Below are 243,793 nucleotides of genomic sequence, written 5' to 3'. Positions count from 1 at the left end.
ACCAATGAGGTTCACGAGAGGTATATGTTCAGGAGAAGAATCCAAGCTGCTGGCGAACCAGTGGAGCATTTCTTACGAGACCTGAAGAATCAAGCACGTGCTTGCAACTTTGGAGCTTTGGCGGAATCGATGGTCAGGGACCAAATTGTGTTCGGGATAAATGACGACACGGTACGTGAAAAGCTCCTCAGGGACAACAACTTGACCCTGCAGAAGGCAGAACAAGCCTGTAAAGCAGCTGAAGCATCAGCAACTCATAAGGAAATGTGGAACCAGGAACACCAAGTGCATCCTATCAGCAGGACTAGCACGAGCCGCGAAAACCGAGAACAGACACGTTATGACTGCCGAAACTGCGGCGGAAAACACTCCCCAAGAAGGTGCCCTGATTTTGGAAAAACGTGCCGGAGATGTCAGCGGAAAAACCACTTTGCCAGATGTTGTAAAGCGACGGCAGTTGTTGGCGAGTTGCAAAGCGGCCAAGACGATTTCGAGATTCTCGACGTATCCGCAAAGAATGTGTCCAGCAAGCATGACTGGACGGTGGAAGTCCAAATCAAGAACGTGGCAGTTCAGTTAAAGGTTGACACGGGATCGCAGGCAAATCTGTTGCCTTATGGATTATACGCCAAAATGAACCCACAGCCGCCCCTGTACCCCAGCAGCGCGATTTTACGCTCCTACGGCGGAGATGTAATCAAACACATTGGCGTCATGCGGGCCGAAGTCTCTTTAAATGGTTGCATTGCCATGCTGAGCTTTTTCGTGGCACGAAAGGGGCGCCAAGCAATCCTAGGACTTGAGGCGAGTGAACGCCTGGGACTGATTTCACGCGTGAACAGCGTGTCGCAAAACAGCTCTGAAGAAGTGGTTGCCAGCTTTCGTCACCTTTTCACTGGCACCGGCTGCGTCAAACGAGTATACCACATGGTGCTTCGCAAGGACGCCACGCCAGTGGTTCAGAGACCTCGTCGAGTGCCACTGGCTTTAGAGGAGCCACTTCGGGAGGAGTTGTCACGTATGGAACAAGCCGGAATAATTGCAAAAATCACTGAGCCAACAGACTGGGTGAGTCCCCTTGTTATCGTACGAAAGAAAGACGGGAAGCTGCGAGTCTGCATGGACCCCAGGAAAATAAATGAGTGCCTCAAGCGCGAGCACTACGCGATGCCGAGGCGGGAAGACCTAGAGGCCGAGCTGGCCGGCGCAAGAGTATTCACTCGCCTAGATGCAAACGCAGGGTTTCACCAAATTCCCTTAGATGACGAGACGTCTAGGATATGCACTTTTGCGACACCCTTCGGCCGCTATCGATTTTTGCGACTGCCTTTCGGAATATCATCAGCGTCCGAAGTATTTCAGCAAACCCTAAGTGAAATTTTTGACGCGCTTCCTGGCGTTAGAGTGTATGTCGATGACATACTCGTGTGGGGCAATTCCCAACAAGAGCACGACCAACGTCTAAGATCAGCGCTAGAAGCGGCAGAACGTGCGGGCCTTACGTTCAATCCAGCAAAGTGCGAGTTTGGCGTTCAACAAATTGAATTCCTGGGCGACGTAATAAACGAAGAAGGAATCCGTCCTAATGCATCCCATGTTGAGTGCATGTTGCAGATGGCACCCCCTAGTGATAAACTAGCAGTTCAACGCATGCTGGGTGTCGTGAACTATTTTGGAAAGTTTTTGCAAACACTAGCAGAAAGGACAACGCTTCTCAGAAGCTTGCTAAAAAAACTGTTTTCGAATGGTCGGCAAATCACGAAAAAGAGTGGAGAGCGCTGTGCGACAGCCTTAGCAAGCAGCCCTTGCTATCAGTTTTTGACCCTGAAAAAGAAACCAGGTTATCATGCGATGCGTCACAAAACGGAATCGGTGCTGCCTTGCTGCAGTATCACAACGGTGCATGGAAACCGGTTGCGTACGCCTCCAGAGTGCTTACTGATACGCAGCAACGCTATTCACAAATTGAAAAGGAAGCAATGGCCATAGTTTTCGGCTGCGAGAAATTTCACCATTTCATGTATGGGCGGAAGGTTGTCGTTGAGACTGACCATCGTCCGTTGATCTCCATATCACAGAAGGCGATCGGTGACATGCCGCCAAGACTGCAGCGATTTTTTTTACGTCTGCTACGCTATGACATTTTAATGCATTATGTTCCAGGAAAACAGCTCCTACTGGCGGACATGCTGTCCAGGGCTTCCGTTAAGGGCGCAGCAGATAACGCAGACAACAACAACGACGACGTCGAAGTGCACGCAGTAAGTGTGGTTGATTCTCTTGTCAGCGAAACCATGTGGAAAGAACTGGCTTCCGAGACACGAAAGGACACGCAGCTCGCCGCTGTGCTAAAGCACCTGGAGAACGGGCAACCAATTGAAGGACCGTTCAAGCCTTTTGCCGCTGAGCTATCGGAAGTAAAAGGGGTTCTCTTGAAAGGCTGTAAGATTGTCATTCCGGCCAGTATGAGGCGCGATATGTTGGCCAGAACTCATCAAGGCCACATGGGAATTAACAAGTGCAAAGAAAGGGCACGGCGCCTGGTGTTCTGGCCAGGAATGAACACTGATATCGAGACGTTTGCACAGGCATGTTCTGTATGTAAAACGTACGCTTACAAGTTGCCGCAAGAGCCTTTGATTATGCGTCCGGTTCCAGACCAACCATGGTACCGCGTCGGCATGGACATTTTTAGCCACGCAGGTCGGTCCTACTTGTGTGTTTATGATGCCCTATCGAATTTTCCCGAAGTCCAACAGCTCGTAGACACTTCAGCAAAAACTACTGTAGATGCAGCAAGTGCCATATTTTCCAGATATGGCATACCTGTAGAGGTATGCACTGATAACGGGCCTCAATTTTCCAGTAGAGATTTTGCCATGTTCTCAAAAGTGTACGATTTCAAACACGTGACCTCAAGCCCGTATTTTCCCCGCTCCAACGGACTCGCCGAAAAGGGGGTACAAGTAGTCAAGAGAATCTTGAAGAAAACAACTGAAGCTAAACAAGACTTTTGGCTTGGTCTTCTCGCTTACAGGTCAACTCCACTGGAATGCGGCTGGTCACCAGCCGAAATATTACAGGGACGCTCGCTGCGAACAACTCTACCAACCGTTCAGGTCGGACAAAGCCGGCGGGTTGACAAACGCCAGCAAACAGACTACTCAAGAGGGCCACTCGCACCGCTCAACAACGGCGAAACGGTCAGAATAAAAGACAGCTCATCATGGAGAAGAAAGGCTCGGGTTCTTCAGTCGTCTGGTCAACCAAGGTCATACGTTGTCATGACTGAAGACGGGCAACTCTTGCGACGCAACCGCGAGCATCTGCTGCCAACCAGAGAATCTTTTCGCCTTAGCGGTCCTCCTCACGACGACGAAGGTGTTTTTCAAGAATACGCTGCCCCTGCCAGCACACAACACGACCCAGAGGCGGCACAAAACCCAAACAGCACAGCGAGCATTGTGCCGACAGTTCCGCAACAAGCAGCTGCTCCAAGGACTACAAGACAACGCAGACCACCTCGGCGCTTAATGTATGACGCGAACTTTCAACAAGTGCCGTGACTGTATTCAGTGCTCTGATCTTTGCTGTAGTTTTGGATGTGCAGTGATTCTTTAACTTTCTTTTTGTTCTCCCGAGCTAAAAGCGCTCCTTGTCCTAAGTTTTTTTTTTTTCGTTACGAAGGGGGATGTATCGTAATCTGTATCTAATCTGCTCAGCATGCAGCGCGCTCTGTGTTCATGGCACGATACGCCCCCATGTGATAAGGGCGTTACCCGCCTGTTCACAACGTGTATAAAACCAGTGCTGAATAAACGCTGGGGCTCACTTTTGCCCAGCAAGTGACACACGACGTGTCGTCGTCTGCTCCACTCGATGCATATATATATATATATATATATATATATATATATATATTGCAACTTTGCAATTCTAAAATTGCAGAATTGTTCGCCATGGCAAAACGTGTCGGGTTGAGTTTGATGATGGTTCGGCATACCAATCCATGGTTGTGGCACAAAGAAATGGGAAAACCTATAAGTGTACAATAACTAACAGTAAAACAGAGTTACAATATACAGGACGCCTGCTGATTCGAGAGGCATATATTTTCGGTGTTATTCCTCTGTGAACATGAACAACTACGAGCTGATCACGTTTTAGTAAAAATATCTGTGTGAAAATACCACGGTGGTCAAAATGTGGGACCAACAGCATTTTTAGCAGATCCTAAAATAACATGTGAAGCTGAGGGTTCTGAAGCTGCAAAGTGGGTTATGAGGGACGCGGCAGTGCTGGGGAACTGCATTCATTACGACCATGTGGTGTTCTTTAACACGCACCTAAATCCAGAAACGGGAGCCGTGCTGCACTCTTCCACTATCGGAACGCGGCTGCCGCGACCAGTTAATAAACCCAGCGGGTCTTGAGGCGACAAAAAGTCGCACTTTAGGTCGAAAGACGGCGTATTTACTGCGATAGCAAATTATTGTACAGCTATGCAAAATAAATTTATTAATTTTATCAGCTGCGTAAACTGATTTAAGCATTTTCTTACTAACTTAATAATCCCGTTGGCACGTGTGCACAGGTAAACACGAACAATTCTCACTCGATGAGCGCGGACAGCCGCTGTAACGCTTCCGTCATGGAGATCGGCAGCAGTGGCGAGCAAATTCCCCTTCGTGCTGCTCCTCGCTTCAACGTGAACTAAGCCCGCGGGAACATAGCGCACGCGAAGTAAACACTATCTCGGGCTGCCTAGCCTTCGAACCCATCGCAGATTACCTCAGAGATAGTATTGCTTCCTAGCACATTACGTCCTAGATAGCGCGGGCTCAGCCACCGCTGCCGGAGTAGAAGTGAGCACATGAACGTGACATATACGCCGTTAAGGGATGTTGAAATATTGAAAAAAAGCCAGACCAGCCAGTTCGGCGACCGACTTCGTTATACTGTCAATCAATATGGCTGCGTAACTTGTTTTCACCATCGAAATGGCTTATGCATGAGGAGTGTACTGAATTGGCATTCGTCTTTCAGACTCATCTGGCGTCGCCTCCGCGAAGTCTGAGCGTAGCCTTCAAAAGGCGCGACGCAATGGTGCGTGTGAACGCTGAAAAACATGATTTAGAAACCGGGCTCTCGCTCTCGCTTTTTTTTTTAGGCACGCGGCACCATGTGGAGTCATTGCCGAGAGGTACTCGCGTGGCCTCGGATACGAAAAGCGCAGTGCGTCGATGCTTACGACCACTGAGAATTGTTCCCTAGCTCGCCGCACAACAAGTGGCACATGCTCAGTGACCCAAATTGGCGAAATGTTCAGTCAATAGCGGCTATACCCAGAGCATTCCTGCGCAGCTCGCTAATGCGTTGCGTGAAATACGTTCACTGAAAAGCGGCACACACTCTGTGAACTTGTGGCGCAGCCTGCTGAAGCGACAGGTTGCTGCTCTTGAGGAAACCTTGTGACATGGGTTCAATTCTGCTCAGATATTTCTTGTCATTTTACAGCGGCACGTTCCCAGTGGCACACACTCAGTGACCGAAGTTGGATTCAGAGAGTTTCACTGAAGACCACTACAGGCCGAGTGGCAAATACCTGGTGCTCTAAGTCAGCGTCAAAGAGTTTCTCGGAACGAAAACCGGTACCTACGCACTCCCTCAATTTCGTTGAAGAGCGGCTCATATGTACACATTGCCACATACTCGCTGGCCTAGGCTTGTCCGACGGTTGGCTTCAAACCCTGCTCCCTCAGCAGATCGCTTTCGGCCGGGCCATACGTCGCTGCCTCCGGAGCAGAACACCCTCCATTAACCCCTGGTGCCTTGCGCACGAAGAAAGCTGCGCCCTTCCTCACCCGTTTTCCTTCCTAGCGCGCGCGAGATTGAGCCACCATCTTCGGCTTACCATGACGCACTTTGACTCGCACATACAGCATACGGCGTGCAGCGACGATGTTATCGCCCTTGGACTTTACACGGAGCTTCCAGGTTACGCCGACGGTGATGACGACGGCAGAAAGGCTCCTCAAGTGTCCATGTAACTGTTATCGCAATAAAACAAACGCAACAAAGACGACATACCGCTTCGCCTAGGCGGCCGAGCGAAGGTAAGTATTCCTGGCAGCGAAGCTTTCATAGGAGCCCATATGTTCAAAACATGGCGATTCATCAGTGGTTCATAGGGCTTAGCGCCATCTGTATGCGGAGGCAACACTTACGTCGGAAGAAAAAATATTGTTACGCCATATTCGCTAAAAACAGAAGTGACGATTTTGTTTTCGAAGGCGCGAAATTTGTTTTGTGGACCTTCCCTTAAAGCTATATGTTCAAATGCCCCGCCATTCGACTTCATGTGCGTTTCGAGATTTCAGCGTGGTCAGCGATGGAGGAAAGGGCCAGTCATACGGTAGTAGAAATCACACACCTGCACAGAACATAATTTTTTTGGAAGCCGACGAAAGCTTTAGGGGTAGAGTGCTCGTCCTATCGTCGCACGCTAAGCCTGCTGGCCAGCGCAGTCACACGAAAACAACTAAACAATTACGTGGCGGTCGTAACTCATTACTTTTGACTGAAGAGGTTAAGAAGGTTTGAAACTACCCGCTTCGCCAAATTCAGACAAACGTCGACAAGCAAAAAAACACAGCAGGTGAGGTGGGCGTATTTCAACAGGTGAATTTTACGAGCGCACCTTCTTGCATATATCAAGAGCTGCATTGCATTGCGAGGCATAGCGGCGTCCACGCCCCCTGTAACGATGTGCGCTTAAAAGAAATGTATTTATTATTAATAATAACAATGAATAAACTTGTATTTTCTTAACTCGTCACGAATATATAAAATTGAATAGAAATTTTATTTTCGTTGAATGAATCTGTGTCTCGCTTTAATTGAAAAAACGTATTTTTCTTTCCCAATGTTCCCTCCAAACACAGTTGTGCTTCAATCGCTGCTCCCATAACCACCCTTGCTGATGTAGGTGACCATTTTTCACTAAACCGCTTTTCGCCTGAAGCTTCGAGACCTATTTGGATCGACCTTCGCCGAGCGATGACTTCGTGCGCCAAAGTCAACATCCAGAATGCAAAAAAGCCGGCACATCCCACGCCCTGTGGGAATCAATGTTGTGCGAGGCAGTGTCCGGGGAGCCTGCCAAATTAATGAAACGACCACGAGAGCACCAAGACGTAGGCAGCTATTTCGTGACCTACATGACACGCATCTCATGACATTCATGTCATAAACTATCATTTATATTCGTCACAGCACTCTTGTCATACTACGCCAATTTTGGTACATACCAACAGGTAGGCGGATGTTTCATGACCTAAATGACACGCTTGTCATGTCGGTAATGACACGCATGTCATGACAGTCAGGTCATGACCTATCCTTTACGTTCGTCATACTCTCTTGTTATGCTATGCCAATTTTGGTACATACCAAAACGCAGGTGGCTGTTTCATGACCTACATTACACGCTTGTCATGACATTCATGTCCTGACCTATATGTTCGTCATACACTCTTGTCATACTATGCCACTTTTGATACATACCAAGTTAACGAAACGACCATGAGAGCTACAAGAAGTAGGCAACTGTTTCGTGACCTACATGACACGAATATCATGATATTCATGTCATGAAATGCGCTTCATGTACGTTATGAAACAGTCGCTGTTGGTGGTACACTCTTGTCGTACTATGCCAATTTTGGTACATACCAAAACGTAGGCGGCTGTTTCATGACCTACATGACACGCATGTCATGACATATTCATACTATGTCATACTATGCCAATTTTAGTACATATCTAGTTAACGAAAGGCCATGAGAGCACCAAGACGTAGGCGGCTGTTTCATGACTTACATAACACGCATGTCATGATCCATCATTTATGTTCGTGATATACTTTTGTCATGCTATGCTAATTTTGGTACGTACCATGTGAACGAAACGGCCATGAGAGCACCAAGACGTAGGCTAGATAGATAGATAGATAGATAGATAGATAGATAGATAGATAGATAGATAGATAGATAGATAGATAGATAGATAGATAGATAGATAGATAGATAGATAGATAGATAGATAGATACCGTTAAAGTGGCAATTGTTCGCAAGAAATGCTTCGCATTTAATAATTGTATCGGTGATTAATCGGGCAGATTCTTATGTCTGCGACTGCGCTCGGTCGCCGAAAATTATCATGTTCTCTCTATTCCGTAATTCTTAATAATTTGATACTAGCAGAAACACGCGCACTACATTGTATATATATATATATATATATATATATAGCCTCCTGAGACCCATTGCATGTGTTGCCCATATTACATTCAACATTTTTTTTACAATGAACTCGTGAGTAATAACGTGAACGATTCATCACGAGTACAAAGTGAGATGCATGTGGACGTCCTTGGAAGTGTATGCATTTTATTGTGCTGCTTCAGGTTTCGAGAACATCGGCACTAACTCCACCTTAAGGAGTTGTGTGTTCACAGGCGACGAAGAGCGACCCTAAGATGCGTACCGAAAGCCACCAGTTGATATGAAAATCGGGTACGCAGTATCAGCATGCTAATCTACCATGCAATGCTGTACACATTCGTCTCGGTGTTTATGCCAAGAAAAGCGACTCTTACACAACAACGGTGATAAAATGGGAATTTTCTCCACGCCTACATTCGCGTTCAAAATAATCTGCAACGCGCGATGTCCATATAGAAGAGGCTCAACGACTACACAATGACGGTGACCTTCGATAAACTGTTTAATAAGCGGCAGTAATTAGAACGGTGTTTAGTTCTACACTTTTGCTTATGTCCCCGCCGCCGCATACTCTTGCAGCCCAATTGACCATGGCCATCATGTTGCAACTCGTATTGAACGTGACTGTACATGGAGCTGGCCCCTTCAGAATCTTGCCGGTTTGTGTAAACAAGCAAAGGTTTTTTTTTTTTCTGTTTTTTAGGGGGGGGGGGGGGGAGCGTGCTTGTCAGTAATGAGAACATGCTTGAAAAGCGATTCGGTGCTTGCGCGGCTGTCAGGCCCAAGAAGGTTGAAGTACTAAGCGGCCTAGCGCCTCAGCGCGCCAAGCGACCGCGCTGCCGCTATAGGGTGGCGACGTCATCGGAGCGATCCAACGCTTTGTATTTGCTTTCGTATTTACCCTTCTTTTTTTTTCAGCGGGGGCGCTGTAACGATAGAACGATAGCGCGGAGACTGACGGGAAACGTTGCTCGAGTCGCTGGCAATCGCGTCGGCTCGTCGCCAACCGGGAAGAAGCCGTGGGAGAGCAACGAAGGCTGACGGAACGAGCATAGAGAAACGAATCGAACGAGCCCGAAGTCTTGCGGAGGATTGGATGACTTTTTTGCAGCAACACTTTCAAAAGGGATTGACATTTCACGTACGCGTGTTGCTGCCTGCTTAGCGAGTGCCCGCGGGAGCTGGACGCAGTGAGGTAAGTGCGAGCTCGGTGGTTGTTTACGTTGGCAGCGCGTAGTCAGCGCAAAACTATGCGTGTACGCGTCGTACGTGTTCGTCGGCGGTACTTCGTGCGCCAGAAAGCGGTTTCGCGGAGCCCAAAGGTTGCCGGTTTTCTTTTTCGACCTTTACTGACACACTCACAAGTTGAAAAAAGTGTTCGCGTTACTCAAAGGCAGGCGTGGAAACAAGCACACCAGAAGGAACGAAAACGGATGACTTCCTGCTTGTGTCCGGCAATTGCATTCCTGCCTTTGAGCAGCACGAATCTGTTCTAGCTCGCTCGACTTTCAGTCGCACTGAGGAAGGATGGCAAAGGGAGCAAACTTAAACCTATTCGTGGCAGCAATGCGCACTAAACGGCGGCAGATAAAGCGGTTGTCCCTTCAATCGCTCTATGTGGCGTGTTTACCGTAGGCTCCTGTCACGGGCACTCGATAGATCGATTGCACCGGTATTTGCAAGGTCTCGCCATCCCGACTGCAGTTGCCGCTAGTCTGCTAACCTACTGGGGTGTCAATTATGAAGGAGGCCGTTTGTCAGCGCGCATCGAAACATCGACACACGGGCGTATCATCACGCAATTGTGAGTCACCGTGGCTGAGACGAACTCGCAGTTTCGTAGGACGGAAAGCTGAAGAAGTTGTCGCGTCAGCCTCTACAGTGTGAGTTGGGCGTAAAAAAAAAAAAAACGCGTTCCCAATAACGTGTGTTTTTGTTCCTCTTGCATTTGCATTTTCTGCGAGTACCTTTTGAAATAGCGACTTCGTAGAACGTGTTAAGAACACTGGTACGAGTTTTAGCCTGGAATTTTATTCTTCAAATGTTGCCCAGCATTTTTATCATTGGTGACCGCTTTGAATGTCTGTCCGAGTTTGTGTCGAAGCTCCTAAGTATTGATCTTAAGTGACACCAGCATGTCAACATACGTTCACACGTACGGGGCACTGTTTTCGCGTTTTCCTCGTGAGCCATAATAGTTGAATCGCTGCAGAATCGAGTCCGTCAGGCCTATACTGCAATTATTTGCATTTCCATATTTCTCATTGCTTTCTTGTGTCGTTTAAGCACTTAATACACACCTAATGTGTACAGATTTTTCATGCCCTGCAAAAAAGAATTACGAAACACGGCACCGAACTAAGGACTCACGGCTGTTCCTGGGCGCTTTAAAACCGTAGCGACGTCTATTCTAGTACAATCTGTAGAAACTTTACCGCTTGCTTTTTGCACGCGAAAAAGAAAATGGTAGGCGACCCTAATCTTTGACTTATGTGTCTCTTAGCGGCACTCGCATCTCGGCGTTGCTGTTTAGGTTAACTTTAGGCGAACGCATCGCACGAACCGAACTCGTAGGCAACTGTTTTCCATTAATCAGCCAGTTAAATATCATGCCCCCTTCTTGTATAACATCGTTACTTCAGCTTTCTAATTCCAGGTTTCCAGGAATTTCCCCAAAGTCGTGCTCATGTGGCGGGTCTCTAAAGTCTTCGATTCAGTGCTTTTCTGTGCGGTAGTCAGTGATTTCTACTTAGTTCTAATTAATCCAGACACTTCAGTAACTCAACTTGCAACTAAACTTGTGCTCTGATATCACATATATAATGAACCCCATGAGTTTTGTACTGTACAATTTTTGTCCTTTTCTTTATGATTTATTTTTTGTACTGTACAATTTTTGTCTTTTTCTTTATGATTTATTTTTAATTTCGTCCCCGGTCATCCCCATAACTTCTAATTAATTCTAATTATTTCAGGCACTTCATTAACACAAGTTGTTAGTAAACTTATGATCTGATATCACATCTATGATGAAAACCTTGAATTTTGTACTGTACTATTCCTTCTAATTTTTATGATTTATTTCTAATTTATTCCCCGGTCGTATCAGGAGGGGAACCGGAAGTGCTGTACTGTGCTGACTCGATGCTCGTGCCAAAAAAAGAAAAAAAAGAGAGAAAAAGAGCCCTTTTAGTAATGCGAAGACATTGGCGTCAACGTTACGATGACTTATTGACCCGTATCAAGATTATCTGACGTCACGTAAAAACGACGCTAAATTGGTTATCGAAGCCAGTGTCAGCGTAACGGCACTACCATCTAGGCGACACAAATTGGAGGAGGAACGTCTAGTTGAGGCACGAATGCATATTCGGAGCATGTTTGCCATTAGATGCGACTCCTTTTACTGGGAAGTTTTGACAGGAAGCGTTAAAGCCGAGGGAACACTTCCACTCACTGGTTATAGTTTTGTAGGCTACTCGATGTAGTGAGTTTGCAGATGGCGCAGCAGGCAGCACGAACTTTTGTTCTTTCTCTCTGCGCGTGAAGACATCACGGCATGAATGCGACATCATGTGATGAAACCGTATTTTGCTCTATATTTTTTTCTTTCATGCGACCACTCTTCACTACAGCCTTGATCGCGTGCTGTTCTGCTTCACCTGGCATGACAGGTGGAAAGTAAATAACATCTCCTTTAGAAACATTTGAGCCAAGTATTCATTTTCTCTGCACACTTACCACTGACTGGAACACTATCTATAAATGTTTCGTTGCCGTTGCTCTAGCTATAATTGAATGAACATTACTGTGCGGTACAATTCACCTTGTCACAAACGTTCATATACGCGCCTTTATGCATGTGCAGGTGAAATCTCGGAAACACCATCGCGTTGTAAATAAATAAACCAAGCAAACAAACAAACTTCGTTGTGCCTTACGTGCCTTACCCTGAATTCATGGCCGCACACGCACGCCCACGAACGTTGTACGCACCATATACCTCAGCTATGTGCTATCGCGGGAAGGGGGCTTTCGGGTGTCTGTCTGCAGTAATACTGCATCCTGCGACCCTCCTTTAAGGGACACTAAAGAGGATAATGATTTGAGCTTTATTATCAAATTACCCTCACACGATATCGGAAAAGCCACTATTACCACCACGAAGACGTTCGGTAAGCGAGAAAAGGTGGAAAAAAAAACGCTGCCTTGAAAATACCGCACGATCTCTCCATGACGTCATAGATTTCGACGCCATGTGCTCGGACCTAGTTAAACTTTGGCTGTAGGGATGCGCTACCTTATGTTCTAGAAGGGCCAAAGGCTGAACTCGAGAAGTTTCTAGAGCTTTTGCTCAACCGCGAATCGCCGAAACGCGAAATACTTCGCAATCCCTGACGTCACATTGACGAACCAGCCCTGGGGTTTCGGCGCGAGATTAAGAAATGAAAATTTGACCGTCGTTTCCTCTTCTAGTATGAATCTATTACCGCGTGATGAAGGAATGGAGAGTTTGAGAATACTTTATCAATCTAAACTGATTCAGTGTTTCGCTTTAGAATCCCTTTAAGGATGCAATAATGGACTTTGTCGCAATCCAGGGCGGGAATTACCTTGCCTAATACACAGGCTTTGCTATGACGTGTCCTACGCGCATTTCATTCCGTTGAAACATTCCCTGACTGAAAATCACGTCCCATTTTGTACCCGACTACAGAAACACCATCGCCAATTGGCAGTAAGCGGAGGCAGGCACTATTATCGGACAGACAAATGCGTTTTGTCGGTTATTACGGAAATACATGTGATAACCGGGGCTTGCCAATTTTCACAATGACGTGGAGAGCACTTCTGATTACATGATACCACAGCACGCAGAAAAGTACAGGGCATCCTGCCGGATACGTTATCAGTTCTTGAAATGATTGCTGTTGTAATGGCTCCCAAAGCTCGCCAACAACGACGGCAACAAATAACGGCAGGGTTCGCTGTAGGGTTCTACGTGCTGCTAGATCGTGTAACGAGCAGGACAACAGCACAATGCGCTTGTGTTTATGTGCCACGTGGTCGGTGTATTTTTACATGCGAAAAAAGAGAAGTAAGATAATGTGGCAGCGAAACAATGCCTGCTTATCAAAGAGAAATCGCCAAGGAAGAAAACTAAAAATTAATGAGCCATTCCACTCTGTGAAGGGAGATGGCCAGCGAAGCTGTTTAGCCCACGACACAGAGGTGACACAGAATTTTGAACAAAGGCACGAACACATTTGTCCTGATCTGTGGGCATCGTGACGATATAGGTGCGCACGCACATTCGCGTATCAACTCTGTTATTAAATGTGTCCGTCACGTAAGACAATGTTTGGCTCATACCCCCCTTAAGCCATGCATCATACCCCCGTATACGCGACCTCCCTGTTATGACGCCAGAAGTGAAACTTTACGCTGGAATGATGAGCGGCAATGGAGCCAGCTGTGAAAGGAGACGACGACGCTCCAGCCATTACTGATGATGATAGCTTAGGTCCCAGGTGTGGCAAAGGTAGTTGAAGGGCGCGTTACAGGTCCCCGAGCCCACAAGGTATGTGCAAATGAGCTTAGACCCTTTCTTATCCATCACCAGCATCGGCTCACATGTTGATAGTTCTTTTCTTGCAATCAGACGTCACGAAACCCTGGGTTTTAGACCTATACAGCTTCGCTGTAAAGAAGGAGCGCGAGTTAAGAAGCAAGCAAACATCATGTGCAGCTATATCGAGCGCGATACTTTGCAGAAGCGTAGCAAAGTTTACCGCTAATCTCCAACGTGATTGTTTCGAAGTGGGCATTATCACGGCCGCCATTTTCTGCGCGTTACTAGACTGCACATTGTCACTAACAGTGCTCTCATTGCCGCAGCGTGTTGAGATGAGCTCCGCATCGCGGTGTTGCCTAAAAGAAATAATAATTACCTCAACCTAACGTGGAGTGCGTCAACGACTGAAGTTATTGCAGTCGCTCAAGATTCCACTATTAGCACACACATTAGCATTGAAACAATGCGTGTGCACATAACACACTTCGCCCGGACCCCTACCCACCACCTAGCAAGTCTCCCAGTAGATAGGCCCCGCACGACGTTCAGTGCGATTGTCTTCGCGCACCGTGCCTCTTTCAGGTCAGGTTACACACCTGCGGCAAGGCCTTCCATTCCTCCATGGTGTATGCGCCGTACTCAAGTGAACCTTACAATCCCAGGACTTCAGAAAAAGTCGGACTTGCCATCATCGTCGCTCAAGCAGCTAACTTTACTTCTCTTGTACAAGAAATACAGCCACTGCACACACGTCTACACTGGTGGATCAACTACATCAACCAGTTCCGGTGGTGCTGTAGTTATACCAGCAATGAGAATAACCAAGCGGTTCAAGACTGCCCATGTCACTACATCTACAGCTGCAGAGCTCGCGGTTCTCCGCGACGCGCTTCAAGTGATAAATGCTGAAAGTCCTAGAAAATGGGCAGTCTTCTGCGATTCAAGGCCGACCTTGCAATGTGTGCAGTCGTTTTTCCAACATGGAACACACGATCAGCTCACGTGCGAAATCGCGGAACTTGTCCATCACTTAAGAGAAAAAAGGCCATGATATCTCTTTTCAGTGGATACCAGGTCATTGCGCTATTATTGGTAATGATGACGCCGATAAGGCAGCTCGGACGTCAAACCAAGAAGACCGCTGCGTCCCCATTCCTCTCTCAAGGACCGAAACCGCGAGACAATTTGGCATTCTAGCGCGCACGATCTCCTTAGCAGAGTGAAATACCGTACATACAAGGCGCACAAGACTGCACTGACTAAAGCCGTCACTTCAACTCAGACCACCAGTCGGTCTGCACCGACGTGAAGCGTCTCTTCTGTGTCTTTTATGGCTTAGAGTTGCCTTCACGAATGCCTACTCAGCACCAATTGGAATGGCTGATAGTCCTGCATGTGATGTTTGCCGATGCGAGGAGAACACTGACCACTTATTGTGCCATTGTCCTCAATTTGAAGCACAAAGACAACATTTGTCCAACACATTGAGGAAATTAGATGATCGTCCTCTGAGTGAACAGACAATACTAGAGCACCGTCCCGACCGATCAACGGCTCAGAAGGCAGTGAAGGCACTTTTGTGTTTTCTCAGAACTTCTGGTTTGCGCGAGCGGCTTTAACTCAAGCGCTGTCCGTACACGTATCTACACCTTCTCTCTCCCTTCTCTGTCTTCCCCTTCTCCCATTCCCCAGCGTAGGGTAGCCAACCAGACTATTGACTGGTTAACATCCCTGCCTTCCTGTATTCCTCTCTCTCTCTCTCTCTCTCTGGTTTAGTAATCGATCTGAAGTAGTGTAATGTTGATAACAAAAATCTTGTTAGGTTGCTTTTGAGAGCGGGAGACTATGCAGCGTGGCATAGCATTGTGAATTTTTGTACAGACGAAATCACTGATGCTGCTCATAGCGCCCTGTCGCCATTTCTAAGTGGCTGTGCTGGCTGTTAGTGATCCTGTATATGCGCCCGCAGGAAGCAGAGTTGTGCATAACTTTTCCGACGCCGCTCACACCGCTATTCGCCGAACGCTATCACGTGGTACAAAAATGACGTCAAATGATCAACTGCACCGCTGCGAAGCCAACTTTACGGGCACGGCGCCGGCTCGTTCCTGTCAGTGTCATCGAAATTGCAATCAGCGGACCGTCAAGCGTGCGTTGCACCTATCCGCTCCAGGTTGCAGGTACGGTGTTCGATGATATTTAATAACTTTGGTGAAGGGGTAAGAAACACATCATTTTGAAACTTGTATTCCACTATGAGGAGTTGCAGCGCACCAAACTGCGCAAATCGCACGTGCTGCGGGCGAGGCCGGCCAGCTCCGAAAGGGGCCAGGATATGCGAGGTGCGTTCGCCTTGTTTACAGAGGTGAGTTCAGCTTGTTTACACTAAAGCAGCATTTATCTCGAGTGACACACCTGTACACGACGAAATGCGTACGTCTGGCATGAGAGGTTGTTCACTTGTGCAATTTTTGGAGTGTATGGGCAACGCGACACAGGCGCGGGACAAAGAATGCATGACACGTCTGCGTCGCGCTGCACATATACGTCAAGAATGTTAACTTACCAACTCGCCCAATTCGCTGTGCTGCTTGTACGATTGTTCTGGCTATGCGGCTCGAGAACAGTGTGCTTAAAACAAAGTAAATACTAGCAGATACAAGTTGCCGGCTGCACCCTGGTTATCCTCTACTGTCTTTCTTTTTTAATTTTCTGTCGGCGTTCTCATTTTTCATGTAAGGTCGATTAATGTACTCGTGTTCATTGTTTTGTAGTATGCGAAAACATGGTGTGCTCCCTCTGATGAGACAGCTGTGATAGCTTCAGCATTTACCGCCCGCAATATGTTGCTTCTTCAATCAGCCTTAGTCGACGTGAGAAATGTGAAATTATTTTGTACGTTTAATAAGTGCCGTGTTATAGTAAAATAACCTGAGGAGTATGAAGAGATAAAGAAAGATGTGTTGTCATGTTACAGTCTGCAATGTATGAATAATTACTTCGCAAGTTTGCTATCTTATGTGATTATAGTGCAATAAAAATAACCTGTTGTTACTCTTAATAACTTGTTACCTTTCCAGTGGCTTTGAATTCTGCACCCAAGGCTCCAAGGACCGGCACTCATCCCCTGCTGCCACCAGCCATTGCTCATCAATTCCCTTGTACAAAATAAAATTGATCCACAAGCTCGTGCATCTTGAATCTTTTTCCACTTGCAGATTTGCTGCTACGAAGCATCTGTTAAGTTTGCGGTATGAATCGTAAAATTAAGCTCTGCATAAAATGTGCGCGTGTGAACATTTGAAATGCGTTTAAATATACGTATCTGTACCGCATATATCGAAAACTTTCAGCAGCTGTGAATGATGGTTAGTGATGAATGACGGTCACAGTTAACGGTGTAGGGATTGGGAGGTCAATCCCACCGATCCCACTTATGGCAGCGGATTGGTCTGAGACATTCGAATTTTCTTTTCTGCTCTTTTGGTACTGTTTCCCCGTTTGATTTCTCCTCGCTCTCTTCTGCGCGCTTTTCCTCCACGTCTACAGGCTCCGGTCGTCTAGTCTGCGAACCCTTTTCAAACGGAAATGGTTTCCGCGGTCCATTTCGACCATCCCATTTACCGTCCTCGGCGTTCAACTTTCTACGCGTTGCGTACTCTTCGGCTAATTCAGCCGCCCTTTCCATAGTGTTTACATTCCCTCTGTCTTGCACCCACAGTTTCACAGCTTGGAGGATGGTTTTGTAAAACTGCTCTAGACACATGCATTCAATGATCATGTCTCTGCTGTCGTACGCTTCCGCGCTTTTCAGCCACTCGACTAGGTTGGCCGTTAAGCTATATGCAAACTCCGGATATCCCTCGCTATCTTTCTTGCCTGCGCTCCTAAACCTTTGCCGAAAAGCTTCGGCTGAAAGGCGGCATTTCTTCAGGAGACTAGCCTTAACTTTCGCATAATCATATGCATCCTTTGAACTGAGTCTGGCGATTACTTCCGCCGCCTCACACGGCAACATAGACAGCAACCGCTGTGGCCATGTACTCGGACCGAAGTTCATCTTCTCGCAAGTCCTTTCGAAATTGCATAGGAACAAGCCTATGTCGGTCCCGACCTCAAATGGCTTTAATAGCCTGTCCATGCGGTATGATTCTGCCTCACTTGATCGTCCCAGAGCTCCTTCACTTCCTTGAGACAACTCCAAACGCTTGCTTTCAACTTCAAGTTGCATTTTTCTTAACTCACGTTCCTCTCTCTCTCTCTCTGTCCCGTTCTTCTCTTTTTTTTTCAGAAGTTCCAACCCCATTTCAATTTCTTCCTCACTGGCCAGTTCGAAAATTAGCTGCAATAATTCCAATTTTAGCATTTCCTTGCGTACATCTAGGCCCAGTTCCTCACCAACAATCAACAATTCATCTCTAAGCAGTCTCATTAACTCAATGATTGCTGCTTTACTGCCTTGGGCCTACTCGCTAAACCTATCTAGGAAAACACAACCTAGCTAACACTCAACAATCTAGCTTCCCTACTGTTCTAAACAGAACAACCACAAAATGAAGCCTAGAGAGCCAAAGCAGGAACCAAGCACTCACCGCAGACAGCACCACGTCGCAAAGTTCGTCTCACCGCTGTCAGCCAGTTGTAAGAGTTTGAGGACGATCCCAGCGCTGGCACCAGTTGTGAGGATTGGGAGGTCAATCCAACCGTTCGTACCCAGTTGTCAAGATTGGAGTCGGGCATGAATTAGATGGTAGCTGGCCCATGCCGTCGTCCAACTTATCCACGCTGAGGACATTGCTGAAGGGAAGGACTGCTTCTCATCGAGAACGAGAAATATTGGTTTATTTACAGTATCTACATAAGGACGTTGCAGTTCATCAGTCTAGCATGACTGCGAGAGAAAGTGCACTGAGCAGCCGTACAACAGCGGTTTATAAACACTCGGTCCTCCCTCGATCCCAAGGTGAGGGGAAAATTCGACCAGGCCCCGTAGACGAGGGCTTACACACACACCTCTTTGCGCGAGGTTCACGGTCCCCACCCGTGGTCGGACGGTCTTCGCAGAACTCAGGGCTTACGTCAGGAAAGGCGCATTTTATTCCCCAAGCTGACCCTCGCAGCGCGGCCGCCGGTTGTCCATTGTCTTGCGTCTTGAAAGGCGCGTGGGAAGGGGCCTCCGAAGACGTTCCCTCGGCAACTCCCCCGCTCATAGCAGATCGGATCGGCGGTGGCGGGTTCCATCACAAAGCCTGGTTCGTCGAACTCATCTCAGCAATCCCGCGACGCAGAGTGGCGGACGGAGCGCATTGTCCCCCTCCCACAGTCGACTTAGTGACGCCGTGGCTGGAGGGTTGCGGTGGCGTTTCAGGAAACGTTGACGCCGCTGTCGCAACTGGTTGGCAAAACTTGCACCTCAGCGGGCCGTTCTTAACAATGGTCACTGACATAACTGCAGGCACGATAGTTCTCTAGGCCACGATCATTATTACTCTGGTTTCGGCAGGCAAAATGTGCTCACATAATTGTCCACCACACATGTACGAAGTTTTCTTTAATACTTGGCCCTTGCGCCATGAAACACTATATTAATCATCAAGTTTTCTTTAAACACCCTTTAAAACATTTTTTTGCCTTCCGGCCTCCGCGAGAAAACTTCATATGCATGCAAAAAAACATTGCACCGCTTTTTGTTGCAAGGTAATGCGCGTTTACACGCGAATTTTTGAGGTGTTCGAATCACGGGCGCAGTCAGGAGTTTATTTCGAGGGATCGAGTGGGCTCCTATATGCACGTTCGTGCGTGTGTTTGTATATGTGCGAGTACATAAAAATAAAAATTCCGAGGGTTGGCACCCCTGCGGCTGCGCCAATAGTTCGAGAGTAGCCTGCATTAAAAAGTGTCATATTGCTCACCGCTTGCGAACAGTTGGCGCATGTAGCTCGCGACCAGCAGAGAAGAAAGCAAATGGAACACCGCGCTGCATTTGCCTCCTGCGCGCTCGAGGAGTTGCTTCTCTGGACAGCTGAAACACAATGGCGGACCTATGCGCAACTCTGCTCCCTGTGGGAGCATATACATGGACACTACTGGCATAGGCATTTGTCGCCCTCTTTGTACCAGCATATGACAGACGGAGGTCGACGGAAGTTCTGAAAAAATATCCTCCGAGACTGGCTGCGCAGCGCAGGATTCTCGAGTTGAATGCATGTATGGGGGTAGGAACAATTATGGAGACACCCCGAAGGCGGAAGTTGGCGTTACTCCGGCGTCTTGTAGGAGCAGATTCTCCTCTCTTGTTTGCATTTCTCTCCGACGCGCAACCATACCGGCAGCACGGGCCTGCGTGCGCCGTAGTGATCCGACCGACAGATCCAATCGCGGTGTTTATCATTGAGATACCGTTACCTAAGTCATTTTAGTCATTTTGTTCGAATGTTGTGCTCTAGCGTTGAAAGGGGTTCATAAGCTCCCCAAATTGGTCCTTGAGGCCGGTTACACGCTAACTTGGCCGTCCTGTCTGAAAACATGAATCTATGCATTCTCACTGCATTGCCATAATGGACTGGCGATGACCGGCAGCATACTTTGCGCGCATCACGACCTATCACTAGCCGATCTGCTGCTTCAAGCTTGAAGCCCTTGGGTTCAGCGAGAGCAGGAGGAAAGTAAACATGTTCGCAATAGATTCGTAAGAGGTGATTGCAAGAGTGAGGCTCTTGGGTTTAGCGACAGCAGGGGGAAAGCAAACATGTCCGTAAGATTAGTAACAGGCGATTGGAAGACTGGTTGAAGTAGGGAAAGGACAAACAACGGAGGCGTACAAAAACAGTTCACCACATTGAGGGACGCTACGCTCCGTGGCGGGGACACGCTACGGCCTATGGCGTAAAGGCTCATGGTTACCGGTGTCGATATAATGGACAACTGTTGAAGTACGGCCTGTTGAAGTACGCATATGTTGCAGCTGCTTGCGGAGGTGAGGGAAAGGCGGCTAGTAAGTCTGGATTGAATACCTGCAGACGGTAGCCTTGGATTCGCGATAACTGCAGCGTACGTAAGTGGAACAGGCGTAGGAGGCGGTTGATGAGCAAGTGGTACTTCGTTAGCGACTTGTTCTTGTGTCACCTGACGGAGGTCGGGAGACAAGGGCGACTGTGAGGCTGGACTGACTGGCAGAAGAGAGAGTTGGCGGGCCACTTCTCGTACGAATTGCTTGGTTTGGTCGAAAATTGCTGAACTGCAAGAAGTATAACTGACACCATCACTCAGAGCTGAAAGCGCGACGTCCGGAGCGAGAGCTCGGCACGTAGAAAGCCGTTGTTTGCGCAGCTTCTCATAGTTCTGGCAAAGCGTTAAGAGGTCGTTGAACGTCTGAGGATTCTTTGCCAAGAGCATTTAGAAGGCGTCATCTTCTATGCTGTTCAAGATGATGTTGACCTTGTCATCTTCGGTCATATCTGGATTGATACGCCGAACAATGTCAACTACATCTTCAATGTAGCTCGTAAAAGTTTCGCCCTTTTGTTGGGCACGACAGCGAAGCTGTTGTTCAGCCCGAAGTTTGCGCACAGCAGGGCGACCGAAGACTTCTCGAAGTGTCTTTCGGAATGCTGTCCAGGTGGAAAAGTCGGCCTCATGGTTGCGGAACCAAAGATGGGCGACCCCGGAAAGGTAGAATGGCACGTAACCAAGCTTGTCAGCTTCCGACCATTCGTTGTGGGCACTCACCTGGTTGTACGATGACAGCCAGTCCTCTACATCATGATCGTCAGTGCCATTGAATATGACAGGATCCCGATGGCGTGGCGCACCAGGACAGACGACCGGAGGCGGTGCCATGGTTGGCTCGGTAGGACTAGTCTCCTCAGGCATGGGAGATGTGACAGGGATCGTCCGGCTTCGGATTTCCAGGTTTGCAAAAGGCCCAGCACCTTCCACCAAATGTCGCGAAGCTCTTTGGGCAGTAAGCGTTCGCGACTAGAACGATAGAGCAGCGAGAAGCCTGTTTCACATGCTGCGACTGCAACGACGAAAATCGGTGCTGTCGCACGCGTCGCAATGCGATTTTTAGAGGGCTCATTTCACATGATTGCGATTTCAACAATGCGACTGGTGCGACGCCCAGGGTTGCTTACTGCCAGGTTTCGTGGCACACGCTGCATAATTACTTTATTGTAGTGAATAAAACGTTTACAATATAATATTATTGACTTATCTTGATTAGAAGCAAATAATATGTACGTTTACTAATTTGAAACCGTTAAGATTAGTCTTGGAGTGCGCGACGGCGGTTTCTGTAGTTCAGTGCGACATCGCGCACGTAAACAGCTGTTCGCAGGTGGTTCAGCGATTCTTTATTCTATGGTTCAGCGCTGTGTGTTGTCTTATCTACCTTCTATGACCGTTTCGTTTTGCCTGCGCTACAACAATCTACAAGATGGCCTATCGACAAGTTCATATAGCTGCCCTCACCGTATATGCAGTATTCGGAATTCGGCTGCCACGAAGTTGTGTCAGCCCAACAAGATCCTCGCGCTACCTGTGCTAGGCGTCAGCTTCTGGAGAAATGATGCGTGTGTATTGCCCGTCATTGCGCATATGTGGTGCCTGCTCCTAGCCATATTCTTACGCCAAACGCATCAAGAAGCACCAACCCGAACGCCCGCGTGTGCCCCTGAACGAGGCCTCAAACGATCTGTGTGATTACGACGTGGAATGAAAATTGTGTTGTGAAATTCAACCTTAGCGCTAGCCTGGTTCGTCCATCGCCGTGCTTGCGCTGCGAATATATATATGGGAGCCCTCTATAAATATTTCTAAAGGCGCAAAAGCCGACGCATCAAATGTTTCGAGCAGTTACCGTCACTTTTGTAGAAACCTGTACGTTGTAACATAGCATTCTAAAAGACACGCTTCTCGTCCACTTTGTTGTCCCGTGTCTCGCGCTGGTAGTATACTCGGAACTTTTAACAAGAAGACCATATCAATACGCGCTATTCATAATGCAGGATCGTAGGCCCACGGCAGGCGCACTTGCCGTAGAATTTTTCAGCTTTCTGCTCAGCCTCGCACGCCTCTCACGGTTAGCCTGTTCTGTGGAAATAAATATTATTATTATATTATTAATGTTATTAGATATTATAGTTTCTTCACTGTAATTTATAGCAATCTTCCAGATTTCTTAAGCCAGTCATGCATTTAACCTGTATTAGATCAACATTGTTACGACATGCTTATGGGAGTGATTTCAAACTAGATTGCTCAGCCAGAGAAAGCACAAATGCAAGCCTCAATGTTTGTTACAATTTGGTATTCCTAAACAGATTATATTGGCAGAATTTTGTGTCTGCTTGCATTTCCTGCAATTCATGTTCAGAGCTGGAAAAACTGATTCCTTTTCTTGCTGTCGAAAGGCTGCTTCAATGTCGATAGCAAGCTATAATTATTCATTTCGAAAGTGTTAAGCAATGACTATATGTCTAAGCTTATCAATGCGTTTTTGTACCACGAACACAATCAAGTTTTCTCTCTGCGTCTCATTGACAGCCATGGAATGAAACCGTTCACTTTCATAAGTACCAGGATGCAAACATTCTGGAGTTTGTCCTGAGCATTCGTCTGCATCCTATAGTGTGCATGTTTGTATCAAGTTCTGGTGTTACAATCTATAGTAATTAACTATAGTGCAACAGAAATACGATGGACAGGAACGAAGTGAACACACAGAGCGCTTCGTTCTTGTCTGTTCTCAATCTGTTGCACTTTAGTTAATAATGAATACACACAAACTCATCTAGTTTTCAGTTATTATGTCGGGCTTATAAGCCCGCTTGTGTCCTGGAATATCTGCATGGCTATGTGTCCTGTAATTTAATTTCTGGCCATGTGCTTGCAAGTCGCGTGTCAATCTCCTGATTTTCCTGACAATCTTGTGTGATGTGCAGGCCCAAATAGTTTCTGGTGAATCCATGCAGGGTGTTGTGCAGGGTGTCATCTGCACTACAAGCGCTGCTTTGATTGCTTTCCGCTCAGCTTTTCTAGGTGTAGGGTGACCTGGAATGGTACTCACTTATATGTGGTTTAGCTCTATGTAGTGTCATACTACTGTTACACTGCTATTGCCATGCCATATGTGCCTTATCTTTGCTTGCATCTTCATGATTAGCAACCTCCTCTGTGTGTTTGGCAGTTGCATATAGTCTCCTGGCCTAATTGTTTGCCCCCACGGGCTGTTGTGTTTCAAGTTCAGGCACTCCCGAGGTTGTGTTTCTGAAGGGAGGGGTAGTCGTCTTTGCATCTCATATGCTAGCTGGCATAGTATCTTGGGACGAGGTTCTGAGCTCTTGAGACAAAGAATTTGTGCTGCAGGCTGCAACTCTACTGTCTAGGTGCTTGTTTGTTAGCTCTTTCTCATAGAGGTCTTCAAACATGGTAAAGTTGGAAAGACCTGTTATTACTACCCGATGCCTGTATTCGATGAGTTGTCTTTTTTGTGTGCTGCTGGTAATTCATACCGTACCATATCTTGGACACAAGCACAGCATCTGCGATTTTCTATATTATCCACTTGTCCACCCCCATTATTTCGAGATTATTCTTTTCACCAGGTGTGGAAGTTGCGTCCAGGCATTGCATAATTGTTTCATCCACGTGCTGGCTCTGCCGTCATGGGCTTACACTAGCTGAGGATTTGTGGATGTTGACTTGTGGGCATATTTGTCCAGCTATGTGGATCACAATGTGCAATCTGGGGTAGTTCTTGATTCTAGTCTTTCTTTTTTTTCCTACGTTGATATGAGCTGACTTGAGCGAGAGGCCAGACTGGCCAAGAAAGTCTGCAGTGTTGTCGAGGGCTTGTTGCATCATTCTTGATTTCTGTATAAGATAGCTTTCCCATAGACTGTAATACACCATAGGCTGTAGTGTTTCTTGTAGTATGCCCGTGTTGTTGGTGTGTGTGGGCCGAATGTACCTCCAACTCTCACCTGGAATTTTCTGCCTTTCAGAAAGTTACTGTTTAAGTGCTCTACCAGAAATGTTTTTCCTCATCGTTCCTCTTATTAGAGCAGCATGAGGTACTGCTGTTAAAAGCCTCTTCACTCTCTTAATTCTTTCATAAGCGGTATTACACAATGTCCTGCAATAAAGTTTCTGCTGCTTATGACCCACTCATATCTGCCAGAAGGGACAACTCTTGAAAAAGGTTTTCTTTGTGCTATGTATGCGACATATATGTAGTATGAACATTCATGCCTTGACATCATACATCTGTAGAACCAGCTTCCTGACAGAGTACTTGCTATACCTGATCATGCTTATTTGTGCAGTGCTGTTGAACAATACATATTGATGCAATGAATATTTACACACTCGAATTATCACGAAACATGGTTGTTTTACAATTCTGCCCTTTGCTTTCTATTGGTGTTAGATTTTGCATAAGCATGCCCCCCTATGCAATAGTATTTTGAAGTGTAAGGGTTCAATAAAAGGTGATGAACTAAGTCTAAGTGCAAGAGCTTTTTTTTCACCTATGACTCCCATCGAAATGCGACTTCCATGGCTGGCAAAACAACCCCTCGCCTTGTGTTAGCAGCAGAATGCTATAGCCACAGTGGCAGGTGAACAAATTGAAGAACAATATTTCTGTCTATAATTTTTTTCTTGCCTTTATGTAAGTAAAGTTTGAAATAAGTTTGTCATTGCAAAAAAGCCCAGTTTGTGTTCTTTTATTGAAAAAACCACATATTGTGTGTAGTTGAAATGCAGAAACTTGTTCTAAAATCCTCGGCTTATATATGTTCTTGCAAGTAGCATGGTGTTTAATTACTTATAAAGATAGTAATCACAGCCGATATCGTTATATGGTTTTACACACTAATATATGTGATCACAAACTTATTAGAAACTTGCTAGAAACATGTAAGGCATGAACGTTTCTGCACACTTGATCAGCCGTGAACGCGCAAGAACTGCTTGTACTGGCTGACTTCACTGCACAGTTTTGATTTACTTTTCTTCAGCGTGTCGTTTTATACTGTTTTATCCCCACAAGAACAGGCCGTTTGCCTACTTTTCGCATTGTTGCACGAGTTCTATATGATTGTGCAGGAGAGTACGTTGTCACTGTGCCACTATAGCAAACAATTTACTTAATCTACTAGCTGTACAGTTAATTACCTTGCAGAGCAAGTGCTCATACAGATGCAGTAAGGATACAAAGTCCGCAACATAGTCAATGTTTATTGGTTTCTGTGCAAGAAAAAAAAATTATCCAGAGAAGAGGTGCAACTTCATCATCATCATCATCAGCCTAGTTACGCCCACTGCAGGGCAAAGGCCTCTCCCATACTTCTCCAACTACCCCGGTCATGTACTAATTGTGGCCATGTTGTCCCTGCAAACGTCTTAATGTCATCCGCCCACCTAACTTTCTGCCGCCCCCTGCTACGCATCCCTTCCCTTGGAATCCAGTCCGTAACCCTTAGTGACCATCGGTTATCTTCCCTCCTCATTACATGTCCGGCCCATGCCCATTTCTTTTTCTTGATTTCAACTAAGATGTCGTTTACCCGCGTTTGTTGCCTCACCCAATCTGCTCTTTTCTTATCCCTTAACGTCACACCCATCATTCTTCTTTCCATAGCTCGCTGCGTCGTCCTCAATTTCAGCAGAACCCTTTTCGTAAGCCTCCAGGTTTCTGCCCCATATGTGAGTACTGGTAACACACAGCTGTTATACACTTTCCTTTTGAGGGATAGCGGCAACCTGCTGTTCATGATTTGAGAATGCCTGCCAAACGCACCCCAGCCCATTCTTATTCTTCTGGTTATTTCAGTCTCATGATCCGGATCCGTGGTCACTACCTGCCCTAAGTAGATGTACTCCCTTACCCCTTCCAGTGCTTCGCTACCTATCGTAAACTGCTGTTCTCTTCCGAGCCTGTTAAACATTACTTTAGTTTTCTGCAGATTAATTTTCAGACCCACCCTTCTGCTTTAACGTGCATGTAATGTTTTATTCAAGCCACGGATTTAATCCTAACGTAGCAAATTCATTACGATAGCCTACACTTTCGCTCTGTCAAATTTAATAAGAGGCAAGATAAGCTTTCAAGATGCATCGGGAAATTCATGCTTGAAAACCTACAAGAAAATGCAACTGAACGGTACCGCGTTCAGCGCAACGTTGAAACTTCGGGTACTTTGCTGTCTTGTCATTTGCCCTTGCCAAGGCTGAAATAATTCAAGCTGCTCCGTAAGCGCGATTTCTGCACGCTACTCAGCAAAAGAAAATTCTGACGACCTCGTCGTCTGCTGGGGATCGAACACCTCCTAGCACTGACAACTCGCAAAGGCGTACGAAGCAAACGTGAAAATGCACTTCATTTGCTGTGTAGCGTGTCAACAAACGTATAGAAATCGGAGAATGCAATCTGCGGTACAAGTTTTTTATTCTCCTTTCGCGTACGTACCGAATTCGACGATCCACGTCTCCGCGCATTGCACTTGTCGTGCGAGACGCCATTTTCCAAAACAAACCGGCGAAATAGCTCCGTTGACAGCTCTCCGCGCGATTTCGACGGAAAATCGCAGCGATCGGTGCGACGGTGCGACTGTGCGACCAACCGGTTGGTCGCAGCCGAAAATCGGGGGGTCGGCACTGCGACTGCGATTTTCATCGCAAACGACGGAAATCGCACTTCCGGTGCGACGAAAATCGCATCATGTGAAACAGGCTAGAGGTGGTATAGCCGATCGAGCACCGAAACAAGGTTTTTATCTCTCGTCGTCGTTGTCTCTCTCATAGCCACAACCCCACTGCCCCTTATTTTGCAGTACATAAGTAATGATCACTACGCAGGTCAATATTGGAGTTATTGCAGCCAGCGTTTGCTAAATGTGATACAAAAGTAAGATCTGGGGTGGTGTTCCTGCATGTAAATGTACCGCACCTAGTGGGGTAAGCTGGGTCAGTGATGAGGGAGAGACTAAGATCTGTAGCTAGGTGCCAGGGTCCTTCCCTTTCTTAGTATTCCAGCGATATCCCCAGATTTGATGTGGGGCGTTGAAATCTCTCCTATAAGGAGTGGAGCGTGCATAGTAACAGCCATAGTCTCATTAAGAAGTGCACTGAAACTTTGTTTCATGTCGCTAGGGCTGCTATAAACATTGAGACAAAAGAGGCTTTGCGGTTTACTTCTATTCCTTTTAAAAGTGATTTCCACAAGTATTCTATTGGCGCATATCATGTTCTATGTATGGCATCTTTTTATCTACGAGCGTGGCTAGCCCCCTACCCGGTTCTTTGCCCCTGCATGTAGCTTTGTATCCGGATAGGCTGATCGCATCCGCCAAGGTTTCCTGCAGCATAATTTTCAAGTTAACTGGAGATATTTTTATTAACTGCATGAGAGCTCCTTTTTTGTGATAAAAACCTCGGCAGTACTATTGCCACTCGGTAAAGCTCCCCCAGCTAGCCATTGCTTATAGAACATACCTTACTGCTACCAGATAGAGTACGCTTCGTAGAATCCCCCGACGCGCCACGGAGCGATCTCACGCTTTCTGCTTCTGAGGGTAGGGATCGTCGTCCTCGCCATCCGCTTCTACTTTCGTAAGCCTCTTTTCAGTCGTCAGTCTCCATTTCCATAACTTTGAAGGTAGTTTTATCTGTGGCATCTCTAAGTTGTTTAATCGCCTCCTTGATCTCTGCCAAAGCAGAGCACATTGTCGTTTCTACTGGGCTTATTGCCCATTTCTTTGGAGCTGGTGTGTTTTCTTCCTGACTGTTGTCATTATTCACCGGTTTGGCTATTGCTACTTTTGTGGAGCTAGTCTGCGAGTTCTTGCAAAGTTCTACAACCTGCTTAGTAAGTTCTTCAATTGCCTTTCTCAGATATGTTACTTCTTTAATTAGCTTTTCTATCCTGGAATCATTATCTCCGACCTGCCGCCCCGCACCGCTCTCCGCAGCCCTCACTATACCTTTCACTTTGGCGGCCATGGCCGTTCCACATGTCTTGTCGCCAGGCGTCTGCCCTCCTCCTTCGAAGCGCACCAGCACTTCACGTGATCTGGAGCGGCTTCTGCCCTTCGACAGCGAGCGGCGTCTTGGCCGGGTGGGGCTCCTTGAGCACGTGCGTCCCCTGGTGCCCGTTTGGGCATCCCATTGCAGCTGAGCTGATGTTACCCCCGATGTAGATCTGTTGCGTTCTCGTCGTCGAATTCGCACCACGTATGGAATTTGGTACCGCTGTCGGCAAGTCTTGTCCTCAGTTGGGTGGTCCCCTCCACAGAATTTGCAGTTAGGCAGACACATGTGATTGTCCTCCGGATTATGTGTTCCACATCCTTTGCACTGCACCACGTCCGGTGTTGGACATACATCTGATCGATGCCCAATCTTTCCGCAAGCATAGCAGACATCAAACTGCTTCCTATACAGGTAGCACCTCACAAGGGTCGACTCATATATGACGTAAATGGGTGCCTTGAACCCATCAAACAGAACAATGACCGAGCCCGTCGATCTAATACGTTTGGCTGCCAATGCCAGTGCGTTAAAGTCATGCGCAATGTTCTTCGCTATCGTGGCCTGATGGTCTCTGAAGTCAACTCCCCGAATCACACGTGGTACGCGGAGCTGTCTCGTAGGCGTTAACTTCATATTCGGTTTCCACTATAATGATTGACTTGATTCGCACATACCAGGCAGCATGACTGGGATCTGGTGTACTAACCACCACGATGTTTTGCGTGAAGTTAGGGCAAACGACATCCTCGTGCTTGTTCCGGAGTCAGGCCCAATACTTCAATAATCGCCGCGCCTATCGCAGTGGTGCTCGCTTTGCTCAAGTTGAGACCTCATCGTGGGCGGATGATGATTTTTGCTGTGCTATTCGGGCAATTGGGGCATCCTTGATCCCTTGGCAATCCGGTTCTTGAACGTAGTGGTTGTAGGTCCCTTGTTACCCGCCGTGGTTGCTCAGTGGCTATGGTGTTGGGCTGCTGAGCACGAGGTCGCGGAATCGAATCCCGGCCACGGCGGCCGCATTTCGATGGGGGCGAAATGCGAAAACACCCGTGCTCTTAGATTTAGGTGCACGTTAAAGTACCCCAGGTGGTCAAAATTTCCGGAGTCCTCCACTACGGCGTGCCTCATAATCAGAAAGTGGTTTTGGCATGTAAAACCCCAAATATTATTATTATTATTATTAGGTCCCTTGTTCTTGCTGCTGTTGTCTTGCTTTTGCAGGTTCTGCGGTGATGTTTTCCCATCGCCAGCAATCCTTGTGGTGGAGCGAGATTTCCGGGTTGTCACAATTTGCCAGCATAGATCTTCCTCATTCTCTTCTAATCCGGTAGTGTCTTCATCTTCCATTCGCATTTCCGCCATTGTGGCCCGGCGGGGCCAGTAGGCCTACTTGGTGCTTGCTAGCCGCACACGTTTGATGCACCAAGAAAGGCCAGTAAATGTCCAAAAATGGAAGTCCCTCCTTAAAGAAAGGTGTCCGCCAATTCCCGGTGACTTCACAAATCCAGTGATGTACTTGAATCCGTGATGGTGGTAAAGATGGCTGCACAAACATTGAAAAACGACGTAACCGATGTGAGGGGCGTCCGCACCTCGGCTTCTTCTTCCTTACTGCGTATAGCCGTCCATTAATTTGCTATCGCAATCAATACTTCGCCTTTCAAGCGAAAGTGTGACTATTTCGGCAATGCTTCAAGCGCTGCTGAGCTCCTCTATTGCGAAAGCTCTGTAGTTTGTCAAAAGCAAAAGTTAAAAAAAACTTATAGGCATATGATTTACAAAAACCGATATTCCCTGGTGAAGAAAAGTCCACTTCGCAAACTCTCGATGAATTAAAGCGCAACTCTTCTTGCTTCATTCTGCGTTTCTTTTGTTTCATGTGTAAGCCGACCCATAGAACGATTCTTCGCCCCACTATACATACAGGATGTTTATTTAACTGCACCAAATTTTTTAAGCTTTCCTATGGCAGATAGCACAATTATAATCCTTAATCTAAATCACTCGATGAGGCGGCCATTACTTCGAGAAATCAATATGTTCAATTTAATAATTAACGTAATTCAGATAATTAATTTTCCTAATTATTTACTTTACGCCACATATAGCAATCACGTTAATTATTCAATTGAACATTTGATTTCTCGTAGAAGTAATGGCCGCCTCACCGAGTAATTTAGGCAAGGGTGCTATCTAGATCGTGCTATCTGCCAAGGGCAATCTAAAAACTTTGGTGCTGCTATATATATATATATATATATATATATATATATATATATATATATATATATATATATATATATATATATATATATGTATATATATATATATATATATATATATATATATATATATATATATATATGTATATATGTATATGCAGTTTTGACGTGTACATTACTGTCTGATCAAATCTTCGTGCTATCACATCTGACAATATAGGCCTGAGAGTATGACTCTCTTTATTAACTTGCAGCGTCCTGCCAAGATGGGGTCCAGCAATTCCAGGGCTTCTTCAGAAGATACGAGTAAGTACGAGTAAGACTGCCGGATAGAAGGCATAACTCAAAGCTTGAAGGCACGGGCCACACTAGCGGCCATAAAGAAAGGCGAGCAAGAAAATTTTCTGTAAAGAATCAGTCTCGGAGCTACATTTTCGGTATGCATCGCTCTACCGATAGGACAAACCGATCAGGAGCGGTCGTTTCATTCACGTGGGCAAATGGCGCGAGCAACTAGCTTTGAACGTCGCTAATCATAGCCGCAGTGATTAGAGCTGACCGCTTTATCTATGTATATATATATATATAAGTATGTATGTGTCTATCTAGCTGTGTGTGTGTGTGTGTGTGTGTGTGTGTGTGTGTGTGTGTGTGTGTGTGTGTGTGTGTGTGTGTGTGTGTGTGTGTGTGTGTGTGTATCTGTTTATGCATCTATGTATCTACCTAATGTGTCTGTGTGTGTCTGGTTTGCACATATAAAAACAGAGCAGAGGAAGATCGCTAGCTGGCAACAGCCACCAGAAGGGGCACACCGCCTGCGATCTCTAGAAGAGAAAAGCGAGACCTTCAATAGCTGGGACTATGAAACACGCTAGTGTGGCCGTCCATAGCTAAATAAAAAACAAGATGATCAGATAAAAATTCTTGACGTTTGTCACCCGAATTTGGGAAAATCGGAGAAAAAATAAGGGGGGGGGGGGGTTAGATACCACCAGAATATGGGAAGTAAGCTTATCAGGAAAAAATTAACTGCAGTGTCAATGTATGCTGTGGCATATTTTCGGGGACGGACATACAAAAAAGACCTATTTAGGATGTTCGCTTGTTTGAGCTAAACTGCTCGCAAAAGTTAGCAATGCGTTATGCCACACTACTAGCCTACCGCACCAGTCTGGCGAACGCGCGTTGCCAAGTTACAGGACCACGCCGCATAGCCCAGCAATCATGCTGCTGCTGATACTACTGCTACTGCTACTACTACTACTACTACTACGTGCGATTATTATTATTAACTTAAGTACTTCGATAAAAAATTCGGGCCAACATTGATAAAGGTTTCTCTACACAGCCCCTCCAGACCGTCCCAGCGGCGAAACGCGAAGCCCAGGCTTGCGAACGGGCGGTCCTGTGGATTTCGGCACCTTGAGGCATCTTCAGGTAAACTACGCCGCCGGGTGCCCACGTGTGAACAGGGCAAGGTATTGGGACGGTCGTTCGGACCGAATGTTTTCACGCTATTCACGTTACATGAAAACGGGATACCTGAGTCGGTGAAAACCAATCTCTTCATCGAGGTATGAGGCATATAAAGTGCGAAAGGTTTTCATCATGTTCTGTAGCCGAGGTCGACAGTATACCAGCTATTCCAGTAAATGCTTGAAGTAGTTGTAAATAAAAAGTCTGCTTCAGACGTACGCCGCTGTTTGGTGGTGGTGGTAGAAACATTTTACTCAGGAAGTTAATAAGAGAGTTGCTTGCTGTGCGCCTGTGTGGCAGCCCCTATTCCGGGACGCCATTGCAGATGGCCGCTGCCCGGGCGCGCGCCACCAAGGAACGTTGAGCTTCCAAGTTAGAGCAGCCGAGCAGGTACTCCTCCCAAGCCTCTCTAGTAGGGATGGGGAAAGGGGATGAAAAGGAAAGTGGAGTGGCTGGGCACGAAGCCACAACGTGAAAGGTATCGGCGAGGTCCTGACAAGTCGGGCACGTGCCTGAGATTTCCGGCATGAAGTGCCAGGCGACCGCCGGACTAAGGAAAGTATTGGTCTGAAGGCGGCGTAGTAGTCGTTCATCCGCTTTTGTCAAACCGCGTGCAGGGTTAGGGTAGACTCGGCGTGATGTGCGATAATAATCCAGAATATCGCTGTAGCGTGTGAGGCTCGAGTTGCCAGGATCCGACACACGACATGAAGGGGCAGCGGCCCGGAGGAAAGAAGCGCGGACAGCGGCATTCGCCGCCTCGTTGCCGGGAAGACCTGTGTGGCCTGGGGTCCAGATTATGCTGATGGAGTGAGGGTTGAAACGCCAGGAGGCGGCCCGAAGGAGACTAGCCGCCAGCGGGGTGATGGAACCCTGGATGTATCGAGAACAGGCTGAGCGCGAATCTGTCAAGATAGTGCGAGTGGTGGGGTGGGAGGCGGCCAAAGCGATGGCAACCTCCTCTGCATGAGTTACAGTGTCGGCTCTGAACGAGAGGCCATCGACGTGGTGACCCTCGGTGATCACAGCGGCCGTGAAGTGACCTGAGGGGGAAGGGCCCGAGACGTCTACGTAGAATACGCCGGGGCGTTCGGAGTGGCGCGCATGGAGGGCAGCGGCACGCGCTTGCCTGCGACCGGGGTGTTGTTCGGGATTCATGTTGCGGGGGAGTGGCTTCACCCACAGCTCCTGGCGCCAGAGTTCCGGTATCGGGGAGGGAGGGACCGGGTTAGAGATTGAGCTGAGGCCAAGTCTGTGTAGCAGCCGGCGCCCGCAAGGCGTCTGCGACAGACGAGTGAGTTGATTGACGCGATGGGCTTCTCGCAGCTCCGCGAAGGAGTTGTGCACCCCCACGGCCACAAAGCGGCGATTGGAAGTAGCGATGGGCAGGTCCAGCGCGCGCTTGTACACGGAGCGGAGAACAATATCCAGCTGGTGTTCGTGGTGACGACGCAGGCGAAGGTATGGTGAGGCGTAGAGGACCCGACTGGTCACAAACGCTTGGGCCAACTGGAGGGACTGGGTCCCTCGGAGGCCGCCGCGCTTGGTAGAGACCCACCGAATCATACGACTCACTTGTTCGCTGGTGCCTCGGAGAGCAGCCTGAGAATCCTAAGGTCCTGGACCGATGGGACAGGGCCGGACGGGAGAGAAATCTGTGGTGGCGGTAGGCGGGGGACTGATAGGAGTGCCGATTTGGATGGGGAACACTCTAGGCCGCAAGAAGCGGCGTAAGTGTCCACTAGAAGGGCCGCTTGTTGTAGGCGTTCCTCGATTTGAGCCGGAAAGCCAGTGTTGGTCTAAATTGCAATATCGTCAACATAGAGCGCATGGTGTATCCCCTCGACCTTCTGCAGGAGGTAGGGGAGGTTCAGCATGGCCAAGTTGAAGAGTAGAGGTGACAAGACCGCTTTTTGAGGTGTACCCCGTGTGCCTAGTGGGTAAGGGCCGTGCTCGGTGGAATCGAGGCGGATGAAGACGGCGCGATTAGAAAGAAAAGCGCGGATGTAGTCGAAAGTCTTCTGTCCGCAGTTTGTGGTGGAAACATTAGCGAGAATGCTGCTGTGTTTGACATTGTCGAACGCGCCCCGAAGATCGAGAGCGAGAACGGCTTTGTCATTTTGGCGCATAGTAGTCGGCTCTGTGACATCGTGGTGGAGCTGTAGCAAGACGTCCTGTGCCGACAGATGCGGGCGAAAGCCAAACATCGTGTCGGCAAAGGTCCCCCTAGCCTCCAGGTAGGCGGAAAGGCGGTCGCGGACCATAGTTTCCATGAGTTTGCCGGCGCAAGAGGTGAGAGAGATGGGTCTCAGAGCCTCAATGCTAACCGGCTTGCCCGGCTTGGGGATGAATGTGACCAGCGATGTGGTCCATTCTGATGGGAGTGGCGAGCCGTCCCATATCGAGTTAATAAGGTGGAGCAGCGACAAAAGAGCCTGGTCGGGGGGATTGGCTAGGAGCGACACTGTGATGCCATCCCGGCCGGGAGCCGTGCCCCGCCGCATTTTCGCCAGCGCAGCCCGCAACTCGGGAAGCGTGTATGGAGCGTCGAGGTTGGAGTTGGGGGAACCAGAATATGTGTATTCGGGGCCCACGGGGTCGACCGTGCGACAAATGTATCGGTCGCACAGATCCTTCGCGAGTTGATCCGCCGTGCCCTGATAGGCAGGCAAGGCGCGGCGGAGTTGACGCTGTGTTTCTCCACGGGTGGTGAAGGGGTACAGAAGGCTCCGGAAGAGTCGCCACGTGGTCTTGGAGCTCATCTGGCCTGCTGCCTTCGTGCAGGTGTCGGTCCAATTTGAATCGGCAAGCTGCACAAAATATGCAGCCGCTTGTGTGGTGAGGGCCTCGATACGGGAGCGGAGTTTGCGGTTCAGCTTGTTTCGCCGCCAACGGCGTATGAGGCCGCGGCGAGCATCCCAGAGATGGAGGAGGTGTGGGTCGATAGCAGGAGTCACGTTAGAGGTAGCAAGGGTCCGTGTGTGCGCTCTTTGCGTATGAAGGGCATAGGATGCCCAGGCCGCGTATTCGTGTGAATCAGGGATCGTGGGGAAGGGTTGAGATCTGAACTTGGTCCAGTCGGTAAGACGGGCCTGGCCCCAGTGTTGGCGCATTTTCTGTCGCGGTGTGAAGGCAATGCGGAGCAGAAAATGATCGCTACCGAGGGTTTCATCGAGATTCTCCCACGTAGCATCGCGGATGTTACGGGTGAGGGAGAGGTCCGGGCAAGTGTCACGAGACACCGAATTGCCGCAACGTGTGGGATGTACCGGATCGGTGAGCAGCGTAAGACTAAGAGAGCACCGCTCATAATATTAAAGGAATGCGAACGGAGTGAGATTATTGACTTAAGTTTTGCCTTAATTAAGGAAATATTTATATTCCAAAAAAGTATTGCAAGACAGTCAAATACAAATAAGGAAATCTTGTTTCGAATATAAGGAGCAAATACTATTAGATTCCTATTTCGAATATTCGTACACCTATATCCTGTTTGTGGCAAATCAATTCTACATTTCCGCAAGGCTGAAGAAGGCTCGTGGAAAGAAATATGGACATCTACCCGTATGTAGTATGAAGCTACAAAAGAAACCGACACGAGTTCCTCAAATACTAACCTTCGTAGTTGAAGGAAAATTCTTCCTGGTCAGGGATTCGAACCCGGGACAACCGTCTTTTCGGGGTGGTCACTTTACCATGCGGCCTGTCTCTGAGAAACCCGTGTGGGTTTCCTTTGTACCTTCCGGGTACATAGGGATGGATGTTAATATTATCTTTTATGAACCTTTATACTGCTAGCCTGTACTTGCGCAGTAAGGCAGCAAACTACAATGACAAGGAGGTTTTTTTTTTACGATTATTTTCGACATACAAAACTACGTCATGGTGTTCCAGGATATGACTACGGCTGTGCCACCGCTTTGAAGTCAATCGAAAAGTACCTGTAGATTTTTACTACGCATCCTATTCTTGTCACAAAACAGATGTATAGTAATCCTAAACTCCAGTTTTCCCAAAAACAAGTTCTTTTGGAAAACATGTGAACGTTATCGGTGTTTAAAAAGGTGACTGTCGTTTCGTGAAGTATTTTGTGAAAGCTTCAAACACTTTCAGGTGCGATGCTTCTCTCCTGGAGACTGTGTAAGAGTGACCGACGACCTTCAGATGATGAAGATACTTCAGCTCGGCCACGGCGGCTTTGTTGACTCTATGAGAAAGGTGAGTATCGGCCTTAACCGCTACGAGATGGTCATATTGTGTGTCGCGGGTTAAGTTTACAACCTTGCGGTTACGATAAACAATTTGTGTGACGGTAAGTATACTTCGAATAATCGATCTTCGTTTCGAGAACCTAGACGCGGCGCCTACTTTCGCGTTCTATTTTTGCTCTTGTTCCTTGAACCATAAAACAACCTTACTTTCAAGGCAAAACATTCACACATTTGAATTTGGCCGCCCGGAAGCTTGGCAAATAGACTTGCAGAGGTGCTTTCTCTTATACATTTCACTTTCTATAACTGCCCGTAGTCCGTTCGATGTACAGTCATGTTGATATTTTGCCCACTGTTTTGTCGCGTACAATTCGATCGAGTCGACGCGAAATTGTCGTCATTATGCGTATGGTTACGTCTGTTATACTACGCCTTTTTCTTACCTCATTTGTTTATTTAACAATCAAATTTTTGACAGCCAGTGATGAAAGTAGCTCCAACATTCCAAACAATAAATAAACACATGCCTAAATAACCTTTTAGGATCTTTGACGGAAACACTGTGCGCGGAAAATTGTAGCCATAACATCATTATTAACAGAAGCTTATTATTCGTATTCTTTTTACTTATGGTACACATAGATGCTACAGTATTGAAGAGAAATGCGTCCTAAGGGCAAGGTATATTTTATATTTTCACTGGGCTTTTAGTAGGACATTCAATTCTCGCAATATATGTGTAGTCACCACCAAACAAATATGCCTTGAGATACGACTGTCTTCGAGTTTGTGCTTAGATTTAGGAAGGAAGAAAAGAGAAAAGCAGAAGGCAGGGAGGTTAACCAGAATAACGTCCGTTGGCTACCCTACACCGGGGGAATGGGAAAGGAGAAAATAATGATGACAGGAAGCGAGTGGAGGGAGAGAAAGAAGGAAATTATCGGTGAGTTCGCTGATGCATGTGGTCTAATAGTAATTGCACTAATAGTCACAGACGTTCACACAAGCCCGTCGCCCTCAAGAAGCACAATAGTGCCTTCACCGCTTTATGGGCCGACGAGCGATGGGGGCGGTGTTCCAGCAGTACCTGCGCGGAAAGTGGCCGATTGTCCAGTTTTTGGAGAGCGTTTGCAAGTTGTCTTTCCAGGGCCTATCATGGACAGTGGCATAGCAGATGGTCGATATTTTCTTCGGTGCCGCAGACCTCACATGCTTCACTGTCGGTCACTACAATTAGTGTAGGGTATGCCTTTGTGAAGGCAACTCCTAACCAAAGGCGACAGAGAAGCGTAGCTTCACGTCGAGTAAGTCCGAATGGAGGTCGAAGCTTCAGAGAGGGTTTAATTGATGCAGTCGTGTAAGTCTTAAGTTTGGCGAGTTCCTACTTAGATTTAGGTGCGCGTTTAGGAACCCCAGATGGTCCAAATTTCAGCAGTCGCCCACTACGGCTTGCCTCATGGTCGGATCGTGGTTTTGGCACGTAAAACAACAGATATTAATTTCTTTCTTTATTTTTTGTCTGAATTCCAAGCTGTTCCCACAACTCCGGGCTGTCCGCGGTAGCCCACGATGCGGCGGTGAGACTAGGCCTCGCTGTCCCCACGTGGGAGCGGCAAGCGGTGCTGTTCTAAGGGCGGTGCTTCCCAGGACCTCAATAAAGTTCTGTCTGTCTGTCTCCAGCATATGCACACCGTATGCACGTAAATGTGCGAGTTTATTAATAACTTAATTTACTGCGTTAGCAATTACATGGACACCCCAGAGGAATTTTCGTCGTTGCCCTGATGTTCTGTGTGTTTGTGCATATGCATGCTATATGTTCATCTATTTCGTATATGTAAGATAGATGCTATGTTATTCAACCACAGAAGTTGCCAAAACCAGTATTTAAAGGGGCCCTGAACCACTTCTTATCGAAGTCGAGAGATGCTTTTGAAGTTAATCTAGACTAATCTCTTTCGGAGATACTTCGCCGCAGAAAAGTTATTTAATGCGTTCAGCAGAAGTGGAGTTGTTGGCAAATTCGCGGTGCTTCCGCTCGTCCTTCAATGATTCGCCCTGCGAAGGCTACTCGGAGGGTCGTGTGGCCACAACGTACCGCCTACTGAGCGTCACTGTGGCACGCAGTTCAAGTTTGGTTTCGGATGTTCGCGTAGACTCCACCACTTTCGGTTTTCGCGCATACGACGCGCCAGACGTAGCCAAAGGTGGTTGTCTTCAACGAGCCTCAGTGCGCTCAGCCAGTACACTCGTCGCGGCACCCTGCGGCGGCCGCATTATCGGTGCTACGTGGCAGACCGCCGCTGCATGCCACTACCGCGTTTGCTTCGTGCACGATAGGGCTTGAGTGCGCGTTCGCGCCGACGTGCTCCTGTCTGGCTGCTGTTGCGTTTCGCCTGCGACACGTGGTTTTGCCGGCGCGACTGCGGCGGGGCGGCAGACATTTTGGCCCGATCGTCGTCGCCGCAACACTCATCGCCAGGTGTTTCCAGGCGCGACTGCGGCGATGCGACCGCCTAGGGATCATCCTCGCATTCCAGTCATTGTGCCCGAAACAGGCGATGCCAAAGCAGGGATCTCATTCCAGTCATTGGGCCCGAAACAGGCGATGCCAAAGCAGGGATCTCATTCCAGTCATTGTGCCCGAAACAGGCGATGCCAAAGCAGGGACCATCCTCTCATTACAGTCATTGTGTCCGACCGGCAGCGCCACGACAGGGTGCTACGAGATCGTGCTCGACATGGTGCTACGGCATCGCTACGACAGTGTGCGTCACCATTAGCCCATTGTACATTCACGTGCTCGTCTTTTGAGGGGTTCCTTCTTGCCCTCAACTGCGAGAGTATAAAAACAGCTGCCCCCGGACGCCAAAAGGAGGGCTCCGATTTCTTCTGTTGAGTGAAGTGCTCTCCCGTCTCTCTACTTCGGTCAAACCTGACCGCCAACTCTTTGCGATGTTAAAATAAACAAGTTGTTTCGTTGTTACCAGTCGACTCATGCTTTGCCGGGACCTTCGGATGCTTCCAGTTGTACCCCAGGCCGCCAGGCCAACGCTACCCTTGGGGCTTGCGACCCAGGTACAACCACGGGCGTCAGCGCCGAGTTCCCAACAGATCGTACCAGCAGTCCGATCCAAACATCTGGTTGGCAGCGGTGAGATCGCCTCCGACTTCAGACATCTGTCTGCCAGCGGTGAGATCGCGACAACGGAGGCCAGCAGCGAAGAGATGCAGTTGACGGTATGCTGAGCAGCTCAACAACGATCCGGGAGCAGTGCAACGAGCCCTGTGTGACGACTGGTTGCCTGCAGCGGAACGACGGCGCGGAATTCCTGCCTGCGAGGTTTGGTGAGTGCGGGACTTTCTTCTTCTGAGCTTTGCCAGGCTTTTGTTAGTGTCAGAAACAGAGCTGGTAATTGTGGTTGTCGTTGCTGCCGGGTTAGTTTGCGGCAAGACAATAGTAAGCAGTAGAGAAAGCAGCATTCAGAGCAGCCATGGATTTGAAGTCGTTGCGCAAACCGAAATTGTTGGAGCTTGCAAGAGAGTTGGGTCTGGATGTCTCAGACAAACTAAGAAAACCTGAACTGCTAAAGGCTATTCTTGAGTTAGAGGCTGAGGATGACGAGCTGTCGGAATGCCTTGAGACTATTGAGGAGAGGTCAAAAAGACAGGAGCGCGAACTTAAAGAGCAAAAAGAGAAATATGAGCGCGAACTTAAAGAGCAAAAAGAGAAACAGGAGCGCGAACTTAAAGAGCAGAAAGAAAAAGAAGAGCGCGAACACGCTTTGGAAATGAAGCGTCTCGAGGTAGAGATGGAACGCGCTCGTAATGGAAGTCAGGCACACGGTGCAGGAGAACGAGTATTGTTCAAAATGACTGACCTGATGCGGCCGTTTAAGCTTGGAGAGGACATTGGTTTGTTCCTGGTTAACTTTGAGCGAACGTGCCAGAAGCAGGGGTTCTCTCGGGAAACGTGGCCACAGCGCTTGCTCACTTTGTTACCCGGCGAGGCGGCCGACGTAGTCGCTCGCTTGGATAGAGAGGAAGCAGAGGATTTCGACACAGTGAAATCGAGTCTTCTAAAAAAGTACCGGCTGTCTGCGGAAGCGTTCCGTCGGAAGTTTCGGGAAAATGAGAAAGGCAAAAGTGAGTCATATACAGAGTTTGCGTATAGGCTTATGTCGAACATGCAGGAGTGGCTCAAAGAAGAGAAAGCGTTTGGTGACCACGATAAAGTTCTGCAGTGTTTCGGGCTAGAACAGTTTTATAGTCGGTTACCGGAGAACGTGCGATACTGGGTCTTGGATAGGCCAGACGTTTGTACGGTGGCTAAAGCCGCTGAGCTAGCCGAGGAGTTTGTGACGCGTCGGGCTCGCGGAGCTAAGGACGGTCAAAAGGGTGAATTTGGCTCGAAGTTTGAGAGGCCGAAGTTCACGCCCATGAGATTAAAGGGGGACACGCGTAGTGCGGATGCGAGCGAAAGCAGTCCGACCAAACGTAAAGAGACGGCGGCAGCCAAACGCAGAAAGCGGTTCGAGATGAGGCGAGCGCGCTTGTGTTATACGTGCCAGAAGCCGGGTCACTTTTCGGCGCAGTGTCCGGAAACAACACCAAAAGTTGTGTTTTTTTCAATAGGCAGCACTGACGAGAACATGAAGCTTCTCGAGCCTTACATGCGAGACCTCCTCGTGAACGGGAAAGAGTGCCGAGTGCTTCGCGATTCCGCAGCTACGATGGATGTAGTTCACCCGTCTTACGTAGAACCCCATATGTTCACGGGCGAGTGCGCGTGGATCAAGCAAGCCGTGGAAGCTCATAGCGTGTGTCTGCCGGTAGCAAAGGTGCTTATTGAAGGACCTTTCGGAGCGCTTGAGACAGAGGCGGCAGTGTCATCTATGCTGCCACCCCAGTACCCGTACCTATTTTCAAACAGGTCCGATCACCTCCTGCGCGAGAAGGGGCTTTTGTTTGGTGAAGCTAGTGTTCAGGCCTTAACCAGGTCGAAGGTTCGGGAGCTCGCTGCAAAGGCGGTAGTTGCGGGGCCGACGTTATCAAACAACGAAAAAGGGTCAGAGGCGCAGCAAGCTGATATTCAGAGCACGCCCGAACAGAATAAAATTGAGTCTGTAGCGTTGAAGGCGCCAGATACTGGAGAGGAAAATCCCGATTCGGGAAAGTTAGAAGAGCTATCTACTGATTTGCTCATCGCGCCTACGTCAGACGGACTTGATAGGTTGCTAAAAGTCAGCCGGTCGGCTTTGATAGCCGAGCAAAAGAAGGATGGCAGCCTAGAAAACATTCGCTGCAATGTCAAAGAAGGTATCGCCAGGAAAACTGCGCGTTTTGTGGAAAGAGGTGGAGTCCTGTACCGGAAGTATCTAGACCGCAGAGGAGTGGAGTTCGATCAGCTGGTCGTGCCTCAATGCTATCGTCAGGATCTGTTGCGCTTGTCACATGGGGGTTCGTGGTCCGGACACCTAGGAGTTAAGAAAACTAAGGACCGTCTCTTGCAAGAGTACTATTGGCCAGGGTGTTTTCGGGACGCAGACCATTTCGTGAGGACATGTGACACTTGTCAGCGGGTGGGCAAACCAGGGGACAAATCGAGGGCGCCGTTGAAATTGGTACCTATCATTACGGAGCCTTTTAGACGGCTCGTTATTGATACTGTGGGACCTCTGCCGGTAACAGCCACGGGGTACAGACACATTTTGACTGTGATCTGCCCAGCGACAAAGTTCCCTGAAGCAGTGCCGCTTAAAGAACTCAGCTCAGTTGAGATAGTCAATGCACTACTGTCCATATTTGCGCGAGTTGGTTTTCCTGCAGAAATTCAATCAGATCAGGGCACAGTGTTTACTAGCGCTTTGACGACAACTTTTCTCGAAAGGTGTGGGGTAAAGCTGTTACACAGCTCAGTGTACCACCCACAGTCGAATTCCGTTGAGAAGCTCCACTCCGTCATGAAGCGCGTGTTGAGAGCCTTGTGTTTTGAACATCAAACTGACTGGGAGCTGTGTCTGCCTGGGGTGATGTTTGCTTTAAGGACCGCGCCGCATGCGGCTACGGGGTTTTCGCCAGCTGAACTGGTGTACGGTCGCTCGCTTCGATCTCCGCTTCGCATGCTTCGAGAATCATGGGAAGGTAGGGGCGACGACCCAGTCGTGGTGGAGTACGTGCTTAAGCTCCTCGAACGCTTAAGAAGGGCACAGGAGTTGTCAGGTGAAGCAATGACAAAGGCCCAGCAGAGGGCCAAGGTTTATTATGATCGGACAGCCAGGGCCCGTCGTTTTGAGGTGGGCGATGAGGTCATGATATTGCGTACATCGCTAAACAACAAACTAGACGTGCAGTGGGAGGGCCCAGCACGAATTGTTCAGAAACTGTCGGACGTTAACTACGTGGTAAGTCTGCCAGGAAAGCGGAAAGCACAGCAAGTTTACCACTGTAATCTGCTCAAACCTTATAGACAAAGGGACGCAGTGGTGTGCATGATGGTAAACGTTCCTGAAGAGCTTCCGGTCGAGCTTCCGGGACTAGGCTCAGTGACGAACAGGGAAGACACCGGTCAAGTCATTAGTGACCTTATCAGTAAAGCACCGCTGTCGCCCGAGCAGAAAACCGAACTACACCAGCTATTACAAGAGTTTCAAGGTCTGTTCTCTGAGAGGCCTGGTAGGACTTCTGTACTTACTCATGATATAGAACTTACCTCCACAGAGCCAGTACGATCCAAGGCGTATCGGGTGTCACCCCGCCAGAGCGATATTATGGAGGCTGAGGTAAAGAAAATGCTACAGCTCGGTGTTATTGAGGCAGGTGAGAGTGATTATACCTCCCCTTTGATTTTAGTTGAGGTACCGGGCAAGGAACCTCGTCCTTGCGTCGACTACCGCAGGCTTAATTCCATCACTAAGGATCAAATTTATCCGATCCCTAACATCGAGGAGCGCCTTGAGAAAGTTAGTAGCGCTCAGTTTATTTCCACCCTAGATCTTGTCAGGGGTTATTGGCAGGTTCCACTTACAGAAGAGGCTAGTAGGTATGCGGCGTTCATTTCACCAATGGGAACATTCCGTCCTAAAGTGTTGAGTTTTGGTTTGAAGAACGCGCCATACTGTTTTTCAAGCCTCATGGATAAAGTGTTGCGGGGACAGCAAAAATTCGCTTTACCGTATCTAGACGACGTAGCGATATTCTCCGCATCCTGGTCTGAGCATATGACACACTTGCGGGCAGTGCTAACCCGCCTGCGCGAAGCAGGCTTGACAGTAAAGGCTCCTAAGTGCCAGTTAGCACAGGCCGAGGTTGTCTACCTCGGTCACGTGATTGGTCAGGGTCGTCGCCGCCCCTCTGAAATAAAAGTGGCCGCTGTGCGAGACTTTCCGCAACCGCGCACCAAGACCGATATTCGGTCGTTCTTGGGTGTCGCCGGCTACTATCAGAGGTACATCCCTAGGTACTCTGATATCGCGGCTCCCCTGACGGATGCTCTAAGAAAGACAGAGCCTCAAACAGTCGTCTGGGACGAGACCAAGGAAAGAGCTTTTAGCGCCCTAAAGAGTGCCCTAACAAGCCAGCCTGTGCTACGATCGCCAGACTATACAAAAGGGTTCATTGTTCAGTGCGATGCTAGTGAGCGAGGCATGGGCGTTGTACTGTGCCAACGGGAAAATGGAGAAGTAGAACACCCCGTCCTGTATGCTAGTCGTAAGCTGACCAGTCGTGAGCAGGCGTATAGCGCCACCGAGAAAGAGTGTGCATGTCTCGTGTGGGCCGTTCAGAAATTGTCATGCTATCTAGCCGGCTCAAGGTTTATCATTGAGACGGATCACTGCCCTCTCCAATGGCTGCAGACCATCTCTCCCAAAAATGGCCGCCTCCTGCGCTGGAGCCTCGCTTTACAACAATATTCCTTTGAGGTGCGTTACAAAAAGGGGAGTCTCAACGGTAACGCCGATGGCTTAAGTCGAAGCCCCTAACGTAGGAATCAGCCTCAAAATTGTTTGTTACTGATGTTTTTCTTCCTGAGGCAGGATTTTTTTTTAACATATTGCTTTTGTTTAGTGTTTCAAAGTGATGATATGCTTTCTAGTGCAAGTTTTCAATTTGTGGACGCGTTCTGAGTGATGCTAGACTACTGTAAGGAACTAGGCAGTGGTATAAAAAGGGGAAAGAGCCTGGCAGGGCTTAGTGAGGGTTGTGCCGTGCTTGCTGACTGAGCGGTTGAGTTTCAGCGTAGTTCTAACGCTTGCCGGGAACGAGAACAAAAATGTGAACTCTCCCGAAGTCACTTTGCAGTGTCCCGTGCGAACCTGAACGAGAGAACGAGGCCTTCTCTGTGCGCTGCGCTCAAGAAACGTCGAGGGACGCCCGACTTCGGTTATGAGCATCATCGAGCGACATCCCTCCGGACAGCGGATGCAGTCCCCTGTCCATCGGGATCTCCTTCCCCCGGCGGGGCGGTCTGTTGCGTTTCGCCTGCGACACGTGGTTTTGCCGGCGCGACTGCGGCGGGGCGGCAGACATTTTGGCCCGATCGTCGTCGCCGCAACACTCATCGCCAGGTGTTTCCAGGCGCGACTGCGGCGATGCGACCGCCTAGGGATCATCCTCGCATTCCAGTCATTGTGCCCGAAACAGGCGATGCCAAAGCAGGGATCTCATTCCAGTCATTGGGCCCGAAACAGGCGATGCCAAAGCAGGGATCTCATTCCAGTCATTGTGCCCGAAACAGGCGATGCCAAAGCAGGGACCATCCTCTCATTACAGTCATTGTGTCCGACCGGCAGCGCCACGACAGGGTGCTACGAGATCGTGCTCGACATGGTGCTACGGCATCGCTACGACAGTGTGCGTCACCATTAGCCCATTGTACATTCACGTGCTCGTCTTTTGAGGGGTTCCTTCTTGCCCTCAACTGCGAGAGTATAAAAACAGCTGCCCCCGGACGCCAAAAGGAGGGCTCCGATTTCTTCTGTTGAGTGAAGTGCTCTCCCGTCTCTCTACTTCGGTCAAACCTGACCGCCAACTCTTTGCGATGTTAAAATAAACAAGTTGTTTCGTTGTTACCAGTCGACTCATGCTTTGCCGGGACCTTCGGATGCTTCCAGTTGTACCCCAGGCCGCCAGGCCAACGCTACCCTTGGGGCTTGCGACCCAGGTACAACCACGGGCGTCAGCGCCGAGTTCCCAACAGATCGTACCAGCAGTCCGATCCAAACACTGCGCTACGTGGTGCGGACCGATTTTGTCGTGCACCAGTTTGACCGACTGATAGCAGCCGTATCTAGCTTGCGCTTTTTGAAACGCTCATTACGAAACACAGTCTGCGAAGGTGTCTAAGCAGGAGCGCCCAGGAGCGAACGCGCGCTGGCAACCGTGCGTGCGGTCTGACCTTATGTTTCGAGTTGTTCGAGGCTAGTTGAGTGCTCATAACTAGTCGAAATTAGCGAGACCCAACAGCTACGACAGCGATAAGTAGGGTGGCCAAAGTTAAATTTCCACGCGGGCGGCCGCGGCCGAACGTAAGCAGACGATCGTCGGCTTCTCCCGGAAGTACGTGATTACTATCAAAATTCGAAAGTATACCTACGCTTACTTAAACTTGTTTATTAAACTGCGTCAATAAATGTACACAGTAACAGTAGGAAGAAGTGCACTGACCCAAACACGCTTGTTGATTGATGTCGGCTATTTGACAATAGCAGCCGCGTATGGGAATATGCTATTGGCGGCGAGGACTTACGGTGTCGCCATCTGTTGGAAGCGCCTCACTTAAGTAGTATGAAGGATAACGCTGCGCGCTCCTCATAGGTTTGGCTGTCAACGCTCAATAAGAGCGTCACTCAGGAGCCTTCCTGGCCCTTTCTGTAAGTACTCTCAAAACGAAGGAAGTTTTTTACTGTCAAAATAATAACCTTGGGCAAACAGAAAACACAGAAGGGTTACCGAATAAGTACATTGAACTCCCTCTGCGTGCAGTCGCCGCGACAGTCCCCGAACCGGTTTCTTACATGAAAGGTAGCAATCGCTGAGAGCAGACTATGCAAAATATGTTCCTATAGTGGGCTGTTTCAGTAACCAGATATAGAGCATAACAGAATGAAGCCTCAATGCAGTGATCGCACGGGTTCGCGCTGACCGATTGCACGTCTGCATGCGTGTTCGCGCACAATGTTTCACTTCCGCACCGTGCCGTGAGCTTTAGGCCGCAGCATATGAGCATTTCACAGTACACAAGCAACCATTGTTGCCTGGAAACTGTCAGAGCTGTTCAAAAATAATTTCGTTATAGCTAGGGACATCGACGCCTACGACGGCGACTTGTGATGTCCTGTTGCGACGATTCAATCTTCTTTTATATCTTCTAAAGTCTTGGACGTTTCAGTTATTTCTCAAGTTGCGTCGCACTGTATGTTTATCGGTCTTCTCGGCGAGCAATTACTCGCGGCTTCTTTTTCTTATTCGAGTAAATTTCATTGTTGGAGCTACACAAACATGGGCATATGTCACGCCTTTTTTTTAATGTGCTTCTTACCGTTCCTTTTCCATTCCAGTGACCTTGCCAATATCTAGCATGAACAAGTTCTTAGACCAAAGCTTCATGACCTTATCCAGGCAGCGCGCGCGAGCGAGTGTCAAAGTGCGCGCTTTCTGCTACTCACCGAACATCGCAGCCCCGACGCCGTATCAGAAATCTTCCTAGTAGAAGTGCTTGCTGCACGCCCGAGCTGTAGCCGATGGCTGCTTTCCGGTTCTAAATTTCGTGATCGAAGCTTCGCGCAGCTTCTTGTCCTGCGGGTACGTGTGAAGACTGACAGCGGACTCCGTTGCGTACGTCCGGCACTGCGGCACAGAGCAGGAGTCTGCCATGTTGGACACCTTCAAAGGCAGCCACTACCTATTATAGGGCTTTCAAGTGTTGTCAAGCACACCCCCGAAGCGACAAAAATATTCGCACTTAATCGGAACTGCAGCGCAGGTGGGACTTCTAAGCTTTCGTTTTCAGCTCGCTTCCGAAGCAGCCCGACGCGGCCCGTGTCCATGTGATCCCTCATACTACGTCACGCCGACGATGGCGCCAGCTTTTCCAGTGGTGGAAAAGCTGGCGAAGTAAAGCGCCCAGGAAAGAGTGAGGAGCAGGCTTCTCTTGAAAACAAACTTTTGAGAGAAAGGTGACTTCGCACTCCTCTTGCGAGCTCTGCGCGCCGCGCACGAATGCAAAATTTGGCTGTCATGTTCACAGCACCATATGCTATCAGCGGATTGTGCTTTTTCAATGGACCAGGGGGCCCTTGACTCTACACTGAATTATGCCTCGGAATGTTTTTAGAATTGCACTCCGCGAACAAGATATCGCTAAACATTTCATTCGCAGCCCATGTCTTTTAACTCAAGCCTTCTGATTAATAAAAACTGCGAAACAACATTGTAGTGTTCACATTCTGAAACTGAGGCGATTTCACGGGCGCCGCTCCTGACAGGCAGACTGACAGCGGTTCCTGTGCGATGTCATTACAGGCGCCTGCACGGCTTGTTAAAGCACATAAGAGGGCGAGAAATTACGGCGCAGCCGTGTATATGTCGCCGTCCACGTATATATAGTCAAACTTGGATATAGTTGCAACACCTTCCGATCAGTTGAATCGCAGCGGTAAACCTTGCTGTTGCTGTCAGCGGGTGGAAATTTTTTTTTTTATTGTGCACTCCTGGACAGTAACTTTTCATGCATATCGTGTTCGCTGAGTGGTGTACTGCACCAGTGCCTATTACTCTCCGCAGTAGCTCAGTGTCTGCGGAATTGCGCTGTGGAGCTCGATGTCACCGGTTCAATCGGGGCCACAACGCCGTATCTCAATGGCGGTGAAGTGCAAAAATGCTCGTATATTTAGAACCTCCAGTGGTCAAAATTAATTCATATTCACCAACTACGGAGTGCCTCATAACCAGATTGTTCTGTTTGTGCGTAAAATTGAAGAATTTGATATATGATTATCCATCGGTGCATCTGATCTACATTTGAGGAGGCTTTGGTGTCGGCTCACGTGCTATCTGCGATCTCCTTGACGGATGTGCAGCAAACGGTGCAAACGCTTACAGGAAAGAATGAAGAAGAAATATTTAGCTATGATAACAACAGTAATCCTACACAACTTATTACTGCTGTATTTCCTCACGCTAAACCCCATGATTTGCACACAGTAATTCTTCAGGTGATCTAATGAAAATTGAAGAAAACTGAAAGTCTGGATGAAAAAAGGGGGCCAAATTATTGGAAACATTATTAACATGGCAGAGCTAGATCTTCGTCGCAAGCGGAACGTGACTAACAAAACAATGAGCGTAATATTGTGATCCTACAAATTTCGGGGCCTTTAGTACCGCGAAGAGCCGTACACCGCGTTTCTCCTGATTCCAACTGCGCAGCCCAATGAAAGCGAAGTCATAAGTGTTGAGTATGTGACGGCAGCGGTTCCCAACGGCCGCACTTTTCATGCTCATTTTGACCTTGAAACGTTGAACCATCTGAACGACGTTGAATTAAAGCATGCCATGATTATGCTGTTACATGTGGTATTTCACGCCTCTTGCGAAGCACCAGCTTACATGCATGCAACCAACCCTAATATCATGCGTAAACCATGAAACTAATGTCATCTGCTGTTGAATTATTTCACCTTGTAGAAATGTTTCCTGAAAACTGCTGACGCTGTGACAACTACCTTGCAGCGTCCGCGCCTATGGTTACGTACTGTGCTAAGTGCGCTGAACAAGTTTTTCTTTATCTTTTTCAGAGCCTTGGGCAAACTGGTGCCGTGATTCATGTATTCGACAGCCGCGATGTGCGGGTGCTAGTCGGTGGCGCTATCTGGACTTTCAACCCCCTCTGTCTGACTCTAGTGAGACGGAATACGAGCGAAGAAATCAGTTGAGTCGATAATCATTTCGTCCTAGAACAAAGTATCCAACTCATCAGTTTTGTTTTAGCAAACAAACAAACAAAGCAAGAAGTGGCACTATTTCTCGGTTATGAGCGTCGTTTCGTACACAGTATACATAGTTGAGCATTGAGATTACGAGCCAGCATTTTTAAATTACACGGAATTTTTTATACATTTCCCGTGACAGGTAGCACAATTCAAGTCCTTGAGATCGATTACTCTAAAAGGTATACCTTACGTGCACAAGAAATCGTAATGCGTAATTCACTAAGTGAAAGGAATATGTAATTAAATTCGACACTAATTATTTTATTGCACATATTGCAATTTCCGAATTGTAGCTGCCGAGTTTGCAAGGCCCACTCACTTATTAACGAATTCTGACGGTATCGGTTCGGTCACATCATTCATGAGCAGTTCGTATCAGCAGTAAGAGACTCTAGGTAGTCTTATATAGGACAGTATGCGGAGACATGTGCATAGCAACACTACATGATGTAAGGGTATTTTGCACTGCTGTGTAATCAATATTGTTAAGATATATGCTTGGGAAGACCCTCCGTGCTCTTTCCCGTTGAAAGATTTTCTTGCATCCGCGACATACCTTTTTTGTGCTCACAGATACGCATTAAACGCATCAAATTCAATGTCTTTTTGTGCTTGCAGATATGGATGAAATAAGAATTTTTCATTAGGGAAACCTTTGATGCGTTCGGGAGCCCTACAACCTAAAACTATTCCAATCTATTTTGATTCCACTCTCCTGGTTACGATTAAATGTACGTAACCATCGACGTAATATTGGGCAGTTACCGCCAGCGTTTCTTGAACAGACCCATCAAACGCTCTCTTTGTGTAAAAGAAGTCACTTTTGTTTGCTTTCAAAGCGACTGGTTTTTATCCACTTGGCTAATAAGAGGCGGGGAGCACGCAGAGGTCGAGAGGGTTACGGTGTGGCTGTGCCAGCGCATTGGCAGTAGATAACCGACTGTGGAGGGTGGTGTCGGCGCCTGCGATTGGTGCGCTTCCCCTTGCTTAGCTTTATTGGGAGGAGTTGGGAGGACGATCCCACCGCTGGCATACAGTTGTAGGGAGTTGTCAGACGATCTCGCCGCTGCCACCAGTTGAAGGGGTTGTATGTCGTAGGGAGGAACTTGGTGGGACAAGGCGTACAGGGTTTATTTACAGTATTTACATTTTAAACAAGAGATACATTCGACAGTCTAGCGTGGCTCCCAAATGGAGCACGCAAGACGAGCATACAGCACACAGTTTACGAGCACGATGATGAGTACATTGACGAGCACACTAGCAGCGACAAACAGCTGCTTATAAACACTCCGTGTTCCCTAGATCCCTAGGTGAGGGAATCGTTCGAATCAACGCAGCCGGCCCGCCTTTGAGGGAAGGGGGAAGGGGTTTACACGCACACATTCCGCACAGGTTTCACTGCCCCCTCCGAGGTGAGACGGGCTTCGCAGAACTCGGTGCTTACGTCTTGAAAGGCGCGTTGGTTCCCCGAGCTGACCCCCGTAGCGTGGCCGCCGGTTGTCCATTGTCTTGCGTCCTGTAGTCGCCACGAGTGTCAGCGTACTGTGACGAATCCTGGGGCCCAGGTACCGCAAAGCACCCTATTGTTAGGGAAGCTCTTCTTGCTGCAGAGAGACCATATCGGCGGTGGCGGGGTCAGTAACAATAGTTGGTCCGCCGATCGCGTTTAGTCACAACGGCGCCGAGGTGGGGTTGAAGCGGCACCTCGAGGTCCCTACGAAATTAGTCACCGCAGCAATTGTGATAGACTTCCATGGTTCTCTTGGGGAAAGCTCGCAATGCTCGCAGCTGCAGCTGGCTGAGGAAACTTGCATATTGCCACCTCAGCAGGCCATTCCGAACAGCTTGCTGTGGGTGATCCCAAATTGCAACAGCGTGCAGCGAAAGGTTATGATGCCGCTAAAGCATATAATCATTGAAGAAGAGTTAGCAGAGCCATCTTGCATGCATGCCAAAAGGACTCGATAACGTTACACTTCACTCAAGATGTTTATTATATGCAAATAAAGCCATGCTCCCCGGCAGCTCTGAGTAGCCAGTGCCAGAGTGATCGATGGGCAGCCACTTTCTATTCCTTTCAGAAGGGTGTAGTATCCGGCTCTTCAGAAAAAAAAAGTTTTGTTTGTTATATTAATGCATCCTCAACGCATACACATCACTTTGGTTCAGTGATCGAGTTCTTCAGGTTTTGTGACGGTCGCGCGACAGACAAGTGAAGTCGGCGCAGCCCGAAAACATTTTACCGGTGATTGAGGACTTTGCCGCAAAAGGCGTCGAATGAAAAATAATTATTTTTCTTTTGTCTGGTCTAATTGTGCATTACCAGTGTGTACACGACATATCAAATTTGGAACCCGCCGTGGTTTGCTCAGTGGCTATGGCGTTACGCTGCTGAGCACGAGGTCGCGTGATCGAATCCTGGCCACGGCGGCCGCGTTTCGATGCGGGCGAAATGCGAAAAAACCTCTGAACTTAGATTTAGGTGCACGTTAAAGAACCCCAGGTGGTCGAAATTTCCGGAGTCCCCCACTGCGGCGCACGTGCCTCTTAATCAAAAAGTGGTTTTGGCACGTAAAATCCCATAATTTAATTTTGATCTCAAGTGGGGAGTTTACACGGTATTCATGACGTCGCGTGACCGACAGGCGAAATGGGGTTAGCCCGAAAAGCTTTTGACAAATTGCGAAAGGCTGATTGCAGAATTGTAATAGAAATAGTTTGGAACAGCTGTACGTCCTAGCGCCTCAGAGTTATCAGATGAGCTCAGACTGCCACACACCGGCATCATCGAGTGGTTGTTTCAGTGTGCTCCGGAAGCACATCAAAATCACGTGAAGCAGAGACCATGGTTTATCGTGAGACGAAGTGCACTCCACAATGTATAATAGCAAGCAATTATCACTGTTAGGCTAGTTCTAACTCTTTCCTTACAACGGGCATTGAACGCGTTTCAGCGGCAGCCCCCGAGCATCACGATCGAGTTCAGGGGTCCCGCTGTCTTTACTAATGACTTGCTGCGCCTGCTAGAGCCGACTCAGCTGTACACCTTCGTATTTTTAGTTGTTTTCTTCCCTTTTTTTCCCTGTGGAAGCAATTTTTAACTAGCGCGTAGATGTGTGCACCATGTGATCGCGAATATGGCAGGTACCTCCAGCAAGGCGAGTAGCTGAGCCGTCTTTAGAAAAACGTTGGTTTCGTGCTTCTGCTTTGTTCTCAGATGATCCGGCCGGGAGTTTTGTTTTCTGCCCGCTGGCGACTAATTTATATTCCTGACTGATATGTCCTAGAGATGTAGGCAATGTTATACATGTTAATTAGTGTGTTTTTAGCACATCACTATATTTGCGCCTCAAAGATGAAAGAAAATCAAAATAAAAGCGATAGAATGTAGCACAGTAGGTATCCAAGGCATATAGCCGTTGCTTCTCTCCATAGGTCAAAAGCGGATTTGCGGTCATGAGCCCAGTGGAGTGCGATGCTTTGCCCACTATTTCTGACACCTACCACGAAGATGCAATGTCCACTTGGCAGAATGCGTGTTCTTTCCTTTTGCAGCTAACATTTCCGATGGGCTATATAATATTGAAACTTTTAGACTGTAGGCCACAAAGAACCATTTTGTATACTTCGTAATCGCAAATCAGTTATGCTGATGTTCGCAAGCTGTAGGAAAGTTTAGGAATGGCAAAAAAAAAAAAATGCCATCCACCCGACGAACCTTCGTAGCAGGAACCTACGAAGCTCCGTGCTACTGTCGGGTAGATGGAACTTTTTCCCATTCATATACTTTGTTTTCTCTGTGTTATCAGTGCGCCATTGTAAACACTGACTATATATTGACCCCAGACATTGTCACTGAAAGGAACTTTTTTAAAGATTATCCACAGCTCTCTCTCTCTCTCTTTGTGTATAACCTTCAGGAGCCACCAAGTTGCCGCTGATAAGTTACTCCGTGTCTTTCAATAGGTTCAATGCTGAGAAGTGGAAGCGGCAGGGATGTTTCTGATGAGCTCGCTGAGCAACTCATCCGCAGGCTGAGGACCTCGTTGGGCGGTACACTTGGATTAGAGAGCACTGGCAGCAGCACAGTAAGGTTATTCATTTCACTTTGCGGCTGTCTCTGTAATGCAGGGTTTGTTCTTGTCGCTCAAATTCCATGAAAATTACTCTTCAAATGTGACTTGCAGAAACTCTAAAGTTAAATTTCGTAGTACTCGTATTATTACTATGTTTGTATACATCAAAACGACCAAGAAATACAAGAAAAAGAAAGAGCTATGTGGCAGCTGCCGCTATAAAGAGCATGACGCCTTACTGCTCGAAAGAGGAAAAGGTGTACGGTAAAAGGATAGCGTCTGAAGGTCAGAATAAAATAAAGTGACCATGAGGAAATGGATTCCCTACAGCTCAACACGAGAACGCGACATGCATCTGCGTTACACACATTTGTAAAGCACTAATCCGTTTGCCGGACTTATCTAACGAGGCACATAATGACCGCGCAGCAATCTGCAGCTTCATCAGCTCTTTTTGAGTCGTATTGTGTAACACCGGTCGCGTTTTATAGTTCCTGTTGACGAACAGGTGACACCGTAAATACGCGGTGGTATTGTTCATGGGAACTGGCCTGCATGTACTAGTTGATACGAACTAAAAAAAATTGGCATCTTTCGACATAAGGGTGGCTGTTCAGAATTATGCAGAAGCCATCCACAATTATTGCCAATGCAAGCGAACGGCCCGGACGAACAGAAAAATCTCCCCCCATCGCCCTTCCCTTCCTTACCGTCAATCACCGCCACTTGGTGGCCCGAGAGCGCGCGCCTTTCACCTCGCTACATCCCCTACCCGCCCCGGAGTTCCTTCGTGGCAGCTCGAGATACCGAACGCGTCCACTTGCTCTCCTCATTGTGTCGGCGTCGAGGCAGTCAGCGTTCGACGAAACGCTCACGTCCTCCTGCGGTGTATGCTTCGTGGGCGAGACATGCGACGAACGAGCGATCGGCAACCTCCCCTCATCTTCTCTCCAGTCCCTCCCCACCACTCACTTGCCCGAAAGCACGCGTCCTTTTTCTGCCTTTCTCGCGACGGACGAGCGAGCGAGCTCATGAGCGAATGTGCGTGACAGTCCTCCCTCCCCCCCCCCCACCCATATCCCCACCCCACTTTACAACTCGGTTGCAGAAGAGAGCATGCTGTTTCTCTCTCCGCGTCTCTTGGCCTTCCCTCTCCCAAGTCCCGCCATCGTCTTACCTCGGACCTACCACATGCTCTTTCTCTCCCCCTACTTTCATTCCCTACCCCCTGTGCAGCGCGGTTGAGGTGTCCTCTGCTGAGAGACAGTTACTGCGCTGCACTTTACCCCAACCTTTCCTTCCCATATTCCAGAATCTCCTTCTACCACAAAAACGGGCGAAAGAATAAAAGAAAGCTATTCGCTTTAGGATCAAGCAAACAAGATATTGTACAGCGGCGTAGTTTTGGATCGTGAAATGTTAATTTCGTGTGTGGCTTTGAAACCAAGGTCGTTAAGTCGTTTTTTTTTTGGGGGGGGGACCACGAAAGAGAAGTGACGAGGCCATTCGCTACATGCTTCCAGGAACGCTTGGCAGAGTGCAAGCTTGCAATAATTAGTTCTCCGGGTTTACACCTTTAACACCATTTGCGTTGAAATTTATAGAAAACTTCTACTACTGACAGTTTCCGTTCTGCAAATATGAAAATTACAAACTGCGGCACGAAAGCTATCGGATGCACTTTATGAATGTCTTAGGGTCAGAAGTGATAACCACTTAGCGAAAGTCAGGAAGCGTCACATGTTATACATAAATATTTGTGTCACACGTTGAAGGACTAAAGGGATAATTGCGCTGAGGATGTCTCCGCTAAAAAAGTTTGGAAAACTCTTTTTAAAACTTGTAACTTGCCTCTTTCATGAGCGCCAAAGTTAATCGAGCTCCTTGATAGCTTTCACGACTTGAAAGCACACACAGCTTTAAGGCTTTGTGAAGTGCAGTGATTCGTGTCGTAGACGTACAAGAAGGGAAGGTAATAGAGGAAAGTGTCAACCAATGTTTACGCTAAAGAAGACAAGCTCGACGTACATGGTTGTTCAAATGATTCTATAATTAAATGTTGATCATATTTCTCGATTCTGTCTCTTCTTGTGCTTATTATTCGCATCCTAATCGTATCGTATTTCTCGTGCAATTACGATGATGCCGATTGGGTCTTCTTGGACGTCCTGCAACGTAGGAGACGCTCGTAGTATTCTTCAGAAATTTCGGCAGCCATGACTGCGTCCCACTGTTCTCTTTCGTTTGGGCCCCCAAACTCTGCTCAAAGTCCTGCGGCTCCTGGCGGACGCGCTACGAATCGAGCATTTGGGCGCATGTCTCCCGAGATCAGGCGACGTGCGCTGTCTTTGAAAGAGAGCATTCCGCCTGGTCTCGGAGGCCATGTTGGGCGAGACGAGCCTAGCGAGGTTCGGCCGCCTTCGAGGCATGGCTTGCGCGTGCTTAACGTGCGTCGGCACTCTCATTCGCCCGTTGAACGCGTAGAACCTCGGCGCGCTAGCGTTTCCTTTATTCAGCGTTGGCAGCTGTCTTTCAACATATCGACAGGCTGCAGTTACGAATCCTTCAAGGGCATGTTATAGTCTGGCGTTTTCACCTTGCCAAACAGCAGCCAGCGAAGTCAGATACGTCACGCCGGCGACTCCAGTATAGCCAAAGATATCCTCCTTGCATAGTTTAATGGAGGAAGGCAAAAAATGGGAGGGAGCGTCACGTGACAATCTTGAAGCCTAGTCATAAAAAAATTAGAGGAGTGGTATGACGGGAAATAGACCTTCACGTGTAAGGTAAACGGTACATTTAGTCGGCTCGCTTTGATTGCGTCTGCTGCTGGAGATCTGGAATATGCGCACAAAGTAGGTATAGCAAACGCACGCCGAGGTTGAGTGAATGAATTCAAGTGCGTGAATCAGTCCAGTCTGTTATGTCAGTCAGGCAATGCACCGAACCACCACGCGGTTCGCCGCTTAAGCAAGCAATAGACAAGCGCCAAGGCTGTAGCGAACGAAGGCGTCGAATAATTAACCGGCATCGTGCTCAACAACCCGCGAGGGCCACTTCAGGGACGACTGGTAGCGTTTCGAGGCGGTTTCAGGGAAACGAGATACCTTTCGCCCCGCAAACGTGTGAGGGATATCAAGCCGCCCTTCCGACGGCGATTCGTAGCACTTGGGGCATCTTCTGGGAAACAATGTCGTGCGCCCCTGCAAACATGGGCAGGTGATCAAGCGAGCTTCCAGGGTCCGCAGCGACTGCTTTTCCGCGCGAAAGAAAAAAAATTCGTCCCATCTTGTGCCCAACAGCCCAACGGTAGACTGGCGAGCCGGGGACCCCAACCTTATTTAAGGCCGTGCCGGCCCATTCTTACGGCAGATGGTCCCAGTCGACGCTATCCTTCTGTTCAATGCCTTCTGCCTCTCAACAGACCGGCGAGAACTGAATAAACGCATCTCAACAGCGTAACGACATCGCACCACACACTCTTACGAAATAGTGCACGTGAATCTCTAAGAAAGGCGACGACGTACTTAGGCGTTTACAGTGCAGGGTAATGCTATTTATTTCTTTCACAATGAAATACGAACAGCAGAACCTTTTACTAAGCAAACACGCGACTAATAAGTACCCCGAAAAACATCTCTTCTCGTCCTACATAGGCGCAAGACACCGGAACAAAAATTAGCAAAAAAATGCGCACCGGAGCTAAATGTACACAACAGCTGACTTGATGAAACAAGTCCACGCTCGGGCATATTCTGGGCGGATTTCGATGTCAGAGCGCCGACTAACTGCGGTGGCAAGCGCAAGTAAGACTTTGAAAATTACGCCGCCATGGGTCTGGCTCCGCAGTCTTTGTCCACGTTTCAACGCAACGCATAAGCGAAGAGCGACGCCCGCGTTAGAAATTCAAGCGTTATACTTCCTACGTGCCTCCATGGCCCTTCGACGGGAGGCGACACTAGCACCAATGGCGGCACATTGTGGGCCCATTCCGACCCAAAAAGCACCGCGCACAAGCAACACCCTCTAGAGGACTTCAGGCCTTCTGGCTGACCCTCTCCCCTTGAGCTACGTCACGCAAAAGAGGCCTACATAGAAGTTCCGTGCAGCGTGCTACGAAGCTACGAGCGGCGCACCTGTGTCGAAAATGAAGCGTAGAAGATATACAATGGTTAACCGCGACTATTCGGAAAAGACAGAGGGGACGACGGCGGCGACAACAATTCGATTAGTTCCAGGAGCCCTGCCGCTCCTTGAATAGCTTCGGGGTTAAACAAGTCCCGGCATGCTCGGCCATGCTGTTGCATGCTTCCAAACGCACATTTTTTTCTAGACGTGACAAGTGCGTGTAGCCTCAACACTTGTGCTGTGCTTGCGAATGAGTGCGAATTTCCACGGAATGTGGAGTGCCACGCCAAGATATGCCTAATAAGTACTGCGTGTCCAATTGCGCGAGCAATTACATGTACAAATCGGGGCAGAAAAATCATGTCTTTAAGTTTACGCAAGATGAAGAAGCCCAGAGTGCCTGGATTAGGGTGCTATCACGTGCAGACTTCATTGTATTACCGCACTCCAGGGTAAGATGTTCAGAACTTCTTTAAATAGCTACTTTTGAAAAATACGGAAAGGTGGATTGCTGAATTACAGAAAGTGCCTTTACAGAAAGTGCTGGTTCTTCAGAGTTCGACGCCTGCGTGGATGGACACAAATTTGAATTTGTGTTAAGGCACCTTTTGTGGTGTAGCACGAATATATTATTGAGCTACTGCTTCAAGGTGAATGACAAAATATTGGATGCCAATGGTAAGGCAAGAACGAGAAAAGCTAAAGCTCTGCGCAATAAGGCAGCTATTTCCTTGTAAATAGCTGCACGAACGTTTTATATCCCATTTCTAAACTTATTTGAGTTGTAAGTTAGTGGACTGAGGTAATTAGTGCGTCGGAAACGAAATTATTCGTTTAAGCATAATCTAGATTGGAATAAGTACATGTGTCCCAATAAAATTGTACATGCGCAATTGTGAAGCTAATCGAGTGCGTTACATTCATCATTGCCACGCCATAAAAACCATAAGTACTAAAATACAGAAGGAAAAGTTTTTATGGATTCAATTTATTTGAAGTAATACGTATAATAATAACAATAATAATAATAATAATAATAATAATAATAATAATAATAATAATAATAATAATAATAATAATAATAATAATTCACAAAAAACGTACATTACAAAGACGACAAAGCGCGACGCTGTAAAAAGCAGCTTGCAATAATACCTGCACAAGCTTTACAAAGGTGTTTTGTATCTGTGTCCCTAAATAAACGCTTTGGAAGGTGTCTGCTGCCCATTCCGCAGTTGCGACTGAAGAAAAAGTGTGGAGTAGTCAATGGAAGCATACTGCTGTTAGGTGAACCAAGCCGCGATCCCTTCATTTAACCCGTATCGCCAAGCGCGCCACCAGCCTCTTCTCCATGACGTCACTCGCCGAGCATTCAGGCCTTCTTTTCCAGGAGGTGTTGGCACAAGTCCCCGAAAAGCGGGAAGGGGGCTTCAGAGGAGGTTGTCTTGCCGACGCTAGCAGAATCACGTGACCTTCCCTTCTAAGCATGGAGGAAGGAAAAAACTGTGGAGGGACCCTGGCGTCACTCTTTGTGAAGCTAAGTTAAGCCGGAAGTTGGCGTTGCTCCGCCATAATGTCGGGCCAGTTCTCCTCTCTTGTTGACATTTCTCGCGAAACCACGCCGCGCTGCACGCAACCGGGCTGCTCAGACGCGATGTCTCATCGTATTACCCTTGCCGAAGCCATGGTGAAAGGAGTTCATAATGAACTTAACAGATTGGGCCATGAAGTCGAATCCGCTTCTTTTACCGGCTTTTATGACAATACACATGCTTTATCAGCCCAGCCAACTGTACTGTTCTCATCAACCTCAGGTACCGGCTGTTGGCCAGTTCTAGAGCGTTAAAAAAAAGATAATCTTTGTCGCTCCCTTCAACTTGCTCTTCTCTGCTTGGACTTCCTAGGGCTCTCCGATGGACATGCGAGCTAGATGTCTGGCGATACTAAAAAAGAGATGTACGCAATCTCACTGCACTGCAAGAATGCACTGGAGACACGTACGACACGCCGACCCATTTGCGATCCATTTGGAGTTTATGAGCACAAACACGTAGTCTCGCTGTAGCTTGAGGAATCGTCGTGCTTTATTCAACAAATTTCGGGTGGCCGCGCATCACTACCACAGCGCGCCGGCGAGGAGGCAGAACGTCAATTCTGGCTCCGTGTTTAGATGCATTGACTTGCGGTCTGAGGTACCTTCTTCCCACGGCAAGTGAAGCTTCACGGAATAAAAGGTTTTGTGATAGCCGGCGCACGGTGCAGAACAGTACGCGCATAGACCCGGCCTACGTGCGACCATGGCAAAGCCGTTTCTGTTCGCAGGCGTACGTTCTTTGGAGCCTTGCTCATTCTTGCAGCGCATCCGCTAGCCTTTCCTTCCCTGCGCTTCTCGCGCTCACAGGTAAGGTACGCCTACGGTAGGGAAAACCGAAAGCAGCCGCTTCTTTCCTATAGGTTCCCGGATGAAGCGTCGACTGGCCTGCGCAAAGGGCCGATTGCAGCAAAATGCACATATTCTGCGTAAGGCTTTATCAGCACGTGTATTGTGGTATACCTGTGCAGGTGTGTAAGACCCACGAACGCGCTCTGCTTAAAAGAGTTCGTGCTGTCGCGAGTACTGGGAGAAACAAGCAACATTTGACCATCATGTGTTTTAATATGCGCAAAAGCGAGTTGTTACTGAACACGAAGTTCTACAACCAGCATTACGCATTCTTGCATAACGTACGTTCACGTGCCGCAAATGCACCATGCGCTGTCAAAAGCAGGAATCACTGACCTGCAAGGCGTTCATGTACAGATTCTGAAACGCGTCGGCTTCGGCCTGCGATGGCACGTTAGCACAATTCTGCCGAAGAGGGCAAAATTTCCCGCGGATATTCCTTCGTCCGTTGCCATTGCCGTGGTGCAGTACATTGCCTACAGCGCTGCATACCCGTTTATTTGACGAGCTTTAGTTCCTAATGTACCACCTGGGTACAGCAACATCCGGAAGAGGATGGTCCAGATAACACAGCGCAGCTAAACACGGAGACTAACGCAAACCTTCCCACACGACGCCTTTGCCACGGTACGAAACCTACGGAGTAACACGTGTGAGCGCACACAACCATAACAAAGCCGCCATTGTGGCCCGAGAACATGACCAATACAGCAAAAGAAACAAAAAAATCAGAAACTACCACATCACTCCCTCCACATTACTCACCTAGCGTGCGGAGAGGGTAGGGCCTCTCCTTAGTTTTTTCATTCCCCCATACATAGTTCCGTGCTTTGAACAGGGCCCACAGCACCGCGGCGATCAACTGTTGCCACCGCGCATGCGTACAAAAGGGCTGCGAGCGAGCACTTTGTTTCGTTTTGCCAATGCGCAAACTCAGCACGCTCTCTTCAGTGGTTCACGGCTGCTGATTTATAAGTACTTATGTTTTGTAATATTTTCTGCTGATTGAGTGATAAGGCGTTTGAATCTACTGATCTTTCTTTTTTTTTTGCTTTTTTACGGGAACGAAAGCAAAAGCTACTACTATTGTAATTCCTCCTGACGAAGGAAAAAACAAACGCGGTTTGTTCAGAGGTGGACATATTCTTGCGTTTCTGGATTCTCGAGTGTGGCGCTCCCTCAGTCTTTGAGGCTCTCTTCTTTGAGCAAAGATGGAGAAATGGCGAAGTCGCGAATCGATGAAAGTGAGTGCACTACCGTACCTTGCGCCGGAGAAAAGTGTAAAAGAAGTCACGCGATTTTTATTTATGTATTTATTATCATTATTTATTTACTTATTTTTGCTATAGCTGCCACGCTGTCGGGGCACACTGACGGTCTTGTTATAGTGCTGCGTGTCTGTTGTTGTGGCCACGTGGGACTCGAAGAGGTAACAAGCGTGTAACGAGTGCGCACACGACGCTGTACACCCCTTCCTGCGCCACGGATGAAGGTTGATCTGGGAATACTGCTGCCGTCTTCGGTGGATTCACGCCAAAGGGCGATCACAGATTACGGCCGCTGTACCTCAGAACCTACGGTAAACGCCTTGCATGACCGTGACAGTACTGCAGCGTCCCTGCTTTCGACATTGGACAATGCATTTGTGGCACGCAAAACAGCCTTGCGGAGGGATGTGAAATAATCGGCTACTGCCAGTTATAAAGGGACCAACCTTGCTTACCACAGACACCTCATCTGTTGCCCCGAGAGGCTCAACGAAGTGAACGTTGGCGTATAGTGGTGCAGAGTGAGCAAGGTTCGACAAAAGAATGTATGCTTGCCGCCTCATGAAAGAAAGGGCCGATAGTCTCACGTGGCGAGCCCAGTCAATGTGCTAGCTGCACGGATCCGCGCTACTGTTGTGCACCGCGCGGCGATACCACAAAACTTTGTTCTCGTGAAGCTTCACTTACCGTGAGAATACACCTCAAGACGCAGTAAGATATCTAAACGTGTTGTCTTCTGCTGGCCTCCTTGTCAGCGCGCTGTGGCTCGTCCCATCTCCGTGGTACGCGGCCACCCATTGCTTGTTTAATACAGCAAAACGATTCCTCAAGACACAACCAGCACAAGTGTTTGTTTATCGTAAATTGCAGATGGGTTGCCATGGATCGAAGTGTGTTGCCTGTCATCGCCTGTGTACCCTTGCAGTACAGTGAGAATGCGCCGCAGATTTATTTTCACAATAAGAAGCAAAAGTAGCGAGGACCGGTATCGTTGTCTAATTTGCGGAGTTCGCTATGCACTTCCTTCAACGCTGGATCACACTAATCGGACGACATGACTTTAGCAATGGTATCGGGAAAGTGCATCGTGATGGGATCCGTTAATGGGATCGCACGGGTAGACTTGTACAGAGGTTGTACTATAAAGATGCAGCCCGGCTGGGTTGTACCTAGTTACACGCCAAAGGCGATAAGTATAAACAAGAAATGAGAATCTGCCCAGACAAAATGGCGGAGTAAATCCAATTTCCGGTGTCGTGAAGGCTTCGCGACGTCAGAGCCCTTTGCCAGTTTTTCCTTCCATGCTGGCGCGCCACTTTCGCCTCCGCGCACACTGAAGGATGAAAGAACGCATGCGCACTCAGGAGCGCTTCTCCGACCCAGCTCTGCTCCTTCCCCTGCCCCCGAACTCTAACGTGTCTAGGTTGCCTAAAGGACTTTGATAATTTGGAAGTAGCGACACCCACGGTGCTTTCCTCCTCGATTCTCCTCGCCTTGTCTCCTGGGCTCCTGCGGACGAGCCGCAGCATTCTATGGAGGCGCGTTATTTTGGGCCAGTAGCACGGCACAGTGATGTTGAGAATTTTGAGAAATGCTGATAACCGCATCGATCATGATGAAGGCAACGTTTATGAGGAGGTTGGTTTTTTTTTCTAAAGCCGTATGAACGGGGTATACTGATGTAAAAGGAGCCTGCAGGTGTGTTCGATACTGCTGACTTTCTTTTTTTTTTTGGCCACATGATAAGCTTCACTTTCTGCGTCTGAAGTAGTACTGCTTGTGGCACATCCCTCTGCGTGTGGCCTATTAAGCGAAAGTCTTAAATCTCTGTTTCAAGGTCGCCTTGTAAGGTATAGAAAATATCACGTGACCCAAGGAAGTCCGGAAGCGAACCAAAGCATGTCTACCCGTGTATCAGAAATGATTACTGATTAGCAGTTTATTAATTATTGATTAGTGATTGTGTTAAGATGAATTAAGGTGTATTAAGGAGGAATAAGGTGTGTTAAGGAGAATTATGGTGGATTAATGTCGATGAAGGTGCATTATAGAGGATTATAGTGGATTAAGGATTATTGTGGATTAAGGAGTATTAACGTCGATGAAGTAGGATAAGTAGATTAGCATGGATTAGGATGAAGTACGTTGCAGTGCTAAACATTATTGCCTGTAGAATATTTCTTGCATTACTGCATCATGACCACAATCATGATTGCTTGCTCACTCTGCGTAATCAAAGCCCATTGATGCAATGACATCCGCTCGTGTTGAATCAATGGAAAAAGTTTCCTCACAAAACAAAACCGCAGATAGGTGGTTTTAAAGCATTCGCTATTAAAGCGAAGGTTCCCGGCCTACGTCTATATGTCGATATCAACAGCAAGCGTGGGTGATCATGTGAACAACCCCTGCACATTGCCTGTATCTCTGAGAAAACCAAATAATCATCGCCCACTCATGCGTGCGTGGAAGTGCAGTTCAAAGCAAATTCCAAAAATCCAAGGTGAACTTAGGTATCGCCTAAGAGACGCGAATGCGAAAGCCTTGTATATGATCAAATCATCAAGCGTATTGTAATTCACCTTAATCCACCTCCATCAACCTTAATCCACCCTATTCCACCTTAATCCTCCTTAATACACCCTTACTGGTCTTATTCGTCCTTCATCAACCCTAATTCACCTTAATCAACCCTAATCGACCTTAATCCTCCTTCATCCATCTTAATCCACCCCAATTCTCTTTAATACGCCTTAAGCATTGTTGAGGCACCTTAATCCTCCTTTATACACCTTAATCCACCTTAATCCCCTTAAGCAGCCGTAATCCACCTTAAGCTTCCTTCACCCACCTTACTCCTCCCTAATACAGCTTGATCCTTGTTCATGCACATTAATACACCCTAATCAACCTTAATCCTACCCCAATCCACCTTAATTCAATCGCTAATAAGTCGTTATCTTAGCTAATCATTAATATCTTTACACGGCTCGACATGCTTTGGGTCATTTCCTGCCTTCCTGGGTCCCGTGATATTTTCTGTTCACAACGCGACCTTGAAACAGATCTAAAGGCTTTCGCTTAAAACATCAATAGAAAAAACTCAGTGTCGACTAGCTAGCGCTCGTCACCTGCAATACCACAGGTACACTTGCCGCTAAGTTTTTCGCTGCCTGCATTTATTGTATGAATGACGCACACATCGCCGTAAGCTAAACATAATAGCACCTCTACAAGCCGCTATTTCGATTTTCAGTAAAACAGGCAACGTATCCTAACAATAATGAGAAGTGCGATCGAGAGGCTGTATCATCGCTCAGAATTCTTCACAGCGGAAAGCAACCTATAGTGCTCCATTTCCGACTGAATAACAACAGTTGGCGACGTGCGAGGTGACGGAGTCCCACCAGAATATTAAGCATACTGAGGACAACACAATCTTTATGCAATGTACAAATTGCCGCAGCAAAAATGCTGGTGAGCAGGCCGGAAGAATAAAAAAAAAATGCAGCATTAGGGCATGCTTTGACACGAGCAGTTAGAAAGACGCCTCACCTCGCAAACAACATAGTTCTTCGTTGGAACAAAATCCTTTCGTCTAATGTTATGCTGCCACTGCTTCCTACGCAAGCCGTCACGCTTTCCTTGTGGTATCACAAATATTGCACAACCATCTTCAGGCTTTCTTCTGCAGTTATATGCGCAATAGTACGGCGTAGCGCTAGCACAGAGAGCAGTAAACACGGCGTACAACGTTCGCTACGCAGAGTTAAAGCGCCGAGTTGGCTTTGGCCGAGCTGAGAAAAGTGGCGCGGACGAAAAAGAAAAATACAAGGAAAACGCAAGATCCGTGCGTTTCCAAGGGCAACGGCAGGGAATTAAATCGTCGTGCAGAAAAACGGGCGCGAGACCGCTTCCCGCGGCGCGAACGCGCCAAGGGCGAAGAGGAGGCGAGGAGATCGCGCGGCGGCGGCAGAATTCAAAGAGTGGCGGTACTTTCAAATTATCAAGAGACTTTGAGGGTGCCTCGATGCTCGCGCCCTCACTCACGCCACGCGCGACGGCGCGCGCAGCGAGGCACCCTATCGAACTCTTAATCGAACTCGCGAACGCCATGCCGTCCAGCGGAGGGCGGAGCAGTTCAGTTAGATGCCACTTCGTGGCGGTACGGCAGAGGGCGACAGCGGCACACTCACATCCCACCCCTTTTACGGCTACCTGCACTCATTTTATACTTGCTCATCAGTTCCTGATTTTTGCTGCGTGTTCTCGGCATGAAGGTGTCATTTAATATTGTAATATTCATACAAAATCTGCAAGTCATACCTAGAAGTGGTTACAAGATGTCCAGATACGCCAAATCCTTCCGAAGTCGGCTAAGAAGACCGTGTCTTCTCTTCAAAGTGTCGATAAGTGTGTAGCGTGCCTTATGTCAGCATCCACTCTCCAAGAACATGTTCTGATGCTGCATGAAGCTCAGGGTTGGTTAAGCCGAGTGCGAAAGAAAATCACTTTTTACTGGCGTGCCTCGCGCCGATTGCTAACATTCTCTTGAGTTCATTTTTTTGTTCATGTTGTTCTTATTTCCCCTTTTTTAAGAACGATTTCATTGCCTCTCTTTCAGTCTTCGAAGTATTCTGTCGGTCAAAAGGTGAAGATCTGCGGCGACGTCGCAAGAGTGAAGTTGTTGCAAATAGGCCATGGAGGCTATAACAGCGGCATGGCTCCTGTAAGATTTCAATGTACTTGCTTTTAAAATATGTCAGGTTTCTTTAAAAGTGCTCAATCACACACAAAGATGCCGCGTTCTTCATGCGTCAAACGTAGCTGCCACTGCAGGAACTACTTTTAGTCGCACCCGTCAAAAGATCGCCACCTTTGTGGTTATGACGTTTCGTGACTGGCATGGTTCTGAAAGTGCACGTGACACGAAAACGCTAGATGGACCCAAAAAGAAAGATGCCTTGATACACTTCGCTCACTGTAGCAGTGCCTGCGCCCTCTCATAGTTTTGAACGGTCGGTTGTATTTACATGTACCACCATGTTGCATGTGTAACTTCAACCTGTAGGTTTTATTCGACATAGGTAACGCAATGGTGGCCAGCCAACGGAAACCATCAGCAGGAGACGGTTAAAAAGGGCATTACTTCGAGCTTGTGGTTGTTGTCTACATAGGAACACTGTGCACATGTTCAGTATTTGTCCTCGATACAGAGCCCAGCTGTTTTCCTCCAGGCCGCCTTAAACTGGTTGGACTGCAGAACGCTCCATAGGCTAATGTCCTACACAGTTCCGTGGCCACATCCGTCACTTGCGCAAAAAAAGCAATTCGCGAACACTGTCGCAATTTTTTTGAAGCGTACCGGCCTGAGTGTCTAATTGTACTTAGCATGCTCGTTTCCTCTTCTTTCCTCGTTTTTTTTTTTCACTCTCCCTCAACTTTCTGTAGAGTAGCAAACCGGACGTTCGTCTGGCTGACATCTCCACTTTTCTTTTTTCTTTCTTTATAGTGTAGCTTGTGGATGTGTGGCATCTCACAGCAGTACTGACGACCGCGGGTTAGGGCTTAGCGAGCATTAGGGAAGTGTCACCTAGCGTGATCGCGTGCGGCTGCTGTGCGCGCGCTCAGGGCACAAAAGCTGCCTGAGCGACCGAACACTGCCCACGTAAGAAAACACCCGCCGTGGTTGCTCCGTGGCTATGGTGTTGGGCTGCTGAGCACGAGGTCGCAGGATCGAATACCGACCACGGCGGCCGCATTTCGAGGGGGGATACATGCGAAAAACGCCTATCTAGTTAGATTTAGGGGCTCGTTGCTCGTTGGTCCAAATTAATTCGGAGCCCCTCACTACGGCGTGCATCATAATCAAATCGCATATTTGGCGCGTAAAAGCTCACAATTCAATTAAAAACGAAAGGAAACATAGCATTGCCTTAACGTAAACAGTTTGTTTGCACCGGCGCCACCCACCACTGCCAAAGCGCCTGGTCTCGGGGCGGTGCAGGAATCAAAGGAACTCCGGCGGCAAGCGCGAAAAAAAAAATTGTCTGAGGTTCAACTCTTGTAAACCTTGTTATCACGAGCGAAAGGTCAGTTTGTCTTGGTTTTGCAAAGGCTATGCACACAATGTTTCATTAAAGTTAGAGGCCACACAGTCTTTCACACACGTTACACACGCTGCCGATCCGGTTGTCCGTGAAGTCGCGGTGCAACGTGGCCCTCGCATTCGAGCCTGCCGACAGCCGAAGGGTGTGGTTCGTCAAACATTCGCTGTGGGTTCCGTTGCTTGTATCCATGGCTTCGTCTCCTTCTTCCTGTTCGCGTTGCTGAAGGACGGCGGCGATTCGAGTAGCTTCGATCTTGGCACGCCTACGCGCTTGGTAAGCTTCTGTATAACGTGCTAAACAGGCCTCCCTCTGCTCCGGTGTTTCAGCAGCCAACTTTGCTTGAGATTTCGCAGCGTGCCATCTAGCCATATTTACTGGAAGATTTGATTCAACCTGTCGCTTGCGCTGAAGCGCACGCGCAAGACGCTCCAGCCCGCGCGCCATCTGTGGCTTCACTGAGTGACCAAGCGCCGGTGAAGCAGCCGTTAAAGGCGCGTTTATAATCCGACCTTAACGGCGCGCGGGCAAGCGTCGCTCGACGCCGGGCGCGTCGGAACGCGTTGGCTGCGTGTGGTTATGCTGGCTGCGCCAGTGCATCGAACCATTGGTTGAGCTATAGACGCTGTTGTCGCCAACTTAACGTACATGTGCGCTCGCTCGCGCCAAGTCGGAATACATTTAGCCCTTTTAGTCACGTGGTAGCGCAGCTGCGACGCCTCTCCGCAGCGAATCATGTGGCGTGACGTCACACTTGCCGCAGTAGCGCTCCGGCAGCTCAAGGTCATTGCGACGCGATAAATGACCTCGCGAGACATGGCACAGTAGAGCTTTCGCTCTAATAGAGAGAAAGGCTCCGCTAGCAGGTCGCTGCCGGAAAAATAGCTTTCCTTGACACGCCGCCAAGGAAAAGTGTAGCCGTGGCGACGCTGCTTACTCTCGCGACAACCAATGGGTCCACTCGCGAGATCTAGGGCAAACTCCGTACTCTTGGGCCTCTCGTATGTGCGGCACGATGTAGTCAATACGACCATAAGACAATACGAAAGCGCTATAGGCGCGGCTCTTCGGCTTAGCGTTCGGAAAAGGAGCAAGACAAAGTACGAGCTCCTCGTTGGTGCAAGACACCGCCGACGAGCTCAAGTCGGAAGGATGCCCAAACAAAGGGGCCGGCTGACGAAAGGTAAAGCGTATACTTACCAAGTGGCGTCCCGGAGAGGTGTCTCTCGCGCTCGCTCGGCCGATCAAGCAGGGCGCGAAGCCGCGGTCAGCAGTACCAAGTGTCGTCACCCCAAACCGGTCCGTGGAAAAAGCCACCCTAGACTAAAACCCATCCATCTACGCGCCACTGCCACTAGATAGAGGGGCTTTATCAAACACCAACCACAACAAGTTCTGGTTGGTAGGGTTTGCCCACGACAGCCGTCGCGGTCAGAACAGAATAGGCGAAATGCCCACGCAAAGGCGTCATGGAAGCGCACCGAAATCGCCACAAGCTGTATTATCACAAGTTCATCTTTGTATAGTTGCCTCGTTAAGCACATAGGACAATCAAGATTAGGCTGCGCGCTTGTATATGCAAAAACACAAGAAAGCAAAGGTTACTGAGAATTGATTGGCCCGCGTCACCAGTCAGGCCACCGAATTTTGTGCGTGTATCCTTTCCGTGTTTCTATTCAATTTACGAACTCCACAGGCCATATTCATTTTTTTACGCACTGGCTTTCCAGGTGAAACTGCCAAAGGTGTCGGTTCTAGGAATTTAATTGGCGTTACCCGTGGTTCGACAGTCAGTATCGACACCAAGTGTGACTTGCATATGCCACATTATCTTGATTGACGCAATCGTATACGTTATCTTGGTCGTTATGCGCGATCGTATACCGGGTGATAATTTGGAAGTTCTACGGAATTTTTAAAAATAGCCTGTTGCAGAAGGCATAATTCTAGTCATTGAGCTGGATTATTCAGAGAGGTGGACATTACTTCCCCGAGAATTCGAAACACCTATTAATTAACGAAACAATAGCGAATTATGTTCTGAATTAATAACTTTACGGCACATATTGGAATTCAGTAATTGTAGCCGGTATGTTTGCTTGGCTTATCCACAACAATTGAATTTTTAGAATGACGCCACTTTGGAGATATGCTTCGTCAAACTCGCCGTTAAAACGCACTGTTGTTACAGTTACATATATTTAAACAAAACGCTCTCTTATGCACTGAAGCACAAGGGTAACTGGAACGGCCATGTATTTTGTCCCACACATTGGGAAAAATCTCAAGACTGGTGCCATCCTAGAACTTCGTCTCAAGTGGATACGTCCTGGTACTGCAAGCTCAACGGCTACAATTCGTTAATTGCAATATGGGCCCTAAAGTAAATAGGAAGTTAATTACTAAATTTTCGTTCATTTGTTGAACAATTGTTTCGATTTGTCGTGCTGGTAATGTCCGCCCCTTCGAACATTTCAGCTCAAGGACAAAAATTATGCATTCTGCCACAAGCGATTTCTAGAAAATTCCACATAACTTAAATATGATCACCCCGTATGTACGTTCTCTATCTACCTACTTTTTAGCAGCTAGTCTTCTACTTTCTGCTGTCTCTAGTATTTGCAGCTTAATAAGCAAAGTAATTTTCGGACAACTAGACACGTACATCCATTTCAGTATTGATTGCTTGAAAAAGCACCGAAAGTGCGTTTTCGGTATGGCTTCGTGAGCAATCAGGAAGTGCACTGGATGCTTAAGTATCTATAGCCGTTATGTGTGCAAGACATGTGCACAGAAGTCCGCTGGGTCATAAATTGAGCATTTTGCGCGGCAGTCGCTGGAGGGAGCTAATTAACGTAGAATGCGAGATGCCTCAGCTGCAAGATATTGCACATTCACAACCGCATTATATTTTCAAATTTATTTAGGAACAGTAGAACTGAAATTGGGCTAGTCCGTAGAGATTCATTGTGACCTGACGAACGCCAAACGGTACATACAAATGAAAGAAGGGAGGGGGGGGGAGCTCACGCGTGTTTGTGTTTGTGTCTTTTGTGTTCGCCTGGCGCCCATGTCACCGCGATTAAGAACAGTAGACACAGCCGTCAGACAGACGAGAATACTAAGCCATTCTTCGAATTATGTTCAATTCAATTCAACTTCTTTTTTCTATTTCGCAGTCGTATATAGCGTACAGCATGCATGTATGATACCATTATTAGATCACTTCTTAATAGGGCTTTTCCGTTCAGAATGGAGTGAAATATTTGCGAGAATTTTCAGGCACTTGGACGAGTCGGTAAAATTGTCGAGATCGACTCTGATGGCGACTTCAAAGTCAAGTGCGGTAGTGAACCCGCTTGGTGCTTCAACCCTGATCTCGTGGAGGCCGTGTCGGATGAAGATGGGGAATGTAAGCAGCCGGACACGTTGGTTTTACTCGTATATATGTAACTAAGGTGCGCTGTTTCTGTTTCTGAAGTGTTACGTTTTGGGTGAATCGGCTGTACATAATTCTTTAGTGACTTACGCGCGCACAAATACAGGTCGTCGAACGAAGAAGGGACACACGACATGCGCAAACTTCTCTGAAGAAGCAGCTTGTGCGTTGCATCGACTTCATCTGCGCAAACTAGATGGGCAAATAGGGGTCATATAGATTGTAGAGGTAGCCTTCACGATAACAGCACTACAGTGAAGCAACAAAGGAAATCTGCATGAATTTTTTTTTCGTAGCAGCGTTGTATAATCGGGTGGATGACGATTTCTCCACCTTGCGGGCTTCCGCAGAAGGGATTTGCCAATGTGCACATCTAAGTATGTAAGTCGCACATATTGGGCATGCGCATCGCTAACACACTATACAGTTATAGATTGATCTTTCTTTGGCAGTTTGCGAACACAGCATCGCTCTTTGCGTAAATCTTACGGAAGCCTGCGCGTAGAGTCGATAACAAAAAATTCAGGACCATGAATTCACTGAATAATTTAAAGCTCTGAATTCGCCGCTCAGTTTGTTTGCTCTCTAGGTAACCATAGCGGGAGTTTGGCGGGAATGATTCGCCTTCAAATCGAATCGCATGTATTCTCGGATCGCGTGCTCCGAAAGTTCTTGCGGTTGAGGGTACAGCAGTCAGGGATGTTAAGTGTATAATGTTACGCATAGCCGCCGAGACTGTTACGGAGAATAGCTTGAAATATCACGTAGCAAGAACAAGCAGTTTAGGTATAACTCGCAACTAGATTATTCGTTGGCTGTGTGCATGCTGACATAGGAGTTGAAAGCTAATGGCTGCTTTTTCAGCGTCAATACAACATGCCGATATGATCACTGATTTGTCGCACCTTCGAGCAATTGATGTTACATGGTGTGATTAGAAAATTGAAAGTCGCCTTATAATAAAGCACGAAAAAGAAAGAGATAGAAAGTAGACATATTTAATGGCAGAAAGGTGGAGAGGTCGGCCTGAGAAAGTAAGCGCTAATGAATGGGTGGGCGGGTGAGTTGAAAAGGAAGAAAAGATAGAGCGAGTTGGACGTTTAGCGCACAGGTACTTCCTTTTTGAAAACTCCTATTTTGCATAACGCACATACCTACCCACAGTACGTGATTGCTTAGTGGCTTTGGCCTTACGGTGCTAAGTACGAGGTCGCGGGATCAAATACCGGCGGCGGCATATCTATGGGGGCGAAATGTCGGTAGCATGCACGCGGTGAATGCATGCATTCATGCATTTGGTGCACGTTGAAGAAAACCAGGTGGCCAAAATTAATCCGGAGTCCCCCACTGCGACGTGCCGCATAACCAGATCGTGGTTTCGGCACCTGAGACCCCAGAATTTAATAACGTACATACCTGTCATGTCATTAAACCGTGAAATATATTGGTTACGGTGCCAATGAAATATTACATGGTGATGTCTTAAAGAGTCTTTCTCACGCGTTTGCCTTCTTCCTCTATTGAGTGAGTTTAAGACGTCGGGAACGTTGGCAACTTTAGTCGCCGGCTTATTCTAATCACTTGGATGTCAAAAGATATACACAGGACTATCACGGCGAATTAAGCAAATAAACACGCACGCACGCAAACACGCACACAATGACGATCGTTTAGCGTCGACGCGATTGACATGATTATCAATGTAGTGGGAGCGACAATACACTTCATGCACCGTTTGTGCACAAACTTGCTGCCGAACAAGAGGGAAAAAACAATGAAATATATAAATTAGGAATCAATCACAAGTGCATCGAAACGTTGCGACATTGGCATTCTGATGGAGACGGAATGCAAAAGCGCGTGTGCATACCGTGAATCGGGTGCACTTTAATGAACGCCAGGCGCTCGAAATTAATCCTGAGTTCACCACTACGGCCTGCCTCGTAATCAGTGTGTGGATTTTGCAAGTAAAACTCAGGAATTCAGTTCAACGTTGTGACATTAGTGCAGTAAAAAAAATAAGAAAGGAAGGTGAGCTGCGCAGAATAGATACATGCTTGAAAGCAGGTGCAAATGAACAAACGAATGAAGGCACAATTATTTCCTTACGTGAGATCTTCCGGTACTGCCGTCGAATTAATACAATAGCCCACGCATTGTGTATAACAATTCGTATACCTTTGGATTTATTTTGTTTTTCATAGCCGGCGACTCCGATTCTGATGATATTCCCACAGCACTTCAGCGTATGATGCGGGAACTACTTGGAGGTCAGTCCGGAGAGGTGAGTTGCTTTGCGGAGTCATGTTTCGACTCCCTAAACTTATGGGAACATTGTCATGTACGGGCTGCTAAGCACGAGGTCGCGGGATCCAATCCCGGCCACGGTGGTCGCATTTCGATGGAGGCGAAATGCAAAAAACACCCGTGTACTTAGATTTAGGAGCATGTCAAAGAACCCCTGCTAGCTTAAATACTAAAAGATTGGACAGCTTCGCCGGAGAGCGAAGCCTTGAAGGTGACAGCAAGGTTTAGCATTGCGCTGTACCTCCTCATACGGTGTTCTAAGAATGCCATAAGGGCAACATGTTTGCGCGATACACCACGTCAGGCGATTCCTGTTGGGCAGCAGGAACAGCGCCCCTTGCCGCTAGCAGGCATCTCACAACGCTTGCGAGAGGCGGAGTGCCTCCACCACCGGCGTTGCTAGGCGTCGTGCCTCAGTTCTGCGCTAGACGAGACATAAGGAAAACCGTCCGTGTCCGTAGCTTGACGCGCATTGTCCGTTTCTCTCAGACCGATTTTCACAACTGCACTGGAGGAAACGGTAGTGTTTAAGCGCACAACGATCGTGATAGTAGCGGGAGGCAGAATGCTGCCCTGCAGCCCGCTGCAGGTACGAGTGGGCGGAGCGTCGAGGGTGTGCCCTCCTGGCTTCGCCGTTTTTGCAGCCAAGAACACTCCCCCTTCACTCACGCCGCTTGGATGCCCTCAAACCCTCCGCACGCCCGCCGTTGGTGCCGTGACAGCACAACGGCGACGGCGTAGGTGCCGACGGCACGAACGTGCCTCGAGTGGCCATATAATTTTATCGGAATAAAAAAAAACACGGTCTAGCTCGTCACCACTGAGTCGGCAAGAAAGAAACGCGACCTAAACGTAGCTAATACGCTTGATTTGTCCGTTCTAGGACAGTGGAGGCGGAAGTGCACAACTAAAGCTGACACCTCTGCACTCTGCCTGCTTCCAAGGACAGGAGTCTGTGGTCAAGATGATGATAGCGACCGGCGCAGAGCTAAATGAAGGGGACAAGGATGGTGACACAGCGCTACATTATGCTGTTTACGGGTAGGTTATCTGTTTTGTCTTTCTAAATGCGCGCATGAGGACAGGTAGGTACGCAAACAGTTCGCATAAAGCGTATATATTGAAAAAGATATTAAGGAGAGGTGGTCCGAACCCCTCAGTGCAGGGCCCCTATGGCCTCTGTCGCCTGCCCGACCTAGCTATTTATGGTCTTTTGTCTTGTCAGGTCGCCCACATAAAGCGTAAGTCCATAAGATGCGAGTTCAGAAGGCAGCGCATCAAATTAGTAATAGATCGTCGAATTCAGTGCGTGAGAATTTTACACGACAGCCGATGACAGAGCTGCTCTTAGCCGGCTGCATGTACTTCTATGGTCCAAAACGTAGTTTGTGAGACGCCGAGATCGACTCTTGCCATGGCCTTGACGTCACGAAAATATGCGAACTAAACTTTTTGGAGTCTCTATGCAAATTTTCTTCGCGTTGGACAGCGGCACACTTACCACTATATTCTTAAGTTGCCGCCGACTAGAGATAGGCCCAAAATTCAATCTGGCAATTTATGTAACTTCCTGTGCGACGAGTCGACCCAACTACATGAAGGTACTTTGCAACCATGCTGTCACTGACGTACGAGGGTTATGGTGTTGGGGCCAGTCAAGAAAATTGGAGGTTCCCTTTCTCTCACTGTATGAACAAATGTTGATCACTTGAATAGGCATCGGATGTTTCTCATCTCCGTCGTGTGTCAAATAAAGATGCACTCTGCGAAGAATAAAAGCACAGCGACATACAGAAAGTTGAGATTTTTGCGAACAGTTCAAGAGTAGTGATACAGTCACCGCACCACAACTTTAAGTTCCAATCAGGCCTTCGCTTTCAGAACTGATATGTTACCGTATTTTGCGATTAAAGTGGAACTTCGAAACAATGCTTTACCAGTCTAAACTGATATCGTCTGGCTCTTTAGTGTCCCTTTAATGCATCTTGGCCCTGGTCTTTCCGGTTCACTCAGGATATTGACACGTGTACTTGTTTGTCTTTATCGGGCGACACGTTTCACCGTCTAACAAATGTTATCGCACAGCGCAGGACGCGCCTGCATGCATCAGAAGTTCTTGTAATGTTATCGATGCTTCCATCCGCTGTCTGTGACCGAACCTTGTGTAATCTGATTTCATGCGTGCGCGACGCGAATAATGTAGAACTTTGTGGAAGGCATGCGGGTCCCAGCGATAACTCTGGAACTTTCGACGACTGATGTATAAAAGCCGATGCGCTTGAGGCGCTGATCAGATTTTCGACGATCGCCGACTGTGTTCGCCGTTTTCGTTGAGCATTCTGAGTAGCCTGTTTTTCTGGGCACAAGTTCGCCAAATAACGTTTGTTTTGCCATTCGGTTTTCTTGCTGTGTCCTCAACCGTCACTACCACGTGACATCTGGTGTAGGTCCTTTGCGTTCATGTACCGGGCGCCCCCACAAAGCCGTGACCCAAGCTCGAACGCGGAAGACGACACCAACGTCGCCAAGAACCAGCGAGGTAGCCGCAGGCGGCAAGGACTGCCCCCGGAGCACGGACTTTTGCCTGAGACGACCAGGAAAATCGCCGCCCAGTCAACTCCAATGACATCCGCAGCGTCCTCCATCGTGCTGCAGCAGCCCAGGGAGCCTCCGACGTTCTGCGGTTCAACATTCGAGGACCAGGAAAGCTGCCTTGAGACGTATGAGAGGGTCGCTGCATTTAACAGCTGGAACAGCGACGACAAACTTCGACATGTCTTTTTTACATTGGAAGAAGCCGCCTTAACGACGTGGGACCTGTTTCAAAGCGGCTTTTTACAAACATTCACAAGCGTCGTACGCCGAGAACAAGCCCAAGCACAACTAAAAACCCGAGTCAGCTGCCTAATGAGACCACAGCGATTTTTACAGAAAAAATGAGCCCCCTATTCCGCCACGCCGACCTGGACATGTCCGAGGAGAAGAAAGTCCGCCTACTGATGCGTGGTGTAAAGGAGGAACTTTTCGCCGGAATGGTACGGAGCCCACCGAAGACCATCGACGAGTTTCTTCGCGAGGCCACCAGCATCGAGAAGACACCGGAAATGCGGAACCGGCAATTCAACCGCCGCACGAACTCGACAAACTACGCCGGAGTTCAGTCGCTTGCCACCGACGATCTGCGCGAGACTATCCGAGTGGTCATGCGGGACCAGCTACAGAAGCTGTTCCCTTCATCACAGCCTCAAGTGGCTTCAATTGCCGACGCCGCCCCTGAGGAGCTGCAACAAGAACTCGGAGTAGCCCCGGAATCGCCGCAGCCTCAGCCGCAAGCGATAACATACGCCGCTGTAGCCCGCCGTCACGTTCCCCCTCCGCGCCCAAGGCAGGGCCCAGTGACGACACAGTTCCATCGTCCGCCACCACCCCTGCCGCCAGCACGTCAACCCGTCATCCCACGCAGCATTCCAAGGAAGATTGACGTTTCGCGCGCCCCCGACCACTGTCCGCTTTGCTAACACTGCGGAGAAGCCGGGCACATCTACCGTCGATGCCCATACCGTAAGATGGGACTCCGAGGGTTCGCCGTTAAGGCGCCGAGACCACAGCTTGGCGGACGACCTCGCGATATCGCTGACTACCTCGCCGCTACTCAGTGGAGCCCTCGACGACCGCCCCGTTTGGCATCACCTGTCGCCGCAGCGCCGAGCATACACTGGCCCAGCCCGGGGCCGCTCTGCCAGCCCATATCCGGAAAACTAAAGCAGCAACCGATGGAAGTGCGGTTGCTGTTCGTCGAACTGACGAAGATCCTCCGCCGCCGACGAAGACGCCGAAGAGACTACCTCAACGGCATAACAACGACACGCCGCCATCCCGACGAAGTCCGGAATCAAAGAATACGCCGACGAAAGGCAACCTGACGACGCCACGTACCAGCCACAGATCAACGCGACGCAGCCGTGATCCGAGGCCAAGACCTAACTGTAACGCAAGACAAAGAACCAACGACCTCGACGCGCTTCTCGACGGCCACGCAGTCACCGCCTTAGTAGACACAGGAGCCGATTACTCCGTCATGAGTGGACCCATCGCCGCCCAGTTGAAGAAAGTTAAGACTGCATGGGAAGGCCCGCTAATTCGGACCGCTGGAGGACACCTCATCACGCCGACTGGAATCTGCATGGCAAGAATTACCATTCATGACCGGACTTACCCAGCCACCTTCGTTATCCTCCAACAGTGTTCACGAGACGTCATTCTCGGCATGGACTTCCTAAACCAACACAGTGCAGTCATCGACCTGCAGTCGAAGTCTATAACCCTGTCGGAAGATCGAGCGATACCGCCGGAGAGCTCTCTAGCCACCATGCCTTGAGCGTGCTCGAAAGTCAAGTCAGCATCGCGCCCCGCTCCAGCATTGTCATTTCCGGCGTCACCGAAACACCTGCCGACGTAGAAGGCGTCATCGAGGGTGACCAACGACTACTGCTAGACCGTGAAATTTGCGTCGCTAGAGGGATCGCTCGACTGCACGGAGGAAAAACGAAACTGTTGCTGACAAACTTAAGCCCGGAGTTCAAGAACATCCACAAAGGCACGAAGATCGCGAACATCGAGGAACTTCTGGAAAGCAGCAATGCCTTTGTCCTCTCGGATTCTGTCGCATCTACGCCGACGACCATAGTTCCCGAACCAGACTTCGACGTAAATCCAGGTCTCACCATGAGCAAGCAGCAACAGCTTAGAAGTCTTCTCCAACGATACAAGGACTGCTTTTCCATGTCATCGAGGATTCGACAAACACCAGTTGCAAGGCATCGCATAATAACGGAAGACTGCGTTCGACCACTCCGCCAGAGCCCTTACCGAGTTTCGACGCGAGAACGTGAAGCTATTGGGCATCAAGTCGACGAAATGCTGCGCGACGACATCATCCAGCCGTGGAAAAGTCCGTGGGCATCTCCTGTAGTCCTCGTGAAGAAAAAGGACGGAACCCTACGTTTCTGCGTCGATTATCGTCGACTGAACTAGATCACGAAGAAGGACTTATACCCCCTTCCACGGATAGACGACGCATTGGATCAGCTCCGCAACGCTAAATACTTCTCGTCGATGGACCTCAAGCCTGGCTACTGGCAAATTGAAGTCGACGAGAGAGATAGCGAAAAGACCGCCTTCATCACGCCAGACGGCCTCTACGAGTTCAAGGTCATGCCATTCGGACTATGCTCGGCGCCTGCAACGTTTCAGCGCGTCATGGACACGCTGTTAGCAGGATTGAAGTGGCAGACGTGTCTTGTTCATTTGGATGAGGTCGTCTTCGCTGGAAATTACGACGATCACCTTAGGCGGCTTGCGACAGTATTAGAGGCCATCAAGTCATCAGGGCTCACTCTGAAGCCGGAGAACTGCCGCTTCGCTTACGATGAGCTTCTGTTTCTAGGCCACGTCATCACCAAATCAGGAGTGCGCCCCGACCCGCAGAAGACAGCTGCCATCGCAAAGTTTCCGCAGCCTACCGACAAGAAGGCAGTGCGTACATTCCTTGGCATGTACGCCTAGTACAGGCGCTTTGTCAAGGGCTTTTCCTGCATCGCTGAGCCGCTAACACATCTAACCAAATGTGATGTCGAGTTCAAGTTGGAAATGCCACAGGCAGACAGATTTCAATAACTCCAACGACGCATGCAGTCGCCGCCGGTACTTGCACACTTCGACGAAGACGCCGATACTGAAATCCACACTTACGCCAGTAGCCTAGGCCTCGGTGCCGTCCTAGTCCAGAGGAAATACGGACTTGAACGTTTATCTTATGCTAGCCGGTCGCTGTCAAAAGCGGAAGGCTGAAACTTCTACGCCTGAAAAGAAATGCCTCGCCATCATTTCCGCTACAGCAAAATTCCGCCCTTACTTATATGGCAGTCCATTCAAAGTCGTCAGCGACCATCACGCATTGTGTTGGCTAGCAAACTTAAAGGGCCCTTCAGGACGGCTGGCGCGGTGGAGCTTCAGACTGCAAGAATATGACGTCACGGTAATCTAGAAGTCCGGACGAAAGCACTCTGACGCCGACTGCCTATCACGCGCCCCCATCGATTCCCCGCCGCAAGACGGCGAGGACGACGACGCCTTCCTCGGAATAATAAGCGCGGAAGCCTTCACTAAAGAGCAAAGAGCAGACCCGGAGCTAAAATACCTCGTCGAGTATTTGAAAGGGAACACTGACGTTGTCCCTAGGGCATTTAAGCGCGTACTGTCTTCGTTCACGCTACAAAACAACTTGCTCGTGAAGAACTTCTCGCTAGTCCGCGCCAGCTACCTTCTTGTTGTTCCGTCAGCGCTGTGTCCAGAACTACTCCACGCCCTACATGACGATCCAACCGCTGGGTACCTCGGATTATCCCGGACACTGTCGAGGATACAGGAAAGGTATTACTGGCCGCGTCTGACCGCCGACATCCCCCGTTACGTCAAAACATGCCGAGACTGTCAGCGACGCAAGACACCACTGACAAGGCCCGCAGGATTACTACAGCCGATCGAACATCCTTGCCGACCATTTCAGCACATCAGAATGAATTTATTGGAACCGTTTCCGACGTCAACATCCGGAAATAAGTGGATCGTCGTGGCGACGGACCCTCTCACCCGCTTCGCTGAAACTAAAGCTCTACCGAAAGGCAGCGCAGCCGAAGTGGCGAAATTTTTCGTCGAGAACATACTGCTGCGACATGGTGCCCCAGAAGTCATCATCACCGACAGAGGAACGGCCTTTAAAGCAGAGCTAACCCAAACCATTCTGCAATACAGCCAGACAAGCCACAGGAGGACAACTGCCTACTACCCGCAGTCGAATGGTCTCACGGAGCGCCTGAACAAGACCCTCACCGACGTGCTAGCAATGTACGTCGATGTCGCACACAAGACCTGGGATGCCGTCCTGCCGTACGTAACATTCGCTTACAACCCGGCGGTGCAAGAAACAACACAGATCACGTCGTTTAAGCTGGTTTACGGCAGCAACCCTACGACGACGCTCGACGCCATGCTGCCGCACGTCACTGACGAGGAGAATCTTGACGTCGCTACCTATCTCCAGTGCACCGAAGAAGCCCGACGGCTCGCCCGCCTACGGATCAAGAACCAGCAGCGTACCGACAGCCGACACTACAACCTCCGACGACGCTTCGTCGAGTACCAGCCCGGCGACCGTGTTTGGGTATGGACCCCGGTACGCTGACGAGGACTCAGTGAGAAACTACTCCGCCGCTATTTCGGACCCTACAAGGTCATCCGACGTATTGGCGCTCTGGACTATGAGGTCGTGCCAGACGGCATTTCGTATTCACAGCGGCGCCGCGCACGATCTGAAGTGGTCCACATGGTGCGTCCTAAACCATTTTACGGACGCTGACGAACTTTCTTATCTTGTTGTTCTCATTGCTACTCGTGTTTTACTTTATTATTTTCATTTGCAGCATCGCGTCGATGCTTTTTAAGAGGGGGTATTCGCACGTGTACTTGTTTGTCTTTATTGGGCGACACGTTTCACCGTCTAACAAATGTTATCGCACAGCGCAGGACGCGCCTGCGCGCATCGGAAGTTTCTGGAATGTTATCGATGCTTCTGTCCGCTGTCTGTGACCGTATCTTGTGTAATTTTATTTCATGTGTTCTCGACGCTAGTAATGTAGAACTTTGTGGAACGCACGCGGGTCCCAGCGATAACTCTGGAACGTTCGACGACTGATGTATAAAAGCCGATGCGCTTGACCCGCTTATCAGATTTTCAACGATCGCCGACTGTGTTCGCCGTTTTCGTTGAGCTTTGAGTGTAGCCTGTTTTTCTTGGCACAGGTTCGCCCAATAAAGTTAGTTTTGCCATTGTTTTCTTGCTGTGTCTTAAACCGTCACTACCACGTGACAATATTCAACATTGATTTTCATACCATTTTCTATACTTTTTGTTGTAGTGACAAGCCAGAAATACTGGAGTTACTAGTGAACTTCGGCGCCGATGTCAATGCTAGGAACAAGAAAATGTACACGGCTATTCATATCGCAGTGAACAAGGAATTTGTATCATGTGTGCGGGTCTTGACCAAGTACATTGGTCAGCTGGACGTAAATACTCAGGTAAGAACATGTTTAATGCCCGAGTTTAAATTAATTATAGATTTCGGAGCGCTCTTTCTACCACCAAGAGTTATCATCTACTTTATGTTTGATGGTTTATGTTGTTTGCTCTTTATGGGCAATGTCATAAGAGCCAATTCTACTCTCTAAACGTGGTAATGTTCGAAAAGTGTACATTCCCACATTTTTATAGGTAAGCACTACTCTGCCCTAACTAATCGTAATACTGTGATGATGAAGGAAGACGTGTTATGTATTAGTAATGATTGCGTACAGGAATGTCACAACACACAATATGGTGAACGCATGCTCCAAACTAGGCGCTCCTTCATCGTATTCATACGGCCGCGTCGTTCTCGGCATTTCTGAATAACTGTACCGTGGTGATGTATTTGGAAGAAAGACTGCGTCTACTTGGAACCAGGATCACCTTTCGACGTGACAAGATTGGAAAACTTGTTGACGAACACTCAGTCTCCACATATTATTTGTGGTGATTTCAACGCACATAACGAGATCTGGGGCAGTTCACATACATGTGCTCGGGGTGCTAAGCTGGCGAAGCTTCTTGCAAAATACAATATAAAGCCCTTGAACGATGGCAGCAAAACATACCTGAAAAATCCGAAGACTGCTAGCTGCATTGACGTCACATTCGTATCAAGTCAAGTGGCCCCTATCTTCGGATGGTGTACAGATTTCGAGACTCGAGGTAGTGATCACTACCCCATCCTAATCTCTGCCCTTCATTCTCGGACGTCGCCCAGAAAAGTGAAACTGAAGTTGGTAGACTGGGAAGCTTGTACAGCAGCCGTAGACAAAGGGATCCAGCCTCGACTACGAATGCAGAATTAATACCGACAATAGCTCATTGCCTCAAACAAAGTACCCGCTCCGCCACTAAGAATTGTAATATACCAACTAGCGACGAGGAATTTGAAGGGTTATGTGCCATTCGAAGGCGTGGCGAAAGGAAGGCTCTACGTACTAAGAATATCGAACACCTCAGAACTTGTCGACGGGCACAAAGACATATACGACGTTACCTCACCAAACTGGACCGAAAAAGGTGAAGGGACTTTTGTGGGACACTGGACATACGACAACCGCTGAGCAAAATCTGGCGAGTCGTCAGAGTCATTCGCAAAGAGCCGCAACAGCTTTATCCTTTGATCGCACTCTCATTACATGAGCGTGCATCCCTCAAAGAGGTGGCAGAGCAGTACTGCAGGCTCCTTTCCAACGGGGCACAACCTTTTCGGCAAATTGCAAGTCATCAACCTAGTCCACCTCGAGCTACTCTTCCTGACTTAGAATTACCATTCACCGTCGAAGAGCGCACAGCAGCAATCGGCGACGTAAGCCAGCGATGATCACCTGGCCATGATGGTGTGAGCTATGAAGCGCTCGCAAATCTATGCCACACATCTCGCCTACGCCTTCTAGAGTACTACAACGCCTCATGGATAACTGGGGAGGTTCCTACGGAATGGAAGCTTGCGAAAGTTATTGAAGCCAGGGAAGCAGCCAGCAAATTAGGCCTCCTTCAGACCCATATCTCTTGCTTAGCTGCGTAGGGAAGCTATTCGAAAAAATGATCTACAAACGACTAAATTGGTTCCTGGAAACTACAAAAGTTTACCCGGAGGAAATGGATGGCTTCCGGCAAAATAGGTCCGCAATTGATAATGTCATTGCTTTGGTCTCATCAATTGAAGAGGAATTGGTCTCTGGAAACATACCTACTGCATTATTTTTACACGTAAGGCAGCATATGATTCGGTCTATCATAAAGCAATACTTGACGCTTTGGAAACCCTTGGTCTTGGAGGACGGCTTTACGCATGGATTGAAGACTATCTTCAAAGACGCCAACTTTTCATGTGTACCCCGGATGGCCCCACGGCGCTTGATGCGGTCGAGATGGCAGTGCCACAAGGAGCTGTGTTAAGCCCGGTATTATTTTAGTCCTCATACATCTGAAAAGAAACCTGCCCCGCGGCGTCAAAATCACACTGTATGCGGACGACATCTGCATTTGGAGTGCGGCGCGTTCCCGCAGTACCACTCAACAATGTCTCCAGCGAGCGCTAGCAAATACATCGGCCTACCTAAATCCAAGGGGTCTGAAATTGTCCCCCGACAAAAGTGTTGCCATGGCTTTCACGCGGAGGTGCATAGAAAAATACCCACTAGTGTTGGGTGGTCGTGCCCTTCCATACGTCAAGACGCAAAGGTTTCTTGGAGTCACGATCAATAGGAACCTCACATGGTCGCCCCAAGTGAAAAAACTGAGTGAGAAGATTTCCTCGGCGTCGCACGTATTCCGGTTTTCAGCCGGATCACAGTGGGGCAGCAACTGTCGATCAATGGTGCTCCTCCGTAAGGCCTACGTCGACGGAACACTATGACGTTACCTCCCGATCCTGCACAAAGTGTGTCTCCCACCAGCAAGAGAAAACTTGAGGCAGCACGAAACAACTGCCTTCGCGTATGTCTTGGCCTCCTGAAGGGGTCGTCACGCTCAGGAACTGTAGCAGAAGCTGAATGCCTGCCTCTCGAAGTGCTATCTTCGCAGGAGACACTTCGGATTCTTTTCCGCCACGTAATTCATACGCAGACTCACTTTTTAAAGGATATTTCTAGAACCCGTGCTACATCTAGCTTCGGGCAGGCCGTCGGAAGCATATCTATTTTGATTCCTGATCAGGCGTCATAAATTATGCCACGAAACATTTCACCATAGACACTGTCTTCACTGGAAATCATGCCATATATACCTGGAATCAGTGCGAAAAAGAAAATGCCTGAAGGAGCGACTTATCAGATAGCTCTGGAATATATCCACAAAGAATACGCAGCCGCAACGCACATTTTCACAGATGGCTCTACAACTCCACATCCTTCATCGTGCGGACTTTTTGTTCCCTCTACAGGACAACAATTCTCGTTTCGTCTTGAGCGAGCGACATCATCTACTTCAGTGGAGCTATATGGCATTAATGAGGCCCTTCTGTATGTACTTCGATAGCAGCCGCCAGAGACATGGGTGATTTTCACAGATTCAAAAGCAGCCCTACAAAATATGTAGAACAGGCACAAGCGTTGCAATAATCAACATGCAGCATTTGACATTGCTTATCTTCAACACAGGGCTAAGATTGCTGGGTATTGCATAAAGTTCCAGTGGATACCTGGCCATGCCGGCATTTCGGGAAATGAAAGAGCGGATGAAGCTGCCAGAAACGGACTCCACAAGTTCAAAAGAACATTTTTTACAAAAGCCGACGCTTCAAACATGGCAAAAAAATATGCCTATCAAGAAAAAGACCGCATCTGGAATCTGGCGCTTCACCGAGATGACTTCCTGCGTTACATTGACCCAGAAATGAGACCGAAAATTCCACGACCACTTCCTCGACACTTTGAGACATTGTACCATCGTCTTCGACTGAACGTAGCATACACCAATTATCTGTACCGCATAGGGCTTACCACTAACCAATACTGTGATAACTGTCGAAACTTAGAGACGATTGAGCACACATTACTAGAATGCCCCGCGTACCGCGATGAGAGAATTTTTTGAGCAACAAATGGACATCATTTGCCCCGAACCGTTAAGGTTATCCAGCATTTTAGGTCCAATGTCCGGCCCTTTAAAACAGCGACGGGTTTTGGATTTCTTGTTCAAATACCTGTCGTAAATTGGTCTAATCGGAAAGCTTTAAAAATTGCGCACTTCATATACAAAAGCCTAAATTTACCCGCCATGTCACCTGCAAATATTAGTATCAGGTCTACTCGGACATTTCATATTTATTTTCATCCTCTTTTTTTCTCCCGCTCTCTTCTGGAATCTTTTAATCCCATTCCCCACCCCTATACAGAGTAGTATGCCAGCGGTTATATACGCGCCAGCAAGATTCTCTGTTTTTCTAATAAAGAGCCCTCTCTCTCTCGCTCCCTCTCCCCGCTGCCTTTCAGTCACGCCATACATAGCACCGCAGACTCCTCGTCGCCATCTTAACTACTTCAATATCACTCGACGTATTGCTGATATGCTACTGAAGTCACTCTTTCAACTCATGCTTTCTTTTTGTCTTTAGCGCGCACTGACCGCCTGACCGGCTCTTCTAATGCTACAAAAACATGTCGCCAACGACACCTGTGAATGCGTCCTAACCTCTCGCCTTCCCAACGCGCCCCCAACGCGTCCTAAAATTTTTTCTTCTCTTTCTTGTGCTTCCTCTCCTTTCTTTTTTTGTCTTGCGGTCGCCCTGCTTTTTTTTCTCCTTTTCTTTCTTTTCTTTTCCCCCCGCATTCCCACTTTCCTGCTCTTGTCCTTCGTCGTGGGAACGGAGCTCACAGACGTCGGACGACAGCGCTCGTTACCCCTGAGGTCTCTCCCTTTAAAACCAGCCGCCAGCGACAACACCCGCACGTGACGTCACTGCACTAACCCTTTAAAGCTAACATGCCGAGGATGACGAGGCCGCCTTTGACGAAGATAGGTCCTTCTATCGAAACGTTGGCCAGCCTTTCTGAGGCACCTTATCCCTGTTTACAAATTTTATACCACGGTGTGCTATTCCATCCGTCAGCTCCTTTCTTGATTTTGGACTCGGGTAGCAAGTGTGGTTTCTACGCCGCTAAAAAAATTAGGAGAGTAAAAGAAAGAGGAGGGACTAGTAACATATGTGTGATGCTGTCCCTCCGTGCCGCTACCGTAGTATAGAAGGAAGAAAAGGAATGTCGCTTGTGGAGGTTAGTGGAGACAAACGGAGGGTGTGTACGTTGGCAGAGAAGTGCTATTTTCGGCAGCATGACACTTGAATGTCTCCCATCTCATCCAATAATGCGCGAACTTTTAAAAAATTATTCCACTAGAACCTTCTGAAGGCGGAGCCCTAGAAACTCCAGTACATAAACAATATTTCCGGCGGGGCCAGGTGAAGGGCCGTTTAAGAACACTTCTGTCTGAATTCGCCACACGACCATATGCCAGGCGTGCTCGTCTCTTTGGCCTTGTAAGCTGTCAGGAACTCATCCACGTTTATGGTGTAGGAAGTTGAGGGCAGTCTTCAAATGACAGCCATGTGCAGAGGGGAAAACAAATCGACATCGCATTTAACAGGCACTGAGTACACCTTGTGGACTTACTAATGAAATCCTCAAGGTGTGTGCTGTTAGGGTTGGCGTCTGACACCACGTGGCGACAGGTGATTCACCCTACCCTCTGAGCCGGAGCCCACGGGCGACCTCATCCCCTTCACCTTCTCTTGGCCGGACCCCACGGGGCCGGAGAGGTCATTCACCCGACCTTCTCCCCGGATTCGTCGAAAAGAGGATCGACTTCTCCATTCCCGTGCTCAGTATTGCAGGAGGAGGGGCCCTCTCTCCGTGCCTGTCGCGTGTCATTGACGGAAGCAAGGTCCCGCCCAGACTTGTAGAGAGCCTATTTAAGGGGCTCCGAAATGTACTTTTGAGACTTCATACTTCAGACTTCATACTTCATGCTTTTCTTATTTTCTTTCAACTACCTTTGAATAAGCAGTGCAAGTTTCGCACTAGGAAATCGTCTCGCCCCTGCTTCGTCGCCATGATCTACCGGATGCCTGCAGCCCGCCGACAACGCCACGCTACCCAATAAGTAATGTCGGTCGAGCTTCGATAGGCAGGCGTCGCTACTTCTCGGCAGCAGTACGGTACGCTACCCTGGAGTACGCAACAGTACTAAGGCTACGATTTCTTAATTGATAACTGAAATTTGAGTAAATCTTTGTATACGAAGGCGAATTATAAAGTATTTGCCCCCATTTGTTATTAGCCAAAATAAAGCACATACAGGCAATTACAAACGAACGTACTATTCTACGCACCTTACACTACTTTTCCACATAGTCCCATCCTTTTCCAATTTGTCCCATCGCAGCACTAAATTTGAGATGCCCCTGTGGCAGAATTCGTCCAGCTGACCACGGGACCACCGTCATACTGCTGTCATGGCTCCATCGTTGGACGTGAATCGCTATCCTGCCAGGAATTTGTTCCGCGGATCGAAAACGTGCAAATCACCTTTCCCCATACCTGGGCTGCATTTTCCTATGGATTTCGATAGGCGTTCTTCCCTTGCTCTATAGAAAACGAATCACACTTCATTGCTCGTAAGCCGTGGACGTGTGAAGCACCACTGCTATCTTCGGCATTGACAGCAGCGCCGAGCCGCGGTGCTACCGGCAGATAAGGACGTGCCGGTCCAACAAAGGTCCACCGCTGGGATTGGATATGTTGACTTGGATATGTTGCCGTAATTTGGTAAAAAAAATAGGGGCGAAGACTTTCTGATTCGCCTTCGTATATTGTGGTACGGGGGTCATCTTTAACTACAGCTATGTTTTGGCAATGATACAATGCAAAATTAAAGAAATGGCGTCCATATTTTTTTAGTTGTTCTGTTTTCGGCTCAGCATTATTGGCTTAGATAAAGTACACTTAGTGTTAACGAAAATTCAGTGTTGGGTGTGGCTGACACGCAGGTCATATTTTTTTCTGAAGATTTTGCTGCTACATTAGGTAACGGTCTTTCTTGTAGGATGAATACGGGGACACGCCACTACATGATGCTATAGGAATGCAGAACCAGGAGATCGTTGATCTGCTCGTGGACTTCCCTACCGTGAACTTTACCATCACGAACAAGCGCAGCTTCAACTCATTCCATCAAGCCGCCTTAAAAGGAAACACGCAGTAAGCTTTCTTGGCACGCTGTGCACGTGTGCATAACGTATGCGCTTCAAGCCTACACCCTCGCAAAGTAAAGATGCTAAGCAGCGAACAATGCTGTTGTAGCCTTGTTTGATAATGAAACTTACGTAGCCTTTCGCGTCACAGTGCTTTCTCAATCCGGCATGCTGTGGATGTTCACGTGGGTTGCACGCTGACCACGTTTTGCAGTTGTGTATGTTGCAGTCGACAGGAAGGACATCTGTACCTGAAAGCGCTGACCCATCTCCTACGATGCCAGCACGCTGCATGTTCGTGCCACCTAGGTAGTCCTCTCGGGGTTGGTCCGTGGTCGTGCGTGGGATGTGAATCAGATGGCAGTGGTTTTTCTCCACAGTGAGGCGCCATGGAGTAACGCCCACCTATTATTAGCCTGCCCATGGAATGTCTTCTACGTGAAGGCTTCATGATATGCCCTAAGCCATTGGAAGGGTTTGTGATTCAATATAATTTCGTCTCCACTACTCAACTCTCAGCTGCACTGTACAAGAAATGCTCCCTTCCACCCAAGTATAACATTATGCTTCGTCTAGGCAAGGAAATTGCGTACTTTATTACGTAACTTATTTTCCTGTTTCGAGCCCTTGTCCACAACCTAAAGTATCTAGTGATTTGATCACTGCTCTTCTAAACTCTTGCTATAATGGCTCCGCAGCTACATGACATCATGCTGCTGATCACTGGACCTTCGCTATCTAGGGACGGCATCTCCCGTTCGATCGACGCTCATGAAGAATTTTGGGGCGCGATCGGAGAGCTTTGTTCGATACGCGTTCTGTTCGGTTGCTTAAACGTGACAAAGTGGCAGTATGCAAAATTTGTGAGAACGGGGCGGAGAAAGAAGCCAATCGGCAAGCCGTGAACTCCCCAGAAGTTTACTTCCCTCGTTTGTCGTCTGCTTGCAGATAATATACTACAAAACGAAATGTCTTTTCGTCTTCCAATGAATGAAATCTCCGTCTAAAGAATATTTTTCTTCTCAAGGTTAAACGTGATTTCAAATAGTAACGTGTGTGACTACTCCGATTTCTAACTATTAGTTTCTTTGTGTCGTCCCTAGGTGATGTCGCGCACAACGAGGAAAAAAGGAAAGGAGAAACGACGGGAACAGGGACGCACTTTTCTTTAGGCCACAACAACATTCCAGTGGCTCGCTGGCACCAAATGATGCGGTTGAGTTCGCCGCACAACCAACGCACTGTTTGTTTCGAGAAACGAAAGTGACGCCAGTATTCGCTTTCTGCCATTTCTTCGAACGAGTTTCGCACCTCCACTGCTCTCGTTTCTCCTCAAGCAACGCCAATGCAAAAAACCGAAGTTCTCATCGCAACCGCCAGTTCCTCGAATTAAACTATGGATTGTATCCGAACGTGCCATTCCGCGGCGGAAGCCGCCGCTTGGATCCAATCCAATCCACCAGACGCGCCATGCGAAGCCGGTCTCGTAACGAGCCTATGATCGCTCCAAACTTCCAAACTTCTCGTCCCGTTCGGCACCTAGCAGACTACATGTTCGGTTGCAGGATGATTGAAGAAGCGTGTCTTCATTTTGACGTCACCAAAAACGTGGCCGCGCCCCGCGGCTGGCGATGTCAGCGCGGAGTAGGCCAATCGCGCGCTCCGGTAACCGAACGAATGCGCCGAACAACGTTCTCCGGTCGCACCACTGATGAATGTCTAATACGAAGATGCTGGTTGAAATACTGTCCGCGTGTCGCTTACTCGCCTTCAAACTAGTCGGTAGGTTGTTGCTTTGTATAGCGCTCGTCTTCAACCTGTTGGAAGGGAAATGTTGAAGTTCATTGAGTCCTCCTTGCTAATTAATCTCACCGCATACTTAAACTAGGTGAATATTTGCTTTGATTGACGTTTTTGTTGTTTCCCTTCTCAAAGTGCAACGGAAAGGATTCTTTCCAAGAAGCCAGAGCTTGTGGACTTGAAGAAAAAGGACGGCTACTGTGCTCTGCATCTAGCGGCAGTCAACAACTACTGTAGCCTCGCGAAAATCTTGCTGACGAAGGTATGACCATGATCAGTACACCTTATGCACTATGTTAATTCAAGAAAGTAGACGAGTGATGAAACAGTTCATCGCCAAACAGTTTTGGCTAACTCAGGCCTTCCAGGACTGCATGAGACACTACTGTGCCTACATCTAGGAACTTTGAACCAAGTTATGTACACCTCTGACGTACGTACAGGCAATGCTGGAATGGAGGAAGGAAAGAGTCGTTCAAGTCAAGCTCAGTGCCAGCATAAACCTACATGTTAAGCAGCTGTTAAGGTGGCCTTTATTGCGCAAGTTTCGAGTTGAAACTTGGTGGTAAGGTAAGAGGGACCATTGTCACTAAAGAGAAGTTGCGCATAGAATTCAGAAAACCATGACGCATAGTCAGCAGGAGGAGTGGCTTAATGCAAGGTGGATGCAGCCTACGGCGATCACTGACAAAGTTTCGGTGGCAATTCGGAAAAAGACGGCACAGTAAGTGGACTGTAACATGTGCTATTGGCACACTAGGTACACTCATAGAAAGACCTCACGGTACTTTGGAAAAAGGTTGCCATAGTGTACGAGCTCTGTTGGCAAACATGTTGCGTTCATCTTGCAAATATATTTGGTGTTCATGTTACAGGCAACGTCAGCTTTCGCCTCCATTGTTTCCTATGAATGCTCAATGCTTAACAATTTTTTTGAGACTGTCCATGGTTTCTGTAATAGTTCTTACCTGTCTTCAATTAAAATACTGTTGTGCGGAATGAAACACCACGCATGCACAGTACAGTGAACGGCACTTGTCATCACATCTAAATCTGATGACAAGGAAAATAAATTTATGAAATAGTTGGAGAGAATGAGCTACCTGAAGGAATTGGGGGGGGGGGGGGGGGAGTCTTGGTGTCTGAAGCGTTTGCAAAAGACGTAAGACGCGGTGATGAAAAGGTGCCAGGACAAGGCTAAACCTGTGGCAGTTCCCTTTCGGCACTCTTTGTCCCACTGCTTGAAGAAGGTAATGGAGAAGTACGGCACGCCTATCACAAGTTTTCAGCCTCGGTAAGCTTGCTAAAATGTGCCCATATTCAATAACGGCAAATGAAACCCGGTGCTGCCCAAATAGGTGTGCTACGATGTTCATCGCTTGTGTAATAGGCCTGATGTGGAAGGCACAACTACATTGTGGAAAGTCTCATATCAGACAAACAGGGCACTGTTTCAATGATCGACTCAGGGAGCATTCGGCATATGTAAAGGTGCAAACGTCATGGGGACGGCCACTTCACTGATAATTGCCGAACATGCGCGCGCACTGCGGAGCTTGCAGCTACACGTGGGCTACGAAAACATCAACAGGAATCTAAGAGAGAGAGATAGGTATTCGAGGGGTTCGGTATATGCGGAGAAGCCAATAAGTGTGTAAGCATGGCATGAACCTCGCTGACAGAGAGGAATAGTATATTCAAGTAGTACCTCGGGCCCGTGTGTAGCTGCGTCTTATTTGTTTATTTTGTTTCAGCTATTTTATGTACTGATAGGTTGTTCTTTCACTTGTAAGTTTAGTAGTAGAAAGTATCGCGCGCGTCGTTTAACTCTTCGTTCCTAAACTTGTTTCGCTCGCAAACGTGCCTTTCAACAAAAACCAACCGCTTCGCTTTTACGCCTGCTGTTATACTGGAAATGACTGTCCCAGTGCGCACCGTACCAAAGCCATATAAAGCATGAGCAATGTGTCTGCAAAACTGCTTCCTCATGCACTCTCGAAGTAGCACAAAACATGTACCACATTGTTCGCTCTCATCCTCACCAGTTTCAAATGGTGTACGTAATCTGATGAGGTTTACTAAATATATTACATCCGGCATATAGCAGTCAAACTGAAACCTGCAGGCTTTTTGTTTTCATCGCCACAGAAAGCTCTTGTGAAAGCTTTGAAAGCCCACATGAAAGCGCTAATATTTCTACGCGTATTCTTCTTTTTTTTTTTTTTGTAGGGCCACTGTACTGTTGACCTAAAAAACAATGAACAACAAACGGCACTCTTGCTCGCTGTGTACAAAGGCTACTGCGACATTGTTGAACTGCTAGTCGAAGCCGGCGCAAACATCAACGAACCAGACGAGGACGGCGACACTCCCATGCACGTGAGCCTGATGAGACGATCGGAGATCAAGGTCCAGTCTCTCAGTTCCGTCATAGCGCCGGCGACGAGAATGGTAGGTGGCACTTGTTGATGCATGTTGTCCGCGATGGACGAATGGAACGATGCCTACAGGCGGGTATTCATGTCGAAACAAGCCTATGTATGCCGCAAGGCGTGTAGTGGACGTGCGACGAACTATTTTGAATAATTAGATAGGGAATTAGAGGCAAAATAACATTTACTCACTAAGCTTCATAGAAGCCACTGACATTATGGTATGCTAGCTAACTGCAGATGCAGTCTGTAATGTACAGTTTACTAACTAATGTTCCAATTACTTATCTGACGGGGGGGGGGGGTGCTCTAGCTACATATTTTAGGGAGCTAGTACCGAAAAAATAACCTTGTGATAAAAACGCTGCACCTTGCGCTAGAGTTCGTGGGATAAGTACTAATACATTTCCACTGAATACAACTGAAAAATGATATCCTTTCGTGATCTCGGCAGTCTCATTCTGCTATTTTTGTTTGACGTCAACTGCTTCACAATAGTATTTACGTGCTAATCGTATTTGTTTTTCATCTGTGCGACACTCCCATTTATCTTTGACGTAATAAACTAAGCGCTATTTTTATGTGTACCTATGCTCCTCAGTTTTAAAACAGACCGGTTGAATTATTTTGTGTGCTTTATTTGGGTGAACCTCTTTCCGTATTTGTACGAGGTCACCTATATCGGTCTATCACTTCTTTTGTTATAACCTACTGCCCTCTGTAATGCTTTCAGAGTAAAGAGGGCAACTGAAATAAACTAATAAATAATAATTAATTAGTTACTAATTAATGAAATGGCACGAATTGTATTGTTTTACAGCTAACGTTTGACGAGCTGAGAAAAACAGCTAGAGGCATTACGGAACGCAACAAGCAGGAACAGCGGTCCATTCAACGGCCCTCTTTCACTGCCTATTTCTCGAGACTGCGGTTCACCACAGTTTCTAGCAAAATTTGTGCTCTGTGTATACTGGCTGGATTCGTCTGCAAAAAATGTCAGTTTGCCTGAATTCAGTAATCATAGACTGTCGTGGCAGAAACACACGGCATATAGCCCAATATGAGCGGAATGTCGCATACAAGAAATTACAGGAAAAAGAATGCGCCTATTAAATGCATTGTAAACAGTCACTTTCACCGACTTTCCCACACGTCAGAAGAGCGACTTCAAAGACTTTTAGCTAGAGGACTGCGCCTGTCTCTGAGTTCCACGAGCGACTTCTAGTTCTCTTGTAATAGCTGAGGCTCACCAATCACCATTTCCAGTTATGCGAACTACAGAAACATGCCGGCATTATGTCCGTCTTCAAACCCAGCATAAAAACCACCCATTGGCTCTAGACATAATGAAACGAGATAGAAGTTATGTTCATATAGAAATTCAAGAAAATCTTCACATATTGCCAGGAAATGAATGTTGGAACTCAGACATCGAATATCCTCCATGGCTGCTTACAGTTCCAAAAATCGAATTGTCAGTAGATGGGATATTCATAAAAAGAGACATGTTCATTCAAGCTGCTCAACAACTAGCACTATACCAGATATATATGCGGTATTCAGGATACACACACGTCTATACAGACGGCTCCAGTACAGCAACCTATTCAACTTCATCATTCATTATACCGCACCTCAACAAACAAGAATCATTTAAGTTATCTCGTGCGACTTCGTCCACAACGGCTGAACTGTTGGCAATCCTATGTGCGGTAAAATTTATATTGTCAGGAACAGATGCACAAAAATGGGTAACTTTCAGCGATTCACAGGCGGCTCTAACATCACTCTGCAGCACAAAGGGGAAAACATTCTTCGACAGCATATTATATGAAACACTTAAATACCTCACAAAGGCAAGCGAAGCAAAACATGCAATAGCATTCCAGTGGATAGCAGGACATTGCAACAGTCGTGGCAACACAGCAGCCGATGAAGCAGCACGACAAGCGCACCTCAAAGATGATACGGCTCCGCTCCCAATATCAAAGAATGAATTACGCTGCATTATAAGGACAACGTCTTTCAACATGTCTATAAACACTTGGTTTGACCAGAATTCTAAGAGCTCTGACTTACACCATATTGATCCCTTTATTGAATTCACATTTTCATTGTCATTCGATAGAACTATGGACACGCTTATTCATCAATTAAGGCTAGGCACTGCCTACACAAAGCATTTCTTACACAGAATTGGCCGAGCGGAAACCCTCGAATGTGATTGTGAATTTGTAGGTGAAGATATAAATCACCTCCTTCTAGATTGCCCACATCACGACACACCAAGATGCCGACTTAAATCAGCGCTAATTAAATTAGACCGCAGACCTTTCAGTTTAAGGAAACTTTTAGGCCCTTGGCCAACAACGGCCTTGCAGAAGAGCGCTTTAAAAGCACTAAAGACTTTTCTTGGAGACAGCGGCATTGTTGGACGTTATTAGCGCTTTAATTGTTCTGTTCATTTCAATGTCACTATATATACGCACCTGTTTGGGAAGTATGTTATGTTGACTGTTCTGTTGTGACTGTATGTGATAATAGATTTGCACGATGTATGTACCACCCGCTGACTAGACAATGTGTTATTAGGCGACATTATCGTTTGTACTTTTGAGACTTTCGACTACATAAGTGTGAAGACATTTACCATGTATATTGTATGGACCATGTGTTCCTTGCGTCATAGTCTTCCTGTGGAAACGTTATGTGATAAGTCCTGGTGCTTGTGTGAAAAGATTATTTGATATGTAACCTTGAACCCTGAATGATGTATGACGGAACCACCCAAGAGATAAGGAGTAGCCGGCGCCTTAAATTGCGCGCCAACATCTTATATCATATCAATAAAAAAATGCTCCTATTGAACTCGAACTTAAGGGAAGCTTTGGTGAAATGTTACAAATAAATGCTATGCCATGAGGCACATGGTAGGTGTAACTTTATGTCCGAGTATGCGGTAGTGACTGCTCACGTTATTTTCGCATTGGAGAAGTTTTCGGTCCTCGTCACGCCAATGTCGTCATGCAGTCGTCGTCGCGCCATCGACGTCATCTCGTTGTCGTGAGTCGTCCTCGTTATGCCATCATCTTGTCGTAATCGTCATCCCATTGTCGTCAAGCCATTGTGGTCACACCGCCTTCGTCGTTCTATCGACTCCGCTGCATCTTCGACATCCAGTGGTCATCGAGCTGTCATTGTCATGTCCAATCTGGGTGATCGAGTTTCGTAGCAAAGTGGGCCAGTCCCGGAGTCAAGGCATGCCGCATGGAGACCAAAGAATGGAAATCTCAGAATGACCGCTGCAGATTCTAAATGAAGGTACCCATCGAAGTATGGTGTGTCACTGTGTTGCTTGAATGCTAGTCACATTAACGTTGACGCTCATCGTGGGATTGGTTCTTCCGGAATTTGTTTTTTTTTTTGCACATTTGTCAACCAACTAGGTAATTGTAAAACGTAGCGCAGCTGTCATTCCCTCTTCAACTCCCAAGCCTGCGTTCTGCCATTTATCAATTTATACGAATGTCGCCAATAACAAATGCTACACTATAGCCGACGTCGCAGTGCGCGCGTCTGCAGATCTCGCACGCTGGCTGCCGATCTTGGTTAATGATGCACATTTCGCTGTTCAAATGCATTTTTTTCGATTATTCGCTGATATAATACTGTTGCAGAAAGAACATGAATTTACATGTACCTACAAAAGAAAATAAGAGATACAGGCTTAGCAATAGGCATCAAGGCGTGGGAGAACTTGCACCTTCTCATCGTCTCGCTGATGCTGTCACGTTATCGCGACAGTGAAGAGTAAGACACCGCCAAAGGCGTGAGGTACGAAGTTAATTCTTTATCGGCAGAATTTGTAACCGGAGAAATAAAGCAACGCTCAAAGCACAATGGTAGCGGCGATCACAATCGTCGGTCATAGAAATTTCATCTGCGGGTCAAGCATGTCTGCTAATGACGCGTGACTCATCATGCATTCCAGCTTAATTGCTGGTGCTCGCATACGTTCCATAATGTGCACCCCTATTCGCTCCGTGCACGCAGTCTGACTAGGCAGAATTATTTTGCCACAGGAATGGCCGACAACATTCGATAACGCTCATCTGCACGAAAGCGCATTTTCCGACGTGATAACCATAACACTGGTCAGCCGGTAATGTCCACCGGAAAAATACGGTTGTCAGTATTGTGTGACACGATGCTTTGGCCCCTTGCAGTCTCGCGGGACAAACTCGCTGGTAAAATCACTGACGCGGGGCGAATCATAGTGCAGTACCATGGATCGGGTTAAATGGCTTGAGTCGACAGAGGTGAGCCCTTTTGCACAAACTCGGGAAGGATGACACAGGAGCAAAGCGGTCGGTGCACAACATGGCGATCTTTAAGGGCCAAAATTATGATGATGATGACAGTGTGTAGGAGAGGAACAAGTTTCGGCACATCCCCCGCCCTGACAATCTCAGTATCCTTCGTAAGCGTCCGGTGAAGCCATACTATAGAACGACAAAGTCCAGCATAGGCCTGTGTCGTGAATGGGAAGGAAACTTCGAGCAGGTTCACTGTTCCGTGTGGTGTCCTCTTGAGATTGAAATCTGCCGCGATCTGCACTGTGCCCTCGTCGTCGTGCCAAATACGCACTAGGACTTTGTTTCGTAGTACCAGTTCTGGCGTGCACGCGTAGGAGTTAGGTGACGTTTCTCAACCTTGAACATCAGAAACTTGACGCTTGGTAATGCTGTTGTCGTTTCTGGGTCTTTAAGGAAACTTTGAACGCCGTCATGCGATGTGCACTGTCGGCAAAGCACTCTGCGAAACCAACGCCATTTACTGTCTTTGCACTGCGTCCATTTTGTGCCCATAATGTACGGGCTCTCATGCATTCTGTTCCTTTGCTTAGTGGACATCTGCTCGGTTGTAGTCCTAGTGGTTCAGTGTTGGTTATCCATACCACGTAGACTTTTTTCAAAGTAAAGCGGTCGGTTCTCACAGGTAAAGACAGGGTAGTCTGCAGACGTTCTTCTATGTTGATTGCGCTGCGACGATACGCCTCCTGTCGTCCCCACTTGTACATGCTGAAGTTGATTTGGCTGCATCGGTTCATTCGTAAGCCTTCGTGGTCATCACTACAACAGTAGTTATGCATTGCCTTGCCTGGAAAGCACCGTGACTTTTTGACGAAATTGAGATCATTGTAAGTTTCCGCATTGTGGCTAACCGGACGTATTGTCGAATTTTCTTTTGTATATTCAATTGCTCGGATGTCCTACATCCTATAAAAACGTTCTTGAGGCTTTGATGTGGCTACAATAGTTATTTATAGTTATTTTCATGCTTTTCACGCCGCGGTCTTAAGTCGAACGTGATGAAATCACGTGATGGATGCCTTCAATTACGTTATTTACGTCGCCATTCGCGTTGTCGTTTCAGGCGTGACACTTTCGTGTTCAGGAAGTACTATCATGTCCTTGAAGATTTGTCTTTGCTATTTGTTCTTGCGCATTCTTCAATCTGGTCGTGGCATCGAGCTTCAGTCTTGCAATATCTTGCATCTTGCTTCGGTTTTACCATCGTTTCCTTGCATAGGAGTAAGTCTTGTCATTTCACTTCGGACTATCTGTAATAAGCTTGCACTGTTCGCACTGTGCCCCCTCTCAATAGCAAAATTTATTTTCGGCTTCAATGTAACTCATTCATCACTATAGTCTAGCTGACGGGTATTCATCGCATAGTTATTTTTTCGTCAGGAGACAGTGCTTCGGTTTCTCTCTTTTTTTTTTGTCTATAGGAAGCAAAACCTCTCCTGAAGCATTTCGATGCTGCTGCTCATCAAGTAAAGGCTAAAGAAGCTGGGGGTTTAATGTTTAAGCGACGATCTTTCCGTGACACTTAATTCGTGGAGGCGCAGGTCAATATATCCGTGGTAATCACTACATTAGACAAAATATTTACCTATGAGTGCATTAATTAGGATGTGAAATAAACTATTTCACTGGGTGCACTGTATTTGCGCAGTTGAAGCCAACCGGTGCGCGAGTTCCTCTGATTAGTTAACCCACTCTGCAGCCTTGCACACAAACGGTGGCGAAGTGGTTGCTGTTCGCCCCGCGATCACGTGGCGGAAATATATAGCTTCGTTGCACTTTTACGACTCGGCGAGGCATTGTTACACAGCAGCAAGCTGTCGGGTCACAATTGTCTCTGTTCTTGTTTCTGGGCAGATCGCGAGTGAACTTCTGCAGTCTCCGGGCGTGGACGGCGACCTAGCGTTGGCCTGCTTTCTGGCAAGCAGGGGCGGCGATCTCCACCGGAAGAACAAAGCCGGACGGACGCCCCTGGATATGGCTGGAGGCAGTAAATCCGTCGAGCTGCTTTTAATTTGGAAGACTCAAAAAAGGTACCTCCGGGTATAGTTAGGAACGACACGAGCGGAAACAAGGAATTTCTTTTCTAGAAATAATCACTCCTGATGTGTAAATTCAAATGTGACATTTTAACATGCAGCAGCAGGTACCCCTCCCTCTAACGTTTAGTCGCACTGAGCACTGTTGTGCTGGAAATGTGTGATGAGCCACTACGGAAATTTGAAGGCAACTTTGTTCCCTTTCACTTTGCTCGAGGGGTACAAAACTTCCATTGGGATTAGTCGCGGCAGTGTCACCGCAGGGTTTGATATTGGGCTAGTTGGCGTCGCATCCTGTCATAAATTGGGCTACAAGATAGATTGGCGTTCCCGTTATTCTTGGGCTCCTATGCAAGATATGGCGTCTGGTTAGAAAAGTAAGGGGAACAACGGCGCATTTTTACCGTGAATTTGACGGCGCATATCGCCAAGCCAGTGCTTTCCTCTATATTGGTTCCAAGTGAATGTGCTTTATAAACCACCGTCTGCCATTGTTAAATTGCAATACGTGCCATGATTTACCGTGTTCACTGAGTTAGTAAAATTTATTTCATCATGTCAATTATGCGTCTTTGTTTCATTGTTGATATATGTCCGCCACATAGAGCAATCTAGTTTGATCATTAGACTTGTTCTATACGTGCCAGAAGCAATCTTTCAAAACTTCGCATAGTTTGTAAAGCCTGGTGCATGACGATTTGGACGGATGGATGGGATGTAAACGACGGGCGGCGTCCATACAAAATTCTCCTTGTCATGAAGGTTCCTTGGTCGTGCCAATTTTTTTTCCAGATGGTGTTTGCTCATTGAGTGAACTTCCACATTCAGTTGGCGATTAACTGTTGCAGACTGGATGGGTTGACACTTGTTCGTAATCCAAAAGGCGCTGTCTTCCTTCACTTTCGACCTCGTTCTAAGCGCCATCGCGAAGATAAGTTGCTGATTTATTCGAGCTCACGTGGCCATCTGTTAATTTCCAGGCATAGTTCAAATGGTATATTGACCGTCCCCAGAAATCCATCATTCATGGATTCCATTCCTGGACCGAGACTCATTAAGTTGTGTATACATGCAGTGTGGTATCAATACCAGGTATGTAATTAGACTGGCGTGCGTTGTTATTCTAACTAAACAAAAAAGCGCCTGCCACTGCTCTGTTAGCGCTCAAAGCTTGCAGCGAGATGCGTAGTTTTTCCGTCATTGAAACACTTGGCAGCTCCCGCGATCAGGTAGCGTTCGCTCGCTCCTTGTTCTCCTCGCTTTATTTCCCCGTTCATCAACCGCAATAGGGGCACTTGTGTGGTACACCTTCCTACCTTTTTAACTCCTTCTATAATGGCACATTTCCTTGCCTGGTTTGCTCAAATTAAGAACGAAGAATCACCCTCGTATATGCCGAAATTTGCATCGGAGATGTGCTCTACTGAAGAGACACAGAGTGCTTCCGCTTCCTGAACGCATCTAAGTGTCCGAGCGGACCGGGAGAGCAACGATGCCAAGTGTATTACTAAAAAAATAAGTAGTAAAACGTGCAATCTTGCTGCGAAGCTGGCGCGAAAACAAGGCATGGGTAAATTCGCAAGGCCTTAGCGTTCAAGTTGGCATCGGAAAACGCAGGCCGCTTTACTGTCAGATGCTGTGTTGAAACACCCGTCGCCTAACCTTCTTGCACTTCCCTACATTTTCAGCACGCAGGAATCATCGAGCCCACAGCGAACAAACGGCGGAGCGACCGCAAGCGCTGAATCGGCAGATGGAAAGTGCAAAATGTGCCTTGACACTCCCGCCAATGTGTGGTTCGAACCTTGCGGCCATCGCCTGTATTGCGCGGAATGCTGCCAGCGCATGAAATGCTGTCTGACCTGCGGTGTACGCATTACAGGGAAAGTTTCGGACGGTGAGCAGCTCTCGGCTTCATTGACTGGTTTCATCATTTACAGGGAAGCTGTTAAGGGCTACATTCCCCAATTTCGTGTCTCCGTGTAGAAAAATATCCTGAATATAGCGCTATGCCGGGCCGACCAGCGGCGGTGGTGGCGCAGGCGTTAAGCATTCCCCATAGGTGGGCGGCTCCCGAAGACAGTGCAATGTGGGCCGATACACGGCGGTGGTGAACCAGGCGTTAAGCACTCCTCATACATGGACAGATCCCGCAGATAGTGTGGTGCCGGGCCGACCCGCTGCGGAGGTGCAGGGCGCCATTAAGGGGCTCACATACATAGCTTCGCTGGTCATCCTTCTTCACAGAGTGGAGGGGCAGCAAGTTTCTTTCTTCTTTTTCTTTTTTTGCTTATGTGGCCCATTTGACTTCACACGGCTCCGCCACCTCACTACACAGTAAAAAAAATTGCAGTTGTGCCCATAGGCAAAGCATCGAAAGTGATAGCGATACCCAGCGTTGTGCTCGAGCAGCTCGCACGGTGTGCTAACAAACAATACGCGGACGCGGTATTTCGCGATGCAGAGTACAAGACAACTGCTGAGCAAGAACCATGCCTCAGCAGGTACCAGACGTGATGCAAGGCTGGTGCAACATGCGTCTCACCTGGACTGGTGCTCGAGACCAGATCGACGGAGAACCGGGGGTTGTCTTTTAAGCGCCCACCGAAGCGATTTGATAGATTTAGCTTGACCTTTACTATCCGCTCCCCTCAAACCATTGCACGCACCCTTGTGTGCAATGCACAGGCACGGCCGCTCGATCAAAACGGCAAAAAAGCGCCTCGCGCACAACGCTCATCCCAGCGGCGACGGCCAGAACGCTGCCGTTATTTCGGAAGAGCATATGTTGCAAATCGTGACAGTGCGTCCCCTTGGCTACGCCGTTTGTGCAGCCAAACAGAACGCTCGTCTCCAGAGGTCATATAACCTTATAAGTGTGGTCCGCGCATGCGCCGTCAATAGCAGGGTCTTACTTTAGACTGGTGCTCATTCAAAATTGTATTTTCGTTCATTTGGCTCAAGACCGGTGAATATTATTTTTGAAGAAAACTATACGATGTCACGCTAAACCTAATCACTCACTTTTCATCTCGCTCATCCATTTGTAAGCCGCAATTTCCACTTACCTTATCATTAACTTTTTGGCTCCCTGTAACCGGCACTTATTCGCTCTCCCTCTCTCTCTTTTTTCCTGCAGCTGAAAGATCCGAACTCAGCGACGACCAAAGGAAGCTAGAGTCCAGGCTGAAACAACTGGAAGAATCCAATACCTGCGGAATCTGCATGGAACGGCCGCGCAACGTGGCTTTTCTATGCGGTCATACCTCTTGTGCCATTTGTGCCGAAAATCTCAGCGTCTGCCACATGTGCCGTAAACCCATCTCCAAGAAGATCACCCTGTTTTAGAAAAAAAAAAGATGGACGCCGTTGAAATAAGAGAACGAGCAGGCGGATCTTGTTGGCTATAGGTCAACAACGCCGGCCTTTGCAGATACAATTAAGTAACGAACACCAATCTGTGTACACCAGCCAGCTCTACTATAATTATAACAACGCCTTCTAGACCGACTGGCATCTGGGAAGAACAGGGCTTGTTGTTTTGCTGCGGCTGCCTCCGGATTACTAGCGGTGTCTCTCCTATCGTTTAATTATCCCAGCAATGTGAGAAGGTTGCCTTCTGAAGTCCCCGCTATCCCAAAATTGTAGCTAAACATAACAACGGAGAACGCGGGGCGAAAGAACACTTCAAATAGAAAAAAATTGAAAATCAGCGTCTCTCACAATCTGTGATAGTACAAGAAACACACACTACGTGCAATTACCGAGAAATTGACACAAAGCAATATGCACACCGTGCGTAATGCAGAGCAACCCGTGAGTATTCATGCCGAAATAGTTTCGCCTGAGTATAGTGTGAAAAGTTTTCAGTATGGGTTTTTTCAATTCGCCGCCAATCAGTTATACAATCTTCCACCACGCCCGTACCCGTTGGTTTCATTGGTCGCCAGCATCACTCCCTCTCCGTTCTCGATCTCTACCGCGATGTGGCCTCCCCTCCCCTCTACCGCGCCGACCGATTCCGGGTGCCTTTCTCGGCAGGCCGCCACCAATGGCTCCGCCTGGGTTCAGTGAAACGACAGGTGTAAAGCCGTGAGGGCCACTGTACACGTAATCGTGAATGTGCCTCCGGTACGTTGAGTCGCTCAAAACTCGGGAGGGCGACAACCGCACCCGAGTCTGAGTTCTGGAGATGCAACCTAAGTCGCTCCATGAAGCAAGAACTAAGGCTTCAGTAATATGACAAGCTGCGTGTACTGTTTTCGCAAAGGAATTGCACTTGGTGTATTGGGCGTTCTTGCTATCGTGTTCAAGCATACTCCCTGCGAACAGCAATCAACCTCAGTTGTGGTGGCGCTGCGAACGGTCACAGTCGCTGCACTGAAAAAGGCGCGCAAAAAAAAGTCAGTCTACAGAAAATATTTTTTGAATTTACATGCTTGAACATAAAAAAAAAGGTTCTGCAAGAAAATCTTTCCACCAAGAAACGCTGATAGCTTGAGATGGGAAAAAAGACACCTTTTTGTTCATGTTTCCCGCGGCAAACCTGTTCTTACAAAGTGCATCCAACGAGCTGAGGCAAACACTATTCCAGGGGAAGTTCTTTCTCGCACTTATGATTGAAAGAGGAGCGTGGCTTAGCTTTGAAACGCAGTTAATGTTGTCGAAATTATGTATTTTTTACAGAAGCTTTGGAATGAGTAGAAAGAAAGCCCCCATCCCCCCATGGTGCCATATGATTAAATAAATATTTGGAATGCAGAAAATGCAGTATACCGCAACGCAGTGGTTCTAGTGAGCCACAGTCAGTTTTAATTAAGAGAAGACTGCGCGGTTAATTAGGTGCGAGCTTTCTTCTATTCTTTGTCCCTGTTTGTTTGCGCACAAAAAGTTTTAAGGAGTTGATTGTCATGTTTTTTCGGCTATATTGGCCCGAAATGTACCGCTATCACTGTAAATGGTTTCATCGTGTTCATGTGAACATTCACATTCTGTCACTGTATGCGATTACAGTAATTTAATTATTCCTTGATGCTTTCTGATCTGACGTTATATTGCATTGTTTTTCTGATATCTTATCGTTTGTGTGCGTGTGGGGGTTGAGTAGATAACTTAGTCAATTGATAAAGTTTTGCCCAAAATATATATGTTTGACCCCCTCTAGCCAAAAGCAATGTTACGTTGAGCAACCAATTATTTTTGCATCTATCTCTCTCAAACAGCACTTGTTTTTATGGCTTTTGAATTACGCTTCGTTGTTGCCACAATATGTGTCGCTCGTCTGTTGGCTTAACTGCGGCCTTTCTTTTTTGTCTTCAAATTTGCTGCCGATCTTTCTCCATTTGTTGTTTATTCACCTGCAGTGAAATCGGTAGGCTGCACCATTGTAAAGCTTGTTTTCTTGTTTGATGTTCTTGCACCACATTCCCACTCGGAGAAGCAAATGTATAATGTATATGTTAACGTAGGGCCAAATAAATATTTCTCCTTGTTGCCTGCGATACACTCGGTCTATGATCTGACTTTTCCTATTACGTGCATCGTGAAACCGAATTCGTCATTGGCCAGAATCTTCCGTAAATAGCTCCATTCCCGTACAAAAAAAATTATTGAGAAGCCATTGAAATACCTTTGGTCAATGTTGAGTTTATTATTGAGGAATTATTGAGAGTTTGTTGGAGAATTGTTGGGTTGAGTGTTGAGGGCTCTTGAATATTGGCCACTGAAATTTAATTTAAACACCATTGGGTATCTAGATGTTGAATAATTGTTAAGTTACTATTAATAGTCCATTGTGCTGAGACAGCCCGTTGTGTTCGTTTTGTTGAATGGTGGTTGGGTTACCATTGACTCTGCGTTGAACTGACGTTGTGGTAGTTCTGTTGACCTGTTGTTGAGTTATTATTGTCACAGCACTGAAAAGTACATTGTGGCCCAGTTGAGATGGCATTGAGATTTCAGAAGTCGTCATTGAAGTATGATTGACGTTTCGTTGGGCTAGTAGATTTTTATTCATATATTGAAATTGCTTTGCTGTTCAGACTTGCATGCCCTGGTTCCTGCGCATAACTTGCCCAAACACAAACAAAAGCAAAGGAGAGACTGATCAATTTGAAGTACCTTTACTTACACTAAAGATGCGTGCACATGAAACATTATTACAGTACATAAGGCACCATTACATCGAGCCTGGAGACATAGGCTAGTACCTACAGTACTCTAACAGTGTAAACACATCTGAAAAAACCCACATATATGAATTCAATCAAAACGATCATTGTGGCCTTCAATTTCGACTTAAGTTTATGACTAGAAGGCAAAGCGACTCAAAAGGCAGGGATTAAGCATGCCCTTGTAACAACCAACTTTGAACACATGAACACTTATGCTGCTTGCGTGTGAATACACATCTGAATATGTGACATTAAAATGTTTCGTACACTAACACATCACAGGAAGAGCTACGGCTGACTGTGAGGAGGTAAAATAAGACTTGAAACAAACGGCTTCACGTAAATATGTACACGCTTTAGCTCGTCTTTCAACGCGATTAAAATTTAATGAAGTACCAAAGTAGACTTGCCTGAACTTTTTGTCTTCGATATGTATATATTTTCATGTTGCCCAATTATCTTATAATATAACATCACTCAACTTAGCTATTAATTGACGAGACATCATTTAGAAAGTTGTCGGGCCTGGTGAACACCTGAATCGTGTTTTGGACGAGCCAGGTTTGCTTTCTTCAGAAATAAACTTGTAAAGCTTTTGTGTACTGAATGCAGCTTATCTCCCTGGCACAAGTGAAGTACAAACAGCACACCACTTACTTATGTTAATTTGGTGTACAGAAGAATTTGCTGGTGGCATTTCCTGAATTCAGTGAGCTCATTTTCAGTTAATTTTTCTAGACTTGCACAAAGCGAATGAGAGCACATTTGGGGGCATTTTTCACGATACCCAGCAACTAAGTGGTACCTCAGTCAGTAGAGACAAGGCAAGGCAACACATTGAGCGATAAGAGAAAGAATAATGATTTAGCACAGAAAATTGGTAGTAACACACGGCTAACACGATTGCAAACAACCAAATAAATGGTCACCTGCACTTGCAGTATCAAGTACCCCAGAAATAGTCATAAAGGATGAGAAAAGGTTCCAATGACTGGACAGCCAGATTGGTGAGACTGAAAAACGGAAATAAATGCGTATACCAAACACCAATGACCTCAATTGCGCAGGTAAAATGTTATTAAAATGCTACCAGAATTATATTGCATAACATACATAAAGTTGCATAAAAATTGGGACAGAAGAGTAACAAAGACGGAGGGAGATACAGCACCCGTGCTGAAAAAAAATAAGTGATGTACATGCATATTTAAGCTCACGGCAATTTTTTCTCCAATATATACAAAAAGAACACATGCACTTACCGCGTAAAAAAGGTTCCTGCGCCTGGAGAATGCAGCACAGTACAAAGCAGCGTCATGAGAACCGAAAAGTAGAGCTTAGTATGATTAAAAACTACGAATGCTTGCATACCTACAAACCGGCATGTGACATGTCATGCCTTGAATGGATGAAATTCATTAATCTTGCATACAAAGTTACCATCACTCTTATTGGCTTCCTCAAGACACTCCTTGAAGTTGAACTAGAACATGTACATCAGTGTTAAAACAAAGAGAAGAGCCTATAGCATTCTTCCTAAAGTAAACAGCGCAAATAACTTCATGTATCAATTATATAGACACTTCGCCAATTCGGTGTACATTTATATTTGACAACCAACCAAACAGACGAGAAGGATGAATTAAGGTAGGAACACACATAAACGCTGACTCAACTAGAAGTTTATTCGTGAAGACAAAGATTTTAAACACACTGGCCAACTTGACAAAGAAAAAGCCATGGATGCGCAGCAGAAACAGCCCGGCACAACAAAAAAGGACCGAAAGGCGTCCTGTAGAATAAACATGTGCGTCAAACAGTAACAAAAACATAAAAACTGAAAGGTTTGTACTGTAAGTGACATTAACGAAAAGTACTGCAGCAACTCTTTCCCACTAAGGGTCACAGAAATCTTGCTTATGAATTTTTCTTCGTGATCAATAAATAATGCTTCCATAAGTCCTCTTGTGTTCTGGTCTTTGTGATGAAACAATCGTTCTTTCAGTTCTATACCGCAACATCAGAGGAGATCCAGAAGCAATATTTATTGATCACAAACGAAACAAATGCATAACGAAGTTATCTGTTCCCTTAGTGGGAAAAAGTTACAGTTCTCAAAACAGTATTTCTCGTTGGGTAGTATCACTTATCGGACAAATCTTTCGCTTTTTCGAAAGATTTGTCCGCTAGTTCTCGTTTTTCACGCACGTTTATTCTACATGACATGGCTTTTTCATATTTCTTTCTTGTCGTACGTGGCTGTTTCTGCCACGCATGCACGGCTTTTTACCTTTGTCAAGTTGACCAGTGTCTTTAATACCTCTGTCATCAAAAGCAGACTTTAGTGGAGCTTGCGCTCGTGTGTGCTCCTACCTATTTCGTCGTCCGCCGTCCGCCTCTGTTCGTGCTGCTGTTTACAGTACGCACGTATCACTTGGTTAGGCTGGTAAACAATCTCATAAACAAATGTTAATGCGTCCCCTCAAAAGGTAGCCCATCCTTTTCTACTAAACGCCAGAGCAATCGAAAGTAAGCCTTCACAGCATTCATGCGGCAGCTAGTACACCAAAGAGCAGCACAAAAAATAGTTGAAAATCCCACTTGATGGAGAGTGGCAACAGAGAAGCGAGCTTGCTAGTGAATCAGCCACATATCAACGGGTGTCTCTTGCCCGACGCCAAGGTGCTCTTGACGTAGAACACTTTAGCCCCTGGGAACTTGCTGCATGCGTAACCTGTGAGAAGGGAATGCCGACAGAAAATTAGATTACGCGGATTAACAATCTGCCACACACTGCATATAACTACGCACGAAATAGAAGTACACACTACACTGGCAAGTAAAAATTTGCGACTCTTTACGAGTGCCGTCGAGAAAAGGAAAAAATGGGTTGCTACGGTAAATGTTAGCTAAAACACGCACAGCGATGTTTCACAGCGGTTAAAAAAAAATTGGAGGACGCTTAAGCTTCGCCTTCAAGAGTGGAACGCGACAGCGTTCCCGGCCACCCGCCAAGGGGTGTAAGACAATGGGCTACGGCGCAGCGACTACGCGCCCCGCATCGGACGCGGTGAGCGTCGAGCAACGCAGCGTTCGGCGCGACAACGAAATGTGCGCCTGAGCAAGCAACGCACGCCTGAGCCTTAGAAACAGCGCGTTCACTAGAGGCGCTTTTGTACCGCTTTGAAGCATCGAACTCGTGGCTCAGTGGCAACGTCTCCGTCTCACACTCCGGAGACCCTGGTTCGATTCCCACCCAGCCCATCTTGGAAGTTGCTTTTTATTTATGAAGTGCCTGCCGTGATTTATCGCTCACGGCCAACGCCGCGGACGCCGACACCGACGCCGACGACACCGGCTTTTCTGCGACACGAGCTCCTTAACGCTATCGCGTTAAAATTGGAGGACGCTTAAGCTTCGCCTTCCAGAGTGGAACGCGACAGCGTTCCCGGCCACCCGCCAAGGGGTGTAAGACAATGGGCTACGGCGCAGCGACTACGCGCCCCGCATCGGACGCGGTGAGCGTCGAGCAACGCAGCGTTCGGCGCGACAACGAAATGTGCGCCTGAGCAAGCAACGCACGCCTGAGCCTTAGAAACAGCGCGTTCACTAGAGGCGCTTTTGTACCGCTTTCAAGCATCGAACTCGTGGCTCAGTGGCAACGTCTCCGTCTCACACTCCGGAGACCCTGGTTCGATTCCCACCCAGCCCATCTTGGAAGTTGCTTTTTATTTATGAAGTGCCTGCCGTGATTTATCGCTCACGGCCAACGCCGCGGACGCCGACACCGACGCCGACGACACCGGCTTTTCTGCGACACGAGCTCCTTAACGCTATCGCGTTAATATTCCCGGCTCTCTCGCACAACCAAAGACCACGCGACAGTGCATAGCCGATACCAAGCAGATATCGAATCTTTGGGTAGAAGTCCAGCAGAACGAATGACCTAAAGATACGGCGAGAGCGACGCGAGCGTGAGCGTGCCTGTACGAGTGAGAACATATACCGCTTCTTTGAAGCTAGCCGCTCCGGCGTGGCTCCGATCATCCTACGCGATTTGTGTGCAGAACGTCGCATACACGCCCTTGCGCGTTTTGCGCGGTAGCGTAGCAGTGAGCTAGCTTCATGCACGCGTCATTCTTCGCCGCGCAAATGGTGCTCGAGTGCGACGCTTAGCTCGAGGCGACAACGCGCCGATTGGCGTTCCTTTCGCTTATGCAAGCAACGCACATTCGGATCGGTCCAACCCAAAGAGGCAGCCGAGAACGGCAGCATGTTTCGGTTATCGCCTATTAAAATTGTACAGTACGCCTTCAACGGCAACCCGCCGCGCTAGATAAAGATGCTTACTGCGGTAGTTTTGGCGGTGATAGGCGATAAGGCGAGTCCGTCGGCGGCTGTGTTCTTTGGCGACGTCGTCAGCACACCTCTGTTCATTTGCGCTGTGTATCCGTGTGCAGTCACCGCGCGGAAGCTGTGACTAATCGGTTGGCCGTTCTCCGCAAATCCCAAAGAGGCGAAATATATTTTGCGGTGCGCCGCATCATTAGCCGCAACCTAAATCGAGGCGCGCTTAAACGCTACGGCGTAAAAGGTGACCACACTAACCGTACGGTATACGATGAGCCACCACAGATATTAAAAAGATAATTCTGATGGCCTACGCAAGGTCGATTCAAATAGGTCGCGAAGCTTCGGGCGAAAAGCGGTTCAGTACAGATTGTCACCGACATCAGCATGGGGGGTTATGGGAGCAGCGATTGAAGCGCGACTATGTTTGGAGGGAACAAACATTGGGAAAGAAAAACGCGTTTTTTAATTCAAGCCAGACACAGTTAGGCTCATTCAACGAAAATAAAATTCCTAGTCATTTTTATATATTCGTGACGAGTTTAATTTTATTATTATTAATAAATGCATTTCTTTTCAGCGCCCATCGCTACAGGGGGCGTTGACGCCACTATCACTCGCAATGCAATGCACGTCTTGAAATGGGCAGAAAGGCGCACTCGTAAAGTTCACCTGTTGAAATACGCCCCCCTCACAGTTTGTGCTTTCTTGCTTGTCCAAGTTTGTCTGAATTTGGTGACGCGGGTAGCTTCATCGCTTCTTAATCTGTTCAGTTAAAAGGAGTGGGTTACGACCGCCAGATAATTGTGTTGTTGTTTTCGTGAGACTGCGCTGACCGACGGGCTTGGCATCCGACAGTAGGATCAGCACTCTACACCTAAAGCTTTCGTCGGCCTCCAAAGAAAGTATGTTCTGTGCAGGGATGCGATTTCGACAACCGTACGGCTGGCCTTTTCCTGCATCGCTTTCCACGCTGAAAGCTCGAAACGCCCATCAAGTCGAATGGCGGGGCGTTTGAATATATAGCTCCAAAGGAAGGACAACAAAACAAATTTCGCGCCTTCGAAAACAAAATGACGTCACTTCTGCTTTTAACGGACATGAGGTCACATTATTTTTTCTTCCGCCGGAAGTGTTCCCACCACATACAGATGGCGCTAAGCCCCATGAACCGCCGATGGACCGCCATGTTTTGAACATATGGGCTCCTATGGAAGCTTCGCTACCAGGTATATTTACCTTGGCCTACGTGCCAAACCAACGATCTCATTATGAGGCAGGTCGCAGTTGGGGACTCCGTATTAATTTTAACTTCCTGAAAATTTTTACGTGCATGCAATGCAAATTGTACGAGCGTTTTTGCATTCCGCTCCTTTGGAATGCGGCCGCTGCAGGGATCGTATCCACGACCTCGAGCCCCAAGTTGCCACGGCGGCCGCCATAGTTACGAAATGCGTAGGCGTGAAGTGCAAAACTGCCTTCCGGTACGAGTGTGGTACAAGCGCAGCACAGCTGCACACCTGCTGCACAATCATTTGTCGCGGTTCTCCTAGCTCGTAGTGCCTGACTAAATACCTTGAAAGGCAGCGCGCCTCTCACGTATCGAAACGCGATAACAAGCGCTTAGACGGCCCACGTGCGCCCCTATGAAAGATGACGGACCACTGTACAATATTAACACTGCGCAGAGAAGCCGATCCTTATGTTCTAATTGTGTTCTCTCATACAAATGAAGGAAACGTTATTAGACAGGAACAAATGAAGCAATGCAATTTTACGCACGCGGGGCGCCGCTGCCTCTTCGCGTACCATTGTATCAAACGAAGTGACGGCGGCAGCGAGAGTTAGTATCGCGCGCTTTTGCTCCGGGGCATGCGGTTTGCTTGAAGAAAATGAACGGTGTGCTAACATCTCACGCTTGTCAATGTCAAAATACAAAAAAAAGGCTACGTGCTCAAGAAAACGAGATTACTTACCTATCTGCAGAAGTTCGGCTGCGACTGTTTCGGGTGCCTTCTCTCCAAAGGGCATCATGACCTCTGCCGCGCAACTCATCAAAACAACCAGGCTCGCGCATCAGTCAAAGACTAGTAGTTGGGTGAGCCAACGACTTCAACAGATAAACGTCCCACTTATCGTCTTTAAAGCATTTCACTAAAATGTGCGTCGTGATGTCCGAATAGAAAAAAATACTTTCGTCAAAAAGCACGATGCGTGACCCACCGCACAACTGCAACCAAGCAACTGAGTCCGAAAGCCGTTCACAGCTTCACTATCGCATTGAGCTATAAAAACCTTTCAAACACAAAATAACGGCACTGAAAAACCGCTAAATAATTAGCGATAATTTCTCATCCACTAATCTTCATAATCTTTTAAGAGCAACCTAATTTGTAGCGTAAACAATAAAAATTGGAGGACGCTTAAGCTTCGCCTTCAAGAGTGGAACGCGACAGCGTTCCCGTCGACCCGCCAAGGGTGTAAGACAATGGGCTACGGCGCAGCGACTACGCGCCCCGCATCGGACGCGGTGAGCGTCGAGGAACGCAGCGTTCGGTGCGACAACGAAATGTGCGCCTGAGCAAGCGACGCACGCCTGAGCCTTAGAAACAGCTCGTTTCTAAGGCAACACCGCGTTCACTAGAGGCGCTTTTGTACCGCTTTGAAGCATCGAATTCGTGGCTCCATTCCACCTCCGGCTTTCAAGCGAAACGGACGCGGGATGGCTTGCTCCCATGGAGCGGTTTCGGCGGCCCAGGCGGGCCGCGGTAACAGGTTGTTTGCTTCTACTGCCGAAGATTATCAGGTTATTCTGCCCAATCTGCCATCCGGACGCATCGTCGCGAACACCGTTTTCATGCACGGCGACCCAAGAGCTCGGCCCTACCGTGTCGAAGACTACCGGGACACTTTGGCCAATCTAGGTGCACTCCCCGACGTTTTGGCGTTGGGGGCGTATCAGATTAACCACGTGTGGGCTGTAACAATGACGAGTGCCGACGCCGCTCAGAAATTGCTCACCGCTGTCAACGTGAAGGTAAAAGATCGCCCATGTTTGCTCATCGATCCGAACAACCGAGAGGTTCGCTTAAAGCTACACTGGTTGCTGCACGGCGTGACCGACGAAGGCATTCGTGTGGCCCTGACACCCTACGGGAAAGTGTTGGAGGTGACGCGGGAGAAGTGGCGTGTGCAAGGCGTCACTGAAAAGGGCTCGACGACTCGCTCAGTTGGACTGCAATTGCATGGCGACGTCAAAGTCGACGACATTCCACACCAGCTCAAGATAGCCGGAGAGCTGACTCTCGTCGTTGTTCCAGGCCGCGCTCCGCTCTGTCTGCGCTGCAAGAGCACCGGGCACATACGTCGGGACTGCAAAGTACCTCGCTGCAGTCGTTGTCGCCGCTTCGGCCATGAGGACGCGGATTGCCCAAAGACGTACGCCAGCGTGACCGGACCAGTCCAGGCAAACGATGCATTGGACCACCTTATGGATGAGGCAGACTCCGAGGAAACAGCAGGAGTGTGCTGAAACCCGACTACTCAAGAGGGTACCCCGAACACACCACAGGACGCCCTCCTTGAAGCTCCAGGGAAGCCCGAAGCCGGGCTTCTGCATGAAGCTGTGGAGGACCGGAGTAGGAAAGCTGCTCCAAGTAGTACCGGCCACACTTTTTCCGGCGGAGCTGTAGAGACTACTCCCGAGGCAGTGCCGATGACAGGCATCGATAGCGACAGTGCCAGTGCGACCGCAAAGCGGCCCCACGAAGCAGGCGAAAAGGAGAAGGGGCCCAGCGCCCTCGCAACGGACGAGCCGCCTGCGAAAACGACTCCCGTGCGGCGTCTTTCCCATCGGCTTCGGCCGAACACTTCGACGGAGCGCAAGACGGCGGAAACGCCGCCTTTGCCTCCCTGAGGACTGCACCGCGACAAGACACCCAGGAAAAAAAGCGCAGTAGTGAGGTGAGCGTCATGCCCCCGGGTTCTCACCGCCTAGCAATGATGTCTATGGATAGATCATTTCGTGTGGCCACTTTAAACGTACGTACGTGGGCTTGCCTCAAGGAGGAAGCAAAGTCAACTCTATCGACTAGTTAGCGAACATGACCTGGACATTCTAGCAGTAAAGGAGACGAAAGTTGAGGGCGACGACGAAACCGGGGGCATGGTGCGTCAATTCTTAGCTCGATACTGTGTTATAGTGAGCCATGCTGTGGGAACTTCTTCCGGGTGCGCTTTGTTCATCCGACATAGTCTTGGAGCAAAAGTAGAAGCTGTGACGTCATGCCGGTCAGGTCGGCTTATTGTCTGCGATTTTTTATTATCGTCATTGGAATGGCGTGTTATTTGTTTGTACGCGCCGACTGTCGCTGAGGAAAGACGCAGATTTTTCGATCAGCTAAAACAGTATACCCAGTGTAATAGGCTTCTCATTATTGCCGGTGATTTTAACTGTGTTCTTTCAGCCCGTGATAAAACTAGCGCCCGACCGTACAAGGATGCAAGCACCATTGCCCTAAGCGATATGATAAGGGACGATGGTTTGGAAGACGTTGCTGAGTGTCTCGGTGGTGGGAGGACTACGCAGTACACCCACTTTCAGGCAGCCAGCCACGCCCGTCTTGACAGAGTGCATGTGAGCCTTGATTTGATACCCCTTTGTAAGGAGTACCACGTGAGCGCACTTTCATTCAGTGATCACTGTTTGGTCAGCTTTTTAGTAGCAAGCACGAAAGAAAAGAAAAAGGGCTTCGAGTGGCAACTATGGAAATTTAATTAGAAATTACTAAGCGACGAAATGTTTACAGCGGATGTAACGAAGCAAGTTGAAGAAATGAATGCTGTTGATAACACGACATCTGGTGAAAAATGGGAGAACTTCAAGCAGGCGGTTAAAATCAAGGCTTTAGAGCGTGCGAGCGCTATATGCAGAGAAAAGGGAGCAGAAGAAAAACAGATGCGCAGGAATTTAGAAAAATTGATCAGTGAGGAATATAGGATGCCCGGCATGTTCATGGACGATATTCGCGCACTGAAACATAAAATAGAACAGTTCGATATCGAAAGATACCGCGGTGCTTTGGTGCGGGCAAGGGCTGAAAGGCTGATAATGGGAGATGTACCGTCAAAAAGAGCGTTAGGCTCAGAAAAGTGGCATGCGCGCCGCAATCAGATAGCGGAAATCGAATATTGCGGAAAAGTTAGCGACGCAGCAGAAGATATCGAGCGTGCTTTTTTCGAGCACTACAGTGGTTTATTCACTTGCTGCGCAGTCGACATTGATCGTTTTAAAAAGGACTTTTTGTTGTTGATGCCAAGGCTAGATGAAAGTACGAAAGAAACATTGGAGGAACCAATTTCGGAAGAGGAAGTGAAAAGTGCTATTGAAAGTATGCATCCGGGGAAGTCCCCTGGCCCTGATGGTCTAACCTCAGCCTTTTATAAATATTTCAAAGGTGCGATCTCACCAGCCTTAGCGGATGTATATAACGAAGCATTCCAGCTCAAAGTACTACCCCCGTCCTTCTCATCTTCCCACACTATTCTTATACCCAAGTCAGAAGATCCCGTTGCATTGCGAAGAGTAACTTCTTACCGCCCAATTTGTCTCACTAACGGGGACTATAAGATAATGATGAAAATCTTAGCAAAGAGGTTGCAGACTGTCATTGCGAAGCTAGTGGGGCCGCATCAAACGTGTGGCATTAAAGGCCGAACTATCATCTCAAATATACACGTAGCACGCAGTATCCTCGAATGTTGCGATGCCATGGGTGCACGAGTGGCAATGCTCCAAATCGATCTCGAGAAAGCGTTCGACCGGGTGCCTCATGACATTCTTTTGTGCATTCTAGATTATGTGAATTTGGGTAGAATAATTAGAGAGAGGGTTGCCATGGCGTACCGGGACTGCTCGACGCGGCTCATTGTCAACAAGGCGTTGGGAGCGCGAATCCAAGTTAAGCGGTCGGTGCGTCAGGGCTGCCCTCTCTCGCCGCTGTTGTTTTGCTTGTATATAGAGTCGTTTTGTTTGAGTGTCATGGAGAATGACTGTGTCCGCGGGTTTAAACTGCACGAGGTTGAAGTCCGCCTGTTGGCTTATGCAGACGATATTGCTGTGTTTTGCACTGATTTGGACAGTATAACACAGGCTGTCAAATGTGTTAAAAGTTTTTGTGCTGTGAGCGGCAGCGCGGTAAACTGGGGTAAGTGCCTGGGATTCTGGCACGGGGATTGGCGGGCGGCCCCAGACACTTTTGCCAACATGAGTTTCGTTACGACTCCGGTGAAATACTTGGGTGTTCCCCTTCAGTGCTACAAGGACATTGAGTCGTACTGGAGGAGTGAAGTGGATAAGCTGCGGGACACAGTAAACAAATGGAATGGCTGGAATTGGTCTATGTTTTCCAGAGCCACAATTTGCAACATATTTTTAGTGAGCAAACTTTGGTACATCCTCCAAGTCTTGCATTGCTCAAGGGTAAACATCCAAAAAAGTCACCGGGTGTTCGCAGTGTTTGTGTGGGCATCGTCTTGGGAGAGATCAAGTCGCACCAATTTGCTTCTTCGAGTTCGAAATGGAGGACTTGGATTGTCACATTTGTTTTTGAGACAGGTAGTCAATCGTTTTTTTTTTTTCAGGGACGCAAAAAACCCGTTTTTATACACTGTCTGCCAACTTCGCCTGGGCAAACACTTGCCCGAAATGGTTGTCTCAGCGGGCAGTTTGCCAGGGGGTGTTTATGGTTTTCTACGTGAAGTTGTGGCTTCATGCAGGTTTTTCTCAGCGCGTTTTTCACTTCAATATTTGAGTGACGTTAACCGGAAAAAACTGTACAGGGACCTGTGTGATGTTGTTCTTCCCGTGCCTTTATATCGGTCTCTCTACAGAGCTAGCCATGGGCACAATGTTCTGACGCGCGTTAAGGCGATGCTAGTACCGTCAGGCGCTAAGGCGTTCTTTTTTTAATTGCACTCCGGAACGCTGACTGTCAAACCGTGGCTGGCTGAAAGAGGTTTCTTTGTTCCTTGGGGCACTCATTGTACAATTTGCAGGCAGGAGGAGACAATTGAACATGTTTTTCTGCATTGTTGGGATGCCGTTTTCCTCTGGGATGTGCTCCAGCGCACAATCAAAAAGGATTTCCCCCTAGATGTGTATGGGTTTCGCTACTTGCCAATAGAAAGTGATGATGGTACCCCTTTCGATGTGATCATGCTTATGGCCCTGCATAGCATTTGGAAATGTAGAATTGCGGTAAGGCATGCTGATCTCGATGCAAGAGCGGCTCGCCAGTATTTCAAAGAAAGCATACGGAACTTTGTAGAGGAACAAAAGTTGCTGGAGTGCATCCCAGAGTGGTTGCCACGAGTGGAATTATTATTGGCGATAAGGGAATTTTAGCAAAAGCGCAGCCGCACAAGTTCTGCGGTCGCTTTCAATATATTGTGAGTGTGCCTTTTGATTATTTGTGAATGTGTAATTTTTATCCGGGCCAACGACCGGCAATAAAAAAAAAAGAACTCGTGGCTCAGTGGTAACGTCTCCGTCTCACACTCCGGAGACCCTGGTTCGATTCCCACCCAGCCCATCTTGGAAGTTGCTTTTTATTTATGAAGTGCCTGCCGTGATTTATCGCTCACGGCCAACGCCGCGGACGCCGACGCCGACACCGACGCCGACGACACCGGCTTTTCTGCGACACGAGCTCCTTAACGCTACCGCTGTTTGGATCCCACCGATGGCATCGGTTGTTGGGAACTCGGCGCTGACGCCCGTGGTTGTACCTGGGTCGCAAGCCCCAAGGGTAGCGTTGGCCTGGCGGCCTGGGGTACAACTGGAAGCATCCGAAGGTCCCGGCAAAGCATGAGTCGACTGGTAACAACAAAACAACTTGTTTATTTTAACATCGCAAAGAGTTGGCGGTCAGGTTGACCGAAGTAGAGAGACGGGAGAGCACTTTACTCAACAGAAGAAATCGGAGCCCTCCTTTTTGGCGTCCGGGGGCAGCTGTTTTTATACTCTCGCAGTTGAGGGCAAGAAGGAACCCCTCAATAGACGAGCACGTGATTGTACAATGGGCTAATGGTGACGCACACTGTCGTAGCGCCGCCGGTCGGGCACAAAGACTGGGAGGAGAGGGTGACCCCCTGCTGTCGCATCGCCGCCGTTCGGGCACAATGGCACATACACTCACACACGCACATGAAGACACGTGGCATCGGAACATGCCTGGAAACGCCTGGAAACGCCTGGCGGGGAGCGTTGCGGCGACGCCGAACGGGCCAAAATGTCTGCCGCCCCGCCGCAGTCGCGCCGGCAAAACCGCGCGTCGCAGGCGAAACGCAACAGACCGCCCCGCCGGGGGAAGGAGATCCCGATGGACAGGGGACTGCATCCGCTGTCCGGAGGGATGTCGCTCGATGATGCTCATAACCGAAGTCGGGCGTCCCTCGACGTTTCTTGAGCGCAGCGCACAGAGAAGGCCTCGTTCTCTCGTTCAGGTTCGCACGGGACACTGCAAAGTGACTTCGGGAGAGTTCACATTTTTGTTCTCGTTCCCGGCAAGCGTTAGAACTACGCTGAAACTCAACCGCTCAGTCAGCAAGCACGGCACAACCCTCACTAAGCCCTGCCAGGCTCTTTCCCCTTTTTATACCACTGCCTAGTTCCTTACAGTAGTCTAGCATCACTCAGAACGCGTCCACAAATTGGAAAATTGCACTAGAAAGCATATCATCACTTTGAAACACTAAACAAAAGCAATATGTTAAAAAAAAATCCTGCCTCAGGAAGAAAAACATCAGTAACAAACAATTTTGAGGCTGATTCCTACGTTAGGGGCTTCGACTTAAGCCATCGGCGTTACCGTTGAGACTCCCCTTTTTGTAACGCACCTCAAAGGAATATTGTTGTAAAGCGAGGCTCCAGCGCAGGAGGCGGCCATTTTTGGGAGAGATGGTCTGCAGCCATTGGAGAGGGCAGTGATCCGTCTCAATGATAAACCTCGAGCCGGCTAGATAGCATGACAATTTCTGAACGGCCCACACGAGACATGCACACTCTTTCTCGGTGGCGCTATACGCCTGCTCACGACTGGTCAGCTTACGACTAGCATACAGGACGGGGTGTTCTACTTCTCCCTTTTCCCGTTGGCACAGTACAACGCCCATGCCTCGCTCACTAGCATCGCACTGAACAATGAACCCTTTTGTATAGTCTGACGATCGTAGCACAGGCTGGTTTGTTAGGGCACTCTTTAGGGCGCTAAAAGCTCTTTCCTTTGTCTCGTCCCAGACGACTGTTTGAGGCTCTGACTTTCTTAGAGCATCCGTCAGGGGAGCCGCGATATCAGAGTACCTGGGGATGTACCTCTGATAGTAGCCGGCGACACCTAAGAACGACCGAATATCGGTCTTTGTGCGCGGTTGCCGAAAGTCTCGCACAGCGGCCACTTTTATTTCAGAGGGGCGGCGACGACCCTGACCAATCACGTGACCGAGGTAGACAACCTCGGCCTGTGCTAACTGGCACTTAGGAGCCTTTACTGTCAAGCCCGCTTCGCGCAGGCGGGTTAGCACTGCCCGCAAGTGTGCCATATGCTCAGACCAGGATGCGGAGAATATCGCTACGTCGTCTAGATACGGTAAAGCGAATTCTTGCTGTCCCCGCAACACTTTATCCATGAGGCTTGAAAAACAGTATGGCGCGTCCTTCAAACCAAAACTCAACACTTTAGGACGGAATGTTCCCATTGGTGAAATGAACGCCGCATACCTACTAGCCTCTTCTGTAAGTGGAACCTGCCAATAACCCCTGACAAGATCTAGGGTGGAAATAAACTGAGCGCTACTAACTTTCTCAAGGCGCTCCTCGATGTTAGGGATCGGATAAATTTGATCCTTAGTGATGGAATTAAGCCTGCGGTAGTCGACGCAAGGACGAGGTTCCTTGCCCGGTACCTCAACTAAAATCAAAGGGGAGGTATAATCACTCTCACCTGCCTCAATAACACCGAGCTGTAGCATTTTCTTTACCTCAGCCTCCATAATATCGCTCTGGCGGGGTGACACCCGATACGCCTTGGATCGTACTGGCTCTGGGGAGGTAAGTTCTATGTCATGAGTAAGGACAGAAGTCCTACCAGGCCTCTCAGAGAACAGACCTTGAAACTCTTGTAATAGCTGGTGTAGTTCGGTTTTCTGCTCGGGCGACAGCGGTGCTTTACTGATAAGGTCACTAATGACTTGACCGGTGTCTTCCCTGTTCGTCACTGAGCCTAGTCCCGGAAGCTCGACCGGAAGCTCTTCAGGAACGTTTACCATCATGCACACCACTGCTTCCCTTTGTCTATAAGGTTTGAGCAGATTACAGTGGTAAACTTGCTGTGCTTTCCGCTTCCCTGGCAGACTTACCACGTAGTTAACGTCCGACAGTTTCTGAACAATTCGCGCTGGGCCCTCCCACTGCACGTCTAGTTTGTTGTTTAGCGATGTGCGCAATATCATGACCTCATCGCCCACCTCAAAACGACGGGCCCTGGCGGTCCGATCATAATAAACCTTGGCCCTCTGCTGGGCCTTTGTCATTGCTTCACCTGACAACTCCTGTGCCCTTCTTAAGCGTTCGAGGAGCTTAAGCACGTACTCCACCACGACTGGGTCGTCGCCCCTACCTTCCCACGATTCTCGAAGCATGCGAAGCGGAGATCGAAGCGAGCGACCGTACACCAGTTCAGCTGGCGAAAACCCCGTAGCTGCATGCGGCGCGGTTCTTAACGCAAACATCACCCCAGGCCGACACAGCTCCCAGTCAGTTTGATGTTCAAAACACAAGGCTCTCAACACGCGCTTCATGACGGAGTGGAGCTTCTCAACGGAATTCGACTGTGGGTGGTACACTGAGCTGTGTAGCAGCTTTACCCCACACCTTTCGAGAAAAGTTGTCGTCAAAGCGCTAGTAAACACTGTGCCCTGATCTGATTGGATTTCCGCAGGAAAACCAACTCGCGCAAATATGGACAGTAGTGCATTGACTATCTCAACTGAGCTGAGTTCTTTAAGCGGCACTGCTTCAGGGAACTTTGTCGCTGGGCAGATCACAGTCAAAATGTGTCTGTACCCCGTGGCTGTTACCGGCAGAGGTCCCACTGTATCAATAACGAGCCGTCTAAAAGGCTCCGTAATGATAGGTACCAATTTCAACGGCGCCCTTGATTTGTCCCCTGGTTTGCCCACCCGCTGACAGGTGTCACATGACCTTACGAAATGGTCTGCGTCCCGAAAACACCCTGGCCAATAGTACTCTTGCAAGAGACGGTCCTTAGTTTTCTTAACTCCTAGGTGTCCGGACCACGAACCCCCGTGCGTCAAGCGCAACAGATCCTGACGATAGCATTGAGGCACGATCAGCTGATCGAACTCCACTCCTCGGCGGTCTAGATACTTCCGGTACAGGACTCCACCTCTTTCCACAAAACGCCCAGTTTTCCTGGCGATACCTTCTTTGACATTGCAGCGCACGTTTTCCAGGCTGCCATCCTTTTTTTGCTCGGCTATCAAAGCAGACCGGCTGACTTTTAGCAACCTATTAAGTCCGTCTGACGTAGGCGCGATGAGCAAATCGGTAGATAGCTCTTCTAACTTTCCCGCATCGGGATTTTCCTCTCCGGTATCTGGTGCCTTTAACGTTACAGACTCAAGTTTATTCAGTTCGGGCGTGCTCTGAATATCAGCTTGCTGCGCCTCTGACCCTTTTTCGTTGTTTGATAACGTCGGCCCCGCAACTACCGCCTTTGCAGCGAGCTCCCGAACCTTCGATCTGGTTAAGGCCTGAACACTAGCTTCACCAAACAAAAGCCCCTTCTCGCGCAGGAGGTGATCGGACCTGTTTGAAAATAGGTACGGGTACTGGGGGGGCAGCATAGATGACACTGCCGCCTCCGTCTCAAGCGCTCCGAAAGGTCCTTCAATAAGCACTTTTGCTACCGGCAGACACACGCTATGAGCTTCCACGGCTTGCTTGATCCACGCGCACTCGCCCGTGAACATATGGGGTTCTACGTAAGACGGGTGAACTACATCCATCGTAGCTGCGGAATCGCGAAGCACTCGGCACTCTTTCCCGTTCACGAGGAGGTCTCGCATGTAAGGCTCGAGAAGCTTCATGTTCTCGTCAGTGCTGCCTATTGAAAAAAACACAACTTTTGGTGTTGTTTCCGGACACTGCGCCGAAAAGTGACCCGGCTTCTGGCACGTATAACAAACGCGCGCTCGCCTCATCTCGAACCGCTTTCTGCGTTTGGCTGCCGCCGTCTCTTTACGTTTGGTCGGACTGCTTTCACTCGCATCCTCACTACGCGTGTCCCCCTTTAATCTCATGGGCGTGAACTTCGGCCTCTCAAACTTGGAGCCAAATTCACCCTTTTGACCGTCCTTAGCTCCGCGAGCCCGACGCGTCACAAACTCCTCGGCTAGCTCAGCGGCTTTAGCCACCGTACAAACGTCTGGCCTATCCAAGACCCAGTATCGCACGTTCTCCGGTAACCGACTATAAAACTGTTCTAGCCCGAAGCACTGCAGAACTTTATCGTGGTCACCAAACGCTTTCTCTTCTTTGAGCCACTCCTGCATGTTTGACATAAGCCTATACGCAAACTCTGTATATGACTCACTTCTGCCTTTCTCATTTTCCCGAAACTTCCGACGGAACGCCTCCGCAGAAAGCCGGTACTTTTTTAGCAGACTCGATTTTACTTTGTCGAAATCCTCTGCCTCCTCTCTATCCAAGCGAGCGACTACGTCGGCCGCCTCGCCGGGTAACAAAGTGAGCAAGCGCTGTGGCCACGTTTCCCGAGAGAACCCCTGCTTCTCGCACGTTCGCTCAAAGTTAACCAGGAACAAACCAATGTCCTCTCCAAGCTTAAACGGCCGCATCAGGTCAGTCATTTTGAACAATACTCGTTCTCCTGCACCGTGTGCCTGACTTCCATTACGAGCGCGTTCCATCTCAATCTCGAGACGCTTCATTTCCAACGCGTGTTGACGGTCGCGCTCTTCTTTTTTCTCTTGTTGCTCTCGCTCTTTTTGTTCTTTAAGTTCGCTCTCCTGTCTTTTTGCAGTCTCCCTCTCCTCAATGGTCTCAAGGCATTCCGACAGCTCGTCATCCTCAGCTTCTAACTCAAGAATAGCCTTTAGCAGTTCTGGTTTTCTGAGTTTGTCCGAGACATCCAGACCCAACTCTCTTGCAAGCTCCAACAATTTCGGTTTGCGCAACGACTTCAAATCCATGACTGCTCTGAATGCTGCTTTCTCTACTGCCTATTATTGTCTTGCCGCAAACTAACCCGGCAGCAACGACAACCACAACTACCAGCTCTGTTTCTGACACTAACAAAAGCCTGGCAAAGCTCAGAAGAAGAAAGTCCCGCACTCACCAAACCTCGCAGCCAAGAGTCCAGCGCAGTCGTTCCGCTGCAGGCAACCAGTCATCACACAGGGCTCGTTGCACTGCTCCCGGATCGTCGTTGAGCTGCTCAGCATACAGTCAACTGCATATCTTCGCTGCTGGCCTCCGTTGTCGCGATCTCACCGCTGGCAGACAGTTGTTTGGATCCCACCGATGGCATCGGTTGTTGGGAACTCGGCGCTGACGCCCGTGGTTGTACCTGGGTCGCAAGCCCCAAGGGTAGCGTTGGCCTGGCGGCCTGGGGTACAACTGGAAGCATCCGAAGGTCCCGGCAAAGCATGAGTCGACTGGTAACAACAAAACAACTTGTTTATTTTAACATCGCAAAGAGTTGGCGGTCAGGTTGACCGAAGTAGAGAGACGGGAGAGCACTTTACTCAACAGAAGAAATCGGAGCCCTCCTTTTTGGCGTCCGGGGGCAGCTGTTTTTATACTCTCGCAGTTGAGGGCAAGAAGGAACCCCTCAATAGACGAGCACGTGATTGTACAATGGGCTAATGGTGACGCACACTGTCGTAGCGCCGCCGGTCGGGCACAAAGACTGGGAGGAGAGGGTGACCCCCTGCTGTCGCATCGCCGCCGTTCGGGCACAATGGCACATACACTCACACACGCACATGAAGACACGTGGCATCGGAACATGCCTGGAAACGCCTGGAAACGCCTGGCGGGGAGCGTTGCGGCGACGCCGAACGGGCCAAAATGTCTGCCGCCCCGCCGCAGTCGCGCCGGCAAAACCGCGCGTCGCAGGCGAAACGCAACACCGCGTTAAAAACTACGGCCAAAAAATCTGAACACGAAATTAGCGGTAACTATGTCTACTGTTGCAAAAGTGTGCGCCAAACGAAGCTGCGATGGTTGCAACCGCGTGCGCGCGCGCGCACACACACACATACACACACAAACACGCACTTGAACGCTACCTTGACGTTTGTAGCGCCTCCTAGAAATAGCAATTACTACTAGTTTTGCTATTTTTACGAAAATAAAACTTCCAAAATAGTTTGTAGCGCCTTTGCAGATGACGAGGTGACAAGTAAGGTATAGTAAGAGTCCGTTACCTGTATTTCGTTCATTTCCCTTTGGTGTTCTTAACTGAACATACGAGACCTACAGGCTTGGGAGATGAGAGGACGACACTTCGGCGAGGCTCAAATAAATCGCGTGCTTCTTGTAAGGCGAGAGACGGGAGCAGCCTCAGATACAGCGATTAGCTGTGATACTGTTGCGGCCGCTGCTGAATCCGAAGCTCTTTGAAGTCAATGGTTATAGCGGCTGCGCGCTGCGATCTCAAAGCGCGTTAGTTCTTCGATCTGTAGTACCACGGACATTGGATAAAAAAACTATATTTGCTTTACGGACAGAAGGTACGTCGCAGGAAATTCGAAGACCTCGCGCGTGTATGTTTGTAGCGTGTGCGCGCTTGCATCCTACGGTTCCCACAGCGCGTGCGATGCTCCAAGGTAGCGTCGTCGCGTGTCCGCGCCTGTCTTATCGCCGGCCGCGCTGCCGCCGTGTCTACTTTCGGGGAACTCCACATGCGCGTAGTCACCGTGTTTGCAAGTGAATTTCACATTCGTCTGCTCCCCGAAACGTGCTCATTTTGGATCGTACCAATGGCTATGTCATCTAGTGTATGTTAAAACGACGATGGCATTTGTACACCGGCGAAGAAATAAATCGTTATGAACTTGGGCGGTCATGAATTTAGTCTCACGTTTCAGTTTTTACGTAGCGAAAACGGCTACGAAAGTGGGGCGGTCCCGGAGATAGGCGCTTCAAAGCGCCAGCTGTAGCGATAGCACGAGGAAGTGGCACGCGGCGCACGCGTCACGCATCTCAGAGCTTTCTGGCTTTCGAATGAGAGGAGTATGCGCGCGCTCGTGGCCTATTGGTTAGAGTACCGGTCTCAACGGCCGACGTTTGATTCCACCCTATTGGTCACACATTATTTTCTTTTAATGAAAGCGAGGCGAAAGAAGAACCTACCTGCCGCAAAGTGAAAGAAATGAGGTTGGAACGCTTCGCAATACATTTTTGGAAAGTCTTCATATGCGAGTCCTAATTATTGTGTACTGGACTCAACTGCTACACAACAAAAAAACAACTAAAAAATCAACACAAATTACCCAATAAATTGTTTATTGAGAACACGCAGCGGTAATATTGTTGTGCAAGGGCCGAGTGAACTCAATTGCTCTTGAGAATTTGTTGAAGTCCGTTGTTTCAACAATTCCCCAACAATATATCAATGGTTAATCAACAGTCATTTTTGTACGGCAATTTTTGCGTCTTTTATGAAAAAACAAGCTGTTATTTAGTCATTTATACAAGAGCAGGCCCACCCAGAGGCAAAAGTGAAAAACTGCTGTAACTAATTGTAAATCGGTTAATCAGGTTCGGTCGGAATCGCGTCGGGATTGGTTGGGTTCAGTTCGGAATGTGTAGGGTTTGGTTTTGCTCAATGTTTGGCTCACATACACACTATGAGTGAATGAACAAGAATCGGATAAAACACGATTAAATGAATTCGATGAGATGAAAAGTAAACGAACATATTTTAGAAATTTATAGAGGACATCGAATTTAATAAATTGTTGAGTGGCACCTCTTCTCAGGGGCGGCCAATTCGTTTAGCATCTGCTGCATCGTTACAATACAAGGTCCTTGAATCACGTTCTCAAGCTAACACGGGCGCGTTATGTACGTAAATAGTTTTTATCAAATATAGCGGCTCCTGCTTCCGACTTCACGTCACGCACAGCGTAACGATAAGCAACATGCTGGAGTTTCACGTACGCAAGGCGCCGAGTGCTATTTTAAAGGTGTCTACCATGTTCACCTTTGCTATTGGCCGTCGCTTGTTTTCGTGCAGTACTTTAGTGCCTAAAGTGATTAATGACAACGAGCTCCAATTTTCTGTTCTAACACAATAAATGGATTCAAGCTTTTGTAAATTTCGTGCTCTTCGCAACACTGATGGAACAAAAAGAACAAACAATTCCTGCCATCAATACTGGACAATGCATTCACTTTCTTTAAGTTTATTTTCTCCTTGGTCGACTACACGTTTCTAGTGCATTTTGCTTGCCAAGCCTTTTTATGCACTGGTGAGACGATACGCTTTCGAGTGTGATCGAGTTCGATCAGGATCGAATTTCACTACTGCGATTGACTCCTCCCCGCAGATTTTCCAAGTCAGCCAATCCCGAATGAGACATTTGATCTCGATTGGGTTCCATCGCGATGGAAAGTGCCCATGTGACACTGGCATAAATCGTTGCACTCACTCAGGCGCGTCGCTTATTCCATGTTTCTTTTCCTGCAGTGCAAAGACCAGTATAGACACGATGAGTAAATGCGCGACATGAATATCCTCTTTCAAGCAGTGCGATGCCAATGCACCATGAAACTCCTTATTTTGCCTTTCCTCTTCCTCGTCTCTAGATTCTTCTAAATTCTATAGTCTAAGCTAACTTGGCGTGTAATGTAAAGCTTCCTTCACTATTTGCCTTTCCTTCGCGCCACTTTGTTTTCAGACGCCTCTTGTATAGTAGTCTCCCCCGCGGTATACTAACGCGGTAGCATTAAAGGCCCCGTGTCGCTGAAAACCTGGCGTCGGCGTCCAGCGTCGGACGTTGTTTCCGCAAAAAGAATTTTGAACCACGCATACCCAACCACGCAGGTCCTCCATATGGCGCAAGGAGGTTACTGAACTAAGTGAATTTGTCAAGGTAAAATACGTAGGAAAATCGTAAAGTGGGACTTACGGACAACATGCACACATGATAGCGTCGGGTTGTAATCTGAATATACCAGAAAACGAAATTCTGCTGAGCGGAAACTCAAGCAAGCCTCTTTTCCAGTGTTTCTACCATTCATAGGCCGGCCACAGCGTGGCGCGATTTCCGCGCGCCGGTGCCTGCAAATCTCGGGAGGCCACGGAGCGCCACGCCCGGTTCTTTGCAACACCTCCAGATGGCGCTCGCCTCCGCCGCAACAAGAACTGGCTTCTGTCTCCCTGGCTCTTGTCGCGACTGCTGTCTTCAAGTTTTGGCTAGCGCTTACGGCTTCTAAGCCTGCCGCTGTAAAACCTGGAGGGATACGTGCGGCTTGCTTTTCCCCCGGGGATCAAAGCCTGATCGAAATCTCGCGCCAGTTCCTTTCACATAAAAGACGCGGGCTTCGTGAAACTGTGGCAGTGCAGTGCGTCACAGTTGGCGCCCGACTGGTATGTTTGCCGGCACTTACTTGCAAGGGCTTGCGGCTGCCTACAGACTGCAGCTACATGACTTCCTCCGTCTACTTCTCCTTTTCACCCTCATCCTCATTAGCGTCAGGTGTGGACGGTGTCCAATATTGCAGTACGATAGAAGTCAGTCAAGTGGAGCAATGGGCGGAAAAATAAACTTTAAAATTATTTATTCCTGTGTTGTAACAATCGTCTGTCCTTTGCCCCGTCCGCCCATTCATTCGTACGCCCCACCACCGAATACATTTCTGTGTCACCTTGACGAGAAGGGAGAGCATTGCGAGTTTCATTACCAGTTTCGTGCATCAGCCTGCTGGAATCGTTTTTCTCACACAGATTTTACCATTTTCTCTAAAAGAATACTACAGTTGACTCAGACAAGCGGCAGGCAGATGCATTGAAAACAAGAAAAAGAAAAGTTACTGTAATTTACTGATCAATACGCACTACTTAGCGCACCAACCGAAAGTACGCGCTTCTCTCGCAACACTTCCAACACAACTAGAATGACGTAGGCATTCTCGCTTTCCTTAAGTGAAGCCGGAATGGACGGGAAAGGGGGTAAGCGAGAGACAAACACACAGCGTAATGCTTTGTGTGCCGCTTTCACGCAAAGTGCTATACTGTGTGTGTTTACGGTCCGAACCGTGCAGCACTTTGAGTGTTTACGTTGCGCGAGCCGTCTGGCCAAAGACAGGGAATCTCCATTAGAAGTTCTCGCACCTTCCTCGCTAACGCTGTGAATCGTGTATCTTTTGTGCGCTCACTGCGAAACGACGTCTACGCAGATGCATTTCCACACAGGGAGGCTAATTCACCAGCCTTCACACTCCCACTCAGGCGCGCACAAACGACCAGGGTATCGACAGGATTTTGTTTACTGTGAGGCGACTGAAAGCTTTTTTGCTTGCAGCGGGCGCTGTTATGTCAACTCCATACCTTGCTGAGTTTTAGCTGTGTAGGTTTTTTTTCGTTTCTTTTTTTTGGGGGGGAGGGTAGAGGCGAGGAGGGGGTTTACTTACTGCTACCAGTTGTCGTCCGTCTTCCTATTTATTTTTGTCATTTGTATTGGTTTTTACTCGCGCAAACCAAGTAAGCATAATAATAAACTTTCTGGTATGCATTTCCACTGATCGAGCTCCATCTTAGTTCAGTTTCCGTGCGCAGCCTCAGTGCAGTTCGCGCTGCCTACTGGGGGAGAGGACGAGCTACGAAAGGTAGGGCGATGTAGTTGGACCTTAAGTAACTCCTTAACGTATCTGCATGGGTATTCTAAAAGCTGACTTTCCTTGCCATGCTTTTCTGTATAATGTACTAACGTAACGGCTTCCTCGCGGACATTCAGCCTATGTCAGTCGAAGAAAACACGTCAGCCCTTGATATTTCGTTTTTTTTTTTTTAAATTGGAATGAAAGAAAGATGTAGTCGCATTATACTGATGACTGCTACCGTCTTTAGGATAGCAGAATCAGTGATATGTGAAATATATTTATGTAATAAGAAAATGAAGAGTAACAATGTCCTACGGTCAAGTTGACAGCGCACAGATATGTGCACGCACAGACAAATAGGTATAAAATGCGAAGACAAGTCGCACCACACTGAGTTCGTTAGCAGTCACAAAGTCACACAAGCGGCCGCGACGCCGTCTGCGTTGAGCAGGTAGACGGTGCATAGACACAGATAAAATAATGCACGCACAGAGATATACCAGTCAAAAGTGAGCTTCAGCAGAATACACAAGAGTATAACACGTAATACACAAGCGCTAATAATTCCAAATAATGGGAGGAAGTCCTAGTTACATTGTGTTGCTATTCAGTGCGGCATGTGGTAATCGGTAAGAATGCCTGCGTGTTCGTAAAGATGTTCGAGTGCGTTCAATGCTTTTCGCTGTGTTATTTTCGATGGCCATGGGCCCAGCAGTTTTGCGAGTGAGAAAGGTTGGCCAGGATCGAGGGAGTGTAGCTCTTGTTCTAGCTGCCATCCTTGCCCCGTGCGTCCGGCGCATTTGAGGAGCAAGCCGGAAATGAATTCCTTTTTATGCGATATAGAAAATGTTTTGTTTATGCGGTGTCAAGGCGCAGTCGACGAATTAGTGTATCAGTACTTTTCGAAAGTTCTACAGCCAGTTGGGGGTCCACTTCGTAATGAATCGATTCCTTAGTGTTTTAATTAAAACTGGTTGAAGTACACAATTCCTTCTTTAGTACGTTTAATATGCCTTGCGTGTCCATTAGTGATAAAGTGATGAGTTGAATTACTCAATCTTTATGGGCCCACTTTGCCAACGAGTCCGTTCCTTTCCTGTCTGCTATGCCAGCATACCCCGGTACCAGCTGTTATATCACTTCGTGATTTCTTTCAGTAGCCTGTGTTAAACTGTTTAGCACTGTGCACGTTCATTATTCATGTCTGTGGTCGATTGTCATCAATAACCCGCCGTGGTTGCTCAGTGGCTATGGTGTTGGGCTGCTGAGCACGAGGTCGCGGGATCGAATCCCGGCCACGGCGGCCGCATTTCGATGGGGGCGAAATGCGAAAACACCCGTGTGCTTAGATTTAGGTGCACGTTAAAAAACCCCAGGTGGTCAAAATTTCCGGAGTCCTCCACTACGGCGTGCCTCATAATCAGAAAGTGGTTTTGGCACGTAAAACCCCAAACATTATTATTATTGTCATCAATATTTTCAAGACAAGCTAAAGCTTATAAAGAGTCCGTGCAAATTACTCACTTTTTTTGTGTCTCATATTTGGTAAACCATATGGCTTGTTGAATTACCGCTAATTCTGCTATCATTGATGACGACGTGCTTCCTAGCCGACAAGCGTACTCCACCTGTAAGGATGGTATAAACTATCGTCACAGTAACTTTGACTACAGAATCGTCAGTATAGACGTGAATATAGTCCTAATACCTATCAAATAGCCGATGTAAAGTTAGTCTTCTTTTTTTACGACTAATCTGGAAACGTCGCATTTCCTTTTAGAATCTTCGATTGACGTTTGTATATTTTCTGTGACTGCAGAAGACATGGTGGGTAGCAGAGGTCTGAGTGCCATAAGACCGATCGTGGGAGTCGTGATTTGTGCTTTTGAAACATGGCGTGTTTTATTTCTCACATAGGGACTTCACAGTCAAGCATCTATAGATTCTCTACTGATTGTCTGAGTGACTTTTAATGCGTATGAATTCTTTGGTGAGTACCACAACAGAATGTGTCCGTCACGCGAAAAGCGTAATGTCTTGTATCTGCATAAAAAAGGCGTAATTTGCGAAGACATGTAATCGTTATGATAGTGTAAATGTAAATGATTGGTAGCTTTATAAGTGATCAGGGACAAAAAAAAATGGTGGTGGGCTACTACATGACTCGAGATAAAGGGCAAGAGAGCACGCAGGACAACTGAAGTGGACGAAGGCACAGCACTTGAAGAAAACTAGAAAACGTGTCGGCACTGACGTCGTTTTTTTTTTTCAGCCCCTTTCAATCTCTCTGGTTTGTGCGTCAAAGTAAACAATAGCACAGAGAAGTGTCATGGGTGCAATAAAAAACACCGATAGCACTTTGTTTCGTGCCCGGAAGCAGTGGTTTACTGTCTCTATTTATCCTGTGGAAAGGAATATAATGGAAACACGGGAGTATGCCTCAATGATCGCTTACGGGAGCATTCTAACACTGTTGGCAATCTGGCAGGCTGGCCATCCAGCCGCACACTGCTAGCGCTGTGGCTGTAAACCCTTGCTTAACAGATCAAAAGTGATATCAAGAGACACCGATCAAGTGACTAGGGAGATTATCGAGGCGTTCGAAATGATTAGAAGCAATAATTCGGTAACCTGCCCATCGGTTCTCTCTGCAGAAAAAAAAAAAATAATTTTCCTGTCGCTGCAGCGCCCTGTGGTGGATGATTATGCCAAGAAGTTATCTATGTTGCTAATCCAGTTCGTAGCCCTGCTATCTATATTAAAATAGCGGAGTTTCAATAACAAACGGTTATGACTTACCTTCTCAAAAGCCATCGCCAAAACAATAAATATGGCGTTATATATATGGCGTCTATTTGTGATGATTCATTAATAGCTTGGTACAAGTCGGAGACTCGAATACCTGAATCTCAGGTGAGCGACCCTGTTGGAACCCGTGTTAGTTAATGAAGAGAAGATTTGGCTTTGTTAGGTATTTCATAATTGCTGATGATATGATGTGTTCTAATAGTTTATATATAGTGTTCTAATACTGGTCAGTGAAATAGGTCTGTAGTTAGACATATGATGGGTCACCGGACTTAAAGACTGGAATTATTTTAGCTATTTTCCATTTATTGATTCAGGAACGCTTCCTGAATCAATAAATTGATGAAAAAGACCGTCGAAAATGCAAGATATCACTACTTTAGTTATTTTTAGTAGTTTTGGACAGATTCCATATGGACCGGGAGCCGAACTGCTAGAAAGACCATCAATAGCAGCTTCAGTGCTCTTTTGAGTGATCATGATATCATTCATAATGGAGGTAGCAGAACCGAACTGAATATTACCGGTAAGGGGAAGTTCACTTGTGAAAACAGAACGAAAGAAAGAATTTAATGCAGCAGCGACCTCTGATGAGGGAAGGAACTCGTCTTCCATTATGGAAAGGAAGTCTGATGATGACAGTTTGGGGTTGATTACTTTCCAGAATCTTTTTTTCTGTTGTTTGCTGATATGTGGGAAATATCATGATTGAAAAATGTTGTCTTTAGCTGCTTCAATTTCGGTTTTGCATAACTTTCTTTCCGATAGCACTTCCAGGCATCATCAGAAGTCGACAGTTTAGCTTTTGAATAAGAGCGCTTTCTTTTACTAATACAGCGCCTTACGTGAGAGGTGAACTACGCACTTTCGCACTTGACGAGGTGGTCCTCAGTTAATGCTTGTTCTTCTACATGTACGACAATGACTTAGCGTCGATGCTTCGTTTCCCTTAGTCTGCTTTTTCTAACGGTCGGCTCCTTTTGATGTTTACTGGATGGCGCGGTCGTCGTCTTGTTTTCAGCGAGGACAACGTGAGGCCTATTCTGCGAAGCATGATGACTCCCGTGCGTCGAGAGCGCACAGCAGCTCGAGAAGTGGCGCACAGACGATCTCTCTCCACTGCAGCCAGCGAGTGTCGCAAGCAGCACGTGAGCAGAGAACAGCACAAGCCGCCGCTCGCCGTCGATGGGGGCAAGAAACCGCCTCGTGCTAGGGAGGGGCACCCTGATTCTTCACCTGTTCTTTTTCACTTGCCCCCACGCCATCTGCCGCCCCCCTTCTTCCCTATCCCTTTTCCCTTTTGCTCCCTTGGCTGTGTAGCTGACCCTGGCTTCTGCCTTACCAACACAGCAGAGCTTGGTGAATTTCATTAGCCCATCGCTGAAGAATGACACCAGCAAAACTCTAAACTGAAGGTCTGCCCAGCTCCATAATTAGGCCGAATGAAGTGTTTATCTCTCTCTTACTGGTTAGCGCTTACGTCGTCTTGCTTTTTTTGAAACACCAAGCGTGAGGCCTATGAATGAGATAATCCAACTATAAGCTTTAGAGAATCTGAAGAAATCCAGCAGCCAGAAGCGGAAGGATTGTTTCAGTACAGGCCAGAGGCAAAGTGCGGATAGGTGAGAGGAGCAAGAAAAGCCGAATTTTTTACAAATCACTGTCATCAACAGAATACTCCCCACAATTATTTTGCCTATCGAAAGAAAATTACTGGATCGCATCTGCGAATGTTCATGCCAACAAACACCGCACAGAACAGTTGAAGACTTCTGTGCATTAAAATATTTCGCGTTACGGACGGAACGGTTCTGTCTTTTTCGTCCCACTTTCACTTCCCTCATTGTGCAGGGCAGCAAAGCTAGTGCAATCTTCTTAACCTTCCTCTCTTTCTTTCTGATTAATTCGCTCTCTCGCTTGCAGTAGTTAGCCCACGAAAAACAACACCGATGATAAATTCTCAGCTATTTTGTTACGCCTGACCAGAAATGAGCAAGTAATATTACGGCGCTTCCGAACTGGCGTCGCACTCACACCACACCTCGTGGAACGCTGGCGGCAGCGTCCACAGAACTGTGAGGAACAAAAGGAAAGGCTACCCTGTCGACACTGCAACTGCACAGAAGAAGCGCTCGATGCGGCACATCTCCTTTGCAAGCGATGTGCCACAAAGCACATTCGAAGGGACATTTCCCGAGGACTACTATCACCTACTGATCCGGATGGCCTCCGGGCGGGGGTTCATGGCCTCCATTTTAATTCACTCCTCTTCCACACATATAATGGTTTTAGGTTTGCATTGCCTGATATAGGCAATGAGAGAACGACCTAGGCCCGGATGTCAGTTTCAAAATAAAGACGTTTTCGTCGCTATACCTTTTGTTACGTTTTTGTAGAGTTCATATCCTGGATAACATCAAGAATCTCCTCCCCCACCCTTTTTTTTGTGTGGTCTTGTGCTTCCATTAACAAATAGTAATTTTCTTCTGATTGTACTGCTCTGATCAGCAAGGAGGGCTTCCTTACACTTTTGCTTGTGCAGATCGTGTACAACTGGCTGCTCGAAATGACGCTACGCTGGATTCTGGATTTGGGAGCCAATGGCGATAAGAAAAAGTGAGATGCTTCAAGCCTTGTTGTGCGAATGAAATGAAAAAAAAATTAACAACTATATCTGTGGCATTTCTCTCGCTAACAAATGCGTTCTATAATAAATAATAACTGGCGTCTGTGGAATCGCTTATCCGGCTGTCAGTCCTCTGGAATTCTGTACTGACGACCTCTTGGTGCGAATCACAAACAAAACAAGCGCCGGAGTTTGTTGTGGTTGTTTGAGTTGAAAGCGTATATATTCAGGGAAAAAATTTTGACTCTTGCACTGCCCCGTCAACATAGACTCCGTGGAGACCATTAAGTTTGGATGAGTATGTGGGTGCACCTGCGAATGTGAATTTCGCTCTTTTTTTCTTCTTAGACACTGTTTTACATTTGAGTAGGACATGACAGAGAGCGCCGGTTTTGAGCTGTTCTGCAAACCAAGACGCAGAGAGTTGTAAGTACTGTAAAATAGGAGAAATATGTTGTTCAATGACGCGAATCCAGTGCAAAGCACCGAATACCTGGAAAATAGGTGTTGGGTTAGTGGAAAGATGTACAAGGGAAGGAGCTGACTACGAACTGAATTTTATTAGCCAAAAAACGCGTACATATGAATATAAAAAAATAGAGGCTCATCGAACACGGTACCGCAAGCGCGTGGCATTATCAACAAAACGAAGAAACATCAGCAACATATTGTAGAACCATGTAACAAAGAATAAATAAATGAGTCCGAAAGAGAGAAAGTAGCGGCAACATAAGTTCCAGAATGCGAATTGTTTTTCGTGTGAAGTCATAGATGGTTGACTTAAAGAATTGTCACTAGATATTTAATGCGATTAGCATTCTTTGCCTATTCAGGCGTTTTTAATCTAATCTACTTACGCCGACCCCGTGGTCAAAGTTGTCTACCAGCTTGGGCTAGGTATGTGCTCGTGGTCGTAATGCCATTGTGGTGGTTCCGTCGTCACAATTTCAGCTTTGTGATGTGTTTTCGGGCCGTCGTCATCATGCCTAAGTTGTCTTAACCATGGGTCCTAAGTTGTCTTATAGCTTGAGCCACTAGTTACCTGCTCGGGGCCGTGATGCCGTCATGGTGGTTGCATCATCGTCATTCTAGCTTTGTCATCTGCCTCGTCATACCCTCGTCGTCATGCCACCGTCGTCCTACAGCCGTCATGCACTCATTCCCAAACTGTTGCAATGCCGTCATGTTCGTTTTTTTTTTGTTGTTGATGTGACTCGAGCTTCGTCATACGACTATCGCTATGCCGTCGTGTTCACGCCATCATCGTCATACAGGCTTCGTTATACAGTCGTCGTCGTGCCACTGTTGTCATACACTCGTCGTCATCACATTTTCCTCATAACATTGTCATGCCATCGTCGTCATTGTGTCGTCGTCATTGGGTCATCGTCATAATTTTGTTAAAATACAGTCGTCGGGATGCCATCGCGATCTTTCCATCGTAGTCATCCTAACTACATCGTTCGGCTATCGACATGCCGTCCTGGTCACGCCATTGCCATCAAACAGATGCCGCGATCCCGTCGTCGTAACGCATTGTTGTCACACTCGTCGTCATTCGGTTGTCTTCATACCGTCCCATGTCGTCGTCATACATCTATCGTGATGCCATCGTGGTCATTCTATCGTCGTCATTCTAACTTCGTCATCCGACTATCGTAATGCCGCCACCTTCACACAATCTTCATATATTTGTCGTCATGCCGTCGTCGTCAGGCTGCGGTTTTACAATCGTCATCATTTCACTAACCTCAATTCATTGTCGACGCACTCGCCATCATTCTGCGTTCCTCCTTCCATCGACGTCAGTCCTTCATAATTCTATCGTAATTATGCTATCTTCATTCAATCGTGATTATTACGACGTTGCAATGTCATCGTCTTCATTGGGCCGTCATTGGGTCGTCGTCAGACAGTCGTTATCATCAATCTATTGTCGTACCGATGTCGTCATGCCGGCGTGATCGTTCCAAGGTCGTCACTCCAGGTTCGTCATCCGGCTGTCGTCAAGCCGTCATTATGCCGTCATTATGCGTGTCATTTAGGTCATGAAACAGCCACCTACCCTCGGTATGCACCAAAATTGGCATAGTATGACAAGAGTGTAGGCGATGTAAATGATAGGTCATGATATGAGTGTCATAACATAGGCGTCATGTAGGTCATGAAACAGCCGCCTACGTCTTGGTGCTCTCGTGCTCCTTTTGTTAACTTGGTAGTCTCCCCGCACACTGCTTCGCATAAAATTGATTCCCACAGGGAGTGTGATCTGCCAGCTCTTTTTAAATCTTGTCATCATGTAACCGTGGTAAAGCCGCCGTTGTCATGATATCGTCGTCATTCCGTCGTCGTCATCCCAGCTTCGTCATCAAGTTGTCGTCATGCCAAAGTCGTCAAATTATCATCATGATGCACTCCTCTTCATTCCACTATCTGCATGTCATCGTCATCACGCTGTAGTCGTTATACGATCGTCGTCATTTAATAATCACAATCTCATTGTCGTCATACCATTTTGGTCGTACAATCAACCTTATTCTTCGTTATTCCATTATCGTCACGACGTCGGAGTTACACAGTCGGCGTCATGCCACCATTATCCTGGTCCCTCTTGGCAAGCGAGTGAGATTGCTCAGTGGGACGATGCTGGAGTACATAATATATAGCCGAAACAATAGAATTCTCTGAGTGGCCTCTTCAGATATTAAATAAAGGTGACCAGAAAGACGATATGTCGCTACACTGCTCGAATGCTAATCGCATTACTATTGACAGTCATCGTGAGATGAGGTCTGCTGCAATTTCTTTTTACACAAAAAGTGTTAGAGTTTTCACGCCTATTCTAACAGTGATGTCGGTCTAGTAGAGCTGTCTCTTCAAAACTTACTTCCGCCAGATGATGCAGCTCAAGACAAGATTAGTCGTTCTTCCATTTGTGAAATCTCAAGAGTATCCACTGCCGTTCATCAATAGTACGTACAAAGTACAGCCTTAACTATTCAATATGCAAATAAACGTGAGATATCAATGCAAGTATGCAAATGCATGTCAATGCAAAAAAATGCGTTCGTGGCTGTAACGGTACTTGAATATTATTTCTTTTCCTTTAGTTCGTTATGGGAAATATAAATGCAACTGCGTTTTTCTTTTTTTCTTTTTAGCTAAGTTGTCTCTTCCATATGTACGCTCTGCTGATATGTAGAGCTCGGGTGTCAACACTGCGCGCATGCTCAGGTTCCAGCATCGCGTGCGGTTGCTGCGCATCGGCGTCTTCATGGTGATGACCATAGGCTTCCTGTACCAGGCATCCAAAGTGGTTGAGGAGTACCTCAGCTTTCCCAGCGCCGTCGACGTTCGTATTGAGGGCACCGAGGTGCTCCTCTTTCCTGGCCTCTCGGTCTGCGTCACCAACTGGTTCGTGTCTCTTCAGTGCCTTTTTTAACGCTGCGTCCGAACTAATGAGCGCTTTCACTACAGTAATGTCAAATGTCTGCAAGGCATTCCTCTCCTCCGACTTTCTTTCATGGGCTCCCACTTTTCAGCCATTCACGAGCGAGTAGCAAAATCGCCGTGGTAAGGCAGATTTCGTCTGGTCTTCACCATTCAGTGGCGCTCCAAAATGCAAACGCTAAAAGAAATGCTAACATTGTTTTTTGTATGTGACGAGAGGACGTATATGTACCGTTTAGAAAGAGTTCGGTGATGCCTTCGTCTTGCTCGACAACCTGGTAGCTACGTCCAAGCCCCCTAAGCGCAAATTGAAGCGATAAAAAGAAAACGAGCTTTTTTTTTTTGCAGTTTCCCAATAGACAGCTGGGATCAGGCAGCACAGTTTCATTATTTCAGACCGCTAGCGCGATTTTCTGTTCGATTCGCGCTCCTTCGATCGGCGGCCCTTCGCAACACGGCGCTGACGCATGACCGTAACGCTTGTAATGACTATCTCGCTTACTTGCTCTGCGCTAACACCAGTCAATTTCTGAAAGAGTATAAACGTTGTCACAAAGGCTGCTGAATGCACATCTGAAGACAGTTTCATAGTATCGATAAATAAATAAACGAGGTTATATATAGGTGACGTAATGCATTAAATAATGACGTTACTTTGCTGTGCCCAGTGAATAAACGCACGCCTAAAAAAAATAATAGAGCAAGATTTTTTGCTCGCCTTCACCTTTCTACGTTCTTTCAGGATTAGCAAGACCAAACTCTGCGAGCACTACCAGGAGTTCTGCGACACCAACAACACTAGCGTAGGTATTTCAAAACGTCATCGCCCCATGGGTTTTTCAGTAGCTACTTGTCTATGCTAAGTGCTTATTTTACGTGTAGCTGAAGGCCGCGAAAAACAACCAAAACGCTACACAAATAAAACAGTCTTAATTATGAAGCTGTAAATCAGGGCTATATTCTACTAGCTTCCACTTATGGGAGGTAGGATAAGATAGAGAGAAAGAGGGGGGGGAGAGATGGATATCAGAAAGGCAGGTATGTTAACCAGCCAATAGTTCGGTTGGCTACCCTACGCTGGAGGAAGGGAGAAGGGACAGAGAGAAATCGGAGAGAGGGGGCATATAAAGACGTGCACGGGACAGAACTGGGTTAAAAGCCGCTCGTACAAACCAGACGTTCTCAGAAAGCACAAAGGAGACAGGTTGGAAATACTGGTAAAGTCATGCGTAAATGTGTTATCGAGCTCGAGTAAAAGCGCGGCGAAATTTTCGTAACTCGTCGAATGACTGGCCAATGTTCAAACGTGAAAGCCGTAAAATCTACAGTATGTATGCCTATTAGGCTTTTTTTTTATTTGTTCATGCTTCTACAGGTAGAAGAGCTGAAAAGACTGCTGCTAACCGGTGGCAACCTTGGAGACATAGCTCACACCTCTGAAGATGTTCTGCAAATCGGCTTTGTTAACCCAACGCAGTATTTCTTCGAGTTTTATCTGAGCCCAAAGTAAGTAAGACCATTGACTAGTTTGTCCCCTAGCTTAGCATTCATGCATCGCACTACGCATGCAAACGTTGTTTGCATAACCGTAAAAGTGTGTGACTTATGACGGAATCAGCATTGAACTGAGGAAGCTGAGATACAGAGAAGAGACAGAACTATAAGATTATAAGATTATACATTCGAAAGCAGCGTGGAACTAGATGGTGATGTAGGATTAGAAAATCTAGAGCGATTTTCTTAACGGGGTATATGGGTTATTGGTGGTCCGCGGGGGAAGCTGTGGGACCAGACGTATTTGCACGAACAAGCAGACAACCTCCTCAAGAAATCCCAAAATAAGCTGCCCAGCCTGTTCAAGAACAGCCTACGACAAACTGAACATCTCGTTCTAACAAACAATGGAAAAAGTTGTTCGCTTCAAAACAGAGAAAAAAGACACAGTAATTTTACATTGTTTCATACACCTTCTGGAAACCTGCAGAAATTCATCGAAACATTGACGGAAAATGGTCGTAAACATATCGTCAACATTTTTTATAAGGCTACATTTCGGTAGCCAAATATGGCATTGAGAAATGAGTACTCGATCTCCAGGCCATCTGAAATTTTAGTCATGTGATGTGACTTATGGGGAGGCTATGCATCAGGCTGCCGCTCTGCGAATGAAAATATCTCTAACGTGAATAAGCCCTTAAAAGCTCCTACGTGTGGTTCCAGAAATTTACGAGTGGCTAGTCGAAAACGACAAGACCGCATTCGCTTATCGTGAGCGAAAATGGTCACTCTCGCCAGACGCCTCTGTAGTTCAGCGGTCATTATCAGGCTAATACTGATAACACAGAGAAACAATTCCCGTCACTTTCTTTATTAACCGAACTTTTTTTTAGCGAAGATAGTTTAGCGAAGATAATGTACGAATGTGTGCCTCTTTCACAACTGGTCCAAACAATTCGAGTGGCCGGTAGCGAAGTGTAAACTTTTGTCGTGTGTTGCGTGAAAGTCGCGAGTGAAAGTCGGTGTGTGGTGATAAAGTGGTTTCCGGCCCACATGGGCAGTGATGTGTCGGATCGCGGCAACGCTAACCATAACGAGATGGCAAACGCGGTGGCGCGAGGACTAACCAACCGTGCCGCTGCTACTACAGCCGACCCGTCGTGGTGGTGGGAAACCAAGGACAAAATGACTTCCTACAACGAAATTGTGAAATGGTACCGACTAGAGCTAAGGACTATGCCGCCACCTCATCCGGGCTTGACCCGTAAGGAGGCGGTTTTATATAGACAACTTCAAACGGGGTCGTTATTCACCCCGGTGCTGATGAGGCACGTGTGTCCAAGTGTTTATGAAAGTGATCTGTGTTGTGTGTGCCGAAATGAAAGAGCCACTGCAGCTCCTTTGGGACTGTGCTAAGAATCCGCACGAAGCTGCAACGATAACAACGATCCCGCCATGGCTCGAGGCCGCAACAAGGTGCTATGACCAAGATGTCCAAACCCAGGCCGTCCAGCAGATCTTGGCCTCGGCGGCTCTCAAAAGGCAACGACCGAGCGAAACCGGAGGGAGGCTGCCAACCCAAAAGAGGGGCAGGCGCGGTTGGCCAAAGGGAATAGTGCGGCCGCGGCCGAAGTAGAGGCACCACACGCCGCGAAGACGTCATGGCCGCGTTACGGTAACGCCTCCCTAACAGGGGAAGGCTAACCGTTCTGCAGGCGTTCACAACAAAGTTTCTTCACTCACTCCCTCAATCTTCTCTCAAGTGCCTCATAATCAGAAAGTGGTTTTGGCACGTAAAACCCCAAATATTATTATTATTATTAATCTTCTCTCAAAATCAACGTTATCCTATCCTAAACATTGTGAGCGACTAGACATACCGTTTGACGTCCCAGGTTGTGAGATCGTTCCCCACATGCGGCAAGTTGTTTTTTTCATCCACTTTCATTTCCATTAATTTATCGTTTCTATATTTCATTTATTAAGCACGAGTAATTTCCCCTATGTTGTCCCTGGTGTCAATGTTTGTTGGCTTCTTATGATATGACAAATAAAAATCTTGCCCCTCGGTTAACCCCCTTTCTTCTCGTTTAAGACATCCTGTTTGTTTCACACGGTGCCTCATTTTGCGTATACAGCACTCTACGCGCTAACTCTGAAACAAACATGAGTATTCGCTGTAATAATCATTGCTCAGACGTTCTTGTGATAGTTGAAGTGGCGTGCGGAAATGCGCTGCATTTGCCGCAAACGTTAAGTTTACGCAGATGTTGCTGTCAACCGTCGACGTGTCTAGGTAGCCGACAAAATTAGTCAACCGTGATCCCCATAGTCACTTACTATCCGGTCAAGAGCTTCCACGTCGACATTTCACTATAAATGTGCCATGTAGCACAATGAAACACATGTCATTGCCCGCTGACTTCGACGTGTTTATGTGAATAATTGCATAATTTATTTCATAAAATTTATTTGAGAAGTGAGAGATGTGCACATGGGGAAGGGGAAAACCCTACCGCCATCGCTAAAGCTTAAAGGGCGCACTAAGTATAAAGATTAGGTCAAGCTGAAATGTTAATCTAGGCCTACAGAGCCCCACACGCGTCTCTTAGTGTAATCAGATCATCCGTAACTTAGAACATTACGAAAACGTAGGGCAGAAATTGGCGCCATCGTTGTGAAGAGACCTGCTGGTGATGTCTACTTTCGACATATTTGATGTCTGAGCCTCAAATATGTTCTGCGCGCATTTCACTGACTTGACTGATCTAATTGAACTCTATTCCATTACATCACACTCATTTTTGTCGTTTTCTTTCGGCCATATTTATTCTATTATGAGGCGCATCACACTAGGACGCAGAGGTGGCTGCCTTCTGAGAGAGGAACTAAGGTGATGCTCAAATTACTCCGATATCATTCAAGTGTACGTTTCTCATTCTATTTATTATTTTCCAACTGCCATCTACATATGAGCAAAAGTAACAGGCGAAGCGCCATGACATTACGTCATAGCTTACCGTGCTACTGTGCAAACATGAATTATGTCAGGCCTTCCCACGTATAACTGCCTTCATGTGTCTCCTTTCTTACAGCGTTACTCGACAATCATACTCCCGCCTGCCAAGCCAGATGTGTTACACCATGAATTGGAGGCACGACTCCAAGATCGATACCGTCCACCAAAACGTCCTGGCCTTCGGTTTGTGCGCACGGCTATTCCATTCGCCGAAGCTTCAAGTGCCATTAGACGAAGGAAGAGGCGTCGTTAATGCTCCATTTCAGAAACACAGCAGGGGTTAAAGTTAAGTCTTAACATACTCGAGCCTAGCACGAAACAACTTTGTTTGTCTGTCTTAAATGAAGGGTATATGTATCCGTAAATTATTTGGTGCAGCATTGAGTATCACACGTACTACATACACCCTTCGAAGAAGACCGATCTGAAAAAATGACAATGCACAATATTTAAGCTGCAGAGCAAAAGTCTCGCGTACGAGCGCCTGCAACAGGCTAACTTTTTTTTTCGTCTGCTTCTCACTTTGAAACTTGCTATGGTTCACTCAGTCACAAGCCTTTAACTAGGTGCATTCTCGATCATTGTCGTGAAATGCTCATAGATATTAAGGTAATCGTTACAGAGGAACCAGTGACGAAATTATGCGTAGATTTCACTCATCTTGACTGCATTTTCAGAGATGAACGTGCTCTTTGCCTGGCCCGAAGACGACCTCATAGAAATGGATGAATTCGAAATGAACCTCGGCTTTCACCACGTTGACACAAACACAGCGGGAAAGAAGCATGCCATGGCTTTCAAGCCCTCAGGCGACTTCGTCTTCGGAATCGTGCAGGTCGGTGGGCATGGGCGATTCAAATGGACTGCACGGAAAATCAACATTGCAATACACCCTCCGTGTTATGCTTTCATTGGCGCATTGTCCAATCGTTGCTGATGTAGCTCCCTTTCGAGTTAATTTTCTGTATTGGTTTCGAAAGCTGCACTTGCACTTGCAATGCACTTGCAATGGGGGGTTGTTAGTGAAGCAAGAATCTCTAAACGTGTCTTTAATGGGCATAAATAACTAAATAAATCTTACGTATAAGAAGGGTACCGAAAAGCTAAGGCCCTGCAAAATACTAATTTCGCTCTACTTCTTCATCTCCTCACCCCGAGTTCGCACTCCTTCGGCTTCATTACACTTCGAATATTAAAGCATAGGTGGGCATAACCGCTAGCGAACTTTAGAAGTAAATACAGGAGTGTTAATAAATAAAATGTAATTAGAGGAATGTTAACGCACTAAATTTTGAAAAGTAATAATTTGATATGAATGTACAAATCAAATAAATACGTACAGACATTTTCTTTAAATATTCTATTTGTGTTGGACGTCGTCGACTGAATGAATGAATGAAACGCTTTCATCAAGGAAAGGGACGACTCTCAACCGCTGGTAGGCGTTAGCGTCTGGCTTAATGGCTTGCTGGATGAAATGCATCTTCATCGCAGTTTTTGTTCTTCACGCCGATGCGGTCCCCCGAACTTCTTGCTAGATGTATGTTGAATTCGTCCGATCTCACATTGGCCGTTCGACCTCTCTTACACCACACATTCTGGTATGCTTATAGGAGCGCAACTTTTGTGCATAGTCTTTAGTTACTGTATTTACGTAGTTACCGGTATATGAAACAAGAAGCAATGCTGCGGCCAATGCAACCCTGGGATTCTTATTGGCGTCGTTGGGAATTGTAGCCCGAGAGCAGGTACATTTAGGAATTGTAGCCTGAACCAAGTATTTAGTGAGTGGCTACAGTAACCAACCGCCTCTGCTCCAAAGTTGGGATATTTTTTTATATAGCAAGGTAGGTTGGAGCGCGGATACAACCGCTAGTAACGTCTGATCAAAGAAGGCATTTTCTTTGGCTAACACGTAAGGCATTCCCGCCTCCAGACGAAGAAAAGCATGCTTTTATGACTGGGCGAGCGGATTGGGAGGTCGGTGGGAGGCTGCAATATAGTCTGGCCCTCCTAACTGAAAGCCCTGCACACGCCTATGTTTATAGGATAGCTTCTTGTTTCAGGTTGTCAGATGCTTCATGCATATTTACTGCCGGGCATCTGGCATCTGTTTGTGAGACTTACGCTTTATTAGTCTGCGGAGCAATCGTAGGCGGTTGTGTATGCTGTGTCTGCCAATACTTGGCCGAAAGCCTGCCGGGGCTGGGTGCAGTCCTGGTTGTGCGTATTCGATTTAATGCTGTATTCTCGTGTTTATCATTCTCTCTGCCAGTTTGTCGACTGTTAATGTTGAGGTCGTAGATTTGATGGCTTCATGTGGTCTCTGCCTGGTTTCGGCATACGGTAAAAAATGCTCTACAGATTTAGGTAGATCCCATACCATGTTTTTAAAGGCATTATTTGCACTATTCAAAATAACACAGCAAATGAAACGTATGACTGGGGAAAAGTAAACAAAGTGAGAAACGTTAAATTAAGGGTTGACGCCCGATCCAGTGGTACATAGTGTTTTTACTATTCGACATGCTGCCCGCATCACCATATGAAAATGGTTTTAACATAGGGAAAGTGATTGCACGAACAGAATCGGAGAACTATCTATTGCACAACAAAGCGACAGAATGGCACTGCTCGTACTATCGCCTTTATTGTGTTTTCTCCCCTGACTTCCGCAAACCATCGACAAAGAAACATTTAACAACAGCTCGAAATGTTACTGTTAGTTTGGTAACCTAGTTTTGGTGTTAGCGGTGTAAACTACCAACATTATGGAAATATAACCATCTATAAGCTCTTTCTTTTTTCGTTTCTTTCTTTTTAGTTTCTTATCGTGTTTTTTCTTTTTTGCGTGCATTTCGATTTATGTGCGAAAGTGCCTGTAGCGTTAGAAACAACAAAAAACTGAGGAGGCTTACGCGAATTTAAGTAGTAATGTGCAACCACGATCAAAATACCATTAATATAGATATAACTCTTCAGAGGTGCTTGCGCAACCGGGAAAGAAAACGCAACCAGCATATACAAGAATAAAGGTTGTGCGGCTTGCATAGGCAGAGAGAAAGAATTTATTGGAAGCTGGTGATGTCATCTCTGCTGTATGCAAGGCTTCATGAGATCTTTGAGGTGACATCGAGATTGAAGAATACAGGAGGAGGAGTTACTGAATCTAACCGATTACGCTACTGGATTAGTTCTTCTATCTATTATTCTTTTAATTACAGTGTCTCGTTGTTGACATTTAGTTCTATCTTTCTCGCACCCTTGAATGCTTATCTGGAAGCGGCAACACATTGGTAATGCCTTGCGTCCTTGTCCGTTTCTCTTAACTCCGCCGGCAGGATCTCCGCCGTGGGTATGCGCCATGAATATTCACGTCGAACATCCTAGCTGTGCCCATTCTGTGGTAAAAATGATGTAGTTCGTCATTATTTTTTGTATTCTGTCGCAGATTCACAACCAAATGCAAGAAAAAAAATTTTTACAAATATCACTTTTACACAAACTGCAGTGAATTTTACAATTCCTGACGTTATATCTCTCAGAGCCTCCTCTCTTGGCCAATGTCACAAGGATAGGCTTGCTCAGCCGTTCCAGAGTCTATAATGGTATTACAGGCGCTTTCTAGTTAAATTTCTATTTCATTATTTTTTTGTTTGCATTCCTTTCATTACACCCCAGTTATCTCTCTTGTTCTCTCGACATGATTAATCACCTTTTCATTCCATCCGAATTTTCGCCAATCCCGCGCATAGTAGACATGAGCCACTAACATAGATCAAACAAAAAAAAAACACCGTCAACAACATATAACAGGCATGCTATAGCTTCTGCGTTTTAAGTTCGAGGTTAACGGGCCTGTTTATTTTGTTTTGGATATTTCTGCTTTTATCTGCTCATTGTGTCTATCTTTTACCGTAGCTATCTGTTGCTAAGAAAAGTGCTGTTACCACAGTGGCGTTATATTAGTGGTCAACAGTTGGATCTTGTTCTGTGGTCGGTGTTGTCACAGGAAGGAGTCGTATCTCTGCCTGCTCCCTTCGCCACCAAGTGTGACAACTACAGCCGGTACCTGCGCCTACCAAAGTACAAGGTCCAGTACTCAAAAGAGGTCAGTGCCACCTTCTTTTAGGCCACTTTGTACACCTGTTCGGGCTATAGCAAGACCACACTTAAATAAATATTATTCCTCCAATGCTTCCACAATGTTATGGAGGCCTTTTTAGACGAAATTTCGACATGCAAAACTGCTTTCTTCGTGGAATCTTGAAGCCCTATGTCAATTTGGCGGCGATCCTTAGCTGTTATGGCCGCGTTCCAGTGTCGTGGGAACGACGTAATATGTGCGGATCGTTACGACTTCTGTGAACTATTCCGAAAATAAGAAGAAATAAAATTTACGTGCATCGCTTAGTTGCGAAAATAAAGTAGAAGTTGTTCACATAGTCAAATGTTCGACAAAAACTCATCTCGTAAGATAAAAAACACAAAGTTAGTTGACGTTCCGCAACCTATGCGGGTTTACAATGCAGTGATAACGATGTCGTCAAATTATGTACGTAGCAGGTGGCGAAATGAATGGGTATGAACAATGGGCAAGGTGCCATTCGTACGGTTTCTTGCATATCTGGTTTTGACTCTATCAATGGACAAGGAACTCGTATTGGTTCCGAAATGTCAATTAACTTTTGATTAGTTCATAAGTGTGAGCTTTATAGGTTTTTCTCTAGTTTAAATTGTTGTTCTTGTGGCCTCTGAATTCGAGGTTGCTTACGTTAATCTTTGCCCTTTTCTCTGTCTTTCTAGATATGTTACGAAGAGTGCCGGAAGGAAATAACGCGCCAAGTGTGCGGATGTATCCCAAATGATTACGCCTGGCGAAATCACATAAGCGAAAAAGTCTGCGACTTGGCCGAGACAAGTAAGTCGTGTTTTATTGCGACACGAATTAGGTGGACACTCTAGGCGCATTCGTGCCGTCGCCGTCACCGTGAGCTTCCGTACAAAGTACAAGAGGGATAAAATTGTTTCCGCTCGCCGTATCGTGTACATGCGAGTGAAAACGTGCTAGTGTGAGCCGGCGCTCGGCGGCTCATCTCGCCCACGCAAGAGAGGAAAGCGGAGAGGAAGCGCGCCGTCTGCCGTCGCGCTGAAGGCTCCGGGAGGAGTGTAGGAAAGAGGGGCGCTTTCTACTTCGGACTGCCTGGGCGGGCGCGCGCCTCCGCCTGGGCTCCTGTATATTGAAAGACATCTGCGCCGGGACAAAGTCCGCCGCGCGCTGTCTTTCCGCGGCTTAGTTCGCGTTTATGCAAATGCAGCACAAAGGTCAACTCGCTCGTTGCTGCTATCGCGCTTCCTCACTCCAGCGTTTTGACAGCGAGTTTCCGCTGCCATCGAGTGAGATGTGTTCATGTATGTTTGTGCACGCGTGACACCATGCTTGTTAGTTTAGTTAGTGTGACTATGTTTGCAAGTATATACCGCTGACAAAACTAGTGTGCTTGCTTCATATTGTTGTCCACTAATTTGCTGTCATAATGGATGCTTCGCTTTTCGTGCGAAACTGCAATTTTTTTTTCAGCAGTGCAGAATAGAGGCTGAACACATTGCTCACTACATCGGGGCTCAAATATGTATACAAATAAAATGCTCTAGTACAATGTATTAGGTGTCTTTAAGCATATCAGTGACACATAATTAGAATTATTTCCAGTTGCAATCACTGTGCAAAAATGTGGCTTTAACAATTATTTTCATAAAATGAGCCTTTTCCTAAAGTCGATAAGAGGTGCAACGCTGTAATGTAAATTTCGTGCAAAGGCTAATCTGAAAAACAAGAATGACAAAGTGAGTCACGATGGATGACTAGCTTCATTGTTCGTTATTTAAACATTACGGTTGTGTCTCTTTTTTATTGCGATAGCAATTATATTAATATTCCAAGCAAATTTCTGCCGCCGTCGGCGTCGCCGGAATGTACCGTATAAAGTCCAAGTGCGCTAAGATCGTGGCCACTCGCCCTGTGGTCTAGGTTCGAGTGAAAGCTTACTAGGGTGACCCGGGGAGAATGGTGTCTTGATGCAGCTGTGTGTTCTCGCGCTCCTAAAGGGGGGAAGGCGGAAAGGTTCACGCCGTCTTCTCACTCGCCCAAGGGGGGAGGGGGGGAGAGAGAGATATGCGCGAGCTTGGGGGATGCGGGGGGAGCGGCTGTTTAAGACGCATCTCCTCTTCCACTACAGCTGTAGCGGCTAAGCGCGACCACACGCGTCCTATATTGGAGGCAACCTGCAGTGGGTTCGAAGGCTATATTCGTGTGCGCTATATTCTCGCAGGGCTAGTTCGGGTTGAAACGAGAGGCGGCACGACGGCGAATTCGCTCACCACTGCTGCCGCTCTTCATCACGACAGTATCCCGACAGAGAGTGTCCGCGTGTTTGTCTACGTGCGTGTGACAACGTGCTTGTTAATTTCGTTAGTAAGCAATATGTTTGCACCAGTTTATGCAGATGATGAAACGATTAAGTCTTACTTCGTATAGCTACCTAATAATTTCCTATCACAATCAGTGCTTCTCCTTTTGGGCGAAACTGTGACTCTTTCCTCCATTTTCCATCGCATTTTTTTTCACTTGGCTGATATCAGAATATACACAAAACAATATAGGTCGTCCATCTTGTCGGACACCGCAATACCATGCATTATTGCATAGCGTCAAGAATGTTTATTTCCGCGTACGGAAACGCAAGCGTTTCTTGGCGTCAAGCTAATTCTAACACAGCATGGGTAGGATTGAATTCTGCATTATCAATGTCTTGTGAAAGCAATTCTAACACGGCCATTTTTTTCGCCTTTCTTGTTCTTTGCCCTCAGTTCACTGCGTTCACAAAGATGGCCGAGCAATGTACAGCGTGGTCTGCAATGAACGCTGTCACACGGCGTGCAGGTGGGCACAAGGTCCTCATAGATTGCTTCCTTGGAGACCTTTGCCAGGAGCAAAGTGCCGCGTACCCACAAGTAAAACAGAAGCGAGTAGATTAACAGAGAACGCTGCTGCGGTTTCGTATACTTTGTGTGGCAGGGCCGCATCCGTAAGCCGCCTTATTCGTTATATACTGCCAGGAGACGAGAGTTTGGCTTTTCCGTGTTTTATTTTGCAAAATAGTGGTGTCATTTCTATATCGTTGTGACTAAACTGAGCAGTAAAATATATGAACCCTCTCCTGAGGAGAAGATACTTTTCTTGTAAGGTGTAGCGTACATATATTGGATACCAGTGTAGCTTGTTTAAAGTTTATTGCGCAACTAGGGTGCATGAATATACATCATGTACGCCGTAATTGCGTGTAACTTTCGCTGGATAGGATTAGTCAAATTGTATTTCCCTGTAATGCAAAGCGCACGTTGCTGTTGGAACAGGCATATTGGCAGGCAGACAGTTTACAGGCAACCTTGAGTAAGTTAACGGACCCCTGACGAAGACAACAAATTAGTGATGGATATAAATCGCACTCCTCCTAAAATGGTGCCAAATGCATTGTCTGTGCAACGTGCTTTCAAGTGCTTGCTCAGGTGCCTACTCTTTCGGGGAGAGAACCTAGTGTTGCGCAATTATTCAGCCTGAAACAAAGAAGCAAACAAGCAAATATTATTTCATAGTTTTCTATAAAGAGGCAGATCCACTACGTTTAGAGGTACATCAAATTTTTTAAGTTCACATTTGTTGGCTTTCTCAGGGAGACCATCTATAAGGCAACGCAGTCGGCATGGAAACAAGAAACCAGCATGTCTATGGAGGGGTGAGTGCCGCATTGAGTGTGAAAAAAGAGAATCCTTTTCGTTTTGACGGTCTCTTCGAATCACTAATGTGACATAGTAGAAATAATATAACTCTTTATGAAATGTTATATCATGGTACGATATAGCATAATGGTATGGCATTGAATCTGTTGCTCACGAGATGCTAAGTATGGCATCGCAACTTATATTACACTACCGCTAATACGAACCAGATTTAGCCGAATGTCTTGTTGGGAGGAACAACGTTTGGACATTCGGTCGGTTTCCCGTCGATCCATTGCAAATAATAATAATAATAATAATAATAATAATAATAATAATAATAATAATAATAATTACAACAACAACAAATATAACACAAACCGGTTTCAGCTGCACTTTCGCAACCGCCACTGACGCCTACTAAGTGGCTACGGGAGAGACTAGGGTAGGGATGGCCAACATGAAGGAAACGATTCTGCTGGTTACACGAGAAGAAAATGGCGTTTCTGGGGACGTGAACAGCTACGCCAGCGTCGACGATGAAGCGGAAGCCCACAGCGCTGACACTGCATAGAAACACTAATTCACGGTCCTCGAGGTGCCTGTGCAGGTGAAAGTTATTGGTGGGGACACCAGCTGCCCCAGAAACCGATGAACAAGTTTTTGCGACAGCGCAAGGGTTGAAGCAGTGCTGGTAAGCTATACTTACTCAATTGCCCAAAAGTTACGTAAATCAACTATTTGTACCATGAAAATCCAATAAATCTCGCTTTGATCGTGTCATTCGGTTTTAATATTGCTTAAGTTTAGCCGCCATGGTGGCTTAGTTGCTATGGCGTGGCGCTGCTAAACAGGAGATCGCGGTTTTGGTTCCCGGCCACGGTGGTCGCATATTGATGGGGGCGAAATGCAAAAACACTTTTGTACCGTGTACTTAACGCACATCAAAATACCCAGGTGGTGATAATTAATACGTATACTCCCCCACTACGGCATGCCTCATAACCAGATCGTGGCTTTGGCACGTGAAACACCAAGATTCATTATTTTTGTTTAAGCTTTAGTTTTATGGCTTGGATATTCGGCTGCATCAGGAACTGCTAATTGCATTGAAACTCTAAATGCATGTTAAAGTGGATTTTGAGTTTTGTGGATCTCTAATTTCTTGTAAGACTAACGCATTTTTTACTGCTTGTTCGAATTCGTCTTAGGGGAGCCTGCTGTATATTTGTCTGTGGCTGTAAAAAAATGTATACCTAGGGGATGTAGCTGGCCAAAGTAGTAATGTTATTGCCAAGTGATGCAACTTACGCGATACAAGTTAGCACAGAGATCTAGTAATCATTGAGATGTAAATGCCGCCGCAAAGATATCTATCTATCTATCTATCTATCTATCTATCTATCTATCTATCTATCTATCTATCTATCTATCTATCTATCTATCTATCTATCTATCTATCTATCTATCTATCTATCTATCTATCTATCTATCTATCTAACCATACATCGTCTCTCCGTCTCTCTCTATCTCTTTCTGTGTCACGCAGTCGGCAGACAGACAGACAAAGAACTTTAATTACAAGGTCCTGAGAAGCTTTGCCCTAGGGCAGAGCTGCGGGCCGCTCCCACGTGGGGACTGGTAGGCCGAGCCTAACCGCCGCATCGTGGGCTCTCTGGACGCAATCGGCAGCATATTTTTTACCTTTATCTTTTTTTTTCAGGCTCACGTACGTCAAAGTGCGAGCGCTAATGACGTCGCGGAGCGTCGAAGCACTGCACTTCATTCCTCTGTTAACGGTCAGTGTAACGATTTCCTCTCTCTTTCGTGCACTGAGTAGTAGCACTGCTGCCTTGCGACTGTGTGTAGCCAGTAAATCTTCCTGGTGTAACGGACTGTAAAAGCTTAAGAGTAAAGCTCTATACTTATCTCGAAAGCGCGTATTGTATGCGCGTCAGTTAACGGCATGCATGCAACACTTGAACAGTTTGTTGTTCCGGGTGAAGGTCAGAAGGCCAAGATAGATTTATCATCACCCGCCGTGGTTGCTCAGTGGCTATGGTGTTGGGCTGCTGAGCACGAGGTCGCGGGATCGAATCCCGGCCACGGCGGCCTCATTTCGATGGGGGCGAAATGCGAAAACACCCGTCTGCTTAGATTTAGGTGCACGTTAAAGAACCCCAGGTGGTCAAAATTTCCGGAGTCCTCCACTACGGCGTGCCTCATAATCAGAAAGTGGTTTTGGCACGTAAAACCCCAAATATAAAAAAAAAGATTTATCATCATCATCATGAATAACTCCGCAGAAAGTTAAGCTCTATGGACGTAAGGACTCAACAATGAAGACCATGAGCAAAAAGTTGGAAGGTGGTGACTAGTGCGGGTGTTAAAGTGTACGGTATTTAAGTCGCTGTGGTGCCGGTTAGTAGTGGTAGCAGCGGTGGGATCGGAAGCGATGGAGCAAATTAAGGACGACGAGGTGAGCTCGTTGAGAAGAAGACTCTGGAGGAGTACGACCGGAAGTGGCTGGCGTCACTGGAGCAGACACCTCCACGTGTCACGAATAGGCACAGACCTGCGGGCGCCGCGAGTCCTTGTAGCACCGAATGACAAGGATGCAGTATGTACTACACGTTCGAGCGAGTGCGACAAGCGCTCGGTCAAACCGCAAAGCACAAAGGAACGTTTGAAGTGCCTGGGCCTTTCCTCGAGCGCTCTGCAATGAACGATTCTTACGCGAACCCAGATCCCCGACACTGGAACGAGCAAAAACAAATGGAACGACGCATCGAAAGAAAAAGGTGCCCCAGATCCAACGAGTTGGAATGTTTATACCGAGAAGCTTTGTGTGAGGGCATAAAGAGCCGGAACGTGAGTATGTGCGTATTGAAGTTTTGCACGAAGTGACACGGAAGGCTTTATCCTGACATTGTAGAGAGCATAATGCAATGCCGCGGCCGCTGCCGTGGATGGGCTCATTCGAGTGCCATGTGGTGGTGGTACAATGGTTGAAGACAAAGATCTCGGGGCGTCCTGGATTTTAATGGTTCTTTTCTTTTTTTCTTTACCCGGCACGGCACGGTCACGCAAACCCGGCGCGATTCGCAATGAAAAGCTTCGCGTTTAAAACAGCTAGCGGGCTCGTTGGCAACAGCCACTACGTGCACTTACACCTTGTCACATAAGGCAACAGCCAGACAGTCACCATGCGTGCCGCAGCAGAAACTCGCCGCCCTCGACATCGACGCCCATTTGAACGCAGACCCAGCTCCTGTTTCGCGACGTATCATGGCTCCAGAATCCACGGTGAGCGCGGCGATCATAAAGGGTAACGGGACTACTAGCACCATCACGCTTGCCACGTCCATGCTGGAGCTGGCGCACTAGAATCCGGATCAAACGGTGGTATGCGCGAAACACGTTGGTGCACAAGGAAAGGACAGCAAACTGCACCTCCTGCCTCAACACCTGGGGATTGTGAGAGCATTCCGCGCAAGTATCATCAACCGCCCGCCTCAAGGACACACTTCTGCTGGATCTGCCGGCGCACATAATCGGCCGAGATTAGCAAGGTTTGGCGTCAATCACCGTGCGAGACATCTCACACCAGGAAGAGCTGAGTAAAGACGGTTGCCAGAATAAGACGGTAGGTGGCATGTTGAGCATGCTGTGGCACACCCAGGTACTGAAGGGTCACTTCCCGCCGGCAAGCACATGGGAAAAGCCGCTTATGCGCAAGACGTTGACCGACTGATATAATGTGACTAAAAAGCAAAGCCAGCGGTAGCAAAGTGTCAGCACCTGATGCAACAGCAAGATGGCCAGGCAGAACAATGTCGAAAAAGTCTGAAACGCTGTCCCAGAGAGTAGACATACGACTCACCCAGCGACCTATATTTCACACCACTAGCCTATTTGACATCGGAAGCAACCACCGCTGCGTATTTCCTGAAGCCTACCTTCTACATTGTTGTGCCTTGGCCCACACTAACGGCAGCGTCCTTGCGGAGCGGAACGATCAACCAACTGAGAGGGGGGTGCATATTACGTACGGGTGAAGGTCAGAAGGTCAAGACACATTCTACATCATTATGAGCAGCTCCTCTGCGAGTTAATCTGTGTGGATGCAAGGAGAGATCGAGGAGTCCGAAGCGGGAAGATGGCGACTTGAGAAAATATTAAACTGCATCGTATTTATATTGGTGTGGTGTCCGTCGCAATATATACTAGAAGCCAGCCAAAAATGAGAAAGGAAGAAAGAAAGAAAGAAAGAAAGAAAGAAAGGAAGGAAGAAAGAAAGAAAGAAAGAAAGAAAGAAAGAAAGAAAGAAAGAAAGAAAGAAAGAAAGAAAGAAAGAAAGAAGGAAAGGAAAGGCAGGGTATGAAACCAGGTTGCACCAGGTTTGCTACACTGCACTGGGGACAAGAAAGGGGGAAGAAAGCGAAAGGGAAAAAGGAAGCAGGAAAGGTACAACAAGTGATGCGCGTGCACACACAACCACACAATCAAAGGCAGTCGCAGAGCTCCAATGTCTTCAAGAAGTGCAGCAGTGCTCACGTGACCTAATGCGCAGATGACACTGCCAGCCCGTATAAGCAAATCATTCTTGATCATTCTTGAGACTAAACGTTCGAAATGTTTGATTACCCCGCAGGGCACACAAGTGCTGGGCCTTGTGGGAGGCTACTCTGGGTTCTGGATGGGCGTGGCTATAGTGGTGGGTGCCACGGAAAGCGTGCGCGTGGTCTTCGACTTCTGCCGGCGACGAGTGCGATCTCGGCTCCACAAGGCCGAGTGAGTACACAACGTTGGGGTGTCAATAAGCGCAAGTTTGTCGCCGCTATCATTATACCAAAATACAGACACGGCAATACCAACGTTCACGTTTCCTGCACTTGAGGCCTTTGTTACGTTCAAAGCCCATACTATTTATTTCAGGATAATTTACAAACGGATTGCATTGTCTGAAATATGATTTAGAATGTCTAAAACCTCGTGACCAGCTTACATTCACCTTGTTCAGCAGGCAGTTCACAATCTCTCTTTCTTTTAATTTTTTATTCATTGCTATTTGTAATGCTTATCTTTCCTTCTTTCTTTCCTTCTTTCTTTCTTTCTTTCTTTCAGGTTGAACTCACTAACATTTTTCCTCATCTTTCTTCACCTTTCTGGCCTATTCGCTGCTCCCGGAGTGCTGCGACGTATAAGTTATTTTGTGAACTTATTTCACGCGTATAAGTTTTTGGCCAGTCCATATGTTGCGTGTTACCCATATTTTGAATATACTGTATTTGCCCCGGAAAAGAACGCTAGTCCTGTCAACTTCATATTTGCAGCTTTTGTTTCTATAGCCCTCACCTTTCTCGAGGAGAAACTAAAGTTCTGTTGGTTCATTAATTGATTGAAGCCTAAATTCACTGCTGTGTGTTACTGATAAGGAAACTGCACACAACTGGCAAGCAAGCTTTTGAAGAACTTCACTTTGGCCTAGTTGGTATTTACTTCATATCATATTGACCGCAAATAAAGACGGGGACCCGTCTTTATTTGCGGTCTATATGATATGCATATAAGCAAGCTTTTGGCGGGAAAGCAAGGAATGTTGACAGGCGCACCGTCAAGAACGGCAGTACGAAGGCACAGAAAGTTGGCACTTTCTCAGACTAGTATCACCGGCGCAATAAGTACCAAGTTCTGCGGCGCCCTCTCCAGCCATTATGTTTAAAACCACTTTCAACGAGAGTAAAACAAAAACCTAGGGGCAGATAAATTGATGCTTAGAGAGTTGTGTAAAGCACCGCCTTTGAAACTATGGACAGTCAGCCTTGTAGCGTGACGTCACAATTCCGTATTTCCCTGGCTCCGTTATATGCGGAAGGAAGGAGTAGGTGCTTACCAGTCGCGTTCCGTTAAATACGTAATCTTGAGTCAAGTCATAAGTTGTGGCAGACGAAGAAAGCGTCGCCTGCCTCCGCGCAAGTAACGGTCAAAATTGGCGCGCAACCGAACCCTTGTGTATTTTGTCCCCACACCACACGATGTCGGCAGTGGCGCTGTTCCTCCCCGAAAGCAATTTGACGCTTTCGGAAACGGCGAGAAGAAAGTGTGCTATGTACTTCCGTCAACACGCTGCCTTGAGGCATGCAGTGAACGTGCACTTGAAGCAGGTACGCGCACGACACTTGACTCGTTCTTAGTTGCGGTAACGAATGAAGCATCGAAGATTCTGGACAGACGTCGGACTGGTTTTAGTAAAAGGAGAGAGATGAAGACAGGGGAACTTTTATTTCGGAAAGTTGTAAAGGTTGGAGGCCCCTGACTGATGTTACCCTAGCCTGCTTCGCCTCGCTAGGATGGAGACAGGTTAGCAACATGAAGGTGTTAAAGCGAAGATGATGTTCATAGCTGCGGTTCCGGTCTACTGTACTGGTGAAACCGGCATGTGCATGCTTCAGATGACGTCCGCCCTGTCGTACGGATGTCGAGGGTACTGGAGCATAGCCAGGAAACCGTCTATAGCATGCATAATTTGCGCAGCTGTCTCGCCGCAGGCGTACTTGAGCGAGATGGCAGCTGCTGCAGGGCGTCAATTGTTCGCCGCAGCGTTGCCTAGATTACGGACTCTGAACGGGACGTCTCGCAGCATTCTCTTTGTTGTCGTTTTTCGTGGGAAACGGCGACATGTCACAAAGTTCTTTTTTTTATTTATTGATCCCAGCAGGAAATCTGTAAACACTTTGTCATTTAGCTTGCATCCTTGTAAATACAGATATGATGTCTCCCTACTGTTGCCGAATGGCTCATCTAGGGGCCACCTGGGAAACTGGCACACTATGCTTAAGTCTGAGTACTTGGAGGCGCGGTGCCTTCCCGCTTGTCCTTCTAGAATAATCCCTGCTCATTTTCACGCATTACGCCTGATCAGCGGATGACTGCCGATTCTTCCTCCCCGCATCTTTTCAGCCTCGCTAGAAGCGCTTCCAAACGGTGATCGTTTATTTTTGTTTAGCTATCGCCTGTTTAGCAAACGATTGAGCAGCACTTTGTGAATGCAGGCACATTTAGCTGCAGTACAATTTCTATTAGTTAATACGTCGAAAAAGGTTGGTCTGGAATAGATATATGTGAATTCAAAAATTTTCTTTTTCACCAGACCAACAGGCGGTACGCGTTTTTCCTCCCATGCAATTATGTCTATGAAGGCTTATGTGATTACTAGCAGTTGTAATGGGATTGTCAAATGTCCAATGTTACCGTCGGAACTTTAGTTGAAGAGAAAAGTTTATCACGTGACGTACTCCGATTCTCTCCCCCATCAAACACTGCGAAACGCAACATACCTTCATCACGCAGCAGCGCAATCAATTGGCGTGAGACCTATTACCTTTAAAGAATGAGACCACGTTCAAACCAATGTTCAATGTCATGTTAAAATGTTGAAATTGTTAAATTTTTCTTTTAAGTCTTAAAACTTTAGACACTGTCAGAATTGATAGATATATAAATATAAATAAATAAGTAAATCACCAAGTCTTGCGTCTGACTGCGGCCCAAAAGCAAAAATCACAAGAATATGACTAGCAGTTATTAACACGTATCAAGTGGGTAAACCTGATTCTTTATTTCGAGTTTACGTGAAGTCATTTCCCACCATGCCAGCGGGAAATGTACCGGAATATCGAGAATAGGGTGCTCAAGACAAATCAATAATTTTCGCTGACCAAGCATCACAACAGTGGCGGATGTAAGAACTTGCGTGATAATCGCTAATACAACTGTTACATAACCATATTTTATGTACACTTTTATTTGATCACTATAGAGGGAATGCCGTAATTGCGGAATCAAAGTGAGCCACTTCTCGAAGCACAGCTCTCGAAGAGAAAGTGTGTGCATGTGCCACCAGTACCGAGGTAGGCGAGGATAGCTTATCGATGACTGGAATCTATGCTAACGTGGTGCATGGAAACGTACTTCAACATTCAGCATTGATACAACACTTGCGCATGTGATTTTCTCGATGCGAGCGCTGCAGGATCAGCTTCCTGTTCCGCGTGTGCAAGATGCTGATGGTACAGGGCTGCTTCGTGGCGTGCGCGTTCAGCATCTACGGGGACTACGAAAACTACCGGCACTACTACACGGCCGTCACCTACGAGCAGCAGAACATCCGCGGCGTCTTCTTCCCCGCTGTGACCATCTGCTCATACGAAGCGTGAGCCCATTGCCGCCTCCTCGGCATTGCATTTGAAGCGAAGCTATCGTTGCCTCCGCCCTCTCCCGCACTTCAGTGCATTTTCTTTTCCGAGCCGCACAACTCTGAGTAGGAGCGAAAAAACAATTCACCGACGATTACGATGCTTCCTAATGCAAAATTAGAGCGCAGCTCTATACGTGTTTTCATTTCGCGATATTTTGGCTGGCGCGGACAACCTGTCTCGTGCGACACGTTGCAAACGGGCCGAAGTGGGGCGCGCCTGCTTCGCATATCTGGAGATCGCGAAAGCCAGCGCGTGGGTGACGCGTGGGCGTGATTCACAGCAGCCGCCGCCGTTAGACCTCCCAGACGACACGCGCTACCCTGGCGCCATCTGGAAGTCATCGTCGCCGCACTACGCTTTTATTCTCGCCCCTTTCGCCATACCCTCCTCCTCCGCTTTTCATCTCATGGTTCCGCTGCACCCTCCTCCTCCGTTTTCCTCCTCGCGTCTTTGATCGCCCGCTTCGCTCCACGTTCGCTTTCACCTTTCGCTGCTCTCGTTCGTTCGGTTACGCCGACGCTTGACGCAGGAACGTGCGCCTAAGAGCGGCGCTCTAAAATAAGTATAGGCGGGGACGAAAACCAGACGTGTATCCTGTTTGCTGCCTCACAGTGGAGAAAAAGGTTGCGAGGAGGAAAATTAAAATGAGAGAAAAGTGAGATAGAAAGGGAAGCACTCGTGATGCCTACACGTGAAGCTGGTAACATGACGCCGACGTACATGTCGAGGCGCGAACTCGTCTTGACATGAACCAACAAACCCACATTGCAGCCCTGGCTAATTTACACGATCAGTCACAGAAGCCACTGTATGGTGGCAGCGCTACTGAAACACAGGCAGAAGGGAATATGCAGAAAACATCTGCTGAAATCTTAACGAAACTTTTATTGAGGAAAAAAAAGGTTTGCATGTATACAAATGCGCAGGGTCATGTAAGTGAAAACTATGAAGGCACCGTGATGGTGACTGCGCAAGGATGAAATATATTTTGCCGATAAAAAATTTGTTGAGAGTTCGGAGCAAGTCCTGTTTCTGTACTTTCTTCTGTCTTCGTCTCAGCAGGACTGCCACCGTAAAATGCATGTTTACTAACTCGACCAGTTTTCTATTGTGATGCACCGACGCCGGTGTATTTAAGAAATTGTGACAATCAACACCCTGCTTGCGTTGTACACCGGCGACCTGTGAGATTGTGGCCCAAGCATCTTTGTCTCTGAAAATGGTCTGAAGTCGTGATTAGTAAACGCCAACCCTTGACAGAAGCAGCGCAGTAAAGTTGCTTCGCTGAGGGAAAGGTGCAATGTAACTTAAAGATTGAACGAAGCTTCAACGTACCAACGTCTTCAATGTCTGCGTAGGTGAAAATCCGAGACACGCGAACATTTCTTCTTGTTATTGGGTGCATAACGCTTAGGTGAGACGGACAAGGAAAAACGACAAGGACGTCTCTTTCCCCGCTGTAACCATCTGCTCATCCTGTGACCATCCTTGTCCGCGTCACGAGAGCGCTATGCAGCCATTAACTGTATCAAACCAATTAACCCAAACGTCTGTAATTTTTCTTGGCTTCGAGAAAGCCAACGAAGACACCTCGCAGAGCCTTTTCTCAACAAGGGTAAAGGAACTGTTCCTAAAGGCAAGGTCGCTACCGGAGGGTACCGACACAGTGGTACACGTTTACGCCTGTATATCTAGTGGTGCGTCAGTAGAAGATTCGTCTGTTTTAATGATTCTTTGTGATATCAGATGGCGCAGTTCATTACACTGTAACAAATGACGTCTCTTTAAGATATCATGATGCTCTGCGCAGTCTGACGTCGCCGATAGGCTTGCTCACCGTTCTCATCGTCGAAATCGCTGTACATGACCAACACGATCGTGGCGACACGCAGCACACACTGTATACTAGCCTGTGTCCTCAAAAAGTGGGTGGCTACGTGTCCGTTTCCGTTCGGTGGCTGCAAGTCTCTTGACGCTGCGGAAAACAAATGGCTTTATGTCTTTACATATTCCATATGCTTTAAGTAGGAAGAGCAAGGAAATAAGCGAGCTTCAGGAGGTAAACCGGTTCTGAAATCATTTATCTCGACACCAGCAGGCCCTCACAGCCTGTACCACGCCATCTGAAAAAACAATTTATTCGTCATATGCACGCAACGTAGCTTTCAGCAGTTACAGTGTTGCCTCTTATGCCTGTCACAGTAAAATTCTGTGAGGCATCCTAGGGAGAATAAAGTTTTCTTTTGGGTGACAACGGATTAGTTGCAGCGGCGTTCATCACTAAATAAATGGTTACTGCTGAATAATAAATTGAATGTGATTACCTTGCACAGTTATGTTAATATTTGCTTTAGAGCACCTATAATTGCATGATTATAGCGGTAGTTCAACTTTCCAGAAATCCTGAGACAGACACCAGTATCCACATAACCAGCTCCTCACTTCACGAGACCCGCATCTGCATTATAAACAATATGTTCCGTAAAAGCCTCTGTTGCTCAAGGCAGCACGCAGATAAGTGGAAGACCAGTGTAGTTCTTGATAGTGTATGAAAGCCAAAATGCATATCGAAATGAGTCTCAGCATTTCTACTAAATGGGCACGCCTAGAATACCAACCTCAATAAATTGCGCAGTTGGAAAATAATGCCCTAAGTTCTTAGTGATAAAGTAAATTTGCACATTTTAATTAATATTATTACCGTGATCAGCACACATTTACTTACGCTCTCTGTTGATAGGAGTGTGTTGCCAAAAATAAATCATATTTGTTGCATTACATAAATAAAGTTTACTCTTCCTATTTGAATAAGATGTATACACACCACTCAAAAGTTACACGGAGGCCTCATAACAATTTTTATTGTAATTTTAATTCCGTTGTTTTCTTATCGCTCTCCAATTTGTTTTGCTGATATGTTGTTGTAACCTTCGCGGAAACTTTCTACAGAAGGCCTACACTAAATCCTTGCTGCTGTTGCAGAAACTTGTTTAAAAAATATGTTTCCTGTGTCCTCGTTTCAGGGTGAATTTCACTAGGATGTGTGCAGAGTACGGAAGGTACAACAAATGCGCCGCTGCTACTTTTGTAAGCATATTAGTTTGTTTCAATGCAAAATATAAATATCAATGGAAAGGGAACCAAAGAATGCAATTCATGGGATCTATGTACTATATTGTTAAGATACAGTTATCGCATTAGGCCGTATGATGGGAAGAGTGCCCGTTCCTTTCTTTTATTCCCTCTTCCTATATATATATATGGGGGGGTGTGCCAGCTTACTTTAGCCTGAGATTAAATATATGCAAATGCCACGTAGCTGGACCGAAAATAAGAAATGTTTTTTGCCGTCGCTTGAAGATACTCACACTATTTTTTTCATTCCGCCCAGTTAGATAAATAGTCTTCATTAATTAATCAACTTCTCAAATTTTATAACTCGACGAAGAGTTTCAATGAAAAAATTGTAGAGGGGCATGAACAACTCCCTATACAACCTGCTGTTGCTCAATACGTGCTACATAAACGTGTTTTTCCAAGCGTGAACGAAGCCCGCGAATGCACGCAAAATTGGCGCGCGACAGGCCGCTCTGAAAAACGCTCGGAAAAACACTTTTATGTACCACGTATTGCGTAACAGAAAGCTGTATCGGGAGTTTTTCATGTCGCTCCACAATTTTCTTAATTATACTTTTCATCTAAGTATATTATGTGAGAATATGTTTAATAAATTATGACTAATTATGTAATTAGGCGGAATGAACAAAATAGTTTATCTCCAAGCGACGGAAAACAACGCTACCTTTGTTCTGTCCAGTTATGTGGCATTTGAATATTTTTAAACTCTGGCTAAAATTGAATGAATGAATGAATGAATGAATGAATGAATGAATGAATGAATGAATGAATGAATGAATGAATGAATGAATGAATGCTTTATTTAAACAATATATTGTCTGGGATGTAGGGTCTAAAGGCAGATGCAACTGTCTAACAAAGGTCCCCCAACCCGCACATTGCTCAGGGGGTGGAGCATCATGAAAATACTGTGCAACAATCTAAAAACAAGAAAATAACAAAATGCATGCGGCAAGCAATCACGTATACAAACAAGTAAGATTGTTAAATTTTATACATAATATATCAACAGTAATGCGCGAGAACATGGAAATATTTAAACAAGCAAACAATGCTGACCAGTAGCTGGGACACCATATATTTATTTATTTATTTATTTATTTTACTCTCAGGGTTTGCACATTACAGAGGGGAGGGGCATATTACAGACGAAAATTGGAAAAACAGTTGATACAATCACAATAAGAAGCATGAACAATCACCAGCTTAATACAAAAATGAACTGAAACAGTCGCATTCAAGATAAAGCAGAGTAATTTGAACACCTAAAACTAAAACAACAATAAGCAAAAAACAGAAGGACAAATTCAATACAAATAATTAAGCAATATTAAGCATGTTATTCAAGAAATCCTTAAAGCGTGTTGTATCCATGATAGCTGTAGCTACTCGTGGCAGCTGATTCCATTCGGAGGTGGTTCTAGGTAAAAATGCATGTGAATAGGTTACAGTTCTACAACGAGGAACATCAACTTTTTGGAGGTGGTCAATTCTAGAGGAAATGAAAGGAGGGGATTTAATGAACTGATTGCGGAGATGATTGTTGTGATAGTAAATTTTATGAAAAAGAGCGATCCGGGCTATTTTACGCCGAATTGTAAGTTCTGGAAGGTTAAGTAGTGACTTCATCGTGGTAACACTGGCTGTGCGGTCATAATTGGATAAGATGAAGCGAACGGAACGATTCTGCACTCTTCCAAGTTCTTTTATCAGTGCAGTACCAGCGGGATCCCAGATAGATGATGCGTATTCAAGTGACGGACGAATGTAAGTTGTGTAGAGAAGCTTTTTAAGTGATGGGGGTGCCATATAGAAGTTTCTTCGAAAGTATCCAAGTGATCGGTTAGCTTTGGTGACGACGTGCCTCACACGATGGTTCCATGATAGGTTACTACAAACGTTAACACCGAGATATTTGTAAGATGAAACAGACTCAAGAGGCGTACTATCAAGATGATAGTGTGGTGATGCTAATAAGGTGCGGGATACGCGCATTGATTTGCATTTCGAAATGTTCAATTCCATGTTCCACGTTTGACACCAGGAATGTATAGTATTTAAGTCGGTCTGAAGTAAGGCAACATCGTCTTGGTTAGTTATTTTCCGATAAATTACACAGTCATCCGCAAATAGGCAAATCTTTGATGAAATGTTATCGGGTAAGTCATTCATGAAAATTAAAAAAAGTAATGGTCCCAATACAGACCCCTGGGGAACTCCCGATAGCACTGGCTGGACTGGGGAATCAACATTATTTGCGGAAACAAACTGAGTACGGTTAAAAAGGAAAGCTCGAATCCAGTTTAGAACATTGGGATCTAGATTTAACTGACCGAGCTTAAAAAGTAGTAAATGATGACTAACCTTGTCAAATGCTTTGGAGTAATCTAAAAAAATACAGTCTATTGTGAATCCAGAATCAAGTAAATGATGCAGGTCGTTAGTAAAGACTAGAAGCTGTGTTTCACAAGAAAAATTTTTGCGGAAGCCATGTTGTGAGGGTGTAAAAAACTGGTATGACTCAAGAAAATTGACAAGGTGGGTGAAGTTAATGTGTTCAAAAACTTTACATGGAACAGATATATATATATATATATATATATATATATATAGGAAAGCACATGAGCCGCTAGAGCTGTACGGATTAATGTGCTGTGTGGTGTCCTCGCTCTTGAACATTTCATAACGAGCACCAGACGTACGATCGCTGGATTTGGACGTCACGCCCTCGTGCTTGTCCTTGGGAGACAGTAATCGCTGATAGAAATTCTAAGCCATAGACGATCATTTTACTTGACACGCATGACAACAGTGATATTTTTTGTAATACTGACCCCAAAAAAAGAAATAGGATGTCATTTTCGTAATAGTAACGGTTAAAAAATAACGTGAGCGTTTCAGTACCTATAAGTAGTAGACAAAAACGGGTTGTAAACAGGTCGCGACAGCTGAACTAACATCGAAGCCATCCTGCGATTGACAAATTTACTATACACGTTTGAAAATTGCAATGCGTTAGTTAGAGTCTTCGGCGGCGTGGGCTCTAAGTTAGAAACTTTCGTTTTTTCATCCGCAGGTTATTGCGTAAGGTCCCATCTACAATTATTGAGAGTACTATGTGCAAGAACAACATGCCCACTGTCTGACTTTCCGGCGCTAAAAAACAAGAATTATGCTTTACTTTAATGTCACTTTCTTTCTAGGATACAACTGTAGGCAACGATATCATCGCCATGAAGTACGTGATCAACTACACCTATCCTCCGGCTGACGTCTTTTCGAATTGCACCATGACATTCTCCGGAGAGATATGTGAAAGCTTCAACTGTGACAACCTGTAAGTATGTAGTGTCGTTGAGAGGAAATACGGACGGGAAGAAACGGAGTGGACAGGAGTGTCTGTCCTGTCCACTCCGTTTCTTACCGCCCATACTTCTGCTGGTACACCAACTGGCCCAACAGTCTACGCTTCTGAACCTTTAAATATGTAACTAGCCTGTAGACTCACCTATATGCCTGCACTCATGTGCTGTTATAACATTTCGAAAATACGGAGTCTAAATTTAAATCCCGATTCCAAAAAAAATGAGAAAAGATGCCATTAGACGATGTTTCTTGTCGATTTGTTGACAGCAACCCCATCAAGATTCGTCGACCCCTATGAGTCATAATAGTAAGCATGATTCATTGGAGTCGATGAATTAACCACGTAATTTAAGACTGGCGCACATGAGCAATCAACAAAGACGCTGACGGGACGAAGAACGGGTCGCGGCGGCCAGGGCAGACGATACCCCGTTAATTGATAGTGACTTCACTACAGCTTTCTACGCTAAAAATGCATTTACTGCATACATCGATATTAAAATTGCAGCTTCTGTCCCAGATTGCCAGCACCTATACACTTTCGTCACTAGTGGCATGCAAAACGTTGCGAAATAACTACAGCGGCTAGCTTTCTTCTTGTTGAAATGCAAAATAATAGAGGATCGAGTACCCTTCCAATAATTGCGGCTGGCCATGTCCACTCACTGAATATGAACTTTGAATAAAATTAATAATGAAAAGTAAGATGGAGCACGAGAAACAATGCTTTTGCGCCACTTTTTGACCATTTTCTAAACGCACGCAGCTGGGATCCCACATATACATTTGTGAAGACTGGCGTCTGCTTCATCCTCAACATCGGAAGGTCACCGGAACTTCAGAGATGTCGAGAGCAGTACAAATACCGTAAGATATCGAAACCCTTATTTTTCTCACCCTTAAAGAGTAGCACATAAGGGTAGTGTCGATAGAGTAGGCATAAGATGGTGCCGGCTGGCTCAAGACAAATTTTTTGGAGATCACTGGGAGAGACCTTCGTTCTGTTCTGGACATAAGCAGGATGCCCGAGAAGCGACAAGGAAAGGACGCGGGGCTAGAAACTGCATAATTCAGCTTGTCGATCTGTTTCATTTACCCGTATGACAAGGACTGTGTGACAACACCCTTGGCGACAGTTCTATATTGTTCATTCTTCCTTTCTTTTTCTGTCACCTTTTGCACCCCTTCCGCGGGACAGGGTAGCCGACCGGAGATCTCCTTTGGTCAACCTCCTTGAATTCCCCTTGCTTTTTTCTCTCTGTGTCTCCCTCTCGTTCTCTTTGTGAAAATTATATTCTTATCGCATAACATCTGCTGTATCTACCACATGCTGGGGATAACGTAAATCATTTGTTTGTTTGTTCTTTCTCCATCTTCTTTCGTTCAAGAGGAGACGGGACCTATCACACGCCGTATTTTAAAGGGTATAATGGAAGAACAGAGAGAAAGAAAAGTCTCGGAAACACAAAACCCTTTATCCTACACCACGGCGATGTTAGCACTGTATAAAAGTGTGCAAATAACATTAATTCGTGAACATAAAGAGCTGTGGCCATGCACTCAGTTTCATTTAGGCGCGATGGTTCTATGAAGCAGTTCTAACTTCTACTGCACTGCAAAACGACAGTAATTTTATCCCGCTGCATGATTGAGATGGCTGGCATGTGAAGCACGTGCCGCTTTCTTTTTTTCATCCTTGGCTACGCCCTGATTACGAACGACGAAATTAATTTGCTTTGAATTTGACGTGCTGTCATCGACGCTGTTGCTCAATAGGTCCTTGCTCGTTACTGACCTTATGGACAACATTGTTTTTCTAACATTATTTCATTCATACTGTAGAGCTTGAGGCGTCTTATGTTCTTGTCATTTCGCTTTCAAACGCTTTCCAACCCGTTTTAACCATCATCATTTGAGATAAATTAAGTACGAAGAAACCGAACGCAATATTATTCGCGCGCATATTCTCATCTTAAGAGTAAACGGATTTGCCTAGCTCGTGCTCCCTGAGTAACAGCGTGCAAGAGTTGTTTTCTTTTTTCACGGCACGTTCAGGGTGTTGATTCGCTAGAAAAACCCCGAGCTAAAGTATCGAGCAACTACCAAACTTAAAAAAGACCATGGGGCCGCCTTAGCAATTCTAAGGACCTGCAAATTCGAGAGCATTACATGTAGCTTCATGTGTCCCTGAATTATCTCGCTGAGTTTAATGTTGCGTCGACGTGATGTTGAATTTAATGCGGCTTCGCTATTATTTCCGAGAGTAACGCTGCTGCTTATGAGGTCGCAACGACGCAAGACGACAAACCGGCCATATTGCGTTCTCTCAGGTAAGTTTTATTTGCTGATCTCTCGTTAAAATAGTGCTTCACGTACGTTGCGTTGAGTGCTGTTTCTCGATAACACCACTTTTCAGCACGATCACACCACTTTGCCGAGCGATGACAGTACTTTCCGTAGTGGCACCGCGGTATTGACACTCCATTTCTTCATTGGGTTCGTAAGGCGAACTCCACCTCGTACTTTAGGGGGATGTCGTAGCCGTAGTGCGACGGGTACCTGAAGCGCGTTGCATCTTATTCTTCGTCGTCCGCCCTGGGCTCCGGCGACGGCGTCTGCGGGCCCCCGACAACGCGAAAGGCAGAGCGAGCGGCTGCCCGTGCTCGCTCCACAGCGGCTCGCTCTGCCATCTTGTCAAGCGGCCGCGAGGCAGAGCCCAACCACGGGATCGAAGATGCTCGCTCTGCCATCTTGTCAAGCGGCCGCGAGGCAGAGCCCAACCACAAGATCGAAGATGCTCGCTCTGCCATCTTGTCCAGCGGCCGCGAGGCAGAGCCCAACCACGGGATCGAAGATGCTCGCTCTGCCATCTTGTCAAGCGGCCGCGAGGCAGAGCCCAACCACAAGATCGAAGATGCTCGCTCTGCCATCTTGTCCAGCGGCCGCGAGGCAGAGCCCAACCACGGGATCGAAGATGCTCGCTCTGCCATCTTGTCAAGCGGCCGCGAGGCAGAGCCCAACCACAAGATCGAAGATGCTCGCTCTGCAATCTTGTCAAGCGTCCTCGAGGCAGAGCACAACCATGGGTTCGAAGATACTCGCTTTGCCATCTTGTCACGCGGCCACGAGGCAGAGCCCAACCGCGGTATTGAAGATGTGCTTCACTTCATTGTGGCCTGTTGCAACGGGGCACAGGCTGGGGTTAGCGCGCTGGGCTACGAAGCCGTAGTTGTGGCGGTGGGGCAGAGGATCAAATGTTCATCGTGGCCACTTCGTCTTTTTTTTAGTTATCTGAAGATGATGTAATTTGGGTGACGTAATTTGCGTGCCGTCTTTCTGTCAAGGCTTTTCGGCCACGGCCCTCTGATGATGGCGGGGTCGCACAATCAGCCAAGTAATGCTCTCGCATTAAAAACAGAAGTACGCGTGGGCGTCATCACTCACGAGAGAGGACTTGGCAGAGAAATGCCTGGCTTCTCTTGTGCATGCCTGACGAAAACATGTGCGCGTGCTATCGAGACCACACCAGCCTGATCTTCGTATGGACCTTTTCTTTCTTCTTTGACAAGACAGAGAGATTAAGTGCGACTAAGTCGATAAAGAATCACTACGTTACTTCTTCCTTTAATTGATTTCCAGCGTCTTGATGTACCGTAGGCGGGCACCATAGTATACGAGCAAATAAAAAAAAAACTAGACGCACAAGAGCAACGTGTCCCGCGCGCCGACAGTCTTCCTGGCGTGGTCCAGACCTTTAAACAGGCCATTTATCAACGTCAAGTTGACTTTGCAAGAAAATTCTTTCCGAGTAAGGGGACATTATGTGTCACGAAACTAAATCTCATTACGGGTGAATGATATGGCTCAAACACTTCTCCGTGTTTTCTCTGTGCCTCTACGGGCTTTTACTGAAGATCACCATGCTTCTACCAAGGCGCCCGCTTGGTCTACGCCTGGGTCAAAAGTCATCTCCCATCCGGGCCATTAATTTTATTCCCATTTTATGCCTCTGAGTGTATGGCTTCGCGAAATTTTACATGGTTGCCAACCTAGTGAACCTCCGGCTGTACTTCATGACTAAGCATGTATTATCAGCTATATGCTTTTGTGATTCAGTTAGAGGTCCCACGTTTTCCCAGATTACGCATTAATTTTACACGTACCATCGCTAGAAATTTTAAAGTCTCGCATAGCCAGTGTAGCTCACATTTGCAACGTTCAAGAGCAATAAGCTTTTCCTAACGTAAACGTTGATTTTACCAGTGAGAAAATGCAGCAGAAGTGTAAAATTGTTCGGTAGTTCTCTCGAGGTGGCAACAGATCATGCTCTATGTTGCCATCTCAGTAGTGTTGGTGTAGTGATGGCGAATTTTGTGTGTTCAAATCCGAGCTGTCATGATAAGCGTGTAGCGAGAACTTTGAAACTCCTGAAAGTACCAGCCCTCTCTGAAGCTCTTGAAACCACCATCATGGCCATCATGACCTCACCCTGCTAGCTCATGCCGTCAGCTTCAGTTAGATATCCGCGAAATCCTTTATGTGGGCCATCATCTCATGCAACAGTATTGCATAGCGTAGCTTCAGCGAAAGTCCCACTAGAATACTCACATCAGCTAGTCTACCTGCGGAACCTCTGCTAAGTCGTCTAACACACTGCGGGTAAAAAAAAAAAAGAACTATGTAACCGCACTGTGTAGTTTCTTGCGGTGGTGGCACAGTGGCTACGGCATATTGGTGCTGAGTACGAGGCCACGGGTTCACTCCCTCGATGCGGGAGCCGCATACCGATGGCGTCAAGATGCAAAAAAAAAAAAAGGGCTTGCCTATTTATATGTGTGCTTTAAAGAAATACAGGTGGCCAAAATTAATCCACTACGACGTCCGCCTTAACCTGCAATGCCCCTTGGGGACGTTTTATGCCCTACTTGTATTTGATTGATTTCGTACTGCGTGGCGAAGCCCCGCCAACTATGGAAACAAATTTATTACTTCACAGGCGAAACTAAGCCACGAGATTCGCGCCAAGCTTTTCCAGCTAAAAAAGTGTAATCAGTGGAGAGCAGCTGGCGTGTTTCATGTCGCAAAGTTTTTGGCCGCGCGAAGCACTGTAGTAGGCGACAACTTAAGAACTACAAGCAAGCTCCGGCAGAAAAGCAGGAAAGAGAAAGAGAAAAGCAGGAAAGAGACTACGAACCTTTTGGAAGACGTATTTAACGTGTTCGGCTGGTGTACCAACCGAAAACGTTGGCAAATACGTCTTCAAAAAGGTTCGTCGTCTCTTTCCTGCATACGTTGCGTCGGGTCCTGCGTGCTGAACTTTGAAGGAACCCCCTATACATACATACATACATACATACATATATATATATATATATATATATATATATATATATATATATATATATATATATATATATATATATATATATATATATATATATAGTCTACTCCTATCTGTTGTTGACTCCTTCCTCGGAAACTTTGGCAGGGCTGAACTTCCGCGTTCGCGCGGATACCAAGGATCCTCGGAACGAGAACATGGCCTTCTCGGCGTTGCTGCACGGTACCAGCAGCTACACTTCGGGAATTATCCACACCTTCCGCTTTCAGGCGGGTCGAAAATACACGATCTCTGTCGCTCAGGTGAGGACCGTCACCCCTTCCACTTGTCTGCCAGTCAGTGTGGCGCGTATGTCCGACAGCGTCCGACAAAAGTAGGATGACTATTTTTGCAACGAGCGTGTCGCAACGACAAGAACCGGAAATTAACCACCGTATATTTTGTAATATCAGTCGATATATATTCTTGAAAAAAAAAAGAAAAAGTCAGGCTAAGCTCACTCGTCGTCGTATATAGCCACCTTTAGTAATGGCGCTCTTTGGCCACACCTGGCCCTTGCGCCATTAAACACCAAACATCATCAGCCACCTTTAGTAGAATTTTACTCGTCGTCTTGCAACAACGGCGTGCACGTTGGCGAGCGCGGTCAAATTCGTATCTATATCTAAGTCTTGTGTGCTGGCGTTTTCTTTTTTTTTTATTCTTTTTTTATTGTCGCCGAATCGTGTGTGGGCTCTTCCGATCGACCTCATGTGTGATTTGTTCTTTTTCGCTCTTTTTTTTTTCTGCTAAGTGATGAGTAGCGGCATGTGAGGCAGTTTTCACCAGCGTTTCCAGATAAACATTGTAGACTATGCCGAAGCGAAGGGCAACATGGCCGCTCGGCGCCAGTTTGGTGTTGCTCAAGTAAGCGTGAGATATTGGCGGGCAGAGAAAGGAGAACTGTCGACGTACAACGCACGTAAAACATCATTTTGTGGGCTTTGTGCGGGACCTTCGTGCGCGCTCGCCACCGGTGACAGATCGAGCACTCAGTTCGCTGCAAAGCTGCGTGCCGTTTCGAAAGTAAATACGGATGGGTGATATTGTTTCTTGTTTTGTTTTGTTTTTTCAACTTCAGAGTAAGGGGTCCACCCATATTCCGGCTCTACCTATATTCCGTTTTATATGGTATATGAAATAACATAGGCTATACTCTATGTGACTGGAGGGTATGCCAGTCGTAAAAATCTTTGCGCTGACTGAGTAGTTCCTGCGAGTGGAATGAAGCGAACATAATCGTGGGTTAAGATATGGCTGAGCATATTCCCCGGCACTATTTTGTCTGCACAGAAGGGTTCTTCTTCTTTTTCTTTCTTTTTTGTACAATGTCGCTCCGCGTCGAACAGTAATACTGTTTGTCCTACTTGAATTTAGAAGAAAAGCTAAGGATCACGTTTCTAGTGGCTTTAGATAGTGTGACGAAGTAAAAATTAGGATTATTAGGTTTCACAGGCGCTTTTTTGAAAGCATACTGAGACAATATGATCTAAATATGTGAATAATAAGATGTTTGCTTTAATTATGCAACCACAAGAACATTGCGTGGGACGCTTGGCTACAAGAAGGTTCCGATTTTAGAGTGCAAGAGAGAAATGTACCAACTTTTTCTTCGGGACCGTTATTGCACAGTATTCAAGCTAACACATGCGAATTCATTTTTTTTTTTGTAGAAGTTGTATTGTGACAATGGTTCTCACACGAATCTGATCGCGCTCCGCAAGACCATATTGACACTTTTCACGGCAATCCCGAGGGGCGCTGCCATGTTTGATCACGCGGTTCCGCCTCCATTGCTTGCCTTAGCTGCCTCTGTTGCCTCCGTGTTTACGATGGGTGTACATGACGCTGGTGCGGCTATGCAAACCAATGTTTCGACTGATATCGTAGACGGTGACTGGGTGGACGACACGCGAAGCTTTGGCTACTGCTTCAAAGGACATGTAAGCGCTTTCGAAGCGAATTACGCTTTGTCCAAACGGCGCTAGCCGCGTGTACGATGCTTGTAATAAAAGCGGGGCTAAAGATGTATTCCAAGATATTCTAACTTTCCGCTTATAAATTGAATCAGTATACGTGCGTTTAGCTCTTCGTTCTGCATCCAGCAAATACATTTAATGAGCAGCTTGTCAAGTTTCTGACTTAGTATACTAAGTTCCCCTGGCCGACACTATCTGGTTTATTTTCTGCCTGATTGCTTGCGGGTGTGCTTAGTTGCGATATATTTGTTCTTGCTGGCCACAAGGCTTGTAACGTAGATGTTATGTACGTTTTAATGGCTTGTAACAAATACGTATTATCTAGTCACTCCCTTACTGTGCGGACCGTTACGAAACGTTCAGCTATTTCAGCTTCAAACATTAGTGTGCTGTCAGTACAGCCGCCGTTACGCATGATTCGAGGCATTCATTAAAGTGCGCGCTCGTTTACTTATGCTTGACACGTTTCCGATAGAGAGGGCGTAAGTTTGCGTGTGATTTGTTTGTGTGTGTGTGTGTGTGTGTTTGTGTGTGTGTGTGTGTGTGTGTGTGTGTGTGTGTGTGTGTGTGTGTGTGTGTGTGTGTGTGTGTGTGTGTGTGTGTGTGTGTGTGTGTGTGTGTGTGTGTGTGTGTGTGTGTGTGTGTGTGTGTGTGTGTGTGTGTGTGTGTGTGTGTGTGTGTTTGTGTGTGTGTGTGTGTGTGTGTGTGTAGATAACGTGCGAGAAACTTCCTATATGTCAATTAAGAAGCGGCGGTACTCCCTTTGTCACCCTATAACGAGTGGAACTCACGTTTGTGCACGATCCGAGGTTGACGTTCTTTCCTAGGAGGTTACAGCGCTACAACACTGGCGGATGAGCGAAATCTTTTTATCCACAAGGGAAGCCGTGCAGCTCGAAGAGCCGGCAACACAGGCAGTTCTTATGCAGCAGCGGTCCGTGAACTTGGACACACAGATTCATTGCATTCCTTAATATGCAAGTCACAATTTTTGCAGCCAACTACCGCACACGTCTTCACTCCACCGCTCCATAGTGCTGCAGCACGAATGGAGCAGTGCGTTAGCGGAACCTAGATACGCGCCGCCGAAAGCGCATCTCGTTTCCTAGAGCAAAGTAGAGTTTCCTAGAGCAAATGGTCAATACAAAGCATCACTCAAGAAAGAAGCTTCACGCTTTGCAACGTCTTTGCAACGCCCAGTAGCATGTTTTAACGGACATCTTTACTATTATTTTCGCAGACAGAGCTGGTCTCGTTGCCGCTACCATATGAGACCCGTTGCATCGACTACGTCGCTACCGCGGATGAATCTCTGTATGATGAGAAAGAGATTCAAGAAGAGGTAAGTATGCAGGATGCGCCACTGTTCTGTGTCAAATAGTAGTTCAGCGAAAACAACGTGCAGTTTAACTGATTGGTCTACCGACTTAGTTTCCATTCAGTTGCCACGTAAGATTGCACAAAACAAGTACATTGTTATTGCATGCTAAAGAAAAAGTGGACAAGCCGAGTGAAGAAAGAGACTCCTGGTAGTAATATCCGCACATGTTCTTTTCTATTTTATCGCGGTGTCGATGTATCGCATTCTTAGAAATTCGGAAAGGAGGAAGACGAAGTGCCTTTCAGGCAGAACACCGAGGCTTCCAGCTCTACTTATTTTGTGGATTTTTTAGACTTTGACAGTGAACTGCTATCTCCTCCTTAACTGCGATGGAGATGGAGTCTCACGCGCGTCCGCCGGAGTCGGCAGTGCCCGCAGCGGCTGCCACCAGGAAGCGCAACGGCACCGAGAGCGACACTGACAGCGACGACACCATGCAGTACTATGTCAGCGGTGAAGATTCTTGTGACGAAGCGTTCGAGCTGGTGCGGAGTCGTAAAGCCAAACGAAGGTTTCTCAGCGCATCCTCGAATTCGAGTGAGTCCACCGTGATATCTTCGCGGAATACCGAGGAGCTCACCATCCTGTTCGCGCCAGTTCTCGCTACTGACAACCTGAGACGCCTCAACAGGCAAGCCGTGTCTTCACATCTAGAGGCACTGGTTCCGAATGAAATCAAAGACATCAGAGTGAATACCCGTAAGAACGTCCTAGCGATCGACGTAGAACACGCAGCCGCGTTGGATTCTTTGCGCAATGTCACGGAACTTGACGGGATGAAAGTCCGCCCTCATATTCCGCTGGGCAAACAAACCAGTAGTGGCGTAATTTACGATGTTGATGAAACCATTGTCGACTCCGATCTGTCGATCTTAATCAAGCCAGCTACAGAAAGCACCATCATTACAAACGCGTTTCGTCTCGGCACGTCACGGTGTGTCAAAATAATATTTAAAGGCGAATCGCTACCATCGCATGTAAAAGTGGGCCACTTCCGGTACGCAGTTCGCCCCTTCATACCAAAACCGCTGCAGTGTTGGAAGTGCATGAAGTTTGGGCATGTGAGTAGTGTGTGCAAGAACACTACCGTCTGTTCTCGCTGCACTGGGCCCCACACCACTAACAAGTGCGAAGCCAGTGTGCTGAAGTGCACAAACTGCAGCGGCCCTCACGATGCCTCCTCGAAGGAATGCCCTTTAATTCGCAAGGAAATGGCAATATTGAGGAAAATGGTTAGAGACCACTCGTCTCACCGAGAAGCAGCAATATCTATTAGGCGGCGACGATCGCGTCGCCGACGGCGATCACGAACCTCAAAAGCCTCTGCAGAGCGCCAGCCACGTACACTACCGCCCACTCTTCCGCCCAGGCCAAACGCAGTCAGATCAAAGGAAGAAGATGCAACGAACAGCCCTGCTACTGACGCGTGGCCTGCACTCCCGAGGCTACACGCTCCTACTGAGCGAAATCAGACTTCTACAGCAAGGGGCACTTCGACTGTTCCTGATAAACTGACGGACCAAGATCAAGGCATCGTTGTCATGATCAGCTCTCTGGTGAGTGCTATTCGTGTTCTTCTGGACAAGATACAGACACCAACAGCTCGAAGTGCGTTGCAAGTGCTGGATGCCATCAATCCGGTTCTAGCGAGCCTTCAGAAGTCCAGTGCTTGAGAACTTCTACAGCAGAACCATGGCTCATCGACAGCAACAGCGATCGTTCCGGGATGATGTCAGAAGTGCCTCCATATTCCAATGGAATGCGAGAGGCCTAAGGTCACGTATTTCAGACTTTCGACAGTTCGTATTTGACTACCACTTTCCTATACTTGTGATCTGTGAACCGAACTTATCAGCCTCCATAAGACTATCAGGATATGAACCTTTTGTTTCAACAACGTGTGTCCGTAGTAGTAAGGTCCTGGTTTACATTCGCAAGGACCTAACGTATCTTTCGCAACCCGTAGCGCCACACGACGGTAACCAATACGTCTGTGTTAGTGTGAAAAAGAAGAGGCTGTCTTTTACTATTATTGGAGTCTACCTATCTCCAACAAGTCAGTTTGACAGCAAAAGACTAGAAGATATTATGGCTACTACTCCCGGTCCTTGGATAATAACTGGGGACTTCAACGCTCACCACCATATATGGGGAAGCTCCATCATAAATTCGAGGGGCAGGTCACTCGTATCCTTTGCATCAGGCCACAACCTGTGTCTTCTAAATGACGGAAGTCCGACATTTCTGCGAGGAACGACGTACAGTAGCTGCCTTGACTTGACTTTGGTGTCACGTTGCCTGACTTCGAGCGTGCAGTGGTTCACTGATATTGAAACCCATGGAAGTGATCATATTCCGACCTATGTGAGAATCAATGGTCTAGACGCCGCATTACCGGATGTATCTCGCCAAATTGATTGGTCAGTCTTTCGAGATCGAGTAGAAGACACCTGCAAGAAACATACCGCACGCAGATTAGAAGACATCATTGCAGACGCAATGCAAGATTGCACGCGTTGCTTCACACATTCGAAAAAGCGTACAGAGAATGACATTGAATTGGAAAGGCTTCGTACAATACGTCGCCGTGCTGAAAGGAGGTACAGGCGCACAAAGTCAATTCTTGACCTCAGAGAAGCTCGGCGCATGCAAAAGAAGATAAAACGCCGAATGGATAAGCTAGCGGTCCAAAGATGGAAATGCTTTTGCGAGTCACTGGACCCCCGCAAGCCATTGTCCTGTGTGTGGCGTACCCTAAGAGGTCTTTGCTCAAGACCCCAACAACGACACCCTTTTAACGCCCTTGCTCTCTATCAAACCCGCCGTGAGATAGATGTTGCAGAGGAATTTTGCGCCCTAATCGCCGGCGGCACAGTTTTAGTCCCTGACATGGCTTTAAGCGACGTCCCCGGTCCACGAGATACCAGTATGGAGGCTCCATTCTCCATGGAAGAGTTAGAAGCTGCTATGGCGCTCTGTAGGTGTTCGTCTTCACCAGGGCCCGATGGCATAACATATACTGCTTTGCGCCACCTAGGCCGAGAAGCACGAAGAGAGCTCCTCTGTCTTTTCAATAGTTCATGGCAAGATGGTGTCGTCCCACAGGAGTGGAAACGCAGCCGCCTGGTACCGCTACTAAAAGCAGGAAAGTCGCCGCTCGAACTGGCATCGTATCGGCCTATAGCACTTGCCAGCTGCGTCGGGAAACTCATGGAACGCATGATCCTCATGCGTCTCGAATGGTACCTAGAACACCACAAGATTTACCCTGATTCTATGGCGGGATTTCGACGAGGCCGTTCATCGATTGACAGTGTCATCGACTTAGTGTCATCTGTAGAACAGCAAAAATCTTGGAAACGATTATCAGTAGCGCTCTTTCTGGACGTGAAAGGGGCTTACGACAACGTTTCCCATCAACCCATTCTAGACGCACTTTTGACACTTGAACTAGGAGGGCGAGTATATCGATGGATCAGAAACTACTTGACACAAAGGTGCTTGTTCGTACGTACGGAAGATGGTCCGACTACCGACCACTACATATGCCGAGGAGTTCCCCAAGGTGGGGTTCTAAGCCCTATTCTTTTCAACCTCGCGCTTCTTGGGCTGGCCGAATCCCTACCGGAAACAGTGAGTGTCTCAATCTACGCCGACGATATCTGCATCTGGTCGTCAGCGGTCACTCGTCTGCAGGTTCGCGCAAGGCTGCAGAAAGCAGCAACACAGGCATTTCACTATCTTCACACACAAGGCCTTACCATCTCAACAGAAAAATGTGCGTTAGTCGCTTTTACACGAAAACCAATGTCTCGTTATCCAGTATGCATTAATGGCCAGCCTATCTCCTACAAGAAAAATCATCGGTTTTTGGGTGTCATTGTGGACCGGGACCTCTCTTGGAGCCCTCATGTTGCCCACTTGAAGAAGAAGCTCACATCTATTGTTCATGTCTTCAGGTTTATCGCCGGGAAAACATGGGGATCGTCAGTGGGCTCCATGCTGCAGTTATATCGAGCACTTTTTATCGGATTGCTACGTTATAGTTCTCCCGTGCTTGCTAAAACATGCAAGTCAAATCTTCGAGAACTACAGAGCGTGCAAGCACAGGCACTACGTGTTTGCCTAGGACTTCCGCGGAGCGCCTCAACAGCAGGAACCATTATAATGGCTCGAGACCATCCGATCACGACTTACATTAGCATCGACACGCTTAGGGCCCATGTTCGTCATGTTTCACGCATGCAGTCAAGCTCTCTTGCCTGCCTGCCAGAACGACGACCACAGGCGTCCTTCTCCAACGAGGTCAGCATCCATCGTGCCTGTCTACCATCGGGCTTCACACCCTCAGCACGTTCAACCTCAGCTTTGTGGTGTTTAGAACAACCTCGAGTGCGTCTCACGGTTCCAGGTATAAGAAAGAAGACCGACCTGCCTACCTTTGCCCTGAAGCAAGCAGCTCTGGATTGTTTGAACACTTTCTACTTTGACCGAGTCCACATATATACGGATGGCTCTTCCACTCAGACCAGCTCCACCGGCGCAGTGGTTATACCATCACGATCAATTAGCGTCCAATACAAGATTTCTCACCTGACAACATCGACCGGATCGGAGCTTGTTGCCCTCCGAGGTGCCGTTGATTACATTAACAACCAACCCGCTAATCGGTGGGCAATATTCTGCGACTCGAAGGCGGCCTTACAATGTCTTCTGTCATCTCTTCGTCGCGGGTCGTGTGAACAACTAGTGTCGGAGATACGAGAAGTGCACCATCATATGATAGCGAAAGGACACGACGTCGTGTTTCAGTGGCTGCCTAGCCATTGCGGTATCTCCGGCAACGACCTCGCTGACGAAGCTGCCAGGAAAGCGCACGAAGGAGCAACCCTTGTTTCTGTACCTTTATCGCGGACCGACGCAGCCCAACACCTAAGCAAGGTAGCGCACTGTATGACATTACAGAAGTGGCACACACCTGAATTCACCCAAGAACGATTGCATTCCCTCGACCCCTCTATGCAACTGCGGCTGTTACCAGGACTTATGCGAAATGAAGAAACAATGCTGTGCCGCTTACGCTTGGGCGTCGCATTCACCAATGCATATACGTTTTTGATTGGAATGACTGATAGCGCCGACTGCAATGCCTGCGGTGCCGAGGAAACTATAGAACATCTACTGTGCTACTGCCCATCTTTTCAAAACGAAAGACATGACCTCTGCACAGCTCTCAATCAGCTCGATAGAACACCGTTCACCTTGAAGAAGATCTTGGGACCATGGCCTCGCATATCGCAGCTACAAAAGGCCACAAAAGCTCTGCTGCGATATTTGAAGGCTACTGGATTGAGTCAGCGACTATGATCCGGACTGAGTGACTGAACGATATCCCCGGTGGACTTTCTCTTCTTCTTTTAATCTTTCCGTCCCCTTTTCCCTTTCCCCAGTGTAGGGTAGCCAACCGGGCTCAGTCCTAGTTAACCTCCCTACCTTTCCTTATCATTTGCTCTCTCTCTCTCTCTTAGAAATTCGCGTTGCTGTAGTGAGTCATTAAATGTTATCTATGAGACCAACAATAGCGAAATTTCTCACGCTGCATTAACCGCTTAAAGGGATACTAAATCAAAAAAGGATTCGAGCAGCGTTAATAAAAAACCTTTGCATCATAAAAAAGAGGGAGAAAAGGGTTGTGTAGCAAAGCAGGGAGGTTAACCACAGGTAGTTCCTCTTGGCTCCCCTGCACGGGGGTGAAGAAGTAGGGGATAAAGAAAGAAAGAAAGAAACAAAGAAGGAAAGAAAGGAACAAAGAAAGAAAGAAAGAAAGAGAAAGCAGGAGAGAGAGCAAGAGCGACAAGCAGAAACAAATTTCGTACACTGTAGAGCGGTAGGCGGCGGCGTTTTTAAAGTCTATCATGAAGGCCCGTAGACCTTAGGAATCTTAGTAGCGCTAATAAGGCCTTCTGCGCGGATGTTCTTTGGGAGAACCGGCCTCGAGCTTTCAGATCTCATAGTGGACGATTGCCCAATTGGTCCGTCACTCTACACATCACTTGCATCTCGGGAGCGCGGGCTGACGCAGGTAATGTGTGCGAACGTCTCCACAGCTGCATCTGTCGCACGTGGGGCTGTTGGCCATTACAATAAGGAAACCATAAGGCTGATAAATGCAACGCCTAGCCACAGACGGCACAGCATGTTCTGTTCACGTTGTGGCAGTTCATGCGGCAGATACATCTGTATGACCGGAGACAACGAACACAAACGACACATGGTGAAAAATATCGAGTCCCACAGAGGCAAAATACATTCACGTGACATCAATGGCAGCCCAGCAGCGTTATCTGTTTGCGAAAGCGGAATCAAGAGGCATTGACCACCTTCATGCGCAGATCGGGCGGCTTGGTCGGCTTGTTCATTCCCGCAGATATAGCACTGTCCCCTGGAAGCCATGGAAATATTTTGTTGTGTCCCTTGTGATGGCTGCGATGATATATCCGTTGAATTTCTCAGGCCACTTGTTCGTTGTGTCCGTGGCGCATTGGGCTCTCTATACACTGAAGGACGGCCTAGGAATCACTAAAAACTGTTCGTTGTTTCGTTAGTTCCTAATTAATGAAATCCCGTACAGCACAGAGGGTCGCAAGTTCGGCACCCGTCGATGTGGTCACAGATGAAGCCTTTAACTTTATTTCTGCAGCTTTTGCCGGGATGATGACTGTAGCGGCAGAGCTGTTGAGTTTTACCGAACCATCTATGTAGACATGTAGGCGGAATCTGTGGACGTTGTAAATGTATTCCAAAGTTGCTTGCTTCAAAGCTTGCAATGGCACTCCAACTTTCTTTTTGATGCCTGGAATTGTCAATTGTACTTGCGGCTGGTGGAGACACCAAAATGGGGCTGATAATCGTGTAGCAGTCGTGAATGTTCTTGGCAAGTATAACTGCTGTCTTACAATACTTTTGGCAAAAGTTAAATGTGGCCTCATTGCTGGCAAGCAAACAAGATGGTGCGAGGGAATCCGAGTCAGGTGTAGGATGTGTGCTTTCAGGACATCTTTAGCAATGTAGACTGTCAAAGGACAATCTCTGGCAATGGCCACTGTCGCAATCGATGACGTAGTTCTTGGGAGACCAAGGCAAGTTCTGGGTGCTTGGACTTGCACACTCTGAAGTCTGCGGATATTTTTAGTGCAAGTATATTCTTGTACAGGTAAGCAGTACCGCAGGAATCCTAAATATAGGGCTTTATATAATTGCAACACTGATAGTACTATAGCGCCCTAGGACTCCCCACCGAGGAACGCTAGAAGGTCCACAATGACGGCCAAACGGTTGGTGAAGTGCGAGATCTGAGGGCTCCAAGACAAGTCTCTATCAATGATGACTCCAAGAAACCGGTGCGTTCGTCTGTAAGGTACATGTTCCCCATTAATCCGCAAAGCATACGTGACCATCACTTTGCGAATAAAAACAACGAGCGCGCACCTATAAAGCGGAAGCTCCAGGCCTTTACTTCTTAAATATGTTGATAGGGCTGTTGAAGCCTCTTGAAGTCGTACGCGGACTTGTACCCATGTCACTTCTGAAGGCCACATTTCAAATGCTGTCTGCATGTATAGAGAGTTGTACGGTTCGCGGTAACGAATCGGCGAGACCAGCGAGCACCAGGTTAAATAGGGTCGGGCTAAGTACTCCATATTGAGGTACACCCCTGGTATAGCTAGACGGCGTTGATCCATCTTCAGTCCGAAAATAGGAAAGATCTTCCATTCAAATAGCTCCGCATCGAGCGAAAGACGCGTCCACCAATACATACAAGTTCTTAGGCGTCCAGAATTGAATGATGATCTACATTGTCGTAGGCACCTCCAACACAAGGAATAAGGCCGCAGTGATTCGTTTAGGGGGTGGGCGCAGTTAGGTGGGCGGATGAGATTAAGAAGTTTGCAGGGACAACATGGCCACAATTAGTACATGACCGGGGCAGTTGGAGAAGTCTGGGAGAGGCTTTTGCCCTGCAGTGGGCGCAACCAGGCTGATGATGATGATCATTCGTTTAAGGGTTTTTTTTTTTCTGGTGCTGTACATACGTTACAAAGTCCATAATGATATATATCGACGAGCGTCCATGTCGAAAGCCAGCCATTACCTCTGGATAAACGTTCTAAAATCCCATATCATTACAATTGTGTAAAGATAATTCTCTCCATTACTTTGCGACGCAGGTGGCCAGTGCTATTGGACGGCATATAGATAATTCCAATGGAAATTTGCCAGACTTGAGGAGTGTGACAAAGCGACTGGATTGCCACGTCATAGGGACCAAGCCGTCGCACCATGATGCATTATATATGCCAAGAAGTGCGTCTTTGGACTCCAGCGGCAAGATTTTCAATAGCACTTCCATTCGCACTTCAGATCCCGGAGTCGCCGAGCAAGCCGCCATCGCCCTCGCCCTACTAGACGGTCGTTGGTCCGAGATATATAGCGATTCCGAAACGGCAGTTAGGGCTTTTCAGAAGAATTTCATCGCCAAGCAAGCTGCTCGTCTTCTTAGCAGATCGAGTCCATATGTTCTCACGCATCATTCAATCCACTGGTTTCCCGCTCACGTAGGGTTGGTTGAGGGTGCTTCTCTGAACCTCAATAAGTCTGCTCATGAGGCTACGCGTGACCTCACCGACCGTGCTTCCTCTGCAAGAAGCGCCTACTCCCCTCCTTCCTACGGTCACAGGGACGCTCCCGCTACTCACAACGAGATTATTAAATTCTTCTACATGTCTAGAAGGGTCTTCCCACCCCCTCACCCTAAGTTGAATAGGGCGAGAACCATTTCGCTTAGACTTCTGCAGACCAGCACATATCCGTGTCTGTCCATTTTCCTCGAGGCTTGCCCTGACGTGTATCGCGACGATGCCTGCCCGTCTGGCGGGCAGACCTCCACTCTAGCGCACATGCTCTGGGAGTGCGGGTCGACGTACCCCAAGTTCATCAAGGAGGAGTGAGACTCACTTCTGCGTATCCCCGCTCTAGAAAAGCAAATCCTGGCTGTCCGGCGTGCCCGCGACCTGCCGGTTCCGACGTGGGACTAGCCGGGTGCGCGACGAGTATGCGTCCTCGCCGCACCTGCAATAACGTTTTTTCACTCATTCACTCACTCACTCACTCACTCACTCACTCACTCACTCACTCACTCACTCACTCACTCACTCACTCACTCACTCACTCACTCACTCACTCACTCACTCACTCACTCACTCACTCACTCACTCACTCTGGCCTCTTGACCAAGGTTTGCAAGCGCAGAGTATGTGATGCCATCAGGTCCTGGTGACGAAGATCGTCTGCACCCAGCAAGTGCGGCTTCCAGTTCTTCGATGGAGAAAGGAGCGTCCATACGAGGATCTCGGTAGCAAGTGGGGACAATAGGAATAGGTGCGCAAGGTGAATAGGTGAACGCCGGACCCGCCATCCTTGCGCAGTAATCTTCGGCTACGTAGACTTCTAGGCGTCCTTGTTGGAGGGCTAGCGATTTACATGGACGGCGCTTTTGAGGAGCTGTTCGAAGTCCACAGACTGTTCGCCAGACAACCGACAGAGGTTTATGGGGGTCAGGAGACTAGCGAAAAGATTTCTAGCGTTGATTTTGCCGCACAGCAATGCAACGCTGAATTTTCTTTTGAATGCATCTGGCCTGTCTAAGGTCATAAACTGATTTAGTCTGTCTGCGTCGTCGCTCCACTCACCGGCGGATTGCATGGAGGTGCTGTATTTCCACCTAAATATCCGTCTATTTCTCCAATAGCCGGAATGAACGCACATCATCCTGCATCGCCTTGGTGATATGAATTTCAAGTGTGGACGAAAAAACTTCCTGGCATAAATGCTTTAATCGTTCGTCCAAGATTTGAAAAAGCCGATTTCGCTAGGCCCTTTCTCTTCAGGTAAGTAGGAATGTGGCCGCTTCCATAGGTAGCTATGTCTGCGAACCAATGAACACTGCTAGCGAGATATCGCGAGACAAAAGCTAAGTCTAAACAAATGCTATAAGCCCGGCGACACAGGAACGTGGGACTACCATCGTTAAGGCAGCAAAGTTCATGACCACAAGACAAAGGAAACGAGGTTCCTTGCCTTGGATGTTACCTTGATGCTTTCACAAAGTCAATGATGCTCGTTAAAGTCCCCAACAACAATCCATGGACCATGAGTCGAATCTAATAGGTCACTGAGTGTCTGTCTGTCGAAACGACTTGATGGAGAAAGGTAAGCGCCAACTACAGTAAAATGCAAGTTTGTGTTTTTCACGGTCAAGCAGACATACTGATTACTGCCATGTGGCAGCACTGGAGGAACAACATAAGTCAGTTCTCACCATGCGTGGATGGTCACGTTGTTAATGAAATTACTAGTCAATTACACGTAAGGTTCATAGCCCGAGTGCCACACGGGTTCCTGTAGGTTCGGCTCACAGACAACAACAATGGAAAATTGATTCGCGAAAACGTATTGGCTAAAATGAGCAATACGGGATTTCAGCCCACGAGCATTCCATTGCACAACGGATGCTTCCTTGACGTGTCTCAAGAACGGCCGAGACGGTAGAGTCATTGTGTTTGCTATTCGAGCCTCGCAACAACCGGATCCAGACAGTGCAGCATTTGCAGTGCACCTCCAGCAGATGGCGTCTGCATGTCATTTATCATCACACGAATGACTTTCGTTAGAGAGTTCATTATTTCGATTACTTGCTTGTCTTGCCCTTGCGTGCGATCTGTGAAGTCACTGGTGTGTCGGTAGTCCACCATCAGCCTTTATTCTGCAGGAGGACTTGATGCCGGAAGTGCAGGCCAAGCGTTTGCGGGGAGCGTAATCACTGCATCACCAGACACCGTGTTGTCAGTGCGATTAACCAGCCTGGGAGCACCAGCTGCAGGAAGTAGCGCCTTTCTTACGACGGTATCAGTATTTTTAGTAGACGAAGATCGTCTGCAGCTGCCACTATGCCGTCGCACTATGGCGGAGATCCCTCTATGCGTTGAGTTGTCTCTCACCATTTGTTTGAGGACTTTCAGCTCTGTCTTGTGTCCCGGCCAATCTTTCGACGAGGCTTCATAGGAACCAGAGCAATTGGCATACTTGAAGTAAGTCGCACAGCAAGCATCAGCGCTGTGCTGCTCAGAGCATTTTGGGCACACGATCTAAATTATGCATATACCACTGGCATGCCCAATCTTCAAACAATTACGGTAATTAGGAGGTCTCGGAACGAAAGCTAGATACAGAAAAATCCGTGTGACGGCAAGCTTCCTCCGTTGAAGGTTATCCTCACACAACGTGATTCTCCTAGACGACGGACTTCAATAATAATTACATCGGCTATGGCGTGTTTAATCATCGAGATCGTTGATGGACCTATCGAGATCATAAATGACACCTGATGAAGTATCGCTGTCCTGTGGTAATAGGTTGCGAACATTTAGCGCGCCCATCACCTTGACTGTGCTAAAGAGCACTGCTTTGTTCTTGACATCGAATGCAAGAATATTCTCAAGGGTTTTAATTCTCACATCCGTAGTCTCACGCGGAACAAGAGCCTCTAGTGTGTCAGATATGGCTGGCCTGTTCTGCCGATTCAGGTCAGCGGTCGGCTTCTCTGGCAAGAAGAGGATGCTATGGACCGTGTCAGTGTTCTCTGCCATATCTGCCATCTTTGTTGAACACGAGGAATCAGTGAAGATCCTCTTCTTTCCTTTTCGCCTTACAACGGTCAAGTAGTCACCGTCACCGTCATCCAACACATCTTCTCCTGAAGCAGAGTAGTACAGCAGGGTGTCCTCGCTACCTGTGTCGCTCGTGAGGTAGTTGCGCATCCTCGGAGTGTTTGACGGTGTGACGTCTGTCTCGTCGGAACGCCTAGCTGACTCCACTTCCATTGCCGAAAGACTCCGGAGCGGCGCCTTTGGAAAACGCGCAAAAGTACTCGTAAATTGAGAGAACTGAAAAACGGGGTTCCACATAAGAGCCACTTCTTCGTCGTCTCCTATCATAACAAAAAGAGCCAATCTTACTACGAGACGATGTTTGGTAAGCCGTGAAAGACACAAGAACGAAACATAGGCGGCACCGCCGCCTTGATTGATTGATTGATTGATTGATTGATTGATTGATTGATTGATTGATTGATTGATTGATTGATTGATTGATTGATTGAAAACTTTATTGTTCCACCGAGCTGGGGTGCCCGCCTCTTAACCTACACGCAGGTAGGGGGGGAGGACGAAGCAGTCCCCGCGCGTTGAGGACGGTGAGTCTTCACGACCTCAACGGCCAGGCGGATTGCTCGACGCTGGTCGTCTTCAGCCTCGCTCTGGAGCAAGGCCTCCCAGGCCTCTCTACTGTCAATGTTTTCCTTGGCCCCTGGGGAGCCAGCACACTCCCATATTATATGATCTAGCGTACCTTTTTGCTTACAAATTTTGCAGAGGGCGTCGTTATAGTCCCTCGCCTGTGTTAAGTAGATCCTATGTGGTGATGTATAATTGTTTCCCTGGAGGCGTCGCCAAATGCGAGCGTCCTCCAGAGAGAGAGACCGATGCGGAGGCGGAAAGATTCTTCTTTCGGCTTTGTAGTGATCGACAATTTCCCTGTACGTGATCATGCTATCTTTTACCCCTGGAACTGGCTGCTCTAGAGTTGCCCGGTGGTAGAGTGCTCGGGCGAGCTCGTGAGCGGCTTCGTTGCCTGGGACTTCTTCATGGGCCGGTACCCAAATAAAAGTTATGTCCCTCCTGGGAGAGTTTTTGAGTAGAATGTGGAGGGCTTCTTCCGAGATTCTCCCTTTGTTAAAATTTCGGATAGCTAATTTGTTATCGCCTAATATTACTCCCGCTTTTGTACCCGCACAAGCGAGCGCTACTGCAACCTCCTCGGCTGTACAGGCGTCCCTCGTGCACGTGGAGCACGCTATCTTAACGCGCCCGTCGCCATCAACCACCGTCGATACCGCAGCCCCGTCTCTGCCGCAAGCGGCGTCCACGTACGCTACGTTATGCGCCGGTGTGTTTTTAAGTTTATTTACTAGAGCCTTAGCCCTGTGAGCTCTCCTCTCTTTGTTGTAGATAAGATGCATATTTTTAGGTAGGGGGCGATTCGGAAGCGTTTGCGCACGTCCAACGGAATGTCTTTCTTGTCAGTCGGGGCACCCCTGTCGCATTGAATTCCTACCCATTCCATGATTTTTCTCCCTGTTATAGACTGGCCTAATCTTTCGAACTGAGACAGTCGTACTGCCTCAGTGAGTTCAACTAGCGTGTTGTGAACCCCCATTTTGAGGAGGTGGTCTGTCGAGGTCGAGTCTGGGAGCCCTAGGGCTCTCTTAACGCTCTTCCTAATGATCGCATCTATTTTATCCTTTTCTTCTCGTTTAAACACAAGATACGGTGAGGCATACGCTATACGGCTGGTAATGAAGGCTTGCATGAGTCTGAGGAGGCTGTTCTCTTTGAGGCCCCTGCCTTTGAATGAAATTCTCCTAAAGATCCCCGTGACCTGCGCCGCGTGTCCTTCTAGCTTTTTGATCATCGTGAGGTTGCATCCATTTCTGTAGATATACATGCCCAGAATTTTTATTTCCTCCACCTTGGGAACCTCATTTCCGTTTACGAAAACAGTGATGAGTCTGCTGCTTCCAGTGTGTCCCCTTTGATGTTTTGGCTCAATGATTAACAGCTCCGATTTCTGTGGCGAGCAAGCCAAGCCTCTGCTGGCCGCATACTCTTCCACCATATTCGCCGCTATCTGTAGTTTAAGTTCGATGGCTGCATCACTCCCACTGTTAACCCAGATGTTGATATCATCCGCGTACATGCTAAACTTAATCGATTTAATCTTATTGAGTTCCGCCGGGAGACCCCTCATCGCTATGTTGAATAGGAAGGGTGAGAGCACCGACCCTGGCGGGGTTCCCTTGCTCCCAAGTGTGATGGGAGGGGATTTTACATCCAGAAATTTTATATTCGCCTCTCTCTGTGACAGAAAGTCTTTGACGTATGCATATACCCTGTGTCCCACACCTACCTCTTCGAGGCCTACCAATATAGCCCTATGGCTAACGTTGTCAAATGCCTTGGTGAGGTCGAGACCTAGGATCGCCCTGGTGTCAGTTGAGTCGTATCGGTCTAGGATATCATGCTTAAGTCTGGTACGTCAGTGTGACATCACAGATTGTAATGCTTCTTTTTTTCGTATTTCGGCTGCTGTGGTTCAATAAAGTTTTTGAAACTTTCAAAGTTCAGTCTATGGCTCTCTTAGAGTACAATACAGTCCATTTTTAAAGATAAAGAATTAACTAGGCCCAAGCATACAGCGTCAAAACATATCACGTCACTGCGTGCTGGTGCGGGAATGACAAGGCGGAGGTGCATGACATTTTGTACTGAGCCCTGGATGCTCAGTACAAGATGTCATGCACCGCCGCCTTGTCATTCCCGCACCAGCACGCAGTGACGTCATATGTTTTGACGCTGTAGCTTGGGCCTAGTTAATTCTTTATCTTTAAAAATGGACTGTATTGTATTCTAAAAGAGCCATAGACTGAACTTTGAAAGTTTCAAAAACTTTATTGAACCACAGCAGCCGAAATACGAAAAAAAGAAGCATTACAATCTGTGATGTCACACTGACGTACTAGCCCTATACAGGGATCTGTCGCAAAATTGAAGACTAACACCTTGGCCGTCATTTTCTCTCGTAATAATCAACCTATTACCACGAAATAAACGAAAGTAGAGCTCTTCAAGAATAATTTATCAACCTAAATTCGTTGTTTCTCCTTAGCGGCGCTTTGACTTACGAGCACTGGTGTGCTGGTTTGTTGTTTCAACTTTCTGCCACCAGGAGTGCAGCGAGTTCTGCGTGGCGCAAAGGTGGATAGCAACGTGTGGCTGCTTTTCCAAAATGTACGCCGTCAAGCATCGCATGAAAGGAACAGTGTGCGAATACGTGCCACATAGTGAGTGAAGAATTATCTTTTTTTCTGTGCTTTCTTCTCGTATTCTGCATTAATTAGACCACTCTCGTCAAACACGATGCAGGGATAAAGCAGTACGCCTTCACTGCTTACATTACGCTGCAAGAATGTTGGATTTTCGTTTAATTAAGTAGGTGGCTGGAGGGGGGAGGGGTCAAGTTCTGTTCTATCTTTATATACGCCGTTGTATTTTTACACAGGGCTTTACCTGTTCACTACGAACCAACCTGCCCTCAACAGAGTACTTCTGGAAGAAAGAACGTGTGGGCCACTATCATAGAGGTCTTGAGAGCTAAAAATTGTCATCCACCTAACTGTAGCACGAAGGCACATAAGAAACGTGTACGGGTATCTCGTAAAGAACTTCGCAGCGGAAGAAAAATTCGTCCTGGTTCGGGCATCAAACCCGGGGCCAACGCTGAATTTTACAAGCGACTTTGAACCTAGCAGCACAGCTGATCAACTGCAACGGCCAGGGGGAGGGGGGGGAGGGATTGGTAAGTCAGGAAAGCTGAAAGAACGAACAGCTGGAGTATACCTTGTGAATCCGGCATCACATCTCTACTACGTCGTGCATTTCGAGACCCTCTAGTGGGGTGTTTTAATTATCTATAATTAACAACGACTACTTTTCATTCTTAACGAACCAAAGAGTCAACCTTAACAGTTTCGAAATTGTCTTCTTTTTTTTCGGGACCCTGCCGACGCGAGACCCACCCTGATTTGCAGGCTATGGTTAGGAGTGGCCTTTCCTAAATGCCTTGCTTTTCGCATTGAAATGGCTGACAAGGCTACGCGTGATGATTGTAGTCGCGAGAAGGCCCTTCAAGACGTTACCTGTGACTGTACTCGCTACAGTGTTACAGAGACTATCGCACAGATCAGATTGCACAGATAAGTACAGGTAATCTTGAAATGCTGACCTCCTAAGCCATCGTAGCGCAGGCCGGCGAAGGCATTGTTACAGCTTTCAAGGACAAGAGACCTGTGCAAATGGCTGTTAGCTTCAGTTGGTATTCATTTAGCCGCACGTGATGCTGTGCTGCGATATACTGCGGTAGCGGTGATCGTGACCAACGGTGGCTACGTGCCAATTTCTCTGTAGTCTGGACGAACACCAGGTGCTTGGCGTGCATGCGTGAACAAACAAATGTATTACGAAAACTATAGGGTTTGTTTTTTCTGTACAACGGGATCAGGGCGAGGGGGGGGGGCGTTATACTGTAAGCGTCCACCTAGCGTACATGTCCATTTCGTCTGCTGCTGAAGTGCTGATTGGCTAGAGTGCTGAAATACTGATTGGCTGGGCTGGGGCACGTGTCAGAAGGAGGCAGGCACGCTAGCCAATCAGCACTTCAGAAGCAGACGAAATGGACGTGTCTACTAGGTGGACTCTTACAGAATACCCTCCCCCCCCCCCCGCCCCCAGGTATATTACGCGGGGCCAGCAAAACTGGGCTTAAATGGCCCGCCCCTGTGCTAGGGCAGCGCTTCTTTTAATAGCGACAAAAAGAAAGGAAGTACTTCACTTGCACAAGTGTGTACGATATAATTCTTGCACCCCCAAACTCACGTTTTGTGACCTAATAGTTTGTTGTGGGATACCGCAAAACGATTTCCTGGAACACGAGATCATGTATGCAACTACAATGCATTAAATTGTGAACAACTTCCATGAAGCAAATTTTGCTTTCCTTGCGTGTTCTCTCTGCGCAGTGCGTTGCATCGACGAACTGATCCGTCAGAAGTGGTTCATGTCCTGCCAAAACATCTGCACCCGAGGATGCAAGTACGAAAGATCGTCCAAGCTCATTTTGCTCAATAGTCAATCTCGCTTCGACGCTCCCATTTCTGTCAAAACGAAAGCGGACCGCGATGCTGATGTGAAAGCATCGGCTGTTTCTTAGAGCTGTTCCAGTCTCGAAATACGCAGCACTAATGTCATGTCGCACCATTAAGTCTTTCGCAATGCAGTTATAAAATGGACTCGCCTCCCGGTTCTTCGAAATCGGACGTCCATCGAAGCTGTTCAAAACCACCACTGCAACTGCTGAGGGGGGTATGCAATGGTTTATGGCTCAATTCCTCCTCCGGCGCATTATTCAGACACGGCAGAATTTGGACGTGCGAACTGCCCCTGTGGTGGAATTCCGCGGTGTTATGACCAGCGGCAGCACACCGCCCTTGGTCGTATTGCCGTATTCCCTTTGCCGCTCCTCGCATTCATGCTGCTCATCAGGAGTCCTAACCATGCGTTAACTACCTATAGCGGTGCTGCAGCAAAAATGAAATCAGTTGCTGGACTGGCTCTTTTATATTATTAAAGGCTAGTAACGTCACTCCCCACGTCGGTAGCTGCCGTCGCCGCGGCAGCCTGTGCAACAATGACCTGTACCAGGAAACCTATGCGGGGAGCGCTACCTGCTTCGCGTTGTTAGCAGGAGCGCCTTATCATCAAATATGTGGTTTGGGCGCTTGTTTTGTGCTTGTTGTTTAATGAAACGAATACTGTGGTGTATGTTGTATCCGTAATATATGTTGTATCTGTTGTATCCGTATGTTGTATCCGTGACTTTTCGCTTCAGTTGCTGAAGGTTCTTTCTTCCGTGAGAACGACGCCGCGAAAAATCCCGAGAAACGATAGGCTAACAGCTTCGCTGTAAAACTAAAGGAGGTGTATTACAAGAAAAGTGCCTAGTCAGAATAATTCACTGTTTTAACAATTAAAGCTATTACCTCACAAATGTTTAGCTAAACATAAGCGTATAGCTTGAACAACAACGGAAGTTGCTTATGATAAGCGTACAGGCGAAGTTACGTTTGTAGCACTTACTTAAATACATTTCACTCGACACTTGGTTTATACTACCTCTTTGTCGTTTATACATTGTGAATGCGTGCAGCCCTGTGGTGTAACATGCGTATTTTCACTAGTGTTGATTTCGCTATTGCTGTGTTTGTGGAGCTTGTGGTCTGCTGCTTTGCAATCTTGGGCAACTACAATGCATAGGACGCACGCTTCCTTCGTATAAATATTACGTATTTTCAACTGTTGCAGGAGTTTAGGGGCTGCTGTTCTCAGTGCGGCTACTCGTCTACAAAGTAATAATTTTTTATTGCACATATTACATAACTATCTAAGTTACTACTGCCTCGCAGGCCCTAACGCGGCGAGGGCTGCGCTCTGTTTGTTTACCTTCTGTAGTAGTCGTTGCGGTTCACAAAAGAGGCACTAATTTCCTTGCCCTATATATTGTAGCAATACACTCTAAGAACAGTTTACACCCTTTGGCGTGCCCCTTCTTCCACACAACGATAATCGTCAATTGCCTTGATGCGTTTTCTTTCTTTAACGCTGCGAGCCCGGAACTTTCCAGTAACGAACGGCACGCGCGTTATCAGAAGGGGCACTCCAAAGGGTATAAACTGTTCTATGCTGATAACGCGCGTGCCGTTCGTTACTGGAAAGTTCCGGGCTCGCAGCGTTAAAGAAAGGAAACGCATCAAGGCAGATGACGATTATTGTTGTGTGGCAGAAGGGGCACGCCAAAGGGTGTAAACTGTTCTTATAGTGTAGCTATTTTTTGAATGCGTAAGCATTTCTATGCCTACCAAACGAGGAAACCCGTCCGTCCGTCTGTCACGTGAGACGAATCACTATACAGAAATTAATGTATAAAACAAAACAAAAACATTCGAAAGAAAAACAAATCTTTGGCGGCGGTGAGTTCCGAACCTACGACCCCACGCTCGAAACTAGAACTTCTGACCCAGTGGGCTAAACACCCACGCTTGCTGTAGATAAATATATTTTAACCATATGAATGTTTTGTGCCGGCGATACGAAACAAATGTCAAAGGAGAACAATCTCTAGAAAGGCTTGTTTAAACATTTCGTGTTGGTGTAGTAAAAGCCATCTTTGAGGTCACATGTAGAGCCGACTTGCAGTGTTGTATAGACTTCAAGAAAAATCAGATTTTGCGAAAATTTAATGCCAAACACGCCACATCACCGATGCCTTTTGGCGGTCGTTGGATGCGCCTCCCATTGGGGCGTTACTTCACCTACCGAAATGCCGCCTATCTGTGAGGGTTCGGGCGCTTCCCATCGCGCAACACAGACACATAAGCCGTGAATCAGTTGATAAGGATTATAAGGAGTGATGAAGGGCTTATATTGGTTTCATGACGATTGATAATTGTTTGACGAGGATGGATAAGGTGCTAAAGAGCGATAAGGGCTAATAGTGTTCGGATCAATTCTGATAAGGTTAATAAGCACCGATAAGGGTTGATAAGGGTCAGATCAAGTCCGATAAGGTTGATAAGAACCGATTACAGTTGATAAAGGTGGGATCATGTCCGGTGAGGTTGATAATAATAAATAAGGCTTGATAAAAAACGGATCAATTGCGATAGGATTGATACCGTCCGATAAGTGTTGATAAGGTTCGGATCGAGTCCGATAGGGTTGATAACAGGCGCTATCGGTTGATAAGGGTTGGGTGTAGTCCGATAATGTTGATAACGACCGATAACGGCTGACAAGGGTTTATACTGCTCGAATACAGTTTCATAACATTGGTAATGACACCGGGCTGTATGGAGATGAGCAAGTGGCACGATACTTACGCATACTTAAACAACTCCCAGTGGAGTTGCTGCGTGAATTTTTTTCCCTATTTCTACGAGTTTGTGGGATTTGTTCTGCGTCGTTTCTGGAGGTGAGAGTAGGGAATATGTCACAAAGACAAAAGGAGCTATTAGGCACCGAGGCGCGCGGTAATTAGTTGGCGCAAACACTGACGTTACGTTCAGCCTAAGTTAGTAAGGAGGGGCGGCCGGAGTTGGCGCAGGCGCTGACGTCGTGCTCAGCCTATACGAAGACACTAACTAGTAAGATGGCTGGCGTGAGTTAGGATTAAAGTCCCTGAGCTTGAGTTACGAATTCACCTATGCTCCACGGAAATAGACGGGGCGCATGGATATACGTGCTGCAAGTAAACGCACAGCGAATGCTTGCGCATATAACGAGCGGCCCTTTGTTTGAGAGCGCGCCTAATGAAAAGCGTGCCTGTGTTTCAGGCTTACGTCAGGCTTACGTGTATAAGCTGGAGCTGAAGCCTCCTCTTAAGGGCCCATCGTTCCCGGTGCTACGCCGAGCGTCAGTGACCTTCTGCGCCACATGCTGCGAGGCTTGCTGGCATAATTATCGAGACATTTAAATAATAATGCGTCCGAGTATGCGCGTACGCCTCGTTGTATCGAGCTTTAAATATTACTTCTAACTCGTGTGCTCTTAGAAATTCGACATTTAGGGCGGCGCAGGCTTGCTAGATTGGAACTGTACACCGGAAACCACGTAGACGGGACTTCGGGGTGGACACTTACAACGGCGCTGTTAGCGACATCTCACGATGGTACGTCCCACAGCTTCGCGCTCACGGATGCGCCTTAGTGGTAACATTGAGGCGTATGTTTACGTCAGCCTGTCTACACCGCATTAAAACACTAAACTATATTAGCGGACAACTTTCTGCGGCAATTAGGAAAAAGCTATAGGAGTCGATGCTTCTCCAGGGGAATTAATGCGCTAAGTGTCGCGGCAGAGATTCAGCTTTCTGTTTCGGCCTCTTGGGGCGTTCATAGAACTCGCCATGGCAAGCAACGAATCACTTGTCGCTTGCGGTGCTTTCCCATTTGCCCAAACGCTCGATTGGCTAATGAACAAGCTAACATTCGTACTTAACAATGAGTGGTGCATTTTTCTTACTGCCCACAAAAGAGGACTGACGCTGAGGCTATTAGAGAAAGCGTGCTATCTCCTAGCTTGAGCGTCAGTCTTTAGAGCTGTGGCGATGAAGGCGTTGTCGGTGCTCCTCCTTTTTGCTGCAATATAGATGCAGTAGTAAAAAACGATGCGTATGTTTTCTGTTCCCCAGCTTGAAGAAGCGCGAATTAATTGTTGGGACTTTATTCAGGAGCATGGTCGAGCCATCTCTTCGCTTCCGTTTATTTTCTTTATAGCCACAGAGAGTTGCCCTAGAGTCGAGGATGGCAATTCTTTTCTTCTGGTTCGTATCGCGCATCCCAATTCGCATATTTATTAAATTTAACGATATAATATTGTTCTTCCTTTATTTATTTATTTATTTATTTAGTTATTTAGTTATTTATTTCTCTTTCTCTTTTCTTTTTCTTTCTTTCTTATTTTTTTGCAGAGACACTCGTTATAGAGGTCTGATGTTCCAAACCGGATTCATCACGGATTACGTAAGATACGAGTAAGTGTTTCTGAGCATGCGTGCTTTCTCATTGTTCATTTGTTGTGCATCTCGGCACTACACGTGAGTCTGGTTGAGCCTTAAGTTAGCGCTCAGCGCACAAATAAGCGGAAGTCTAGAATGACTATCCCCATCGCTGAGTGGTTTGCTGCGATTAATTTGGCTTTTCTTCTGGTGCAGAAACCTCGAGGCAGACCTCACGGTCGTCCTCGGCTCCACGAAGCGCAAGATTGTGAGCAACCTGCCAAGAATGACGGTCTGTACAGATGTACCACCCTGCGTGTTCATGTTTAGCACGCATGTCAGTGAATCTATTGTTCAGTTGTGTTCCTTCTCTTTTTTGAAGCATTACCTTATATTTTTCCAGTACGAACTCATAGCAAAAACTTGGAGCGCGACAAAGTAATCTGAGTGGAAGCTAAGGATTTCACAACAAGTGATATAACGGTAAACGAAAGGCGTAACGTTCAGAGATAGAAAGCAACGTACGAGAAAGAACAAACGGGGGTAGATAGCACTCTGTATAAGATAAGGAAACTTTCAGGAATATGATGGTTCCTGCTAACAGATGTAATTCAATATCTCTTTGAAAAAGGCCTTCCTCCTGTAGCATATTTAAGCCGCGGCTAGCGATTATAATAACGATAACATGCTAACCTACCTACGCAAAACTTGGTTTAGTCAGTGTTTAATAAAGGACACGTTTTCAGCTAAAATGGCGGAACATACAAACAGTAACCCCACCGCCCATGTCATCGGTATTGTTCCTGCAGGTGTCTTTTTTTTTTCTGTTGAGCAGTAAACATGCCCTTTGTCTTCTTATAGATGTTGGAAACGGAAGATTCCGAGTAGCATATACTTACAGTCAACCTACGACGATCTTTAACATCGTTGACAGACATTCTTGTCGATAGTTACAGTAGCCCTGCTTTCTTAGTTTCCTTGCTCCATTTTTTTTTTTTCGAGGGGAAAGTCGTGGGCTGGTCATCCAGAAGTGAGGAAACAGATGCTACATTTTTTGAAGCTACTCGCTTCAATCGAAAAGAGAGACTTGAAGTTTCGCGCGCCTGTTGTAGATTTGAACCGTGGCCAAATTATTGGCATAGCTAATATCCGCCTTTGCATGCTGCTGGTAGACACGCGTGACGTGTTTCAGCTGTTAGCTAACACATGAAGCAATTTGTTTTTTTCTGTCCGTTGGTCGAAAGAGCGCTTCTTTATTGTTGTTGATGTCGCGCGAGCCTGCTCGTGCTGTTGTGGCTTGAAGGCGCACAGCGCAGTGAAACAGTTAAATGAGGTATCACTAGCACTGTACTCAGTCAACTGTGGTTAATGCCAGCCTTCAAATGAAATTTCCTGTAGCGAAGAAGGAACACTGTTGTTTGCATGAATAACAGCGAGTTCTATTGGGTGGAAGTCGTTACCACGATGGTGGCAATGTGGCGCTACCATAGGTACCTTCGTTAACACGGGGAGGAGTGTTGTTGGTTCTAGGGAACATTGACAAAAACGCTCCGTGTAGTTCATAGGAGTCCACAAGGAATGCCACATCGTAGAAATTGCGCCTAACTCCTGGTCAATCATGGCACCTCACAACTAGCGCCATAGTTACAGAACACCATGTTTGTTTTCAGCTCTTTTTCATGCGTGCTTTTGAAAGTCTGCGTCAATTTGTCTATAGTTTACGTTTACGAAAAATGTGCACATGACAGAATGTATGATTAGCGCTGATATCGTTCGGTTTCCAAACTCGGTTATTACACATAGCACAGAGCACCGGAAAAAATGGTGAGAATTTGATGTTTTCGCACAAGGAAATAAGCTACCATGGTCTAATAAATAAAAAATGATTTCAGTTAGGACAACGCTACAGCGAAGCATATGTATGTTGCCAGGATTCTCAGCGGTCTCTGGGGTGTTCTTGATAGCAGTTATATTTTCTGTCATGCGTTCTAGTGGCCTTAGAAGTGCCAAGGGTAAATCTAACTTGATGGGCGGACGGAGGGACGGACGGACGGACGGACGGACGGATGGATGGATGGATGGATGGATCTGTCCGTCACTCCATCTGTCTGCTCCCGTCTGTCCGTTCTTTCCCGCTGACCTAGTGGCCGAAACTGTCTAATAGCTTGGGCCAATAGGTATGGGCTGATAGTTTTGATGCCGTCGTGGTCGTTGAATCGTCTTCATTCCAACTTCGCCATCGGGTTCTCGTCTTGCTGACCTTGTCATGTCGTTGTTGTCATACACTGGTTATGCATTCATTGTTATACCGTCGCCCTGAAGCAATCGGAGTCATTCTTCTTGATGCCACCATCGTCACGCTTTTCACACCAACCCAATGAACTAATTTGCCTAATAACTTGGGGCGCGAGGTGTGTACTCATTCGTGGTAGTGATGCCGTCGTGATCGTTTCATCGCCGTCATTTCAGCTTCGCCATCCGACTCGCTTTATGATGTAGTCGTCATACAGTCATCATACATTCGTTGCCATACCATCCTCGTGATACCATCGTGGTGATTCCGTTGACGTAATTCCAGCTTCATCATCTCACTTTTATGATACCATCATCGTCATGCCTTTCACGCCGCTTCAGTCATCTAAGCGGTGTAATAGTGTGTGCCATAGGTATGTGCACGTGGTTGTGCTGCTGTCATTGTCATTGATCGCAGTCATTACATCCGACTGTCGTCATGCTGTCTTCGTCACGCCATCGTTGTATTAGAGTTGTTATGCATTCGTTGTCATAGCGAGGTCGTGATACCATCGTAACCGTTCCACCGTCTTCACACCACCTTCGGGATACGAATCTCATCATGCCGCTGTCGTCACGCCGTCGTCGTCAAGCAGTCATGCATTCGTTTTCACACCACCTTTGTGACGAAGTCGTGGTCATTCCATCGTCATATTGGTAAGTTCCTCATACGACTCCCGTCGTGCCGTCGTCAGCCATTGTCGCCACGCTTGTCGTCATCCCATTGTCCTCATGCCGTCGTCGTCATACCGCCTTCGTCAATCCATCGACGTCATTCCTTTTCCCCTCACTCCGTCGTCATCATATAGCCGACGTTATGTCGTCATGCTCAAGACGACTTTAGCAAGCGAGTGCCATAGCAACGTGGATCCATACCAAAGAACAATGTGTGCACAATACCCGAAGCAACAAAAGTGTCAGAATGGCCACTATACTGATTCTAAATAAATGTCTTCAGCAATGTGATGTTTCGCTACATTGCTTGAATGCCAATCGCATTACCGTCGATAGTCACCGTGAGATGGGTTCTGCTGGAATCTTTTGATAAAAGCTAATTAATTGGCAAGTCACCACCTGCACCCTATGTTGTTGCCTGGCACCGTTCGAAAGCACTGTAGTTCTAGCCGTCGGTCGGCTTAACTGATTTGTATCAGTGTATATAATTGGATACATCCTGGAGTTCGCATTCATGTTTGCATTGTATACTGGTTTAACTAAATGTAATGTCATGCTTGTAAGCTCTCTTCCCGCCGTGGTGGCTTAGCGCCTATGGCGTTGCGCTGATAAGCCCGAGGTAGTGGAGCAAATCCCTCTCGCGGCGGCCGCATTTCGAGGCCGACCAACTGCAAGAACGCCCGTGTATCGTGCATTCAGTTTACGGCAAAGAGAACCCCCATGTAGTCAAAATGAATCTTGAGTGCCCCGTTATGGCGTCCATCATTATCAGGTTGCGATTTTCGCGCGTAAAACCGCAGAATTTAATTTTGGTTGGCTCCTCGGATTTTCTTTAACTGGCCTTTCATTTTTCTCCTGCCAACTTAAAGTACTTTTTCCTAAATTGAAAAAAAAGGAATCTGAGAATAATAAATTTGATTTAGTCACACCCTCATTACTTTCTTTCTATTCGCATCATGCAGATGGCTGACTTCCTGCTGTACCTTTCCGGTCATGTGAGCATGTGGTTGGGCGTGTCGCTCATCGCTGCGGGCCCCCTAGTCGTCGAGGGCGTCAAGTATGTGCAGCGGCTGTTCGACGCATTCGCCACCTCCATGGGCCTCGTCGTAGTCTAGTCACGAATAATGTATAGCGCGCGGACCTGTTGCCCACGCCTGGACGGCTATTGTTGCGCAATCGTCCCGCCGCAACGACACAGAGCCGGCCTCCTGCTAACAAAACATACAGATAAAAGACAAATACGTCAATAAACGCTTTATTGATTTAGTCGTTTGTGACACACCTATAGCGGCTGTAAGAGCCACCAGAGCACGAACGTGGAAGTTGGGGAATTGGGGAAAAACAAATAGAAAAATGTGAGCTGCAAGACGGAGGGGTTAACCAGACGAACCCTCCGGTTGGATACTATGCACTGGATGGAAGCGGAAAAGCTTAGAAAAAGATAAGGAGATTAGGGAAGTGGGAAGATGCTGAAAGTCACAGCAAGCAACGGGCTGCGAGAGATTGAGAGAAGCGCAAACGCGAAGGGAGACACTGTAACTTGCACGAATTAAATTAAGAATAAAATAAGCGGGGAATACGCGCACAGCAGACATGCACCATTTAGGCTCACTTGTCTTCTGAAACGTAACTGCGTCGGTACAGCGTAGTTGATATCGTGACTTTGAATCAAGATATCTATGGAATTGGTTCATTCAAACCATATTCGTTTTTCCGTGAATAAAGGCGCACTTAATCTGAACAAAGGACGCCTTGAAGAGTTCCCGTTCATTCCCAGTGCTGAGCGGTACTTACGTTCAAGTGCGGTGGACGGACAGTGTTCCTTGTTAGGTAAAGACATAAGTCGCGCTTCTGCATCAGAGTTGGCGTTCCCGCTGTAGTGGCAGGGAGGAATGCATGACGGACTTCACAGCGATACTGTCACTGCGACTCGATTTGTCGGTGATTGAGGCCCCTAGAACGTCAAATACAAATGCCGCAAGAACTTTTGAAAGAACTACTCAAACAATTGTGAAATTAAATAAGCAGAGTACCGTTAGACACGTGAGCAGTAACTAGTGGGTAAATTCAATTGAGTGGCGTAATTAGGCACGATGTGAAAAATTACTGAAGTTACGTTAATCACTCTTTGTCGCTCCAGGTGCACAAAACGGAGCGTCGTTAGAGAACTGTCATAAGAATGGAAATAAAACTTGGTTAAAATGAAATAAAGTGTGAACTTCTTGGAAACGCAATTTAATACTTTTAAGCAGTAGATGCTTTCGAACATCATAGGAAGATATCAGGCTCGTGCTCGACGCTGGCTCGGAGAAGGAGAAAACATTTCGCTCCTGTGAAATACTGGAAGCATCAACATAAAGCTAAGCAGAAATAAAGTGTGGTTCTTAAGAAACGCAACAGTGAATTCGAATTTGCAAAGGTATTTGACAAGCCATAGAAGATGCCAAAAGTGGGGGGGAAGCTCTCAAAATGCCTTTTCTTTGAGATCGTGCGGTGCCGGAACCCGCTCTGCTTTCAGCTCGAATACGTCAAGGGGTACATGACCACCTCGTGCTCTCAGTGAACCTGCAATTGTTTATTGAATGCCATAAAGGCTGTACCAGTTCCCTTCATAGTACTGAAGCTAAGCGACATCGGACTTGGTCAATGTCCTTTTTTTTTCTTTATTTATGGGGGGGGGGGGACCTTCTTGTAACGGTGAGCGCTGGTGACTCTCCTTCCGTAGAATAGTTGAGGTGCCCACCTTGAGACAGGTTTCTAGCCGGTGCACGGATGCAGACACACCTTTCTTCCACCGTCTCTCTCTTTCTCTCTCTCCCGGTTGAAGACATGAAGTAGCCATATGACATCGCGAAGATGCGATGCCTCCGCTGTCCACGTCCTTACAGGCAGAATTAATGATATTGACAAAAGCTACCGGCGTCATTTTTTCTAGGAAAGCCAGATTAACGGGTCAAGGTCAAGTTTTCATAAGCTGTATTGCAACAACGGCTTTCCAGCGAAGGGCCAGTGAATGAGAGAGATGCTGACTTTCGTGAAAACCCTTTCTCTCTCTATTTTCATCTCCATGAACATATGGCGATGTTTGCCTTGCTGACGACCTAAGAACCATGAACGTTGCACTTAGCTCTTTCTGCCTACACCATGCCCATGTAACTATCAAGTAGTCATAAGAGCAAATACCTGACTGTTCATGCCATGTGCTCGCCAGGAAATAATGCGAAATTTCAACGTGTTCATTTTTTCAGCCATGTGAACATGTTTTCCTCGAGCTGGGTTGCTTTTAATTTGGAAACGGTATTTGTAGAAAAGGAAAAAAAACGGATTTGTTTTATTCCATAGTGCTGCGTTCTTTTTTTAAGTGCATCTCGTTATTTATCGAAAGACTTCGTTTTCAAATTCCAACTCGTCTCCATTGGAGGCCATACAGTGCAGCCGACGAAATGTAACAGCTGCACAAGAGCCATCGAGTACGGATTCTATGTTTTATCTTTCACTCTACGACTATTTCTCTATGCGCTCTCCGATCTGTCAGCGCTATATGCAGACGTGGCACAACATTGCCGCATCGGAGCAGCAAAATTTTCATATGATTTGCAGGTTTAAGGCCTAATCCAGTGTATACACATGACATCTCGAGAAGTTACGAGATGATCCGTGGATGTGACGCATATCGCTGAGCCTGGAAATAAAGTTTAGCAAAACTTGCTGCTGGGCTAGTTGGTTCCATAATAACTGGTTCCGGAAACCCTCCTTAAAAAAGTGTAGAGAACGAGGAAAAAACAGGCAGCCGATAGGCAAAAGACTAATGGTTGTGCCTTACGTGGTTGCGCAAAATCTCAAAGAGCGTGGCTAACAGGTACAAGGTGCCTACGGTCTTCTGTACGTCACGCATGTCAGCTGGCCTGCGCCCACGCATTTCCAAAGCGCCGAGGCCTCCCTCCCTCTTGCAGGAAGAAGCACGCTAGGCCCTGTGTCGCCCGCTCGGTCGGCGTTGTGTGTGAAATCTCGCTTAGCTACGGTAGGGTTCACGTCGCTCTAACAGGCCGGTGCCTAAATGACAGAGTTAGAGAACAGGAACTTTCGGTAACGAACAAACTTTCACCACATTTGCCTGTGCATTGCGATTCCTGCGTGTGTGAGCCGAGGTTTTGTGGCGCTTGCATTCTCGGTAAGAGTACAGATGCCCTGGCGCGTGAGATAATGGAAGCATACTCGGACATTAAAAAGAAAATAGACATGTGTATCAGTAACATGCCTGTGGTTCTCCGTGGCAGCGAATACGTAGCGATGCGGTTAACGCATGTTCGGAACAGCTATAGCTGGCTACGCTGGTTTTCTCTGAACAAAGTTAATTGCGAGCGATGCCTTTTGTTTTCTCGTTGTCCTTCCTTAGTTGCAGCGCGTCTATTTCCCAGCAGTTAAATAAAGTTTTCCTGCAGCGTCGGTTCTATATGAGGTGATTAGGAGATGTATTCTCGGACGATAACTCTTTGAGATATTACTTTGAGCTCCCGCCTACTGGTTGGTTGAGCAAAACCGGTTGAGCTGATTGGCTGGTTGAGCAGAATTGCTCGGATCATCCAACGCGCCGTGAACTAATTCACGCGGGAATGGTAGTATCGGCAAGGTGATTTATTTATTTATTTATTTATTTATTTATTCCTCAAGGATCTCGGAAAGATATCACATGAGGGGTCCAAGAATACCGCCCCAGGAGTGCTATTCCGATTCCGGACATTCTCAATTCCGCCATTTCGTCAAACTCATCTCGTTAGCTGTGATATACGCATACAGATAGCTGCTAAGGCCTCTCATATTGGCCTAAAATTCCGCTGTTATATAATTTCACAACACATGGTGGAATTCCACAATGCCCAAAAATAGCGCCCCAGGACCGTTCGCACTCCTTCACAGACGATCCTGGCAGGCTCGTCGGCTAAAGTGGGGGGAAGTTTCGCCACAGTGCTGCCACGGCTTGCCTTTCTAGACAAACTCCGAGCCGATGGCCTATTCAAGTACATGTAAAGTGCAGAAGTTCTTTTATAAAACAGTCACTGGACCAACTTCATTGAAACTTGATGCAGTTTAAAGAGAACGTTTTAGGGACTGTGGCAAGCGGAATTTTTATTTAGGACCTGGAAGATATTAGGAAAATTGCCGGAAGCTGGTAAGTTTGAAATAGACAAACGAAGTTTAGCAACCCGTAATTCTGCATCAAAAGAGCGGCATTGCACTAATGTCTAGTGCATTTCTTAGAGCATTTAAAGCGGACAAATTTGTTATATTTACAGCGTACTGTAAACATGAATTTGTCACAATGCATACTAGGGTTCTGCAAAAATCCTGACATAATCGTATATTTCATAACGATGTATCATACATCAATGCTGTCCGCTTTAAATACAACGTTAGGTGCAGTTTGCGGAATTATGTGCCTGTAATTCGCAAGTTAGAGAGCTTTAAACGCTATAGGTTCATTTCCTAGAAGCTTAGGATTTTAAAAAATATATAAACATTGACGCCCTAAGTCCAACTTACGCTTACTGCGGTCACCACATTTCAACTTTTTCTATAAGCACAAGAAGCCTCGTCAAATTCGATGCAGTGGTCGCCAAAAAAATACAAATTTATCCGTTCCCACGTATTTAGATAGGAGGCCTCGAGCTAAAGGTCAAGCAACAATGCAGATAACCTGCGGCAGCACCGTGGCGCCATCTACGAGATCCTATCGTCGCATAAAACAGAGGCGAGACTAGTGCGTAGCAGCCTGGTCTGGTAGTTTGCAGTGGGCTTGCTTCTTTTCTGCAAGACAGCCAGGACCAGAAATGCGGTTCTTCGCTTTAAAAGTGTGCTCCACAGAAAGAAAAGCATCGCTGTAAAGCTTTCATTGCAAAATCGACAATCACTATCTGTATCGTGCAGCTTACCGTTAGTTTTGTTGCACTTGCATCGCCTGCCTTGTAATCTATATAAGCCGACGCGCATTCAGTTACTATAGGCGTTTGCCAACACGAAAGCATAGCGCATATTCACAATCGGTGACGTGCTTGTTAGGTCAGTGACGCAAAGTCTCAATATTGCTAAGCAAACATTTATTCACAAATTTATTAAAACACAAGGCTACTTGCGAAGACAGAGACGTGAATTAAGATCACGTGCTAAGTCCATCATCGTCGCACAACGCATTTATAACAGAGAAAAAACTATAACATATGGCACAAAATAGATTTCAGACTGCGAAGTGCGCGCCACTATTTACACGTCGGAAGCTTTTACTATCATTCTTCCGATAACTAGCTTGATGCATATAAACCTCCAGGGAAGCTCATATTTCCCATGTTTCTTGGAATCAAAGATTGAGGCGACAATATCAAATGCTTATTGAGACAACAATAACTACTCTGCGTCTGGTCGTACACTTGAATATATAAAGAAACAAACACAACGCGCCTACAAATACTTATATTAACATACATAACTATTTGATGAAATGGCCTATTAGAAGCGAAAACGAGGTGCAGACGCGCAAGAGGCCATGTGAACACGAATGAGCTGGCTTTAACGTCACTCTTCAGGCAAGCACGAAGGCTCGAGTTTCCGACTGTCTTCTCGATTAGTCATTACTATAGCAGTAGTGTGTAATTTGTCGTAAAGTGAAGATGTTAAGCCCAGATATACCGTCAAAATTTAAAATAAATTCGCTTTTCATGTGATGAGGAACTATCGATATGCAAAAGGCGCCGAGCATAATGCTGCAAATAAATCACTTCTGTTTCTTCGAAGGCACTTCAGTAGCAGAAAAGGTTGCTGGATATTTTCTCGAGCTGAAACAGGTCCGCTGCCCTAGCTAGGCAACCGATCAGCCGAGTTCACCAGAACATTGCCAGATTGTGTCACGTGTCTTTATTAGATGAGAAGTCAGGTTAGTATAGGCAGAAGCATTGGCTAAACGTGTCGAGAATAAGTAGTAGTATTGTGTAGAGTATCGCGAGGAATACTAAAAAAAAGTACAATTCCGCGAGCTATTTGCCTCACAGAGTTAATTCAAAGGCTGATGGTATAACTTGCTGATTACAGGCTGCTCTAAATAAGATGCCGAAAATGACTAAGAATACCAAACGTGGACATTTTCAGCTAACAATAACAAAGGGCCGAGCCACAAGGCGTGAACACCAATGCTGATAATATTGGCCAGGCTGTCACGCATCCGAGTGTATACTCAAAGGCCAACCAGTAGCCCGCTGAACTGCGATCCCTCGTGGATGGTAATCTGGTAAGGTGTGCGGTTGTGGAACCACAGCGAAACAACTTGGCCAGCCTGCGACAGTCATGAGAAAAAAAAAAAGCACATCAATGTAAGACTTCGCAAAGCTATGATCTGCACAACTCATAATTAAGGCTACATATTCAGTAAATCTCAGCTGATGCAAGGTGAACTCAAGTGGACATCAATGAGAGAGAATATTCAGCAAAAATGTGGTCAATAATAGATGTAGACCATCAACATATCACCATTCTTTACCATGCTTCGCTATGCTAACACTACCATCTGTTTCCGGACTCTGTTTCTAGACATGGGCAATTTTTTTTTTTGTAACTCGAAGTTTGCTTTCTGAAAGGTACGTATGGTTTCCCTTCATGGCATTGTGCTGCTTCCGGGTTAATGTTAACATCTACTTTCATAAACCATCCACAATGCGTATCACTGCAGAACTAATTTACTCACTCAGTGAGCAAATTTCTTCGGAGTTCTCTTTGGAGTTCTCTTTGAACTGCTCTTTGAACTGCTCTTTGGAGTTCTCGATCAGTTCGTACTCACGCTACCATTAGCTAGCCTCCGGGTTAGAGTGTTGACGTGGGCTAGCTGGCACATATGAAAGTATAAACAGCGTGAAGGACAGGACACATTAGAACACAAACAACAAAGCACTCGTGGCTAGCTCATATGGAAGAGCGACTGCCCGGAAAAGACGTTGCTCCCAGGTTCTACCTCCCGACCAGAACAAATTTTTCTGCACCAGCGAAATGATCTTTATGCAAAAAAGGCCAACAGGCGACGACGGACGGTGCCTCAGCACGCTGGATGCATGCTGCTGGGTAACGTAAGCAGAATGGCGCTTCGAGTGGCAAGAATTTTTGCTCACTGAAGCCTCCCAGTTTCGGGTTCACAAACACTGATAGCCGGAATTCGTCACACCACACTTCGCAGGTAAGCGCAATTTTCCAGATCCAAAAGTTGATACGGCTTGCACGGAGAGTTTTGCATCAATTTCCAAATTACGATGAGCCCGCTGAAACTAAGGGATTTTTTGTAGATTAATGGATTTTTGTGAATTAGCTAGTGATTTCCACGTACCACCAGTCACTCCGTCGTAACCACCGCTGACGGCATGTCTCCGAACGAACCGCCCTTTTATTTCATAACGGCTATTTTTAAATATCATTTAATGTCTTCATAGAAGCACCCAGTATATTTCCACATTAAACAGCGCTGTCATCAGCACCTGGAATACCTCGAGAACTTGAGTAGGACGATGAGGCTCATTCTACAAGAACATCACCAAACGGCAGCACTGTCTTTAATAGCTTGACGTCATTGAGAACGTGAGCTTTACAATTCGCAAGTGACCAGCAGCGTCTCAATCTCCTTAAAGCAAATAGATGTTTACATCTATTTAGCGCAACGTTTTTAAAGCAATTCAGGTGGCAGGCTGAGTATACAATTGAGAGGAACCACACGCGGGTGGCGTGTGGCCATGGAGCTACGAGGGCCCTAGCATAAAATATTAGGGTATAGTTAATGCAGAAGCGCGGAAAGAGTGAAAACATGGCAAGCACTCGCCGACAACAAACTTGGGATAACAGAAAACACCTATATGATTTGCTGTGCCGACGCACTCACCCGAAGCATCAGGGGCCCGCTGGTCGACAGTGACATGGTGTACTCGCCATCACCGAACTCGCTTGTCGTGCGGAGGGACCTGAAAGAAAGCAGTGAGGTGAAACAGGCGACTTGCGAACGTTGCGACAGAACGACGTAATCGTGCATGTTGTGTTCGACTGCCCCCTGACACTCGGCATATGAATGATGACGCGATGCTCGGAGTTTGCGCGGATGCGATTGAGAAGCGTCCAAGACATCCTTATGGCACTCGAATTCTGGGTTTTTACATGCAAAACCCACGATCTCATTATGGGGCAGAAGTGTACTGGGAGAGTTCGGGATTCATTTTGACCACTAGGGGATGCTTTAACTTGCACCCAATGCGCAGCCGTACGTCAATCTATAATAAATAGTTTCAATGGCAACGCAAGAGGTTGCAACGGCTATACACGAATGACGCTAATAAAAGTGTTTAATCAGACTAGACGTCCAACGGGAAGGGTGCTCTTTGCACATTAACGTGTCAAATTTAAATTCACGCGTCACGAGTAATCATACCCTAATTCCTTTGTGCTGTTGGCCATCCCTCGCGGGTTGACCAGAAAAGATAGGGTGTGCTGCACGCAGGTTTTTCTCTTTCCGCCACTCAGGTCGCGGAAAAGTTGAAGTGAAACAGCGAAACAGCAGTGCCGGTGAAATCAACAAGAGAAAGGAAGAAAGAAGAGAGCGCAGGGAGGTAAACCAGACGGGCGTTCGGTTAGCGACTTTGCAACGCGGGTAAGGAAACTGCGGTACACAAAGAGCGAAAAAGGGAAAGAGGGAACATTTCCCGCACGCGGGAAGGTACACAGGGGCACTATATATAGTCCCTCCGGTACGGTGAACTTCAAGGACTGCACTAGTGCGCGAAGAGCTTTTCATGCCAATGACGGATGTGTTGGTGGCCTTGGCATGTTCGACAATGTGAACTGTACAAATCGACCATTACCTGCCCCCTCTGCCATCAAGATGACCCCGTGGACACGTCACACTTGCTGTAGAATAGCCCAGATACTGCAAGTATCAGAGAGCTTCACGCCACCACAGCCAAAGTCGGCATGCAAGGCGAAAAAAAAGACGCCCTACAGACATAGCGGAACGGCAACTTCTATCGCACCCTCGACTCTTACATATGGGAGGCCTGCTCTGAGCAGTTGAGAGCGTCGAAGTTTTTACCCGCCCCCTACACTTTCACAGGCCTTGCTACCACTCCGTCACTAAATTCGCTTTCACTACTATACTAACTACTGAAGGAATCAGACGTTTCTTCTCAAATTATTGCTCACGACTACATCACACCGCTCGCGATAATGATGATATTTGAGGTTTAGTGGCGCAAGGGCCAAGCATGGCCAAAGAGCACCACTCGCTCGCGATACTCACAGGTTCTTTTGGCACCTCGCGTTGACGCACACGATTAGCGATGCATCGTTGGCGGAAGTTTCGAGTTGCTTGCGCAAAGCCCTCGCCGACACCGGCCGGCTTGTGAACGCCGTGGCGAAGAAGAGGTAGAGGCCGCTCATGGGCGCCCGGAACATGCCCCGGGTAGCGTTCAGACCCGAGCCCCGCTCGAAGCTGCCCTCCGCGAACGGCTGCAACAACAGACGTTGAACATTGAAATACGTAAAAGCGCACTTGCCTACTTCCAACTTCACTAAGCTGTATTGAAATGTAGAACAGCGAAAAAAATAAGGCTGTACCCATACGTAACGAATGAAAAGTCTGCACATTCAGATTAGTGCGCGCGCGTACGACGGTCATCTTCAGGAAATACAAGGCGTGAGCCCCTGGCTGATAGCCTCGTCTGAGACAAGTGGCACGGTGCCGCCGTGTCGCGGTGACATGCGAAAACAAAAGGAGAGAGTGGTGCCGTTCCTTGTACAGTCTGCACCGCTTCTCGCAGGTTTCCTTCTCTCTCTCTGCTGATACTGCTCGCGAGCGCAGAAGAACGAAATTATCTAAGTGCGATAAGGCGACCATGCTATACTTGTCATACTCGACGTTCGCTGCTATTGCTTGCGAAGCTGCGATTCGTACAGTGCGTCAATATCGAATTTGAATAAAGCTGATCTAGCTCTCGGGCGTGCCAGGAGAGGGATTAGCATTTTTTTTTTTACATCGACTTGGGAGTGCAAGCAGAACAATTCGATGTCCGTGCCACGGCACTGCGCAACATGCGGACGAAGAGTAGGGTGCCTCGTAGCCAGCGCGTCTAACCTGTGCGACGTCGAGGCACCCTAACGACGAGGCTATGTGACACGGGCTCGCGTGTCCCCTTTCATAAAGATGACGATAGTATAATATAGGTGAATCCACTCTTGCGCAAAATAAAATGTACGCAAAGACAAGACGTGCCACCGCAAGCACTACGCTTAAAAATGATTTCTTACAGAAAACCAAATGTACAGCAAAATGCGCATGCGCACAGACTCAATACGGCAAAGAAAAACACATCTCGTTTCCAAATAGACAAAGAAATATTGCTGACGCAATCCTGTCCGGTTTGGTCTTCTTTGTGTCTCTTTTATTTTCGCTACAATGGCTTCACCAACTATCCAGCAATTATATCGTAAAAACAAGTTATTTTGAGGTGAAACCTAGTTTTCCCGTGGCCCTTTCCAAGCAACGCCCCGGACAGTTGTACAGCTATACAAGAAGCGCCGATTTGATTGTTTATAAAATTAAAATTAGAGTCTGGGGCTTTATGATTGAAAAATGTGGTATGACTGTAAGGCACGCGGAAGTTGGGGATTCCGGAATAATTTCGACCACGTGGGGTGTTCTAACGTACACGGTGCGCGAGCATATTTCTATTTGTTTTGCCCAAATAAAGGACTCAAGATATTTGGCACATCGCACAACGAAATGCGGCCGCCGAGGCTGGGATTTGATGCCACGGCCTCGGGCTCAGCAGCGCAACGCCATAACCACTATAAAAAAAATTAAATTATGGGGTTTTACATGCCAAAACCACTTTCTGATTGTGAGGCACGCCGTAGTGGAGGCCTCCGGAAATTTCGACCACCTGGGGTTCTTTAACGTGCCCCTAAATCCAAGTACACGGGTGTTTTCGCATTTCGCCCCCATCGAAATGCGGCCGCCGTGGCCGGGATTCGATCCCGCGACCTCGTGCTCAGCAGCCGAACACCATAGCCACTGAGCAACCACGGCTGGTAATCCTTTATTTTTTATTGTTTCTAACAATCAACTATTCCTACAATGCACTAACTTAGCCGAACTGCCCGATTTACTGTACACAAGCTGTTCGCAGTCGTGCGCAATTTGTGCATTGAGTTAAGTAATGTTTAAGCAACAATTAACTCCATCGAAAAAAAAAAGAGGTTGAGCTAGATTAGTAGATCACACTCCTGTAATTACTGATAGATAACCCTTACGAACTGTTAAGAGATGGATATCTATGAAAATAACAACAAAACTAACGTTACACAAAAGATGAACCCCCATTATTTCCTTTTTTGTTTCAGCTTGCATACATGAAAAACAGCATGTCGAGGCTAATTTATTTTCTATTGGTAAATAATAATTACATTTAATTTCAAGGCAAATGAAAACAGGATTTGACATCTGTTGTGGGAATTTCCGGCACGCATACAAGTAGTCATCATCGATGCTAAATATGTAAGGAATTTCCGCAGAACTGATGCGCTTACGCGAACGTACTAATTTCACGTCAGCAGTAGGGTGTCTGATTATAGGGTGAAACATTGCCGATGCTATTGCGACTGACTTTTCTAGTTTTTTTCATCAGCATAGCTTTCTTTTTCGTACCTAAAAACATTGTAATCTCTGAATAGCACACCGAAAAAAAAAGGAGAGGAAGAAAAATTATTTAGATCCCAAGTACTCTGAAAATCGATCTCATGCAAAGCATTTTACAAGTAGCTGGTTATATAGTATTGTATCTGCCGCGGCGTCGTAGTTGTTTTTGGCGTTGCGGCGCTAAGCCCGAGGGAATGGGCATGTGTTGGCGGGGAATGGGATCAAGTCCCGGCCACGGCTGCCGCATTTCGATGGCGGCAAACAAAAACACACCTGTTAACCGCGCATTGGGTGCACGTTAAGGAAGTATTCCGGAGACCCCCACATCGTCGTGCCTCGCAATCGTGTCGTGGTTATGGCCCAGGAAACCCCATAATTCTTTATTGCATGTTTATCTAGTATGATTTGCGGTTCGGCAAAGTGTTGCCAGGTGGACCGACCTATTTTTGTCAGGTTAGTAATTGTGTGTGCGAGGTGAAAGCACGTTTGCATTGGAAAGAACGGCTAAGCGGCGCTGGCATGACGCGTTATTTTTTTTTCTTTTTTTTTTGTACTCCGGCAAAGAAACGCTACGTCCTTTTCATTACGACCTGGGTCGATGCCGAAGCCGGTGCGAGGTCACGTACCGTCTACTTAGCGATAGTTGTAACGACAGACGGACCCGGCAACGTGGGGCTATCCCGGTGGAGGCGCAGGCTAACCCAGCGTCTCAATGCGCTAGCTCCCACGCAGGACGAGAGAGCGAAACTGGCCCAGTCTCTCTTCTATAAGCAACTTGTTAAAGCGAAGCTGTTTATGTCGAGGGTTCCGCGAAATTTTCACGTTGCGAGCAAAAACTATGACCATCAGCAATGCCTGGTTCCACTGCTGGAGCGTTCGTTGTGTTCTTCCACAAATGACTCATCGGCGTCCCTCGGCGTAACCGCGCAAACGCGCTCCTGCCGCTGCTCGCGCGTTCATCATCGTCTTCCTCTTCCTCTTCTCCTTCCACAGCTAGCTCAGTTGCCTCCCATCACGCCAGCGTTCCCATACTGCCCCTCGCGCCTTCGTCATCGTCGTCTTCCACTGCTGGCTCCAATGGCGCTCATCATCCCCCAGCGTTCCCATTCTGCCCCTCCCTCTGCGAAGGCGCTGACGGCACTGGCCCACTGCCAGTCGGCGCGGTGATTTCGGTCCCATATTCTCCATAGTCATTCAAATTATCAATATATCGAGAAATGAAAACACCGAATATATATATATAACAAATGAATATAACGAATGCATGACACGAATGAACGCGGACGTATAAAAATAAATGAGTGTGCGTACCTTTCGTCGCGGTGACCACCGATCAAGACAATAATTGTGCTCGTACCTTTGTTCAAAATTTTGTGTCACGTCTTTGTCGTGTGCTACACAGCTCCGCTGGTCATCAACTTTCACAGAGTGGAATGGCTGATGATTTTTTTTACTGTGCGATATGGTGCACGCGGTTCGGGAAACAAAGATTTCCAGAAGGAATTGCACGGGAGAAGAAAACCACAGATTCACATCTGTGGTTTTATTCTCCCCTGAAATTGCAAGTTCACTTTTATAAGTAAATTTATTTACACACTACTGCAGGCCAGTAATACTGACAGGCTCAAAGTCTACAAAAGTGGTATCGCAGATACATCAGTCACACCGCGAGCATTAGCTTTGTATTGCTGAACAGACTTACATACTTAAGTTGCCCGTGCTACTAGTTCTCTGTCATGTCATATAATATCACAATATCTGGTCGCGCATACTTAGTAATTAGTAAAGAACCGATCATACTGCAATTTCAAATAAATGATAACCCAGCCTCGCAATTCTTTCAGTGCCGAGAAAGGGTCTTAATACGTGAAGACAGGGCGAAATCCGCGTGGCGTCGTCATCCTTCAGCGTAGGAAAACCATTCAAAATCACATTGGCGAGAAATGGCAAATAAGAATTACAGTAAAGTAGCACTAGCGAATACAGCAACTCGCAAAAAAATTCCAATTAAATATACATATCGTGTGCGGCAACACTCATGCTTTGGCCTCGGTTTCTAAGTTTAAGTATTAGAGTTTAAGTATTAGAGTTTAAGTTAAAGTATTAGAACATCAGACTTCAAGTTGAACAAGCATTTCTTATATCGAAAAAAAAAAGCAATGCGGAAATTCGGGTACTTGAGAAGTGCACTTCGAAATTCGACTCACGAAAGCAGATTATTGGCGTATGAAGCTTTCCCAAGGTCCCTCTTAAAATATGCATCAGTGATTTCGGATGCCTGCACCGCGGCTGATATCATAAAGATTGGATCGGACAAAGAATGACCATAATATTCGTCTACAGCTCCTATAGTGCTCACGTATCGTGAAGCGCATTCCAAAATTGAAATCTTGCGTTTACGCCGAGAACCGGAGCGGCCGAAATATTCATACTTGCTCTATCATGACCAACTAGGCATACCGAAAAGTAATTTTATAGAATCGCTTCCTCGAGGCCCACACTATATCAAACCACGCAAAAAAAAAACTTAACAAATATTTTAAAAAAAGAGCTATTCAAGAATGCGTTCTTCCCTCACACTATCCGCCAGTGTAACCAGCTGCCAGCTGCAAGTGCGCATTTGAGTGCGCGACAGTACAATCATTCATGACTGCGATTAAACAAAAGTGAAACTCGATCCCGTTTTCCTTGCCACAATTTTGACGACCATGCGCTCTTTTCGTACCATCGCATTATCCTGTTCAGTTATCGCAGCCAATGACAAGCATGCCTATACAATACCGGCAACTTCCTGCTCTTCTTTATCTACAGATCACTTCACCGTGTTAAGTTCTCGCTTAGTTTCATGTTTTTTCGTGGATGCAGTGCATTCTGCATGTAACTGTTTGGGTCAGCCGCCCCAGAAAGATGCTAAATATGCTTCGCTTCTCTTTGTTTGCTTTTTCATGGCATCTCGGTATCATTACGCTGTTTCTAGTTGTTTATGTTTACTTCCTTAACGCCTGTTAGCGCATATACACATGTATTTACCTATTCCTGCTTAAAGTACCATCAGAGACTAGCTTTAACCTGGAAATATATAAATAATTAAAAATAAATAAATTGATTTGTATTGAACTTGTCTAATAATATCCCAGGATTCTTTTTCCAGAAATAAACCTAATAGAATTCAAAAAAAAATTACGCCGGTGTTGTGTACACTGATCAATGCAGAACCTTTTTTAATCCTACGTCCTAAATTATTTCTTGAGAGGAAAACAAACATTTGAAGTGCAGTTTGAAATACTTTTAAACTAAAAAAGAAGTGAGAGAGGCGTCTAGCATGAAAGTATACGTGCATATCCACACGTTTTTCATTGAACAAGCTACGATTGGCAAGCGAGCCCTCTCGTATCTTAGGCAGCCTGTAAATTGTTTTTGCACCTTAATGAATGCCGCCGCGTGAGCTTCTTCGGCTGTTTACCCTCGTTGGAATCACCATGTTCAGAGTATTCCTTCCCGAGGCAGACGTGTTGACGTGCCAACACGTCTGTAATTCATTATGCAAGAAAGAGGTGAGGCGTGCAGACAGGACACAAGAGTAGAGAAGTGGACAACACGAACGCCGTGTTGTCCACTTCTCTATACTCTTGTGTCCTGTCTGCACGCCTCCCCTCTTTTCTGCATAATGAATTTTTACCAACTAGCTCAGATTTCTGTCGTTCTAAGCGCCTGTAATTGTGGGGTTTGCATGCCGTAAAAATCATAAATTCTCTCAATTACGCGTACCTTTCTGATTGAGAAGCTCAGATTTCGATATGTCCAAAAATCACGACAACAGGCTAAAAGACAGGAGAGGTATGGCGCCCACCCAAGCGAATGCGCGGAACTGCAGGTTTGCGCGTAAGTCGGCACGCACCCTGTGGAACGGTTGCAGGCGCAGCTCCTTGCCCTTGCGTGCCCGAATCTCTTGCGAGAGCTCCCAGAAGAAGCCCGACTGAGATCGGGGCAGCATGCTGGCGCGGTCGATCTCCACCAGCGGAGGCAGCCACGGCAGCAGAGAGTCGCTCGCATTAGCAGCACCGGACAGGGGCACGGAGCAGTTCGTCGAGTTCTTGCACTGGGCGACACAGAGAGAAAAAAGTGTCGCTTGTTTCATTTGCCGAGCTATATCTACGGACCTCGCTACGAGAGCAAGTCAAGGTGGATTAACACAATCGCACGGATCGATTATTTTACTCTGCAGACGAGCATGGTGCGGCTCAAGCAGAACGAAACGCGCCGCTGTAGTGGTTCCTCGACAGTGTCGTCGTCATGCGCGGTTTTGGTGGCAGCAAGGCGCGTAATGCTTGTCCACAGACTGAATGAGCGATCCGCTCCGTGGCGCGAACCCAGATTAAGGGATGGAGCTGTATTCAGATGATTATCGAAAAGAATACGCTGAATTATCAAATGGATTATCAAACATCAGTTTATCAAAACATTGCAATAGCATGAAACAGAAGGAAAGGAAGAACGACAAAATCCTTATGCTTATCATCACTTGCTCGCTTCTTGCTCTTGTTTCCTTCTTTCCTCTTTACCCCTCCCCTTCGTGTTCGTAGTGTTTCGATAGCCTCACTCAAGTGGCAAATTACGTCTAGTTAGGCAGTTTTTAATCAACGTGCAGTGTGGGGCGCTGATTTTGTCTCTGTCCACACTTGATGATGCTGATAATGATTTGTACTTGCATATCCTTCTAAACGGGGCGGCAACAACCTAGCTTGCTTGAGCTAATTAGGTTTTAGCGCGTACACCTCTGTCTACCATTGTGTGCTATGCGCCGTGTTAACGGAGCTTATACTGCTGTCCTCGGAATGCGTGTGAGAAGAACCTGGCCAAGCCGGATCGAAAGTCGATGCCATCAACGTCACACCCTCGTCGCCGTTTCTCGCAGCCTGCCACCATCAACCCGACACTCGATATTTGGCCCTATAGACAGGTTGCCGAAATCAAACAAATTTGTGTTTCTTTTTTCTCTCTCTTGATCGTCATTAAAACCGAGTCCCAGCGTTTCTGGGACGTCGACGAGATAGGTGTCTCCACGTCCTCAATGACGAAAGAGTTATCGTGCTGCCGGGACCCGCATTACATTACTGCAAGAATAGGGAGCTTTTGAAACAGCACTGTCATGCCGCCTTCCGTACCCGAAAGCTCAAGCTCCTCTGTGCGCCTTTTGTGTTTTTTTGTACTTTTCGCGTTGTTTTGTGCCCCTCACCGATAGCAAGTCCCCTAACTTGACGTCCCCCATCTATAAATATTCTTACTCTCAACTGCTACAGCCGCAAGCCTGCGCTGCATTGAATAGGCGCTTCCCGCGTTTCTAAATTGGCGCTTGACTCATTGCGCAGTACTAGTACTCGTAGTCGCGTCTGCTTGGGAGATTATATGGGAGGCCGACAGGTCGGCCTGAGACAATTTGCCATAGAAGTACAGAAATGACTCGCGGTATACACGATGAATTGGTCAAGCTACACTAATTGCTTTCCTCCCTGGAGGAGAGAGAAAGTGTGTGTGATTGTGAAGAGGAAGAGACGCTGTTTTCTGCAGCCCTTTAGGGAGCATGACTCAGCGCCTTGGGGAAGGGGAGGGGGACATAAAAGAAGAAAGAAAAAAGGGAAGAACGAGAAGGTCCAGGCGATTGCAGAGCCTGGTACCGTTAGGTACCGCTGTCTGCGGTAGCCGTGCGGCGCATTAACAGTTTACACGACGCATAACTTTCGGTTTTGCGTAGAGAAGTGGAGAGGACTGCCACTGCAACGCGACTGCAGATGGTAGGCTGCATTCATGCGTGATCTGGGACCTCATTAAGCTCCAGGACCAACAGTGTAAACCGCGTTCACCACATTTCCGAGTGTTGTTTAGGAGCTCGCTCGGCACACGTCTTGCCTCCTCGAGTAGCGAAGTGCAGGGAAGTCCGGAGGAGACAACCGTAAGCTGCACTACACATATATATGCAGGGTGTCCAAGCTAAATTTAGCCAGAATTTCAAAATATGCGAATGCCACGTGGCTAGACGTAACCAAGGTAATGTTGTTCGCTGTCGCTTGGAGATACTATAATAAATATTTTCTTTTTCATTCCGCCTAAATAGCAAATTGGTCTTAATTGAATAGATGGAAAGTGTCAGTGAGAAAACTGCAGAGCGACACGAAAAAGTCCCGGTAGAGCTTTCTGTTGCTCAATACGTGCTACATAAAAGTGTTTTTCCGAGCGTGAAGGAAGCCCGGGAATACACGCAATGTGCCTAGAGCGGCCAGTCGCGCGGCAATTTTGCGTGCGTTTGTGGGCTGCTTTCACGCTCGGAAAAGCACTTTTACGTAGGACCAATGGAGCAACAGAAAGATGTATCGGGAGCTTTTCGTGTGGCTCTACGATTTTCCCGTTGACACTGTTCTTCTAATTATAATATTTTAGAAGATGATTAACTAATTTAGACTGATTACCTAATTAGGGGGAATGAAAAAAATATACTTGAGTGTCTCCAAGCGATGGTTTATTCTGACGAAGGCTGTGCCACGGCCGAGACGTTAAACCATTAAACATGCAATTTTGCTTCTTTCTTCTGTTTGATGCGTTAGCATCAAACAGAAGAAAGAAGCATGAAGTCATAGTTTCTGAGCTGCATATAGAATATTACTGCTGGCAACAGCCATTGAAGTGTTTTAGAGACAGATAAAGCAAACCTCACGACGTTGCTTCTTGTTTGTAAGGTAACTGCACGTTCCTAATGAAACGGGAAATTTGCAAAACCACGCGAGAGCTTACCTGCATTTCAACCATAACTTGGGCTCTTCTTTCTGCGGCCTCTGCAAATAGAGCGAAAACAGCTAAAGTAAGGAAAGACTATAGTAATAAGGCACTGTCCGTCTGGTAGAAGCAACCTTCTCCGCACCGACATGTTAAAGTTCGACAAATTCGAGTGACAAGCTGACCATCTAGGTCTAAGAATTCATCAATATTGAATCTCATGAAGCTAGTAGTTGTAGCAAATACAGCTTATTTAGTCTTTAACGGTGCTACCTTCGTGTCCCGCTCAACCGCGACGCTTATGCTATATGAAGAGCGATTTATTAATCTTGCCTAAGCCTTGGCGGTCCGCCTTGCTGCCTAATGCAGTGACGTTAATAAGCACTTGGTGCTGAAGCACGTAATATAGAAGTGTTAATTAGTAACACCTTAGTTCCTCAGTATCGAAGTGTTCTTGCACCCACACCTTCTGTTCAATACAGTTTTTAATGTTCTATGAGCTTCAGAACACCAAAAGGGCATACGACCCGAGGTTTCCATCTCTGAAGCATGAGCTTTATAAAGGCAGATGCGTCGTATTGTGTATTTGTCCCGGTTACTCTGTCAGCTTGTCTGTTCTGAATCCACTACACTGTGCATAGTGCCATACCAAATATAGCCAATTGATCTGTCCTTCTGCAGTGTTCTTTTTTCGTTTGTTTCTTTCGCGTGCGCTCATGATCACGAATGCGATCAAGTAAGGATCATGCCCGCACCTCTCAGGAGACCCTTGAATTCCCTGAACATCTCCTCTCGTGTAATGTTGGCACCTGCTGGGCCTCTGGGACCTCTGGGACCAGGGGGGCCTTGTGGCCCTTCCTGTAACAGGGAATACAAAGTCATTATATCGACTGGTGGGAGTCCAGCAAACAATAAAACACTATCTAAGCTTTCAGGTTCCTATATTGCGTCTCACCAAATCGGCACAGTCCGTGTCTCCGTGTGTGCCATTCAGTAGCTTCGTTTGCATGGACGCGGTGCCAGTGGGTCGAATCACTAGTCGGGTTAGCGCAGCTCGACTCGACCGCGTTTACGTGCATCTTGACAGGCAAGTTAAACGAGTCTACCCACTCCCCGCAGGAGGGCTGATCGAGCTCGTTTCGAAGCTCGCTCGAGTTGGCCCGCTCGAGCTGACCCGCTATGGGATTTCGGCAGGTCAAGCCGACTCCACCCAACGGCAACGGTTCCATTTAAACGTAACTATAGTAATGAGAGCCGGCGGCCTGTTCCAGAGAAGAGCAGAGGGCTTGCCCCTTGTGCGATACTAAATTTTACGTGACGCTTCCGCTTAGTCAGCGTCGCGGAGGAGCCCATATTATGGGTGTCTGATGCAACCCATAGGTTTTACAGCAGTGCATGAAGCTCGTGAGACGATATCTATGCAAGGACACGTTGTAGCCTCCCAAAGCCGCTTCACTACGCAATGCATAACCGTCAGACAACTTGAGGCAGCAGCACATCCAGCAGGGCCTGTGTTAGCCAAATTTATCGTGCGTAAAAGCAGCACTAGATTCTCATGGTAGCGATAAAACCAGATGATGCCGGAAAACCGTGGCTGCGACGGCCAGCCATTGACGACATTTACGCAGGGGTGTTTTTTTGAGTACGAGTCCAGACACGTTACCTGCGTATCATGGTTCTGGGGAGACTCGTAGCTGGTTTACTATCCTTCACTAACGAAGGAGGGAGAAGAAAAAGGGGGAAAGTTGCAACAAACGATGTGCGCTGGCTCATCTCACGGCGTACAGTGCGAATTCAGCGGTGGTTGCGCAAACCACAGTTCCTCGGATAGCACAGCCGCGGGCTTTAGCACACTTATGTGAAAGGGATGCTCGACACCGGATTCCCTATATCCCCTTTTCTTTGAGTACTCTGTATTTCCAATCGTAGGTAAGGGTAGCACGCAGGGAATGTATTTCGCCATGAAGAAAAGGACAGTTGTGAATGATTGTCATTCTCCACCTCATCGCAAACGGTTTTGAGATTGAAGTGCATTGAGTTCACCTAGGCTTTGAAAAACGAATAGGCGTTATCTTTCTTTGCTTGTTTATTACGCACCAACGAAGCCCAAAAGCGTTTGTAGCAGGCTTCTTTTATAGCCCAGAAATCTTCTGCCGCAAGGCTCACTTGTTATATTTATGACGTCATAATGATTGTCGGTTGCGCTGCTCAGCACGAGAGGGTGGGAACAAATCCCGGTTACGGCGGCTGCATTTCAATGGGGACGAAATGCAAAAGTGCCGGTGTACTGTGCATTGGATGCACGGTAAAACACCCTAGGTAGTCAAAATTAATCCGGATTCCCTCACTACGGCGTATCTGATGATCATATCGAGATCTTGGCCGTAAAACCTCGGAATTTATCTTTTAGGTGATTGTCGAGAAGCAGATGAAATTAAAAGACTGCCGTAACGCAGTGATTCCGGAAACGATAATTATGCTGAAAGAATGGGAAGATGCGAAAATAGATCTCGGAGAGTACAACGAATCATCCAGAGCATTGCGGAACGCCTCTGACGTCATGCACGAATCTCTGCGCCGGCATCTGGTGAATGCGTAGAATGTTTTCTCTTTTTTTTTTCAAAGTCACGTGGCTGAGCTCAGCTTCGTCCCCCATCCTGGTTCACTGAAGCCGCCCTTTCACATGAGGTCACTGTTAATTTGCCGATTTAAAATGGCCGCCTGCCTATATTGAACCAAAATAAAACAAGAAACGAGCACGAGATCGCGGGATCGAATCCCGGCCAGGGCGGCCGCATATCGATGGGGGCGAAATGCGAAAACACCCGTGTACTTAGATTTAGGTGCACGTTAAAGAAGCCAAGGTGGTCAAAATTTCCGGAGTCCCCCACTACGGCGTGCCTCATAATCAGAAAGTGGTTTTGGCACGTAAAACCCCATAATTTAATTAATTTTTTTTAAACAAGAAACACGTGAACCATTTTTGCTTGATAAAGCATACAGGTTTCCGTGACAGAACTTAATCATGCAGGCCCACTCACCATCCTGAGAAAAGACCGGTCGACTTTCTTTTTGGGCCTTGCAGTCTGCGTCCTCTCAGAGTGTCGCAGAAACGATTCCCAAGTCATCCGAGGATCGAGTGTCGTCTGTCGTCCAGGCGTCGTCTGTCGGCCGAGCCGCCATTCTGGCTGGAGAAGGAAAGTACGCAAAGCTGGTTAACCACTGGAGTTTTTTTTTTTTTACTATAAATGATGTTGACATAATTAAATAATGAGAAGTTGTCACGAATAGGTGGTGCCGGCTTCAGCCTTTTACATGCGAAACATCGAAATACAAGTCGTATGTCACATATTATCATGATGACAGATAGCAGAAGCACATCAGAAGATGACGCAAACACAATAAATAGCTAAACCTTCACCCGAAGACGTCGCAGGACAGGCCATAAACATTTATCCCACGAGCCGGCATGCCCTACACGCGAGCAATCTTAGGCCCGACGAAAGTTTGAGACCTCTGTTAATTGGACATGCATTTCTTTTGCTTACAAGAGAATGCATTGAAAGATGGGGACAAAGAATAATAGCTAACAACAATATTGTAACAGCGTAGCTAGAACGAAAACTTCAATCACTGAGTAGGTCTGAGGATTAGGGTCCCTATACGAAAAAATTTCTAAAACAAAAAGTGCTCGTAAGAGCACAGGCGAGTCAATATTATTATTGACTGGCCTGTTATTGTTACTGGCCAGTCATATGTATTATTAGCGCAGGTGGTCGGCCAATGATAACCAACACTTACCATCGAAAACCTTCGTAAAATGGACCCCAGAGTACGAAAATCGAAAGCCTTACAACGCACAATAGTGATTATAGCATAATCAAAACTGCTTTTACTTGCGCGAAACACCGTTTTACTTTATCTAGAAATGGCCTTCGGGGCACGCACGTAGCACTGTACTGCGGGAGTGTATCTCAGAGGTCGATAACGAAAGCTACGCACGAACCACCATAGCATCACAAATAAGCGTGTTCGGCGGGGCCAGTACAAAGAACATTTGCAAGCCTTGCTCCAGAAACACTGAAAAAGCAAAATCATATCCTGCAACTACAGTATAGAAGCGCAATCGCGGAAAACAATTCAGTTCAGCTTTCCATGCACGACTCGCTGTCGGTTAGATCGAACCACCATGCACGGGCAATGGAAAATAACGAAGGTGCTGGGTACATCGTTCTCCATTTCTCCCATTTTCTCACAAAAAGCTCTTCATAGCCTCTTGGCGAACGGCCAGGTTCGTCCGCTTCCGGGACGGTGTGGCCGATCGATGGAGAAGCAAAACTTGGCTCCCGTTCAACGTGGGCTACACCCGCATTGTGTTTTCTTTTGTTTTGGTCATTCATTTATGACTCGAAGTAGTCAAACGGCCTTCCTCCTAACTTCCTCCAAGTACACGCGTCCGGCGCTGCTGTGACCATTTTTCATTGGCACTGCGCACCACACGTTGACTCCGTTTGTTTCCGTTCCTGCCTGCTCCTCTCGAGCCGCTGTAACAGTGTCGCAACCGTTGATAACGTTGTTGTTATTGTTCACATCGCCATTCGCGCGTATCTTGTCGACAACAGAGTGCCATAGGCTAGGCTGGGGACGTGTGAAACTTGTCAAGTACTCCTAACGGGAAACAGTGGAGTGGAGAAAAAAAGTAGCTGATCTAGAGAGAAAGATAAGTGTGTTCGGAGAAATAATCGCCGCTGTTCTTCTGGAATGCCCGGGAAAGTCAAGGGCATCACGGTACTGAGATGCTCTTCAAGAGGTTTTTTTTTTTTTCAATAATGCCATGATATTGTCCGACTGCGCTTCTTCTCCTAGCGAAAAAAGTGGATGGTTCTGTGTCCGCGCTCGACATTTCTTGCAAAAAGAAAGCGTTCTTGTGCTCAAATGAAACGATAAAAGGGTAACTTACAGGGATCAGTACCACTTATTCTAAAAGCGGACGGGTGCGTGCAGCTTTCTTTTAGTGGCTTCTCAGGCTTGCCACTCATTAGTGTACGCTTCTCTCTGAAGACATGGGTAGAGGTTGGTATTCAAGAATATAACAATTCACAAACACTAATTTGATGCATTAAGCGCCCTCACGAGTCAGTACGCATAATCAAATTTTCGTGCGAACTAGACTGAAGTGCTCGATTTAATCCATAACTCTCGTCACTCTCGTCTCCAGGAAACGAGAACCTCCAGAAACAGAGCAGCAACGTCTCCTTGGGTCATAGCGTTTTTTTTTTCTAAAACATAATTACTCGAATATTAGTTATAACGTCAATAGTCGCTCAGGCAACTTCGTTGGGACACAGAGATCAATGCTAGAGAGAGAAAAAAAAGAAAGAATCGAAGTTTCCAAGTGGCCACAGGACAACGAGAGTCACTGATGTATGGCTGTCTTCCACGAGCGAATGACCTCAATGGCGTATTGATTCCACGCAGCCAATTTTCTGCTCGGGCACCGCGGAGCTCTTCATTACGCAAAGCACAAAACGTATACATCTTTCACCCGGGCTTTTCTTTGCAACATTCGACATAAAATTTTGAGCACCACGTTCTCATTAGCTTTTCCAACGATAGGCTGCAAACTAGCCTGCTATCGATCAAGCATCCCGTCGAACCTTGAGCCCTATAGTACAGCCCCGGTGATAGAACCACAAGAACGACAATTTGCTCTGCATTCTCCTCACTGGAACATTTTGGAGGCAGCTACGCAACCACGCTTGTTATTGACTAAGTATGATTCTTTCTTGACGGCTCTTTCTTGCAGCATAAACAAAAAAACAAAAAGCACACCAAACATGGAATAAAGCTGCTGAGCGACTGCTTGGCAGCGCGCGAGTCGATAAGCAACAAACGAGCAGCGAGTCGGATCAATGTATCCCCTTAGGAGAGCACAGTTGCACTTTTGTTTTGCTTCCGTGCTCAACCCCGTGCTTCCCGACCACCAGGCCCTTATTGATTCCGCGTCTGGGACTGGACGCCACCATTGTAGTGGAAAGAAGTATCGTGTCCGCAGACAGAATGCCGCATTAGCAACACGTCTGCACAAGAAAACACTCACTGGGCGGGGGAGAAAAAATCTGAGAGAGTCAGGGACAACAAAAGAACTGAGCGAAAGATACTCGCCCGCTCATTAAAGCAAGTTACGCTGAAGGTACTATCTTGTGCCTCACGCAAGCTTTCTGCAGTATTGCGAAACGTATTTGCGGGGCACCAATTCAAAGAGAAAATGGTGACATATGTTACATAAACAGGGGTTACAAGTTAAGGCTTTTCTGCCTTGCTTGTTAAGTGAAGGCTCTTCTCTGCCTTGCTCCCATGTAGATGCACCAATAATTCTCGGTAGCGGGTGAGGGGGCGGAGGGGTGTGTCCAGAGAATGGGGAGTCGTGGGTTGGAAGAAGTGGTCGCTCACCCTTCACTAAGCTGCCGAGCCGAAGGCACATCCGCAGTGGCGCTGGCATCAAAGCATAGCCTATACAGAATGCTGAGGTAGTTGCGGGGTCGGAGATGGCGGCACTCTTCGACTCCCTATGCCATTTATGCTACGTGTGATGCCCTTGTTGCAAAGTGTAACAACATTGCCTCTGTATCGGCAAGCAGCCTCTTATTTCAAGCATGTGAAGACAGCAGATATAGTACATGAATTGACAGAGAGATGCAGAAGTGGACTTTCAAATTATATTTACTACTGACTGAACTCCGTGCTATCGATCTTTTGAGAATAGTAAAGCAAAAAACGATTAGGCCGCCAGCAACTTTTATCTGTTTTACTTGTGCGCGCGACTAAAATGAAAACATAAAGTGGATAAACAGTAGTCGGCTCAAGGTTGAAAAGAAAAAAACATGTCAGCGCAGGGGTCGTTTCAGAATTAGGAGCATGGAAACGCCGCCGTGTAGCTTTCCTTGGTCTTTTTTTTACGGAGAAGCTGCATATGGCTAGGGTTCCGTGCAGTTTTGTTCTCCATTAACAAAAACTATCATCATTAATGGCTCATACGCCCGTAAGCATTCGTACCCCGTAAGCAAGCGAAAATTCCAATGGCTCAAAGTGCCGTAAGGCCGAGGCTAAAAGCCCTCAGCAAAGTGATGCAAACAGTGCTTACATTTTTTCTAAACATATATACAACATACAGAAGAGCATGTCGAAAACTTTCATCATCAATGGCCCATACCCCCGTAAGCAAGCAAGCAATGCAATGGCTCATAGCCCCGTAAGGTTCATGGCTACTCCCTTTGCGTGGGTTAGTTGCGATGACACCACCCCTGTGTTTGTCGTTGGTGATTTCATTGTGGATGTGTTGGGACCGAAAAGGTAGTGGTTTAGTCATTTCGTGTTTCAGGCGTACCGCTCGCGATGCCACACCGATGGCCCAACCGACAGCGCAATGGCGTACATGCACCGATTTGACATTATCAAAGAATGTGCTTTGAGTTGCGAGCATGCCGATCAGGGCACATCGTAGCGACCCCAAAGCCATTGTGACCGTCGTTACTAAGCGACAATAAATTATACAATAAAGACTTTACCACAAGTTTGCACACCACTACATTTACAGCTTCGCTGGTAATCCACCTTCACAGAGTGGAATGGCTCATGATTTCTTTTTTTTTTTTTTGATGCTTTGATGAAGCAAGTGTTTTTCACTGCTCCTGCATAGCTCTGATTCATTCCGGGGAAAGAATTAACAAATTTTTCACGAACAGTTTCCGCTCACTATTTCTCATCCGCTACAGGACAGAGGTCCACGAACTCCGTGTCTTTGTTTCGTGTCGACGGAAACGGTGAGAGCGTACGCCTAGGTCTAATTAGCCCCTGTCGCATAATTCTTTTGTCACTTTGAGTGAGCTGAGTAGTTGCAAACTTTACGGGTACTGCTCTGCACAGGGCTAAATGTAGCATTAACCGGTCATCGCGCGCCAGCTTTCACAGGGCATCGCTACTACAGTCACTTTGGACAGAAGATGTATGGCATGCTGTCGAGAAAAGTCCTGGCCATCGTCCAAATGAGTCGCTGAGCGTCATTTAAGAAAGCGCACAGGCTGTTACAGTAGCAGCGGCTTGAGTTGGACCAACTCTCATTTGAAAAGAGCTGGCTTGAAACACTCGCTTTCGACGCTGTTTGCCAGCATCTACAAGGCTAGCCGGTGCTCGGCTGTGAAGAAGAAGCAAAGCTTGTGTGAAGAAACTTCTGCACAACATGTTATTTTCACCTCGCGCGTCTTTTTAAATTTAAGCCTTATTCGCAGCACGGCAAACGTATTGACATCGCACAAACTTTGTGCAGACGCTAATGCCGGAAAGCAACAAATACTACGCGAGTATATTTTTGGCAGAGAACGTCCAGAGATTGCGAGAGAACTAAACCACTTCATTCAAAACGGCAGCAGTAACAGCGAAATAAGTATTCGGCTTTTACTCTCGTAAAGAAAAGACTGAGCAAATCCCGACAGTTAGGAATATTTTATTATCTTTTTGTACCGACCAGCCATTCCACAGGAACAATTCAGAGCGCTACTGCTACTGAATGGAGCCGCGTGTTTTCTTGCTGATTTGAACGAAACAGAAACGTTCGTTGCTCAGAAAAACAGAAACGTTTCTTCGTCTGCTACTGTATTCCAACTTCTTGGTCCATAGAGTTTTTCTGCACAAGCAAAGCAGAACAAGGAAGGGAGCGGGGGAAGGGGGAGCAGGACCTTTTACTGGCAACGAGCTTTCTTTAGAACAAAGAAAGAACTCAAATATTCATCATATGCCAGAAGCTTCTGCCTGTGCTCAAGCGATTGATTCCGTGCTTCTTCCGGCATCGCGAAAAACCAAAATCTCTTCAGTGGACGGCAACCGTACCGATCGCATTTTACTGAAATTGCATTGTGCGCAAGATCTGTGTGCGCAGAAGTTTGATAACAAGCATTTCTTTTAATTTGACGACCAGAAACACGAACTAACCAAGCAGCACTGTTTACTCTCACAGCAAAGAGTTAGTTTCCGAGTTCTTTAGCAAACCACCACAAGTAAAACCCTGAAACTGTCGAAGAAACAGACGTATATAAAAAGCCAGGGGAGTACATGACTTTAACTAAATTAAACTCTTAAAGGTGCAAGTAGTTGGACGCGAAAACTATATCAATCACTAGGATATTTGTAGCACTCCATTGCATCGTACACGACACATCACATCATTTGAAGTCCGTTCCTTAACCACTTTGTCGCGCCACCGGTAGAATTTCTCGATGCATGTGGTTGGCGACTTCATGCTGCGTGACGCGAACGTGCGAACATGCTAAATGGAATTGTACGCTAATGCACGTCTGCCTGGAGCTTCCTTGGGAAAAAAAGTGCTCCCGTGTCAGTCTTCTAGTGAAGAAGACATGTCATAAGTGAAATGATTAGAGGAATAAATAAATAAATAAATAAACAAATAAATAAATAAATAAATAAATACAGCAAGAAATATATGCGCACACGCGTGTTTCGAGAACGGAGCGGAACACCACTATGTTGCGACTTTGGAGGTGAACCGCACAGCTGCTATGGTATTAGCACACCAGTACTGTGGCCTCGAGTCTCGAACTCCGCCGCTGACAGACCTGCTGTGAAGTGTAGACGGGTGCCCACCAGGTAGAAATTGGTGCTTATTGTCGGAACTGGGACTGATACTTCTGCCGCGATCATGTTACTCCTTCAAACTAATTACGGCTTGTTAAGACGCGACCCAAAGTGAAACACGACAAGAACAGGAAAGAGCGTCACTCGCAAGTTTATTAGAAGACGATAGGTTGCGGGGGGGGGGGGAGTAAACCTGTCTGCTTCGAGTAAACGTAGTTGCGAATTCATTCATTCATTCATTCATTCATTCATTCATTCATTCATTCATATAGCAAGGGTGAATGCTGAGGCATTGTCGACGGCCGAGAAGGCCGTCGTCAATGAAGGCATCGTAACGGAAAACCGGTCATTCCCAGCAAGCCCGATTTCGAGCTTTGAGCTGCTGTCCCGCTAAAAGGCGTGTACCTAGAACAAGTTCACTCCCACCGTAATAAATAACGGAACCGGTCACCATGCCGATGGCCCGTGTGAGGATATCTAGCAAAACGAGCGTGCCACCGATGCCAAAGTTTCTCACTTCTTGCTCGCGGGAGCTTCGGATCGCATATAAGGGGCCACACTTCGAGCGATGCTTTTAAATGTCACGTTGCCCGGCTCTTTCTTCGAGCACCGAAGACGTACAGCTCCGCAAGCCGGCGAAACTCGGTAAAAACCAATTTCTTTGAACTTCGAGTTTCGCCCTCCCGTGCGAGCACATCCCCCCCGCAAACAGAGAAGGCAGAGAGAGAGAGAGAGGGAATCTTCGCTCAAACACCGGCGAACTTCGCTGCAATCAAAGACGAGGCACTCAATGCGCCGACCGTGAAGCTCCGGTGGTCTTGACGCGGATCCAATCTTCGATCGGGTCACGGCGCCAGCAAGACTGCGACCTCGCGCCCGCCCGACAACCGCTCAATTGTCGCCGCCGTTAAGAGGATGGAGGGGGCGTCCTAGCCGGTGCTCGAGCCTTCCGCGGGCCTCTTTTCCGTCTTCCCTTTTGCCCCCTAGCGAAGGCAAGGAGCGGCACCGCCAGGCGCTAAGAGACACACAGCGCGGACCGGCGTTGTTTTCCAAGCAAACAGCACCGCTCTCCGCTGCTGTGTCCGAGGTTCGAGTGAGGCAAAACTCTGCGTCCCAAACAGCAGCCGTCGGGACTTGGCTAGGATTGCGTTGTGGGAAACAGAAATGCCCCTCTTTCTCACTTTTTAAAATTTTCTTTGTAATGCCTGCCCACGCTGCATAGTTCGAGGGAAAGTCTTTGGTAGAGTGTCTGACTCGCGTGACTGGTTCGTGTTTTCTCTTCTCGGCTTACGTTTGCGATGCGCGCGACAGGGCGAGCCGACTGGGCCGGACTTGACACCAGCGTATTGCAGTTTCGCTCGCCAGGAGAGCGACGAAAGTTTCTGCCCGGCCGAGGGCGGCAATTAACCGGGCGTGACAGAGAGTCTGTCGGAGAGAGCCGGTCCCGTTCGTTCGATATGTTTTCAACGACTTCGGACCAATTACAATTGTCTTGCCTCGTCCTAGATTGGTTATTGTAGTTTGCTGGCCCTTGTTGTTTAGCACCTTTATTTGGTGCACGCGAAAGTTACTTCTACGCTTGAAATAAAACATAGCGCCTCTCTTCGCATTTACCAAAATTTGCAAAATGTTGCCTTCAATGATACTACAGTATAGTTTGATTTGGTTTTATCCTTAACTGTCGGCGCATGCCCAGTGCTGGGGATTCCCCAATGTTCGGATGATATTTGTAAATAAGTTACGTTGATAGTTGTATAGAATAAATGAACAAAAGAAATGTGGTACGAAGTATATATATGCTCTGTCTTCTTCTAAATAATGATTACTTGGGCTTCTGCAGCGTTTCCGTAAATTTTGAAATTTGCTGTTTAACGTTTTCAATGTCGGCATTGCATTTTGCTGCTCATGAATTTATTTATCTTGTAATTATTTTTATTGTCATAGTGCGTGTGCGTTTTAGTCGGCACTGACCAACAAACCACATGGCTTATGATCCTTCGCATGTCCAATGCTACAGCCAAGGCTATCGCCTGCAGTAAACCACGAAGTATTGAAAAGTATTCCTCTACACCTGAGCGTAATATGAACTATTCTTTTTCACGAATATTTAGTTTGACATGTTGGTGCAGACACGCTACGGTGCGTTGATTTGCTTTTTTTTTAATATTTGGGATAATCAGTGCGGTCCTCACTCCTGATATCTGCCAGTTGGCATCGTAATCGAAAATGTCGTTGAATAATCATAAGACGCCGCCACTGAACGCGGTTCCAACTCGCAATCTCACACCGCGCGCCGGGCGCTCTAACAATTTCAACATAACACTTCATGGAACTGGCGATAGCAGTAGCATGTTACGCAGCTCGACGCACGTACGGCCAGGCAATTGCACACACCACTTTGAGTTGCGACGCATAGGAAGTTGCCCTGAAGCACTTCACGGAAGAAATGTAAGTGAGCGAAGTCTCTGCACGTGCTAAATATGGCCTGAACACGTTGTATATGGCAAAAGAAGTGTTGTGGAAGTGCTTGTGTAGAATAATTAATCTGAGTAAACATAGGCTACTCTACGACGTAACACGTCGTTCACTCTCAAATGTTTCCGCCGTCTTGTCCTTAGTTTCCCTACAAAGGAAAACTAAGGACAAAAGTAGGGCTGTATCAGTAAACTAGCCCCCCCCCCTTTTTTTTTTCAATACAGAAAGAAGCCACCCTTACCGTGGGACTAGGCTTGGTAAGCCAGAAAATGCGTCACGGGTGGTGACGTCGCCTTGAAGTTCTGGCCCCACATTGCCGAGACGTCATGAATTTTGACAGCGTCTTCTCAGGTCTAGTTAATTTTTCTATTGGTAAAGATGAAACACTGAATACTCAAAAAGTGCCAAGGACTCAACTTCGCAAGTTTCTAGATCTCTGTTGCTGCGCCCACGGCAACCGAAATACAAGAAGGTAACCTGAAATCTGTAACGTCAAACTGGCGTACCGGCGCTGAAATTTCAGCGTGAAACTCAAAAAATAAAAATGACCGTTTCCTATTCTAGTAATCTACCTCTTTCCGCGGGATTATCGAAAGTAGCTTTGGACGAATTATTTGCCAATCTAAAGTAATTTACTATTTCTCTTCAGTGTCCTTTGAGTACCTTAAACTGAAGCCACGTGTTATCAGATGGGCATTCTGCAATGCGCCTCGCGTCAATACAAATTGTAAAAATATACATTAACGTACTATGCGCAATAAATATTGCACATAAGTTAAAATGTTACTGCAACTGAATTCACAAGATTACCCAAGCGCATGTCACTCGGCAGAATTGAAGCAGGGTATGGTGTATGCTCGAGAGCTCATCTTGTCACATTGCATGTGTGCCGCCGGCAACGTAGTTTTTATTCAAAATCCCAGCTTAAGAATCCGCGATATTCTTTTTCCAGCTGGTCCACTGAAAAGCAAACTAGATTTTTGGCGACAAAAAGCACACCAAACCTATTGCACTCCTCTACATTGTTGTAGTGCAAGCTGACCGACAGGAACAACAGAGAGGCGCGTTTGACAACCACATAGCGGAAGCTTTCAACAACAGTCTTTGAAAGCAAAGTTAGCAGTTTTCAAAGTAGAGGGTGCCACACAAACAAGCGCGTATAGCTATAGCCGTTGTACTCTTTCTCCGAAACACCATGTGCCTAAGACGCTTGTCCGAATGATTTCATTGCCTTTAAGTTTAAAGTGGCACGACTTCACCATTTTCGGCTTGCGGAACTTGGCTGATTACCCGGCAAAGAGAAGCTTGGTGCTGTACACTCAACCCATTTGAGACCTTCTCAAGGAGACGCATACATTATCCAAAAGTAATGCGCCGCTAACAAGTTTGCTGCACATTCTCAAGAGCAGCTCGAAAGTTGTTAGCATTCATTCACCTTCGTCCGTGTTTCAGGCAGCGGAAGCCTGATACGTAAGTCGCGAGAATGAACTTGTACTTCTTACGCAGCTTTCGCAGGCGCGCCTCTTCACTCAGATGTATATACTTGCTGGCGTTTCGCATGGAATTAATTACTCACCCTAAAAACAAGATGAATCATGGCGTCCCCCTTTGCAGGAGCAACCGTGTTTTTTCCGCTTTGGCTTCATATTCAAGACCACTCACATACGCAAGAGCCTTTTGGACTCAATGCTTAGAGGAACTTAAAGGTGGTTAACGTGTATTCGTGTCCGTGCGCGTGTGCGGGCACGTGTGAGAGTAGAAATGTGGCAATTCATCGCCGTCTTCTCAAAACGTCGTTTCTTATTCTTTTAAAATGACATATATTTTATGTCTCCTTCCCCGAAGGAAAAAATTAGGGTGGAGGTACTGGCTTGCCACTTTGTCAAACGTTTTTATTGCTTCAAATTGCATCTAACATGTTGAACGTCATCCTTACGTACAACTATGCATGAAATCGTGACGTCACAGTTCTTACTTCAGCGCACGGCAAGCTGCTGAATAGAAATAAAATTTTGAAGCAACGCTTATATTTTGACAAGGAGCGTGACAGAGTAAGCATCCCTATAGTGACTTTGAAAGAATACGCATAAAAATAACTATATACTTACAATACCGAAAAGACGATCGCAGCATTCTTGTCTCAGATGTAAATCCACCTTGAGCCGCGTTTAGGAATATACTTGCACCCGCCGCGGTGGCTTAGCGGCTATGGTGTTCCGCTACTAAGCAAGAAGGTCGCGGAATCGAATCCCGGCCGCGGAGTCCGCATTTCGAAGGGGGCTTAATGCAGTAACGCCCCTGTCCCGTGCATTCGGGGCATCCCCCGGTGGTCAAAATGAATCCGGAGTCCCCCATTACGGCGTGCCTCATAATGAAATCGTGGTTTTCGCACGTAAAACCCCCATAATCCAATCCAAGAATATATTTTCACCTAATGGTGATCAATTAGAACTGAGTATCATGCTGCGCTTCGCAATTCGAAACTATTCTGTTCTTGTTGTTCCTGTTTCTCTAATATTTACTCAAATTAATATCAAACAGACCAGTTTTCCTCGCTATCGAAGAATATGCAAGAGCTTCCAGTGGAAGCGCTTTTCAAGAAAATGCATCGCAGATAATTGTGATGTCTTTCTAGTGGCAAGATTATCAAACAGTGGTAAACATCAATGAGAATAAATGATTTCCTAACAAATTACCTACGATTGACCGAATGCAATTTTATAAGTTAGCTTATGGTACACACTGCAATAGTGAAGCTGAGGGTAGTCAGTCCTCTTGCGTGTCCACATATTGCAAGCATCCTGACTCAAAAGACGGATTTGTGGTAGCTTTTTTCAGACTTGTGGAGAAATTTATTGACAGCCCAGTTTTCATTTTCGCGAAACGCCTTCTTGAAGCTCCGCGAAAAAAAATTGGAGGACGCTTAAGCTTCGCCTTCAAGAGTGGAACGCGACAGCGTTCCCGTCGACCCGCCAAAGGGTGTAAGACAATGGGCTACGGCGCAGCGACTACGCGCCCCGCATGGGACGCGGTGAGCGTCGAGCAACGCAGCGTTCGGCGCGACAACAAAATGTGCGCCTGAGCAAGCGACGCACGCCTGAGCCTTAGAAACAGCTCGTTTCTAAGGCAACACCGCGTTCACTAGAGGCGCTTTTGTACCGCTTTGAAGCATCGAACTCGTGGCTCAGTGCTAACGTCTCCGTCTCCCACTCCGGAGACCCTGGTTCGATTCCCACCCAGCCCATCTTGGCAGTTGCTTTTTATTTATGAAGTGCCTGCCGTGATTTATCGCTCACGGCCAACGCCGCGGACGCCGACGCCGACACCGACGACACCGGCTTTTCTGCGACACGAGCTCCTTAACGCTATCGCGTTAAAAAAAGAACTATTTGGGAATGAAATTGACGCTGCTTTGTCTGCGAGAATGGCGCGCTTGGTCTAATTAATATATACATATATAACGAGAAGAAATATGTTTCAATATATTTTTCAAATATATTTCTTCTCGTTATTTCCGCATTACTTAGTCTCCTCTTCCTTACTGCTATTATGTGGACTAATTTTATTTACCATGTATTGTAATTTTTCTTTTTCATCTGTTGTGTATGCATTTTAGGATTTTTTGCACCCCTCCCCCCTCCATAGACTATGCCCTACGGGCCTGTAAGGTGCTTCAAATATATATATCGAACTACTAATTGTGCTGTGTTTGTTGCAGGATGCACAGGACACTGGGTTCAGCAGCGACAACGTCTCAGTCAAGGGCCCACCTACTTCGGCACTGAATTGTGCCTCAAATTTCCGGCTCACAAATACAGAATTCCAAAGCCTAATTTCCAAATAGAACGTTCGAAAGTTAATATACGAGTATTCTGCAGAAAACTGAGATGCTTCGACTCTGATCTCTAAAGAGCCTGAAGAATTGACATTCCATCAATTTCCTTCGAGCAAAGACATACCTAGTTGCAGAAGAGGAAATTGGTGTTCGGCAAAGATAAATTGCCTAAAAGAATATAAAGTTTGATGTCCGTGCTGTCGCATCAAAGCAACACAGGCAAAGTTGTATGTTTGAGCATATATATATATATATATATATATATATATATATATATATATATATATATATATATATATATATATATATATATATATATATATATATATATGTGTTTGTGTGTGTGTGTGTGTGTGTGTGTGTGTGTGTGTGTGTGTGTGTGTGTGTGTGTGTGTGTGTGTGTGTGTGTGTGTGTGTGTGTGTGTGTGTGTGCGTGTTGGACAGGTGTCAGAGAAAATTTTACAGGGTGAAGAATATTAAATACTTAAGAAACAAAGCACCTACCATCAGAGTGACCAAAGCCAGGGGGCGGGGTGGTTGCAGGCCTCACTGAATGAAATATGCTAAATAATACAATAACATAACAACCTGCATTACAAAACCTTCCTCTTGACTAACATTTTTCTCCAAGTGCCAAAGTCTTGTCTTCAGGTCATTGGTGGAAAGACTGACAGCAGCGTTCTTTCTCGATGGGAAGAAGCGGATGTCCGACCACGACCTGTGCAGCTTGCGTTGCTTGTGTTACAACAAAAGAATGTTCAGTCCGGAATTATTTCTACTTTTCTCGTGTAATTTCGCCCAACTTAGATTTCAGCCCTATTGTGCAGACCCTCAAAGCGATTTATAGACTCCAGATTTATAGAACTCCAGAAGGAGCCAGTATGTACAGATGGACAAAATACAATACAAGATTAGATAACTACATAATAATAAGTAGATCGTAAGAGTGCTCAAACGACCATTCAGACCTTGCCGCGGAACGGAAGTGGGATGACGTGTATTGAGAACTTAAGTTCATAAACGTAAGGGCTAGTGCCATTTCATGCTTGAATCGCTAATTCATAGGATGCACTAAAGGACAAGAACGGCAAGTGAGCCACACAGGCATATACGAAGGCGAGCTATCCACTCCGGAAAAACATGAAACGACGTATGCATATGGCAGTGCTGTAGCCTTATATGGACGCGTAAATGGTGCGCTGTCGAAGGCGTCTTTGCGTGCCTCGTTCAAACTTCCGAGTCTTCTAGCCAGGCTTGCTCATGAGTTCATTACCTTACTTAAGTTTCTGTAATTTAATTACTTTAGGGATGTACTTTCTTAAATGCGATTGATCTTTGAGTTAGTAATTATTACTTGTTTAGCTTTTGGTGGCAACTAGCAATCACAAGGTACAGTGCTTGCAAGCTACGATCAGAGCACGCTTGCTAGATGCAGAGCCTTAGATAAATTAAACCTATTGTTCACTGTAACGCTGGTCATTCAAACATTTAGTGGAGGGCCTACAAAGGGTGCCAGCCTCGGTATACAGTCCATCCCCAGAAGCTGAACACCCACCAACAGACGCTAACGCTACGTTGCGCCTAACATTTGCTCAGAGGACGGGCCGTGGCCGCCATTGCATAGAAGCTGCCTTGTACGCTTTGCAACTCATCTATCGTAGCATGTGAGCGACGGCGTAACCAGGTCCCGCATGAACACACCTGTAAGAGAACCACGCGACAAGATTGCGCTTACCTGTCTTCTCCAGGACGATCCTGCAGCACCCCTGAGGCCCTCGCGTCTCCTAGAAGGCATCTCTCGCGTCTTGCGGTCAACCTCTGCGGCGATTGACGGCGCTGCCGTCACATTCACCGCCGGTCTCGACGTAGCAGCCGGCGTCGTAGCCGTAACCACAACGGCCACGGCCGCCGCTACAGTGGCGACGCACACCAGCGTCGCCACGCCGCAGGACACCATGAGCAGCCTCTGCCGTCGCCGATGCCCCTTGTTCTCCAGCAGCACGTGTCCCGCCGCCGTCGTAGATCACGGGTTTAGGCCTAGCTCCGGGGCACGAACGGCGCTTAGACCTAGCGCTCGACTGGCGGCGAAAACAAGCCGTGACTGGTGCGGCAAGACTTGAGCGCGGCCTATCTAGACGACACAGTCCAGCCACCGTTTGCTATGATGGCAAGGGGTTCCAACCGTTCCAAGCAAGTTACGGCGACGACTGTTGGACGTCGTCTGAGCTTCCGGCTCGTCCGCGTACTTCCTATCCCGGCTTCTACCTCCACCTGCACGACTATAGCTCCTAACGACCAATGCGCGCGAGCGAACCAGGACGACCGCTTCGCGAGTGCGTGAGATGGGAAACCGCGTCCGAAGGTGCCACGCACAGAGCTCTCTGCCGACTGCAACACCGCGTCGAGGGCATCTAAACGAAAGAGGAAGAAAGAGACGGGTCCGAGGTGGAGGAGGCGGGAACTGTTTTTCCCGCGGATTAGGGAGGTGCGTCGTCGCCGCCTTCCCTGTCACACCCGCTGGCCTTTTTTTTCCTGGCCGTCAGTAAAGCATGGGAAGGTGGTACGACCGCGTGTTCCCCCAAGAATAGACGTACGCGGCTATGAAAGCAAGGGGCGCAACGACACCTGCGTAAAGAACGACCGCCTCGAGAAATTGCGCCTCCCTCCGGCTCCTTCTCCCTTTTGTTGCAGCCAAGTTCACTCGCACAGACACACGCACGCTCCGTGCGTGTACTACGCATCATTGTTTGCTTCGGTTTTTGCCCCCTCTAGAAAAAAAGAAAAAGAGACGGAGGGTTGTTCGTGTGTCACAACGCCTCGAGTCGGTTCTCCTTCCTTCTTTTATTTTTTGTATGAAGGACAGCGGCAGCCGGGGCTCTTCTGCCGCGTGCACGTGCGTGGCCCCGGAGAAGAGACTCCTCCGCAGAGAGCCTCACACTCCGTCACCACCAACGCTCGGTGGTGGGGCACGCTCCATTGTCCTTTGGGCCCGCCCGCACGCGCGCTGTTCAATCGAACGGGGGCTGCACCTGTGCCGTGCCGGTGCGTACCGAACGACCACCGTTGACGCCGCGCGGAAGGGTCGGCATAGCGTTTCAAGCGTCGTCGGCCGCCATAAACGGGGGGAACAAGGAGGGTGAGGTCGCTTGGAGGCCCTCGCCTCTTCCATTAGGTCCCCTCCTCCACGACTTTCGCTGGTTGTCCAAAGTGGTTACCCTGTTTCGCACGTTTATTGTTTGTTTTTTCTCTCCCCCTGCAGGTGTTAGCTTCCTTCTTTCTTTCTTTCCTCCCTTCCTTTTTTCTTTCTTGCTTTCCTGTCATTTCATTTGCGTCTTTCTTTTTCGTCATCTGCTTTATTACTACTACCAGTTCGTTTACGTTCCAACTCCTCTGTTTCATTTTGAACAAGGCTTTCATGCTGCTTCTCCGGTTGTTTACACACGTGGGCAGAGTTTTTCAAAGCGGCCGTTAAAGTAGTAGGATACGAGGCGCCGGCAATGCCTCTTTCATCCCGAAAGCAGCGTTTCTCTATGAGTGCACATCTCGAGACGGAAGTGTCCAGAAGGCCGTGACATAGTAGGTTGGCTTTCACTGAATGGTAACACTAGTCAGAGAGGGAAGAAAAACAGTGTCTTGTGTGTGAAGCACGGAATTAGGTTTCCATTTGAAGCTATGGTTCCGCCGCTGTCGTCAGCTGCCCGGTTGCGTTCGCGACGTCCTTCAGCGGAGCCATTTTAATAATATTCTGCTGTCATACTACATTCACAATTTTACTCTCTCTTTCCATAAGCCTTTCTGAACAAATAAATTCATTAGTGAATTATGTAACAATTAAGTCATTACCTAATTATTTATTTGATTAGATTGACGAATGGACAGGCGGTCTAACGAAGGAACGAATGAGCATAGTAACAAACGAATGGTGGGGGGCAGAGGGGGGGGGGCGCTTGTTCCACCTAATACGTACAGAAATATTTTACAGTGTGAAGCAGGTGTGAAGCTTTTAGCCTCTCGGTGGTTGGCATTTTTCCTGTCCGCGTTCGTTAGCAAAAATTTGGGCTGATCCCGGAGGCAGTGCAGGCCAGGCGCAATGGCTCGTACCCCCGTAAGGCAGAGGCTTCAGGAGGAGGAAATAAAGAGAGAAGGCAGGGATGTTAACCCTAAATGCTAACCACCCTACTCTGGGAGACGGGAATGAGGGAACAGAAAGACGAGATAGAGAGGGGGGGGGGGGGGGAGACGCGGTGAGCTTGCTCACGGACGCGGATGGCCTGAGCGACTCAAAAGCGTTCACATAGACCAGTCACCCTCAAGAAAGACAAAAGTGCCCTCACAGCTTTGTGGGCCGGCAAGTGGTGGCGACGTTCTTCAAGTAGCTCCTGCATAGACAATGGCCGATCGTCCAGGCGTCGCAATGCGATAATGTTTGTCTTTCCGACTGAAATCGTTGACAGTGGCAGAATAAATATTCGATGTTCTCTTCCCCACCGCAGATGTTGCACGTAGTACTGTCGGTCCTTCCAATCAAAGTAGTGTACACCTTCGTGAAAGCCACTCCTAATCACAGCCGATACAGAAGCGATGCCTCATGTAGGTGAAGCCCTGATGAAGGTCGGAGTTGGAGCGAAGTGTTCACTTCGTGCAACCTGGCGCGTCCTATATTTGGGGTGTTCCACACTGTTAATGCAAGTTTGCGTACGATGTGAGGAATCTGCCTTGCAGCGTCTGTCCTGGAAAGAGGAATGGGAATGCTGTGTTGTTCTTGGTGGCACGCTCGGGCAGCTCTGTCTGCTTAATCATTTCCACGTATTCCGCAATGGCTAGGTAGCTAGTGGAAAATAATTTCGTGGCCTTTCTGTTTATTGTCGGGATGATGTTTGACGATGATGTATGTTAGCTGTTTGTGAGCTCCACGTCTGAGAATTTACTGCATGCTGTGTAAAGCCGGCCTCGAGTCGGAAAACACGGCGCATGCACCAGGATTCTCCGTGTCAATAAACTGAAGCGCACTGCACAGAGCCGTCAGTTCTGCAGCTGGGGACGTCGTTGACATGTGACGTCTAGAGTCGCAGTGTTACTCCTCTTGTCGGTATAAACACAGCACCGCCAGAACTGGTCGATGTAATCAATCCGTCAATATAGCTGTATAAATGGCTACTGTATATCTCGCACAACAGGAGTAAGCTCAATTGTTTTACTGCAGACGGAATTAGAGTTCACTTTTATTGCGATAGCAGTTATATGGACACTCCAGGCGCATTTCTGCAGTCGGCGTCGCCGTCGCCGTGAGGTTCCGTATGAGTGAAATCGTGTGAGGGTGAGCCGACGAACGCGGTTCAATCTCGCATGCGTGAGCGAGGAACGCGGTCCGGATGCATGCCCTCTTCTGTGGTGCGCGAGGCAGAGGGGTTATGCGAGGGAGGAGGGGCACTCTTCTCCGGCGGCTGCTACGGTGCCTCATTGTCCTCCTCGCCCGCCGCCCCGTACAAAGTGGAGACAACTGCGGCGTCTACTACGGCGTTCGCCACGTGAATTGCGGACCCCGTAGAAGACGCTTTGGCGGACGCCGTAGTGTGACGCCGTAGACGCTCGTGTGTCTTGAAAGCGATCTGCGACGCGGCTAAAGTGCGCGCCCACGCGGGCCTCATCTTCATAATTAAATAATAATATTTGGGGTTTTACGTGCCAAAACCACTTTCTGATTATGAGGCACGCCGTAGTGAAGAACTCCGGAAATTTTGACCACCTGGGGTTCTTTAACGTGCACCTAAATCTAAGCACACGGGTGTTTTCGCATTTCGCCCCCATCGAAATGCGGCCGCCGTGGCCGGGATTCGATCCCGCGACCTCGTGCTCAGCAGCCCAACACCATAGCCACTGAGCAACCACGGCGGGTGGCCTCATCTTCATAGCGATCTGCGATGTTTGCAGAGTGCGCGTAGTGTCGGTAGCTTCGTATGCGCTGTGCTTTCGACGTTCTGTTCACGTTGAAGCGACAAATGCACGGAGGTCAATTGGCTCGAGGCTGCTGCCGTGATTCCTAACTCCAGCATTTTCACAGACAGCTTCCGCTGTCCTTGAGCGAGATGTGTTCATGTTTGCCTGTGCGCGCGTGACACTGTGCTAATTAGTTTAGTTATAGTACATTGACGGGCTAGTTGGTTTGAATCCATGATAGAATGTGCAAGCGCGTCCGAACAAGGACGTAGAAAGAAGCAGACAAATAAAGAGAGCGCTGTCTGTGTGTGTTTTTTTTTCTACGTCCTCGTTGAGTCACGTTTGCATATTCTATCATTGTTAATTTAGTTAGTAAGGGAATGCTTACAAGTTTATACGGCGGATAAAACTACTATCCTTACTTAGTACACCTATCTACTAATTTGCTATCGCAATCGGTGTTTCGCCTTTCGGGTGGAACTGCGAATTTTTTCTGATGTCCTCGAATTCTAAGGTGTACTTCAGGACGGCACAAACACCAGGGAGCAGACACCGGCCTGGCCGCAGGTATGTTCCCCGATGTAAGCGAGGCCCGATATGCATTGACAGTGGTGCTAAATGACGTACGGGGTCTTTCCACGATGAGTGCGGCGAGATGGTGGCAAGGGGTCCGGGCAATGTACTGTACCTGACATGTGCACGCATTGCCTCGACGGCGATGTGTGTTGTGACTGAATAATATTGAGTAATGGCAATAGTTTCAGCCGTTGACGAACTACGTGGTAATTAAAGGCATATCCTCAGAGTTTGGGCCTGAACGCTTTGAATTGTACGAAAATTACTTTTGCTGGTGTAGGATATAACAAACAGGCCGTGCAGGAGGAACCTAACAAACGATACCTTGTACAGCTGTAACGTGGACTAAGTGGGCACCCCCGAGTTCCTTCCTGCATGAAACCTGAACAGATGACAAATATCAGTCAGTCGCTTTTTCACGGGGTTGAGATGAGGAGTCCAGGACAGGTCCCTGTCGATCCCTACCACCAAGAACCTGTGACTTCTGCTGGACGATAACACAAGTGTGTTGATTGATATGCCGCATGCAGACATGGGCTTCCGGGTAAATGCCACCACTGCGCCCTTTTCCTACGTCTCCTGCAGTCCTTTTTTACGAACATGGCATGACGTCGGTGACGCTGCCTTCTGAAGCCGAGCGCAAAGCTGAATCCGTGCCACCCCCGACGTCCAGATACAGATATCGTCGGCGTAGATAGAGAACTGAACGGTGCCTGATAGGTTCTCGAGCAGTCCAATAAGGGGTAGATTAAAAACCATTGAGCTTAGTATACTGCCCTGAGGGACTCCGCGGCTACTGTAATACTGGGGTGTCGGGCCATCCCCTGTGAGAACGTAGAAGGATCGCATCTGTAGGTAGCTATGAACCCAGAGATATATGTTGGCACCAAGTCCTATTGCTTCTGACGCTGTAAGGCTGGTTCATGGGTGACATTATCGTAAGCCCTTTTAACGTCCAGAAATAAGGCAGCCGACGAGTGGTTACAGGCCTTCTGGAATTCGACGCACGTTACCAAGTCGACAATGTTGCCTGTAGATGAACGACCGCGCCTTAATCCTGTGAACGTGCCTGGGTAAATTTCATAGTGCCCTAGGTACCACTCCAGACGCGTTAGAACCGTCAGTTCCTTTACTTTTCCTACACAACTAGCAAGCGCGATCGGACCGTATGACGCAATGTTCAAAGGCAACTTGCCAGCTTTGAGGAGCGGAATCAGGCGACTTGACTTCCATTCCTGGGCGAACGTGCCAGTCTGCCGCCAATCGTTGTGCATGAGCAGGAGTGACTATCGAGCTTGTTCACCAAGGTTACACAAAGCGTGGTATGTAATGTCATCTGGCTCTTTACCTACAATGCAGAGTGAGTGCAGTCGTAAAATCCTTCTGTAGGACGACTGCTGGTGAAGCAACTTCCACTGGAACGCAGACTCCGGACCACTCACCTTTATCACGGGATCCCCGGATGGAGTGACCTTTTTCTCAGGACGAACTAGAGGCTGCGCTTGCTTTATGCAGGCGTTCCTCAGAGGCTTCAGGCACTCAGAAAAGTGAGGCAAAGAGTGCATACATATTTTGTAATCACGCATACTACATGCAGAATAGCCTACCTTTAAGTAAAGAATAATCACAAAACAAGCATTTCTACCACAGAATTGATGATAAGGCACTCCTTGCAACAATTCGAAGCTCGTATCGATCCCCGCATCTGTTTCCCGGCAAATTACTATTGCGCAATCTGCCGCGGCGACGACAGCTTACACGTGGGGAGTGGCGTCCCTGGCCTTTCGTACACTGATTTCAATGTTGTTTCAGCACCGCTGTGGGTGGTGGCTTGGTGTCAAAATTACCACAACTGTATATTACCATTACTAGCATTACTCTAAAGCAGTAAAGCATTGCCAACCCCCCTCAGCAGTTGTACTGGTGGTATTCAACAGCTTTGCTGGACATCCTCTTAAGCACGGCCCGGAATGGCTAGTCAATGCTTTGAAAAACACAGCAGACTTGCGCCACCTTTCAGGACCAAGGTTCGATATCCAGCGAAGCGGTTTCTTTGAAGTAGTTGCATTAAGAAATTTCGATTGCCTGTAGTTAAACCACATGCGCACTTCAAAACAATGTCCTCATATGACTCAGGACATGGACGCAATTTAGTGCAAATTTAAGCTCGGTGTCATATTTCTTTCTGTCGTGAAATGGAGAAATTATGCGTATAACGCTCCGGTAGCGTCGCAAGTGACCTACACGTATGCATTAAAGGGGAGCTGAAACAGTTTTTATTCAAGTGGAGAAAGGCATTGAAGTGAAAATAGACTATTTCAGAAACGCTTTGACGCAAAGAGTACTTTGATGCATTCAGCAGAAGCGGAGTTATTGGCAATCAAACATGGTCTCCGCTGCGCTCCCGTTCCTTCTTCAATGCCTTGCACTGCGAAGGCTACGGGGCAGGGGGGCGTGCCCACGACGCTCCGCCTTCTAAACGTCACCGTGACGCGCGGTTCAAATTTAGTTTTGAATGTCAGCGTAGACGCCACGACTTCCGCCTTTGGCGCCTACGACGTGCAAAAGGTAAGCCAAACGCGGCTGTCCTCATCGAGCCGCAGTGCGCTAAGCCAGTGGATTCGTGGCGGCACCCCACGGCGGCCGCGGCATCTACGCCATGTTGCCGGCCGCACCTCGATGTCAGCTGTCGGCCAATAGCAGCCGACGAAATACGACGAAAGCCGACGAAAGAGAATGACGAAATAAAGCGTCCGATGCCAAAAGAAACGGTCCAGGAGAGAGGGAGGACAGGGCCTTCGGTTGAAAAGAGAGCATTTGAGAGAGAGGTGACTTCGCGATGCGCTTGCGAGCTCCTCGCACCGCGTACGACGGCAAAACTTGGCCGAGATGTTCACACTAGCGGGTGCTACCCGTGGACTATGTAATTTCACCAAGCACGAAATGTCCTTTTTAAAATTTGCCAGGACATAAGGCATAACGCCCCCCCCCCCCCCGCTCCCTATTCCCACCAAATATGGAGCCGGTGCTACTTTTTTCCCCCTAAGACCACGGGACTACGCGCCTAGTACAAAGCCTGCAAAATGGGAGAACATTTGCGTTCAGTAAATATTTCGAAATCGCATATTTGGGTCAGAAACATTACAAGTAGTCTCGCTACACAATACTTTTAACATATAGCCTAGTGCTCGACGAAAACTCGTGTGATGAGGAAACATACTCAAACCAACATTGCTCCTAACACGCCTCTCATTTTCCCTGATTGACAACTCCGCCTTCCCGTACCCTTATTTCAGGACACTGGAAAACGTTGTGAATAACGGCCCTTTAATGCTTTAATACCCTAGCTTAAGACTTCTCTGTCTCTCTCTCTCTCTCTCTCTCTCTCTCTCTCTCTCTCTCTCTGTTTCTCTTCTTTTTTTCCTTTTTTTTTTTTTTTGCAGGAGCCGTAATTCGACCGCTCACATTTTCCCGCGCACAGTATGTTACTCCCATTCTTTGATAAATTTCACTTCAGCCACTGTTCTAATTTTTCTTCGAAAGCTGATGAAATTAACGCCTTTCATAAAACACACTTTAGCACTAGAGCGCTCACTACATAATATACAGCAGTGATCGCAATAATATACGTCCTTCGTAAACCACAATTTCACGCTCCAGAGCACTCGCTAAATAACCCATTGCGAAGACTCCCATTATACGACTCACTTTGAACTTTGCCTACACATCAGGTCTATTTCGCATTTTATAAGATCTCTCGTTTAGTTAGGTGAGTTGAATACAGGGATAACACGAATGCTCGTGAATAATATTCAAAGCTCCTAGGTAATGCAGAAGCGTCATAGTTTCTCCACACATTACTCTTAGCATACATTCCGGTTCCACCGAATGAGAACTTGACGTCACAGTCAGTTCTCTCAGGATGCTTAGAAGCAGTGCGGGAAACGGTCGTGTGATGCTTTCAAGCACTTGCTTAACCAAGCTTTTTTTGTACAGGCTGTAATTTAGTCATGCGCGCTTACCTTCACATGGACATCAAACATAATGACTCTCCCTCCCCTCATTTCCTTTCTAAGCTTTTTCTTTTCTTTAGTAAAGTTTCATGATGATTGAATTTATAGTTCTTGAAAGCGGAAACGTACATCCACCTGCCCGAAGCTAGAAAGGAGACCGCCATACTAGTTTTTCAGAAAGAGCACTTAGGAGACCAAGAGAACTTTGCCCCGACCCGCGATTCGAACCTGGAACCAACACCTTCCCGGGGTGGTTATAGCTGCAGTTACAGCTCTTCCAGGACAGCGGGCTAAATTCTATTCGACCTTCGTTAAACCCCTTTTAACGTTCTGGAACGCTCGCATACGTAATTTAG

At 47.2% G+C, this 243,793-nt stretch overlaps 3 protein-coding genes across 4 annotated transcripts; 2 read left to right on the top strand and 1 right to left on the bottom strand.

Annotated features, from left to right (window-relative positions):
* Positions 1–9,457: 9,457 nt before the first annotated feature.
* LOC142575941 (E3 ubiquitin-protein ligase MIB2-like) lies at positions 9,458–104,595 on the top strand. Its single transcript, XM_075685773.1, has 16 exons — positions 9,458–9,481; positions 31,374–31,425; positions 36,709–36,813; positions 49,604–49,736; positions 53,768–53,889; positions 66,341–66,445; positions 71,106–71,235; positions 73,467–73,546; positions 74,453–74,610; positions 81,546–81,708; positions 88,304–88,458; positions 90,387–90,513; positions 92,481–92,702; positions 98,911–99,086; positions 100,781–100,989; positions 102,232–104,595. Exons 3-16 carry the CDS (start codon positions 36,760–36,762, stop codon positions 102,438–102,440), a joined length of 2,043 nt encoding a protein of 680 aa, XP_075541888.1. The 5' UTR covers positions 9,458–9,481; positions 31,374–31,425; positions 36,709–36,759; the 3' UTR covers positions 102,441–104,595.
* A 23,776-nt stretch (positions 104,596–128,371) lies between these two features.
* Positions 128,372–198,893, top strand: LOC142575939 (uncharacterized). Of its 2 annotated transcripts, XM_075685760.1 has the most exons (24): positions 128,372–128,552; positions 133,897–133,970; positions 137,215–137,394; positions 138,173–138,237; positions 138,810–138,936; positions 142,023–142,129; positions 142,624–142,781; positions 145,959–146,057; positions 146,753–146,867; positions 148,817–148,889; positions 149,680–149,742; positions 151,449–151,524; positions 154,380–154,519; positions 157,761–157,940; positions 161,010–161,073; positions 164,328–164,461; positions 165,257–165,357; positions 169,979–170,133; positions 173,090–173,191; positions 188,132–188,246; positions 189,981–190,053; positions 194,486–194,548; positions 194,729–194,804; positions 198,442–198,893. In XM_075685760.1, exons 2-24 carry the CDS (start codon positions 133,921–133,923, stop codon positions 198,592–198,594), a joined length of 2,469 nt encoding a protein of 822 aa, XP_075541875.1. In that variant the 5' UTR covers positions 128,372–128,552; positions 133,897–133,920; the 3' UTR covers positions 198,595–198,893. The 2 variants fall into 2 exon arrangements, 1 of the variants encoding a protein (XP_075541875.1); XR_012826742.1 differs by lacking the exons at positions 188,132–188,246; positions 194,729–194,804; positions 198,442–198,893.
* Positions 198,894–203,570: 4,677 nt separating this feature from the next.
* LOC142575938 (erythroferrone-like) lies at positions 203,571–236,684 on the bottom strand. Its single transcript, XM_075685759.1, has 8 exons — positions 234,647–236,684; positions 219,995–220,141; positions 217,709–217,811; positions 216,972–217,012; positions 214,084–214,284; positions 207,789–207,997; positions 206,385–206,463; positions 203,571–204,800 (listed from the first exon to the last, which is right to left on the bottom strand). Exons 1-8 carry the CDS (start codon positions 234,866–234,868, stop codon positions 204,702–204,704), a joined length of 1,101 nt encoding a protein of 366 aa, XP_075541874.1. The 5' UTR covers positions 234,869–236,684; the 3' UTR covers positions 203,571–204,701.
* Positions 236,685–243,793: the final 7,109 nt, after the last annotated feature.

Source organism: Dermacentor variabilis, chromosome 3 (assembly GCF_050947875.1).
Source record: "Dermacentor variabilis isolate Ectoservices chromosome 3, ASM5094787v1, whole genome shotgun sequence".
NCBI lineage: Eukaryota > Metazoa > Arthropoda > Arachnida > Ixodida > Ixodidae > Dermacentor > Dermacentor variabilis.
This window is presented reverse-complemented; position numbering and strand designations above follow the sequence as displayed.

Coding starts and splice junctions, on each gene's coding strand:
- LOC142575941 (XM_075685773.1), top strand. CDS start 36,760: ATGATGAAGATACTTCAGCTCGGCCACGGCGGCTTTGTTGACTCTATG. Junction 36,814..49,603: donor TTGTTGACTCTATGAGAAAG/GTGAGTATCGGC, acceptor TATCTTTTTCAG/AGCCTTGGGCAAACTGGTGC. Junction 71,236..73,466: donor GTCGGATGAAGATGGGGAAT/GTAAGCAGCCGG, acceptor TGTTTTTCATAG/CCGGCGACTCCGATTCTGAT.
- LOC142575939 (XM_075685760.1), top strand. CDS start 133,921: ATGACGCTACGCTGGATTCTGGATTTGGGAGCCAATGGCGATAAGAAA. Junction 138,937..142,022: donor GAGTTTTATCTGAGCCCAAA/GTAAGTAAGACC, acceptor CCTTTCTTACAG/CGTTACTCGACAATCATACT. Junction 161,074..164,327: donor AATGCGCCGCTGCTACTTTT/GTAAGCATATTA, acceptor CTTTCTTTCTAG/GATACAACTGTAGGCAACGA.
- LOC142575938 (XM_075685759.1), bottom strand. CDS start 234,868: ATGGTGTCCTGCGGCGTGGCGACGCTGGTGTGCGTCGCCACTGTAGCG. Junction 220,142..234,646: donor GATCGTCCTGGAGAAGACAG/GTAAGCGCAATC, acceptor TTCCTTCTCCAG/CCAGAATGGCGGCTCGGCCG. Junction 206,464..207,788: donor GCGAGGTGCCAAAAGAACCT/GTGAGTATCGCG, acceptor GCTTTCTTTCAG/GTCCCTCCGCACGACAAGCG.